Raw genomic sequence first — 288358 nt, 5'->3', positions numbered from 1 at the left:
CTGCCGGTGTAATGAGGCCCCGAATTTTAATTTTAATTGGGATCAAGTATCTTGAGGCTTCAAAGGAGGTAAGGAGGTGTGGAGGAGAGGGAGGAAAAGGGACTGAGGGAGATCAGAGACCTTGAGCTACGCTTGCAGACATTGAGTTAAAGTGGAGGAAAAGTAAAAAGATAAGAAAGACATTTGGGGGCGAGACAATTCAGAATTGTTCTACAGCTTGCATAATAAGGAGTGAGAGGAGAGGTTAAATGGGTAAACCACAGAAAGATGGTAATACTGCCAGCAAGCCCATCAAAGCTGATATTGCAGCCCGCCTTAAGGAAAAATACTCGCCAAGCCTTGGCAAAAAAAGCTGCACTTCGGGCTGCCAAGGAAAAGGATGGGGGGGAGCAATTCCGCCTCTCCGGGCCCGGACACCACCCTGGAAAGCTTTCTCTCACCCCTGCTCCTTCGGTACCCTTACAAAGTGGGGGGCATTTCGACACAGTGATATCAGAGGCCAACCAGGCTCAGGCTAAGGCTATGTCAGAATCACTAGAAACTGTGAATGGAATAGGCTAGGTGCCCGGACCTGTAGGCAAGCCATTATTGTGGCTTTAAACCCTGAAAATACAGCCCTAAATATAAGACTAGCAAATTTCATTCAGCAAGCAATACGTAATTTTAAGCAAAAGAAGTCCCATTAAGCTTCCCCTTATCCTTTTTATCCATGTAACTCACCTTATAACATACTCCAACTTCTAAGGTGGACAAAACGAAAAGAGCATGCGCAGTATCGCTAAAAATATTGGGTTCTTTCTATATGCATGATACTACTGACTGCGAGAGAAACATAAAAGGGGTGAAGAGTTTTGTATATTATGTGTTAACCAACCTTCCCTTTGGCTCACTACATATTTGTGTTTTTAAATCCTACTTTTAAATGTTATGGAACAAGGAGGCTCAAGATGTGGATGATCTCTTTTTTTATTACGACTGTCAATAACTGATCACCTTTCTGCATTTATTTTAATATTTGGTACATAATGTGAACACTGTATTCTTCTTTTAAAGATATCTTTGTTATATCTAAATAAAGATATTTGATTTGATTTGATTTGACTAGAAACTGCGGCGGCAGCTTTAGCAAGTCCAGTGCAAGATGGTCAGAGGAAAGGCGCAAAAGAAATAAAGAAATTTCCGCTGTTTACAAGGAGAACTACCCCAAAATCTTTGAATCCTCAGGCCTCCTCCTCAACTTTTGCCTCAGTCTCCAAGCCACCAAATTCTTCATCAACAGATATAGAAGTGGTCTCAACCGGATTGGGGGCTCCTATAGACTCTGGAACAACGCAACACACTCCTGAAATGAGTGGTTCAGGGGCCCTGCAACAGCAAATGGACCAAAATTCAGTACAAGTACAAGCTTAAGCACAAGAACAAACCCCAGCAGCATCCTGCGCATTTCCCTTGAGCACCATAGAAAATGAAATATTGGGGATAGATTCCTCTTCTTTGCAGGAGGTGCCTAACAACAGTTGTGAGAACACGATAGAGACTCCGGCAAATCCGGCATCAATACGGCCTCACCTAGCTTCAACGACTGCTATCTTAAGAAAGAGTACAAGAGAAGTACTATCAGAGGTCCCATTGGCCCCTTATATTCCTTTGGTTCAGATGGTCCTAAGGTGGGAACCTCAGGTGTAGATATGGATACTCTGTTCACTGATGTCTGTCAAAGCTCCGAGACCAAGACAAGGTATCAGCTTGATATGAGGGATATGCTGAACTTAATCTTAGAGGAAATAAGCAAAATAAAAAAGTACACAACAAATAGAGATTGCTGCCCTGCACTCAAGATTGGGGAACATTGAGGAGTCAATGACTGGGTTCTCGAATAGATTGCAGGACGCGGAAGCTAGAATCTCTGTATTGGAGGATCAAATGACCATGGTTATGGAAGAGGGTAAGGAGGCGGCAAAAAAGAAAAATGTTCTTGAGGCCAAATTGGAGGAACTTAAAAATCACTCCTGTAGGTCAAACCTCAGAATCGTAAGGGTTCCCGAAAGTATAGAAGGAACCCAACCAATCGAGTGGGTGAACTAATTCATCACAGAATGTACTCCCAGAATTTGAGGGCGACCTTACAATCACAAGAGCTCACCTAGTCCCCGCTCAACGCTTCCCCAACTCCCAGAACTATTCTGCTGAACTTCGCAGATTTCAGGATTAAGGAGAGAATTCTATCAAAGGCGTTACAGCAGAGACAGTTTCCGGTGACAGAAACTAGTAAATGCTGTATATTTTCCGACATGACTGCCGTTGCTGCCTGGAGGAGAAAAGAATTTGTCAAAATTCTTCATTTATTTAAAGCCCATGGTGCTCAAGCATCAATTGCGTAGCAGTCGAAAAACAGAGTTTTAGTGAAAGGGACATTTTTCATGTTTTCAGCATTAGAAGAAGCACAAGCCCTTCTGAAAGAGATCTCAGTAGGGTCTAGTAGTTGATTAATCATACATGGATCAAGGTTCCAATGGCAATATACTTGGCCCCCATATAGGTTGGTCCAGATGCCTATTAGATTGGTTTTAGCTTACTACTGGGGATACATATTCTGATGGAGAGGTTAATTATGATTATGTAGACTGATTATATGACAAGGGATTGCCTGCCAGATCTACATTTGGTAAACTATGCCTTTCTCCTACTCTGAACACATGTTGAACTGGTCAGGTAACTGATTGATTAATGGTGAAAATGGTGCGGGGGGGTTTGGGGATCAGCGGGGACAATCCAGGTGTAATTTCAAGACACCCATTAGGTTAGATGGGAGGGTCAGAGTATGGATAGCATGGCTGCTAGGGGTTATTTCACATCTCGAGGGGGTGGGTTGTTTTCTTTTTGGTGGGAGGGGGGTTGCACAGCAGAAAAAAAGAGCAAGAGCAGAAGGTTCAGGAAGATTGGGAAAATGTACTGAGAATAGGTAATTATGGCAACTAGTAAATGAAAGATCCTGTCAGCCAATATAAACGGAATATTGAATAAAAAGAAGTACGGCCCGCTTATTAGATGGCTGTCTTCATTAAATCCCCACGTTCTTTTTCTCCAGGAGACACATCTAAGATCTAATTCCCCAAAACTTTTTTTACCTAAAGTATTTTCAAAAGTGTTTTTTGCATCCTCGGGTTTTGCAGTCAGAGGTGTAGCAATTTACTTCTCAAGTAAACTTCCCCGGGAAATATTACAAGTCCATAGGAATATACATGGGAGGTGGATATGGGTGGTAGCTAAATTACAGGGGAGGACGTTTAATTTTATAAACTTTTATGGTCCAATTTTAGATGATACAGGACCTCTGGTGCAAATATATTATTTATAGGAGCTCCTTGGCAGGGTATTTTGGGTGGGGATTTTAATTTGATACAAGACACTAGAAAGGATACCTCAAATAAAAGTAAAAAACAACTAAAACCAAATGGAGGAAAATGAATTTAGATAAAGAATTTTATACTTGCTATTCGCACCATTTTCGAACAGCATCTCAAATAGATTTTTTTCTTAGCTCCAGATCCCTCCAAATTGAAGAAGTTGGTATAGGATGTAATCCTTTTTCAGACCATGCATATGTGGGGATGGAAGTAATACTTGGGGGAGAAAGCAGGGAACGTCCCGGATGGCAGCTGGCCCGTCTCCTTCTTCAAAATGAGGAGTGGGTTAAAGAATTTAGAGAATGGATTCTGGAATTTTTCCAGATTAATCAAAATACCGCTACCCCATTCTCGGTGTGTTCAAGGCAGCAGCCCGTGGTCGGATAATAGCTTACACGGTGGCCCAGTCCGGTATACGGAGGGGTAAGATAGCTCAATTGCAAGCAGAATTGGAAGAGGAATATGCCCTTCAACTTCAGTGTCTCCCAAATAAGTATGAACAGGCAAGAATAGCATTGAAATCATTTTTTATCTTAGAACAAGTATGTAACTCGCAATTATTTCAACAGAGTATCTATGAGGAAAGCCAGTTAATTGGCAAATTCTTGGCAAATTTCACCAGAAAATAGCAAAAATCAGCAATAATATTGAAAATCTTAGATCCCCTGACTGGTTTAGAAGTAGTTGATAGTAGCGACATCTCTCAAACTTTCATGGACCATTTTCGCCAGTTGTACTCCACTGAGTATTGTGTGGAGGAGGAGTTAATTCAGAAATATTTCATAAATATGAATGTTCCAAAACTCTCAGAGAATAGGATTGGCGAATTGGAAAGGGAAGTGGAGAATATTGAAATTTTAACAGCTGTTAAAACAACAGCTGGGGCAAAAGCTTGCGGGCAGGATGGCTTCTGCATTAAGTTTTATAAAGTCTTCTTGAAAGATTGAAAGAACTTAGTATTCCTTTAAGAAAGTTATTTAATTTTGTCAGTGAAGGGGGCTTGGTTCCAGTTGCTTTATAAGAAGCAATACTTGTTTCTTTAGTTAAAAAAGGTAAAATTCCGGCGGACGTGAATTCGTGTAGGCCTATCAGCCTTTTGAATTCCAACTATAAAATTATGATGAAGGTATGGGCGGAGCGATTTATACTGGCCGCTCAGGAGGTAATACACAGGGATCAAACTAGTTTTATAGTGGGTAGAAAAATGGCAACTAACACCCAGTTCTTATTACAGGCCCTGGATTATATCAGTATATATTCTATTCCGGCAAGCATTGTAATGGTAGACACAGAAAAAGCCTTCGACCTAGTAAACTGGAAAATCCTGTTTACTACCTTGGGTCAGTATTGGTTTCCCGCACATGTGGTGGACATGCTGCGCAATATCTACCAGAGGGCTACAGCCAAGATTGTAGTAAATGCAAATTGTGCGGGAACCATTAAAATAAATCGCGGGACCAGACTGGGATACCCACTTTCTCCCCTACTTTTTACCTTTTTTATTGAACCTTTGGTTTTTAAAGATACAGAACAATGCTGCTATTCAGTCTCCGATCCCTGATATGGCTAAACTAAATTATTTGCAGATGACATTATTTTATATTTAACTCCAGATAAAGGGAATTTAGATAAAGTTCTGAGGGAGTTCGCAGAGTTTTAAAAAATAGGCGGGTACGAAATTATTGAGAATAAAACAGAGATTCTTGCCCTTAATACTTATCTGAACTCTTTTCCACCCTGTCTGAAACCACAAGCGATAAAAGCTTACCCGATCAGATATCTGGAAATACATGTGTCTGCACAGGTTCATCAATTATTTAAATTACATTATTTGATAATGAAGAATTAGATTAAGAAGCTATTGGAGCAATGGACATTTCTTCTGTTATTGATAGTGGGCAGAATATCGTAAATTAAAATGTCCATACTTCCGCTCCTAATATTCTTGTTTTCGAATGTCCCAATCAAAGTAAACCAGTCATACCCAAGGTAGTAAACAGGGTTACTTAGTATCTATGGGCAAACATTAAAAACACAATTGGATTCTATTAGACCTGACCCTTCCTGCAAAAGTGGATATAATAAAGTGCAGCGCCCATAAACCTGTCAAGGAGACAGCCAGATCCAAGATGAATATAATGTTTGTGGCAGGTCCTGCTAGATGGGTCCCAGATAATAGGATGCTCGAAAATACTGTGGAAAGTGTAAGGGTAATACAGAGTGAGACTTCTGTAGATGAACTAGACATGGGAGGACTGACTTGTCAGGAAAACAGAGATGCATGTTACCCAATGCATTTCTTCTATGGCTAATAGTCCGACATCCATTAGTGCGAATGGAATTTGTAAATTGCAAGACCCAGTATGGCAGAATAAGAATATCTCTAAAGTTGCAACACACTTGGTGAGACATTGTATTGTCTGTTTGAAGCACAATCCTGGAAAAGGAACCCTACACCTGCTGGCAATATTGCACCGCCTTCTTTCCCTTTTGAGGTCATCCATGACAGCTTCAACAACCAGACCACCAGGACCCCCAACAACAACTCCTCAGACACCACCCACAGCAACCCCCTGCTCAAGTGGACCAGCATCAACGACGACAACACCATCAAATTCATGAGCATCATCCACTCCGGCTCCCCTGTCAGACCTGTGCCCTCACCACATCTTCAACAAGGCCAGCACCACCATAGCACCCCACCTCTGCAAAGCCATCAACATCTCCTTCAAGATCGGGATATTCCTGGAGAGCTGGAAGCACGCAAAATCAACGCCTTGCTCAAGAAACCCAAGGCAGACCCGACGGACCTCAAGAACATCTGGTCCTTCTCTCTGCTCTCGTTCCCATTGAAGGTCATCGAGAAGACCGTAAACAAACAGCTGAACCGCTACCTTGCGGAGAACAACATCCTGGACCCTTCCCAGTCCGGGTTCTGTAGCAACTACAGCACTAAAACGGCCCTCATCGCCACCACCGATGACATCAGGGTCCTGCTGGACAACCATGGGAGAGCGGCCCTCATCCTCCTGGACCTCTCAGCCGCTTTCGACATGGTCTGCCACCACACCCTACGCATTCGCCTCCACGACGCAGGAATTTGCGGCAAAGCACTGGACTGGACCTCCTCCTTCCTCTCCAGCAGAACACACAGCGTCCGACACCCCCCTTCCGATCCGAAGCCTCCAAGATTGTAGTGTAGTTCCTATTTTCCCTATAGGCCCTGCGCATTGGAATAACATAAACAGCAGTGTAGACGTAGGACTGCGGTCTTCTAGGTCTCTACTGACTATGTTAGGCTTAATTTAGGTTTGCGCCAGCTAGCTCAGAGGTCATTGGAAACTTTCTTGACTGAATAGGAAGTGATCAGCTTCCCTGGCTCAGACAAGAAGGGATTCAGCTTCCAACAACCGCATAAACATGACAACTTTGCTCTTCAGAATAAGAGTCAATCTCTAGAGTTGTGTGAAACAATAGACAGCTATTTCACTGTGTCAGTTGTTCAGATTTACTTTCACCAGAGTGCAGAGAATGGAGAGACGGGCGTTTTCAATAAAAGATATTATTTATTGAGCAGTCTTCCTTCTCATGCAAGAGAAATGAATTGCCACAATTGCAAGACTTGTTATTATGAAAAGTGCGTACAGTAAAAGGAGTATTACAAAATAATACTGTAAAAGCATTAATATGGTTTCTTAGCCATAAGATGGTTAAAATGAATAAAAAATTTACATTCATATATACATTGGCTAACGACCTCAACTGGTGCTTCTAACTACGCCTACCCCGGTGTACCTGACCTAAGCCTAATACATGGGAGGAAGTAAGTAGCAATTTAAGTTAAGTTGGTTTTGCCAAGAGTTTGCTTCAAGAATTCTCTTTAAGGGTTTAGTCAGCACCGTGCCTCTGGAATAGAATGTAGGAGGTCTGGTATCTCCTCTCAGGATCCGATATTCCAGTCACCCGCAAGGGTAGGCTGGAAACGCCGGAGCTGGATTTTCTCGGCAGGAGAAAAAGACAGCGTCTTTCTCAGCGCGTCAAGGAGGAGGGGCAGCGTCCGTGGGCTTCTCGCATCTGCTGGGCTCTCTGCAAGGGGACAGCTGTTCTGCTCCAGTATTCACTACCACCGTGTGCTTGCTTAAGGCAACGTTGGTATATTTATACCTGAAAGGTGCCGAGTTTGGCGTAAGTTTTTGGACATAAGACATCAATAAAGATGTCACTAAGAACTGGTCGTTCTTACAGTGCTCGCAGGAGTTCTATTACTAATCAAAACAAAGCAAGCAGGGCTTTCCCAGGTTGCTGGGGGTTTGGTATGTCGAAAGAACTTGGTGTGCTATCTAGGAATCTAAATATTGATCGGGGTCCTAGATAAAACACATCACCCACTCCACGAATTTATGTCCATCGGTTACTAAAAACTTAAGCAATAAGATGCACGTGTATTCCTACCCACCCCAAAATACATTTTGCATTTGAAATGGTGTACATGAAATACATGAAAATGATAATAGGTACTGTACATTTTAAGCAGAGTAATCATTCAAAAAATCTTGCATATATATTCAGTTGAACGATTTTGCGAAAAATTACACATGAAACGTCTCTTAATACAGAAAAGAAGGGTGAGACTATTCCATCACATATAAATACAATCGCTGTAAAATGTGCTAGAGGCTGAGGTAATATTTTGTCTCTAGATCTACTAAAAATAGAAGCTCTGTTCTTTATGAATAGTTCTACTTTAAGCAAAGTACGTGTGCCAAAAGAAAGGTAAATATTTTGGACATTTTGAAAAATAAAATTCATGGTGAGCGGGGAAAAAAACATAGTTCAAAAACGCTTTTCAGTAGCTTTTGATTATCAAAGCTGAAGGCCAAATTCAGAGTTCATAGGAACGCTGTGTGCTGGATTGTTTCCCAAAAGTTATTGTTTCTGTTCAGGGGAGAACATCATTTCAGACAGGCTCGCAAAGAATTGGTCTACATATTCAGGTGACAGTTCGACCAAGTTCGATAATGCTGTAACATGGCAGTTGTGAGAATGATTGCTATCATCGATCTCAGGATCAGCAATGCTCACAGAAGGTCATACCTGGGTGATGTTGCTTTCATTTGTAGCTTCACTGCCACCACCTAGTCGTAGCGCAGGAGTCTCAACGAATGCCATCATCAGGATTGGTAACCACTGGGGGCAACACGATGCGTGAGCCGTTACTGGACTTAGCAAAGTATCAACGTCCATTGGCATTGCTGATGGTAGTGCAAGACAGGTGTCTAACACGCATTCCTCTTCGCATAGCATACATCGAAGCACAGGTAAGATGCAGGTCTGCCATATAGGTCTGAATGAAAGTACCAGGTCATATTCAGATCTCTTAGCCGGGCTATCCCAAGGACTTTAGTTATGCGGTCCTGGTAGCGTATTGCTAGGATCGTTTCTTCCATCTTTGTCGGAGTCATGTCTGCGTTTTGGTTTGCCATATCGGAGCAGGAGGGTCAAAAATAAAATACCTGCTACGAGTCCCAAAAGTAGTGGTAGGCCGCCAAAGATCGAATGGACAAAATTTGGAAAAATACCCAGGACTGCTTCAAATGGTGTTAACAGTCCCGAAAAAATTGTCTTAAATACACTCGAGATACCACTGGCATTCAACATATTTAGGATTTGGCTGAGCATTTCTGTGAAATGCAAGTCAAGTAAAGTCAAGTCAAAGAATTTATATAGCGCACTACATACCCAGAGGGTCTCAAGGCGCTTAAGAAGGGGAGGAGGATTACTTGTCAAATATCCACGTTTTAAGTTGCTTTCTGAATGCTTGGTGGTTCTGGGTAAGGCGAAGGTGAGTGGGGAGTGAGTTCCACGTTCTAGCGGCCAGGTATGAGAAGGATCTGCCTCCCATGGTGGACTTGTTGATGCGAGGTACAGTGGCGAGGGCTTGGCTGGAAGAACGTAGTTGGCGGGAGGGGGTGTAGAAGGACAGTCGAGAGTTGAGGCATTCTGGTCCGATGTCGTAGAGTGATTTGTGTGCATGGGTTAGTAGTCGGAAAGTGATTCTCTTATTGACGGGTAGCCAGTGGAGGTCTTTCAGGTGACCAGAGATGTGTTCGCTGTGTGGGATGTCTAATATGATTCTGGCTGAGGCGTTTTGGATTCGTTGGAGTTTCTTCTGGAGTTTAGCGGTGGTACCTGCGTAGAGGGTGTTTCCGTAGTCCAGTCGGCTCGTGACCAGAGCATGGGTGACAGTTTTCCTGGTTTCGGTGGGGATCCAGCGAAATGTTTTTTTGAGCATGCGATGAATGTTGAAGCAGGATGACGATACAGCGCTGACTTGTCTGTTCATTGAGAGTGAAGAATCCAGGATGACGCCTAGGTTCCGTGCGTGGTCTGTCGGGATGGGTGCTTTTCCAAGGGCTTCCGGCCACCAAGAGTCATCCCATGCAGAGGGGGATGTGCCTAAGATGAGGACTTCTGTTTTATCTGAGTTCAGTTTCAGACGGCTGTGTTTCATCCATTCGGCAACTTCTTTCATTCCTTCGTGTAGGTTAGTTTTGGCGGTGTTGGGGTCATTGGTGAGAGAAAGGATTAGTTGAGTGTCATCCGCGTAAGAGATGATGTTGAGGTTGTGTTGGCGGGCGATGGCCGCGAGGGGGCTCATGTATACGTTGAAGAGGGTGGGGCTGAGTGAGGACCCTTGGGGTACGCCACAGATGACTTCAGTGGCCTCGGACTTGAATGGTGGAAGGCGGACTCTCTGTGTTCTTCCGGTGAGGAACGAGGTGATCCATTCGAGTGCTTTTCCTTGTATTCCGATGTTACTGAGGCGTTGTAAAAGGATGTTGTGGCAGACTGTGTCGAAAGCTGCAGATAGGTCGAGGAGGATGAGGGCGACTGTGTCTCCATTGTCTAGTAGAGTTCGAATGTCGTCTGTTGCTGCGATGAGGGCGGTCTCAGTGCTGTGTTTTGCTCGGAAGCCAGATTGTGAGGAGTCGAGGGATTTGTTGGCTTCGAGGAAAGCGGCGAGTTGGTTGTTGACAGCTTTCTCGATGACTTTGGCTGGGAATGGAAGGAGTGAAATGGGGCGGTAATTTTTGAGTTCGGTGGGGTCCGCTGTGGTTTTTTTTAGAAGGGCGGTGAGTTCCGCGTGTTTCCAGTTTTCCGGGAAGGTGGCGGAGTTGAAGGAGCAGTTGATGACGTCTCGGAGGTGCGGTGCTATGACGGAGTCTGCTTTGTTGAAGATGTGGTGTGGACATGGGTCTGTGGGGGATCCTGAGTGGATGGAGTTCATCAGGCGGATGGTGTCCTCAGTGGAGATTGGGTTCCAGTCATTAAGGGTGTTCTCGGGGGAGAGTGTTCAGCAGATGGTAGGGTGGGTTGGTCTCCGGGTTGGTTGTCGAAGCTGTTGTGGATATCTGCAATCTTGTTGTGGAAGAATGAGGCTAGGGAGTCGCAGAGGGCTTGAGAGGGGGTGATGTCGTTGGAGTTGGCCGAGGGATTGGAAAATTCCTTGACGATGTTGAAAAGTTCCTTGCTGTTGTTGGCGTTGTTGTCAAGTCGATCTTTGAATGCTGTTTTCTTAGCCTTTCGGATAAGTTGGTGGTGAGTGCGGGTGTCGTTTTTGAAGGCGTCCTTGGTGCTAGTGGTTGGGTCTTTTTTCCAGGCCTTTTCAAGGGAGCGGCAGTGTTTCTTGGACTTCTTAAGATCATCGTTGAACCATGAGGCCTTCTTGTTGCCAGGTTTGCTTTGGCGTTTTTTCAATGGTGCTAAGGTGTCGGCGGTGTTGGATAACCATAGGGTGAAGTTGGCGGCGGCTTGGTCTGGGTTAGAGGAGTGGGCTGGGGTGTTTAGAAGGAGCGATGAGGAGATCTGGTCGGTGGTGATTTTGTTCCAGTTTCTTTGCAGAGTTGGTTGGAGGTGGTTGATAGGTTTTGGCTTGTTGTAGGTGAAGTGAACGCAGCTGTGGTCAGTCCAGAGGAGATCCGTAGTGTGGCTGAAGGAGACATGATTGCTGGAGGTGAAGATGGGGTCGAGTGTGTGACCTGCGATGTGGGTGGGGGAAGTGACCAGTTGTTTAAGTCCGAGGTTGGCAAGGTTGTCCAAGAGGGTGGTGGTGTTGCGGTCGTTGATCTTTTCAAGGTGAAAGTTGAGGTCTCCCAGAAAGATGTAATCTTTGGAGGGGAGCGCGTGAGGAGTGATGAAGTCCGTGATGTCTTCACTAAATTTTGCGCGGGGTCCTGGTGGTCTGTAGAGGAGGGTGCCTCTGAGTGTGGTCTTGGGGTCGATGTGGATCTGGAAGTGAAGGTGTTCGGAGTTGGCGAGGTTGGCGTCAGAGCTGGTTGAGATGCGGATTGATTTCTTATGGACGATAGCGATTCCTCCTCCTGTGTGGTCGGTACGGTCTTTGCGTGAGATCTTGTAGTCTTCAGGGATGGCAATGGTGATGTCTGGGGCGGAGGAAGCGTTCATCCATGTTTCTGTTAGGAAGGCGACGTCCGGAGAGATGGTGTCTAGTAGATTCCATAGGTCAATTTGGTGATAACAACCGGGCAATTTGTTGATAAAAGTGTATGTATCTCTGCCGCCGTCCTTGCAACTTGGAGATCATACGTCTCTTTTGATGACGAGATTGGCACTGTTGTCTGCAAAAGCACAGACTTCATTCTGCTTAAAGTACCAATTCGTATAGAAGAGATATTCAAAGTAGGCCAAATCGGAGCCACTGAGTCTCCAGGGCCATTTGGATACAAGGCTTGCATACAGCAAGTGACCATGGAACTCACGCTTAAGAGATATGCTTTCCCTGGCACCAAGCCACAACAGCTGTGATCCGTTATTAGAACGTAACTCCGGTTAGAAAGTTGCCTAAAGAATGCCTCTATTTGTGCTGCAGGTGTGCCATGCTGGTGGCATGAAAGGTTATTTGAAGTACCCTCACAGGCCCCATGTAAGTTAATACCTTGGCACAAAAGTATACCACTTAGTGAATGTTTACACTCATTACCACTAAGAAATACATTTTTGTTGTTGTCACTATAACATGTGTGTGTATAAGGTAATTTCCATGATGACTTAATGTATCCTTTACCCAACTTTTCATACTGGCCTGCCGGTATATACTCAAGGCAATTTTTAAATTGGAAAGTTGTTATCGGAATTGTGATAATCCCGTGTATTATCCATTCAATGACAGGTCTTTCTGACATTGTCAATGGTAATCTCTCAAGTTTTTCGATGCTCAGTATTGTAAAGTCTGCTCCTTTCTGTGCCAAACTTATTTGTTTATCAGTAAGGGTAAAGATGGAAAACAATGACGTTGTGTTGATTAAACGCCATGGCACATAGCCCGAACGGAGATTTTGCAACGTCCAGCCTAGCTGTACAATAGAACATAATTGGGACTGGCCATGTTGTAACATTAGCAATTCCTGGTCTATTATATCAATTGCAGATGATACAATACTGTCCAGTGAATATATTCTGGAGGACAGGGTCATTAACCCATTGTCAACAACATAAAGTGATTTTTCCAAATTAATACATTCAATTTCTCATATTTTCTCTGCCGTTTCAATTTCAGTTTCTTTCAATGCCTCGTTGTATGCAGCATATATGCTGGCCACTATGAAACGTTTTTGACGCTATTTGCGTGGGCCCATTATGAAATTGCGCAAATCAGCACCATCTTTAAGTAAAGACAAGTGTTGCTTAATTTGTGCCAGTGTGGATGTTTGTAGCCATTCAAGGCATAATTTCCCTACACTGTATGTTGTTACTATCCCTGGATGTTGTCTCTGGGAGTATCTAGGGTCTGGTCTGGTCATTTTTAACCCCTGTAATTTGTTCAGGAATCTATCTTGACAGTTATTCGTGTCTGTAGGCCAGATTAACCACCTTTTCCAATCAGGATGTGTTCTGTTTTCATTTAAAATTTGGGATACGTCTACTTCAATATCTGTGGTTGCATTATCAGGTATTGGCTTTAGAATATACGGTTTGCTAAGGTATTTAATTTTGGCTAGAACAAGACAAGTTGTTTGTTGAATTGTGTCATTCAAGAACATTATTTGTTCTGGGATCATGCAGGCTCGAAATAATGCTTCTAGGCCTTGTACCTGCCAATCTTTTGTACCCCAGATGGTTTTTGTTTCAATGTTATTTTTCCAGAAATCAAAACCAAATGTAATCATTTTTTCATAAAATGCTTCTGAAAATTTCAATTTAGTATTTGTCAGCATGGTTTTTGTCCCTGTTTTATCCAACAGTTTATAATAAAATGTTTCTGCATTACTTGTTTAAAACCCTGAGAAGTATTGGAATTTCTCAGAACATTTTTTGAACTGCTTTTAGGTGGAGTAGCACAACGTTCTCATTGGCACATTTAAAAACATTTCTAGGTTGAGCAGATTTATGTAAAAAGTGGTCTGCGTAATGTGTAAAACAGTACATCTGTTCATAATTAGATGAACCTTGTAAATAATCATGCTCTGTAAATTTTGCTGATAAAACTAAATCCAACATCATATCATTTATACTTTTAAAGTCCCAATCATCAGAGAATGTACTTGGTTTTACAAAGTCACTTAATGAAACCTTAAATTGGTGAGGATATTTCAAGAGCTCGACCGGGCCATATATTTCATAGTCTGTCTTGTCCCAAACTACCCCGTCGGGTATTGGTATGGCTGTGACATTTACTGATGATAGTTCTCTTTTCTCGATGTGAGATGATTTGTGAGGCTTCAGAACTAAGTTGATGTTCTGACTTGCTGTGTCCATTGAACTGTATTTTCCCTCAATGAATTTTCCCAAACAAAGTACCATGATGAGCCAAAGCAGGAGGAAAAATACACCTAGCCCAATCCAAAATTCTAACCATGGAGAAATAAGTTCGGTTTCTTTGACTTGATGAAAGAGTTCTGTTGCTTTTTCCTTAAAAGTCTTTGTTTCTGGCATCACTTCAGGGTCGCTTTGATCTTCAGAAAAGTTGTCGAAATTGATGAGGTAGCCAGATGCAGTTCTGTCAATGGTTGCAATTGTTTTTCCCATTTGGCTTTCATTAGCACATTCTTATGCCACATCATTGTAGACTGGTGTTTCATGACAAACTGTTTCAATTTGTGTTTCAAGAGGCACAAGTTCCATGGCATTTCCGCATAGTCCTTTTTTATTCACTGCAGGTTTATCAAAGGTGATCAGTCTTTCAGTTTGAACCTCTTGGATACTAGCAATTTTGGGTATTCTGTTACTTCTTGGGAGTCCACTGGGCCTGCTATTTATTATAGGCCACATGATTGTGGTTTTACCAGGTCGATTGATACAACTCTGTTCTCCTTTTTACCAGCAAGGGGCGGTAGTACTACTGATCTTGTTCTGTTGATTGCTAAGACAGTTACTGCTTTTCTTTAAGAAGGCCCAAATTTCTTTTTCACCGCTATTTTCTCTCTGACCAGATCCCAAATCTTTGGAATCCAGACAGGTCTTGCTGGGACAGGTGGTGTGTCTTCAGTGGTTGTTGGCTGTTGCTCTAACTTTATGTTGCTCAGGGCTTTTCTTGTTTCATTTAAGTCCTGTAAAACAGCCAAACGATCTTTGATGTCAAAGTCTTTTTTCTTATCTTCTACCACTGAAGCAAGACTATCTAAGTCCTGAACATACATTCTAGTTCCGAACAATAGTTCGTATGGGCTGAAACCTTTTAGAGAATTTCTTGGCAAGTTGTTAAGACTACGTTGGACACTTGTTAAATGCTTGACCCACCCATCACCTGAACCTAATACCTTTGCCGTTATAGATTGCTTTATGTCTCGGTTTTTTCTTTCCACTACCCCATTTCCCTCAGGATGGAAGGGACAAGAGAATCACAATCCAATGCCCTTGCTGGTCATGGCCTCCTTATAAGCTCGAGAGCTAAAAGCAGGACCCTGGTCAGAATGAAGCATGGCAATTGCGTATGTGCCGATAAAGACTCGCAAATCTTTTATAACAGTTCTGGCGTCAGCCGAGCGCTGGGGCCACATTTTTTAAGTGAATGTAGTCTTAAACAATTAATAGGACGCTGGATTGCATGTGTAGATAGCCCTATGCTACCTTCAGAAATGTCCATGGCATTACTCCGCTTGACTCGTTACTGCGGTCTCTGTCGCAGTCTGGATAGCTCTTTACAAATTTATAATGGTGCAGGTTCATCCCCGGCCACCAATATTCTGATTCTAATTCAGTTAGAGATTCCTTCATCTGTTTGTGCCTTGGACCTTCACCCATGTGTGCGTCTGCTATTAAGAAGATTCTCCGGTTTGTGTTTGGAATTACCCTATCCCCCACTCCAGGGATTCGAGCAAAAGGAACGGAGTTTGCATCAATTACGTATGTATAATTGAGTGGATAGTTCACGGGTAGTGCTGCACAGTTGCCTTTTGAAGATATTTTTACCGCCAGCATGGTTTCCCCATCTATGTATTCATCTGAACGCTTTTTTGTGGCTACGGAAGCCGGTTTAGTTGCTTCCGCTGTGGCTGAATTAGCCAATGAATTCCCTGCAACGTGAACGCCATCACGTTGATGACTCAGAGTGTGTATCACGTGAGTCTTTTGTAGTTCTATCTGTAAAAGAACTACTTGTTTGCAAAGCATTTTATGCTTGATTGTGGCACCTGTGTCGTCTTTGTAATCATTTTGAACCCAGTTCTGCAAATCATTATTGTAAGAATTGACGCAAAAATGCGAATCGCACACGATTAGTGTCGGGAATTCACGTTCTGCATTTTCAAGCGCCATCTTTAAAGATCTGATTTCAGCTCGCTGAGCCGAACATTTTCTCAGTGATTCAGTTTTTGTTATTTTCGGTTTGAATTTACCGCAGAGCCAGCGACCTTTAACAATCGCGCAGGCTGCATCGTAGGATTTATCTTCTACATTGTAATTCTGTACAAATCTGTCTGTATAGATTATACAGGAGTACTGTTCTAGAGGGAGAATTTCGATTGGCAGAGGATATTCTTTTTCATATTTTAAATCATTCAGTTTTCACGTCTTTTGCAGCAAGAGAATTTTCCCACTGTATACATTTTGGATCTAGTGACACTGTAGGCAGGTTTACTGGGCTGAATAGTGCCTCGAAGGCTGATTCTGCTGTGAGAACAGTGATTCTTTTGCCTTGTGCTAGTGCTCGTTCTCTCACTATAGCAGTTTACACTGCCTTTACAGTATTTTCTGTGAGACTGAATGTTTTTTCTGCTTGTGTGTACAAATGTGATTTGTAAGCTATTAGTACCGTTTCTCCCTCATTAGAGGTCAGGTACGTGAATCCGCATCTTCCTGGGATGACCCGGATTACAAGGTTGCGTGTATTGTCACGTGTTTCTAATTTTGTTTTAGCTAACATGTCTGTTTGCAGTGATCTGAAAATTTCTGTGTGCTTTTGAGTCCAGTTGATTGGTTTAAAATTAGGTTTTATTAATTCGTAGAGAGGTTTAATCCTCTCTGCGTAGTTTAGAATGTAAGTTCTTCTGAAATTCAGGAAGCCTTGAATCGATTGTAAGTTCTTCAGCGTTTTCGGTGCTTGGAGTATAGCGCACTTCTCTAAGAAGTTGTCCGCTAGGCATTTTCCTTCACTTGATAATTCGTATCCTAAGAATAAGAATGTTAGATGGGCAATTCTTGATTTTTTAAAGTTGAATTTGTAACCCTCTGCTGCGAACCCAAGTATTATGGTGTTCACTCTTTTCAAGTGAGTATCCAAGTCGTCGTCTGTGAGATAGATGTCATCGACCTAAGATAATGCCTCATCATCATATATTTATAGTAACTCTGTTACTCTGGCTGAGAATAGTCCTGGGCTGTTCTTGAATCCCTGTGGGAGCCTACAGAAATTTTTCTGTGACCCCATTATTGAGAAAGCGGTCAAGTACCTGCTTTCTGGTGCAATATTTTGACAAAAGAACCCATTAGACCCATTAGATATGTTGTTTTGTACTTTTTGCGAACTATGTTATTCAGTAGTGCAGCACTATGCGAATTTTGTACTGCAAATGTTTTGCAACATGAGTTAAGGTGTCTGTAGTCCAAGACTAGACGATACGATTCGTCCAGTTTGGAGACATGAAACAAAGGATTGTTCATTTCAGAGGTGCATGTTTCAATTACCCCTTGGTATTCAAGTTAATCTAAAATCTCCCTGACTTGTTTTTTTGCTTCTTGCTTAATTGGGTACTGCCTTTGTGCAGTTGGTTGCTTTTTAACTGGATTTTGTGAGGAGGAGAGTCCTCATCCCATCCTACATGATTTTTATATAATGCTGGTGCCTGAGCTACGGCCCATTTCCTCGCATATATATATATTTAGTGTGAACTGGAATGTGATTTGAGAAGGCAGGCATAATCATTTCTTCACCAAGAGGGCACTCCCTGACAAACTCTGGGGGCCAATCTTTCTTGGCTAACAGGATGTCATAGCCTTTTGAGAGGTTATCCCAAAATAGACCCCTTATTTTTCTAGTCTTATCTCCCTCTATACGCAGTGTTATTTCGTACATCTTATGAGGTTCGGTAACTCTGGTGTTTGCAGTTTCTACCTGAATGTATTCATTCGTGTCCACTGTCTCCAGATGACTCATCAGGATCTTGCGAGCTATGCAGTTTTCTGCTGCACTGTCTAGCATTGTCTGTGCCCACTCTCCGTTTTTCAGCTGTGTCCTCAGTGTTCTCGGCATGTTCGATTACTCTAATACTGGCTACCTTCTTCCTTGGAAATTGTAATTTTTTACTTTGAGCAGGTTCCTGTCTTTGGACTTGGTGTGCTCTCCTGGGTCTGACCGTCCTCTTCTTTCCGATTTCTGCGAAAAAGATGGAGAGGGACGCGTATCAATACTTTGATATCTATCAGGCTTTTTCAAGTTATACCTATTTCTAAGGTTATAGCTTTTCTCAGAGTGCTCCCTCTGGGGAGACTGGTGTTCTCGAGTCGGAGTTCTTTCCCTCCGCCGAGGAGACCTTCCTCTGGACTGAAAAACTTTTTCTTTGGGAGTGGATTGTTTATTTCCATCCCAGCTCTTTTTAGGAGTGTTTAGATTATTTTTAATAAATAATTTTTCAGGGTTTTCGAGTATTTGGGGTTTTACTGGTTTCCCACCCAAACTATCTCTACCTAATTCTTCATAGCATTTTTCTATGATTCTGGCAAGCTCAATTGGTTGATCTGTTATATCTGTTTCTTTCAATTTCTGGTGGATCGCCACAGATGCTGCTTCTCCTTTTATGTTGGCTAGTAATATAGCCGAGACCTGCTTGATTTCTTTCAGTAATTTCATGCCAAGAGTTAAAGCAGGTTCTGGACCGTATTCATTCTGAATTTGTTTTAGCACATCCGGTATTACCGCCATGAATGGAACACCATGTGTTTTTGTGTAAATGGAAGCAAAGACTGTACCCCAAGTGTCACAGTCCTCCACATGTGGTGCGACCCCCATTGGAAGGCAGATAGTCAGAATTCTGTGTTTCTCAATAGGGGTAGTATTCGGGAATACTGCCTCTATTTGAGTAATTTTCTGTGCTAACCAGAAAGGAATTTGTTACCGTTTTGCAGGAGTTTTTCCAAGAAAATGATTGTATGTTCTGTGGTGTAATTTTATTTGTGTTCCCCTGATGAGGGGTCAGCAGTGGAATATTAACAACTGTTTGGACTGTTGCAGTCCGCATTACATATTGGACTAACTGTCTGTGTATTTTATTTAGTAATTTTAGCTGTGCTAAAAGTTCTTATTTTGACATTTTATCAATGTCTGGATGTGGTGTGTAGCTGGCTAGAACCGGCCTCGTTGCTCCTGGTGTACTTAGTGGACCGAGCCTGGTGATGTGATCATTATGTTTTAGGGCGCCTTTAAACCAGAGCAGGTGCTCTTGGTATTTTAATGGAATTTCAATCTCCTCGAAAGGAGCGTATTCATCCTCTATTTTGTAATAGTGGAACTCGTGTGTTGTAGCGTTTGCGGCCTGAAAGTTTATCCAAGAATAGAATACCTCTGTCTGCCGATATTCGTGTGCCTCTATCACGAAAATGACTGTACCACCTCGCGATGTCAGTCCGTTTTCTATAAGTTTTGAAGTTATAGATTTTCTTATGTTTGCCGGGATGATAATCGCACCCGGTTAATTAATCCCTGTAATATCGGGACCCTGTTGATTCGCGTCTACTGCGACTTCATTGGTTCCGTTGTTATTGCCATTTTCTGACATTGTATTAATGAAGGTTTGCAGAGCAGGTGTCCAAGGAAACAAAGATTAGGTGCACAATATTTTGGAACACTGTATTCTTCAACGTTGACTAAACCAGAAACTCTACGTAGTAATTTTTTCCTACTAAGTTCCGGCGGATTTTAACCTTTCACCCACTCCAGACGTCTATTGGAGTATTTACGGGAGAAAGGGTCTGTGTGAAAAAGCACGACTGAGTTACTCTAACGTCTTGCGTTAGTTTTATCGCCTTACCAAACGTTGGGCGCCATGTAGTGTAGTTCCTATTTTCCCTATAGGCCTTGCGCATTGGAATAACATAAACAGCAGTGTAGACGTGGGACTGCTGTCTTCTAGGTCTCTACTGACTATGTTAGACTTAATTTAGGTTTGCGCCAGCTAGCTCAGAGGTCACTGGAAACTTTCTTGACTGAATAGGATGTGATCCGCTTCCCTGGCTCAGACAAGAAGGGATTCAGCTTCCGACAACCGCATAAACATGACAACTTTGCTCCTCAGAATAAGAGTCAATCTCTAGAGTCGTGTGAAACAATAGACCGCTATTTCACTCGGTCAGTTGTGCAGATTTACTTTCACCAGAGTGCAGAGAATGGAGAGACGGGCGTTTTCAATAAAAGATATTATTTATTGAGCAGTCTTCCTTCTCATGCAAGAGAAATGAATTGCCACAATTGCAAGACTTCTTATTATGAAAAGTGCGTACAGTATTACAAAATAATACTGTAAAAGCATTGATATGGTTTCTTAGCCATAAGATGGTTAAAATGAATAAAATATATACATTCATATAAACATTGGCTAACGACCTCAACTGGTGCTTCTAACTACGCCTACCCCGGTGTACCTGACCTAAGCCTAATACATGGGAGGGAGTAAGTAAGTAGCAATTTAAGTTAAGTTGGTTTTGCCAAAAGTTTGTTTCAAGAATTCTCTCTAAGGGTTTAGTCAGCACCGTACTTCTGGAATAGAATGTAGGAGGTCTGGTATCTCCTCTCAGCTGCCGATATCCCAGTCACCCGCAAGGGTAGGCTGGAAACGCCGGAGCTGGATTTTTTCGGCAGGAGAAAAAGACAGCGTCTTTCTCAGCGCGTCAAGGAGGAGGGGCAGCGTCCGTGGGCTTCTCGCATCTGCTGGGCTCTCTGCAAGGGGACAGCTGTTCTGCTCCAGTATTCACCACCACTGTGTGCTTGCTTAAGGCAACGTTGGTATATTTATACCTGAAAGGTGCCGAGTTTGACGTACGTTTTTGGACATAAGACGTCAATAAAGATGTCACTAATCACTGGTCATTCTTACAGTGCTCGCAGGAGTTCTATTACTAATCAAAACAAAGCAAGCAGGGCTTTCCCAGGTTGCTGGGGGTTTGGTATGTCAATAGAACTCGGTGTGCTATCTAGGAATCTAAATATTGATCGGGGTCCTAGATAAAACACATCAAGATCATCTGGAGCGTACCCCAACGATCATCCCTCAGCCAAACCCAGTTCTACATCTACATGGCCCCGCTCGCCTGCGTCGCCAGTCTGCACAACCTCAACATCATCTCCTACGCTGATGACACACATCTGTTCCTCTCCATCACCAAAGACCCTGGCACCGCCAAAACCAGCCTAAACGAAGGAATGTCAGCTGTCGCAGACTGGATGAAGGACAGCTGTCTGAATCTGAACTCGGACAAGATGGAGGCCCTCATTCTTGGCTCCACCCCCTCAGCCAGGGACGACTCCTGGAGGCCTACTGCCCTGGGGGCAGCCCCCACACCCACCGACCATGCACGCAATCTGGATTTCATCCTCGACTCAACTCTCTCAATGACCAAACAAGTCAACGCCATATCATCCTCCTGCTTCAACAACCTCTGCATGCTCCAAAAGATCTACAGGTGGATTCAGACACAAGAAAAACGGTCACTCAGGCCCTCGGCAGCAGCAGGTTGAACTACGGAAACACCCTCTATGCGTGAGCCCCAGCAAAACTACTGCAATGCATAAAGAATGCCTCGGCATGCCTGATTCTCGACATCCCTTGACATTGCCACATCACACCCCACCCGAAAGACGTGCACTGGCTTCCCGTCAACAAGAGGATCACCTTCAAGTTGTCGTAAATATTTAATTTACCGTCTTAATTTCTATGCAGGTAAGTACTTAATCAATAATAACTCAATCGGAAAGAAAAAAACAGAGTCCGTGGTGTTAGAGTTCTTAGGGGTTTTATTCCTTAAAAAGGAATGGTCAAGACCTGGATATCATGTTCCTGCAACCTCAGGGGTTCAGGAAGGGATAACGCAATTTTTTATTGACAATACATAGCTTATATACTTAAATCACATCATAGAAACCAATATAGTAGGCGTAACAGCTGAGAGAAGACAAGATAACAGCATCCACGTGGTAGTGATACGTAATTAGAAGGCGTGAACTAGGCGTGAACTAGAAACGTCACAGAAAGGTGTCACAAGTGGGTGGCACAAAGCAGAATGTTGCAATGTCAGCAGAAATCTGAAGCTTGGATGCGCGCGCAGCTGCATGACGTGTGATTGACGTGGAAACTGGAGGGTGCAGGGGACTTGACATTTACACTGGCGGAAAGAGACAGAAGTCTGGCATGTCAGATCAACTCGTACTTCTATCATATCTGATATCTGATGTTTGGGAACCATATTATCTGAACGGAAAAGGTCTCTGGGGCAGAAGCTATTCTATACTGACTGTGAGTGCGTGTATAGGCGCCTAAGTGTCTACATGAGAATGCGAGGGGCATGGGCCTTCCATGGTAACAGGGGCTATGAATTACTTGCAAGGAGACAGTAAGGCCGGGCCCTTCGCCCTGCAGCTGGGAGGATGTTTACTTAAACTAGTAGGCAGGAATGTATTTTCGAGGAGCGGAACAGATAATTCGAAGGTTGAATTCAGTCTTGGCAGGCAGCAGGCTGAGCTAAGCGCGGTGGGCCGCGCTGGAAGTAAGACAGAGGTCACGGGTACAGAGACTGCCTGGGCTGAGGCTTTCAGAGTCAGAAGGCAGCAGCAGAAAAAGGCTCGATGGCAGAATTTCAGGGCCTACTTTGCCAGAGCTGAAAAACGTGTAAAGTACACCACAAAAAGACGTTGGCATAGCATACTTAGGAACGGACTATTCAACCCATTCAGGGTGGGTCTGAAAGAGGACATGTTAACGTTGGACGCAAATGTATTTGCGTCTTCATAGCTGGCTCAGGAGGGAAGTTACATGCACTTTAAGCTGGTATATGGAGACGGTGGGGTACACGCTAGGGAACACAACTTGACCATAAAATTTATATTTCCTCATTCCCTCCTTGTTCCCTACGGACCCTTCATGATATATCGATCTTCATGAATCGATCAGTTTGTTCTTGTAACATCATTTGCTCTTCTTTCTTCCTCTCACGTTTTGAGAGAAAACTGGAATGTTCAATGCATGATGTGGCACACAGTCCACAAATCGCTGGCCCACACTGTAGGCACAGGCAGCAACCGAATACTAGGACTAGGCCAATGCCTAGGAAGGATAGGATCTTCCATCCCCAAGCTGTTAACGTTGTCCAGAACCAACCGGACCAAGTCCAGGTGCCTGGATTCTGATGTATCAGATTGGCAATTTTATGAAGACATGTAATAGCTTTGTATACAGATGGCGCGTTTTCTGGAATGAAAACACAGCAACTTGACCCGATGACCTTACAAGCTCCGCCTCTATCTGCCAAGATGACGTCAATAACAAGACGATTCTGAAGAACAACAACCCGCATGGCGGACTGCTCCTCTGTTAAGTTACCTAGGGCGGAGGCAGTTTCATTCACTACTGCTTCAAGTGTTCTAGTTAATCTGCGTATTAATTTACTATTTTGGACAGGGCCTAAGAAGAAAAAGAATCCCTTATTAAAATCTGTATATTGCTCCCATGCCGTTTCTGTGTAGTCGACAATCGGGAGATCTCTTCGGAGTCTATTCTTTACTAGATTTGTATTTCTGTGATAATCAGGAGGGGCTAGAAAGACAGGTGGCAGAAGGAATGCAATGTAACAGGTACCATCCCAATCTGGAGGTAAGCGTATGTATGCGGTGTGACCACAAACAAAATAGGAATGACGGGTAGCTCTAAAAGTCGATTTGCCTTGATCACTGAATTCGACCACAGTAGTACATTTACTATGACCTAAGTGTACTGAACCTTTCTTACTGACACATAATTCACCAGTGACTGGTAATACTGACATAGCAGGGAGAACTGGTGCAGCTTCGGATTCAACAGTAAGAATCATAAGGTTAATTGTGTAATTACCTAATCCATATACTTCATTTTCTAGATCAGTTCCTATTCTAGTGGGAAGTCCCTTCTTGTCAGGGTAACAGACGTTAAGCAGAACTAAGTTCAAGTTTCCCCAAACCCAGCTCCCTTTGAAAACAGCAATATCAGGATCTAAGGAATTAATTATTCTAAACCATGCTCCACATGAGCCATTGTGAGTGAACGGGTACGGAAAGAGGGGCAGAGCTCCCTTGTATTTCTGGTAGGGAGGGAGTCGGCCACATATCCAGCAGTTTGTAGCATTGTTAGTCTGATGGGAGTGATGTAACATACTAATGAATGTGTTGTTGCGCAGCGCAAGTCTGTAAGAAAGTTCGTGTGGAGGTAATTCACTAAAAGAATGTTCAGCAGTGACATTGTAAGCAGATTGTTCACGCTTGAAAATAGGGTAATATATAGAAAGCAGTATACTTGCAACAATAATCAGAAGACTTAGAAAAAACATAATCAATAATGTCACTATACAGTGACTGCGGAGTGATTTGCAATATGTATGTTTCTTGAGTTGTCTCTCTCTCTCTCTATCTCGATCTAGGGGATACATGTCAGAAACTATTTAACCGATTCACCTAGGGGAGGACTTAAACAATTAAACTGTCTGACTTGCTAGATCGGAGTTTCAGTTTATACTCCTCTTGGGGAGTTTTCTCTGGCTCGGGAACTTTAAAGTCACTTGGCTCAAAACAGTCTTTGGTGGCGGTGGACGAGTCTGGGTCTGGTTTCAGTTCATTGCATTGTTTAATATGACTCGTGTGTATCCACCCCTTTCTGCCTTCCACTTTTACTGCTGTCCTCGTAGTAAGAAGGACGGTCTTCGGCTCTTTCCAGCGGGGCTCCAGCGGACTTTTCCTGTCAAAGTTCCTAATCAAGACCAGATCTCCGGGACGGACATCATGCGGCTTTACATCAGTGTTGTCAGGGAAGGCTGCGGCAACCTGTGAACGACATGATTGGAGTGCAGACATCAAGGAGGCAAGGTAATCTGTCAACATGTTACAATCAACATCAGTAATTTTCTTAGGAATGGGCGTCCCCCACATATTCGGTGGTCTGCCAAAAACCACTTCATACGGGGATAGTCCTGATCTCGAGTGGGCGACCATCCTCATATAGAACAATGCAACTGGCAGGGCGACTATCCAGTCGACCCCTTTCTCTTGACATATTTTAGCAAGGCGGGTCTTTAGTGTCTGATTATGCCTCTCTACAAGGCCTGCGGCTTCGGGATGTCGGACACAATGGAATTTCCACTGATATCCTAGCAGCAAGGAAACTTGTTTCATTAATTCGGATGAGAATGGCTGTCCGTTATCTGAGTACACGACACGAGGCAAGCCGTACCGTGGGAAGAATTCTCGAACCAGCTGCCTGGCAGTGGTCGGAGCAGTGTAATCTGGGACTGGATATGCTTCGGTCCAACGGGAAAGTGCACAAACAATTACGAGGACATATTTGAATCCTCGACAACGGTCCATCTGGATATAATCCATCTGGAGGACTTCAAAAGGGTGATCGGGAGGATGAAATCCACCTTGCTCTACGGGGACACTTTTTCCTGGATTGAACTGACAACAGATCATGCAAGTACGCACTTTCTGTTTTGCTGCTGCTCGTAAGTGTTTATTGTGCCAGAGATTCTGTAAACTGTCTAACATCGCTTTTTCTCCTAGATGTGCAGGACTATGTGCTGTATTGATTATGACTTGAACCATAGAGTCGGGGAGAAACCATGTAGATTTTCCCTTCGTCATCCAACCTTGATCTGTCTGGATCCCTCCTAGTTCGGTCCATTTCTTTATTTCATCTGTAGTAGCATGTGTCTGAATATCGATTACATCTAGTGCGGGATCCCTAATTGTCATACAATGTGTCGGTACTATTGTCTTTGTCACGTCAGTTGTCTGGGTGTGAGTCAGTGCTGTATGTTTTGCTGTCTGGTCTGCCAGGTCGTTACCCTGGGAAACGGAATCTGTGACTTTAGTATGTGCTTTACACTTTATGACGGATATGCCTGAAGGCAGATGTATTGCTTCTAACAGTGCTTGAATGAGGGGACCGTGTTGAATCTTGGCACCATGAGAGGTCAAAAAACCTCGTTCTTGCCATAACATTCCGAAGTCGTGTACAACTCCGAAGGCATAACGGGAATCAGTGTATATGTTAACATTTCTGTTCTTGGCTAGTATACAGGCTCGGGTCAGAGCAATGAGCTCTGCCGCTTGAGCAGACAGTGTTTCAATACGATATGTTTCTTTGACTTCGGTTTCAGTGGTCACTGCATACGCGGCCACTAATTCTCCTGTACTTGTTCTCATACATGAACCGTCCACATAAAGTGTCAGGTCTGGATTTGTCAGTGGAACATCGGTTAAGTCTCGTCGGGGCTTTGTTACTGCATTAATGATCTCTATACAATCATGCGGAGCTGGATCTGTCATAATCGTAGGTAACAATGTAGCGGGGTTCAGAATGCTGCAGCGTTTGATTTCTATGTGTGGCTGGAATAGCGTTAATTCATAACCTGTCAGTCGTGCTATAGTTAAGTGCTGAGTCTGGGTTCTGTTTAAAAGAACCTCTACAGAATGTGGAACTTGTACTGTTAACTGATGTCCTAAAACAATTGAGTCACTCTGTCTGATCGCTAATGCTGTCGCTGCTACGGATTTCAAGCACGCAGGGAGTGCCTGGGCTACTGAATCCAATGTACTTGAAAAATAAGCGCAAGGCTTATGTGAACCTGCTTGATCTTGGGTGAGGACAGACAACGCTGTACCATCACGTTCTGTAACAAAAAGTGTAAAAGGTTTGCTGTAACATGGTGTCGCTAAAACTGGTGCTTGGCATAAAGCTTTCTTTAATTCCTCAAAGGCTTGTGTGTGTTCCTGAGTCCAAGGAAGGACAGTCGAAGTCGCTGCCTCCAGTGTCGTTAACTGGATGAGTGGTTTAGCTAGAAATGCATATTGAGGAATCCATTGTCTGCAGTACGAGGTGAGGCCTATAAAGGCCCGCACTTCCTGTTGTGTCTGGGGTTGTGGCATATTTACAATTAACTGAATGCGATCGGGAGTGAGCTGTCTCCCCACTTTGGACAGCAAGTGACCCAAGTACACAACTTGCTGAACACAGAATTGCAGCTTCGAAGGAGACACCTTGTGTCCCTTGTCGGCCAGAAAATGTAAAACTGTCAGTGATGCTTGTTCACATTCGGGCTCACTTCGTGCGGTGATCAGCAGATCATCGACGTATTGCAGTAAAGCGGTGTTAACTGGCATTTGAATACAATCTAGTTGTCTTTTCAGTGCTTGGCTATAGATGCTGGGGCTTTCTGTGAATCCTTGAGGTGCGCGGGAAAATTTGAAACTTCGTCCATTTAAACTGAATCCGAAGAGGTATTGGCTCTCTGGATCAATAGGTACACTAAAGAAGGCGTTCTTGAGGTCAATTACAGTAAAGAACGTTGCTTCAGAATCAATAGCAGTCAATAGGGAAGAGATGTCGGGGACCACAGGGTACTGTGGTACAATGCATTTATTCAGTTCTCTTAAATCAATCACCAGCCGATATACTGGCGGTGCATTGGGATCAGTACGTTTAAGAATCGGAATGATGGGTGAATTACAGATATTGGAGTCGGTCTCTACGACCACTCCTTGGGCAATGAGCTCTTCAATGATTTCCAGTAAAGCCACTACAGCATCGGGTGGTAACTTGTATTGTCTGATTCTGGGTAGAACAACACCTGGTTTGAGTGTAACATGGTATGGTGTGATATGCATACAGCCTACATCAGTTGGGCCTTGTGCCCACAAGTGATCTGGTACATTTTTCAATCTGACATCAAACTCTCGTAATACATAATGACCCTTGAAATCCCGCAGAAAGAGTCTAACTCCCTCCGGGGAACAACATATCACTGCTCCTAGAGCCTTCAATGTTTTGATACCTAACAGATTTTCTGGACATGATTTCGTAAGCAATAAGTCTGTGACACGTGATAACGGACCCACAGCCAGGGGAACTGGTTCTGATACCTCATTTACAATAGGCTGTCCTGAAAAACCAAGGGAAACATTCTGTGAGCCTGAGAGGGGTGCCCCTGGGACTTCGTCATGGCTGATTGTTGTGCGGCTTGCCCCTGTGTCAATTAAAAACTTTCTGTCTTTTCCCAATACTTGACTGTGTACATAAGGACCCTCTTGATCTACAGGAATTTCAATAAGAGGCAAGCCCAACTCCCTCTCTAGGCTGTTTCATGTGTATCGTTGGTAATCGGGGTAAGCAGATTGGGCATACTGGTACATCTGTTGGGAAACTTGTTGAGTCGCGGCAATGGGCTGTGGCTGTGATACCGCTACTGTCTGTGCTGTATGAGATGAAGCATGCATAGGCTGCGTATTCTGCATGGGCTGTACGTTCTGTGAAGTCTGTTGCTGGGCCTGGTCTTGTCTCGGTGGGTGCGGTCTCTCTTTAGTTTTACCTGTTGCTATGTTATGTTTCAGAACTGGACATTCATGTACGTAGTGACCTGGCTGCTTGCAATAGTTGCATGTCCCTTTAACGGGAGCTGTGGCGTGACTTGTCTGGGTCGTACCCTTTCTCTGGCTGTCGGCTGGAACTGATTGGGCCACTAACATTTTCATTTTCGTGTCTTTCATGCGTTTCTGTTCATGATCCTGTTCTTCTCTAATTCTGTTCTGATGGTATTGTAACATTTGTAACATCTGTGATGGCGTATTTGCTTGCCATGTACTCTCGACCTTGTATACATGATTTTTAACTGCTAACAGGGAATTCTCGACTAACTTTGATACAAAAAGGTGCGGGTACGACTCGCTACTTGGTTTAAGACCACTATTAATAATAAAACATTTCTCGAATCTTGAATAGAAGTCACTAGTATCTTCATCTGGTTTCTGTTTACAGGCCGAAATTGCATCCCAATCTTCCTTTCTAGTTGTCAGTAATCTTGGCAGAACCTGTACTATCAAACCTGGTAATGCTTTAGTTTTCTCCCCAAGGCCTACCCCTGGGGTACGTTTGTTCTCCTCGTCTTCTATTTCTGCCCATGCAATCTTTTTCTCTCCCACCTCCCATTCTTTTTCCTTGAGTTTCTCGTAGATGCCCGTAGGCAACAATACCTTTAACATTTTCATGATATCTTCATATGTGTAATCCCCCATCAGCAACATGTCTTTAAGTTCTCTGTGAAAACCTGCAGGGTCTTTATCATGACAGGGTACTAGTTTCTTCATTTCTAACAGTTCTAGCTTAGTCAGAGGCGTGTGTACATATACGCGTTTCAAGGTCTGATCGGCACCCATAACTGGGTGTACTTCTCGTAAGGGGTTCTGACTTTCAAGACCATGCAGACGCTCCATATGATACATTTTTCTTTCTGGGGGCGGAGCGGGAACATATTCGGAGCTTACGAAAGTGTTATATCTGTGTCGTTGTTCTAGAATTATTTGTATTAACTTGGTACTTAGACCTCTCCATCTATCCATGAGTAGTGCTTCTAATGTATCGTGTAAGGGACCTGGATCGGAATGTTGGTTTCTGTATAACGTGAGGAGGTGCTGAATCATGTATACACCTGCTAATTTCTGCTCGTCTGGGGAAAGGTTCAGAAATGTCTGCGCTACTGTGTCATCATTGTATATGTTCGGATTGTCAGCCCATAATACTGCTGACCGAGCTAGTTCTTGTTCATCCATAGAATTGAGTACGTGGTACCCTATTCGGTCTCGAAGCCTTTTATCAGTCTCCTGGAACTGATGTTCAGGAGAATTCGGTTTTGATATGCCAGAGAGAAAAACTCTCTTGCTTTCTGGACGAATGCCTTTCCTAAGGTAAGTTCCCTTACCTACATACGCTATCGTATCTGTAGTCTTTTCTGGTTCTTCAAGTTCTTCTTCCTCCTCGGAGGAAGCGTTTTCTTTCTCTTTTTCGTGTATTTCTATCACTGCTTTTCTTATTCTCTTGTACATACTAGCTATGCAACTCCCCTTATCATGTTTTCCTTCAGATATATTTTGGCCCCACTTGTTGAGTGCATCCATTTCATCCTGTTCTGTCTCAGGCCTGTCTCGTTCTCTTATTAGGCAATTTATAAAAAAGCGTAGTATATATGCTTGAGTGTCAATTTTCTGATGCGCCATGGCATCCTTAATACTTTCAGGGTCTTTCCCAGTCTGAACAAAGTGATATATTCTATCTAGGTGCTCTTTCATTCCTGAGAACAACAGTAGGTAATCTGCAGCATGTCGTAACCGTAGTGATGCCATCATCATTCTATCGTCCTTGCCGGGTACTGGATCATATCTGCAAACTGCAAGTGGTTCTTTGAGTATGTCGAGACGGGGTGATTTGAACGTGAAAGGACTCTGCATATCCCTAAGGTGTAATCTGTGTGTTAATGGCGGGGTCCGAAGACACCCTATCGCACCTCCTGAGGCGGAAGCTTGGACATTATCTCTCTGTGGAGTCTGTATCTGTACTTGAACTTGTCTTTTAGTAGGGTCAGGTAGAAGCGGTTTCGGCATATCAATTTTAGGTGCGGGAAGTGGTGGAGGTGGAGGAATGATGGGCTGTCGAACGGGGAAACCTGGTTGCAGTTGTGGCGGGTTATGGTCTGGGTGCGGATTGCCACCTCCGTCACCGTCTGTAGGCGGGACGCGGACAGGCAGATTGGTGTAAGCGGGTGCTACATCCTCTAGATAGGAATTCAGGAATATGTCTTTAGTGGTCCTGTGAGTTACTTTAGTTGGAACCAATGGTGGCGGCAGATTTTTCGGTATTTCTGAAGTGGCCTCAGGCGAACCCTCGGCCATGAGATACATACCGTTTACGAGATTGTTTCGTGCGCGGTCTATTTGCTCTGATTTTACTCGGATCCCTTCAGTAACTAATTCATTTTCTTGGGCTTTATCTGATTCTTTAAGTCTGTCTTCTCTACGTAGTGCTTTTTCAGCACGCTTATGTGATTCCTTACGCCAAAACTCTATGGCGTCTTTCTGAGATTGTCTGGCTTTCTTTTTCCATAGTGCTTCCTCTACCTTCATGATGCACTCGGCATCCCATGTTCCGGTAACAGGCCATCTGTGTCTCTCGTCTTGATGCTTAGTATAATCGGCCCATAAATCTAGATACAATATGGCATCTAAGCCATGCTTGTGGTACATAAAATTTCCAGGAGTGTCCCTAGGGGGGATAGGAATTTCTTCCTCGAGTATCCCTTTCCTAGTTCCTATCTGCTTTAACTTGTTGAAAAACGGCATCTTGTTACTTTAATACTGAAATGCTCAATCCTTGCTACTTAATACTGAATACAGTTGGTTACACACGAACACAATAATGCACATTAAAAAAAACAGTCACACTCATACCACGACATTAATCACATGGAAAAACATTTAAGACATATAAGACTACCCCCTATACCGGATGTACTGCTAAACAGCACAGATACACTGTCAGAGACAATGCAAAAACTTGAATAACTGATGTACTGCTAAACAGCACAGATACACTGTCTAAAACAGTGCAGACCGAATTTGTGTACCCAAACCCGTCTTGATACGTCCCAGCAATGGTACTCACCGGGAAGCATGGAAACAGAAGGCCTCGGAAAACTCGTCTGGACTGGACCAGACTCGACTCGGCTCGACACGTGGATACTTCGGAAACTGGTGGGCCTCTTGACACCTCGGACCTTGCTTCTTTCGGCTAGGCTCTGGTCGGGATCCTCCGCACTCCTCACCGCCTCGTCTGGGTGCTGATTGCAGTCTTCGTCACCTCCGTGGGCCAGAGGGAGATACAGGAAATCCTGCCAGTACGCGTAGTTTCCGTCTAACTGATGGCAGGGGACAGAGCTTGCAACGCACCAACCGGCGCGTGGGGTGGGGGGAGGGGTTCCTATTCGGGCGCCAAAATGTCGTAAATATTTAATTTACCGTCTTAATTTCTATGCAGGTAAGTACTTAATCAATAATAACTCAATCGGAAAGAAAAAAACAGAGTCCGTGGTGTTAGAGTTCTTAGGGGTTTTATTCCTTAAAAAAGAATGGTCAAGACCTGGATATCATGTTCCTGCAACCTCAGGGGTTCAGGAAGGGATAGAGCAATATTTTATTGACAATACATAGCTTATATACTTAAATCACATCATAGAAACCAATATAGTAGGCGTAACAGCTGAGAGAAGACAAGATAACAGCATCCACGTGGTAGTGATACGTAATTAGAAGGCGTGAACTAGGCGTGAACTAGAAACGTCACAGAAAGGTGTCACAAGTGGGTGGCACAAAGCAGAATGTTGCAATGTCAGCAGAAATCTGAAGCTTGGATGCGCGCGCAGCGGCATGACGTGTGATTGACGTGGAAACTGGAGGGTGCAGGGGACTTGACATTTACACTGGCGGAAAGAGACAGAAGTCTGGCATGTCAGATCAACTCGTACTTCTATCATATCTGATATCTGATGTTTGGGAACCATATTATCTGAACGGAAAAGGTCTCTGGGGCAGAAGCTATTCTATACTGACTGTGAGTGCGTGTATAGGCGCCTAAGTGTCTACATGAGAATGCGAGGGGCATGGGCCTTCCATGGTAACAGGGGCTATGAATTACTTGCAAGGAGACAGTAAGGCCGGGCCCTTCGCCCTGCAGCTGGGAGGATGTTTACTTAAACTAGTAGGCAGGAATGTATTTTCGAGGAGCGGAACAGATAATTCGAAGGTTGAATTCAGTCTTGGCAGGCAGCAGGCTGAGCTAAGCGCGGTGGGCCGTGCTGGAAGTAAGACAGAGGTCACGGGTACAGAGACTGCCTGGGCTGAGGCTTTCAGAGTCAGAAGGCAGCAGCAGAAAAAGGCTCGATGGCAGAATTTCAGGGCCTACTTTGCCAGAGCTGAAAAACGTGTAAAGTACACCACAAAAAGACGTTGGCATAGCATACTTAGGAACGGACTATTCAACCCATTCAGGGTGGGTCTGAAAGAGGACATGTTAACGTTGGACGCAAATGTATTTGCGTCTTCATAGCTGGCTCAGGAGGGAAGTTACATGCACTTTAAGCTGGTACATGGAGACGGTGGGGTACACGCTAGGGAACACAACTTGACCATAAAATTTATATTTCCTCAAAGTTCCTCACCCACGCACACAAGACACTCCACAACACCGGACCAACATACCTCAACAGACGACTCACCTTCTACAACTTGAACAGCCAGCTCTGCTCTGCCAACCGGGCCCTCGCCACCGTCCTACACATCAGAAGAACAACCCCCGCCTGCAGATCATTATCCTACCTTGCCGCCAAGTCCTGGAATGCCCTCCCCATTCTTCTACCGCAGACCAAAGGCCTTCTGACATTCAGGAGGCTACTCAAGACCTGGCTGTTTGAGCAGCAGCATCTCCCCCCCCAGCGCCTTGAGACCCTCACGGGTGAGTAGCGCGCTCCATAAATGCATTGATTGATTGATTGATTGACACACAAGGACCAGGTTGAACACAGGTATCTAGGCACCATCGGAGGTTAATGGCGGGGGTCCTGGGCCAGATCCAGTTAAAATACTATAGTGGCATGTGGCAGGGCTCCCAAACAAATTGACCTGTCCTGATTGGGGATCCTTTGTGAACGAAAAGCGATGTCTGTCTCTTTCAGGAGACATAGGCCCGTATTGATTCACATCGTATAGGCTTTGCTTTATTCCATGTACCGGCTGTTTGGTGTGGAAAAGTCCGACTGTCTGGGGGCCTTACTATTTGGGTTGGCACCCACCTTGGTTGTACAGCTAAAGTCTTAGATACTCATTCCAAAGACATTCAGTGTGTGGTCCTCACCTGCCCCAACGTGTTTAAACTTGCGTTGATTAATGTATATTCCCGCCCTGTAAGTCCCGCCAGCGAATCAAGCACTATCGAGGACCTATCCATTTTTATTCCAACAATTCCGAGTGGTACGTGCTTGCTTGTGGGCGGTGATCTAAACTGTCACTATGAACCTCTCAAGGGCCTAAATGATGAAGTATTAACCGCAGAGGATGAGCATTGGTCTATTCCCACGTCCCAGGCTCCTGCTCCCAAGGCATGGTCCCCGCTATCGATTTAAATTACGGCACTGAATTTAAACCACTCTCTAAGAGCATGCAACGGCCGTACCCCTTCCGACATCCCACCTAAATGCACCTATAACAAACCGGGACAAACATCTCTTCTGGACTATATCTTGGTTGAGACAAGACTATGGCCATTTGTCATTGACTTTAATGTTGTTATAAGAGCAGAAAGTGATCAAAACGCCCTTAGCTTAAAACTGGGCATACCCTATAGTAGGGGGAGTGTCCTTCTTTCTTCTGACGCCAATGACGGCAATCTTACCGTCTCTAACGATAGGCGCAGAGTCAATCAATCAATCAATCAATCAAGGCATTTATAGAGCGCACTACTTACCCGGAGGGTCTCAAGGCGCTTGGGGGGGTGGGGGGGGGTGCAGCTACTGCTCGAACAGCCAGGTCTTGAGTTTCTTCCTGAAGGAGAGGTGGTCTTGGGTCAGGCGAAGGTCGGTCGGGAGGGTGTTCCAGGTCTTGGCGGCCAGGTAGGAGAAGGACCTTCCTCCTGTTGTCGCGTGGTTGGTCGATCGGAGGTGGCGTTTGGGAGCGTAGAAGTTGAGGCGGTTGTTGAGGTAGCTCGGGCCTTGGTCTGTAGGGCTTTGTGTGCTTGGGTGAGGAGACGGAAGGTGATTCTCTTGTTGACGGGGAGCCAGTGCAGGTCTCTCAGATGTCCGGAGATGTGGCTGCGTCGGGGGATTTCGAGGATGAGTCTGGCTGAGGCGTTCTGGATCCGCTGGAATCTCTTCTGGAGCTTGGCGGTGGTTCCGGCGTAGAGGGTGTTGCCATAGTCCAGTCGGCTGGTGACGAGGGCCTGGGTGACCGTCTTCCTGGTCTCGGTGGGGATCCACCGGAAGATCTTCCGTAGCATGAGCAGGATGTTAAAACAGGACGCGGAGACGGCGTTGACTTGTCTGGTCATGGAGAGGGAGGAGTCCAGGATGAAGCCTAGGTGGTCTGTCGGTTTGGGTGCGGTGCCCAGGGCGGGGGGCCACCAGGAGTCGTCCCAGGCGGAGGGCGAGGAGCCCAGGATGAGGACTTCCGTTTTGTCTGAGTTCAGTTTCAGGCGGCTGGTCGTCATCCACTCGGCTACGGCTTTCATCCCTTCGTGGAGGTTGTTTCTGGCGGCGGCGGGGTCGTTGGTCAGGGAGAGGATCAGCTGGGTGTCGTCGGCGTAGGAGATGATGTTGAGTCAGCTGGGACAAACTAGTTTAACATCCGGAACTACTGAGGAAACTTTATAGCTCAATAATTCCCTTGCTTAGTGAAATTTCAATGCTAATCAGCTTAGCAACACCATATGACTATCTATCTAAACTGGAGGCATGCAACGAGGGCGTCTTGCTAAACCTGGCGGAGCTACTTAACCCTTGGGTGTCGGGGAGGTCAAAAAGGGCACCTCATTCCTCTTGGTTTAACCCGGCGTGTAGGAAAGCTAAAAAAGAGCTACTGCAGGCCATAAAAGAAAATGACAGGTCCACAATTAAAACCAGAAGGGCGCAATACAAACGGTTGATCAATTGCGCCAAGGAAGAGTCGAACTATGAAAAATGGCCTAGCTTATCTCAGGCGCTTGAGGCTAGAGATTCCCATACATTTTGGACCATAATAAACAATGGTACCAGTAAGAGAAAAACAGCAATAGAACCAAACATAGCTCCAGAGGTCTGGGAAGGTCACTATAGGGCTCTATACTCCACTGAGGGACTAACTGACCACACTCAGGACCCATTCGCCCAGGTCTCACTGACACTGCCCCTTGAGACAACTGAGTTTATGGTATCAGAAGTCTGTAATGTCATTTCCAAACTTGCTTCAGCTAAAGCCCCAGGCTTGGACAAACTTCCGGGGGATCTTTTTAAGCAGTAACCGAAAATCTGGGGCCCATATTTCCAGATTTTGTTCAATGCAATTTTGAGAGGCATGATGGTCCCATGTACTTGGCTGGGAGCAGAGATAGTACCCATAGTTAAAAAGGGCTCTCCTAAGCTCCCCTCCAACTACAGACCGATCAGCCTCATCAACGTCCCCCAGAAGATTTTTGCTAGACTAATTCTGGATTGGTTGCAGAACTGGATAGAGGAGTCTACAATCCTCAGCCCCTATCAGGCGGGGTTTAGGAAGAATACCTCCACTGTGGACCAAATTTTCGTTTACAGCTTCTTTTTTGCAAAACAGTGCTAATAGAGGGTGGCAGCCTCTATATGGTATTCGTGGACCTCCGCTCTGCTTTCGACCTCGTTCCCAGGGGCAAACTCTGGGCAGTACTTCTTGATCTTGGCATTCCACAGACCTTCTGTCTATTTTGATGAGGCTGCATGAGGCCAATTTTGGCCAAGTAAGATTTGGGAAAATTGACACACTCTCATCCAGATTCCCCGTTGGCAGGGGGGTAAGGCAGGGTTGTGTGCTTGCACCAACCCTGTTTTGTCTCTATGTCAACGGAGTAATCAAGCACCTCAATGGTGTTCCTTATAATGACGCCCCAAATCTGTCAGGGAATACGGTACCAGCAATCATGTTTGCCGACGATATTCTCCTGCTGTCTAAAACTCCCATGGGGGTACAGAGAATATTGGACCATTTTCAGGAATTTTGTACTATCCGAGGTTTGGAGATCAATTCTTTAAAAATAAAATTTATGATCTCCAACCCCCAAAAACCACTTGACCAAACCCTACTCTAGGGACTACATCTTTGGAAAGGGTAACCACGTTTGACTATCTTGGGGTCACAGTTAACGAAAATCTTACATGGGGCCCCCAGCAGATTAAGTCACAGTTAAAACTAGCACAACTCTTGGGTGGCATTCTTAAACTCTCCAACAAATCTACAATTAAACCTCTTGGCCCTCCCATGGAGATCTATAAGGCTCAAGCTAGGGGTGCCATTATGTATGGGGGTGAATTGTGAGGCTACTCAGTCAGGCCCAAAATCACCACAACTGAAAATACATTTTTACTGGGGCTAGTAGCTCTACCGTCCAGTACCCCACTTCTTCCCCTAAGGTTTGACCTGGGTATCAGACCATTTAAAGAAGAGTTAGAATTAAAACCCTTGAGATTCTGGCGTAGGTTCTGGGTGTCAGAATCAGTACCTTTTTCAGAATGCTCCACAGGAACTGAATGACTGAAGTAAACCTCGCTGATGTTTTCCCAACTCCCCAAAAGCTTTAAACCCGAATCTCTCTGATGTTAGAACCATGGGGGAAAGGGGAATGGGAGAGAAAGAGAGACTGCCACACTGGTGTCTTCACTGATTGTGCTCAACTCTGTGAATAATCTGCACCTGCAACAATAGGCACAAATTACTACAGTTCTGTACTCTCTAATGACCCCTTGTCTCATAGATATATAGATGTACATGCTTCATGGTCTGAGTATTACCTTAGTATGTGTGGAATTTAGCTTCTCTCTTTTAACATATATTCTGCAAGCTTCAAATCAATAACGTCCTTAATCTCAGGATTGAAATGTCTAACTGCACCTTTTCTTTCTCTTCTTCTTTCTTTAGGCAGTAGTCTTCGAAGAGGAGTTGCAGGAAGCTGATAAAGGTGGTAAGAACGATTTTTATATATATATATATATATATATATATGCTCGCTTACAAAAATAGGACCAAAAACAAACAATGACTTCCAAGAAAACTTCTGCTGAGTCTTTACAAGAACTGAATAACTTTTATATAATTTGTAAACTGAATAGGGTCTTAGTAAGCCTTTGAGAGGACTGAGAAAATAGAATTGGGAAAGCGCCTAACTACAAGTCCCCAGAACTAAATTGCAAGGAGCTGAAAATCGAGCCCCACCGAATAAATTGGTGCCAAATAAATAGTCTCTTGTCTCTGTATAAACCCCAGGAGAAAAAATATACGTTTTATTAATTCTGCAATGAAGAAAAATGAAACACTGTAATTGACTGGAAAGGAATACTCTGGCAGACAAAGTTCAAGTAGCCCTGACTTTTCCCAGAATAAATAATTAAATCACCTCACCGGAAAACCGTTAAAAAAGACAAGGGAACCCTAAAGGTATGTTGCAGGGACCTTGGGTAGTTTACATATTTTACGGAACAGTGGTCCCTACTTATGAACAGAATGAGTTTCAAGCAGATAATCAAAACACCTGATAAGTGTAGTGTTTATTGTCCAGCCGGACAAGAAGCATTAATTAAGCGTATTAATTCAATAAAACAAAAATGTAAGAACACAAAAATAACAAGTGGGCACAGCCGTGACCCACAACATATAAGACAAAACAACGAAAGCAATGGCCAAAAGGGCAAGGCTACAATAGGTCTGTGAACTTGTATTCAGTATTTACAGACGTGAATTTTCAAAACCACAACTTTGCATTTTTACAATATTTCTGTATCATATTGCATAAGGGGTTTTTTCTTAAAGTCGACGACGTTTCGATGCCTTATTAAATTGTGGCAGTATCAGGGCTTTTAATTCTGCCAGTTGTGCTAAGCAATCTCCCAGAGACTTGCGTCTGTGTATTGCTAGGACAGAACTTACCATCCTGCATATGTCCCTTTACAATCGCAGAAGCTCTGCTGTGTTGCTGTTTACTTCCTATGGCAGAATGAGCAAAACCGTCAGTGTAAATAATGTATGTATATTAAACTAGAGGCATTATTTTATTCAGGAGAGGATATCCTTCTTCATACTGCAAAAATGCCTATGTCTTTGATTTAGAACCAAATTTGTAGTCCACATCCTTTGCAGTGATAAATTAGCCCATTGTATCCACTGTGGATGCAGTGTTTTTGCATTTGGAATGCTAGCTTTTGTAACAGCATCTAAGGTTGGTACTGAAGTCACAAAAATGATTTGTTTCCCGTGAGCCAGTGCTCTTTTTCTCTTTACAGCAGTCTGTACTGCTGTCAGGAATTTTTCAGTGGTTGCTATACACATTTTAGCATTTGTGTACAAATGTGAAATGTAAGGTACTGGTACTGTTTCGCTTTCATTGAACGTTAGTTAAGTGTACCCTTCTGGTGTTTACACATGTGTGTAAGTGTTTGGAAGCTATCATGTCAGCTTTTAAGGAATGTAGGATTTCTGTGTACAATTTTGAACTGAAAATCAGGTCTAAAAAATCATAGAAATGTTTTACTTTTTCTGCGTAATCTAACATGTAGGTTTTGGCAAAATTAAGGAATTTTAAAATGGATTGTACTTTTTTTTAGATTTTGTAGTTTGGAGCAGTGCTACATTTTCCCAAATATTAGCTACTAGGCTTTTTCCTTCACTTGAGAGCTCACATCCTAAAAATAGGAGATTGAGGTGGGCAATTTTTGATTTTCTAAAATTAAATTTGTAGCACTCAAAGGAAACCCCAAAATTATATTTTTCACCCTGGTCAAATGATCCATACTTCATCATCTGTCAGATAAACATCATCATCGTAGGACAATGCCTCCTCATCCAAATTTTGAAGCAACTCTGGTACTCTTGCTGAGAATAGCGTGAGTCTATTATTATACCCTTGGAGCAATCTACAGAATTGATGATCAGAGCCTAAGGCCAAGAATGCTGTCAAATGTCTGCTTTCATGTGCAGTATTGTGACAGGAAACTCCATTTGAGATATCTGTCCTGCAAATGTTTTTGTACAAGTGTGTAAATGTCCGTATTCTAAAATTAGACAGTATGATATGCCGGGTTTCATTACAGTAAACAAAGGATTATTAATTGAAGAGGTGCAATTCTCTATTACACCCTGGTATTCAAGTTAATCTAAGATCTCCCTAACTAGTTTTTTTGCATCATGTTTTATTGGGTACTGTCTCTGTTGAGGAGACCCACCCCGTTGTTGTGTGTCAATTTAAATACCTGTATATAGGTTTGCCCAATTTATGCCCTTATATAGGCACAACTCTCATTGCCCTTATTTAGGCATAGATTTCCAGTCCTTATTTAGACATTGCCCATGCAAACCAAATACAGGCATGGTCACCTACATCCGTCCATCCCACGTCACAACGAGTTGTTGGAAAACAAGACTCTTAAGCCTTTAGGAATTCCCCCTCCTTGGATTACTGATTTCTCCAAGAACTCATTTATTATGCATGAACATCTATTCCTTAGGGGTTCATTCGTGATGTTCCTATGCACTACTTTTACATCAATACTGAAATTCCTAAACACATTCAAGGTATAAATATACCTTCACTTGCCATGGCAAGTCACAGCTGCATACTTGCACAGCTCGGCTATACAGCTTGCCACGGCAAGTTCGGAAATAATTTGAGTCCCCGCCTGACGCACTGACCAGATGCTGTCATCCTCCTTGCAGAGAATCCAGCTACAGTGTTTCTGACTCCCCTCACGGGGTGTTAGAGATCGAGACCCGGAAAGAGATTCCATAATCTCTCATTCTAAGGTATGGAGCAGACTAGAACCTAGAGGGACTTCTGGCAAATACTAACTATAGCTAAACTAGACTATAGCTAAACAGCACCTACTTCTTACCTCGTACTACACTTAGGTTAGGTATACTGGAGTAGAACTATTTAGAAGCACCAGATGAGTATTCACATTTTAGCCTGTGTTATTTATGTATGTATTTTATAAATATATGTCATAGCAACACACCATGTTATTGCAGTATTATTTTATCTTACTGCTAACGCTGGACATATTTTACTTTGCATTCTGTCTTACAATGGTAGCAGTTCATCTCTCTTGTACGAGAAATAAGACTGTTCAATAAACCTTTTTCAGTGAAACGCCATCTAGCTATTTCTGCATAACTCTGTAGAAACAAAGCATGCACGATTGACTAAGTGAAACTGTTATCTATTATTTCCACGATTCTCAGAAATTTTTCTGAGTCTAAGAGAAACACAGTTGTCATGTTTATTCGGTTGTCAAAGACTAATCCCTTCTTGTTCATTTGAGAAGTTTCTAGTGACATATGAGCTAGCTGGTACACACAAGTAATTAAGTTCAATGTACTCGATAGAGACATACTGACCTCAGTCTCATGTCAAAACTATAGTGTATATTATTCTAATGTGAAGAGCCTATAAGGGGTAGAGGAACTACACTACATGGCGCCCAACAGTTTGGTAAGGCACTAATTTAACGCTAGATGCTGAAGTAACTCAATTGTGCTTTTCTCAGAGACCCCTACTCATAATACTCCATAACACATCTGTAGTAGGTTGGGATAATATCTGCCATAGCTGAATAGGACGAAAATCCTATTTATTAGCTGTTTGGTTTGTTCAACGTTGTTGGATACAGTGTTCCAAAATATTGTGCACCTTATCTTTGTTCCCTTGATACTTTCTCAGCAATTGTCATTAAACATTGACCGAAAACGACACAAACACCGGCAACGGTGTAGCTGCGGCTGATCCAGTCAAAGCAGTTTTTAATCCTACAGGTTTTAATGAAACCGATGAGGATGCTATATTCATCCCTCCTAATTTAAGGAACACCAAGAGGTGGTAGAAAAGTTTTTGTGATAGAGGCACATGAATCTTATCAGACAGAGGTATTCTACTCATGGAGAGTATTCCCAGAATCACATCCAGCAACACATATGTTTTACTTCTACAAAGAAGATCATCCACCGGAGGAATATATTCCTTTTGCGGATATTGAAATTCCTCTCACATACCAGGAGCATGATCTCTGGTTTAAAGGCGGCCTAAAACATTACAATCACATTACCAGGCTCGGTCAACTAGGTAGACCAGGTGCAACATGGCCAATTTTAGCCGGTTACACACCTCATCCTGACATTGAAGACATGTCAGACAAGGAATTACTTAACCAAATCAAATATTAATAGAATTATACAGTTAAACCACAACTGTCTGAAGGAACCTAGTAAACACAATCCTACATCTTCTAAAAAGAAGTGGGAAAATAAAAAACAACATTCAAAAGAGAAACGTTCTAAATCCCGTGGTAGGTCTCCTCAAAAGGAGCCCTATGAAAGGAAGTATGACCTCAGGAATAGGGATAATTTGAGAAAACCTGATAGGTATCAAGATACTGATACATGTTCCTCTCATACCTTTCAGATATCATCACAGATATCCAAAAGAAGAGGACGGTCAGATCAATAAGAAGAATGCGTGAAGTCAAAAGATGATAAACACGTTCAGAAGAACAAACTAAAACCTTAAATCTCCAAGAAGAAGGTAGCAGGTTTGAAAATTAGACATGCCGAGAATTCTGAGAACACAACTCAAGAAAGGAGAATGGGATCAGAAAATGCTGGACAGTGCAGCAGAAGTAATAATAGCTCGCCAGAACCTGAAGGAACTTCTGTAGACAGTGGACTTGAATGAAAATATTCAAGTTGAGACTAGAGACACCAGGGTTAGTTCTCCACATAAGTTATATGGAATAACACTCCGGATTGAGGGAGTCATACCGAGGATAGTAAAAGCACTATTTTGGAGGCGTCTTTCAAAGGGTTATGATATACTTCTAGCAGAACAGGTTTGGCTACTAGAAGTTGTCAGGGAGTGCCCGCATGCCGAAGACAAATTTATGCCTGCCTTCTCCAAACATGATACAGTACATTTAAAATATACTTATGCCAGGAAATGGGCAGTTGCCCAAGCCCCAGCATTATATAATAATCATGTAGGATGGGATGAGGACTCACCTCACCACAAGATCCAAATAAAAAGTCAACCAACTGCACAAAGGTAGCATCCAATTAGGTAAGAAGCTAAAACACAGGTCAGGGAGCTCTTAGATCAATTTGAATACCAAGGGGTGATCGTAACATGCACCTCATCAATGAACAATCCTTTGTTTCCTGTTTCCTAACCAGACAACACATATTGTCTAGTTTTGGATTACAGACACCTAAACTCTTGTTCTAAAACATTTTCAGTACAAAATGCACATAGTACAGCATTAATGATTAACATTGTGCGTAAAAAATACAAAACCACATTAGACATTTCTAACGGTTTCTTTTGTCAAAACATTGCACCTGAAAGTAGTTCTTTCACAGCTTTCTCAATAATGGGGACCCAGCGTAACTATTGTCGACTCCCACAAGGGTTCAAGAACAGTCCGGGGTTATTCTCAGCAAGAGTAACTGAGTTATTACAAATTTATGATGACAAGGCATTGTCATATTTCAATGATATCTATCTGACAGACGATGACTTGGATAGGCACTTGAACAGGGTGAATACCATTATACTGGGCTTTGCCTCTTAGTGCTACAAATTCAATTTCAAGAAATCAAGAATTGCCCACCTCAATGTCCTTTTCGTAGGATATGAGCTTTCAAGTGAAGGCAAAAGCCTGGCAGCCAACTTTTTAGAAAAATGTGCTCTGCTCCAACCTCCAAAAACGATGAAAAACTTAGTTGATTCTAGGTTTCCTGAATTTTGGAATACCCTTCATTCTAAATTACCCAGGAAGGGTTAAACTTCTCTATGAATTATTACAACCTGATTTTAAAATCAAACATTGGACACGAGAACACACATATATCCTGTGTTCACTTCAAGCTGATATGTTAGCAACAAATCATTTACAAACATGCATAAACGTACGCAAATTAGTGATCAGAATCATTCCGTGTCAATCCATATTCCCCTACTTCACTTTTAACAAAGGTGCAAAAGTACCAATTGCATACAAATCACATTTGCACACACAAGCAGAAATGAAATTTACATTGACAGAAGAAATTCTGACAGCAGTTCAAACCGCTGTAGCAAAAAAAAGAGCCCTAGCACAGGGGAAACTGGATACAATGGAATACTTCTCTTGCTGCAACTGATGTTGAATATGTTTTTGATCCTTATTTGAAAACACAAGCATTTCTGCAATACGAACAAGAATGACCCCTGCCTACTGAGATTCTCCCTCTTGACCAGTATGAATTTATAATTTATACTGATGGATCTGCCCAACCCGCTACGGAGAGCTTATAGTGCAGCATGCGCAATAGTCAAATGTTGTATGCGTGATGGAAATTCAGACCAATGTTCACAAAAACACAATCTCTAGGAGATTGTACAGCTCAGCTAGCTGAACTACAAGCTTCTAAAATTGCACTTGAAAATACGCATCGCGAATTCCCCACACTCATAGTTTGCGATTCTTTTTACTGTGTTCAATCATAAAATTAATATTTACAGAATTGGCTTCAAAATGGTTTTCAAAGATACTAAAGGTGGCACAATCAAACATAAAATGCTTTGGGAACAAGTAGTTCAGTTGGGAGACAGACTACAAAACCATCATGTAATGCAAACGCTGAGTCATCAACGTGATGGCGTTAAAGCTGAGAAAGCTGCGAAGGAGGCTGTGCAAACGGTTTCCGTAGCTGCAATCACTCATTCAAAAACGAAATAGAGAGTGAAATATTACTGGCTGTCAATGCTTCAAGCAAAGGCAGTGGTGCAGCTTTACCTAAACGCCACCAGACACCTGACTACGAAGTAGCCAGCCCAGTACAGACACCATTGTTAGACCGCATTAGACTATCTACCTGCAGGCGTCTTTTGGACAAATGCAGTCCCACAAACACTAATCAAGGTTCCGATGGACGTGGCGTCACCGCTCGGCTGACACTCAAACTGTTATAAAAGATTTGCGAGTCTTTATCGGCAAACACGCAACTGGCACACTACACTCGGACCAGAACTCGGCATTTAGCTCTCGAGCTTACAAAGAAGCAATGGCCAGTTTGGGCGTAGCATTGCGATATTCTTCTCCATTCGAATCCTAAGGGAAATTCTTTTGTGCAAAGAAAAAACCGGCACATAAAGCAGTCTATAACAGCTAGGGTATGAGGTTCGGGTGATGGGTGGGTCAAACATCATTACGGGGTCCAACGCTCATTAGACGATTTGCCAAGAAGTTCTCTAGGGGGTGTCACTCTGTATGAGGTCCTATTTGGGACTAGAATGTTGGTACCGGACCTTGCTATGAAAGGCACAGTGGTGGAAAATAAACAATTTGATATCATAGATCGTTTGGCTGTTTTACAGGACTTAAATAAACTGAGATCGAAACAAAGCAACGTGTTCCTGAAGCCAACCACCACTGGGGAAAAACAAGCCATCTTAGCAAGGCCTGTCTGGATTCCAAAGCTCGGGGATATAGTCAGAGAGAATATCATGGACAAGGAGGAATTTGGGCCTTCTTACAGACAACCAGTACCTTGTCCTAGCAATCCACAGACCAAGAACAGTACTTTTGCCACCCCCTTGCTGGTAAAACGGAGAAAAGGTTTATGTCCATCGACCTGATCAAACCACGCTATGTGGCCAATACTAAGCAGTAGGCCAAGTGGACCCTGACAATGTAGAAAATGCACTCCTCTAGCAACTATCCAAGAGGTTCAAACTGAGAGACTCATCGCCTTTGAAGATTCTACAGTGAGAAATGAAGTACTAAGCAACAATGCTATGGAACTCATTCCTCTTAACACCCAAATAACAGTTCGTCCTGATACACCTGTCTACAACGAAGTAACAAGTGATCAACTGGTTCCAGCATTTCAACAAAACTTAATGCAATTCTAACAGAACTGCCTCTGGCTATTTCATTAACTTTGATACGTTTTCTGAGGATCCCAGCGAATCTGAAATGATGCCTGCACAATAACTTTCAAAGAACAAGCAACAGACTATTTTCATCTCCTGAAAAAGACTTATCTGGTATCATCATGGATTAAACAATGGATTATTTTGGGAATATTTTTATTTCTACTTTGGTTAGCCCTGGTAATAACTCAGGGGATGCTGATTAATGGGAAATATATTCAAATGGACACAGCCAGCAAAAGAGTGAACTTACTTCTCCAGCCACACAAATCATCCCATCATGAAGCAAGAGACCTGTCAGCAGTGAACATCATAGCCGTACCTATACCTGATGGTACAGTTTGGGACAAAACCGAATATGACATTTTTGGCCCATCTGAACTTTTGAAGATTTCACACTTGTTTGAAATTACATTAAGTGACTTTAATACCACAAGTACCTTTTCTGATGATTGGGACTTTGAGACTGTTAATAACATGCTGTCTGATCTGGAAATGTCTGCAGAATTCTCTAATCATTAGTAATTAAAGGGTTCATCAGACTAAGAACAGCTATATTGTTATAACCATTATGGTCATCATTTCTTGCAAAAAAAAATTGCATCACCTAGAAATGTATTTATGTATAACCAATGGAAACATTGTCCTACACCTGCAAAGGATAGCTTAAAAATGTTTGCAATGAAGTTTCTATAGTTTTCAGGGTTCAACATATCCAATCCAGAAAAACGAAAAATATGTTAACAAATACAAAACAGATTTATTCTGCAGACTTTATTGCCCAACTGTTTAGACAGGATTTCGACTTTGGGAAGACACAATTGACACAAAATCTGTCTGGGGTACGAAAGATTGGCAAGTGCAAGGGGTAGAAGCCTTGTTTAGAGCCTGTATCATCCCACAGCAAATAACGTTTTTGAATGACACTGTCCAACAAACGTCTTGCCTTGGGATAGCTAAGATCAAAGACATGAACAATCCGTCCATACCTGCACCTGCGAGTAATAGCACTACACAGGGGGAGGTCGACGTACATACTATTTTGCATCACAACAGATCAGATCCTGAATGGGAAAAATGGTTGCCCACAGGCACAAATAACTGTCAAGTCTTTGTAGAAATATTTTGATATTGGATACTATAATATTCACTGCCCACTGCTAATCTCGTCCCATAATGCTTTGCAGGGCCTTTGGTTGGAATTTTTTTTTGCCTATAACTGTGCTTGGGGTGATCCTAAGAGGATGGGAGCACCACCGAAGTTCCACAAGAAGTTCTTTTTGTTTATGCTCTTTGTGCTCAAGGCATCTGCTTGGTCTTCACCCTAGGTTAGGGGGGACCCCAAAATCATCACCTCTCTTATTGCCTAATGTTTTCATTGAAAAAGTTAGTTTACTTTTGTGAATCGGTTATGTGCTTTTTAGCATGTAAAATTGCTTTACCGAAGCACATGAGGATGTTGTTGATATATCTGCTATGCTACTGGATTAAGGACAGTTTTTGTACAGTGTTACGTGCAATTTGCAGAGTGCGAATGAGTACAAACTACATATGGTCCGTTAACGTTGCGTAGTGCTATGCCCAGGATTTGTTTTTATCATTTTTACAATGTGTTTTAGACATGTTTTTGGTAATTCATGTAAAACTCTATTTTAGATATGTTTAACATGTTTAGAATTTAGTAATGTCATTCATATGAAACTGGAGTGGGTGTTGTGAGTCGATTTATATACCTGTATATAGGTTTCCCATATTGTACCCTTATATAGGCACAACTCTCATTGCCCTTATTTAGGCATAGATTTGCAGTCCTTATTTAGACATTGCCCATCCAAACCAAATACAGGCATGGTCACCTACATCCATCCATTCCACGTCACAATGAGTTATTGGAAAACCAGACTCTTAAGCTTTTAGGAATTCCCCTGCTTGGATTATTGATTTCTCTAAGAACTCATTTATTATGCATGAACATCTATTCCTTAGGGGTTTGTAGTGTAGTTCTTATATTTCCAATAGGCTCTGCGCATTGAAATAATATATCCTATTGATTTGACATAGGACTTATGTCTACTAGGTCCCTATTGAATATAATAGACTTAATTGTGAGTGCCAGCTAGCTCAGAGGTGACTAGAACATTTCTTGAATAAACAAGAAGGGATTAGTTTCTGACAACCGCATAAACATGACAATTATGTTTCCCCAAGAATAAAACTGATTTTCAGAGTTGTGGAAACAATAGATAGATATTTTACTCAGTCAAGTCAAGTCAAGTCAGAGAATTTGTATAGCGCACTACATACCCAGAGGGTCTCAAGGCGCTTAGGAAGGGGAGGAGGATTACTTGTCAAATATCCACGTTTTAAGTTGTTTTCTGAATGCTAGGTGGTTCTGGGTAAGGCGAAGGTAAGTGGGGAGTGAGTTCCAAGTTTTAGCAGCCAGGTATGAGAAGGATCTGCCTCCCATGGTGGTCTTGTTGATGCGAGGTACAGTGGCGAGGGCTTGGCTGGAAGAACGTAGTTGGCGGGAGGGGGTGTAGAAGGACAGTCGTGAGTTGAGGCATTCTGGTCCGATGTCGTAGAGTGATTTGTGTGCGTGGGTTAGCAGTCGGAAAGTGATTCTTTTATTGACGGGTAGCCAGTGGAGGTCTTTCAGGTGACCAGAGATGTGTTCGTTGCGCGGGATGTCTAATATGATCCTGGCTGAGGCGTTTTGGATTCGTTGGAGTTTCTTCAGGAGTTTAGCGGTAGTACCTGCGTAGAGGGTGTTTCCGTAGTCCAGTCGGCTCGTGACCAGAGCATGGGTGACTGTTTTCCTGGTTTCGGTGGGGATCCAGCGAAATGTTTTTTTGAGCATGCGAAGAATGTTGAAGCAGGATGAGGATACGGCGCTGACTTGTCTGTTCATTGAAAGTGAAGAATCCAGGATAACGCCTAGGTTCCGTGCATGGTCTGTCGGGATGGGTGCTTTTCCAAGGGCTTCCGGCCACCAAGAGTCGTCCCATGCAGAGGGGGATGTACCTAGGATGAGGACTTCTGTTTTATCTGAGTTCAGTTTCAGACGGCTGTGTTTCATCCATTCAGCAACTTCTTTCATTCCTTCGTGTAGGCTAGTTTTGGCGGTGCTGGGGTCCTTGGTGAGAGAAAGGATTAGTTGAGTGTCATCCGCGTAAGAGATGATGTTGAGGTTGTGTTGGCGGGCGATGGCCGCGAGAGGGCTCATGTATACGTTGAAGAGGGTGGGGCTGAGTGAGGATCCTTGTGGTACGCCACAGATGACTTCAGTGGCCTCGGACTTGAATGGTGGAAGGCGGACTCTCTGGGTTATTCCGGTGAGGAACGAGGTGATCCATTCAAGTGCTTTTCCTTGTATTCCGATGTTACTGAGGCGTTGTAAAAGGGTGCTGTGGCAGACTGTGTCGAATGCTGCAGAGAGGTCGAGGAGGATGAGGGCGACTGTGTCTCCATTGTCCAGTAGAGTTCGAATGTCGTCTGTTGCTGCGATGAGGGCAGTCTCAGTGCTGTGTTTTGCTCGGAAGCCAGATTGTGAGGAGTCGAGGGATTTGTTGTCTTCGAGGAAAGCGGCGAGCTGGTTGTTGACAGCTTTCTCGATTACTTTGGCCGGGAATGGAAGGAGCGAAATGGGGCGGTAATTTTTGAGTTCGGTGGGGTCCGCTGTGGGTTTTTTCAGAAGGGCGGTGAGTTCAGCGTGTTTCCAGTTTTCCGGGAAGGTGGCGGAGTTGAAGGAGCAGTTGATGACGTCTCGGAGGTGCGGTGCTATGACGGAGTCTGCTTTGTTGAAGATGTGGTGAGGACATGGGTCTGTGGGGGATCCTGAGTGGATGGAGTTCATCAGGCGGATGGTGTCCTCAGTGGAGATTGGGTTCCAGTCGTTAAGGGTGTTCAAGGGGGTAGAATGTTCAACATATGGTTGGGTGGGTTGGTCTCCGGGTTGGTTGTCGAAGCTGTTGTGGATGTCTGCAATCTTGTTGTGGAAGAATGAGGCTAGGGAGTCGCAGAGGGCTTGAGAGGGGGTGATGTCGTTGGAGTTGGCCGAGGGATTGGAAAATTCCTTGACGATGTTGAAAAGTTCCTTGCTGTTGTGGGCGTTGTTGTCAAGTCGATCTTTGAATGCTGTTTTCTTGGCCTTTCGGATTAGTTGGTGGTGAGTGCGGGTGGCGTTTTTGAAGGCGTCCTTGGTGCTGGTGGTTGGGTCTTTTTTCCAGGCCTTTTCAAGGGAGCGGCAGAGTTTCTTGGACTTCTTAAGATCATCGTTGAACCATGAGGCCTTCTTGTTGCCAGGTTTGCTTTGACGTTTTTTCAGTGGTGCTAAGGTGTCGGCGGTGTTGGATAACCATAGGGTGAAGTTGGCGGCAGCTTGGTTTGGGTTAGAGGAGTGGGCTGGGGTGTTTAGAAGGAGCGATGAGGAGATCTGGTCGGTGGTGATTTTGTTCCAGTTTCTTTGCAGAGTTGGTTGGAGGTGGTTGGTGGGTTTTGGCTTGTTGTAGGTGAAGTGAACGCAGCTGTGGTCAGTCCAGAGGAGATCCGTAGTGTGGCTGAAGGAGGCATGATTGCTGGAGGTGAAGATGGGGTCGAGTGTGTGACCTGCGATGTGGGTGGGGGAAGTGACCAGTTGTTTAAGTCCGAGGTTGGCGAGGTTGTCCAAGAGGGTGGTGGTGTTGCGGTCGTTGATCTTTTCAAGGTGAAAGTTGAGGTCTCCCAGAAGGATGTATTCTTTGGAGGGGAGCGCGTGTGGAGTGATGAAGTCCGTGATGTCTTCACTGAATTTTGCGCGGGGTCCTGGTGGTCTGTAGAGGAGGGTGCCTCTGAGTGTGGTCTTGGGGTCGATGTGGATCTGGAAGTGAAGGTGTTCGGAGTTGGCGAGGTTGGCGTCAGAGCTGGTTGAGATGCGGATTGATTTCTTATGGACGATAGCGATTCCTCCTCCTGTGTGGCCGGTACGGTCTTTGCGAGTGATCTTATAGTCTTCAGGGATGGCAATGGTGATGTCTGGGGCGGAGGAGGCGTTCATCCATGTTTCCGTTAGGAAGGCGATGTCTGGAGAGATGGTGTCTAGTAGATTCCATAGGTCAATGGCGTGTCTGTGGACCGAGCGGGTGTTGAGAAGGATGCATTGTAGGTGGTTGGGGTCGGGAATCTGCGGTGTGGTCGTAGCGGAGATGTTGTCGGTGCCGCTGAATTTGCAGGAGTAGCAGGATAAAGGTCCATGGGTGTGTCCAGGAGCTGCTTGGACGCAGTTGGGGGCGCGACCGGGGTTGAGGGCTAGGAGGGTGGCGGCATCGTGCATGCTTCGTTTCATCAGAGGAGCAGAGAATAAGAGAGACGGGCACTTTCAATAAAAGGGTTTATTGAACATTCTTCATTCTCATGCAAGTAAAGTGAACTGCTACAATCGTAATACTGGTTGCAAAGTATAATGCGCACAGTAAGAAGAGTCTTATGAAATAATACTGTAAAAGCATTTTATGGTTTCTTAGACCATACATACATATATATACATAAATAACAAAGGCTAAAAAGTACTGAACTGGTGCTTCTAAAATATGCCTACCCCAATGTACCTAAAGTAAGTCTAGTACGAGGAAAGAAGTAAGTGAGGTGTAGCATTGGTTTAGTTTTTCTTTTCCAACAATCTATGCAATGTTTCTCTTAGGGTCTAATCAGCTCCTTACCTTGGTTTTAGAATGTGGGAGGTCTGGCATCTCTGTCTTGGGACTCGATTTCCCAATACCCCGTGAGGGGAGTTTGGAAACACTGGAGCTGGATTCTCACTTGGAGAAATGCAGCCTCTTGATCAGTGCATCAGCTGGATGGCCGGTTACCTTTGGCACTTGCTGTAGTGAGCTGCGTTGGGCAAGTAGAGAGTTGAGCTGCTCCGAACCACCGCGTGTTTACTAGGGCAAGTGTAGGCATATTTATACCTTGAAGGTGCCTAGTTTGAGGTAAAGAGGGACATATTAACGTCATCAAAGAACCCCAAGAAAATGGTAGTTCTTTGAAAACTTCATGATTTCTAGGACAAATCAATATTCAAGCAAGGGGATGTCTCTGACTGCTGCAGCCGGGTATTGTTGTGGCTTTTTGGAACAGGTGGAATTAGCCATGCCTGTATTTGGACTGGATGAGTTATGTCTAAATATGGGCATGATTTCTATGCCTGTATAAGGGCAATTTGAATTCTATCTACACAAGGCCATGAATCAGTAAATTACGCTTGGATTCTAAAATGCTACACAACAGGTTCATTCGTGAAGTTCCTCTGCCCAACTTTTACGTCAATACTGGCATTCCTAAACACCCTCAAGGTATAAATATAACTTCACTTGCCATGGCAAGTCATGGCTGCATACTTGCACAGTTTCGTCTACACAGCTCGCCACGGCAAGTTCGGAAGGAATTTGAGTCCCCGCCTGATTCACCGACCAGACACTGTCATCCTCCTCGCAGCAAAACCAGCTCCAGTGTTTCTGACTCCCTTTGAGGGGTGTTAGAGATCAAGACCAGAAAAGAGATTCCAACCTCTCTCATTCTCAGGTATGTAGTAGACTAGAACCTAGAGGGACTTCTGGCAAATACTAACTATAGCTAAACTAGACAATAGCTAAACAGCACTTACTTCTTACCTCGTACTACACTTAGGTTAGGTACACTGGGGTAGAACTATTTAGAAGCACCAGATGAGACTTCACATTTTAGCCTTTGTTATTTATGTATGTATTTTATGAATATATGTCATAGCTACAAACTATGCTATTGCAGAATTATTTTATCTTACTGCTAACGCTGTACGTATTATAATTTGCATTCTGTCTTACGATTGTAGCAGTTCATATCTCTTGCACGAGAAATAAGACTGTTCAATAAATCCTTTTGTATTGTAACGCCCGTCTACCTATTTCTGTGTAACTCTGTAGAAACGAAGCATGCACGATTGACTAAATAAAACTGTTATCTATTGTTTCCACGATTCTGAGAATTGTTCAGATTTTAAGGGAAACAAAGTTGTCATGTTTATGCCGTTGTCAGGTACTAATCCCTTCGTGTTCATTCGATAGGTTTCTAGTGACTAGCTGGCACACACAAGTAATTCATTTTAATATACTCGATAGAGACATACTGACCTCAGCCCTATGTCAAAAGAATAGTGTACATTATTCCAATGCGCTGAGCCTATAAGGGGTATAGGAACTACACTACACTGTGATTGTGATATATTCTGTTTATTTTGTTGTTGTTTATTATGCCATTTCTTTTTAGAAGGATCAAGTGCTTGCTTGGCATTATCCTTTTCAGGACTACCCATTTATTTATTTTATTTATGCGATTTGTTGAGCGCGAACAATTGCCATGGGCGTCTCGGCGCTATGAATGAGGGCAGAATGAGAAAGGAATATGGATCACTAGTTGAAAAGCCATGTTTTTATTTTTTTCCTGAAAACAGTCAGAGTGGGAGCAGACCTAATGTCTGGATCGAGAGAGTTCCAGAGTTTTGCCATCGAAACGTGGAAGCTACGATCACCCTAAGCCACTGTTCTGGTACGTGGAACTGTCATGGTGAGATTGTTCATCGATCGGAGTGATCGGTTAGGGACATGGAATTTGAAATGGTCGATGAGAAAACGTGGGCCTTGTTGGTACGCAGCTTTGTAGGCGATACAGAGCGCCTTTAACTTTATCCTATTTTTGACTGTGAGCCAGTGATATTTTTTTATGGTGTCAGCAATAGGTTTGAATTTAGGGGTGTTCGAGAGCAGTCTGGCCGCAGCGTTCTGTATAGACTGTAGCTTTTTGATGACCTTTTCTTGTGCATTGACCAAAAGTCTGTTACAATAGTCCACTGAGGACATGACAAAGGAGGTGACCAGTGTTTTACCAGAGTTGGGAGGGAGGAATGGAAGAATCCTTTTAATGGCTTTCAGTTTAAAGAATGATGAGGAAGCAGTGGAATTAACATGAGATGAAAAAGTGAGTTTGTTGTCTAGGAGTACTCCTAGATTTTTAACCTTGGTAGATGGGGGGGGGGGGGGGTAGGGCCTAAGTTCGTGGGCCACCATGCATCGGACCAAGTAGGAGTAAGCTTGGCAAAGGTCATGACCTCAGTTTTATTGGAGTTTAGTTTGAGGCAGTTTACTAACATCCAATTACTGATGGCCAACATGCCTTGCTTAAAATTAGCTGCTATTTTGTCTCCGTTCTACTTGATGGTGAGAACTAACTGGGTGTCATCAGCGTAGGATGTTAGGCTCATCCCCCAATCATTAATTACCCTTGCCAGATCAGTGACATAGATAATAAATAGGGTTGGACTGAGGGATGAGCCTTGAGGGACACCGCAAGGTAGGGCCAGTTGTTCTGATTGGAAAGTGTTTAGCTGGACTGTCTGGGTACGGCTGGCTAGAAAAGATCTCAATAGATCTTTTGCTTTGGTCTGAATGCCTATGGCACTGACACGGTCGATCAGGATGTTATGATCGATTGTGTCAAAGGCCGCTGTGAGATCAAGAAGAATGAGTACTGCTGCTCCTCCCTGGTCAAGGGCTTTCCTTATTTCATTGGTGGATTTGATGAGTGCGGTCTCCGTACTGTGTAATTTGCGGAAGCCAAATTGACTGTCATCTAATAATGAATATTGTTCTATGTATTGAGAGATTTGAGAGTTCATGAGTTTTTTGACTATTTTTTGCTTGAAGTGGCAAACTGGCTATAGGTCGATAGTTGTTCGTGTCTTCTGCATCAAGATGGGACGTTTTAAGTAAGGGTTTGAGAAGCGTGTCCTTCCAGATTGCAGGGTAAATTCCAGTGCTAAACATGGTGTTAAAAATGTTAGCAAGTTGGGGTGCAATAATATCCAAGATAGGAAGGAGAATTGAGGCAGGGCAGGGATCTTTGGCTGATCCTGATTTGATGGAGTTCATGGCCTCAACAACTTGGGCAGAATTCGTATCAAGAAATTGTGAAAAAATTGGGTGTTTGATGGGAGCAACATTCGGGCAGGTGTCTATGTGGGTTTCCTGTGAAAAATTAGTATAAATGTTATTTACCTTATCAAAGAAAAAGGTGGCCAGGCTATTACAAAATGCTTGGGATGGATTAGGGGTAGATTGGGGAGGCAGATGGGACAGTTTGGCAACCACTTGGTAAAGTTCTTTGTTGGAGTTCTTTGCTTGCTCAATTTGAGAAGAGTAGAATGTACTTTTAGCGTTTTGGATAAGGGATTTATATAGAGTCGTTTCTCTCTTATAGATTTCCTTATCTTCAGTGGAGTAGGTCTTTCTCCAGTGTCTTTCTTTGTTGCGACTGAGTTTTTTCTGTAACCTAAGATCCTCAGAGTACCAAGGTGCCGATGGGGTGCTACGGTTTTTAGAAGTGGTTTTGATAGGTACTAGTTTATTTAGAGTCAGTGTGAGCCATTCCGAGTATTCTCTGGCTGCGTTTTTAGAGTCTTGGGGTAAAATTGGTGTAGAGGCAAAGAGCATATCACGAAGTTGGTGATGGTCAATGTATTTCCAGGGTCTAAAGGTTTTAAGTGGTCGGTTATAATGTTCTTAATTGATAGCGGATAGGGTGGGATGGTGAAAATGACTGCATGGTGATCTGTCCATCCCAATGGGATGATCTCCGTAATAAGTAGGTTGTTGTCATTTGTAAATAACCCATCCAAGGTGTGCCCTGCTTCATGCGTACAATTTGTGATCCGTTGAGTGAGACCAAGAGATTCTAGGTCAGCGATGAGAGCTTTAGTGTCATTATTAGTCTCGTTTTCTAAAGGAAAATTGAAATCTCCTAAGATGGTGGCAGTGTCTTCTAAGACAAGAGATTCCATCATCTCAGCGAAAGAAGTTAGAAATTTGCTTCTGCTACCTGGAGGACGATATAGGAGGACACCCTTAAAAACGATTGGAGGGGCCTAAGACTATGGAGAACTGCAAGGCCTCACATGTGTGGCAGGGGGTTAACCGTGGTTTTGAACTGACTACGGTATATAATGGCAATTCCCCCTCCAGTTTTTATTTGCCTGTCTTGCCTGAGAATATTGTAGCCTTCTGGTAAGGCTACTAGGTGATTGGGGTCAGATGCCGGGATTGTCCAGGTTTCTGTCAAAAACAGTAAATCCAGTTTTTCAAAACAAATGAGATCAGCAATATCCTCTTTATGCTTACTTAACGATCTAGCATTAATAAGTGAGGCTTTGATAGGTTTGGGACTTATTTTAAGGGACGGGGTATAAGCTTGTGTTAGTTGAGGGGCCTCCAATTTAAAACCACAGTGAGTGCAGGGTTTAAGACGATAGAGGGGTTCAAGTAGATTGTATGTACAATCTGAACATGTCATCACTTGTGGTTTTGTAGGTCCAGCTCCTAAATTATCTCTACGCAATTCAGCATATGTATCTTAGGTAATTCTCACTCCTGTTGTGCAGGAGTGCATTCTCTCAAGCGCTGGAGTATAGCCACCACTGATGCCTCCCCTTGTATTTTCGCTCACATAGTTAGATACCTGGAAATAATTGCCTGTTAATTTGATCCCTAAATTCTGAGCATGTTCAGCTCCATACTCATTCTGTATTTTACTTAAAGTATCTGGTATCACTGCCATTGAAGGAGTTCCTTGAGTCATGGTATAGATGGCAGCGAAAACTATGCCCAAATAGTACAATGATTTATCAGCGGAGCTATCCCCTTTGACAAGCAAATTGTCAGTATTCTGTGTTCTTCTTGTGGGCCTGTGTGGGGAAACAATGGGCCCGATTCACAGAAGTAATCTGAGACAAAATCCTAAATGTACTACTTTTGGTATTCAAAGAGGGCATTTAGTATTTGTAAAGTTAGGATTTTGTCTTAATTCTGTCTTAAGTCTGTCTTTAGTCTGTCTTAAGTTTGTCTGGAATCTGTGTTTAGTCAAACTTAAGACAAAATCCTAACTTTACTACTGGTAAATGCCTTCTGTGAATACCAAAAGTAGTAAGTTTAGGATTTTGTCTCAGATTAGTTCTGTGAATCGGCCCAACTGTCTCTAACTGTGCCATTTGCTGTGCTATCCAGAATGGCCTTTGCTACCTTGCTGGTGTAACACTTGTAGGGTTGTAGCGTGAGTTCTCATAACAAACTGTGTTTAGTTCCTAGAAAGGTTTACCATTTCTTAGTGAAGTGTACGTAAGTCTGCTATTGGCAATGAGCCAATTTCCAGATGTGGTGTGTACGCAGCAAGGACCAGCCAAGTCGCTCCATCTCCACTGAGCGGACTGAGTCTCATGTTTTCTGTAGTAGGTGGGAGGGCACCTTTAAACCAATTTATATGCTCTTGCTAACTGAGCAGAACTTCAATATCCTCATATGGACAGTATTCCTCTTTTTCATCTGAAATGTAAGAATAAAATGATTTTGTGCATATATTTGCAGATTGGAATTCAACCCAAGAATAGAATACCTCTGTCCTGCAGCCCTTGTGTTCCTCAACCATGAAGGTAACATGGCAGGTTGCTACCTCTACCACCGCGCAGATCCCCTGTGCACCGCTGCTCCTCTTGACTGCTGCCTCAGCTGACTGGCTTGTGCCTTCCTCTGCTGCCTGCTGTCTGGTTGTGGGCCCCTTCTTCTCGTTTGTGCTTCGTTTTTGTGCCCCCTGTTTTTTTGCCCTGTGTGTCCTTCTCTCGGTGCCCCCTGGTTTGCTCCCTGTTATTTCGTTTTTGTGCCCCTTCTTCTACTTTGTGCTTCGTTTTTCTGCCCCCTGGTTTCTGCCTCTTGTGTCCTCCCTTCTGTGCCCCTTGGTGTGCTCCTTGTCTATTTCGTTGTTGTGCCCCTTGATCCTATCACTGTGTTTTTGCTCTCTGTGCCGCTGTGCCCTCTACCCCCCCAGCCCGCTCTTGCTTTCTGTGCCACCCGCTTTCCTGCTGCTTGCGTTCCCCATGGCCCCGCCCCCGCTTCCCATTGGCCGCCTGGCTCCCCCCTCCCAGCTGCTCCTCCCTCCCTCTCGCCCTCATATGGAGGCCGCGCAGCGGCCGCGTGCAGTGGACCCGCCGCTGGCTTGCCGAAGGCGCGCCTAAGGCAAGCCCGTCCGCGCCCATCCGTGCCTGGACCGTGCCCAGCGCCAGGACCCCTGGCCCTCGACGACGCCACCCTCCACACACTCAACGCCGGCTGGAACCCCGCCTGCTACTGAGACACCCTGAAACGCACCCACGGACCCTTCACCTGCCAAACCTGCAAACTCACCTGCCTCCGACCCTGCCCGGCACCCGGCAAGCCTAGCATCAGCAACAATCACCTCAAATGCATCTTGCTCAACACCCGCTCCGTCCACAGGCACGCTGTCAAACTCTGGAACCTCCTCGACACAACATCACCAGACATCGCCTTTCTCACAGAAACCCGAATGAACGCCTCGTCAGCCCCCGACATCGCTATAGCCATCCCGGATGGTTACAAGATCAACCGGAGGGACCGCGTCAACCAAACCGGAGGAGGTGTCACCATCATCCACAGAAATACCATCCGAATCACGACCAACTCCGACGACACCCTCACCGCCGCCGACCAGCTTCACTTCCAGATACACATCGACTCCAAGACCACCCTCATAGGCACTCTCATCTACAGACCCCCGGGACCACGCACACAATTCAGCGAAGCCATCACAGACTTCGTCAGCCCGCACGATCTAACCTCCTCAGACTACATCCTCCTAGGAGATCTCAACTTCCACCGGGGGAACAACAATGACAGCAACACCGCCACCTTGCTGGACAACCTCGCCAACCTCTGACTCAAGCAACTGGTGTACACCCCCACCCACTACACCGGCCACACGCTCGACCCCATCTTTTCCTCCAGCAAGCACATCTCCTTCAGCCACTCCACTGGACTACACTGGACAGATCACAGCTGCGTCCACTTCAACTTCAGGGGAACCACGACCCACAACCACCCGCAACAGGTTCCCCGCAGAAGCTGGAGCAAGATCACCGCCGACCAGCTCACCACCTCCCTCAGCCAGAACACTCCCACAAACACGACGGACCCCAACGAAGCAGCCCACAACCTCACACAGTGGCTCACCAACTGCCCCGATGACCTCGCACCACTGAAGAACCCTCCCAGCAGACCCGGCAGCAAGAACTCCTCACGGTTCACCAACGACCTCAAAAACTCCAAGAAAACCTGCCACACCCTCGAGAAAGCCTGGCGCCTCGACCAGACAACAGAAAACATGACAGCCCTCAAGAACGCCACCCGCAAACAACATCAGCTGATCCGCACCACCAAAAGGACAACATTCAAAGAACGACTGGACAACAACACCCACAACAGCAAAGAACTCTTCAGCATCGTTAAAGAGCTCTCCAACCCCAACGCCTGCAACAATGACATCACACCCTTGCAAGACCTCTGCGACTCACTCGCCTCATTCTTTCACCGCAAGATCGCCAACATACACAACAGCTTTGGCGCACAGACCACGCACCGACCACTGAACCAGCGCCCCCCACCACTACCCTCTGCACCTGGACCTCGGTCAGCACCAAAGACACCACCCGCTTGATGAAAACCATCCACTCCGGCTCCACAACCGACCCATGCCCACATCACATCTTTCACAAAACCGACTCCATCATCGCACCCCAACTCCGGGACTTCATTAACAGCTCCTTCGCATCCGCCACCTTCCCGGAAAGCTGGAATCATGCCGAGCATAGCGCCCTCCTGAAGAAACCCACCACAGACCCCACGGACCTCAAGAACTTCCGCCCCTCGCTCCTCCCTTTTCCTGCCAAAGTCATCGAGAAGACCGTCAACAAACAACTCTCCGCCTTCCTCGAGACAAACGGATCCCTCGACCCCTCGCAGTCTGGTTTCTGAGCAAACCACAGCACAGAGACCGCCCTCATCGCAGCTACCGACGACATCAGGTCCCTACTCGACAACGAGGAAACAGCTGCCCTCATCCTCCTGGACCTCTCAGCAGCCTTCGACACCATATGCCACCTCACCCTGATACAGCGCCTCAGCAACACTGGAATCCAAGAAATGGCCTTGAAGTGGATCATCTCGTTCCTCGCCGGAAGAACCCAGAGAGTCCGCCTCCCCCCGTTCCGATCCACGGCCACCGAAGTCATCTGCGGCGTTCCGCAAGGATCCTCGCTCATCCCCACCCTCTTCAACATCTACATGAGCCCCCTCGCAGCCATTGCATGCCAACACAACCTCAACATCATCTCCTACGCTGATGACACCCAGCTGATCCTCTCCCTCACCAACGACCCCGCCACCGCCAGAGCCAGCCTCCATGAAGGAATGAAAGACGTCGCGGAAAGGATGAAGCTCAGCTGTCTGAAATTGAACTCAGAGAAGACGGAAGTCCTCATCCTGGGCCCATCCCCCTCTGCCTGGGACGACTCCTTGTGGCCCCCTGGCCCTGGGCACCGCCCCAAAGCCAAGGACCATGCACGCAACCTGGGCTTCATCCTGGACTTCTTCCTTCACGATGACCAAGCAAGTCAACGCCGTCTCGTCATCTTGTTTCAACACCCTGCGCATGCTCTGAAAGATCTTCCGGTCACAGCTCCACCTATGCACCCGAAACCAGGAAGACGGTCAGCCAGGCCTCGTCACCAGCCGTCTGGACTACAGGAACATCCTCAACACTGGAACCACAGCCAAACTCCAGCGCATTCAGAATGGTTCAGCACGACTCATCCTGGACATCCCCCGTCACAGCCACATCTCTGCCCATCTGAAAGACCTGCACTGGCACCCTATCAGCAAGTGGATCACATTCAGACTCCTCACCCACAAGGCTCTCCACGACATGGGCCCCAAATACCTCAACAGCTGCCTCACATTCTACACACCCACCCGCCAGCCTCGCCTTCGTCCCACGAATTTGCAAAGCCACCGCCGGAGGAAGATCCTTCTCGTACCTGGCGGCCAAGACATGGAACTCCCTCCCCACCCACGACTGACCCAGGACCACCTCTCCTTCAGGAAACAACTCAAGACCTGGCTGTTCGAGCAGTAGCAACTCCCCCCCTCTCCCAGCGCCCTGAGACCCTAGTGGGTGAGTAGCGCGCTATACAAATTTGTAAGATTGATTGATTGCTTGATTGATTGACCTGTATTGCGACTTATATATGTATTGCGACTTATATAGCACACGTATCACCCGAAGGCATCAAGGCGCTTGCCTTGGGAACCCGTCCTGGTTTTTCCCTGTGAGATAACCCCTACTGGGCATCCCCAAGGTGAAAGCCAGGCATCCCGCAGCAGGTGGGCCGCCGTAGTGGAGATTAAGCAAGCTATTGCCCAGAGTTGCAGTGTGGGACCCCATGATTAGAGTAGGCACCGAGGCGAGAATTATCGAGTCCGTGGACATTTTTGGGCTCAGGACCCTGCCGCGTCGGGAATTGAACCCTGGTCCCGGGCCAGACCTCTGCATCAGGGTCTGCCGCTCTAATCAGTGAGCCACACTCCTCCACTAAAGCTGGGACCCTTCCTGCTCTCCTTCTACTGTTGTATTTGCCAGTAATGCTGCTGCAGCGTTATCTTCACCAGACATTGTTGAAGGAGTTTCAAGGAAAATGGGATAAGGTTTTATGCACAATGTAGGAAAGTATAATCCTTCAAGCTTGAATAAACCTACAGCCAATACATAGGGTATTCCTACGCAGCTGTGGTGAATTCCCCCCCCCCCCCCATATGTCTCTGGCTAAATGTGAGTAGGGGTCTCTGAGAGAAGCACAACTGAACTACTCAGATTTGACAGTTAAATAAGAACCCAACCATGGGTACAATGTTTTGTAGTTGCTATAAATCTATATTCGATCTGCACGTTTAGGCAACATAAACTATGGGATTGGTGTCCAGACTGATTCAAGACACCCACAAAGTATATGTTAGTCTGTGGACAAGATAGATCACAGTGCCACTATGTGACTGACTGACTGACTGAGGGTATTTGTAGAGCGCACTTATGCCGAGGTGTCTTGGTGCTAAAAACAGTTTGAACTGTGAAATAGAGCAATAATCAGGGCTTCTGGGCCCCGGTGCCACTGTACCTGCTGCACCAATGGAAGCTCAGACCCGTGCCAAGGGGAGATACTGACCAGGGATACACTTCAATTTGTGGAAAGGGACACTTTATTCTCAAGTAAGCAACGTTCAGAGAGACACTCCTTTCGTACCCTAATGTCATACATTTTTTATTTTTTATTTTTTTATTTATTGCTTGGGATACAGTTCCAAGGATTTATTTCCAGCAGCCACCTCCCACTGCTCGAATAATAAAAAACATTCATTGCAAACTCAATTGCATATCTCATCATAGAACTATATTAATAATTGTATTCCTTGCTCCTGGGCCCAGGACACACTGGCTAGGAGGTGTATCTTCCATTTGTGCAGCAGGTGCAGTGTCACCAGGCCCAGATGCCATGATTTTTAGGGCTCGCCTGCTATGCGCATGCGCCTAGCTGGCGAAGCTCTAAAGTGGCTTAAACAGAGTTTAAACACTGGCGCTTTTACTGGCGATTTCTTAAAGTGCATGTGCGCTTTTTAGGTCATTGCGCAAGCGCAAGCCCTAAAAAGCGCGTGCACAATGCCACCAGCCGCCTGCCTGCCTCGCATTACCACATCAAAGACAAGCTTATCAGCGTGCGCTCAGCATTTTTCCTCCCAGCGCATTCCTCATCCCCTAATTATTCACGGATAACATTAAATCATGGTAGCTCGCCTGTCTTCCGCAACTTAGTGATTTTATCCTGGCTGATATTTTTACCTCTGTGTATTGCTTTCATTTGTATGTTGCCATTGCATACTGCCATGTAACATCCCACACGTTTTTCAAACAATGATGCAACACACGAAGAAGGGATGGTGAAGTTATTCTGGTCAGGAGGCTTATTTGTACTTAAAACCAACACTTTGGTATGACAAAATTTAAATACACAGCTCAAATAGAAGTGTCAAATAATCACGTTGTTTACGCAATTTATACAAAATTTGGTGCACACATTCGAAAAATACTATTGCATTTTCATAGTATGTGAAAAATGCAGCATATATTTCTCTCGTGGATTTCTTAATATATGTATTGTTTCCAAATATTCTAGTTTTGCTCAAATATTCCTTTTTCATAGTTTATGCCCATGTTTGACTTTAACCATTTCCATGCTTGTGACAAGGTCAACTCGTCATGGGTTTTACCTGCCCTGTGCTTATGACGAGTTGACCTTGTCACAAACAATGGGATTTTGAGAAATGCAGCACACAGCGGGAATATACGATAGCAATGATGTGGTTAAATTAAAAGAAACTTTCTACACTTAAAGATGGTCGGCATGTTTGTCTAGCGATTTCAAATGCTTGCCTCTTGTGCAGACTTATTTGTCCCTTTTGTCTTTTTACTACCGCACAGCAAGGCTGGAGCTTTGGGTCATAGAGGTGTACGCATAAGCACATGATCTGTGCATTAAGATTGCTCTATTGTATTGCAAGGCTGCTTTGTGAAATGGTAAGGGGACAGCCTCTCCTTACCTCGACTGGCCTGCCCAGTATAAGTTGCTGCAAAGACAGCACAATGGTGACCGCAGAGGTGACCATGGCAGACACTGCCAGGATCATGTCCCCTTCGGAGTCTCCCTTTTCTTCCACCCTCTGCACAATCCTGCTCTCCCTGATTCGCGTGGATGTTGGGGTGGCCTTACACAACAGTTGGAAGCGGCGGGTAGAACTTGCACCCTGCTTGTCCAGTTGTCCCCCTTAAACTGTGCATCCTAGCTTCCTTCTCTATTGAAAAATCATCCTGCACTTTACAATTGCAGAGGAAAGTTTTTCGACGTGCAACACAAGTGCGGCATTGTCAGCGGAAGGAGCAAGCCTTTCTAACTCTGGGTGGAAGTTGTAAAGTTTGCTTCCTCCCCACAAAACAGATGCAACAGCAGATCAAAAATGTGTGTTGGAAATGCATACCCTTCGCTGCTACCCACACACTGCCTCTTTTGTTTATTAATCACGTTGCTTAACTTCTCACCAGTTAAAACGATTGGCATTGTCTGTTCTTGTTTGTATGTGTCTCCGGGGCAGGGTTTGTTGGATTGCCTCAGTGTCTCACACAGATGTGACTCTTTACCCTGCAAGCCTACACAGTCATGGCTCAACACACACACCTCTTTAAATATTCTTTGCATCCCAATCACCCGCAGACAAACTAGCCCGCTTAGGTTAAAAAAAAAAGCATTTGCAATGGAATAGGTGTCGCATATCCGAATCTTTGACCTATTGGTATTGTAAATAATGCCTTTTATTTATGTGCACTGCACAGCAGAACTCCATACAGCTCCACCAAGGCACCCACCACACAGCTCCACCAATGCACCCACCACACAGCTCCACCGAGGCACCCACCACACAGCTCCACAGATGCACCCAGCACGCAGCTCCACAGATGCACCCACCACACAGCTCCACTGAGGCCCCCACCACACAGCTCCACCGAGGCACCCACCATACAGCTCCACCGATGCACCCACCACACAGCTCCACCGAGGCACCCACCACAGCTCCACCAATGCACCCACCACACAGCTCTACCTACACAGCTCCACCGATGCACCCACCATACAGCTCCACCGAGGCACCCACCATACACCTCCACCAATGCACCCACCACACAGCTCCACCGATGCACCCACCACACAGCTCCACCAATGCACCCACCACACAGCTCCACCGATGCACCCACCACACAGCTCCACCGAGGCACCCACCGCACAGCTCCACCAATGCACCCACCACATAGCTCCACCGAGGCACCCACCATACAGCTCCACCGATGCACCCACCACACAGCTCCACCGAGGCACCCACCATACAGCTCCACCAATGCACCCACCACACAGCTCCACCGATGCACCCACCACACAGCTCCACCGAGGCACCCACCGCACAGCTCCACCAATGCACCCACCACATAGCTCCACCGAGGCACCCACCATACAGCTCCACCGATGCACCCACCACACAGCTCCTCCGAGGCACCCACCACACAGCTCCACCGATGCACCCACCACACAGCTCCACCGATGCACCCACCACACAGCTCCACCGATGCAGCCACCACACAGCTCCACCGACACAGCTCAACCGATGCATCCACCACCCAGCTCCACGATACACCCACCACACAGCTCCACCGACACAGCTCCACCAATGCAGCCACCACAAAGCTCCACCGATGCACCCACCACACAGCTCCACCGAGGCACCCACCATACAGCTCCACCAAGGCACCCACCACACAGCTCCACCGAGGCAGCCACCACACAGCTCCACCGAGGCACCCACCACACAGCTCCACCGAGGCACCCACCACACAGCTCCACAGATGCAGCCACCACACAGCTCCACCGATGCAGCCACCACACAGTTCCACCGATGCAGCCACCACACAGCTCCACCGACACGGCTCCACCGATGCACCCACCACCCAGCTCCACCGATGCACCCACCACACAGCTCCACCGACACAGCTCCACCGAAGCACCCACCACACAGCTCCACCGAAGCACCCACCACCCAGCTCCACAGATGCACCCACCACCCAGCTCCACCGAGGCACCCACCACAAAGCTCAGCCGAGGCACCCACCACACAGCTCCACCGATACACCCACCACACAGCTCCACCGATGCTCCAACTAAGCTCCACCGATGCACCCACCACACAGCTCCACCTACACAGCTCCACCGTTGCACCCACCACACAGCTCCACCGATGCACCCACCACACAGCTCCACCGATGCACCCACCACACAGCTCCACCGATGCACCCACCACACCGCTCCACCGACACAGTTCCAACGATGCACTCACCACCCAGCTCCACCGATGCACCCACCACACAGCTCCACCGACACAGCTCCACCTATGCACCCACCACACAGCTCCACCGATGCACCCACCACACAGCTCCACCTACACAGCTCCACCGATGCACCCACCACACAGCTCCACCGATGCACCCACCACACAGCTCCACCGATGCACCCACCACACAGCTCCACTGATGCACCCACTACACAGCTCCACCGAGGCACCCACCACACAGCTCCACCGAAGCACCCACCACACAGCTCCGCCGAGGCACCCACCACACAGCTCCACCGATGCACCCACCACACAGCTCCCCCGACACAGCTACAACGATGCACCCACCACCCAGTTTCACCGATGCACCCACCACACAGCTCCACCGACACAGCTCCACCAATGCACCCACCACACAGCTCCACCGATGCACCCACCACACAGCTCCACCGAGGCACCCACCATACAGCTTCACCAAGGCACCCACCACACAGCTCCACCGAGGCACCCACCACACAGCTCCACCGATGCACCCACCACACAGCTCCACAGATGCACCCACCACACAGCTCCACAGATGTACCCACCACACAGCTCCACCGAAGCACCCACCACACAGCTCCACCGATGCACCCACCACACAGCTCCACCGAGGCACCCACCATACAGCTTCACCAAGGCACCCACCACACAGCTCCACCGAGGCACCCACCACACAGCTCCACCGATGCACCCACCACACAGCTCCACAGATGCACCCACCACACAGCTCCACAGATGCACCCACCACACAGCTCCACCGAAGCACCCACCACACAGCTCCACCGATGCACCCACCACACAGCTCCACCGATGCACCCACCACACAGCTCCACCGATGCAGCCACCACACAGCTCCACCGATGCACCCACCACACAGCTCCACCGATGCACCCACCACACAGCTCCACCGAAGCACCCACCACACAGCTCCACCGAAGCACCCACCACCCAGCTCCACAGATGTACCCACCACCCAGCTCCACCGAGGCACCCACCACAAAGCTCAGCCAAGGCACCCACCACACAGCTCCACCGATACACCCACCACACAGCTCCACCGATGCTCCAACTAAGCTCCACCGATGCACCCACCACACAGCTCCACCTACACAGCTCCACCGATGCACCCACCACACAGCTCCACCGATGCACCCACCACACAGCTCCACCCATGCACCCACCACATAGCTCCACCGATGCACCCACCACACAGCTCCACCGATGCACCCACCACACAGCTCCACCGACACAGTTCCAATGATGCACTCACCACCCAGCTCCACCGATGCACCCACCACACAGCTCCACCGACACAGCTCCACCTATGCACCCACCACACAGCTCCACTGATGCACCCACCACACAGCTCCACCTACACAGCTCCACCGATGCACCCACCACACAGCTCCACCGATGCACCCACCACACAGCTCCACCGATGCACCCACCACACAGCTCCACTGATGCACCCACTACACAGCTCCACTGAGGCACCCACCACACAGCTCCACCGAGGCACCCACCACACAGCTCCGCTGAGGCACCCACCACACAGCTCCACCGATGCACCCACCACACAGCTCCCCCGACACAGCTACAACGATGCACCCACCACCCAGTTCCACCGATGCACCCACCACACAGCTCCACCGACACAGCTCCACCAATGCACCCACCACACAGCTCCACCGATGCACCCACCACACAGCTCCACCGAGGCACCCACCATACAGCTTCACCAAGGCACCCACCACACAGCTCCACCGAGGCACCCACCACACAGCTCCACCGATGCACCAACCACACAGCTCCACAGATGCACCCACCACACAGCTCCACCGAAGCACCCACCACACAGCTCCACTGAAGCACCCACCACACAGCTCCACCGATGCACCCACCACACAGCTCCACCAATGCACCCACCACACAGCTCCACCGATGCACCCACCACACAGCTCCACAGATGCACCCACCACCCAGCTCCACCGATGCTCCAACTAAGCTCCACAAATGTACCCACCACACAGCTCCATCAATGCACCCACTGACCTCCACCGATGCACCCACCACACAGCTCCACCGACACAGCTCCACCGAAGCACCCACCACACAGCTCCACCAAAGCACCCACCACCCAGCTCCACAGATGTACCCACCACCCAGCTCCACCGAGGCACCCACCACAAAGCTCAGCCGAGGCACCCACCACACAGCTCCACCGATACACCCACCACACAGCTCCACCAATGCTCCAACTAAGCTCCACCGATGCACCCACCACACAGCTCCACCTACACAGCTCCACCGATGCACCCACCACACAGCTCCACCGATGCACCCACCACACAGCTCCACCGATGCACCCACCACATAGCTCCACTGATGCACCCACCACACAGCTCCACCGATGCACCCACCACACAGCTCCACCGACACAGTTCCAACGATGCACTCACCACCCAGCTCCACCGATGCACCCACCACACAGCTCCACCGACACAGCTCCACCTATGCACCCACCACACAGCTCCACCGATGCACCCACCACACAGCTCCACCTACACAGCTCCACCGATGCACCCACCACACAGCTCCACCGATGCACCCACCACACAGCTCCACCGATGCACCCACCACACAGCTCCACCGATGCACCCACCACACAGCTCCAACGATGCACCCACCACACAGCTCCACTGATGCACCCACTACACAGCTCCACCGAGGCACCCACCACACAGCTCCACCGAGGCACCCACCACACAGCTCCGCCGAGGCACCCACCACACAGCTCCACCGATGCACCCACCACACAGCTCCCCCGACACAGCTACAACGATGCACCCACCACCCAGTTCCACCGATGCACCCACCACACAGCTCCACCGACACAGCTCCACCAATGCACCCATCACACAGCTCCACCGAGGCACCCACCACACAGCTCCACCGATGCACCAACCACACAGCTCCACAGATGCACCCAGCACACAGCTCCACAGATGTACCCACCACACAGCTCCACAGATGCACCCACCACACAGCTCCACCGAAGCACCCACCACACAGCTCCACTGAAGCACCCACCACACAGCTCCACCGATGCACCCACCACACAGCTCCACCGATGCACCCACCACACAGCTCCACCGATGCACCCACCACACAGCTCCACAGATGCACCCACCACACAGCTCCACAGATGCACCCACCACCCAGCTCCACCGATGCTCCAACTAAGCTCCACCAATGTACCCACCACACAGCTCCATCAATGCACCCACTAACCTCCACCGATGTACACACCACTCAGCGCAACCACAGCATCACTCTGCGCAACTACAGCATCACTCTGCGCAACTACAGCATCACTCTGCGCAACCACAGCATCACTCAGCGCAACCACAGCATCACTCAGCGCAACCACAGCATCACTCAGCGCAACCACAGCATCACTCAGTGCAACCACAGCATCACTGGTTCAAATATGTTCTTTCAATGTTTCAAGCTGTTTTCAAGCTTTCATGCTTTATTACAAATCACAAAAAGATGTTAATATTTCACTTCTGTTCTTGGATTTTCGTCACAATAAAAACACTGAACATAATTTTCACAAAATGTATTTACAAAGTTTAAGCTATTGGCATTGCCATTGTTATTTGTAATATCAATACATCTAAGTCACGTAAATACACAACATGTTGCATTACAAATGCTACACGTGTTTTTGCGAAAGTTATAACTATTGGCATTCTAATTGACAAAGCTATTACTTTATCTATTTTAAAAAATAACACATAAATAAAAAAAAATCATTTATAAGACCAATAGCTCAAACTTTCCTAATGCGAGCCCTATTGCATTTCCAATGCTTGTTGTACTTTACAGTTAAAACAGTGTTCAGGGGCTTCATTTCCTTCCTTTCAACTGGGCCCAGGACACACTCTCTACGTCACTGCTGCTGGCCATGAGTCTTGAGTTGTGACAACCTCTGACCTCTGGATCCCACTTTTATCTTTCTCTCTCAGTGAGATGTTCTAGTTCAAATCAGATGACTTTAACTTTTAGAAATATGCACAGCCACATTTGTTTAACTTGCTTTTTTATTGAATAGAATTGATCTTTTCTGCAGCTTTAATTGTTTGATATTATAGGAATTTCAAAATATCATGGAAAGAGAACAATTTATCAGACACGCATTTTTAACATTGGTGCGATTACTGCAGATAAAGGTGTTTTCCGTGCGCCAGGCAGATGAAGGGATATATTTTCTCGTTAAAGGTGGCGGTGAAGGTGTAAATGTGCTCTTGTTTGTCGGCATCGTAGAAAGACACCAGCCCCTCCTCGTAGTCCACGAAAATCCCCACGTTATGAAAGAGCCTCGGAAAATATTGCTCTTTGGCTGTTTCATCGATAAAATTAGAGATTGACCATTCTTGGTTGAGAACCCAGAAGCCATCGCTGGGGTTGTAAACGGGCAGGGTTTTTCCTTTTACTGACTCTCTGGCAACCCCCAGCCTGCTTTGGTCAAGCAGCTTGTAGTAATAATCGACCGTCACTACCGGGTTTATGTTCACCTGCCAGTACCACTTCCCAGAGAGGACCCCCGTGGACCCCGAGAGGCAGCGCATGTCGCCGTCGTTGCGGAGTTCCTTCCCGTTACTGCTGATGAAGAGGGACTCGTCTGCAGCCTTCGGATCCACCGACAGGGGCGCTGAGGAGAGACAGAACATATCATGATTTCTACTCACCATACTTGTCAACACTTTCCCATAATGTGCAGAATTTGCTGGCTTACAAATATATATAAAGAACTAAGCGCCCTCCTTATGACGGCCTTATGTCGCCATCGGGTCACTTTTTGTGACGCTGCAGTGGCGTAAAATATTTGCCATGCTGTGCCATAATTACAAAGGGACGCATCTAAGCAGATGTGTACCTTTACAAACCCTAGGGCACATTATACCTGCGACAGGTATAATGTATGCAGGGTGGGAAAGCCAAGTACAAGTGACACAGTGAAATCTATGAGATTTCACTGCGACAATTCTAGGGTGTCACTACGTATAATCTTTATAGCGCTTAGATGCCCCAGGGTGATAATGCGCTCTATAAGATTATAATAACATAACATAACTTATGCCTGTAAATCCTTGCGACATAGAGCACAGTCCAGTAAATAAAGCACCTTCATGGTGTCACAAGGAGGGCCCACCGAAAAGTGTTGCACCGCTGTTATTATTGAGCGATGTGACACTTTTCATAAATGAGACCCCGAGGGGCTGATTTGCAAGCCCCTTGCACCCAGGTGCATCACTTTTATTATATGATAAAATGATGCTCTGGCATGAGCATGGGGATTGTAAATAAACATCTAAAAAGGGCCTGCTAATGACGTGTCCCGCACTGAAGAATCCCACATTAACTGATGTCATCACCATCTGAAATGAGAGAAGCGACAGACCTCTTCAGATGAGCGCAGAACACTGGTGCAGCAGGCGCAGTTGCCCGGGCCTGACCAGCGTTCAGCACCTGTGCTAGTACAGTATGAGCAATAGGGTATCTATCAATGATTCAGCAGGTGCAGTGGCACCGTGCCAAGCTGGCCATGCTTTTGCAACGTGAGCAGAGGCGTAGGTCTCAATTGTGCAGCCAGTGTAATACGACCGGTACCACCCGGCCACGCTCTTGTACTAGTGCAATGGAAAAAGAGGGGTGTAGGACTTGGCCCTTTGCGCAGGTTCATTCCTAAACTTGTTGCCTTTCTCCTAGCCTTTTCTCTGACATGGTGTTGGTTGTTTTAGGTCTTTGGGCCCTTTAGCACTTCTAAGTAAGAACAAGAACAACCCTGCCAGTAATATTTAAATAAGGTCCTGCACAGGGATCCGGAGAGCGTGTCAGTCAAGTCATCGCTTGAGTGACCCTATTTCATTTCGTGAACCCTGGTAGAATATATTTTGATGTACAGTCCGTTGTACGTCATCGCCCTGACGAAGGTGTGGCCCATGTGGGTCCTTAAACCGAAACGCGCGTCAGCGTGGGTCATCACCCTGACGAAGGTGTGGCCCGTGTGGGTCCTTAAACCAAAACGCGCGTCAGCGTGGTTCTTGTTGGCAGAAGGATTGTTCACGCCATCATCAGTCCTCACCTTTGTTTTTGCCCAACTCCCCTTTGTTTAATGAATTGCTGTCCATCTTGTTATCAATTCATTTGATGGCGTATATGTACTATTGGGAATATTTGTGTTTGTATGTATGAAAGACTGGTTGTGTTGTTATTTTTGAAGTGTGTGGTTATGTGAGTGTGAGATTTGAACGGTGTTGTGGAACTCTATATGCTATATTTAATGTGTGTGTTTTAACCTATTTTCTAATAATGAACTCATGTCTATTTTTGTAATATCAATTTATGAAACTTTGAAATTTGAGAAAAAAAATAAAATGAAAAAATATATATATCAATGTTTGATTGGACTTGATGTCTCGACTCTGATAGGAAGCTCCGATGTTCTGTTTGCATCTTAGGATCCCTGTGCAGGACCTTATTTAAATATTACTGGCAGGGTTCTTCTTGTTCTTACTTATTTGTTTCTTCCCCCCGCGAGCCAGCCTACATCTCCATACCTTGGGGGGCCCCCTTCTATTTCGCACTTTAGCACTGCTGTGCTGTCCAGTGTAAAGTGCGTGCGCGCTCTCTGTGTTACTTTTGGTAAGAATGGCCTGCCCTTCCATAGGAATGCATTGGGGATTCCCTGAGCAGTGTGTCAGTGGTAATTCCCGGGATGAGAGGAGCAGCGTGGTCGAGCTTTGGAATTGTAATAATAAATGCTGCGCAACGTTGTGCGCAGATTTATTATGACTATTTGAGAAATACCACTTTTAGAAGTTGCTATTTCTGTGTGCTATATGTCTGCCTGCCTGATGTGAATTGCATTTCTCGCTTTTGAGTGACAAAGGCTGGAAGGTGTGCGTGGCTACAGGAGGGGCAGAGTGAGTCAGCACTAGGCTGAATGGGACATCTGCATTGGGAGCAGTGGGAGGAGTAGTCCCCTGACCCTGAATGGATCTGTGCCAAGCCTGTACCATGCTGGCTTTGCCCCCTGTGGTGATTCTGATCGCCTTGCCCTCACCTGACAAAGTGGAAGAGGAGCATTACAAACAAAGTGCTCCAATTCCCCCCTGACCTAGTTGCATCTGGTTCCTCCAAACCCTGCACTGTAGACACAGGAAAAGGAGTATAAGAATAGGGGCTGTGCCCCTATATTTTGGGTGTTTGTGCTTGTTCCTGAGCCTGCGGGGCATGCTGCTGCTGGGGCCCAGGTGGAACCACCATGAGGGCTTGCCACCCTGGGCCCAGCATTGCCCCCTTAATCTCTCAGAACTTTTTCGAAATCTAGCACCTTGTGAGCGGTATTTTTTAAATTAGCCCAGATATGCCCCAGGAACTTAGGGACTCCTAGCGCCTGGAGAGCGCTTTATTTTAAATTCTCCAAGAAGAGGAATGAGTGGGATTTGCAGTGCTGAGCTGCCAGTGGAGGAGGGAATCCCGGGCATAGGGATTCCCCTGCGTAGCCGATGAGGCAGGAGCCCTTCCCCGCATTGATGCCGTAATTATATTTATTTTAAATAAGGGTGCCCACTCCCCTTTTCTGGTGCCTTTTTCTGGTGCCCACTCTGCGTTCTACTGTTAAGGAGATCAGCGCAGCTGCCCAAGAGCACCAAAACTGGAAGACAGGCGCCTGCACCTGACTGTGGGTGGGGCCTGCAGTGTATTGCTGGAAGTCTGTGCGGGCCTTCCGTAAGTGTGGGAGAGCCCCGCTGTAATGGCCAGAGGAAGCCCTGGTAAGTGAGGACGGAGGCTCGTGGGCTCCAGTGGCAGCGTTTCAGTCTTCCCCCACCTGGCAGAAGGGGAGGAAGGCCGCAGAGACCGCCGGTGACAGGAGGAGGCAGAAAGTTACAGAGAAGACTCTGGTGAGTGGTGCCGCGTTGGGAGTCTGGTGGGTGGGTATGTCAGGGCACAATATTGGTGCCCACCCCTGTGGTCGCACCTCAGGCATGCCTGGTGCCAGTCCCTGATTGTTCTTCACAGCTGGCCCGCTAGAGGGCAGCTGCAACATTGGCAAAGGTTACTTTGGGAGTCCCAAAGTGGGGCTTCCACGGCACGTGTAGTGGCAGAGGGCAAAGTCGGTGCCAGTGCGTAATTTACTTCACAGCTGCACAGCAATTAGCGGCAGCTGCAACGTTTAGGCCATCATTTCTTTGGGGGCATTTTGGGTGAGACTGGAGTGAGATAGACTCCTTTGCCCCAGCGCAATTGTGCACTTTTGATGTTGCTGCATTGGCAGCCCAAGCCCTGACATTAGGGGCAAAGGGCATTTGAGCTCTCTGAAAAGACAAGTTGGCCGGGGGACTGTTAGGTTGATAGGGCACCAGACCCTAATGCAGAGTTCTTCAATCTGTGGGGCGCGCCCCCTAGGGGGGAGCAACACCATCTCTGGGGAGGCGTGAACTCCACTGTAAGAGCTAACCTTTCACTGTTTCCTAATCGATGGGGCACGACGTAATTTCGAAAGAAAGCTAATTCCAAGAGCTGAAATGTTCCTCTGCTGTGAAACCGAAAGCAAAACATTTCAGCTCTGGAAATTAACTGTGCCGGGATGGTTCATTTTTCACAGTAAGGAAGCAAAGTTTAGCCTTACAGCCTTACACTCAGGGTTTTCTGAAATATTTACAAAAGTGCACATTTAATGCAGGCCCGGACTGGCCGTAGTGGGCACTGAGCAATCCCCCGGTGCGCCGCACGGATGGGACGGTTTTGGGCCCCTGGGGGCCAATTTTGTTACAGCGCCGTTTTTGCAGCATAGCTGCAAAATTGTCCCTGAAACAAAAATGGCCGAAAACCGGCCCTGGCAGAGAGCTCGGCAGCACCCGCAACCCCCGGGGAGGGGGGGGGGAGGGATTGCGGCTGAGCTCTTTGCCATGGCTGGTTTTGGTTCCCAGTCCGGCCCTGATTCAATGTAGCTATTTTCATGCTTTTTATACATTGTGCTCAAAGAGCACACTTTTAAGACTAATCTTTCTTTATAATAGGCTGAAAACAAATGGCTTAGGGGACAAATGAAGGGCAGTTGGCTCATGCTACTGTCGGATTTGGCAGCTGAGGTTCCCTCACATGAGAGTGTACTCAATTCAGCAACTACCATTTTATTTGTACTAAGAGAATGTATTTCAAGTGGAAATGACCAAGAGAGAGCAAAGCAGAATAGGGTGAAGGAAAAAGGACATGAAAGCTGAGAAAACAGAGACAAAGGGATAAAGCAGAGTTTAAAAAAACCTGCAAGAATGAGACAGAGGCAGAAATAAGGGGGTGGAGGAAGAATGAGGCATGTGTTGGTTCGGTCAAGACTTGTCAGTCCTGGCAAACAGCCGGTCTGGCAAGAGACCATACTGGCAGAAGTGGCGGAATAAAAACTTTGGCACCTGTACTTTTATTATTATTATTATTAATTAAGCACTGCCTTTGGAAATCCACCATAAACCCTTTCAGCCTGTAACAGTCTTTTCTACTCTCTGCCCAGACCCACTCCCTGGAGGCACACACATCAGTTGTGGCTGGTGCAGGCAAGCGCTCTGAGGCAGTGGAGTAGGAGGGGGGAACGAATAGGATTTATTTATTTAATTTGACCTATTCCATTATCTGTCGACTTTCCCGCCGCTGACCCATCGCACTTACCTGCGTCGGCCTCTGCTGAATTTAAATGCACTGCAATGCTGCCAGTTCACTCTGCAGCTGGACCGAGATTCCTTTGATCACTACAAAGTTTTTCAGACAACATTGCTTTGACGTAAAATAGGCAACATCATTCAGTTTTTATTAGTTCTATTTTTTAACCATAAGTCTGACATATGTCCTAAACCCCCACTCAAGGAATAAGTCCTAAAAGAAACAAGTGGGGGGACTATTAAGCATAAGCAATGCACATTGGTGTCACAGGACATCACAGGAAGGGATGTCAGCACCCTGTGAGATCCTCCTTTTTTAAATAAATGAGCTAGCCTTTCCTTCCTTGCTTGCTATGGAAGGAAAGGTATTCACCTGAATTGAGGGTAATTGCTTTGAAGGTGAATGGGCTGCTCCAGATAACACTGTCCCATTATGACTCAACTGCACACGTAAATCCCTAGTAAAAATAATTTGCGCACAATTTATTTTGGAAAAATTTGATTTGGACTGGTTAATAAGACTCTGTCATTTAACCACACCTACTCACAAACCTGCAGTTTACTAAACACTCTTACTCTGTTTAACATTATTTGCCGGGTATGGCGTGGATATGCGGATGCGGATGGCAGTCGATTATGTAGTGTATGGGATTCCAAAAATTTCTGTCAAGTGGTGGTGGGGGGGGGGGGTCCGACATCTAAAGTTTGATGACCTCTGCCCTAATGTGATTTATGTGGTGCGCAGGAAATGTGATTTATGCCTCTAATGTGATTTATGTTTTGATGTTTTTGCATTCTGTGTTCATGCTTGTGAGGTTATTCTCTACTGTGATTTGTGCCCATAATGTGATTTATGAATAGGAGGTGATGGTCTGATATGTTTAGGTGCATTATTTATTTTATGCCTGTTATAATGCTGATTGCATAATATGATTTATGTTGCAAGATATAATGATACGTACAGTGTTTGCCAGTAGTTACCGGCTGTGTTATACATTTACTATTTTCACTTTTTGATGGTTCTGATAGTGGCCCAATTGGCCCTGTCATGTGTATATAATCCTCTGTAAATATTGCCTAGTGCCAGTTGGCACAGTGTATATTGTGTGATTACCATTATAATGTGTTTATGATAATACAAAGGTTATTTTTATATATACCTTTTTGTGGAGTTTTTTTTGTGGTGTGCCTAGTATGTTGATCCTGTGTGTGTGTGTTGTGCAGATGCTTTTGACACTGCTCGTATGCCTCCAATGTGAGTAGGGTTATCTTCAGTGTGCAACTCCCTTGCCCTGACCAGAGTGGTGGTTTTTGCCTGGCTTTGGAGCAAGCCTCAGTCAACCAGAAATCCCATTTCTACCAAGGGGCAGCAATCAATGGTGAGGAAAGTGCAGTGGCCTCAGCTGCGATTCCTTCATGGGAGCAGAGGGTCTTCGCACCTCCACACTTCTGTGCAGAAAGTGTTGAAAATAAAATAGTTTTATCCCTGTTTTATTTTTGATTCTTTTTGCCATCAAATGGAGAATGATAGCAGGACTGGGCCACTGCGTCACTACTGACAATGACTGGCAGCAGTAGGGAGTAGCCATGTAAGCGTTAAGTGCGCACATTGGTTTTACCATCAATACCATCTTGGCGGGACTCTCGACCCCTGTTCCATCTAGCCACCCTGAGTTGTGCCCCGTGGAACTAGTTAGTGGAGTAGCTCGGGAGGTGATTAGGGAGGAAGCAGTACAGCCTCGGCTGACCTGCTTTCCTATTCCCTCCCTGGAGGATTTCTGTCTGTTGGCGAATGGTGTGTCATCTGGTTCCCCGCTAGAACCCTTGCCACATAAGCTCTGGAAGGTGTTCCAGGCAGAGCTCTTCCCGCCACTCCACTCCATCTGTTGCCAGTCATTGACCACGGCCACGGTCCCGGATAACTGGAAACTGGCAGTAATTACTCCACTGCTAAAAAAAGCCACCTTGGACCCTTTATGTCCGACCAACTATAGGCCTATCTCACTCTTGCCTTTCTCAATAAAAATCTTAGAGAAATTGGTCACTAGAGCCCTGTCCAGCTATCTTGAATCCAACGACCTTCTGGACGTGGCCCAATTCGGGTTCAGGCCGGCCCACGGCACGGAGTCTGCTTTGGTGGCCGTGTTGGACGTGGGAGGAGCAGCGTTTTTGGTGTTGCTTGACATGTCGGCCGCGTTCGACACGGTGGACCATGCGGTTCTACTAAGCAGGCTCCAGGAGTCCGGGGTAGCTGGCACAGCCTTAGGCTGGCTGGCATCTTACCTCTGTAACAGGCGACAATCTGTGGCTTTGCCGCCCTTTCGTTCGGCGGTGAGAGAGGTAAAACAGGGAGTGCCACAGGGCTCTGCAATCAGCCCGATTCTCTTCAACTTATACCTTCGCCCTCTAATAAGTCTGATTAAGTCATTCGGCATGTCTGTCATCAATTATGCCGATGACACTCAGCTTATTTTTTCCATCGAGGGCAGGGATGCGGTCCCCCTGGAGTCCTTTCACCAGTGCATGTCAGCAGCTGCGGATTGGTTGCGCCAGAACTCATTACAGTTCAATGGGGCAAAAACCGAAGTTCTCTACTGCTCGGTAGACCGTACGCCTCGCCCTCTGCCGGAGGGACTTTGGCCATCCTCTACCTTAGGCACTATCGCAGCGGCAGACTCAGTCCGTAACCTAGGAGTCCTGCTCGGGCCTAGTCTCCAGCTGGACGCCTTCGTTAACAAAACCACGGCAACCTGTATGCTGCTGCTGCGCATGTTGCAGAAGATTTTCCTCGGCCTTTTTGGTGACTGTTCCTAAGATAAGAAGGGTGAGGATGGGCGGCCGCTCCTTCAGCTTTACGGCCGCCAAGCTTTGGAACTCTCTACCTCTGGCCCTAAGGTGCAAGCAGGATCTCATGTCCTTTAGAAAGGACCTCAAAACTTATCTTTTTCCGAAGGCAGTGTAATTGACATCGGTAGGAATGCTCTGTGGTCAAAGCGCCAGGATGCCCTTTGGGTGACAGCTGCGCTATACAAGTATGCCTACATACATACATACATGCTGCTTAACAGTTTGAGAACAGCGTCTTGATTGGATGACAGATTTGGCTGTGGGTTACGTACTTGGAGGATGTGCTGCAGAACAACGAGGAAGTGGTTCAGAAAATCAAGCGGCAGTGTAAGGTAAGCGATTTTTTATCTGTATATTTATAATGATGTGCACATTGTTGTGTATGTTATTCTGTGTATTTGTTATGTGTATATGTTTTTGCCCCTCCAATGTGCTTTGCCACCAACTGCCACTGATTGACACCCGGGCGAGCCTGTGGTCCTCATGGATGAAGGCCATTCAGCATGTGTTAGATGCATGTTAATCTTCAGGACAAACCTACAACATCAGACACAAGTTGTACTAAGGTGTATGTGCGACAGATTAGTGTGATGGGTGGTAATGTGTGGGCAGTTGTGCCTCATGCCTCAGGTAACTGTCATGTTGAATAATGACGTTACAATGCAAAAATTACAACGTGTGCTTTTACAACATGGTTTTTACATCGCAACTACCAATTCAAGCACTCCATTTCCACACATACGATTACAACGCATACCATTACAACATATAATACTTTTAAGGCCACAGTAGGGTTAGTGTTGGATAGTGTAGGGGTAAAAATTACTATAAGTGTTGAATAGTGTAGTGGTAAAAATGACTATTCACCCTCCAGTGAGAGCAACCTTAGGGAATGTTTTGGATAGTGTATGGGTAAACATTACTATTCCCATGTACCCCAAAACCCATACCCACCCTAAAACTAAAAAATCTCAATTACTTACCTTATAATGCGTTGTAATGGCATGAGTTGTAATGGTATGCGTTGTAATGGCAAGCATTGTAATGGCATGTGATGTAAAGGCAGTTGTGTTTTAACAGTTGTGTTGTAAAGGTAGTGCATAGTAATGACTGTGTTGTAATGGATGTTTCTCGTCATGTCAGCGAATCGTTTGTTTACTGGCTAGGAACTCCCCTCGGGCCACCGCACATACAGTCTCACATGATCTCTTATTCTAAGATAGTGCCCATCTACCGTTCTTTCTTTAGTATGTAGAGAGGCCTAAAGAACTACTTTTGAGGTAAGTAACACTTGTTAAGGTTGTTGTTGGGAAAAAGTGGCCACCCACCCTTCTGGCTAATAGACAGATCTCTCTAGACATACAGAGTTTCTAATATATGTCTTCTATGTAACATGTTACACTTGTTACATATGTTGATGCACACTGTAGTAGACAGGGAGCGGACTAAATATATACATTCAAGGATGCAAAAAACGTATAGATGTACCTCTGAAGGCTGTTGGGTCAAAAACACGACTCTCTGCGAAGATAAAAGAGAAACATAACAAGATATTATTTTTTATACATTGTTCCTTAGTTATATGCTGATATTATACACATTAATCAGTTGTATTCTTATATTCCCCGGCACCACTTTCCTTCTATGGAGGCATTACCATATTTACCACCCTCTCCACCCTGAGACCGAAAGTGAAAAATGAAATGACATGAAATAAACATGAAATGAAATGAATATTTGTAAAGCGCATGGCTACCAGAAGGTCTCCCAGTGCCAGGCAAACGTAAAGCATCCAGTGGCCTAATGAAACTATAGGGCCTCCCTGAAAGGTTCTGTGTGGAGCCAGACATACATCTCCAGGGGGCCCCTTCCTACACAAAAACAATCCTGCCCGCCACAGAGGCACCCTTGTACCGTGGTGCAAGACCGCTTACTTTGGCGGCGATATGCAGCAAATTGTGCACCAGTACAGGGGCAAAGGCCACTCATGCACAGTTTCTAAAATACAGTGCCTTCCGGCCATCTCACATTAGTGTAGGGCAGCACAGCAAGAAGATTTGCAAGGCTGCCCATGCCAATTCCTCGTAAGTGAGAGACTCAGTGTTAAAACAGCCTTTCAGTTTATCAAAGGACCCCTCGCCCACCGGAGCCACCTAGCGTTTGAAGGATGCTTCAACTCCTTGGCTGGTGAGGTTGATTATCTTACAAGAGGAAAGGGTGAATTTAAATTGTCTTTGGGTTACACAACAATGTGATATGTTTTTTATAGTGGCCACCTTGGAAAAGTGTTGTAAGCAGTGGTGGATGTGTTCAGAGAAACTCTGACCCCCCAATGAGGGTCTACATGTTTTAGCCATAATGTCTTCCAACACGCTTAGGGCTTATCTGCAAGCACAGTGCACTTTTTCACTTTTAATGACGTTCCAGTGGCAAATGAACCAGTAGATGCGTTGCCTTGCACTGTTAGGGGGAGGCGTGCCATGGGCATTATGGTGAGTGCTCCCATGTGACACCCGTGGCATTTGACACATTCCTAGATTTTCAACATGCTGTAAAGTAGGGTGTGTGTCAAAAGCCTGCACGTCCCCAAGGGTGGTGTAAGGGTGGTTTTTGTGAAGGAAGGCAACTCTTCCCCTACAAAAACAACCGGATTTCAACATAGACATACTTGCACCATGGCAGCCATTGTGCACCAGCACTGTTAACAAGCATTTGCAATGCAATAGGTCTCGCATTACTGAAAGTTTGAGCTTTTGGTGTTGTAATTAATAAAGCAACGCCACTAGCTCAACCTTTCAGTAACTGAAAATGTTATTGTCTTTCATTTCCCTTCATCAAGCATTAATTAATTAATGGCATTGTAAATGACAATGTCTTTTACCCACTGTTAACCCCGCATACAGACATACATAGAATCTGGACTACAAAAGAGCACACATCCATGCATGCCGAGAAACACACGTACCCTGTGAGACAGACATACTAATACATAGACTCAATGTCATAGAGGCACAGGGGTTCACCGAAGCATATGATCACACACGCAGGCACACTGAGTCAAAGGTATGCTGAAGCTGTGGGTCTGGTAGACTAGCCAACACACCATACATTGTTACACTGAGTAGAGGTGCACATATTCTGAGACAGATGTTTTAATTATTAAGCTCCAGGTGCTCACTGTAAAAATCATGGGGATTTGAAGACTGACGTGACATTATAAAGTTTAAACTGATGAGTTACACACGTCTGCAACACACATGACAGCAGCCAGGAGTGCCCTGTAGGGCTGTGTGCACACACCTGCTTATCACGTGGGCAGTGGGACTGTTGTGGGGGCAGTGGGAAGGGTGTGGGCCAGTCAGATGGGTGTGGGGGCAATGAGTTAGGTGTGGGGCAGTGGGACGAGTGTGGGGCACTGTTTGAGTGTGTGGGCAGTGGGACGGGTGTGTGGGCAGTGAGACAGGTGTGTGGGCAGTGGGACGGTGTGGGGCAGTGGGACAAGTGTGGGGCAGTGTTCAAGTGTGTGGGCAGTGGGACAGGTGTTGGGTAGTGGGACAAGTGTGGGGCAGTGGGACGGGTGTGTGGGAAGTGAGATGGGTAGTTGGCAGTGGGGTGGGTGTAGGGGATTGGGGTGGGTGTGTAGGTAGTGGGAAGGGTGAGTGGACAGTGAGAAGGGTGCGTCTAGGTACAGGTGTGGGCCCCATTACCGCAGCCAGCAGTGCCCTGTAAGGCCGTGTGCATACACATGCTTATCGCATGGGTAGTGGGATGGCTGTGGGGCAGTGTTTAGGTGTGGGGCATTGGAACGGGTGTGTGGGCAGTGAGACGAGTGTGGGGCAGTGGGGTGAATCCGGCAAGTTACAGATGTGGGCTGCATGGCAGCAGTGCCCTGTTGGGCTGTGTGCACACACGTGCTTATCACGTGGGCAGTGGAACGTGAGTGGGGTACTGACCAGGTGTGGGGCAGTGGGACTGGTGTGTGGGCAGTGAGGTGGATGTGGGGCAGTGAGATGGGTGTGGGGAACTGGGACAGGTTTGTGGGCAGTGAGATCTTGTGGGGCAGTGGGAGAGGTGTGTGGGCAGTGAGGTGGGTGTGGGGCCCTGCGACGGGTGTTTGGTCAGTGAGACAGGTTTGGGGCAATGAGACAGGTGCGGGCTCTATTCCGCGTGCCAGCAGCGCCCTGCAGGGCCGTGTGCAGCTCATCTGCAGATATTGCACAGCAGTCCGATGCTGTTCGGGTAGTTTCCTGTCCGTTGTGAGCAGTGCCCAGGGCGTGGCTTGCACTGTATGGCTCCTAGTGAAATGCTGCATCGCACAACCACACTACTAGCCCAGTCTTGAGTGAGTGCTGCCTGACCTCAAGCCCCAGGTGGTTTTCGACTCCACCAGAGCCTCCCATGCAAGAAACACACCCGGAAAGTGCCCTTATGGAACCCTGTGCGTGCATGCACGCATACGAGGGTCCCGTGAAGTCTCAGCGCGCCCCTGTCATTTTAAAAATAAAGACTGAATGAGAGGCTGCTGGGACCAGAATGAGTGGAGCCGGGGGTGGGGGGACGGGGGCAGTTAGAGAGAAGGTAAGGGGCTAGAAAGCATTCTGGGGCTCCTATACATGGCTTTGGGTGGGCCGGGTCCTGCCGGTGCTGTCAATACTAACTAGCTGTCTTCATGTTTAGTCGTGTTACTTCTAAAAGGAAACAAGATGTACACTGGGACATGCATTTCATGGATGAAACATTCACATCCTTAACAGAGACAAATGAAAATAAGCCCGGAGTGGTGCGCGCAAGCAGCCCACCTCTCTTTCCTTTTTCATTTAGTTGTTTCCATGTAAAATGGATCCAAAAAAGAACAAGCCCGCGAGTGGTGCACACGCCACAGCGAGACATGTGGTTTCAAATATCGCGCCTGTGTCTTGGACCAATAATTGAAACCACATGGCAGCAGTGCGGGAAAGTGACACCAATAGGCCATGGGCTGAGTAATGCGCCAGCCTTTGGCCAATTGCGTGCTGTCTTTGATAAAAAGACATACTCAAAGGCCAATAGCGTGGGTCAAAAGGAAAACAGATGCACAAGTGTATGCGATTCCTAGGTCTGTTTTGAAACCCCCTACTAGAGATCTCTTGCTGTGCGACAATGCTGCGCACTGCAATACCAGGCGCGAGACCTAAAAACGACAGGAATATACCGTATCTCATAAGTACAGCACATTCCTGACCATTTCTTTTGACGTAGAGCAGCGCAGCAAAAAGGCTTGCAGCATGCATTCCAACCTATTCTTCCCTCGGACTGTGCGACTCAAAACTATAGTATGCCTTATGCAAATCTAACATTTGGCTGCTTTTAATTTAACTCTGGTATATCACAGGGAGAAATGTAAAATTACCTCACAAAGAAGTGGTAAAGAGGTACAGAACACGCAGGCCCAGATCACAGCACATGGAAGTTAACAGCCATGCGGAATCAACAATTACGCAGGCATCATTCACAACTCAGAACAGGCACACCACGAGCAGTAAGTAGCACTGATGGCATTCCTTGCAGCGGAAAGATGTAGCCTGGACAGCAGCTACAATTGTGCAGTACAGTGAGCAGCTATGGAACCCACCCTTGCACAACAGGTCCTGCATGGGCAACAGCTGTGCAAGCTTCTTTTGCACAAAACATGAAAATCATAAGCAGCAGCTGTGCAAGCTTCTTTGAAAGAGAACATGAAAACCATTGGCTACTACTTTACACTCCTGTAACATCCCTAAATTCAGTATTCAGGGAACCCTTGCAGATCCTGCCGACCGGAAAGAAGACGGACATGAAGACTCGCCAAGAGAAAGAGCTGAAAATCCAGAAACTGACTTGGTGCCAACCATGCAGGCCTGCCTGCTGACTTGGAGAACTGCACCAAAAGATGACTTGTCCTGCAGTTGCTGGGTCTCGGACACCTGGAAGACCTGCCAGTACTTATTCCAGGAACCAGGACCTCCTGTGAAGCTGGGAAACTGCTTCTCTGTATCCTGCAGGCACCTGGAAAGAACTGAGAGGACACCAAGATCGCCAAAACCTTGCGCCTAAGGACACCTTTACACCCGTTGCTCCAAGCTCGAGTTGAAGTGGGCCAAAGGGGTCAGTGTGGTCCCCCAACCTTTCTGAGTTCTTGTCCACCCTGGTTGCACCCCTTGTGAATTCTCCCATGTAAGTTACTTTACTGTACCTGAATGCTGTACTTGTTCTACCTCCCATTGGATGACATTGCTGCTTATGAAAATTGCATTTTGTTAACTTTGTGTCACGGTGCCTAGATGATCCACAGGAGTCAACGCTAGTCCCAACGCCCCACCACCTCAACAGCCACCCGAATCAAATATCGGGGTAACGTCTAAAGTGGGGGGGAAAGGGGATGTGGAAAAGAAAGAGAGACAACCTCTGTGCAGAAGAGTTGTTTTACTTCTCCTCAGTTCGGTCCACTGGAGTTCTGGTGTGCTAACCATGTAGAGAAATGCATATCATGACACACTACCAAATTCATTTTCTTTACACACAAAAGGAAACTTTGATAATAGCCCTTACCCTATAGACCTTGGCTACGGCTCCTCTCTCAAGTTGAATTAATGGTGTTTTATCTTGTATCAGTTCCTGTATGAACACAGCACTATTAATACTTATTATTCAATTAAACCTTACCCACTAATAGTCGTAAAGTTTGTCTAATTTACCTGATACAGATTTAATTCCGCATAAAGTAGCTTCAACTGGAGTGCTCTGAATAATGTAGATAGTGAATCCTGAATTTTCCTTATTGGCTAGAATGCCCTTGCTATTAGTAAACTAATCCTGTAACCTAAGCTACTATAGTATTTCAGATAGTTAACATCACTATACTGATTACTCCATACTAATTACAGGTGGCAACTGAATTGTAACATTTGGACACAACCGCTAAACTTGTAGACTCCTCCAACGAAACTGTGATACAGTTCTCAATTTTCTTTTCTTTAAAAAAACTACAATAAATCTCTTACTGTGGAATTCCCTTGTTGCGCATGCTTTAATTCATCAAACTCACTGAACAGGTAAGAATAACAGTCTTTTCTTCCGAAAATGCAGGCGCATAGCGGAAATGCTACTTGACTCAGCAAACTACAGTTTAAGTGCGTCGTTCGCCTGTGGAGCGAGCACCTCGTTACCGCCGTTGCCCTAAAGCCCAGAAACACTAAACTGGCAACTTCCTTTCTGTCGGGTCTCCGATGTTCTGCCATTTTCTGCCTCACAGTTTCTTATCGCATTGTCGCAGGAAGAGCGTGGAAACAACGTGAAGTCTTCTCCGGGTATTTAGATTTTTCTCTTAACAGAGTTTTTTCCGTTGTTTTCGTGCTCACGAGGTCCTGATAGTACCTCCCTCCAAAAGGGGTCCCCTCAATTTGGGTTTCTTTGGATGTGCCTTGTGAAAGTTTCTGACTAGTCTTGGAGCATGTACATTAGAAGAAGGTTCCCACGATCTTTCCTCTGGTTCAAACCCCTTCCATTCCACCAAATAGAACAGCTTATTTCGAGAGATTTTGGAATCTAAAATTCTGCTAATTTCAAATTCTTCACCTAACTCTAAGTCTAATGGTTGGGGAGTTTCTTTGAGTCTTGCATTTACTTGCTTCTTTTTTAAAAGTGAGACATGGAAGGCTGAATGAATGTTCAATGATTTTGGAACCTGTATTTTTACCACCACTGGGTTTATGATATTTAACAACTTGAAAGGACCAATGAACCTGGGTTGGAATTTTCTATTCCCTTTTAGCCTAAAATGTTTAGTGGACAACCACACTTGCTCACCTACTTCAAATTTCGACCCTACCCTTCTTTTCTTGTGAGCTTGTTTTTTGTAAGACTGTTTTGCCTTGAGTAAATTTATTTGGGCCTTCTTGTATTGTAAATGTAAATGTAAATGTATAGGCATTTATATAGCGCACTACTTACCCGTAGGGTCCCAAGGCGCTTCGACCGCTGCGAAACCCTTCCTGGCTACCCTGAGCGATGGTCCCTTAATGGGTATCTCCCTGGTGAGACCAGGCATCCCCGGCGGTCTGGTGGGGCCGTTAGTGAAGATGAGGCAAGCTAATGCCCAGAGTTGCCGAGTGTGATCGCTGATCAGAGTGGGCACCGAGGCGAGAGAATTATCGAGTCCGCTGACCCTGGTCCAGAAACCTGCCGCGCCAGGAATTGAACCCTGGTCCCGGGCCGTCCTCTGCTCTCGGGTCTGCCACCTCTAACCAGTGAGCCACACTACTTCACATTACATCTCCAACTCAGACATTACTTTTGTGATTGCTGGCACAGTTTCATCTTTTTGACCTAATATCAGATTTGGGTGTCTACCTGAGTTTAAATAAAATGGTGAATACTATGTGGAGTCATGCACAGCATTATTATAGGCAAATGGGGCTGTCCACAGTAATTCTGACCAATTTCCCTCCTGTTCCAACAGATAGAGTCGCAAATACTGCTCCAGTTATTGGTTTACTCTCTCTGTTTGTCCATCCGTTTCAGGGTGGTAACTGGTAGAATACAGCGTGTCAATTCCCATACTGTGCATTAATTTTTTCCAAAACGTCGATAAGTATTGAGTTCCCCCATCTGATATGATTATCTGGGGAATTCCGTGAGCACGAATTAGGTGTTGATTGAATACCTGCACTAACTGTGGTGTGGTGAGAACTGACCTTAATGGAATGAAGTGTCACATCTTAGAAATTAAGTCTACTAACACCAGCATAACTGTGTTACCCTGACTGGATGGAGGATCTACAATCAAATCTAGTGACACTGTATGCCAGGGATATGGTTCATTAGGCAAGGGTTGCAATAAGCCTTGTGGGGCTTGTCGACTAGGTTTTCCTTCAATGCATAACTCACAGGTTACAACATACTGCCCTACCTGAGCCGCCATGCCACGCCACCAAAAATGTCCGCTGATCAATTCTATAGTTTTCTTCACTCCCTTGTGTCCAGCTAAACGATCATCATGGCAACCTCTCATGGCCTTTTCTTGCATTTCTTTCGTTGGTAGATACAACTTCCCCTCATAGTAGGCAAGGCCTCCAACAACAGTATTCTTGCTATCCAGTTCGGCCCAATTCTTTGATTCCTCATTTGAATAATTCTTCTGGATCTCGTCAGTAAACTCTTCCAGATGAATGGCTCCAATGTTTTTACTTAAAGGAATAATGGTTTCTTTGGGAGGGGTTCTTATTTCCTCTGAGGAATTCATCCTGGATAGTGCATCCTACCGTTTTTTGCACCTGGTTAGTAGGTTATCATAAAGTCGAACTCAGAGAAATACAAGGACCATCTCAATTGTCGAGGGGTAAGCGTCTTTGCTGATTTTAAGAATTGCAAGTTACGATGATCCGTGAACACGGTCACACAATGTTTGGCTCCTAGAAGGTAATGTCGCCAATCTTGAAATGCTTCTTTAACTGCAAGCAATTCCTTATCCGCTATGGAGTAATTGGATTTTGGTTCTGACAATTTTCTTAATCTATAAGCTACAAGATGGAGTTGACCTGTTTGTTTGTTTCTTTGAGACAAAATTCCCCCGTAGCAAAATCTGATGCATCAATTTCCACAAAGAAAGGTTGCTCCGGGTCTTGGAGCTATGACAAAAGCCTTTTTCATGTTTTGAAATGCCACCTGAGCTTCCTTGGACCATACAAATGTCCTCCCTTTTTTCAACAATTGAGTGATGGGTGAGACCTTAGCTGAGAAGTTTGTAATTAATCTCTGGAAAAAATTGGCGAACCCATGGAAACTTTGCACCGCTTTCACACTCTTGGGTGAAGACCAATCTTGTATGACTTGAACTTTTGAATCATCCATTTCCACTCCATCAGCAGACAGAACAAACTCCAAGAATTCCACTCGGTCAACATGAAATGAGCATTTTTCCAGTTTGATATACAGATGATATTCAAGCAACCTTTGAATAATAGCTCTTACGTGTCTTACATGATCTTCCATATTGTTCGAAAAAAATCATTTTGTCATCAATATAGACAATAGCCACCTGGTCCAAGAACTCCCGTAGGACATCATTAACAAAGTGTTGGAAGGCAGCTGGGGCGTTACTTAGTCTGTATGGCATCACTCGGTATTCGAACTGGCAATATTTTGTCCTAAAGGCTGTTTTCCACTCATCTCCTTCCGCTACTCTCCCCAAGTGATGTGCCCCTCTCAAATACAATTTTGTGTAGATCTGAGCCCCCTTAACCTGATCCAATACTTGGGATATAAGCGGCAGGGGGTAACGATTCTTGATTGTGACTTGATTCAGGGCTCTGTAGTCAATACAGGGACAAAGTGTTTCATTCTTTTTTGGTCGAAAAAACAAAGGTGACGACACCAGTGATTGGGAAGTTCGAATAAATCCGATTTTCAAATATTCTTCTAAATATTCCTTGAGATAGATATTCTCTGCTTCAGTTAAGGTATAGATGCGACTACAAGGTAACACAGCTCCAGCTTCCAGCTCGATTTTGCAATCGTAATCCCTGTGTGGAGGAAGTCTTTCGCATTTTTTTCCGCATTTATTTTAATCAAAAACGCTAGCCAGATCTTGATACTCTTTGGGTATTCCCTGTGTTTCCACCATGCAGATACTAGTTTTAAGTTGAACTAGCTCAGTCGCTGGAGATCCTTCAAACTTAGGCCTAGATTTGGAAAAGCAGTTCTTTTGACAATGCTCAGAGTTCATTTTACTGTTCTTCTCTCCCAATCAATGGTAGGGTTATGCTCAGTTAACCACGGCAACCCCAATATCAACTGGAATTTTGGGGCATCAATACGGTTGAATCCTGTACATTCTCGATGACCCTGTAACCCCACCAATTGGAATGTTTCAGTTTCTTCAATGATGGGGCCTGAAGTAAGATTTGTGCCATCGACAGCCTTTACCTACTCAAAATGTTTCTTCTTGACAAGTTTAATTCCGATTTCTTTTGTGTACTTTTAATCACAGAAATTACCTGTGGGACCGGAATCAATCATGACTGATACCTCTCTAATTTCTTGAGAACCAAATTCTACAGAGAAGGAGACTGTGAGATGAGGGACCGCTGACTGTAAAGTGTTGACCAACTGTTGATGTTCAGGAAGTGACTCTTCGTTACATCCCACCAGGGCAATTCTTTCTACTGATGGGATTTGTCTTTTAACCCTTGATTAGTTTTTGTTTTTTTAGGACACTCTTTTACAAAATGTCCTGAGGCCCCACAGTATAGACACAGATGATTAGTACAACGCTTCTCCTTCTCCTCTTTAGTAAGTGGACCTCTAATGGATCCAATTTGCATAGGTTCTTCTCCGACATTGATGTCGGTTTTGTTGCCTTCTGGTTTGATGTGATCAAGACGGGGAATGAAGGATCCAAAATTGTTTTTCTTCTCAGATCATCTCTCATAAACACGGTGATCAATCTGGAGAACTAAATCAATTAATTCAGAAATGTACAGAGGTCTTTTAGGTATCTGTGCTAGAGCGTCTTTTAATTCATTCTTAAGACCACGGTAAAATATGGCTGAATGTTTTCCCTCAGGCCAATCGGTCTCCACTATTAATTTGTTAAATTGTGCAATGTAGGCTACCAATTCTCTATTCCCTTGCTTCAGGTCCAGCAGTTCATTGTCGGTAGCCTGATTGGTGGTTCTTCTGTTAAAAATTCTTAAAAACTCCTCCTTGAATAGCTCAAAATCACACAGTGCTGGATCGTTACGGGAGATTAGAGGCATAGACCAGGCATCGGCATCACCACTCAAATAGGACAGCATGAACACAACCTTTGCTTTATCCTCTTTGAAAACTACTGACCTGCATAGAAAATGTAGGGAGCATTGGGTAAGAAATATTTGGGCCTTGTGAGTGTCCCCACTATACCTCTCTGGATTAGTTAAAGGAACAATTGGGGCCACTGAAAGTATAACTTGTGTTGCAACTAAACATGGGGGAATTTTGCGAATTCGCAATTCACAAATTTGTGGATTTGCAAATTGGCAATCCGCAAAATACGTGAATTCACGCGAATTTGCGGATTTTTTTGTTTTTGCGTGTTCGCGGATGTTCGTGAGGCGCTTTGCAATTTCGCGTGTTTTTTTTTGCCTGCTTAATCACTGCCACCCTCTCGTTTTTTATGCCCATCTGCCCTCTGTACCACTCGTTTCTGTGCCCTTCTGCCCTCAGCCCCACTTAGAATGGCGCCGGCAAGCTGCCAGCGCCATTCTAAAATAGCTAGAAATAGCTTCAACAGGAAGCACTAATAGATAAAGTAAACCAGTTGCTCCAGTTGAAGGTCAAATTAAGTTACACAATCATTAATCACCCCAAGTTTGGGGTGATTAATGATTGTGTAACTGAATCTGAGCAGCACCTGCTTTACTTTACTATTAGAGCTTCCTGTTGAAGATGACTTTTGTAACTATTTTAGAATGGCTATGGCAGCTTGCCGGCGCCATTCTAAAAGAGTTACAAAAGTCAGCTTGAACTTTTGACCCAATCCGTTCCGCTCACGGATTTTGCGGGAAATTCGCGAATCTCGTAGATTGCGAATTTACCGAAAATCCGCGAAATCCGCAAGCGGAACGGATTGTCCGCTGATGCTTAGTCGCAACTTCTGCTGCCGACCTATGTGTTGGGTTTAACTCAGGCAAAGGTGTAGTTCCTGCAAGGAGCTCCTCCATTTTCTGTTTAATTTGATGAGTTTCCTACTGGGATCTTTTAACCTCATCTCTAAGAACTCTATTTTCTTCTGCGGCTCATGTGAGTTGATTCTGTAACCCTTCTAAAACCCCAGCTAAGGAATTTAAATCAATCCCCTCTACCATGTCTACTCAGGTGGATAAATGGCACTTCAATCTCTCACGGTGCCTAGATGATCCACAGGAGTCGATGCTAGTCCCAACGCCCCACCACCTCAACTGCCACCCGAATCAAATATCGAGGTAACGTCTAAAGTGGGGGGAATGGGGAAGTGGAAAAGAAAGAGAGACAGCCTCTGTACAGAAGAGTTGTTTTACTTCTCCTCATTTCGGTCCACTGGAGTTCTGGTTTGCTAACCCTGTAGAGAAATACATATCATGACACACTACCCAATTCAGTTTCTTTACACACAAAAGGAAACTTTGGTAATAGCCCATACCCTGAAGACCTTGGCTATGGCTCCTCTCTCAAGATAAATTAATGGTGTTTTATCTGGTATCAGTCCCTGCATGAGCACAGCACTATTAATACTTATTATTCAATTAAACCTTACCCACTAATAGTCCTAAAGTTTGTCTAATTTTCCTAATACAGATTTTAATCCACCATAAATTTGCTTCAACTGGAGTGCTCTGAATAACGTAGATAGTGAATCCTGAATTTTATTTATTGGCTAGAATACCCTTGCTTTTAGTAAACTAATCCTATAACCTAAGATACTATAGTATTTCAGATAGTTCACATCACTATACTGATTATTCCATACTAATTACAGGTGGCAACTGAATTGTAACATTTGAACACAACCGCTAAACTTGTAGACTGCTCTGAAAAAACTGTGATACAGTTCTCAATTTTCTTTTCTTTACAACAAACTACAATAAATCTCCTTCTGTGGAATTCCCTCATCGTGCATGCGTTAATTAGTCAAACTCACTGAACAGGTAAGAATAACAGTCTTTTCTTCTGAAAACGCAGGCGCATAGCGGAAATGCTAATTCACTCTGCAAACTACAGTTGAAGTGCGCAGTTGGTCTGTGGAGTGCACACCTCGTTAACGCCGTTGCCCAAAAGCCCAGAAACACTAGACTGGCAACTTCCTTTCTGCGCGTCTCCGACGTTTCGCCATTTCCTGCCTCACAGTTTCTTATCGCGTATAGGCATTGTCGCAGGAAGACCGTGGAAACAACGTAAAGTCTTCTCCAATGCGGGTATTTAGATTTTTCTCTTAACAGAGTGATTTTCCTTGTTTTCGTACTCACAGATCGGGTGGCAGCCACTGAGGTCCTGACACTTTGTGAATGCAAAATAATTTCTATTGAAAATGTACTCACCTCATTGTATTGATTCTGGTGCCTAAATATGTATAGAGATACTTGTTATTTTTATAAATTGTTGTGGATCTCCCTATTGAGTTGTATGCAACATTTATTGACTATTGTGTGTATTTGTATATGTCTTAAACTCCTCTCCGATAAGCCTAAGGCTGTTCAAACACATTACCCCCTAGAAGAGCACCTAGGGATTGCTCTAGCAAGCCCTGTCCATTCATAAGAGAACCTCTAGATTCTTTGCACAATATATCTCATTTTTTCTGTAAAACGTGTTTTTATTAGCATTTCTGTTGGGCGCACACTTTGTACATTACAGCAAAAAGAGTTTCAAGATCAGCAGTACAAATCTTTGTGACACGAAAAGTAGTGAGGTTGAACTCGCTTATGCAATCATATCCAAGCCTTCTTTTATGGAACCTCTATAATGTACAGTACAGTGTCCAGGAGTGTACAGGCCAAGGATACCCCCATTGTGAGGATGCAAACGGATAACCTGTCTTTCTTTTGTGACAGGTTTGTTGCCCTACCCTTCTAACGGGAAGGTCCCCCACTAGGAACTCAAGTATAAATACAAAGGGAAAAACTAAGCCCCTCCAAGCAACAAGGTAAGTGGTGGCTGCTCTAACTATGGAGAGTATTTCACCGTCTCGTCAAATGCAGGTGTTTAAAATTGGAAGAGCTGCATGTCTCTGAGTGAAGGCGGACATACTGCCAGTGGAAAGCCCTGTGTGAGAAAGGCAAGCAGTGGTCCCCACTTGTGTTCAAAGCTTTTATAATCATCGCAGAAGATATCCACCATTCTCTCGAGACACAGTAGTTTGCAAAGACGAGAGTGCCAAATTGAAAGAGTGGGGGCTGACTTTCTATTCCAGGCGGCTGTTATCGTTACATTTGCAGCTCCTATGCATGTCCACATGATGCTTTATCTACTTTGGTTTGATGTTTAAGGGAAGGATCACGGATGCCCAAGAGGACCCCCTCCAGAGTAGTTGGTATGGGGTAGCCCAGTATGGTCTTAATTTGCACAAGGATTGCATCCCAAAATGATCTTATGGTGGGACAATCCCACCAGATATGCTGAAAATCCCTGAGCAAACCACAGCCCCTCCAGCACCTGTCTGACGTGTTCGGAAAGATGCGTTTGAGTTTGGCGGGATATAGGTACCAGTCCATCAGTGTTTTCAAATGTGCTTCCCTTAATTCTAGAGAGTGAATACATTTTGTGATGTCGGACCACATGGCATTCCAATCTTTATCTAGTATTTCTCTTTGTAACACCCCCTCGAAAACATTGACATATATTGAGGACTTGCTGAGTGTGTGGAGGAAAAATATAAATGTATAGGAATTAAATCACCCCTTGTAGCTGCTTCGTGAACATAAGGAGTGAGAGCCCAATGTCGGAGTTGGAGGTAGCGGAAGTGTTCTTCTTGGTTTAGATGGAAGTCACTTCTACAACTATTGTTCTTTGGTTTTTTTTCCTTTTAAAAAGCTTTTATTGACAGAGATTTACAACCAAACAATGCAGTCATGGCATCAATACATCAAAAAAGTGAAATTGAAAAACAATCATGTTAATTTCATTTTTTAAAGATAAAGCAAAAAAAAGGACATGGGAAAGAAACACAATGATACCCCTCCACAGACAGGAAATCATATAAAGAAAGAGAAAAAACATCCAATCGATTTATTTAATCCAATCATCAACCAGTGCCCAAATCCTAGATGCCATCTGTCTCCTCCTCCGACCCTTAAGAGAAAAAACTGAAAATTCAAGCCTATGAATATTTAATAATCTAGCTCGCCAATTCGAGAAAGTCGGGGCGTCAGAGGATAACCATTGAGAGGTTATACACAACCGAATCTGGGACATAGCTATAAACAGTAAAGCTGATTCAAAACATGTATTTCTAACGACTTCCCTGTTCCCAAGATCACAACCAAGTATCACCAATTCTGGAGTCAGAGTGCACCTGATCTTAAGCGTCGTATTAATGAAACATTCGATATCTGTCAAGAAACTAAAGAGGGACGGACAAGAATAAAACAAGTGAATAATATCAGCCGCAAATAGCCCACACCTTGCCCAAGAATCTCCCTTTCTACTACCCCATTTTGAAATTTTTGCCGGTGTATAATATAAATCCAACTTTGCCATATAGCTTTGGGTTCTGAAAGTTCCAGAGACCATAACCTCACGGTCAAGCTCTAGCACTGGCGTTAAGTCAATGCCAGTCTTTCCTTCCCATTTAGTACTCAGGGCCAGCAAATCATCAGGGAGAACAGACAGTAAATATTGATACACCATGCCTATTCTACCTCGTTTCTGAGTCAATTCTTTGATAGGCAATTTGTATGACATGGAAGGTACAGCCTTCAGATGCTTATAAACAAAACTATGAATCTGTAAATATTTAAAAAAGTTGCGTGATAACAACTGAAATTTGTCTTTTATGAAAACATAAGGTAACAATTGCCCATCCCCAACTGAATCCCCTATTACCCACACTCCCTGCGATTGCCATGTAAACATGGTTTGATCCTGAAATATTCCAGGCAGAAGTCGAGCGGCTTTGAGAGGGGTATATATATTAATATTAGGGATACCTAATTTCCGCCAGATTTTCTGCCCGATGGTAAACGCAGCTATGATGACCTTAAATCTAGTTCTTTTATAATAGCTTGGCTCCAGCACCTCCAACAAAATACCCTTAAGCTCTTCACCCAAACCTATCTCAAAAATAGTAGGGCAATTGCTTAATGGCACCACAGCTTTATCTCCAAGTAGTGGTACTCCCAGCGACTGAGCCATCACTGCCCAGTAGTACCGGGACAAATTTGGTACCGACCAACCCTCACGATCCCGCGGTAGGCACATCTACTTAGCTGCCCTGCGGGAACGTCTATACCCCCACAAAAATCTATAACAAACCCTATCCGCATTAATCAAACTGCTTTCAGAGAAGTCTAGGGGGATAGTCCTAAATAAATATAAAAACTTAGGGAGTATTAACATTTTAAGGACACTGCATCGTCCATACAGAGAAAGGAGAAGATGATTTAACCACTCTAGTTTAGTATTAGCGGCCTCTAAAACCGGAAGAATGTTTAAATCCGGAATGGTTTGGACTGCAGCAGTTATACAAACCCCTAAATATGTGGCTTCTGTGACAACTGGGGCATGCGAGAATGGCATATCTGGTGTCTGAACCACCTGGGTTTTGGATACATTTAACTTATACCAAACTGCTCAGCCAAATCCTTAAGCGCACTAAATGCAGAGGAAACATCAGATGTTAAAACAACTATGTTGTCTGCATATGCCCATGTATGATAGATAGTATCGCCAGCCCTTATCGTCACTATGCCATGATCACCCTCTATTCTACTCAGGAATTGATCAATGTATAGGGCAAACAGCAAGGGTGAACACGAGCATCCCTGCCGCGTGCCCCTACTTATGGAAAAAGAGATAGTCTGTTTGCCAGAGATGAGAAGTGTAGTTTTTGGGGAGGAATACAGCACCTGAATCGCCTGTATAAATTCAGTAGTAAATCCCTTCCACTGGAGCACGGCCCACAAGAACCCCCAGGAGACCCTATCCAACGCCTTCTAGGTGTCCAACAGGATCACCCCGAGGGGAGAGGACGTGACATGTGCCCAATCTAATAACGCTATGATACGTCTAACGTGGTCTGCAGTGTCCCGCCCCGGAATAAATCTGTGCTGGCGCATGGAGACCAAGGGCGTAATCACCTGCGCTAGCCTGGCTGCTAGAATTTTTTAATACATTTTTGAATCACTATTAATTAGTGATATCGGTCGAAAAGATGATGGTAACAACTCTGGTTTACCCTTTTTTTTAAACAAAACTATAGTAGTATCTTGCTATGATTCCGGCACTATGCCATTCTGCGTCGCTCTAAGTACTTTAAGCAAATCCTGTCGAATCTCACCCAAAAATGCCTTTTAGAACTCAAGTGGCACCGCATGCCTTACCATTTGCTTCAGACTTCACTGCATACTCCACCTCATCCCATTGAATAGGAGCGACAAAGCTTCACACTGCTCCTGGGACAACTTTGGGGTATGATAAAAAAACCTCCACTACTGTCTCTATCTGAGGCCTAAGGATATCCTCCTTATACAGATTGGTATAATAGTTTAAGAACACTTCATTTATATCCTCCTGAGTATCATGCACTACCCCATTTGATCTTGAATTTTAATAACACAACTCTGTACACTACGCTGGTGGAGTCTCTTGGCAAGAAGCCTGCCGGAGTTCTCACTGAATTCGAACATCTCTGTACGATATTGCAATTATTTCGTAGCGAGGTCCTCTCCAACAGCCCAGTCTTTATTATTGCTACCTCCTGTTGACCGGATTCTATATTATGGCCCTGCTTGATTTTACTAACGAGGTCTACTTCCGCATCCCTCAACTCTTTCATTCGTCTCTTGAGCTGCTCTTGATCTGACTTCCACCTGTATGAGGAAAAGCTTTTAGTCTCTCCACGCAAACCCGCTTTCAAAGTGTCCCACACTATCTGATCTGTTGCAGTACCCCTATTAATTTTTAAAAATTCAACTAGCCATTTCTGAATATGGGCACAATAAGCCTCATCAAATAATAGCTTTCTTTCAAATGTCCACTCCACAGGAGGTTCTCTGGTCTGCGGCCACGGACATTCAGCTATCAATGGATTATGATCCGAAAGGATCCGGGGAGGAGAAAAAATAGAAGAGACAGCTGCCACCTGCTCAGAAAGAAAAACATAATCTAGCCTAACACATTTATTGTGGGGAGCTGAGTAATATGTATAACCATCATCCGATTTATTTTGCAAAAAGCATAAATCTATAGCTCCATGCTCTTAAAGTAACGTCTGAAGTGCTTTAAACACCTTTGGCTTCCTACCAACATAATTGCAATTCTTAGTAAGATTAACATCACTTGTTAAATTAATATTCATATCGCCACACAAAAAAAGCGGACTCGGCCAGGTAGCTAATTCAACGTTTAAGTACTTGACCACCTCAGAATCATCTATATTAAAGCCATAATCAGTACAGACCGTTAATGACCTACCGCCAATTAACAATTCAGCAATGGCCAATCTACCCATTCGATCTTCTCGAGCCCTTTTGCAGGCCCCCACTCCCTGCTTCATCAGGATAGCCAATCCTCTTATCATTGAAGACTGCTTAGAACATGCTATCAATTCAAACCCTGGCAGCTTCAGGCAATCCCACCTCCCACATGGTATATGCATCTTCTGTATGCATAAAATGTTGAGATGCATAGGGGGTCATTAGGATTGCGGTTTTTCCGCATCCTTGGGGCCGGCGGAAGCCACCGCCGGCCCCGAGGATGCGGAAAAACCGCAGCGGACTGACCAAGGACCCACCGCCACATTAGGATGGCTGGTGGGTCCTGGTTTCCGTCCGCAGCTTTTCCGCCGCGGTCGGCTTACAACCGCGGCGGAAAAGCTCTAATATGGTGACGGTGTCTTCCAGACACCGTCCACCATATTAGGATGGGCAGTACAATATGCTTTTCCGCGGCGGGTTTTCCGCCGTGGAAAAGCATACGGAACTTCACTGCGGGGGCCCGTTGCGGGCCCCCTAGGTGAAGGGGGGGTGGGGGGTGCACATGGGGGGTACCTATGGTACCCCCCTGCATTTGCGTGCACAAAGCAGCAGGCACCGCGCGGTGCCTGCCGCTTTGTGCACGCAAATGCTGTGCATGCTTTTTTAACATTGCGGCGGGTGCAGCTTGAAGCTGCACCCGCCGCAATGTTAAAGATTGAGGATGTGACCGCCACCCTGGCGGTCACATCCTAATCTGCACGGAGGGACCTTCGCAGCCCCTGCGGACGGTCCCTCCTACTCTATGGTGGCGGACGGACTCAGGTCCGTCCGCCATCATAATCGGCCCCTTAGTTTGTACTATTTTAGAGAATAAGGCCCGCTTCTTAGCATCATTGAGGCTGCATACATTCCATGTACTTATGATAAGTTTATCCTTCCCCATCTTAACTATCCATGCTCAGCCGACTTGGTAACTTTCCCAATTTTTAGAATATACCACAAAATAAACATACAATCATTTGATCAAACTTTAATGCCATTTGTGCTATGGCTTTAAAAACCCTGCTTAATCTTGTCCCTGCCTCACACCCCCCTACACCAACCCCCCTCACTACCCCTGACCACCCACCCAGACAACCCCACCCCCATTCACCACCCCATCCCTTACAACACCCTTAAGTGGCAACAGGACTGATGTCCTTGTGATGGAAAGAGCTGGTGACTCCCTCCCACACGGATTCTTTCACCCAATCAAAACAAACAGAAAAGCAAGAAAGGGAAGGACTAAGGACTATAGCACTAGATATTAACTGCTAAGGAAAAACATTTTTTTATATGAATCCCCCCCAAAAAAGAGAAAACACAGCCCAAAATATTAATATCCAAACATACTGCTAATGCTTGCCTCATCTCCCTCCCTCTCTACCTAAAAAGAAAAAAGCTGGAGCACCCATAAGGCAGCTACTCCCAAAAACACTACAACAGATTATTTCGTAGAAAGGAATTCCTTAGCCTGTATTTCAGAAGAAAAGAATTTTGTCTGACCCTGATGAATAATTTTTAACATAGAACGGAACAACAAAAAAGCCTGCGCCCCGTTTGCCTGAAAGGGGGTGATCAGCTGACCGAGCTGCCACCTCCGTTCCACTGTCGCAGGGCAAAAATCAGGCTGAACAAAAAAATCACAGCCCTTACCCTGCCTTTTCCTATCCAGCCTTGCTAGGTCATACAACATTTCGCTCGCTAAAAGTTATTAAGGCAAATCAAGATTGCATGAGGCTTATACCCAGTCTTTTGCCGCTGTTTGAAAGGGAATCAATGAGCACGGAGAGCCTCAAGCTGCCAATCCCACTGTGAAATTTCCGGAAAAATGCCTCTCTGAAAAGTTCCACCACAAATTGTATTACGTCTTCCCCTTCACATCCTTCTGGAACACCTAAAATCCTAAGATTATTTCTTCTCACTTTTTTTTACATCTACAACTATTGAATGTGAAGATATCGTAATTGTGAAATAAATGATCTAACATTAGGCAGCTGCCTTCTCTCCAGGCGTCAACGTGGCCTTCTCATATGTCTGGTAAAAAGACCGGATTAATATGGATTGGCGTATATGGGGAGGGGAACGTGGTTCAACGATCATTCCCTGTCACTGTGCTGATATATTCATTTGCCGGCCTCTCTTTCTCAGGCTTCCATATTTAGTCCCATATTGTCATCCCTTCAAGTGCTCTATCCATGTGAAGCCAGTGTTTCTCTGACTCTCTTTTAAACCACTCTGTCACTACACGTGTGTGAGCAGCTTTGTAATATAGGCCTACATCAGGCATTCCCACTCCTCCCTCCGCTCAGGGGTGCCGAAGCAGTGTGAACAATAAACATGCCCTCCTTTCTTGGCAATATAAACCGGGTGAACATGGATTTAATTTTAGGGAGGAATGTTGTGTCTAGGTCAATAGGTAGAACCTGAAAGAGATATAGCAGTTTGGGGGAGAACTGTCATTTTGATTGCATGTATTTGACTAAGCCAGGAGATGAACATGGGCTTCCAATGCTTAACGTTGTTTCGGAGTAGGAGAAGAGCAGTCAGGAAATTAGCCTTATAAAGCCCTTCCACCCGCGGTGTCAATTGAACCCCCAAATATTAAAGGGAGCAGTCAGTCCATTGGAGTGGGGAGTGTGACCGCAGTTTGCTGGCTTCGACCTCGGGGACCTTGAGGTTGAGTATAAGTAATTTATCGAGGTTACTCTTGAAGCCCACTACTGCCTCATACTTGACCAGCTCAGATTGTAGTGCGGGAAACAGAATTGAGGGTTCTGAGAGGGACAGGAGCACATTGTCTGCAAAAAGAGAGATTTTATGAGTGTCACCCCCGAAGGGTATCCCTTTAATCAACTGGGTTTCTCTAATAGACATTGCTAATGGCTCAATACTAAGAACAAATGGTGAGGGTGATAATGGACACCCTTGCCTAATACCTCTCATTAGAGAAAGGGGGCCGAAACCACTCCATTGACCTGCGCCCTAGAGCAGGGACATACGTAGTCGGCTTTCATCATTTGGAAACATTTATATGCAAAGCCAAAATGTGTTAGCGTGCAAAAGAGAAAGGTCCAATCCACCTGAACAAAGGCCTTCTCAGCTTCTTGGCCCACAAACACTGCTGAGATCTTGTGTCTGGTTGCTTTTTCGATGAGGTATATTGTGCATCTGATATTGTTGTGTGTCTGGCATCTTTTGATGAAGATGGATTGATAATGGTGGATGAGATGTGGCATCAGATCGTTCAGCCAAGCCAATCAAATAACAGATACGTCAAATGCCAAACACTGATGGAAACAATGTGTCTATAGACATATCTAGATCTGGAAATTAGATGTGCAATTGCATTCAACAATTAATCAGGTCTTACATTTTGTGTTGTCTGTTGTATGCTGGTCATAATTGTATGTTAAGGGTATTAAGAAATTGTAGGAACCATATATCAAGTGTAGGCTCTTCAATTCGTGCTGAAAAGTTTTGTTATTGTTATTTTTACCAATTTTGTATATGTATTTTTAAGATCAAACAATCTATTGTACTATGAGCTCCAATACTGTGATTTTGTGACAATAAAGTATCTGTTTTTATCTAAAAGTAAAAATGTTTTATTTTTAGTATTTCTCTGTTTAGTTTGACGATACACTAATGAATATTAGTATTGTATATTAATGTGTCAAGGGGGAAAAATGTGTTGTTGATGGTTTGAAGTACCTTATTTCCCTTGTCTTCGTAAAGGGGTCCCTCTCTTGTGTTTTATTTGTATATGATTTATAACCATAAAAGAATACTATACAAAAACAGATCTCCCTAATAAAACAGAATTAAAAATTATTTGATACATATTAGTGTTCCATAGAGGAGTTTCCCATTCCAACGGCTTCTCCACAAACAGTTTCTAGAAAAACCTTTAAAATGTGTTCAAAACTTGATAATTTCTCAGCCTAAAGAGACAATGATTATAAAGACATAAGCTTACAAAGACACCACAATATAAAATACATAAATACAGATCTTAGTACATTGAATCATGTATTACTACTTATTGTTATTATGCTATCTCCATCACTCAGCAGATGTATTAGAGCGAATACAGTAGTCTAATCTACATAGGTAAAGACCTATTCAATTTCATATATTAATGTATCCAAATGTCAAAGGTCCTTTCTTTTCTTGATTGCCATTTGGAGAAAAAGAATTACTGCATTTTCATGTGTTTTACACTGATTAAATGCATTTTTAAAAGTATACAATCTAGTTTCAATAAATAAGGGTCGTAACATGTATTTCCTGATATCCTGATAGAAGTTACAAAAGAGTATATAATGAAATGTTGTCTGAGGGGATTTCCGGTCACATGGGCAGTTTGGTAGAATAGGACACCACTTACCCATGCTAGGGAATGTGATCTGGTAATGCAGGGTGTCCATTCTTAACCTTGTTAAATAAAAACGGTGTTGCACATTTCTTGTAAAAACAAGGTACGGCTGGAAACTGGAAAGAGTGGATCTTCACAAAATGATCTGACACTCAATGTTGTACTCAATTCAGCATCTATTATGGAATCCCCGGAGTTTATTTGTCTCATTTTTAACTCCCCTTTATTATTTCCCTGGATATATTTTGGATTATAAAACCCAGTTGCCACTTTGCACTCAATTAAAAGACTATAAATATACTGCAGCCAAGGTATTTTTCTACAATGGTCAAGTGTAAGGAAATCCATTATCATATTTTTAGTAAATTGTGTCTCATCTTTAGTCCCTATTCTATGCCAAAGTTTAAGGGCAGCCATGCTAATAACATCACTAATGTAGGGTACACCTGCCTCCTTAAGGGCACTAAATGAAGCAGTTATATTTGGGACTGCTAACACCCTCCTTAAAAATTAATTTTCGAGGGTTTGTGTAACAAGATATTTGCACTTCCCCATAATGCTCCTCCACAGAACACACCTGTAATGCATTTACTTCTGTATAACGTGTGGCTTTCTCGTACAGGCTTAATACCAATTTTATTAGAGAATCTAAAGATGGCTTCACTTGATTGTATAAACTTAAGCTTACATAGATCAATGTGTGTACTCCACGACCAATTCCTATTAAAAAGTAATCCCAAATATGAGAATGATGTCGTCTTTCGATATGAACCCCCTCCGGATGTATGATTGAACAACTACTGCCTAAACCACGAACTCCTAAACCACGAAGGCTAAACAACGAGCACAGCTAAACAACTGAATTTTTAACAACAAGTTCCTCAACCACGAAAAAAACACCTTGTCATTGGCCAATAGATGCCACTATTGATTTTATTTTCTCCCCAGAAACGTCCTTGTGAAGAGTGGATGTTCTCCTATAAAAATGTATTCATAACCTGCACTCATGGTTCATATTATGCAATGTGTTGCAGCTGTAAAGTGGAATGCATCTGTCAGCCCAGTTTCCGCCAAGTAAGCATATTTATCCTATACGTATATGTATATTTATCCTATACAAATCATAAATGTATTGAAGCCTTCTGTGCTTTGCAAATGAGCTGCTTTCATCCCCTGGGTGCTGTGAGCGGGTGCATGCGGCCGGCCGGTAGGCGCCCTGTCCACCCTGAGATAGGATACAACAGTAACACTTTTACCAATCTATGGTTTGCATCCACATAACATATCAGAGCTGCTTTTATCTGTGTGTGGGCGGTCGGAGCAGTTGAATAAAAATACACAGTGCAGATATTTATTATTTCACAGGTGCCATTGTTCTGGAAATGGTCCGCTTTCTGATGGTTTCATGGAGGCTGATGGGGACACATGTTCCACGGTTTACTAGTACAAGTCAACCTTAATTTGTGGACCACTGACTCCCTTGGCACCGGTGCTCCTGCACCTGCTACGCTAATGGGAGCGGCCCCCTTTTCTCCCCACCATTATATATTATTCACCGTTATTTCAGATATGAATGGTTGACTGCCCTATACATTATATACATTACATCAAATATAATCAATTGTCTACTTCATTTTACGGTAGGAAGGATACAAAGAATAAATAAGACTGTTCTCTCCTTAGTTGATGATATATCCAGTAATTAACCAATTACTTCTGTAACCGAATAGAGAAGGAATCTGCAACACATCAAGAGACTTGTCATTGTAATTACAACAGTCCCATCTACTGGCCAGTTACAAGGTCTTTTTTTCCGTGGGTTAGGGAATTCGTTGTTCGAGTAAGTCGTTGTTAAGAATGTCGTAGTTAAGGATGTCATTGTTGTTCAGGATTCGTTGTTAAAGTCGGTCCTTTTTAAAACTTTGTTACAATGGCAGTTCCCCTAGTTTAAATCCTTTCTAGTTATGAAGTGTGTGAAATTATCTACCAGGCATTGAAGACCATTAGCAGTCCTGGAAGAGTATTGGAGTTACGCGTTTACCAACAATGGGGACACGAGTTTTCAAATTTTGCAATAAAAATTCAATGTTATTAAAATATAGCGAAAATAAAAGGGGTGCAGGTAGACATTATTGTCTGATCCTGCGGGTCACTCTAAAATGAAGGGTGCATTCCCCTTTTGGGCCATAACGTACCCTTGAAATTAAGTAATCATATATTTGAGATAAATAGACAATTATATCATGTTGGGCACACATCTCTTCCAGAGTTTGCCATAACTTGGCATGAATGACTAAATCGAATGCGCTGGTGAGATCAACAAAACAAAGGTGAACTTGTCCTTCTTTGGCTATGGCGTACTTCCCTATTATCAGCTTGAGGTTAACGCACTGCATAACCATTCCAATACCTCTTATAAATCCATACTGGTCTTCGGTTAAGATTTCATTCTTATTTGCCCAGCATTTCAATCTATAACTTTGCTCATCAATTTGGATGTCGAGTCAAGAAGGGATATTGGACGGCAGCATTTTGCGTTACCTCTATTGCAGGTACCAACCTCGGTGCTACCTGCACCTAGGTTGCAGGTAGCAGCCCTCCAAAGATAGCATTAAAGAAATTAACTAAAATAGGGGACCAAAAATCAAGACTAGACTTAAAAACATCTATAGGAACTCTGTCTGGTCCAGCAACCTTGCCACTTTCACTGTTCTTTAGGGCAATTTTAGTCTCCCCTATAGTGATAGGTGCTATCTTAACCATGTTCAATAAATTAAAGTTACTGTTTTCCTCCATCTCAGTAATTTCTTTTGTGGGGTTAAAATATTTTGAAAATGTGTCAAGCATTCCTCAGGAGTCACTAGAGTTTCTAACTTAGTGGATGAATTATCTTTAAAGAATGGTTGATCCATTGTTTTCCAAAACAAGATAGAATCCCTGGTCTCAACCAATTGAATCAATCTTTTCCATGATATCTCCCGGATTTCTATTTTTCTCTAGTTTAAGGATGTTTTATAGCTTTTCTGGAGAGTGCAGGTTCTCTCTCTATCCCTCGGTCTTGCTTTTAATACTTCCTTCAGATCCCTATTTAATCTGGAACACTGCTAGTTAAACCATCTAGGGCAATAGCCTCTGTTTTTATTCCTATTTCATCTTTGGAGATTTAAGCAGTAATATTTTGAAAAGAACTCAAAGTATCAATGTGTGTGGAGGTTTTATATAAACAAGTGTTTATATGACAGCTATATTTTCCATAAAATCTGTGGGTTTAACACCTGACCATTTAATTGAGATCCCATTCTCACCTTGTGTTTTTATATCAACTGCGGAAATGCATGCCGTCTATTGTTGATACAGGCTAGATTTCAATGTTAAAAGTAGCGGGTGGTGGTCGCTAAGCAGATTAGCCTGTATATAGAAGTCCCTGACAAAAGTCCTACAGTTCCCTGATATTAAGACATGGTCAATGCACAATGAAGACCTAGCCCCTTCATATATGGGGGTAATATTTTCTCCCTTGTGTTCGCCGGGCCCAATAACTTTTAAATTATATTTGTACATAACAAAATGAATCTCTTGTTCATAGGAAAGTGAGGGATATGATCACAATAATCATCGCTATGACAACATTGCTCCCCTATTGGGATTTTACATAACTCGCAATTAAAATCACTGGCCCAAATTAGCAGATACTCACCCCAACCCTTTTAATAAAACATCTAACTCCTCTTCCAGTTACATAGTTACCCTATGTCTTGTATTGTTAAGACATTGTTATAAAGATTTATCACAACAATATACTGTTTCCCTTTAACACAAAAGAGTAAGAATTGGAAGTACTGTGATTTTGTATACACTTTTTTGGGTATCAAAAGAGAGGATACTGATGATAGTGCTACTAAGCCTCCACTTACTCTCCCAGCCTTCAACAGGATTGCTTGAGTAAAAATCATTTTAAAACCATCAATAAAAATGTTTTCTGTGAGCCAGGTCTCTTGTATTAGGATTAGTGTACAGATCTGCATACTTTTTTGTATCTGGCACCACGCTGGTTGTACCCAACACCTGAGGAGCTAAGATATTACCAATCCTCTACATGTACACTGGTAGCCACCAACTAATCATGTACAAGGGGATGGCTAACAAAGCTTACCGGGAGAAGGTGGGGGCAAACAAGGAAACCAAGAGGGACCGTCACTCAGTCAAGGCCTTCCTCTCTAAGTGCCACTGAAGGGAAAGGGGTTTGTCTAACCATGAAGAAAAAGAAAAGGCAGAAAAGAAAGATTAGCAATAATCGCTAAATATATCATTCATATACACACATGATCAGGTATACCTTAAAGTAGTCATGAACTGGCTCTTACCCAGTTCTAGAAAGCAGAGAGAATTTTGCGGACCTGTGGTCCGCGAATTTGCAAAAAAATCTGCAAATTCGCGGATTTTCCCGTGAACTCGCGTTTTTTTTGCAATTTGCACTCTACTCAACTGGAGTACTTCAATCAGTAAGTGCTACTTCTTTGGGTAAATGTATAGTGCTTTACCTACACTGCAGCTGCGTAAAGGGCCAGATGATTTGCCTCCACTAACCATGTGTGCCTGTAACTTTGCCACCGCGCCAAAAGGCTAAGAGGTCCCTTGAGTGAGCTGTCCATCATAGTTGGGAAAGGGCGGGAAGACGTTTGATACCGCTAGTGTGTGGTGTGGGGCCAAACGGGCAGGGATTTTATGTGTGTTCACATGCCTCTTGTGTATAAAGGGTCAGAGAGCGAGCAGGGCAACAGGTGAAGAGAAAGCAGCCTCCTGGTCACAGGAACTACATGGGGGTTGCGCTAGAGAAACTCATGGATGCAAAGACCTCCCTTGAGTATTACAGCTCATTTTCGACAGCAGATATGGAGTTAAAGCACACTTGCACAGCCTCGACCGTGCTCCCTAATGATTTGGACTGATTAAAATGTTACTGAATTTGAGCTTCAACTCGGACACCTGTTTATTTATATCTATAAGTGCTTGCTATTGAGGTTTAATTGTTGGCCCAAAGAAAGCACTTACAGAGTTAATTAAGGCAAGTGCCCGAGTTGAAGCTAACTTCGTAACCATTTTAGAATGGCTCCGGCAAGCTGCCAGAGTTGCTTACTTGCAAGTTACAACTCTGGTAGCTTGCCAGCGCCATTCTAGAATGGTTAGAAAATTAGCTTTCTTCAACTCGAGCACCTGCCTTAACTGAAATCGGCCCGCGAGCGGATTTGCATATTTTTCAGCAATTTTGCGAGATTTGCAGATCGCAAAAGTGTCGAAAATCCACAAATTCCGAGAGCGGAACGGATTTTATGCCCATAGTTAGTGATATCTTGTTAAGGGCTCATAGTCTACACCAATATTGTTTCTAGGCAGTAGTAAGATCCTTTAAAAATGTAGCACCAATGGCGTTTAAGGAAGATTTATCCTTGTTCCCCCAAATACAACACCTTCAGTTTAAAAAGTAACCCATGGGAAAAAAGTCTGGCAAAAGACCAAAATAAAACAAAAACAATATACCAAAAACAAAGGCAAAGTGAGTCCGTAGTCACCATGAGGAATCACTTGTGAATCTATCCAAATGTGTCCAATAATGACCCCGATAGTTTACTGCAATACAGGAAGTAAAGGGAAAAGAAGACGGGAATGCACCGCATGTTTTCTCCCAAAATCCCTTTGTGAGGCAACTAAGCGTTTTCAAATACGCCTGAATTAAGAAAGGAGATAGAGGTGTTAATCCGACCCGGTCCCAAGGCTACTGAATTCCACAATTACTAAAGCTGGAATCCCACAAAGAAGAATGATGAACAGGATGACTTCACAAAGCTGGAAACTGCAGGCGTCACCCACTGCATACACGGGAGCAGGACCCCTATGCTTATCAGCTTATCTCTTCATACTAAGATTAGCGGCCAATAAATGTTCCTTAGCCTTCTCCCAAATCTCTATCAAGGAGTGACATAATGTATCTAACACAGGAACTCGCCCAGTAGGTTGGATAGGAATGGCCTTAGGATGGAACCCCATAGAACAAAAGAAAGGGGTCATCCTAATTATGAGTGCACACTGTTATTATACGCAAACTCAGCCAAGGGGAACTCCATAATCCAATTACAAGTTAGAGAGGTCAAAAGGTATTGAAGGTACTGCTCCATTGTTTGATTTGTTTGTTTCATTTGCCCATCCATCTGAGGATGTTAAGCGGAGGACAAACGCAACACCATCTTCAAGGAGGAGCACAACTCTGTCCAAAAGTGAGAGACAAATTGCGTCTCTCGATTAGACACAATGGCAGTGGGCAACCCATGTAACCTCACTACCTGGTTCACGAAAACAGCAGCCGATTCACGAGCAGTAGCCACCTTCTGTAATGGAACAAAATCCACTGCCTCTGTGAACAGATCCATTACTTCCAGTATGGCCGTATATCCAGCTTTCATAGGAGGATCTGTAACAAAAACCATACTGATGGTATGCCAATGAGTCGGGGCACATGTAACCAATGCAACAACCCCGAAGGATGTACGTGTGTGGATTTACTAACAGCACAAACAGGACAGGATGCCACAAATACCTGAACATCATGCCCTACTGTCTCCAGCCAAAACCATTGTAAGCAGAACTTCTTGGTCTTGTTTATCCCAGGATGACCTACTAGGGATGAGGAATGACCCCATGGAAGGACTTTCTTCCTCAACTCAGGCAGTATGAACAATTGTCCATCATTATATAGCAGGCCATCCTGTAAGGTAAACATTGGATTAGTCAACCATGGGGTCAGATCCAGATTTCCTACTTCGCCCTTTACAGACGTCACAAACTCATCCTCTGAGATACAACCCACAATCTTCTATATGGGGATCACAGTTCTTGTATCAGAACTTGGCAACTCACCTACGGGACCCACATGTATACGAGGCAGCGCATCCAGTTTCAATTGCTGTGCAGCAGGTCTATGTGTAGTGATGAAATCATATTTGTTAAAGAATAACACCCATCTCATCTGTCTCAGGTTTAAATCTCTAGCTGAGCAAAAAACTCTATGTTCCTATTATCAGTGTAGATCATGATGGGATGTTGGGCCCCCCACAAATGATGCCGCCATTCCTCAAAAGACAACTTAATAGCTAGCAGCTCCCTTTCCGCTTCTGTGTAATTGTGCTCAGCAGGCAACAACGTTTTAGAAAAGAATGCAATGGGGTGCATCAGACATGTATCAACATCCCTTTGTGACAGAAGCCCACCTACTGCACACAGGGAAGCATCAGCCTCCACAAAAAAGGCAAAGCTGCATCTGGATACACAAGAACAGAGGCAGAAATGAACTTAGCTACCAACAGTTCTAGAGCAGATTGGGCCCTTTCTCAATAAGGTAGTCATTGGCGTTACAATATCTGAAAAATTAGAAATAAACCACCTATTTAAATTGGCGAACCCTAAAAGGACCTGAACATCCTTTACACAGGTGTGAGAAGGCCAGTTAACAATAGCCTCGATCTTAAGAGGGTTCATCTTAATACCATCAGCAGAAACAAGAAATCCCCAAAACTCAACACAAGACGTACTGAACTTGCATTTCTCAAAATTCACGAACAGATGATGATCTCGTAATTTCTGTAACACCTGGAATACATGAATTTCACGATCCACATTTGTCCTAGACAAAAATCAAAAAATTGTCAATGTAGACTATCACACTTACATCCAAATACTCCTGTAAAACCTTGTTAATAAAAAAGTGAAAGTCCGCAGGTGTGTTACACAACCCAAAAGGCAAAACACAATACTCAAAAAACTCAAATTTTGTACTAAACACAGTTTTTCATTTGTCTCCTTCGCGTCACAAATGAGATGGTACGAATCCCTTAAATTAGGTCACGCAAAAACAGTTGCATGCTTTAATTGATCTAACAGAACCGGTAATAGAGGGAGTGGATATTTGTTCTTGATCATCACTTTATTATTTGCTCTATTGTCCACACAAGCTCGAAAATCACCCTCCTTCTTAGGTATGAAAAAGATTGCCGATGACACAGGGGAAGAAGAGGGACATATGAAACCAGAAGCCAGCATATCATCCAAGTTCCAAGTACTCCAGCAAGTGATGTTCCTCCGGTTCTGACAACACATATATATGGCTACAAGGCAGTGTAGCACCAGGCAAAAAATCTATGCAACAGTCAAAAGACCTGTGTATTGGCAATACACTAGTTAGTGCTTTGTCAAAAGCATCGCGAAAACCTACATAGGGAAAAGGGATATCACTAAGTTCTCCACAATCTCCCACAGTACAAGTAAATTGCACGACCCAATATGTTGCAACCTTTTACATCCAGTTTAGCTTTTTTTGCCTTTTTTTTCCTACTTTTCTGGTTTTGATTTTGGGAGCTTACTTTCGTATTTGCTGGGTGCTGTTTACTCTTTTTAGCTGGCGAGGAAAGCAATTCAGAAATATCTGATAGGATTGAGATGTCAAGCGTGTGGTAAATAAAATTACCCGGGCATAATTTCTATACATTAATAAAGAATAAGGATAGCTCATAAAAATGAGAGGCAGAGTCCGTGGTATCTGAGTCAAAAGGGCTTTAATTCGAATGACTCGAGTCAATGAGAATCGGGTTCCATCACCACTAAGGTTCAGGAAGGGATATCTAACGTTTTATTAACATCACACATTATATATAGTAAAACCATACAATTGTAATGAATAGGGTAGGCGGAACACTCCAGGCGGAGTAATAGAAAAGAGAGAGATAAGAACACATGGGCGTGAAAGAAGGCGTGTAAAAAGGCGTACACGTGGGTGTTCACTTGATGAGTCATAGGAGTGTCATAGGTGGGTGGATGCATAGAGGAGGTCTGCAGGGTCAGCAGAAACCTTTAACCTACATGTGCGCGCAACTGGTCATGACGTAACATTGACGTGTAACTGGGGAGAGCTGGGGGTTGACTTTAGCACTAGTAGAGGAGTCTGGAGTCTGGGATGTCGGAGCGACCTGTACCTTTGGCATATCTGATATCTTGTGTTTGGAGGATGTATTGTCTGACATAAAGGTCTCTCGAGTAAAGGCTGTTCATCACTAAATGCTAGTGTGTGCATATATTTCTTTGTGCATTGCCTGGGGGCCATGGGCCTACTATGGCAACGGGTTCAGTAAATCACTTGCATGGAGACAGGAAGGCTAGGCCCTATGCTCTGCAGGCGGAATATGTTTACCTCTTTCACTAGACTGGAATGTGTTTTTGCGGAGGCTGAGCAGATAACTGTAGGCAAAATACCATCTTGGCAGGCAGGCCAGGTCGGGCACCTCTCGGCTGAGCAGGAAGTGAGGGAGAGGTCAGGGATGCATACCTAAACTGCAGCTTTCAGAGACAGAAAAGGCTCGGAACCATAATTCAGGGCCTGGCTCGGCTGGGCCACAAAAACGTGTGCTTCTTGATATTTAAACGTGTACCATGTAAATGCATTGGCAACGTAGGCCTCAATGCAGAATTAACGTTTCATACATGGAAGGCCTAATAACTGACATGCTAACATTAGACGGAAATGCAGGGGCATTATTGTGACAGGCACAGGATGAGAATTACACGATAACATGGACATACATGGAGCATAGGTACGTGGATAGGGTGCGAGGGGGGGACACACTGGCCACATACAATTTCTGTTTCCTCATTCCCTCCTTGTCCCCTACTGCGCCCTTTAGGATACACCTATTTTCATGAGACCATCTATTTGTTCATACAGCATCATTTGCTCGTCTTTTTTCATTCGTGCACGGGAACGTGAACGCGGACTGGGAATACAAGCAGTGGCACACAAGCCGCAAATCGCTGGGCCACATTGCAGACAGAGACAGCAACTGAATACTATGAGCAGTATTATTCCTAGGAATGACAATACTTTCCATCCCCAGGCTGATATCACATTCCAGAGCCAACCGGACCAAGTCCAGGTGCCTGGGTTCTGGTGCATCTCGTGAGCTATCTTATGGAGTCTTGTTATTGCTGCATACACTGATGGTGCGTTATTAGGAATAAACACACAACAACTCGAGCCGATCACTCTACAAGCTCCGCCCCTATCGGCCAGGATGACGTCAAGAACAAGGCGGTTCTGAAGAACAAGTCTCATAGCAGACTGCTCCTCGGTCAAGTTACCTAAAGCAGAAGTAGTCTCATTCACTACTGCTTCCAATGTTCTAGTTAATCTACGTATTAATTTACTGTTTTGGATAGGACCTATGAAGAAAAAGAATCCTTTATTGAAATCTGTATATTGCTCCAATGCTGTCTCAGTCTGATCGACAATTGGGGACTCGATCTCCTTCTTGTGTCTTACATGTATAAGTTGGGAATCTCGATGATAACGGGATGGAGCTAGAAAAACAGGTGGCAGTAGGAACGCAATATAACACGTTCCACCCCAATCTAAGGGCAGACGTACATAAGCTGTCTGACCACAAATAAAATAGGAATGACGGGAAGCTTTGAAAGCAGACTTTCCTTTATCACCGAATTCGACCACAGTATTACAATCACTGTGTCCTAGGTGCACTGAACCATTTTTCCTAACGCATATTTCACCTTTCACTGGTAAGACTGTTATAAACGGTGAACCTGTATTGGTCTCGGACTGGACGTTCAGAATCATGAGGTTAAGGGAAAAATTTCCTAATTCGTACACTTCATTTTCTAGATCTGTTCCTTTCCTTTGGGGAAGACCATCTTTATCGGGAAAACATGCCTTATTCATAACTGTATTCAGGTCTCCCCATATCCAATCGCTCTGGGAAACTGTGGACTTACTGTCTAGTGATGACATTAAAGCAAACCATGCCCCGCATGAACCATTGTGTGAAAACGGATAAGGAAAGAGGGGCAGAACTCCCTTCATTTTCTGATAAGGTGGGAGTCGGCCACATACCCAGCAGTTCGTTACATTGCTGGTCTGGTGAGAATGGTGTAACATACGGATAAAAGTGTTGTTGCGCAGTGCTAGTCGATAGGATAGTTCATGGGGTGGCAGGTCACTGAAAGTGTGCTCTACAGTGTCGTTGAAGGAAGAATGTATATGTGAACCAAGAGGAGGAAAGAAAACATGTAGCGTCAAGCTTATACATATAATCGATATACTCAGGAAAAACATAATGATCAGAGTTACTATGCATCTACTGCGTACGTTTTTGCAGTATTTCTCTCTCGTTTTCTTCTGCCTATCTCTCTGACTATTTGGGTCTACGATCTTATACATGTCAGGAACCTGTCTAACCGCTTCACCCGAGGGGGACTTAAACAATTAAACGCTGTCTGACTTACTAGACCGTAGCTTCTGCCTATACTCCTGTTGCGGAGTCTTTTCTAGCAAAGGGGGTTTAATGTCAATGTTCTCGGGGCAGTTCTCAGAGTCTTTCACTGAACCAAGTCCATGGAATCGTTTGACGTGATGGGCGTGGAGCCAGCCTTTGCGGCCCTTGACCTTGACGGCGGTCCTCGTTGTTAATAACACTAACTTCGGCTCACGCCAGCGGGGCTCCAGAGGGCTTGAACGGTCAAAATTGCGGATGCAAACCAGGTCCCCTGGAACGATTTCGTGGCTCTTCACCTGGGTGTTGTCGGGGAAGGCAGCTGCAACCTGTGAACGACAAGAAAGTAGTGCAGACATCAAGGAAGCCAGGTAATCTGTCAGCATAGTACTGTCAACATCAGTTATTTTTCTCGGCATAGGCGTACCCCACATATTCGGCGGTCTACCAAAAACCACCTCGTACGGGGATAGTCCGGTTCTGGAATGAGCTACCATACGCATGTAAAAGAGGGCAACCGGCAAGGCTACCATCCAATCCACACCTTTTTCTGCACAGACCTTCGCTAACCTTGTTTTTAGAGTCTGATTGTGTCTCTCTACGAGGCCTGCTGCCTCTGGGTGTCGTACGCAATGGAATTTCCACTGGTACCCTAACAGAAGAGATACTTGTTTCATCAATTCGGAAGAGAATGGCTGTCCATTATCTGAATACACGACACGGGGCAAGCCGTATCGCGGGAAGAATTCACGGACCAACTGCTTGGCAGTGGTCACAGCAGTGTAATCTGGAACTGGGTACGCTTCTGTCCATCTAGATAGTGCACATACGACTACGAGGACATACTTGAATCCTCGATATCTGTCCATCTGAATATAATCCATTTGGAGGACTTCAAAAGGGTGGTCAGGAGGATGAAATCCACCTTGTTCCACGGGAATGCCTTTGCCTGGATTGAACTGACAACAGATCATGCAGGTACGCACTTTCTGTTTCGCTGCTGCACGTAAATGCTTGTTGAACCAGATGTTCTGTAAACTGTCTAACATGGCTTTTTCTCCTAAGTGTGCTGGACTATGTGCGGTATTTATGATAACTTGAACCATGGAGTCAGGGAGGAACCACGTGGCCTTGCCTTTTGTCATCCATCCCTGATCTGTCTGGACCCCTCCTTGTTCAGTCCATTTCTTAATTTCGTCTGGAGTAGCATGTGTCTGTATGTCGAGTACATCTTGTGAGGGATCCCTGACTGTCATGCAATGTGTCAGTGATGGTACTTCAGTCTTCGTCGTGTCAGTTGGAATATCTGTTTGAGTCTGTGCTGTCAGTTTAGCTGTTCGATCTGCCAGGTCGTTACCCTGGGAAATGGTGTCACTGACTTTAGTATGTGCTTTGCATTTCATGACGGCTATGGCTGTAGGCAAGTGTATTGCATCTAACAGAGCTTGAATGAGGGGACCATGCTGTATCTTGGCCCCATGAGAGGTCAGAAAACCTCTCTCTTGCCAGAGGACACCGAAATCGTGAACGACTCCGAATGCGTACTGTGAATCTGTGTATATGTTTACTTTCAGGTTCTTGGCTCGTATACAGGCTTGAGTCAGAGCGATGAGCTCTGCTGCTTGAGCAGACAGGGTGTCAATTCGTCGAGTTTCTATGACTTCAGTATCGGTGGTCACTGCATATGCGGCCACTAACTCTCCTATGCTTGTTCTCATACATGAACCATCCACATAAAGTGTCAGGTCTGGGTCGGGCAATGCAATGTCTGTCAAGTCTTGTCTTGGCTTCGTCACTGTATTGACAGTGTAGCGACGTCGTTGCCCCCATCAAAACTGTTAAGTCTAAACGTCCCCACGACGCTCAGCGCTGGTTTACTTCTACTCTGAAGGCAGACAAACTTCGCCTTAGACAGGCTGAGCGCCGCTGGCGGCGCAATTATGACCCTTTACTTAAAATCAGTTACATTGACCTACTAAAAACGTATAAAAAATCAATCATTTCGGCCAAACTCTCTTATTTTTCTCAGAAGGTCTTGACCTCGGCATCCAAGTCCAAAGAAATTTTTTCTATTGTAGCTGAGCTTTCCCTTCCTGACCGGGTCACTCCCCAGCCCCTTCCTTCTCAACCCTGTGTAATTCTCTTAATTCTTTTTTTTCTGACAAGATTTCCGCGATTAAAAACAACATTCCCTCTACTACCCTATCTCACGATTCTGTTCTCCCTTCCTCGAATCCTCATTCTTTCTCTAAATTTCCCCCTATCTCCTTGGACATCTTTCTTTCACTGCTTCAGACTGTGAGCTCTGGCTCGCCTAATGATTGCTGTCCTACGTCCATTCTGAGAGCTGCTTTTGTGGCCTGTCCTGGCCCCCCTCTTGATCTCTTAAATAAATCTCTCTTGTCAGGCTCTGTCCCCAATGCCTTTAAAAGCGCTGTGGTGGTCCCCATTCTAAAAAAACCTGGTCTTGACCCTACCACGTTGGCTAACTACCGTCCCATCTCCCTCCTCCCTTACCTGGGTAAGGTCTTGGAGACTTATGTCACCCGCTGCCTCAGTGCCTTCATCGAGGAAACTCATTTCCTCGACGACCGGCAAGCCGGTTTCAGACCTGCTCACTCCACTGAGGCAGTGGTGGTGGCAGTCATGGACACGCTGAAACAGGGAGCTGACAAGAACTTGGCCCAGGCCCTTGTACTCTTAGACCTTTCAGCCGCATTTGACACGGTCGACCATGGAATCCTGGTCGACCGTGTCAGAAATGCTGGCATCTCTGGCTTGGCCCTGTCATGGGTGGTATCCTTTCTCCATTCCCGCTCCCAATCTGTTCGCCTTTCCTCTTTCTCTGCCCCTCTATCTTCTCTCTCCTGTGGTGTCCCCCAGGGTTCTGCTTTGTCCCCGCTTTTGTTTAATCTTTATATGCAGCCCCTTCTTGTTTCCCTTCGTCAGTTTTCAGTTACTGCTTTCAATTACGCAGACGATCTGCAGCTTATCTTTCCTATTAATTCTTCCTCTTCTGCTTGTTCTAACTTTCAAAATGCCATGCTCTTTATCTATGAGTGGATGAACCTTAGCCAATTAAAGCTTAATCCAAGCAAAACGGAGCTGGTGGTGACTGGCGGTCCTCTCACTCCCTGGTCTCCCAATTTTTGGCCTACCGCCCTGGGTTCCCCTCCTTGCCCAGTGAACACCGTGAAGAGCTTGGGGGTTACCATTTCTAGTGACCTCTCGATGCGGCCTCACATCAACACCGTCACTTCGGCCTGTTTTTTCCATCTCCGCCGAATCGGGAAGATTCGCAGGTTTTTGTCCCAAGAGGCCCTTATTCTTGTTATCCTCGCCCTCATCACCTCACGTCTAGACTATGCCAACTGTCTATACGTGGGGGTTCCTGCCTGTCACCTTTCCCGACTCCAACTGGTTCAGAATCAGGCAGCCAGACTAATCTTTCAGCAACCTAAATACCAGCATGTCACCCCTCTGCTGAAGACTCTACACTGGCTCCCTGTTGCGCAACGGTGTGTTTTTAAAATGGCTTGCACCATTTTTAAATCCCTGTTTACCTGTGCCCCTGCCTTTATTTCTTCTTGTCTGCACGCTTATGTTCCTCCCCGTCACCTCAGATCGTCGGCTCATAATCTGCTGACCACTCCCAGGTTTAATCGCAAAAAACATGGGGGCGCTTGTTTCTCTTTTCTTGCTCCCACTACCTGGAATTCCCTCCCTCTTGTTATTCGTTTGTCTACCGACTATTGCTGCTTTCGCAGTTCTTTGAAAACCCACTTGTCCGTCTGGCGCACGGTTAGCTGCTCTGACCCTGAATGTTCTTCTCCCGCCTGGTCTTGAGCGCCAAGAAACCAATTGGTGAATGTGCGCGGTACCAAATCTCTTTTAATAATAATAATGTATTAATTACTTCCACACAGCCATATGGTGCAGGGTCTGTTGTGCTCGAGGGTAAAAGTGTAGCAGGGTTTAGAATGTTGCAACGTCTGATCTCTATGTGTGGCTGGAACAATGTCAGTTCATATCCTGTCAGTCTTGCTATAGTCAGGTGCTGTGTCTGTGTCCTGTTCAAGAGAACTTCCACTGAGTGTGGTACTTGTACTGTCAGGGGATGTCCTAACACTATGGAATCGCTTTGTCTGATTGCTAGAGCTGTTGCTGCAACTGATTTGAGGCACGCAGGCAGAGCCTGGGCCACTGGATCCAATGTACTAGAAAAGTAAGCACAAGGCTTGTGTTTTCCTGCCTGATCTTGTGTGAGAACAGATAATGCTGTGCCATCGCGTTCAGTGACAAAAAGTGTAAAAGGTTTGCTGTAACATGGTGTCGCTAAAACTGGTGCTTGACATAGGGCTTTCTTCAATTCATCAAATGCAAGTGTATGTTCTTGAGTCCAAGGGAGGACAGTCGAAGTCGCTGCCCCTGTGTTGTCAACTGTATGAGTGGTTTGGCTAGATATGTGTACTGGGGAATCCATTGTCTGCAGAAAGAAGTGAGGCCAATGAAGGCCCGTACTTCCTTTTGTGTCTTGGGCTGTGGAAGATGTGCAATTAACTGAATACGGTCAGGTGTTAACTGTCTACCCCACTTGGACAGCAAGTGACCAAGGTACACAACTTGCTGGACACAGAATTGTAGCTTCGAAGGGGACACTTTGTGCCCCTTTTCTGCCAGGAAGTATAAGACTGTCAGTGATGCACGTTCGCAGTCTCGTTCTGTCCGTGCTGTGATGAAAAGATCATCAACGTATTGGAGCAATGCAGTGTCAGTAGGCATGTGAATACTGTCTAGTTGTCTTTTCAATGCTTGACTATAAATACTAGGGCTTTCTGTGAACCCTTGAGGAGCCCTTGCAAATTTGAAGCTTCGGCCATTTAAACAGAATCCGAAAAGGTACTGGCTTTCCGGATGGATTGGGACACTAAAGAAGGCATTCTTGAGAACAATTACAGTAAAGAACGCCGCTTCGGAATCAATGGTAGTCAATAGTGAAGAAATGTCTGGGACCACTGGGTACTGGGGTATTATGCATTTGTTCAATTCTCGGAGGTCAATCACTAATCTGTAAACCGGTGGTGCATTTGGGTCAGTTCGTTTAAGAATCGGAATGATAGGAGAATTACATACATTTGAGTCAGTTTCTACAACCACTCCCTGTGCAATGAGTTTGTCAACAATTTTCAGCAATGCAACTACAGCATCAGGTGGCAACTTGTATTGTCAAATTCGTGGCAGTACAACTCCTTGCTTGAGGGTAACACGGTATGGTGTAATGTGCATGTAACCTACATTAGTCGGACCTTGTGCCCATAAATGCTGTGGTACATTCTGGAGTCTTGGGTCAAAATCTCTCAACACATAATGTCCTTTAAAATCACGTAAAAACAATCTCACTCCTTCCGGAGAACAACAAATCACTGCTCCTAGTTCCTTCAGTGTTTTTATACCAAGCAAGTTTTCTGGACATGATTTCGTAAGCAACAAGTCTGTAGTACGGGACAATGGACCAACTTCTAGGGAAACTGGCTTTGACACTTCGTTAACAATAGGCTTTCCTGAAAATCCCAGGGAAATATTCTGTGAGCCTGAGAGGGGTGCCCCTGGAACCTCGTCATGACTGATGGTAGTTCTGCTCGCCCTTGTGTCAATCAGAAATGTTCTGTCTTTCCCCAATACATGACTATGTACATAGGGACCCTCTTGATCTACCGGAACCTCGATAAGGGGCAAGCCAACCTCCCTCTCTAGGCTGTTTCATGAATACTGTTGATAATCTGAGTAGTCTGACTGTGCGTACTGGTACATTTGTTGTGTGACATGTTGTGTGGCAGCAACGGGTTGAGGTACAGCTACTGTCTGTTGTGCGTTCTGTGGAGTTTGCGTGTTCTGCGGGATGTGTTCCTGTCTAGGAGGACGCGGTCTTTCTTTCGTCTTGCCTGTAGCTATATTGTGTTTCAGGACAGCACATTCATTTATATAGTGACCTGGCTGTTTGCAATAGGTGCAGTTCCCTTTGACAGGTGCCATGCCCTTTTTCTGGCCATCGGCTGGAACTGACTGTGCAACTAGTACTTTCATTTTCGTGTCTTTCATGCGTCTCTTTTCGTGTTCCTGTTCTTCTCTAATTCGGTTCTGATGGTACTGTAACATTTGTAACATTTGGGAAGGGCTATTTGCTTGCCAGGTACTTTCAACCTTCAGTACTCTATTTTTAATCTGGGGTAAGGAATTCTCTACTAATTTGGTCACAAACAGATGTGGGTACGATTCACTACTTGTCTTCAGGCCACTATTAATAATAAAACATTTTTCGAATCTAGAATAAAAATCACTAGTATCTTCATCTTGTTTCTGTTTACAGGCTGATATAGCATCCCAATCTTCCTTTTTAGTAGTTAATAATCTCGGCAAAACCTGTATCAATAGCTCGGGTAATTCTTTAGCTTTATCCCCAAGACCAGTACCAGGGGTTCGTGTATTATCTTCATCTTCTAATTCTGTCCAGTTAATCTTTTTCTCTCCCACCTCCCATTCTTTTTCTTTCAGTTTTTCATAAATGCCTGCTGGTAACAGTACTTTCAACATTTTAATCGTATCAGCGTATGTATACTCCCCCATGCGGAGCATGTCTTTTAATTCACGGTGGAACCCTGCTGGGTCTTTATCGTGACAGGGCAGTAATTTTTTCATTTCCAATAATTCCATTTTCGTCAAGGGAGTGTAAACGTATACTCGTTGGAGCACACCCGCGTCAGTTCTAACGGGATGAACCTCTCGTAGGGGATTCTGTCTGTCTATGTAAAAGGTCTTTCTTTCTCGGTGTGGAACAGTAATCAAGTGTGGGGTCAGGAAAGTCATGTATTTATGTCGTTGGTCTAGAATATCATTAATTAATTCGGTGCCTAGACCTCTCCATCTAGCTAGGAGTAAATCGTCCAATAATTTATACAGGGGACCTGGATCAGAATGTCGACTCTCGTACAATGTGATGAGATGTTGAATCATGTAAATACCAGCTAAACGCTGTTCTTCCGGAGGAAGACTCAAAAATGTTTGTGCTACTACGTCATCCTTATATATGTTAGAATTTCCAGCCCATTGGACTGCTGACCGGGCTAGTTCCTGTTCATGCATAGTACTAAGTTCGCTACTCCCTACTCGTTTTTTCAGTGCTTGGTCCGTGGCTTGGAATATATGTTCAAGGGAATATCGTTCTGGTATGGGAGAGAGAGAACGTTTCATGTATTCTAGGCGTATGGGTCTATCAAATGGTCTTGCCCTACCCACATAATGTATTTTATTCGCTCCCTCTGTTACTATATCATCGTCCTCTGAGACTTCATCGTCCTCTTTCTCGGCTTCCTTCTCGGCCTGTTCTTTCTTGTGTATCTCAAGTATTTCTTTACGAATTTTCCTGTACATTGCTTCTACACAACTCTGTTTATCATGTTTACCAGCAGCTATGTTGTCACTCCAGTTTGTCATGACTTTAGTTACTTCTTTATTTGGCTGGTCTTGTTCCCTGATCATACAATTAACCAGAAACTGTAAGAGCATACGTTGAAGCTCCACTTTTCTATGTGCCATGGCCTCATGAATACTTTCTGGTCCCTCCTCCGTTCTAATGAAGTGGTATATTTTATTTAAGTGGTCTTTCATGTCTGGTAAAGTAATCAAATAGTCTGCAACGCGTCTTAAATGTATTGAGTATATGAGCATTGGACCCTCACCCGGTACTGGATCATATATACAATCCGTAAGAAACTGTCTAAGGGATTGGTATGTCGCTGGTTTTGGCGTGGATTGTAGTGCTAAATCTCGTAGTGATGATCGTTTTAATGGTGGTGGGGTGGAGGGGCCCACTCCCGATGCTCCTAGACTGGAATCGCCTCGGCTTGAATCGGCTTTTACTGTTAGCGCTGTCGCTGGTAATGCGGGTTGATCTTGTACTACGGGTGCTGTGCGAAAAGGATTGGTAGGGACGATGGCAGGAGGAATAGTGGGGGGATTAGTATTATTAGTATTATTGATAGGGTTGGGAGGAGGTATATTTGCATTTACATATTCTGGAGCAGCGTCATCCAAATAGGAGGAAAGAAAAATGTCCGCTGCGGTCTGTTTATGACTACGGAATTTAGTCGGGATCAATGGTGGTGGCAAGTTACTAGGTACTTCCGGGGTCACCTTAGGTAGGCCCTCGGCGAGAAGGGGATACATGCCTTTAATAAGGGCATTTCTTTGTCTGTCTAATTGTTCTGCCTTAACCCGTTCACCTTCTTCTTGTAGCTCTTTTTCTTTGGCTTTTTCTGATGCTTCTCTACTTCTCTCTGCTTTCTGAATTTCTTTCTCTGTTCTTCTATGTGCTTCTTTACGCCACAACTCTATGGCATCTTTCTGGGATTGTCTAGCTTTCTTTTTCCACAGTGCTTCCTCTACTCTCATGATGCAATCGGCATCCCATGTCCCTGAGACAGGCCATCTATATTTCTCTTCCAGATCCTTCGTGTAATCTACCCATAAATCTAAGTACAGTATGGCATCTAGGCCATGCTTGTGATACATAAAATGTCCAGGAGTGTCCCTAGGCGGGACGGGAACTGCCTCTTCGAGTATCCCTTTCCTGGTTCCTATCTGACGTAATTTCGAAAACAACGGCATGTTTGAACTAGCTTGAACGAAAACACAATAATCACAACAAGAGACTGTAAACAATCATTCATACCACGACATTAAAACATTAGAAACAGATACTAACTAGTACATAGAATAACACAATTCCTAGACATAGAATAACCCTTGTTTACTGGATGCACTGCTAGAACAGTACAGTCATACCGGTCTCATAAAGAGGCACGTCTTTACCGCATCCACCTAAATGGACACGTCTTTACCGGATCTGTGTACCCAGACCCGTCTAGACCGGGCACAAATAAATGAACCCGTCTATATGCGTTCCCAACAACGGTACTCACCGGGAAGCAAACTGAAGGCCTCGGAAACTCGATACTGGACTGGACTGCTACGGCTTCTTGCTGCGCATGCGCCTCGGAACAGGTGGGCCTGGGATACCTCGGACCTTGCTCTCTCGGCTTGGGCTCTGGTCGGGACAGTCCGCAATCCTCACCGCCTCGTGTGGATGCCTGGTCGCAGTCTCCGTCTCCTCCGTGGGCCTGAGGGAGTTAGCAGGAAAACCCGCGAATGTGCACAGAAAGGGTCTGTCACGGCTATAGAAGGGGTCAGGGGGCTGCGGTTACATCACCGGCGCGTGGGGAAGGGGACTCGCCCTGTTCGGGCGCCATAATAATTTCGGCCGGGCATAATTTCTATACATTAATAAAGAATAAGGATAGCTCATAAAAATGAGAGGCAGAGTCTGTGGTATCTGAGTCAAAAGGGCTTTAATTCGAATGACTCGAGTCAATGAGAATCGGGTTCCATCACCACTAAGGTTCAGGAAGGGATATCTAACGTTTTATTAACATCACACATTATATATAGTAAAACCATACAATTGTAATGAATAGGGTAGGCGGAACACTCCAGGCGGAGTAATAGAAAAGAGAGAGATAAGAACACATGGGCGTGAAAGAAGGTGTGTAAAAAGGCGTACACGTGGGTGTTCACTTGATGAGTCATAGGAGTGTCAAAGGTGGGTGGATGCATAGAGGAGGTCTGCAGGGTCAGCAGAAACCTTTAACCTACATGTGCGCGCAACTGGTCATGACGTAACATTGACGTGTAACTGGGGAGAGCTGGGGGTTGACTTTAGCACTAGTAGAGGAGTCTGGAGTCTGGGATGTCGGAGCGACCTGTACCTTTGGCATATCTGATATCTTGTGTTTGGAGGATGTATTGTCTGACATAAAGGTCTCTCTCGAGTAAAGGCTGTTCATCACTAAATGCTAGTGTGTGCATATATTTCTTTGTGCATTGCGTGGGGGCCATGGGCCTACTATGGCAACGGGTTCAGTAAATCACTTGCATGGAGACAGGAAGGCTAGGTCCTATGCTCTGCAGGCGGAATATGTTTACCTCTTTCACTAGACTGGAATGTGTTTTTGCGGAGGCTGAGCAGATAACTGTAGGCAAAATACCATCTTGGCAGGCAGGCCAGGTCGGGCACCTCTCGGCTGAGCAGGAAGTGAGGGAGAGGTCAGGGATGCATACCTAAACTGCAGCTTTGAGAGACAGAAAAGGCTCGGAACCATAATTCAGGGCCTGGTTCGGCTGGGCCACAAAAACGTGTGCTTCTCGATATTTAAACGTGTACCATGTAAATGCATTGGCAACGTAGGCCTCAATGCAGAATTAACGTTTCATACATGGAAGGCCTAATAACTGACATGCTAACATTAGACGGAAATGCAGGGGCATTATTGTGACAGGCACAGGATGGGAATTACACAATAACATGGACATACATGGAGCATAGGTACGTGGATAGGGTGCGAGGGGGGACACACTGGCCACATAAAATTTCTGTTTCCTCAAGCGGAAGTGTTGATACACATGGGCCCGACGTTATGTGACAGGCTAAATTAATGTTATTAGATGTATTGACCTCCTTATTTTTGCTTATGTCCTGGACTCCAGAAAGAGAGGCAGAAACAGGTTCCCCAGGGTCTACCAAGGCTGCCTTTGCCTCTTATTGGGCTGCGTTAAGTGCTGTTTTGTAGCCTTCAACCACTCCTCCACCTGTACTATTTTGTTGTTAATAGGTCTCATGGCACTTTTCAAGTAATTAGTAATTGGCACGTTTTTACCCTCAGAGCTCCCATTCTTGATGTTAATTTTCATTTTTCCATTCTTTCAAGTACACTTCAGTAATAGTTGTATAATAAGATAACTGACCCCTTACCGGTTGTCCAATTCCCGAAACGTAGGAGCAAGGGATACGGCCCAGCCCGGTCTCCTCGGGTCTCGGATGGGTGCAGACGGGCCTACCCTTGACCCGGGTTTTGCATGTGCATGGCCTGGCACGCCCACATGTGTCCCACTCTTTAGGAGACCAGGGTGTTATTTATGCACCTCCTGGGGTGATTGATGTTGTGGGCAGCTAGCAAGCCACTTGGCTCCCTGGGGTTTGTGGTTCTCTCCCCTCCGAAGGCAGACAAAAGTGGCAGACAACAGAAGCAGTGAAAGGTAGCTGGTTCCATGTAGTCCTGGTTTTATATTGGAATAAATGGACTAGAAGTTCCAGCTAGTCACCTAGGGACTTTGAAAACTGGGCAAGGCTGAAAAGGACATTGCGGTTTGTCACTGTATGTCATACTGCCCATTTCAAAACTGGTCTTCTTTTAGTAATTTTGAGAATATTAAATGTGGAGTAATTTTAGCATCCATACAGGCATTAGGTATCTATATCTCCCTTTAGATACTTGTCTGACCTCTCCTCATCACCCTTTATTTTTTCCTGTCTTTCCGCTGTCCTTGTTGGCTGCTCCCATCCACATACTTTAATCAGTCCATCTCTCTTCTACTCTTTTTAGGGAATCTCATACACACCTGTAGGAAGTTAACTTTCTATATAGTGCACTAAAATGAAAAGAAATACACCGTACAGAGAGTCCAGTCTAACTAGTTTTCCCGCCTGTCCTCTTGCCAAAAATGGAGCTTGACAGGGGGGTGGCAACCTCCACTAACTAGAGATTCCTGGTTTGCATTTGAAAGGTGGCATCACCTTTTAAGCTTCCTGGCTTGGAATGCCATTCCAGTCTGGAGGAGGTGTGAAGCTCCTGCACCCAGAGCCGGCATTATTCCTGGCTTCTGAGAGCAAAGGCTCTCCCAAACTTAATTTTATCCTCATAATCATGGGGAATGTCCCCAGAGCACGGATAAATGGTGCACTAGTGAGGCTCCAACTGTTCCATAAAGACAATAATCCAAATCAAATTCCAATTCAATCTCGAGTTGTATTGTTCATTCACAACACAATAGTTTCATAGAGAAGATTAAACTTCATTTCCCAAAATGCATCAATGATGAATCACAAATCACAAACTTTATATATCCCAATGCATTTCGGCCAACAAGGCCTTATCTGGGGATAACCTGGAACGGTAGATAGGCGTGTGTCAATATATAAGGACCAGGGGTCATGATGGTAAAGTGCATGTGAAACTGTGAGTGGTGAAACAATTGAGCATGTGTTGGTTAACAAAAGGGAGTGTATGTTATTCGTAAAATCTGGGAGGAATAAAACCATACGTCATGCTGTCGGTGATAAGAAAAACCCAACGTCAGGTACTAATGGAAAGAGAAGTCAAAAGTCCTGTGACAGGCTGTAATGGAGTCAAATGCTGAGTCTACAGTTAACGTGGTGATTAGTGACGTAATCCCAACTGCATGAACACAGAGAACGCTGACCCCCATTGAGGTGAACAAATCAAGCTCAAAAGATAAAAACTGAAGCATGCTCAAAAGATTAAACAAGCATTGGAAATGCAATAGGGCTCGCATTAGGAAAGTTTGAGCTATTGGTCTTATAAATGATTTTTTTTTTATTTATGTGTTATTTTTTAAAATAGCTAAATTAATAGCTTTGTCATTTACAATGCCAATAGTTATAACTTTCGCAAATGTGACAACTATAGCATTTGTAATGCAACATGTTTTGTATTTACGTGACTTAGATGTATTGATATTACAAATAACAATGGCTTTTGATTTTTTTAAATAATTAATACTTAAATAATGTATTTAATTTGTAATGGCAATAGCTTAAACTTTTGTAAATAACTTTTGTGAAGATTATGTTCACTGTTTTTTATTGTGACGAAAATCCAAGAACAGAAGTGAAATATTAACATTTTTTTGTGATTTGTAATAAAGCGTGAAAGCTAGAAAACAGCTTGAAACATTGAAAGAACATATTTGAACCAGTGATGCTGTGGTTGCGCTGAGTGCTGCTGTGGTTGCGCTGAGTGATGCTGTGGTGGTGCTGAGTGATGCTGTGGTGGTGCTGAGTGATACTGTGGTGGTGCTGAGTGATGCTGTGGTGGTGCTGAGTGATGCTGTGGTGGTGCTGAGTGAAGCTGTGGTTGCGCTGAGTGGTGTGTGCATCGGTGAAGCTTAGTGGGTGTATTGGTGGAGCTGTGTGGTGGGTGCATTGGGGGAGCTTAGTTGGAGCATCGGTGGAGCTGTGTGGTGGGTGCATCGGTGGAGCTGTGTGGTGGGTGCATCAGTGGAGCTGTGTGGTGGGTGCATCAGTGGAGCTGTGTGGTGGGTGCATCGGTGGAGCTGTGTGGTGGGTGCATCGGTGGAGCTGTGTCGGTGGAGCTGGGTGGTGGGTGCATCGGTGGAGCTGGGTGGTGGGTGCATCGGTGGAGCTGTGTAGGTGGATCTGTGTGGAGGGTGCATCGGTGGAGCTGGGTGGTGGGTGCATCGGTGGAGCTGTGTGGTGGGTGCATCGGTGGAGCTGTGTGGTGGGTGCATCGGTGGAGCTGTGTGGTGGGTGCATCGGTGGAGCTGTGTGGTGGGTGCATCGGTGGAGCTGTGTGGTGGGTGCATCGGTGGAGCTGTGTGGTGGGTGCATCTGTGGAGCTTAGTGGGTGCATTGGTGGAGCTGTGTGGTGGGTGCATCGGTGGAGCTTAGTTGGTGCATCGGGGGAGCTGTGTGGTGGGTGCATCGGTAGAGCTGTGTGGTGGGTGCCTCGGCGGAGCTGTGTGGTGGGTGCATCGGTGGAGCTGTGTGGTGGGTGCATCAGTGGAGCTGTGTGGTGGGTGCATCGGTGGAGCTGTGTCGGCGGAGCTGGGTGGTGGGTGCATCGGTGGAGCTGGGTGGTGGGTGCATCGGTGGAGCTGTGTAGGTGGATCTGTGTGGTGGGTGCATCGGTGGAGCTGGGTGGTGGGTGCATCAGTGGAGCTGTGTGGTGGGTGCATCTGTGGAGCTGTGTGGTGGGTGCATCGGTGGAGCTTAGTGGGTGCATTGGTGGAACTGTGTGGTGGGTGCATCGGTGGAGCTTAGTTGGTGCATCGGTGGAGCTGTGTGGTGGGTGCATCGGTAGAGCTGTGTGGTGGGTGCATCGGTTGAGCTGTGTGGTGGGTGCCTCGGCGGAGCTGTGTGGTGGGTGCATCGGTGGAGCTGTGTGGTGGGTGCATAGGTCTCGCAGCATTAAAGTTTGAGTTACTGGCATTGTAAATGACAATGCTTTGCATACATTTTTTTTTTATTTGCAATTGGTATATAAACATTGTTTGTGAATGGTTAGGTGATGTGGTGGTGTCCCCGAATGATGTGGTGGTGTCCCCGAGTGATGTGGTGGTGTCCCCGAGTGATGTGGTGGTGTCCCCGAGTGATGCAGTGGTGTTCCTGAGTGATGTGGTGTGTGAGGGTAAGGGTGTGAGGGTGAGAGGGTTGTGAGGGTGAGGGGTGTGAGGCTGTAAGGGGGAGTGAGCGTGTGTGAGGGTGAGGGGGTGTTAGAGTGACGGGGTGAGGGTGAGGGTGAGGGGGGGAAGAGACATGCGCTGTTTTAACCTAGCCAATACATCTCCGTAAAGAGTGGCCCACCCCACACTTAAATGTAAGTAAAAGTTCAAAGCATCGAGTGAAAAATTGGTCTTGCTTTTTTTTTTCATTTCATTTTTACTGGTAGCATATTTGCTTTGGTTAAATGCGGACCCAGGGACTATTTTAAGATGTTCTTATATGCAAATGAGTCGTTTGAATGTGGTGCAGCATAGGTAGTACATTATATGATCATCGTTGGTAGCCATGGGATAAGCAGGTGGCCAGCTAAAAGGTAACGCTTTCAGATTTCCTTTACCCTAATGATAATGAAGTGCGATGGCCTTTTAGCAAAATAAGAGGTGAAATAATTAGATGGTAGTACTGTCCCCACTAAAGTCTGAAAGTACTAAGTCCAGACCAAACTTTTAAACATTTTTGACATTTGCACCGTAGGGCCTGTATTTTAATCGAGACATGACATTTCATTGATGGCTCCCCTGTTACCTCAGTGTATTTAGGGCTGGCAATAGCCATCATTCTTTAGGGGGAATCACATTTCCTAGTGCTTTTTTGCTAGCCTGCTGTTTCTCTGCTTGGTCTGCTGTGAAAACAATACTTCAAAACGTCAAAAACATTCAGTGATTATGTATACAAAAATGCCTCGACCTTCTGCTAAAACATTTTACTAGACGCAATCAAATAACATCAGCCCATTATATAAACAGCTCACTGCAAAATTCCCCCAAAAATAAGCTGCAGTTGCACCGAGATAATACCTGCTTTGAACTAGCCATAAACTGACACACAGGCACTGTATATTAAACTAATACAAATATTTAAGTGAACATGAAAATTATATTCACAGGGAAGGAGTGAACATTCTTCAATTAAAAGCATAGTCCTGGGAGGAGAATCACATTAAAGCAATTGTAAAAATTTATTTGGTCCTGACAATCTGTATTGGCGACTTTACACGCCATAACGTGATTTGAGGATGCATTTATCTTGTATTGCCATACGCATTTTCTGTGATAATGCACTGAGATTAAAAACGTATAAAACCTAGGCGGCTACCTCCATGTGACCTCTACCAAGGTCACAAGGACGTCATCCGTTCTCCAGCACAGGGCCGCGCTTTGAAGCATTAGGGAAAGTGACCGCGAAAGGCAGCCAACTTCCAGCCACGTGAACGTCCCAAAAAAAAGACCGCAGAAATGAATTGCAGACTGTAGGTGTTCTGTAATTGGCAGGCACTGCTGCAGTTTATCAGCCGATACCGGATTCAAAGTAACTTAATAGCAAGTGTGTATCAAGTCATTCAATAAAGGCATTAATCTGTGTCATCGGGGCCACTCTGCTTTATGAAAAAGCATATTTATTGTGTTCTGAATTCTAGGCGAATTTGTAAGAATGGGGAGCCTGGTGGCAGGCTGTCACAGAATACCTCTTTGCAATGATTTCTCCGCTCGGCTCCTGCCTTGCACTTGTTGTGACAGCGTGATTGACAGGTCTAAATCGTCTCGCCTCCTGTGGCTTTACTAAAGAGTGGAAAGTTGAACACTTCTTATCTAGTAGGTTTTTGTCCAATTTAAACAGATTATTGTGCGGGAGATTGCGCTGGCAGGAGGCTGTGATTTGAGTGGGGCCTTTAGTGTATTTGTCACATCTAATGTCCTTATGAGATGCAGGCGGCGCGGTTTCCGATGATGGATCGTGCGGCTGCATTTGGGAATGACGGCCACATTTGCTGATTAGTGGATTGATTTTTCTAAAAGCCAGGTATTGTTACTTCACCTCTTCTATTGGGTTTGAGTCACGCAGGCAGACTTTGTGAGATTTACTCCTATGAATTTAGCAGTGCCGCCCAGACTTTGCTTCAAACACGTAAAAAATGGTGAAACGCAAGTACTTTGAAGTGTTATGTTCAAACTAGGGCGCTCCTTCAATTTCAGCAAAGGAACCATGCTCACTAGACAAACAAGCTCAGGTAGCACTCACACATGAGGGAGATCGTCAATGGAGAGGAAAGGGGGAAGCGAGAGGGTGAAAGATGGGACGACAGGTTTAGAGGCAGCAACTACAGCAGAGCATCAAAGGGCTGGGCAAGAAGGGAGGGGGGAATGCGAGGAGATAAGGACCTAGAAGGGGAAGGAGGGAAATGCGAGCAAGTTAAACAAGTTATAAAAGGAGACTAAACTGAAAGTACGGCCGGCAGGCCGTGAATAATTAGGGGGTGACAAATGCGCTGGGAGGGCTGCCTTTGATGTGGTAATGCGAGGCAGGCAGGCAGGCGGCTGGTGGCATTGTGCACGCGCTTCATGCACTGCAAGGAATCACCAGTGGTGGTTAAAGACTGGATAAGCCCCTATAGAGCTTGCCAGCTGTGCGTGCGCACAGCAGGCGAGCCCTAAAAACAGCCACTTATTTGTAAAGTTGAATGCGCGTGCTACGATTGACGTGTCTGGTTAGTAAGCTGGAGGTGCTCAGCGCTTTGGTTTAAAAACCATGAACAAAGTTTCATGGACGTGAAAATAGGACTACGATTGTGCACAAGGGCAATCAAAGGTGACGACGGACGGGTAATGTGATACAAGTGCAAAGAGCGACCATATTGACTACGTGATGGTGATTGACATGAAAGCGGGTGCAAAGAAATTATAGTCAGGGCGTACACACACAACAAAAAATGATAACAAATAAATTGGTAAAGGAAAAAGTACGTTGTAAAAAATGAACAGGAAAATACGAAAAGTATATAAAGATGAAAATGTGATAGATACTGCACTTGTGAGCAATAACATATATAATCAATGTGTAGACATGCGCAGGCAACAAAAATTGATCGTTAGCAAAATAGTGTGAAAGTGTGAAATGGAAAATAAACAGGAAGATCAGAAAAGTCTGTAGAGATGAAAAAATGACAGTTTTAGCTGTGGGCATGGATTATTATGAAAAGTCAGGGTGCCTTAAATCCAAAAAGAGATATATCATAGATAACATTGAAACTCCATGCGTTCATTCAACTCGTTTGATTTTACAGAGTTCAGGAGTCAGATCCAGTGGTTCTCACGGAGTAGTAGGTAATTGCGATTGTCTCTTCCTTCACATCTAGCAACGTTTTCCAACACACAAAATTTAAGTTGGCTGATGTAATGCCCAACTTCTAAAAAGTGACTAGCTACTGTTGATTTCAAGTTTTTAGTTCTGTTGTTGCTTTTATGTACATTTATGCGTGTTTTTTATCTTCCTTTCAGTTTGTCCTATGTAAGTTTTCCGCCGGGACATTTCAGTAAATACACCAGATTCGATGCGTCGCATGTGCTGTCACTCTTAATTTGATTTGATGTCCCTTCATCAGGTGTGTTATGTATGAACCTGTTATAATATTGTGGCAATTATTGCAATTCCAACATCCTACAGTTCCTTTGTACTTGGCTTGGTTCGGTTGACTGATGGGATTTTTAATGATCTCTACCAAGTTGTCCCTCCGGTGTAAGCAAAAATGGATTCCCGTGCGAAAATGTGATTGAAATCTGGTTCTATCGACCAGTGTTTTTTGATTATTCTTTTAAAAGGACCGCACATATTCGAAAATTTGGACACCACAGTCATGCGGTTCTGTGCCGGTTTCTCTTTGGGTATCAACAATTCATTTCTGTTTTTTAGTGCGCAATAAGTTTGAGCTTGAGTCAGTTAGTGATCAGGATAACCACGTTCCTTAAATCATTGCAACATGTTGTTTAAGCGTTCAACCCCAGTCTCTGGATTCAATACAATTCTATTCACCCTTAATAACTGTGTGCAAGGCATGTGAGATTTCAATGACTATTGATGAAAGCTGCCATATTCCTGTTGTTCCTGTCTGTGTCTTTCCTGTAGAGATCTGTCTTAAAACCTGTGGAGGTCGTGGTAATTCTCACATACAAGATGTTAATTGACTTTTCCTGGATCTCATATGTAAATTGAGGGGCAGATGTATCATCCGTTTTTTTTGTCGCAAACGCTGCGATTCGGAAAATAGCAGCGTTTGCGACAAAAAAACGGGATTTTAAATGTATCATGCAAAAAGCCTCGCAATATTAAGGAATCGCTAATTTAGCGATTCCTTAATATTGCGAGGCTTTTAAGAAATAGCAAATTGCGATTTAAGATTTGAAATGTATCAAGCATTTCAGTGTTGCGATTTTTGACTAAGAATTCGCAAATTACCATCAACTTGTAGTTGGTGGTAACTTGCGAATTCTTTTCAAAAAGCACTTTTTTTAAATTCTAAAGGTGCCATATGACGCTCATACATGCCCTTAGGGTATGTATGTGCGCCATATGCGTACACATATCAAATTCAGGGGTGCAGCAGGGTGTCCTTAAGACACCCTTGCACCCTTGAAATTATTCTCAATTTGCGATTAGCTAATTGCTAATCGCAAATTGAGTATAATTTTACATTCATTCCTATGGGCCTCCTGGCACATAGAAATGAATGGGAAATTATTCCTTAATTGCGATTAGCAATTTGCTAATCGCAATTAAGGAATTCTAAGGAATCGCTAATAAATAGCGAAATTCTACATACATACCATTTTGCACTTCTCAAATAGCGATTCCTTAACAATCGCTATTTGAGAAGTGCAAAATGATATCTTGATACATCTGCCCCTGAATCCTTTCATCAACCTGATTGAGTTTGACTAGTTGGTCAGTGAGTTCTGTGGTTTGTCCATTTCATAGGATGAAAATATCATCAATGAATCTTACAAATGTCTTTAGGTGTGCTTTCCATTCAGGTACTGATAAAATATATTTCTTTTCAAAATAGCTCATAAAAATATTTGCGTATGATGGGGATGCACAATTGCCCATTGAAGTTCTAGTCTTCTGTAAAAACTAGTCATTTTTCCATTTAAAATAGCTGTGCAGCAGGGTGAATTGTAACAATTCCATCAGGAAGATTTTCATCCCATCGTCATGATCGATGTGTGTAACAGAGCATGTTCTGTGGCCTGTATGCCCAATTGATGTGGAATAGAGGTATATAATAACTTAACATCAACTGTGCACAGTACTACTCTTTCATCCTCGTTAATGGAGAGTTGACTTATTTTGTTCAAGAAATCAGTTGTATGTTTTATGAACGCTTTCATTTCGATAACACAGGGTTGCAAATGCTGGTCCAAATACTTTCCCACAGGTTAATGAATGCTACCTCTTGTCGACACTATAGGATGGAATGGTGGATTGAAGAGATCTTTATGTACTTTGGGCAGCATATATATTATTGGACTCCTGGGGTTGGTTTGAATCAAGAATCTCTTGACTTTATCATTGATTATTCCTGAATCAAAGGCTCTGAAGATCCCAAGTTCTTTCCGGGTGAGGTTGTTCTGTTTCTGTTGATCTTAACCCCTCCCCTGCTGATGACAGAACCGCTCTGTCATCAGCAGGGGCTGTGCTGATGACGGAGCGGTTCCGTCATGGCCCGGCCGCCGCGTCTGCGCGGCGCTGATTTCGCGCCTGCGCGGCAGTTGTATAGAGCGGGGCGGGTCATGACGGAACCGCTCCGTCACCAACACAGCTCAACCGCGGCTGGTGACGGTGCGGTTCTGTCACCAGCATGCGGCCGCCGTGCAGCCGCCCCGCCCCGTTAGCGCTGCGGCGGAATAGCCGCCGCAGCGAAAGGGTTAAAGTTGAGTCTTGACAAGTCTTGTTTCACCAATGATTCAAATGTGTCTAAGCTTTTGTGGCTCAAGGGTGCCATATAAGTACTTTTCAATGTCAATCCCATCAGGGGAACTTCTCCAGTGGTATTGGGATGTTTAGTAACCACATTTTCAAAAAAATGTTGTAGGTGTAATTTCTGCATCAATTAAAAAAACTGCTGCCTAATTCCAGGCTATTAGTGTGGCTAGTTGGCACGAACTACGTGCCCTTTTGCAATGTGTATAATTCTAGGTCAGAAAATTGATAATCTGAAATATTGATGACCAAGTTGTTAATCGTTCTCCCTGCTTTGTTTTGTCCTTCTTCGAGGTGATTGTTCTTGTCTGGGGCTGTTCCCATTCTTTTTCTTTTTCTCATTCTTTTGCTCGGCCTAGGTCGTCCTGGTCGGCAGGGCCTGACTCTAAAAATGTAACTCCCATTGTTGTCGTTGAACTCAAAGTGATTACTGATATGGCTAAATCCTGTGTTTTCCTGGGTTGACTGGATATGTCACTTCCAGAGGAGGATGTGTCGGTATTTTGGGTGTATGGTCTATTCTGCATACATTTCGCATATATTTCAGCCCATGTGTAGACTTCCCCAAGTTTGTAATCAATCGTATCTCTACGAGATGTGTGGATTTTCCTTTCGTTGTTCTCCTGGGTGTGTCTCTGTCATTGATTGTTGATAGCTTCTAGTGTTTTAGCCCAGTCTTCAGCAGTCATGGATTTCTATAATTTTGTTTTGACAGTAAATATCTCCTTTGTGAGTTCCTCCAGACTATTGGATAGTTCCTCTATCTATATATATAAAAAAAATGTATGTCTGTCTGTTTGTCATTTATGCATTACTACACCATTCAATCGATCGCTATGAAACTTTGTGAAGTTGTTAAGTACACTCCCTCGAAGGTTTCTGGAATACATTTTTTTAAATATCAGCCCCCAGGGCCCTCATAATCTTTCGAATACTGAATTTTTCCATTTACGGAATACCAGGCGAAGCGACAACGAATAAGTCCATCGATACTGTGATGAATCAAGACAAAGTTGTCAATTACCCAACAGAATTCTTGAATTCACTGGATTTCCCAGGTATGCCATCCGCACATTTTAACATTGAAAATCGTTGTGCTGATCATTCTTCTCCGAAAAATCAATCTACCACGACTTTGCAACGGTACAAGAATTTCGGTGAAAAAGATGATGAACAATGTCATCGAAGCTACAATTTTGAATGGGAAATTCGAGGGGTAAGATGTACTGTTGCCACGTATTCTAATGATCCCAACAGATTTGCCTTTTGAATTCAAACATTTACAATTTCCGTTGCGACTCTCTTTTGCAATGACCATGAACAAAGCACAAGGACAATCGCTGCAAGTGTGTGGACTAGATTTGGAGAATCCGTGCTTCTCACATGGACAACTGTATGTGGTCAGCTCACGCGTCGGAAAACCTTCTGATTTATTCGTGTACGCACCAGACGGAAAAACAAAAAATATTGTGTATCCACAAGCACTCGAATAAATAAATAGAATTAAAACAACACTTTGAAATGTTTTCCATATTAAAATTAATACGTTTCAATAATAATGACACAATGTAAATTGAATGTTATCATAATGAGTTTCCTTGAATTTCCTTTCTTCGTGCAACGGGTAAGCTAGTTATTGATAAAATCAAATCTAAAGAACATTTGTTCAGAATCGCGAACCTCTGATCCTTGAATTTATGTACATTTTTACATAGTGATGGTTTCAAGGGTATTCCAAGTCTCCTCGGGATCCTCTGTGCTCTCACCCCATGAGGCAGACACCTGTCTGGTGGTGGCATCCTGGCTTTTCCTAGTCATAGAACACACTAGTTCTTGGTAGGTTTTCAGGGGTCCCTATAAAAGGTCTTCTGTGTGTGTGTATTGATAAATCTGGCATAAGTGTGGAGTTATTAGAACAAGATGTTTGGTACCAAACATTCCTTGGTACAGTGAAGCTATCACGTTGCTGGAGAACACGTAATAATAGATGTCGGTAGGAGACGGTGGCAGTGTCCCCGACCCGCTTGCTGGTACTGGTCAGCGCTATCAGCGATCTATGCTGTAAAGTAATTGGATATTTTAAACCTCACTAAAACGTTTGTGCTCACTCTGCACTTTTAAACTGTTTATTTTTGTGTGTTGATTACAAACGCGCACTTATAAAACTGTGTATTTCTGTGTGTTGACTACAAACGCGCCGGAATTCACCGCGCCGATTCTCCCTTACCTGATTCACTAGTAGGGAAGCAGCCTTAAGCCAGTTCTATGTTTGGGGACAGCGAGTAGTGGTGGCTCAATTCTCCTTCCTGTCCGCCTCGTTCCGACAGGGTAACTAGTACCGTTGTGCGGAGGGCGGACAGGTGAGAGCCAAGCACTTCCGGCACTTCCGGTATTCACTGGAGCGGGCAGCGCTCTAGTGGTTATTCTCAGGGGCTATTTAGGCTGAGCACCAGACACAGCGCGACTGCGGTAGGAGACGGTGGCAGTGTCCCCGACCCGCTTGCTGGTACTGGTCAGCGCTATCAGCGATCTATGCTGTAAAGTAATTGGATATTTTAAACCTCACTAAAACGTTTGTGCTCAGTGTGCACTTTTAAACTGTGTATTTTTGTGTGTTGATTACAAACGCGCACTTTTAAAACAGTGTATTTCTGTGTGTTGACTACAAATGCGCCAGAATTCACCGTGCTGATTCTCCCTTACCTGATTCACTAGTAGGGAAGCAGCCTTAAGCCAGTTCTATGTTTGGGGACAGCGAGTAGTGGTGGCTCAATTCTCCTTCCTGTCCGCCTCGTTCCGACAGGGTAACTAGTACCGTTGTGCGGAGGGCGGACAGGTGAGAGCCAAGCACTTCCGGCACTTCCGGTATTCACTGGAGCGGGCAGCGCTCTAGTGGTTATTCTCAGGGGCTATTTAGGCTGAGCACCAGACACAGCGCGACTGCGGTAGGAGACGGTGGCAGTGTCCCCGACCCGCTTGCTGGTACTGGTCAGCGCTATCAGCGATCTATGCTGTAAAGTAATTGGATATTTTAAACCTCACTAAAACGTTTGTGCTCACTGTGCACTTTTAAACTGTATATTTTTGTGTGTTGATTACAAACGCGCACTTTTAAAACGGTGTATTTCTGTGTGTTGACTACAAATGCGCCAGAATTCACCGTGCCGATTCTCCCTTACCTGATTCACTAGTAGGGAAGCAGCCTTAAGCCAGTTCTATGTTTGGGGACAGCGAGTAGTGGTGGCTCAATTCTCCTTCCTGTCCGCCTCGTTCCGACAGGGTAACTAGTACCGTTGTGCGGAGGGCGGACAGGTGAGAGCCAAGCACTTCCGGCACTTCCGGTATTCACTGGAGCGGGTAGCGCTCTAGTGGTTATTCTCAGGGGCTATTTAGGCTGAGCACCAGACACAGCGCGACTGCGGTAGGAGACGGTGGCAGTGTCCCCGACCCGCTTGCTGGTACTGGTCAGCGCTATCAGCGATCTATGCTGTAAAGTAATTGGATATTTTAAAACTCACTAAAACGTTTGTGCTCACTGTGCACTTTTAAACTGTATATTTTTGTGTGTTGATTACAAACGCGCACTTTTAAAACGGTGTATTTCTGTGTGTTGACTACAAACGCGCCAGAATTTACCGCGCCGATTCTCCCTTACCTGATTCACTAGTAGGGAAGCAGCCTTAAGCCAGTTCTATGTTTGGGGACAGCGAGTAGTGGTGGCTCAATTCTCCTTCCTGTCCGCCTCGTTCCGACAGGGTAACTAGTACCGTTGTGCGGAGGGCGGACAGGTGAGAGCCAAGCACTTCCGGCACTTCCGGTATTCACTGGAGCGGGTAGCGCTCTAGTGGTTATTCTCAGGGGCTATTTAGCCCTCGCCCCCTTAGGAGCGCACAGCGATCGCGCGCAGCCGAATACACGCCAAAGACCAGCCAAAGAGCTGCCCGTCTGCGCCCGTCCGTGTCAGGACGGGGCCAGGGGCCATGGACCCTACCAGACCTTCAAAAAACATTCTCAGGTATTCTGCTCAAGAAATGTTTAATCTGAGACCACTCCCTTTGCCAGATTGTACTAGCGAGAAATGGCCATGCTTAGAGGGCCCTTTTTCCTGTATCAATTGCCACTTTCAAGCAACCTACCTATTCACTTCCAGCGTATTGGACACAGTTAAAGACATGCCAAAAGAAGGGCTAAAGTGTATACTATTGAATGTTCGCTCCATGCCCAAACACCAACTCCAAATATGGGATCTACTACATACTTCACTACCCGATCTATGTTTCTTCACAGAAACATGGCTTAAGCCCCACACAACCCCCGCTATTACACTAGGGGTTCCTCAAGGATATAAGTTCCTAAACATGGATCGTCCAAACAAAATAGGAGGCGGTCTGGCCATCGCATACAAAGAACATTTGAAGATTACCATACTGGAGCAAAAATGTTGTCCACTATTAGAAATTGTAATTTTTAGATTAATCTCTCTACTAAAGTGTCCAAGAAAGGAGCGCTAGTCTATCGCCCAGCAGGACCATGCTCAGGTTTTACTCTCTCTTCTGGAACTGTTAGCTCCTTATTTTAGAGCCAAAGAAGACTTCTTTCTTCTGGGCGATTTTAATATTCACGCAGACATCCTAGAGCTTCCAGAAACAAAAACCCTGCTTGCTGATCTATCCACCTTAGGTCTGGAACTACAGAATAATGGACCCACACATGAAGGGGGACACTCTCTCAATTTGCTTTTTTCTAATTGTGCTAAAATTCAATGTAAAACTACCATCCAGCTAGACTGGACTGACCATTTCCTGGTGGAATTTTGTCTGCCTGTAACTAATATACGTCCTCACAAAAAAACCCTCCCGCCAATATGGCGTCGTCAGTGGCACAGGGTAACAGTAGAGGAGCTGCAGAGGGTTTGGGAAAAGCCCAACTTTATGGAAACAGATGATGTGGAGGACACACTAGCCAAATTCAACAAGTCCCTAACTGAGGCAATAGACAAACTGGCCCCCTTGAAGTTGCACAAACAATTTCCTATAAATAAACAGGAGAAATGGTACACTGAGGCACTGAGAACTTAGAAGCAGGGATGCAGGAGGATAGAGAAAAAATGAAGGAAGACACGCACAGAAGAGAATAGGATGGCACACTATGAAGCACAGACAAACTACTATAAAAACATAAAAAAGGCCTGAAAGAATAGCCTTGCCCAGCAACTTGCAGAAGCAGGCAATTCCCGAAGGAATTATATAAAATATTGGAAGCATTTGTCAAACCAACAGCCTGTGCTAGTCCAGATGACTTCTCATTACCCCTATGCAATGAAATATCACTGTTTTTTGAAAATAAAATAAACTCAATCTAAGAGAAAATTCTGAAAGCCACGAGCTCAAATTGTAGCACTCCTGCCTCCTCCATACCCACTCAAAGAAAAGCCTCCCTACTAACTTTTCCACCAGTAACTGACATAGATCTTCCCCTCCTTACCAGCCATATAAAATCGGGTTCCCCCAATGATTTTGTACCTGCTAAAATGATGGCCCCCCTGAGTACCCTGTTAGGACCTCAAATCCAAACAGTTATAAATCACTCCCTCAGGGAAGGATATGTGCCAGTGGAATGGAAAAAAGCAGTGGTCAACCCTATCCGAAAGAGTGCCGCACTTCCATGGACGGACCTTTCCAATCTCCGATCCATCTCTCTCTTGCCTTATCTTAGCAAATTGACCGAGAAGCATGTGAATACTCACCTGTCAAATTACATCAAGGCAGCGGAGGGCCTGGACCACTCTCAATCTGGTTTCAGGCCCAATCGCAGCACCGAATCGGCCCTCCTCTCAGTGACTGATAACATCAGGATGTCACTTGATGGAGGGGGCTCAATGATTCTGGTGCTGCTAGATCTATCCGCTGCCTTTGACACGGTGTCACATGAACTTCTTCTTGGCCGATTGAGAGATGTGGGCATAGGAGGTGTGGCTCTGTCGTGGTTGGAAAGCTTTCTTTCGGGAAGTTCACAAGTTGTCAAGTTGGGCTCCCACTCTTCCACCTTTAGGGAGCTCACCAAGGGAGTGCCACAGGGCTCATGCCTAAGCCCCACACTTTTTAACATGTATGTGGCCCCCTTGGCAAACATTATAAGATCTTATGGGTTCACCCCGGTGTCATATGCTGATGACACCCAGCTTTTATTTCCTTTCCATACTCTCACACCCGCAATCCAAAAATCATTTGCGGACGGGATGAGAGCAGTGGCACACTGGATGGCACAGAACTACCTCCAATGCAACGTGACCAAAACTGAGGTCATGCTGTTTGGGAGGGCAACTCTAATGTGGTCCCCAGACTGGTGGCCCTTAGAGTTGGGACCTGTCCCAACCCCAAAACAAACAGTCAAAAATCTTGGTATTCGGCTGGATCCGGCACTCCTACTTAAGGAACACACTACCCAAGTCAAAGGTGCATGTTTCCGTGGGGTTGGGCTGCTTCGGCGTGTTTTTCCATTTCTGCCGGACAACAACAGGAAAACGCTTGTTCAGACTCTAATAATAAGTAGGATGGACTACTGTAATGGCCTATACATATCGGCCAATGAGGAACAACTGAAAAAATTACAAGTAGTCCAAAACACTGCAGCGAGGCTAGTTCTCAATGCCCCCCCCAGAACTCCCTCTCGTCCCCTTCTTCACCAACTCCACTGGTTACCGGTAAAGCAGTGAGTTAAATTTAAGATATGTTGTACCATACATAAATGCGTGTTTGGCACTGGATCCAGATACTTAAAGGAAAAATTTGTTCCATACACCCCTGGACGCACTTTACGCTCCAGTAGCCACCAATTGCTTCAGGTCCCAAGGTTCAGAAAAGCCAGACAGGGAGGTCGGGCCCTTTCCTACAAAGGACCTGTCCTTTGGAACTCCCTACCCCCTGTGCTGAAACAAATCACCAGCCTTGAATCCTTCAGGAAAAACCTAAAAACATATCTCTTTACCCTGCCTTAGGTAAAATTTCCCTTACAATACAGCTAAAACCCTGATAGGGAATAACCAGTGGAAGCACAAGCGCAGAGATATCCCTTCGGGAATTGAATCAGGCGCTTTATAAGGCTATAAATAAATAAATAAATGTCCAGTCCATGTACTCTATATGGCTTCCCTGCTCACTTACAATATCCAAGAATGGACTTAAATATTGTAGGGGAATAACTGCTCAGGCAGATATGGCCACACATGTGATGTAGTTCATCCTGCCTTAGGGCAGTAAGGCCTGCAGTAGGGGTGACTTACCTATACCTCCTGCAGTATCTTGGACATGGCACACAGGGCTGTGCACTATGACAACCCTAGAGTTTTCTCTGCCCCAACACAGGCAGCCTGCAATGGCAGTTTGCATGATCTTGATGAGGGGTTCCTACGGTGGCACAATTTGTGCTGTTGCCATAGTGTATTGTATTGTATTATGCAGCGGCCTGGAATCTCACTTAAATGCAAATGCAACGGAGGGGAAACAAAAGTACACAGCTTGGTATTTCTTCACAAGTACTTATTTTTATTCATTTTTTATTTATTTAAACAGTTTTATATAGCGCTGGCTAGACCCGGAGGTATCTGAGTGATTTACAAGGGCTAGAAGTCGAAACAGATTACAGTATTATATTCATACAAAAGGAAAAGGGTGTAAAAGTCAATATATTCAGAATTTGAAGAACAGTAAATACATTGACAGAAAGATCCGAAGTACAGGAAGTCCATCAATATGATTTGGATAATTGTGCAAGCGTAGGTATCAAGGGATGATGGGGGGAAAGTATGGGGGTAGGGCAGAACCTAGGTGGTACATAGCATGAAGGAGTAGGTGGAGGTAGTATGGGGGTTAGTAGTAGGAGTACATTGTGGAGAGGAGTGTAGCGCTCTAATGGACAGTTTGGGAGACCATGTAAGGTGGCAGGATTAAGTACCCCATGAGTTTCTGAAGAAGATGTTGTTTGAGGCCTTTTTTGAAGCAGAAGTAGGAGGGGTTGCAACGAAGATCTTTGGGAAGGGTGTTCCAGATAGTAGGTGCGTTTCCGGAGAAAGCGCGAGATAGTGTTGACTTCTTGTTAACCAAGGGAGGTACCTGCATGAGAGAATTAGTGCTTCTCAATTCTCTGGCACAGCCCGCTTTGTGGAGTTTTTGTGATACATACATTGGGTTTGAAGATGCAAGGCTTTATGTGTAATGCAGGCATTCTGGTAAAGCGATCTGCCCTCAATAGGGAGCCATTTGAGATCTTTCAGGACAGGAGAGATGTGATTAAACCTCTTGCAATCAGAGATAAGCCGAGTCCCAAGATTAAAGACTGACTTGATTGGGCTAGGTGGACTTTAGGTGTTCCGGAAAGAATGGCGTTTCCGTAGTCCAGTCTGGAGAGTACTTATGATTGGACAACAAATTTGAAGTTGTCAACAGGAATGAACGGTTTGATATTCTTGTGGTGATGAAGAGAAAAGAGAGCACCTTTCGCTGCATTTTTTATGTGGGGCGAGAGGCTGATGTTTTGATCAATACTTATTCCGAGAGATTTAACTGAGCTGCAGGTGGACAAGGAGCAGTTAAGGGCTTTAAGATCGGAGATCCAATGATGTATTGGAAGGCGATTATTTTTGGGAGCAAAGAGGATGACTTCTGTTTTTTTAGGGTTGAGTTTAAGGTGATTGCGATGGAACCATTGTTGGATCTTAGAAGGGCATCATTGAGGTGAAGAATGTCTGCATGGGAATTGATTTTATAGTCGAGCTGGGTATAATCGGCATAGAGGTGATAGTTGTTTCCAGCTTGCTTGACAATGAGAGTGAGGGATTCCATAAAGAGGTTAAATAAAGATGGAAAGAGGATAGACCCCTGGGGAACACCCAAGGAGACTGGTTTGGGTTTAGAAAGACAATTATTGATTTTAATCTGTTGAGTTCTGAACTGGAAGAAGGCGGTGAACCAGTTGAGAACAGGGCCATTGAAGCAGAACCGATCCTTGAGGGTGTTGAGTAAGGCAGAGTGGTTTACAGTAATAAAAGCAGCCGAGATGTCAAAATGAATGAGAAGGGAGGCCTCCCCCTTGTTGAGGGAGTGATGGATATCATCAACAATGTTGAGCATCGCAGTTTCAGTGCTGCAGCCTTTTCGGAAGAATGACTGAAAAGTGTCCAAAAGGCTAAATGAGTCAATGTGTTTATCCAGTTGTAGCAAGGCGCATTTTTCAAGGGCCTTGGAAAGAAGAGGCAGATTAGAGATAGGACGCAAATCGTTAATGTCGTTGGGATCAGCAGTGGGATTTTTGAGGATGGGAGAGATTTGGCCTAGTTGGAGGAAAGCAGGAACACACCCTGAGGTCAAGAAAGAGTTGATGATAATAGTCCAATAAGGGACAATTATATGTTTTAAATCTTGGACGAGGTTGACGGAATGGGGTCACAGGTTTGCGAGGAGGACTTAAGTTTAGAGATGATGTTCAGAACATCACGCTCAGAAACTGGGTTAAAATAACGCCAAGATGCATTATTTTTTAACTGTTGACTGGAGAGGGAATGTTCAAGGTGGGGTGGTGGTGTGGGGGAGATGGACAGAGTTAATAGGTAGCAACAATGTAACAGGAGACTTGGAAGGGAGGACAGCAAGGGTTGGTGAGCTTGGTGGGGAGGGTGTGGCTGCAAAGGAAAGATCAATCTTAGCGATTTTATCAGAGTTCGCAATTTCTTCACAAGTATCAGTCGAGGCCATCAATTTGGGCGGGGCAGAGGCTGTTTGATTTGTGATGATGCTAAATTGTTCTCTAGGTCTATTCTTAGCTTGGTCGAGTTGTGTGCGGAAGAAGGAGGCCTTTTCATTGAGGATGTGCTTTTTCTAATTAACCTTAGCAGCTTTGAGGAGGGCAAGGTTTGGGGCGATGGATGGTGTCTCCATGTGCGTTTGGTCATCCTGAGGGCGTGTCTCTTGATGTTGAGATCAGCATTGAACCAAGATTTGGTGAGATGTTTGTTAGTGATTTTAATTTGGCTGGAGCAATTTGGTCAAGAACCTCAATGATGGATTTGTTGTAGTGTTCAGTTAGATCATTAGCATTTTGTGAGGGAGGTGGAAGTTGAAATTTAGCTTTGATCTTATACTCCAATATGCCAGTAGGAATAAGGTAAAGATTTTTGGTTAATTTCTTAGCCGAACACCAGCAGCAACCACTTGAAGTGCATCCTGCTCAACACTTGCTCCGTCCACAGACACGCCGTGGAACTCTGGAACCTCCTCAACACCACATCTCCAGACGTTGCCTTCCTCACGGAAACCTGGATGAACGCCTCCTCAGCACCCGAAATCACCATCGCCATCCCGGACGGATACAAGATTACCCGAAGGGACCCCGTCAACCAGACTGGAGGAGGCATGAACACCATCCGCATCACTACCAACTCCGACGACACCCTCACAGCCGCTGAACACCTGCACTTCCAGATCCACACCGACCCCAAGACCACCCTCAGAGGCACCCTCATCTACAGACCTCTGGGACCTCGCACACAATTCTGCGAAGACATCGTCGACTTCATCAGCCCGCACGCCCTCCCCTCCGCCGACTACATCCTCCTCGGTGACCTCAACTTCCACCTGGAGAACAACAACGACCGCAACACCACCACCCTACTGGACAACCTCGCCAACCTCGGACTCAAGCAACTGGTGACCACCCCCAGCCACTATGCCGGCCACACGCTTGACCAAGTCTTCTCCTCCAGCAAGGACATCTCCTTCAGCCACGCCACCGGACTCCACTGGACCGTCCACTTCAGCTTCAGAAGGACCACGCTCCACCACCACCCGCAACTTGTCCCCCACAGAAGCTGGAACAAGATCACAGCCAACCAGCTCACCACAGCCCTGAGCCAGAACCTTCCCGCCAGCTCAGCGTACCTCAACCAAGCTGCCAACAACCTCACGAGGTGGATCACCAACGGCGCAGACGACCTCGCTCCGCTGAAGACCCCCACTGCAAGACCCGGCACCAAGAAAGCATCCTGGTTCACTGACGAACTCAAGAGCTCCAAGAAGAACTGCCGGGCCCTCGAGAAAGCCTGGTGCAGAGACCCCACTACAGACAACATGACCACCCTCAAGCTCGCCACCCGAAAACTTCACCAACTGATCCACGCCACCAAGAAAACCGCATTCAAGGAACGACTGGACAACAACGCCCACAACAGCAAGGAACTCTTCAACATCGTCAAAGAGCTCTCAAACCCCAGCGCCGGAAACAACAACATCACTCCCTCGCAAGACCTCTGCAACTCACTCGCCTCGTTCTTCCACAGCAAGATCGCAGACATACACAACAGTTTCAGCACACAGCCGATGCACCCTACGACAACACCAACGCCCCCCACCACCACCCTCCGCGCCTGGACCCCGATCAACACCAAAGACACAATCCGCATGATGAACTCCATCCACTCCAGATCACCAACCGACCCTTGCCCTCACCACGTCTTCAACAAGGCCGACTCCGTCATCGCACCCCATTTATGGGACATCATCAACGCCTCCTTCGACACCGCCACCTTCCCAGAGAGCTAGAAGCACGCCGAACTCAGCGTCCTACTGAAGAAACCATCAGCAGACCCCACCGACCTCAAGAACTACCGCCCCATCTCGCTCCTCCCTTTTCCCGCCAAAGTCATCGAGAAGACCGTCAACAGACAGCTGGCCGCCTTCCTCGAGACGAACGGAACCCTTGACCACTCGCAATCCGGCTTCCGGGCCAACCACTGCACCGAGACCCCCCTCATCGCAGCCACTGACGACATCCGAACCCTGCTCGACAATGGGGAAACAGCGGCCCTCATCCTCCTGGACCTCTCCGCGGCGCTCGACACAGTCTGCCACCGGACCCTAGTGCAGCGCCTCAACAACATCGGAATCCAGGAGAAGGCACTGGAATGGATCATCACCTTCCTCACCGGAAGAACACAGAGAGTCCGCCTCCCCCCATTCAGATAAGAGGCCACCGAAGTCATCTGCGGCGTCCCACAAGGATCATCACTCAGCGCCACGCTTTTCAACATCTACATGAGCCCCCTTGCGGCCATCGCACGCCAACACAACCTCATTATCATCTCCTATGCCGATGACACTCAGCTGATCCTCTCCCTCACCAACAACCCCGCCACCGCCAGAACCAACCTACACGAAGGGATGAAAGACGTAGCCGAGTGGATGATGAACAGCCGGCCAAAACTGAACTCAGATAAGATGGAAGTCCTCATCCTGGGATCTACGCCCTCCGCCTGGGATGACTTCTGGTGGCCCACTGCCCTGGGCAGCGCACCCAAACCGACAGACCACGCACGCAACCTGGGCCTAATCCTAGACTCCTCCCTCTCCATGACCAGACAAGTCAACGCCGTCTCCTCATCATGCTTCAACATCCTACGCATGCTACATAAGATCTTCCGGTGGATCCCCACCGAAACCAGGAAGACGGTGATCCAGGCCCTCGTCACCAGCCGACTGGACTACGGCAACTCCCCCTACGCCGGAACCACAGCAAAACTCCAGAAAAGACTCCAGCGCATTCAGAACACCTCAGCATGCCTCATCCTGAACATACCCCGACACAGCCACATCTCTGCACACCTGAGAAACCTGCACTGGCTCCCCGTCAGCAAGAGAATCACGTTCCGACTACTCACCCACGCACACAAAGCTCTCCACAACCAAGGCCCAAGATACCTCAACGACCGCCTGACCTTCTACACCCCCACCGCCAGTTGCAATCGACCAGCCACGCCCTCGCCGCCGTCCCCCGCATCTGAAGCGTCACAACGGGAGGAAGATCCTTCTCCTACCTGGCTGCCAAGACGTGGAACACCCTCCCCATCTACCTCCGCCTAACCCAAGACCACCTCGCCTTCAGGAAGCAACTCAAGACCTGGCTGTTCGAGGAGTAGGGGACCCCTCCCCCCCAAGCGCCTTGAGACCCTCCGGGTAAGTAGCGCGCTATATAAATGCTTGATTGATTGATTGATAGAGGGGGCCCCCTGCACTTTAAGTTCAGCTTCCTCATATTCAAAAGAGACTTGATCTGTAGCGGGAATTCTGTTCTCCTACAGAACTGTGCATAGAGATCTGGAACCTCGGTGAATTAGGATGGCCCAAAACTCACCTCAGTACCCAAAATCCCCTTACCGAGCTAGCTACAGTGTCTCATTGGTCATAACAAACTCCCAATGTTTAGACAGACCAGAACATGAACTTAGATTACATCAGGTATCGTGGAACACATGAACACTCTTTCGTTATATAATGATTTCAAACCAGAACATGGAGTAAATGAGGACACGTGCATTGTTTGAAATATTTATTTACTAATGCATGGTTCTCAGACGCAGTATCTTGTACAATAATAGCAAACATATTATAAGCAACAAAGTTATCAGCATAGTTACTAGTCCATAAAAGGCGAATGGTGACAGCATACTAAGATGCTGAAATGAATAGGAATGAACAATACCTAATTCTCACCCTCCCTATTTAGCATAGTATTTATATCTATGAAGGTCTCATTTGGGTTTTAGCAGGGCGGGCCCATACCTCAAAATCTCAGTGGCAGAGGATCACATCATCTTCCACCAGCTCTCTGCATGCGAAGCACCATCAAGTGTGTTTTGTGTGTGTTCAGCACAACAATATAAAACCCCCCTGGAGCCAGATTTTGGCAGCAGCATGTGTGTTATGTCTATGGAGGTGCGAAGATCAGACCTCACAACAACATTGTGTCTAGTTATCCTTGCAGCCTTCAGCACTCACTGTGCAGACAGTGTACCGAGCAAAACTGATATCAGAGCAATAACATATTATTTCTCAAGTAAAGCACGAAGCTGTTCTGGGTCGAAAGCTAAAGCAACAATTATGTGTTGTGTGCAAATTAAGGCAAAAAGGTAAAATGGCGTTTAAACATTTAATAAGCTCATGCTAACTTAACACAGTATATAGAAAATAATTAGCTATATGACACCCCCCCCAATGATCCGAGCACAGACAAAATCAAGACAAGGTAAAACCAGAACAGGGGCATAACATGAAAGCAAAGTTGAATAATAATGAGCTAAGCTAATCTATAAAGGCATACATGATGGCCTATAGTGGCCAAAATAAATGTTCCAAACTCCTCAACACAAGGCCCCTAAAGATAATGTCAATAGGCCTCGGGCATATAAAAGGATTTGAGCGTAAGGAAAAGGCACCATCAAAAGTTCTGAGGCATCTCAGGGTAAGACTGTATACGCAAAATATGCAGCAACAGCTTCCAACATGAAATCACTGTCATCATCCGAAAACAGTTCAGCCATCCAATTAAGCAGCGGAAAATACGTGCTCCTCCAGCATTGGATCCTCTAGCAGCATCAGAGGACAACTCGGTGGGTTTTCAAGAACACTATGTGCCAAGAACTCATGCGCCGCTGCAAGTATGTCCCAATGACCCATTAGTCCATGCATCGCTGCCAAGGCCATAATCCTTTCGCCAGAACAAACCAACTCGTGAGCAACTACGGGGCTCATCAGATGATTAAAATCGACGACAGGAGACACCGTCAAGCAGAGACACAAATCAAGGGCCCACTCGAAATCGCAGCTCAGGCAATGAAAAACAGGCTGGACACATGTGAAATAGGAAAATCGAAACGATAATCCAAAGGCCGTGCTTAAAGTCGCAAGCGGCAAGGTGCCATAGTAATCAAGCATCCGGTTGCGAAACAGCAGTAGGAGGGGCTCTTCGGCTTCCAGCGCAGGATGGGCATCCATGTTTAATAAAACAAAATATAATCAAAACGCCTTCAGCTAATGCCAGCAAAACCGAGAAGCCACTAAAGAGACTGGAAAATATAGAATGGAAAAAGCTAGGGATGATTCCAAAAATCTTCTCAAATGAAGTCAAGAGACCACTGCTAACTAATTTAAAAAAGTGAGCCAGGCCAGAAGTGGGGGAGGCATTAAAGATTTGGTGAACCAGCTCGCTGAAATGTAATGGTAAATCAGTATTCAAAAGGGCCTGCACCTCTGTGCGCGTGTTAGCTATGTGAAGGACGAATGTTTCACGGGCCGAACTCAGGGCCACTTCTTTTTGAGACAAAAGGGCTCTTATTTTAGTCATACCATTGAACTCTGCCGTCAAGGTTGGGAGGCGCGGCCAGATGGATACAGCTGAACTCCCATGCGTAGGGGGATACAGAACGTTTTTACAACAGACGACACGCTCTGATACATTTACCACATAAGCGACCCCTTTAAATAAACCACAACACTCCTCGTTATTCAACAGCAAATAACTACCCTTCGCCAGTAAATTGAATGTGAGAACTATTGCAGGAACTGGAGTTCCTTTTAAAAAACAGGCTAAAGTACGGTCCTGATTACAAGAACCATGTAACTGGATGTGCCTGCATATCAAGGAATGGCCAGGGGACTCTGTGCATTCTTCCCCATTAAGATATACTTCTTTCCCGTCTTTCAGGCATCTATAAGTGAATGGAAAAGACCACGCCTCGTGGAGGAATGAGTTCCCTAATGGTTCATATCTCCCAATAGCTATGTAACGCATACAATTAGTAAACTTGTACAAGGCAAATGGTAATGTGATTAATCCGTGGATAAGTATTTTATCAACAGGGAGGGATGAGGAATTAGTGTGTCCGTTTCTTTCCCCAAGGTAATAGATGCAGTTAATCAAGAAAAAATGGACACTTGTAACACTACTCGACCTTTGGTTCAGGGAGGTTAGGAAACCCTCAAAAAAATCAATGTTAGTTGGAGTGCGGTATATGTGTTTCATCCGCCCCACATTGAAATTATGGCAGTGTTCCTGGTTGTGTTGACTGCCAGCCTCATCCAGAGGCAGATGTGCCTCTGGATGAGGCTGGCAGTCAACACAACCAGGAACACCCTATGATAACTGCCATAATTTCAATGTGGGGCGGATGAAACACATATACCGCACTCCAACTAACATTGATTTTTTGGAGGGTTTCCTAACCTCCCTGAACCAAAGGTCGAGTAGTGTTACAAGTGTCCATTTTTTCTTGATTAACTGCATCTAATCCGTGGATAAGCCACGTTGCAGCAGTAGCTACAGCTACAGAGAACGGTAAAGATTCCATCCTCTCAATGTGTAACATGGAAAATTAAGCATCACGCATTGAAAGCATGCGTTGTTTGTCAGTTAAATAAAAATGGGCAAAAAGAGAGGAAACGTTCATGTAACTCCAAGGCACACGACCAGCCTTAAGAGTCTGCAGGGTCCAAGCAAATTGCATAATAGAACGCGATTGATTTTGACCATGGTACAAAACAGACACTTCATCATGTACGATGTCAACAACAGAAGATACAATATTGTTCAATGTATAAATGCGGGAAGAAAGCATGTTAATACTGTTATCGACAACTGCAAGCACTTTTTCTAAATTAGCTTGATCTATTGCTCTTAGGAGCTTAGCGGCCTCAACCTGTGAAGTTTTCCAGATTTCATTGTAAATTGCATAAATCCATCTTTTAGATCTACCATTAGCCGAGCCCTTTATGAAATCATTTAAATCCACATCATCAGTCAGCTTGGAAAGATGTAATTTAACAGCAGCTAATGTAGAATGTTGTAGCCAATTCTGACATAATTTGCCAACTGAGTAAGTGGTGACAGAATGGTCAGCATCAAAACGTGGATCAGGCCTGACTTGTGTAAAACCTTCAGTTAAACTCAAAAAGCGATGTTGACAAGTATCAACGCTTCTGTGCCACATAAGCCAACCCTTTGGATCCAAACTGGATATATTGAAGGATGAATTGTGCATTAACATTTGCAATTCTCGAATGGAGAACTGTGTAAAATTATTCCAACCCGAATATTCTTCTAAATCAGGAATAGAAGGGGTATTTATTTTTTTGAAGTAGCCAATCCAAAGCATGTTGTCTGGAAAATGGTAGAATTTAAATACAACATATGATTGGGGATGAGACATGCACGGTGCAAAGCCTCAGTGCCTTGTACCTGCCAACTTTTAGAACCCCAAACCGATTTAAGGCCAATGGTTTCCTTCCATAGCTCGTAGCCTTCTGCAGGTAACTTGTATAGAAAGGACTTCGAATACAACAATTTAGTATTGGTAAGTCTAACTTTGGACATGGGCGTTTGTGTCATCCTAAAGTAGAAGGACTCAGGACTTGATTGATTAAAGTCAGTAAAATAAGTGTACTTTCTCAAAAATGTACTGGAGCTGCCTTGTAACGGTGCCGGGCAATGTTCCACTGCGTGTAATTTACAGTACCCCTTCTGGAACTTGTTTTATGCAAGAAATGGTTACAAAAATGTTGAGAGCAAAATAAATCACCATAATTAGCAGATTCTAAATACAAATCTTCAGCATCAAGGCAGCATAATATTTCAAATCAGAAAATAATGATTTAATGGCCTGAACATCCCAATTGTCAGAACGGATGTTTTGTTTCACCACATCCCCCATGTTCACTCTGAGTACATTAGGGACATTAACCACTTCAGTTGGGCCATGGATTTGAAATTGAACTGCATCCCACACAATCCCATCAAGAACCGACCAAGCAGTGATGTTTACAAAATTCAAGTCTCTCTTCAGTCTGTGTGCAGAATGGGACGAGGAAAGTGGGGCCAAAGTTCCATTAAGGTGCTGAATGCATGTTCTCTCCTCGACATAGTGTCCATCGACATAAAAAGATACACTGAAAAAAGCACCAGCCAAATATATGTCCATGGAGGGACCAACATTTTTTTTTAAAATAATGTGGCATATGTTTCTAGACGTGAGGGTTTCTTCAAATTTACTGAAACAGAATCAAATGAGAATCGGGATTTTGTGGTCAAACGTGTCTGTATATCAGGCATCGACAAATCAGCAGGATAGGCAAAGTCTACGTCATCAATGTTGTTAACGTGAAAAGTATTTAATAAAGGATTGAAAATGGCAGGCATCTCGAGGGCCACTTCCGGCTCAGCATTAGAAATAGTGGCCAACACAGAATTTCTCACAACCGAAGGACAGGAGACCGCCGGTGTCATTCTATGAAGAATCGGCCACCCTGTGTATCTTGACATTGTCAATTGAGATAAACCTGTTTTCCTTACGACCAGGAAGTGGTGGTAAAATGACTGTTCTTGTGCCCTTCACTCCAAGAACGGGAACCGGTGCTCGATAGGAAGGACCAAATTCTTTCTTGTTATCGATCTTCTCTCGAACCAGTTCTCCAACTTTGGGTAGCCAGCCAACTACCGGGATCTGTAACGCATCATTCGATGTGGAGGGCAAATGTTCCTTTGCAAGACTGTCTCTGGTCTTTTGTAGATCCTGTAAAACATTGCAATGTTCATCTACGTCAAAGGCCGTGGCTTGAGCCACGCAGTCTAGATCGTCGAGGTCAGGGACATACATCTTGATACCAAAGAGCCTTTTGTACGGGGTCCTCCCACCCGTAGACCTTCTAGGGAGATTGTTAAGAGCAGCACGCTGCACGCCATTAAGGTGGGCTAACCAGTTTCTGCCAGTGCCTATAACTCGAGCTGTCAAAGATTGCTTTAAGTCACGGTTCATTCGCTCAACTACACTATTACCCTCAGGTCTGTATGGAGACGAAAACTTGACTTGGACCCCCAACAAAACCATAGCATCCTTATACGCCTTAGAGGCGAAAGCCGGACCCTGATCCGAATGGAAGGTACCGCAGGCAAAAATCCCTACAAAGACACGCAAATCTCTTATGACAGTCCGTGAATCAGCGCTGCAATGGGGCCATACCAACACAAAGCGTGTGCATGAATCAACTGCTACTAAGATGTATTTATACGCAGTATCAGAAGAAAAAGGACCGCAGTGATCTAAATAAACACAACCTAGTGGTTTATTAGAAATGTACAACTGTGTCTGAGGCGGACGCGCATCAGTCGAAGGCTTGATTTGCTGACAAATGTCACACTGAAGGACATAATCACGCATCTGTTTGTACAGTCCCCGCCACCAGAACCTCAGTTGTAGCTGAGTTACAGTGGCTGAGACGTCCGCATGCGCAGACATCACACCTTCATGCGCCGCTGTGATCAAAGTAGCTCTGCCATCCCAGTTGGGAAACATACGTTTGCCAACATCAGGAATTTTCAGATAAGGAACCTTATCGGGACTTAAGTGGTATGTGTACTTCGAAGGGAACCCCGCAGGATATTTACCTCCCTTCTCAGTGGCAGCAACTGCCACCAAGATCTATTTTACTTTTGGACCATGTAACCGCTGCAACTAAGTATTTAGATACTGCAGATTACGCCGCTTCATCAGCAAGCGAGTTACAGACAGCGTGGACTCCTACACGCTAATGGCCAAGAGTATGAATCACAAACACAAGTGGCAACTGTAGGAAGGTGGATATCTGACTATGGTTACCCCCAAACTTTTTGCCTGGTGTTTAGCTGGTTTTTGACTTAGTTGGCCTGGGATCCTGCTATTCAGGGCCCCAGGCTGATTGCTCTCTCCTTAAAATGGACTCCATGTACCTTAGGTGCATAACACAATTGGAATTGGTTCACCTTGTTGGCCCCTGGAACAGTGTACCCTAGGTACCCGGGGCATAGGTGCATCCAAGGCCTACCAGGGGCTGCAGCATGTATTGTGCCACCCCTGGCCTGGCCTCCATATTTGACACAACTGCCTGATCACTCAGCTGGGGCAAGTCGGTGTAACCACCTCTTGCTAAGGTACAGTATGCCTGTGCCTAACCCTAAACTGGACACATATGTTCCTATCAGCCACTCCTATGGAAGGCCTCAATCAATCCTGGAGGCAGAGTGCTTGGAAATATGTGAGATGGTGCTCTAGCATGAGCTGAGCCTGTCTGCAGCTGTCGGGAACCACTCCCTAAGCTGTTCCGGGATATTGCCATACCATATACTCTTAAGTGCATTATAATCCTCGCGGTTAAATGCTATCTTTGGTTTGGCTTTATCAAAACATGTCGAGTAAGGTGTCATACGAATTGGAATACTATCCCCTCGACAGTTCTGTCGACGGGGATAGCATTCCACCCTTCTAGAGGGACACAACATGTGTGTAGCCTTAACCCCAGTTAAAGTTAACCAGAGCCTCAGCATCACAAAATGGATGCTGCCACCACAGACACGAGTCTGACCTCCTGCTGCTGGGAGTCCTTCCAGCGAGGGAGGCTTGGACAAAGGGTTTCCTGCCTTGGGAGGTGCGAGCACCACCCCAGACAGGGTTTTGTGTATTGGGTAGGACAGGGCTGAATAGAATCAGACATGCCCGGGGCACACAAGGTGTCCCCGTGCATAAGCCAGTCCAAACCGGTCCTGGGACTTTCCAGACCCAGGCCTGGCGAGGAGCTGGACAAAGGAAAGGGGGTGTAACCGCCCCCCTTCCTGGTTCCTCCCAGAGGAGGGACCTAGTAGGTGATCCACCCCTCAGATTGGGAATAAGAGTGGGAGCAGTGCCATTGCACAGCAGATCATCCTGAATGTATGTAAATGTCAACTTTAAACAAAGAAGAAGACTGGACTTTGACATTCTGCTGCTCAGAAGACTGAAGAGAATCTCCCTTGTGGCCTAGGAGTGGCCACCCTGTGAACACAGGCACCAACTGTGAGAAGTTGGCCCGATATGCAACGTTCGCTATTCTAGCGACCGCTATGTATCGTTCCAACGACCCTTATGGTGTTTGGTTGTAAGTCAACCTATAGACCAGCTATCCTAGTAGCGTGGATACGAGCAGTCTAAGGCTAAAGACTCGAGAGGGCGCGTTAAGCCAGCTGGTTACCACACATGTACCCCTTGAACACCCAGTGAAAGGACACCACACAAGTGTTATGAAAATAAACAATATATTTATTAAGAATCACAACAGCCCTGTACTCTTTATGAGGACAGGGTACTAAGCACAAACCAAATCTCTTTAGCAAATACTTCAAGTGCACAATTAAAACAAGTGTCCGAGGACACGGAAAGAATAAGGTCTCGGGCGGACCCGATAAGGCAAGTCGGAAGCGAGGGACTCAGGACCCTAGAGTAAGGAGGCTATGCAGGCACCGAAATGCCGAGTTACCTAGCCACGAGGGCTGCGGCTGCACAAGTCTTACAGGCGTCGGGGTCTTCGCTGACGAGCCAGGAGCCGGAAGAAAAGGAGTTGCTGGCCGGCGACCAGTGCTGAATAGTTCGTAGAGATCCAAGCCTGGATCGGAGATTGATGAAACCTGAAAGCAGAGGGGACCAAGTTCGTACTACTAGCCAGTAGTCAGAAGGTACCAGGAAGGCACCGGTTGGCCGTCACCTCGACCAGGTGAGTGGGCGACGCTAGGCTCTGCAGTCTCACGGACCAGGAGGCGTTGTCGGCGACCACGGTGGAGGTGCGAGCTGTCCCACGAAGGATGATGCTGTCGGCGTCGCTGGGCCCAGGATGGGGCAACAAGCCTTGGCAGATCTCAGGGCCACGTGGTGGGCCTAAGATGGCGTCTTGAGTGGACCAGGAGGGTCCGGGGTGCTTCTCGCAAAGATGGAAGCAAGGGCCAGTCTGGAGCAACCAGACCAGCAGTGATGATTCTCGGATGTCGTCACAGAAGGGCACAAGCCAGCGGCTAGTGACCAGACAACGTGCTGAGCAGCGAGCAGAAGGGCCCCACGCAGATCGTGGAGATGCTGGGAGACTGCACTTCGGTGCTGGAGCGGCTCAGGGTCGGGGCTTCTCGGACCCCAGAGCACTCACCAGAGAGTTACCTCGATGGTCGTGCTGGTTTTAAGAGCGTGCAGGTTCTGATGATGGCCGGTCCCTCGAGGTCTCGTCGCACCCACAGATCACAGCTGAGCTGATGATGTGGGTAGAGGTCAGAGGTGCCAGGGAAGCCGGTTCTCGTCGAGCTGGGCCGTCGGATCCTTGAGGAAGGACTTGCAGCAAACCGCAGAGTTCTTAGTTGGTGCCCGCTGATGCAGGGTGACTACTCCTTAGTCACAAGGGAGAAATCTTGAGAAGAGTCTTGAATGTCCTTTCGTAGAAAGTAGTTCTTGAATCAAAGATGATCTAATTTGGAAGGGTCCCCGCTCCGGTCTTTATTCTAAAGAAAGGGGTGGGTACATGACTAGGTCCTGCCCTAAGGGTGGGACCAGGAAGGGGGGTAGTTACACCCCTCTCCCCTGCCGGACTTTCCCCAGGCCAGGGCTGTCGCCCCTGGAACTGGTTCTAACCGGCAGATGCGTAGTGAGCACCGGGGTGCCACTCCGCAGTCACCTTCTCGCCAAAGCCCTACCTACCCAGAATACACAAACCCTGTCTGGGACGGTGCGAACAGCGCCCTCGACAGGAAACCCTTTGTCCAAGTGCTCCTCGCTGGAAGGACTCCCAGCAGCAGGAGGTCAGACTCGTGTCTGTGGTGGCAGCATCCATTTTGTGGAGCTGAGGCTTCAGTTAACTTTAACCGGGGTTCACAGTTACGTACATGTCGTGTCCCTCTAGAAGGGCGGAATGCTAACCTCGTCGCCAGCATTGGTGAGAGGGCAGCACCCCGATTCGTATGACACCTTACTCGACATGCCTGGGTAACGCGACACCGGAGTTACCGATATGGTACGCGTTACCATGGAACAGCTATTGGGTCTTGATTCCGCAAGCGGCAACCGGGCTCGGCTCGGGCCTGAACCTAGCTCACACGAGCCCACGCACTCTGCCTTCAGGATCGTTAAGGCCTGCCATAGGAGTGACTGATAGGAACTCGGGTGTCCATTGTATGGTTAGATATAGAGCTACTATACCTAAAGCGAAGGGTGGTTACACGTCTTCGCCCCAGCTGTCGTGCAGCCAGTTGTGTCAAATTTAGGAGGCCAGCCAGGGGTGGCATAATACATGCTGCAGCCCCTGGCAGCCCTGGGTACACCCATGCCCTGAGTTACAGGGTCTGATAGGGTGGCCCAGTACCAATTGGAAATGTACCTAGGGTACATGGAATCCATTTTAAAGAGAGAGCAGTAGGCCTGGGGTCCTGATTGGCAGGGTCCCAGGTCGACTATGTCCAAAACCAGCTAAAACACAGGGCAAAAAGTTGGGGGCAACCATAGTCAGGAGGTACCTTCCTACACCAACCAGCAACTCGACGTCTGCTTTGCCGCCGCCTCCCGCCGGAGCCCGAGCCTAGAGCCTGACAAGACCCAGACTACCAGACTTCTCAGAGCCCGATCCACAGTCCCTGCAAAGAAGGGACCCGTGGAGGCACCGAGAGACGTGAGACCGGACATCTTGGAAGACACCCGAAAAGCTGACAGCGCAGCAACCGAGGCACCCTCGATGTTGTGCTTTGGGGACTGAGAACCCCCACCACCGAGCAGCCCTTGCACCGAAGATCAGCCCCCCAGCATCTCCACAATCTGCGTGGGGCCCTTTTGCATTGTGCCACTCGACGCGCCATCGCGGTCACTAGCCACGTGGTCAGCGGCGATCTTGGCGATGGAACCGACAAACTACACTGCGGGTCTGGTTGCTTCAGACTTGCCCAAGCTCCTGTGAAAAGGAGCACTCGCTCTGACCTTGCTGGTCCGAGTGTTAAGCATCTTTCGATTCCTACGTGGCTTGCATTAGCCAAGGCCTGTTTGCTCCGATCAGGTCGCCAACACCGCCAACAGCGAGAAGCCTGCGTGGGACAGCTCGTGACCGACTCCTGGACGTCCTCGACCCCTGGTGTCCACGTGGCTGCAGAGAGAAGCTACCTGACAACGCCTGTTTGCACCCGACATCGCCTGGTTCCAATCTAGTTCCACGGTAGTCACTGGCTAGTGACTTTGAACATTGTCCCTTCTGCTTTCAGGTCTTCACATCTTCAGATCCACCCTTGGATCCACCGGAACTCTTCACCTCGAGCCGCCTGCAGCATCTTCAGCTCCAAGCACCATCGACCAGCGTGACGAAACCCGACACTACTTCGACCCTGTGCACCCGCTTCCTGTGGGTGAGGTAACTCAGCTCCGCCGGTGTTCCTACACTGGTACACATCTCAAGGGCCTGTGTCTTAAGTTTCAGCATTCTAGGTCACTCGGAAGGTTCCTAACTCTTTAACTTTGTACTTTTTACGCACCATAGACTTTACATTGGAAAGTGCGTGCACTTTGAACATTGCACCCGAGTCCCGCGGGCCTTTCCCGACTTAGTCACTGCTAGTCTCGAATAGCTCCAGCGATTCCCAAGGCCCTAGGCCTGTTCCCATTCCGATTGGTATCTCTTATACCACTTTCTTAGTATATGGTTTAGGTGGCCCCTAGGGCTCATCCATATTGTGCAACTTTTGTGTATTTTAAACTGTCTTGTGATTTAACGCTTGTGCTTCTGTGCTCATAAAGAGTCCAGGGGATTTTATAGTTAATAAATCAATATATATTTTCAATATATATCTGTGTGGTGTCCCTTTCATTTGGTATTCAAGGGGGTTGTGTATGGTATTACAGCTGGCTTCACATGCCTTTCAGAGTTTAGCCTAAGACTGCTTTGTCCACGTTACCACTAGGATAACTGGTCTACAAGGTTGAATTACAATCAATCATCATAAGGGTTGCTTGGCATGGTACAAAGTGATCACTAGAATTAGTGATCATTATATACCAGGCCAACTTCTCACATTGGTGAGCAGTGGATTGGGATCTGAGCTTGCTGTTGTTTTACCATTACAATCTTTGAGATTATCATTTGAAAGATCATACAGGTACCTGCTAGGTACATATAAAACAAGACTAGTATACTTAAGTTCTACTGAACTTAGCTGTTGTAGAGCAAAGGGAGTAGCACACCCTGACTACAACTACTAGATAGGTTTAGTAGGTAAACACCAGTGTAGGTAGAGTGCAACACATCCACCCACACTAGAGCAATGTCTGGAGCAGAGGGTTCCACTGGGAACATCCCTGTTGAGAGTGACCCTCCAAGGGCACCATCCAAATTTGCTATTTTTTCCTTTAAGGAATTAAGACAGCTTTGTGTCTTAAGGGGTCTGAGGACAAGGCCTTCCCCTACCACAGACCACCTTAGAGAGATCTTGGATCAGTCTGAGACTCTAAAGACCTCTAAGGCAGACCCCACAGGGAATGCTGAAGGAGGCTCTCCTTCTGAGGATGACACTGCAGAAGCCCCTGTCCCTATCATCCTGGTAGATGAGGAAGCCCCCCATCACTGGAGCTCCTCAGGTAGATCCAGAGGAGGAAGAGGAAGAAGAGACAGAAGAGGGGAGCAGTGAGTCAGATGATGACAGAAATAGTCAGGTGCTGGTCAGTAGACTGAACCAGGCTAACTTAAGCCTATTTGGGACTGAATCTGGTAACAACCCATTCAGACCCCCAGGTGGACTCAACCAGAAGCCTAGGAGGAGAAGGACTCACTCAGGTGACTCTAACAACTCCCATGCTTCTAGAGGTTCTCATGGTCACTCCAGAAGGGAGATGACTAGCCCTCAGAGAAGGGAACATGAGGCCAAGATGAGAGAGGCTGAATTGAGGATCCAGAGACAAGAATTAGAAGTTGCCCTGGCCCAAGAGAAACTTGCTAGAGCAAGACAGCCTAGAGAGAGTGGATTAGGATCCACTGGTGGCAGCACTATCCCTACGGATAAAGACAGGTCTTTTGATACAAGAAACCTGAGTAAGATTGTGCCCCCCTACAAAGCTGGGGATGATATCCACAAATGGATAACTGCAATGGAGAGAGCCTGCAGAGTACAGCAGATCCCTCAGGAGCAGTGGGCAGCAATCTTGTGGCTCTCCTTTGAAGGTAGAGGCAGAGACAGACTCCTCACAGTTAGTGATGGGGATTCTAGAAACTACATGGTCCTGAAGAGTGCTCTGATTGATGGGTTAGGGTATACACCTGTTACAACGCATTTGTTACAACGCACTACTGTTACAACGCGACTTTTACAACGCATACCATTACAACGCATTGCGCTGGGGGCGCTCTAGGATAGGGAATAAGTATAATTTACTATCCAACACCTTCCCTAGGGTCCACGTGGACTGGAGTTAGAATAGTAAATTATACTTACCACTATCCAGCACCTCAAAGCGCTATGCGTTGTAATGGTATGCGTTGTAATGGTCGCGTTGTAACAGTAGGTAGTTGTAATGGTATGCGTTGTAACATGGTACATCCATGGGTTAGGCTTAACCACTGAACAGTACAGGTTAATGTTCAGAGACACCCAGAAGACACAGACTCAGGACTGGTCTGAATTTGTTGAATGTGCCACTAAGGCTCTGGAAGGCTGGTTGCTGGGAAGTAAGGTTACTGACTATACAGGATTGTATAATTTAATTATGAGAGAGCAAATCTTAAGTAATTGTCAAAATCAGCTTCTACATCAGCACCTGGTTGACTCTGATCTGACCTCCCCACAAGAATTGGGTAGGAGGGCAGACAAATGGGTCAGAACCAGGATCAGGCCTAAGAACCAGGGTGGTCACCAAAAGAAAGAGACTACCAAGCCTCAAGAGAAGGGTGGGGATAAAAGTAAGGAAAAGACTTCCCCAGGGCCCCAAAACTCCAAGAATGGGGGTGGGTCCCAAGACACTTCTACAACCCAGAAAAAGCCTTATTGTCATACCTGTAAACAGGTGGGGCATTACAAAACAGATAGCTGTTGTCCCAATAATGGCAATAAAGAGAATATACCTCCAGGTAAGGCTCCAACACCTCCTGTCACTGTTAGCAGTGTTCCTCCAGGTGGTGGGAGCACCCCCAAGAATTTGGGTGGGTTTACTTTTGGAGGACAGGTGGACTCTGGCCTATCCAGGTCCCCTAACTCAGATACTCTTGTCTATGAGACTGGCATGGGGTTTGCCAATTTCACAGCTTGCCCAAACACTTTGAGCAAGTATAGACAGGAGCCCCTCATCAATGGCTTGAAAGTTGAGGCCTTCAGAGACACAGGGGCTAGCATCACCATAGTGGCTGAATGTCTAGTCCCCTCAAGGCAACTTTTACCTGATGCCAGATATCAGGTGACAAACATTGATGGCATAGAAACCAATCATCCCATGGCAGTAGTCAATCTTAGCTGGGGAGGTGTCACTGGCCCAAAGAGAGTGGCAGTGTCAGCAAACTTGCCTGTAGATTGCCTACTGGGTAATGATTTGGAAATCTCAGCCTGGGCTGAGGTTGAACGGCAAACCCATTCTAGAATGGTAAATCTCCATGGAAAGGTTAGTGGGGCTGTGATGGCTACAGCCCCAATCCAAGATGTCCTTCCTGAAAAGGTTGGGAGGGCTGAGCAAACCTCAGCCCCATCTTTAACTAACTTCCCTCCTGAAAAGAGTAGCAGGGCTGTGATGGTAACAGCCCATACCCAAACTGAGTCTCCTCCTGAAAAGGTTGGTGGGGCTGTGATGGCCACAGCCCAAACTCAAACTGATACATGGGTAGTGAAGCCTGAAATGATGGATCACTCAACCCAAACAGAGAGCATTGAGGAGGAAGAGAAATCTCCCTCCCACCAGACTTTAGGAAAAGATCAGCCTCCTCAGGGAACTGATCTTACCCCTGATGAAGGAACTGTCCCAGAGGTTGTTAGGCATGGCCTGGCAGAGCCTCTGATGATAGTGGACCCTTCTCAGGTGGGACCCAGTCTGGAGCAGGTAACCTGCCCCTCTCTACCTTGCCTTACTCAGCCCAGGGCTGCAGAGGACAAGAAGGACAGTGAGACCCAAAGGGCCCCCTGTCAAATAAAGTACCCCCATCAACAGATTAGGGGCACCAAAACTAGTAGCCCTAGTGAGGTGCAAACTTTAAAAACTCCTGAGGGATCCCCCTTAAAAATAGTTAGGGACCTCCCCCAGATGGATATTGTTGGGCACAGCCAAACCTGGGACCCTAAGGGCCCAAACCTGAACTGTCCCTCCAGTAAGCCAAACAGAGGGACTCAGCCTCCAGCTTTAGGTAGCCAGAGGTTGACCCTGAGAGCACAGTGCAACTCAGTCAGAGAAAGAAAGGCACACATGGTGGAGAGTGATTGGAGGAAGCTGAGCCCTACAGAGGAAACTCACTTCAGTACTCTATCTCTACACCAGCCTTTGACTTTGCAAAGACACACCACAGGTAGAGATTCCCTATGGTGGAGACCCTCAGATACCCGTAGGGTGAGGGATTGCTTAGTGGACCATGAGACAGGGGGTTACCAAGCCAGAGCTGGTACTTCCTTATATGGCCACTTAGGCAATATAGGCTTACCTGGACAAGGATAGCCTTATCTCCTTTCGTTTGGGGGGGGGGGGGGTTATGTAGGAAGGTGGATATCTGACTATGGTTACCCCCATAGTCAGACCCAGCTGGTGTTTAGCTGGTTTTTGACTTAGTTGGCCTGGGACCCTGCTATTCAGGGCCCCAGGCTGATTGCTCTCTCCTTAAAATGGACTCCATGTACCTTAGGTGCATAACACAATTGGAATTGGTTCACCTTGTTGGCCCCTGTAACAGTGTACCCTAGGTACCCAGGGCATAGGTGCATCCAAGGCCTACCAGGGGCTGCAGCATGTATTGTGCCACCCCTGGCCTGGCCTCCATATTTGACACAACTGGCTGATCACTCAGCTGGGGCAAGTCGGTGTAACCACCTCTTGCTAAGGTACAGTATGCCTGTGCCTAACCCTAAACTGAACACATATGTTCCTATCAGCCACTCCTATGGAAGGCCTCAATGAATCCTGGAGGCAGAGTGCTTGGAAATATGTGAGATGGTGCTCTAGCATGAGCTGAGCCTGTCTGCAGCTGTCGGGAATCACTCCCTAAGCTGTTCCGGGATATTGCCATACCATATACTCTTAAGTGCATTATAATCCTCGCGGTTAAATGCTATCTTTGGTTTGGCTTTATCAAAACATGTCGAGTAAGGTGTCATACGAATTGGAATACTATCCCCTCGACAGTTCTGTCGACGGGGATAGCATTCCACCCTTCTAGAGGGACACGACATGTGTGTAGCCTTAACCCCGGTTAAAGTTAACCAGAGCCTCAGCATCACAAAATGGATGCTGCCACCACAGACACGAGTCTGACCTCCTGCTGCTGGGAGTCCTTCCAGCGACGGAGGCTTGGACAAAGGGTTTCCTGCCTTGGGAGGTGCGAGCACCACCCCAGACAGGGTTTTGTGTATTGGGTAGGACAGGGCTGAATAGAATCAGACATGCCCGGGGCACACAAGGTGTCCCCGTGCATAAGCCAGTCCAAACCGGTCCTGGGACTTTCCAGACCCAGGCCTTGCGAGGAGCTGGACAAAGGATCTGGTTCCACGGTAGTCACTGGCTAGTGACTTTGAACATTGTCCCTTCTGCTTTCAGGTCTTCACATCTTCAGATCCACCCTTGGATCCACCGGAACTCTTCACCTCGAGCCGCCTGCAGCATCTTCAGCTCCAAGCACCATCGACCAGCGTGACGAAACCTGACACTACTTCGACCCTGTGCACCCGCTTCCGGTGGGTGAGGTAACTCAGCTCCGCCGGTGTTCCTACACTGGTACACATCTCAAGGGCCTGTGTCTTAAGTTTCAGCGTTCTAGGTCACTCGGAAGGTTCCTAACTCTTTAACTTTGTACTTTTTACGCACCATAGACTTTACATTGGAAAGTGCGTGCACTTTGAACATTGCACCCGAGTCCCGCGGGCCTTTCCCGACTTAGTCACTGCTAGTCTTGAATAGCTCCAGCGATTCCCAAGGCCCTAGGCCTGTTCCCATTCCGATTGGTATCTCTTATACCACTTTCTTAGTATATGGTTTAGGTGGCCCCTAGGGCTCATCCATATTGTGCAACTTTTGTGTATTTTAAACTGTCTTGTGATTTAACGCTTGTGCTTCTGTGCTCATAAAGAGTCCAGGGGATTTTATAGTTAATAAATCAATATATATTTTCAATATATATCTGTGTGGTGTCCCTTTCATTTGGTATTCAAGGGGGTTGTGTATGGTATTACAGCTGGCTTCACATGCCTTTCAGAGTTTAGCCTAAGACTGCTTTGTCCACGTTACCACTAGGATAACTGGTCTACAAGGTTGAATTACAATCAATCATCATAAGGGTTGCTTGGCATGGTACAAAGTGATCACTAGAATTAGTGATCATTATATACCAGGCCAACTTCTCACATTGGTGAGCAGTGGATTGGGATCTGAGCTTGCTGTTGTTTTACCATTACAATCTTTGAGATTATCATTTGAAAGATCATACAGGTACCTGCTAGGTACATATAAAACAAGACTAGTATACTTAAGTTCTACTGAACTTAGCTGTTGTAGAGCAAAGGGAGTAGCACACCCTGACTACAACTACTAGATAGGTTTAGTAGGTAAACACCAGTGTAGGTAGATTGCAACACATCCACCCACACTAGAGCAATGTCTGGAGCAGAGGGTTCCACTGGGAACATCCCTGTTGAGAGTGACCCTCCAAGGGCACCATCCAAATTTGCTATTTTTTCCTTTAAGGAATTAAGACAGCTTTGTGTCTTAAGGGGTCTGAGGACAGGGCCTTCCCCTACCACAGACCACCTTAGAGAGATCTTGGATCAGTCTGAGACTCTAAAGACCTCTAAGGCAGACCCCACAGGGAATGCTGAAGGAGGCTCTCCTTCTGAGGATGACACTGCAGAAGCCCCTGTCCCTATCATCCTGGTAGATGAGGAAGCCCCCCATCACTGGAGCTCCTCAGGTAGATCCAGAGGAGGAAGAGGAAGAAGAGACAGAAGAGGGGAGCAGTGAGTCAGATGATGACAGAAATAGTCAGGTGCTGGTCAGTAGACTGAACCAGGCTAACTTAAGCCTATTTGGGACTGAATCTGGTAACAACCCATTCAGACCCCCAGGTGGACTCAACCAGAAGCCTAGGAGGAGAAGGACTCACTCAGGTGACTCTAACAACTCCCATGCTTCTAGAGGTTCTCATGGTCACTCCAGAAGGGAGATGACTAGCCCTCAGAGAAGGGAACATGAGGCCAAGATGAGAGAGGCTGAATTGAGGATCCAGAGACAAGAATTAGAAGTTGCCCTGGCCCAAGAGAAACTTGCTAGAGCAAGACAGCCTAGAGAGAGTGGATTAGGATCCACTGGTGGCAGCACTATCCCTACGGATAAAGACAGGTCTTTTGATACAAGAAACCTGAGTAAGATTGTGCCCCCCTACAAAGCTGGGGATGATATCCACAAATGGATAACTGCAATGGAGAGAGCCTGCAGAGTACAGCAGATCCCTCAGGAGCAGTGGGCAGCAATCTTGTGGCTCTCCTTTGAAGGTAGAGGCAGAGACAGACTCCTCACAGTTAGTGATGGGGATTCTAGAAACTACATGGTCCTGAAGAGTGCTCTGATTGATGGGCTAGGGTATACACCTGTTACAACGCATTTGTTACAACGCACTACTGTTACGACGTGACTTTTACAACACATACCATTACAACGCATTGCGCTGGGGGGCGCTCTAGGATAGGGAATAAGTATAATTTACTGTCCAACACCTTCTCTAGGGTCCACGGGGACTGGAGTTAGAATAGTAAATTATACTTACCACTATCCAGCACCTCAAAGCGCTATGCGTTGTAATGGTATGCGTTGTAATGGTCGCGTTGTAACAGTAGGTAGTTGTAATGGTATGCGTTGTAACATGGTACATCCATGGGTTAGGCTTAACCACTGAACAGTACAGGTTAATGTTCAGAGACACCCAGAAGACACAGACTCAGGACTGGTCTGAATTTGTTGAATGTGCCACTAAGGCTCTGGAAGGCTGGTTGCTGGGAAGTAAGGTTACTGACTATACAGGATTGTATAATTTAATTATGAGAGAGCAAATCTTAAGTAATTGTCAAAATCAGCTTCTACATCAGCACCTGGTTGACTCTGATCTGACCTCCCCACAAGAATTGGGTAGGAGGGCAGACAAATGGGTCAGAACCAGGATCAGGCCTAAGAACCAGGGTGGTCACCAAAAGAAAGAGACTACCAAGCCTCAAGAGAAGGGTGGGGATAAAAGTAAGGAAAAGACTTCCCCAGGGCCCCAAAACTCCAAGAATGGGGGTGGGTCCCAAGACACTTCTACAACCCAGAAAAAGCCTTATTGTCATACCTGTAAACAGGTGGGGCATTACAAAACAGATAGCTGTTGTCCCAATAATGGCAATAAAGAGAATATACCTCCAGGTAAGGCTCCAACACCTCCTGTCACTGTTAGCAGTGGTCCCCCAGGTGGTGGGAGCACCCCCAAGAATTTGGGTGGGTTTACTTTTGGAGGACAGGTGGACTCTGGCCTATCCAGGTCCCCTAACTCAGATACTCTTGTCTATGAGACTGGCATGGGGTTTGCCAATTTCACAGCTTGCCCAAACACTTTGAGCAAGTATAGACAGGAGCCCCTCATCAATGGCTTGAAAGTTGAGGCCTTCAGAGACACAGGGGCTAGCATCACCATAGTGGCTGAATGTCTAGTCCCCTCAAGGCAACTTTTACCTGATGCCAGATATCAGGTGACAAACATTGATGGCATAGAAACCAATCATCCCATGGCAGTAGTCAATCTTAGCTGGGGAGGTGTCACTGGCCCAAAGAGAGTGGCAGTGTCAGCAAACTTGCCTGTAGATTGCCTACTGGGTAACGTTTTGGAAATCTCAGCCTGGGCTGAGGTTGAACGGCAAACCCATTCTAGAATGGTAAATCTCCATGGAAAGGTTAGTGGGGCTGTGATGGCTACAGCCCCAATCCAAGATGTCCTTCCTGAAAAGGTTGGGAGGGCTGAGCAAACCTCAGCCCCATCTTTACCTAACTTCCCTCCTGAAAAGAGTAGCAGGGCTGTGATGGTAACAGCCCATACCCAAACTGAGTCTCCTCCTGAAAAGGTTGGTGGGGCTGTGATGGCCACAGCCCAAACTCAAACTGATACATGGGTAGTGAAGCCTGAAATGATGGATCACTCAACCCAAACAGAGAGCATTGAGGAGGAAGAGAAATCTCCCTCCCACCAGACTTTAGGAAAAGATCAGCCTCCTCAGGGAACTGATCTTACCCCTGATGAAGGAACTGTCCCAGAGGTTGTTAGGCATGGCCTGGCAGAGCCTCTGATGATAGTGGACCCTTCTCAGGTGGGACCCAGTCTGGAGCAGGTAACCTGCCCCTCTCTACCTTGCCTTACTCAGCCCAGGGCTGCAGAGGACAAGAAGGACAGTGAGACCCAAAGGGCCCCCTGTCAAATAAAGTACCCCCATCAACAGATTAGGGGCACCAAAACTAGTAGCCTTAGTGAGGTGCAAACTTTAAAAACTCCTGAGGGATCCCCCTTAGAAATAGTTAGGGACCTCCCCCCGATGGATATTGTTGGGCACAGCCAAACCTGGGACCCTAAGGGCCCAAACCTGAACTGTCCCTCCAGTAAGCCAAACAGAGGGACTCAGCCTCCAGCTTTAGGTAGCCAGAGGTTGACCCTGAGAGCACAGTGCAACTCAGTCAGAGAAAGAAAGTCACACATGGTGGAGAGTGATTGGAGGAAGCTGAGCCCTACAGAGGAAACTCACTTCAGTACTCTATCTCTACACCAGCCTTTGACTTTGCAAAGACACACCACAGGTAGAGATTCCCTATGGTGGAGACCCTCAGATACCCGTAGGGTGAGGGATTGCTTAGTGGACCATGAGACAGGGGGTTACCAAGCCAGAGCTGGTACTTCCTTATATGGCCACTTAGGCAATATAGGCTTACCTGGACAAGGATAGCCTTATCTCCTTTCGTTTGGGGGGGGGGGGTGGGGTTATGTAGGAAGGTGGATATCTGACTATGGTTACCCCCAAACTTTTTGCCTGGTGTTTAGCTGGTTTTTGACTTAGTTGGCCTGGGATCCTGCTATTCAGGGCCCCAGGCTGATTGCTCTCTCCTTAAAATGGACTCCATGTACCTTAGGTGCATAACACAATTGGAATTGGTTCACCTTGTTGGCCCCTGTAACAGTGTACCCTAGGTACCCAGGGCATAGGTGCATCCAAGGCCTACCAGGGGCTGCAGCATGTATTGTGCCACCCCTGGCCTGGCCTCCATATTTGACACAACTGGCTGATCACTCAGCTGGGGCAAGTCGGTGTAACCACCTCTTGCTAAGGTACAGTATGCCTGTGCCTAACCCTAAACTGAACACATATGTTCCTATCAGCCACTCCTATGGAAGGCCTCAATCAATCCTGGAGGCAGAGTGCTTGGAAATATGTGAGATGGTGCTCTAGCATGAGCTGAGCCTGTCTGCAGCTGTCGGGAATCACTCCCTAAGCTGTTCCGGGATATTGCCATACCATATACTCTTAAGTGCATTATAATCCTCGCGGTTAAATGCTATCTTTGGTTTGGCTTTATCAAAACATGTCGAGTAAGGTGTCATACGAATTGGAATACTATCCCCTCGACAGTTCTGTCGACGGGGATAGCATTCCACCCTTCTAGAGGGACACGACATGTGTGTAGCCTTAACCCCGGTTAAAGTTAACCAGAGCCTCAGCATCACAAAATGGATGCTGCCACCACAGACACGAGTCTGACCTCCTGCTGCTGGGAGTCCTTCCAGCGAGGGAGGCTTGGACAAAGGGTTTCCTGCCTTGGGAGGTGCGAGCACCACCCCAGACAGGGTTTTGTGTATTGGGTAGGACAGGGCTGAATAGAATCAGACATGCCCGGGGCACACAAGGTGTCCCCGTGCATAAGCCAGTCCAAACCGGTCCTGGGACTTTCCAGACCCAGGCCTTGGGAGGAGCTGGACAAAGGATCTGGTTCCACGGTAGTCACTGGCTAGTGACTTTGAACATTGTCCCTTCTGCTTTCAGGTCTTCACATCTTCAGATCCACCCTTGGATCCACCGGAACTCTTCACCTCGAGCCGCCTGCAGCATCTTCAGCTCCAAGCACCATCGACCAGCGTGACGAAACCCGACACTACTTCGACCCTGTGCACCCGCTTCCTGTGGGTGAGGTAACTCAGCTCCGCCGGTGTTCCTACACTGGTACACATCTCAAGGGCCTGTGTCTTAAGTTTCAGCGTTTTAGGTCACTCGGAAGGTTCCTAACTCTTTAACTTTGTACTTTTTACGCACCATAGACTTTACATTGGAAAGTGCGTGCACTTTGAACATTGCACCCGAGTCCCGCGGGCCTTTCCCGACTTAGTCACTGCTAGTCTCGAATAGCTCCAGCGATTCCCAAGGCCCTAGGCCTGTTCCCATTCCGATTGGTATCTCTTATACCACTTTCTTAGTATATGGTTTAGGTGGCCCCTAGGGCTCATCCATATTGTGCAACTTTTGTGTATTTTAAACCGTCTTGTGATTTAACGCTTGTGCTTCTGTGCTCATAAAGAGTCCAGGGGATTTTATAGTTAATAAATCAATATATATTTTCAATATATATCTGTCTGGTGTCCCTTTCATTTGGTATTCAAGGGGGTTGTGTATGGTATTACAGCTGGCTTCACATGCCTTTCAGAGTTTAGCCTAAGACTGCTTTGTCCACATTACCACTAGGATAACTGGTCTACAAGGTTGAATTACAATCAATCATCATAAGGGTTGCTTGGCATGGTACAAAGTGATCACTAGAATTAGTGATCATTATATACCAGGCCAACTTCTCACATTGGTGAGCAGTGGATTGGGATCTGAGCTTGCTGTTGTTTTACCATTACAATCTTTGAGATTATCATTTGAAAGATCATACAGGTACCTGCTAGGTACATATAAAACAAGACTAGTATACTTAAGTTCTACTGAACTTAGCTGTTGTAGAGCAAAGGGAGTAGCACACCCTGACTACAACTACTAGATAGGTTTAGTAGGTAAACACCAGTGTAGGTAGATTGCAACACATCCACCCACACCAGAGCAATGTCTGGAGCAGAGGGTTCCACTGGGAACATCCCTGTTGAGAGTGACCCTCCAAGGGCACCATCCAAATTTGCTATTTTTTCCTTTAAGGAATTAAGACAGCTTTGTGTCTTAAGGGGTCTGAGGACAGGGCCTTCCCCTACCACAGACCACCTTAGAGAGATCTTGGATCAGTCTGAGACTCTAAAGACCTCTAAGGCAGACCCCACAGGGAATGCTGAAGGAGGCTCTCCTTCTGGGGATGACACTGCAGAAGCCCCTGTCCCTATCATCCTGGTAGATGAGGAAGCCCCCCATCACTGGAGCTCCTCAGGTAGATCCAGAGGAGGAAGAGGAAGAAGAGACAGAAGAGGGGAGCAGTGAGTCAGATGATGACAGAAATAGTCAGGTGCTGGTCAGTAGACTGAACCAGGCTAACTTAAGCCTATTTGGGACTGAATCTGGTAACAACCCATTCAGACCCCCAGGTGGACTCAACCAGAAGCCTAGGAGGAGAAGGACTCACTCAGGTGACTCTAACAACTCCCATGCTTCTAGAGGTTCTCATGGTCACTCCAGAAGGGAGATGACTAGCCCTCAGAGAAGGGAACATGAGGCCAAGATGAGAGAGGCTGAATTGAGGATCCAGAGACAAGAATTAGAAGTTGCCCTGGCCCAAGAGAAACTTGCTAGAGCAAGACAGCCTAGAGAGAGTGGATTAGGATCCACTGGTGGCAGCACTATCCCTACGGATAAAGACAGGTCTTTTGATACAAGAAACCTGAGTAAGATTGTGCCCCCCTACAAAGCTGAGGATGATATCCACAAATGGATAACTGCAATGGAGAGAGCCTGCAGAGTACAGCAGATCCCTCAGGAGCAGTGGGCAGCAATCTTGTGGCTCTCCTTTGAAGGTAGAGGCAGAGACAGACTCCTCACAGTTAGTGATGGGGATTCTAGAAACTACATGGTCCTGAAGAGTGCTCTGATTGATGGGTTAGGCTTAACCACTGAACAGTACAGGTTAATGTTCAGAGACACCCAGAAGACACAGACTCAGGACTGGTCTGAATTTGTTGAATGTGCCACTAAGGCTCTGGAAGGCTGGTTGCTGGGAAGTAAGGTTACTGACTATACAGGATTGTATAATTTAATTATGAGAGAGCAAATCTTAAGTAATTGTCAAAATCAGCTTCTACATCAGCACCTGGTTGACTCTGATCTGACCTCCCCACAAGAATTGGGTAGGAGGGCAGACAAATGGGTCAGAACCAGGATCAGGCCTAAGAACCAGGGTGGTCACCAAAAGAAAGAGACTACCAAGCCTCAAGAGAAGGGTGGGGATAAAAGTAAGGAAAAGACTTCCCCAGGGCCCCAAAACTCCAAGAATGGGGGTGGGTCCCAAGACACTTCTACAACCCAGAAAAAGCCTTATTGTCATACCTGTAAACAGGTGGGGCATTACAAAACAGATAGCTGTTGTCCCAATAATGGCAATAAAGAGAATATACCTCCAGGTAAGGCTCCAACACCTCCTGTCACTGTTAGCAGTGGTCCCCCAGGTGGTGGGAGCACCCCCAAGAATTTGGGTGGGTTTACTTTTGGAGGACAGGTGGACTCTGGCCTATCCAGGTCCCCTAACTCAGATACTCTTGTCTATGAGACTGGCATGGGGTTTGCCAATTTCACAGCTTGCCCAAACACTTTGAGCAAGTATAGACAGGAGCCCCTCATCAATGGCTTGAAAGTTGAGGCCTTCAGAGACACAGGGGCTAGCATCACCATAGTGGCTGAATGTCTAGTCCCCTCAAGGCAACTTTTACCTGATGCCAGATATCAGGTGACAAACATTGATGGCATAGAAACCAATCATCCCATGGCAGTAGTCAATCTTAGCTGGGGAGGTGTCACTGGCCCAAAGAGAGTGGCAGTGTCAGCAAACTTGCCTGTAGATTGCCTACTGGGTAATGTTTTGGAAATCTCAGCCTGGGCTGAGGTTGAACGGCAAACCCATTCTAGAATGGTAAATCTCCATGGAAAGGTTAGTGGGGCTGTGATGGCTACAGCCCCAATCCAAGATGTCCTTCCTGAAAAGGTTGGGAGGGCTGAGCAAACCTCAGCCCCATCTTTAACTAACTTCCCTCCTGAAAAGAGTAGCAGGGCTGTGATGGTAACAGCCCATACCCAAACTGAGTCTCCTCCTGAAAAGGTTGGTGGGGCTGTGATGGCCACAGCCCAAACTCAAACTGATACATGGGTAGTGAAGCCTGAAATGATGGATCACTCAACCCAAACAGAGAGCATTGAGGAGGAAGAGAAATCTCCCTCCCACCAGACTTTAGGAAAAGATCAGCCTCCTCAGGGAACTGATCTTACCCCTGATGAAGGAACTGTCCCAGAGGTTGTTAGGCATGGCCTGGCAGAGCCTCTGATGATAGTGGACCCTTCTCAGGTGGGACCCAGTCTGGAGCAGGTAACCTGCCCCTCTCTACCTTGCCTTACTCAGCCCAGGGCTGCAGAGGACAAGAAGGACAGTGAGACCCAAAGGGCCCCCTGTCAAATAAAGTACCCCCATCAACAGATTAGGGGCACCAAAACTAGTAGCCCTAGTGAGGTGCAAACTTTAAAAACTCCTGAGGGATCCCCCTTAGAAATAGTTAGGGACCTCCCCCAGATGGATATTGTTGGGCACAGCCAAACCTGGGACCCTAAGGGCCCAAACCTGAACTGTCCCTCCAGTAAGCCAAACAGAGGGACTCAGCCTCCAGCTTTAGGTAGCCAGAGGTTGACCCTGAGAGCACAGTGCAACTCAGTCAGAGAAAGAAAGTCACACATGGTGGAGAGTGATTGGAGGAAGCTGAGCCCTACAGAGGAAACTCACTTCAGTACTCTATCTCTACACCAGCCTTTGACTTTGCAAAGACACACCACAGGTAGAGATTCCCTATGGTGGAGACCCTCAGATACCCGTAGGGTGAGGGATTGCTTAGTGGACCATGAGACAGGGGGTTACCAAGCCAGAGCTGGTACTTCCTTATATGGCCACTTAGGCAATATAGGCTTACCTGGACAAGGATAGCCTTATCTCCTTTCGTTTGGGGGGGGGGGGGGGGTTATGTAGGAAGGTGGATATCTGACTATGGTTACCCCCAAACTTTTTGCCTGGTGTTTAGCTGGTTTTTGACTTAGTTGGCCTGGGATCCTGCTATTCAGGGCCCCAGGCTGATTGCTCTCTCCTTAAAATGGACTCCATGTACCTTAGGTGCATAACACAATTGGAATTGGTTCACCTTGTTGGCCCCTGTAACAGTGTACCCTAGGTACCCAGGGCATAGGTGCATCCAAGGCCTACCAGGGGCTGCAGCATGTATTGTGCCACCCCTGGCCTGGCCTCCATATTTGACACAACTGGCTGATCACTCAGCTGGGGCAAGTCGGTGTAACCACCTCTTGCTAAGGTACAGTATGCCTGTGCCTAACCCTAAACTGAACACATATGTTCCTATCAGCCACTCCTATGGAAGGCCTCAATCAATCCTGGAGGCAGAGTGCTTGGAAATATGTGAGATGGTGCTCTAGCATGAGCTGAGCCTGTCTGCAGCTGTCGGGAATCACTCCCTAAGCTGTTCCGGGATATTGCCATACCATATACTCTTAAGTGCATTATAATCCTCGCGGTTAAATGCTATCTTTGGTTTGGCTTTATCAAAACATGTCGAGTAAGGTGTCATACGAATTGGAATACTATCCCCTCGACAGTTCTGTCGACGGGGATAGCATTCCACCCTTCTAGAGGGACACGACATGTGTGTAGCCTTAACCCCGGTTAAAGTTAACCAGAGCCTCAGCATCACAAAATGGATGCTGCCACCACAGACACGAGTCTGACCTCCTGCTGCTGGGAGTCCTTCCAGCGAGGGAGGCTTGGACAAAGGGTTTCCTGCCTTGGGAGGTGCGAGCACCACCCCAGACAGGGTTTTGTGTATTGGGTAGGACAGGGCTGAATAGAATCAGACATGCCCGGGGCACACAAGGTGTCCCCGTGCATAAGCCAGTCCAAACCGGTCCTGGGACTTTCCAGACCCAGGCCTTGGGAGGAGCTGGACAAAGGATCTGGTTCCACGGTAGTCACTGGCTAGTGACTTTGAACATTGTCCCTTCTGCTTTCAGGTCTTCACATCTTCAGATCCACCCTTGGATCCACCGGAACTCTTCACCTCGAGCCGCCTGCAGCATCTTCAGCTCCAAGCACCATCGACCAGCGTGACGAAACCCGACACTACTTCGACCCTGTGCACCCGCTTCCTGTGGGTGAGGTAACTCAGCTCCGCCGGTGTTCCTACACTGGTACACATCTCAAGGGCCTGTGTCTTAAGTTTCGGGGTTTTAGGTCACTCGGAAGGTTCCTAACTCTTTAACTTTGTACTTTTTACGCACCATAGACTTTACATTGGAAAGTGCGTGCACTTTGAACATTGCACCCGAGTCCCGCGGGCCTTTCCCGACTTAGTCACTGCTAGTCTCGAATAGCTCCAGCGATTCCCAAGGCCCTAGGCCTGTTCCCATTCCGATTGGTATCTCTTATACCACTTTCTTAGTATATGGTTTAGGTGGCACCTAGGGCTCATCCATATTGTGCAACTTTTGTGTATTTTAAACTGTCTTGTGATTTAACGCTTGTGCTTCTGTGCTCATAAAGAGTCCAGGGGATTTTATAGTTAATAAATCAATATATATTTTCAATATATATCTGTGTGGTGTCCCTTTCATTTGGTATTCAAGGGGGTTGTGTATGGTATTACAGCTGGCTTCACATGCCTTTCAGAGTTTAGCCTAAGACTGCTTTGTCCACGTTACCACTAGGATAACTGGTCTACAAGGTTGAATTACAATCAATCATCATAAGGGTTGCTTGGCATGGTACAAAGTGATCACTAGAATTAGTGATCATTATATACCAGGCCAACTTCTCACATTGGTGAGCAGTGGATTGGGATCTGAGCTTGCTGTTGTTTTACCATTACAATCTTTGAGATTATCATTTGAAAGATCATACAGGTACCTGCTAGGTACATATAAAACAAGACTAGTATACTTAAGTTCTACTGAACTTAGCTGTTGTAGAGCAAAGGGAGTAGCACACCCTGACTACAACTACTAGATAGGTTTAGTAGGTAAACACCAGTGTAGGTAGATTGCAACACATCCACCCACACCAGAGCAATGTCTGGAGCAGAGGGTTCCACTGGGAACATCCCTGTTGAGAGTGACCCTCCAAGGGCACCATCCAAATTTGCTATTTTTTCCTTTAAGGAATTAAGACAGCTTTGTGTCTTAAGGGGTCTGAGGACAGGGCCTTCCCCTACCACAGACCACCTTAGAGAGATCTTGGATCAGTCTGAGACTCTAAAGACCTCTAAGGCAGACCCCACAGGGAATGCTGAAGGAGGCTCTCCTTCTGAGGATGACACTGCAGAAGCCCCTGTCCCTATCATCCTGGTAGATGAGGAAGCCCCCCATCACTGGAGCTCCTCAGGTAGATCCAGAGGAGGAAGAGGAAGAAGAAACAGAAGAGGGGAGCAGTGAGTCAGATGATGACAGAAATAGTCAGGTGCTGGTCAGTAGACTGAACCAGGCTAACTTAAGCCTATTTGGGACTGAATCTGGTAACAACCCATTCAGACCCCCAGGTGGACTCAACCAGAAGCCTAGGAGGAGAAGGACTCACTCAGGTGACTCTAACAACTCCCATGCTTCTAGAGGTTCTCATGGTCACTCCAGAAGGGAGATGACTAGCCCTCAGAGAAGGGAACATGAGGCCAAGATGAGAGAGGCTGAATTGAGGATCCAGAGACAAGAATTAGAAGTTGCCCTGGCCCAAGAGAAACTTGCTAGAGCAAGACAGCCTAGAGAGAGTGGATTAGGATCCACTGGTGGCAGCACTATCCCTACGGATAAAGACAGGTCTTTTGATACAAGAAACCTGAGTAAGATTGTGCCCCCCTACAAAGCTGAGGATGATATCCACAAATGGATAACTGCAATGGAGAGAGCCTGCAGAGTACAGCAGATCCCTCAGGAGCAGTGGGCAGCAATCTTGTGGCTCTCCTTTGAAGGTAGAGGCAGAGACAGACTCCTCACAGTTAGTGATGGGGATTCTAGAAACTACATGGTCCTGAAGAGTGCTCTGATTGATGGGTTAGGCTTAACCACTGAACAGTACAGGTTAATGTTCAGAGACACCCAGAAGACACAGACTCAGGACTGGTCTGAATTTGTTGAATGTGCCACTAAGGCTCTGGAAGGCTGGTTGCTGGGAAGTAAGGTTACTGACTATACAGGATTGTATAATTTAATTATGAGAGAGCAAATCTTAAGTAATTGTCAAAATCAGCTTCTACATCAGCACCTGGTTGACTCTGATCTGACCTCCCCACAAGAATTGGGTAGGAGGGCAGACAAATGGGTCAGAACCAGGATCAGGCCTAAGAACCAGGGTGGTCACCAAAAGAAAGAGACTACCAAGCCTCAAGAGAAGGGTGGGGATAAAAGTAAGGAAAAGACTTCCCCAGGGCCCCAAAACTCCAAGAATGGGGGTGGGTCCCAAGACACTTCTACAACCCAGAAAAAGCCTTATTGTCATACCTGTAAACAGGTGGGGCATTACAAAACAGATAGCTGTTGTCCCAATAATGGCAATAAAGAGAATATACCTCCAGGTAAGGCTCCAACACCTCCTGTCACTGTTAGCAGTGGTCCCCCAGGTGGTGGGAGCACCCCCAAGAATTTGGGTGGGTTTACTTTTGGAGGACAGGTGGACTCTGGCCTATCCAGGTCCCCTAACTCAGATACTCTTGTCTATGAGACTGGCATGGGGTTTGCCAATTTCACAGCTTGCCCAAACACTTTGAGCAAGTATAGACAGGAGCCCCTCATCAATGGCTTGAAAGTTGAGGCCTTCAGAGACACAGGGGCTAGCATCACCATAGAAACCAATCATCCCATGGCAGTAGTCAATCTTAGCTGGGGAGGTGTCACTGGCCCAAAGAGAGTGGCAGTGTCAGCAAACTTGCCTGTAGATTGCCTACTGGGTAATGATTTGGAAATCTCAGCCTGGGCTGACGTTGAACGGCAAACCCATTCTAGAATGGTAAATCTCCATGGAAAGGTTAGTGGGGCTGTGATGGCTACAGCCCCAATCCAAGATGTCCTTCCTGAAAAGGTTGGGAGGGCTGAGCAAACCTCAGCCCCATCTTTAACTAACTTCCCTCCTGAAAAGAGTAGCAGGGCTGTGATGGTAACAGCCCATACCCAAACTGAGTCTCCTCCTGAAAAGGTTGGTGGGGCTGTGATGGCCACAGCCCAAACTCAAACTGATACATGGGTAGTGAAGCCTGAAATGATGGATCACTCAACCCAAACAGAGAGCATTGAGGAGGAAGAGAAATCTCCCTCCCACCAGACTTTAGGAAAAGATCAGCCTCCTCAGGGAACTGATCTCACCCCTGATGAAGGAACTGTCCCAGAGGTTGTTAGGCCTGGCCTGGCAGAGCCTCTGATGATAGTGGATCCTTCTCAGGTGGGACCCAGTCTGGAGCAGGTAACCTGCCCCTCTCTACCTTGCCTTACTCAGCCCAGGGCTGCAGAGGACAAGAAGGACAGTGAGACCCAAAGGGCCCCCTGTCAAATAAAGTACCCCCATCAACAGATTAGGGGCACCAAAACTAGTAGCCCTAGTGAGGTGCAAACTTTAAAAACTCCTGAGGGATCCCCCTTAAAAATAGTTAGGGACCTCCCCCAGATGGATATTGTTGGGCACAGCCAAACCTGGGACCCTAAGGGCCTAAACCTGAACTGTCCCTCCAGTAAGCCAAACAGAGGGACTCAGCCTCCAGCTTTAGGTAGCCAGAGGTTGACCCTGAGAGCACAGTGCAACTCAGTCAGAGAAAGAAAGGCACACATGGTGGAGAGTGATTGGAGGAAGCTGAGCCCTACAGAGGAAACTCACTTCAGTACTCTATCTCTACACCAGCCTTTGACTTTGCAAAGACACACCACAGGTAGAGATTCCCTATGGTGGAGACCCTCAGATACCCGTAGGGTGAGGGATTGCTTAGTGGACCATGAGACAGGGGGTTACCAAGCCAGAGCTGGTACTTCCTTATATGGCCACTTAGGCAGTATAGGCTTACCTGGACAAGGATAGCCTTATCTCCTTTCGTTTGGGGGGGGGGGGATTATGTAGGAAGGTGGATATCTGACTATGGTTACCCCCAAACTTTTTGCCTGGTGTTTAGCTGGTTTTTGACTTAGTTGGCCTGGGTTCCTGCTATTCAGGGCCCCAGGCTGATTGCTCTCTCCTTAAAATGGACTCCATGTACCTTAGGTGCATAACACAATTGGAATTGGTTCACCTTGTTGGCCCCTGTAACAGTGTACCCTAGGTACCCAGGGCATAGGTGCATCCAAGGCCTACCAGGGGCTGCAGCATGTATTGTGCCACCCCTGGCCTGGCCTCCATATTTGACACAACTGGCTGATCACTCAGCTGGGGCAAGTCGGTGTAACCACCTCTTGCTAAGGTACAGTATGCCTGTGCCTAACCCTAAACTGAACACATATGTTCCTATCAGCCACTCCTATGGAAGGCCTCAATCAATCCTGGAGGCAGAGTGCTTGGAAATATGTGAGATGGTGCTCTAGCATGAGCTGAGCCTGTCTGCAGCTGTCGGGAATCACTCCCTAAGCTGTTCCGGGATATTGCCATACCATATACTCTTAAGTGCATTATAATCCTCGCGGTTAAATGCTATCTTTGGTTTGGCTTTATCAAAACATGTCGAGTAAGGTGTCATACGAATTGGAATACTATCCCCTCGACAGTTCTGTCGACGGGGATAGCATTCCACCCTTCTAGAGGGACACGACATGTGTGTAGCCTTAACCCCGGTTAAAGTTAACCAGAGCCTCAGCATCACAAAATGGATGCTGCCACCACAGACACGAGTCTGACCTCCTGCTGCTGGGAGTCCTTCCAGCGAGGGAGGCTTGGACAAAGGGTTTCCTGCCTTGGGAGGTGCGAGCACCACCCCAGACAGGGTTTTGTGTATTGGGTAGGACAGGGCTGAATAGAATCAGACATGCCCGGGGCACACAAGGTGTCCCCGTGCATAAGCCAGTCCAAACCGGTCCTGGGACTTTCCAGACCCAGGCCTGGCGAGGAGCTGGACAAAGGAAAGGGGGTGTAACCGCCCCCCTTCCTGGTTCCTCCCAGAGGAGGGACCTAGTAGGTGATCCACCCCTCAGATTGGGAATAAGAGTGGGAGCAGTGCCATTGCACAGCAGATCATCCTGAATGTATGTAAATGTCAACTTTAAACAAAGAAGAAGACTGGACTTCGACATTCTGCTGCTCAGAAGACTGAAGAGAATCTCCCTTGTGGCCTAGGAGTGGCCACCCTGTGAACACAGGCACCAACCAGCAACTCGACGTCTGCTTTGCCGCCACCTCCCGCCGGAGCCCGAGCCCAGAGCCTGACAAGACCCAGACTCCCAGACTTCTCAGAGCCCGATCCACAGTCCCTGCAAAGAAGGGACCCGTGGAGGCACCGAGAGACGTGGGACCGGACATCTTGGAAGACACCCGAAAAGCTGACAGCGCAGCAACCGAGGCACCCTCGATGTTGTGCTTTGGGGACTGAGAACCCCCACCACCGAGCAGCCCTTGCACCGAAGATCAGCCCCCCAGCATCTCCACGATCTGCGTGGGGCCTTTTTGCATTGTGCCACTCGACGCGCCATCCCGGCCACTAGCCACGTGGTCAGCGGCGATCTTGGCGATGAAACCGACAAACTACACTGCGGGTCTGGTTGCTCCAGACTTGCCCAAGCTCCTGTGAAAAGGAGCACTCGCTCTGACCTTGCTGGTCCGAGTGTTAAGCATCTTTTGATTCCTGCGTGGCTTGCATTAGCCAAGGCCTGTTTGCTCCGATCAGGTCGCCGACACCGCCAACAGCGAGAAGCCTGCGTGGGACAGCTCGTGACCGACTCCTGGACGTCCTCGACCCCTGGTGTCCACGTGGCTGCAGAGAGAAGCTACCCGACAACGCCTGTTTGCACCCGACATCGCCTGGCTCCAATCTGGTTCCACGGTAGTCACTGGCTAGTTACTTTGAACATTGTCCCCTCTGCTTTCAGGTCTTCACATCTTCAGATCCACCCTTGGATCCACCGGAACTCTTCACCTCGAGCCGCCTGCAGCATCTTCAGCTCCAAGCACCATCGACCAGCGTGACGAAACCCGACACTACTTCGACCCTGTGCACCCGCTTCCTGTGGGTGAGGTAACTCAGCTCCGCCGGTGTTCCTACACTGGTACACATCTCAAGGGCCTGTGTCTTAAGTTTCAGCGTTCTAGGTCACTCGGAAGGTTCCTAACTCTTTAACTTTGTACTTTTTACGCACCATGGACTTTACATTGGAAAGTGCGTGCACTTTGAACATTGCACCCGAGTCCCGCGGGCCTTTCCCGACTTGGTCACTGCTAGTCTTGAATAGCTCTAGCGATTCCCAAGGCCCTAGGCCTGTTCCCATTCCGATTGGTATCTCTTATACCACTTTCTTAGTATATGGTTTAGGTGGCCCCTAGGGCTCATCCATATTGTGCAACTTTTGTGTATTTTAAACTGTCTTGTGATTTAACGCTTGTGCTTCTGTGCTCATAAAGAGTCCAGGGGATTTTATAGTTAATAAATCAATAAATATTTTCAATATATATCTGTGTGGTGTCCCTTTCATTTGGTATTCAAGGGGGTTGTGTATGGTATTACAGCTGGCTTCACATGCCTTTCAGAGTTTAGCCTAAGACTGCTTTGTCCACGTTACCACTAGGATAACTGGTCTACAAGGTTGAATTACAACCAATCATCATAAGGGTTGCTTGGCATGGCACAAAGTGATCACTAGAATTAGTGAGCATTATATACCAGGCCAACTTCTCACAGCAACCGCTCTTTAAGCTCAGCCACTCGGACCCAGATGATTTTATGTTTTATTCTGCTACCCTTGGAATCACGAAAGTCATTCTGAATCCAAAAGAACAAGTTCTCATTGTAAGACTGGACACAGTAGTAAGAATCACTTACGATTGGAGTTGTCACAATAGGATCCGCGTACTTCAATGCAAGCATCAGAGCACAAAGCTCTGCTAATTGTGCAGTGCAGTCTCCTAGTGTGTGCGTGGGCACGACACTGGACTTGAACTCATCGTTCACCATGGCACCAACCACAATGGCGCATGCGGAAACGTAGGCATGTTTAGAGCCATGCGCAACCTGCGCCGAACCATCAGTGTAAATGATACAATGGAAATCCTCCAGGGGTCGCATTGCTAAAGGAGCCGGACGAACGATTTCATACTGTAAGTACTCCTGCGACCGTAATGAGGCGTCAAAAATAAAGGTGACATCCTGGGATGTCAAGGACGCAGCCCATTGAATCCACCGAGGGTGCAAAGCTTTAGAATTTGGTACACTGACTTTTGTGACTGCCTCCAAGGCAGGACACGGGTAACAATCAACATGCGCTTTCCCTGTGACAGGGCACGTTCCTTAAGAATCGCCATCTGCACAGCCGTCAAAACTTACTCCACAGTGGAAAAGCGCAACTCAGCCGCAGTGTACAAGAGTGACTTGTAAGCAATAGGTACTGTGTCTCCCTCATTAAAAGTCAGGTACGTGAAACCCACCGTCCCAGGGATAATTCTTATCACCAGGTTGGTCTGGTTATCACGAGTCAGTAAGAATTCAGAAGCGAGCAGATCAGCTTGCAAAGACTGCAGAATAGCCGAATGCTCTGGCAGCCAGCATGATTTGGTAAAAGATGGTTGTATCAAAGCATACAATGGCTTGATACGCTGGGCATATTGTGGAGTGGTGTGGCTCACTGGTTAGAAGCGGCAGACCCGGAAGCAGAGATCGGCCCGGGACCAGGGTTCAATTCCCGACGCGGCAGGGTCGTGGACCAGGGTCAACGGACTCGATAATTCTCACCTCGGTGCCTACTCTAACCAGGGACCACACTCAGCAACTCTGGGCATTAAGCTTGCCTCATCTCTACAACGGCCCCCCACAGACACCGGGGATGCCTGGTTCCACCTTGGAGATACCCAGAAGGGACCATCTCACAGGGAAAGCCAGGACGGGTTCCCCAGCGGTCTTCAGCGCCAGGACGCTTACGGGCAGCAGTGCGCTTTACAAATCCAGTACATTTACATATTCCGGAATGTATGTCCTCCCGAAATTCAAGAAGCCCAGTAAAGATTGCAATTTTTTCAGTGTTGTCGGAGCGCGCAATTGTGCGCATTTCTCCAGGAAGTGAGGAGCAAATCCCTTTCCCTCATTGTTGAACTCGTAGGCCAGAAACAACACTGTGAACTCTGCAATGTGCGATTTCGCAAAGTTGAATTTGTAACCTAAGGCGGCAAAGGTACAAATAATCCTGTTGACTCGACACAGATGCTCCCAAAGTTCGTTGTCTGTGAGATAAATGTCATCCACATACGAACAAGCATCTGGGTCGATTCCCTCCAATAGGGAGACAATGCGGGCAGTGAAAATCCCAGGACTATTCTTATAGCCCATTGGCAAACATCGAAATTGTTTTTGGACACCGCCGCAAGTAAAGGATGTCCATTGGGTACTTAGAGCATCCAATCGATGGGCATAAAAACCGTTGGAAATGTCAAGCGTGGTTTTCAACCGCTTACGCACAAGACTATTCACTAGAGCAGAGCCGTGGGTATTCTGTACTGCACAGTTATGGCAATGCGAGTTTAAATGCCGGTAATCCAACACCAAACGATATGAACCGTCTGGCTTGTTTACAGTAAAAAGAGGGTTATTCATTGGTGACACACACATCTCAATCACACCTTGATATTCCAATTGTTCAAGGATAGCAGCGACGGAAGCCTTTGCTTCTCGCCGTATGGGATATTGAGGTTGAGGTTGTGGCTGAGCCCGTAAAGGAATCTCATGGCATGGGGACAATTAATCCCAACCACATTGATTGCGGTACACAGCCGGTGCTAGAGCCAGAGCCCACTCTTCTGCAAAGTGCAGCGCATCCTCTTTCGAGACTGTGTTCGCGAAACTGGGGAGGATCACCTCCTCCCCTCGCGGAGCTGCGAGCACAACAGGTGGGAGCCAGTCAGCCTTCGAAAGCAAAATGTCATATGTAGACCAAAGATTTTCCCAAAATACCCTGTTTATGGTCCGCTGTATGTCACCCTCGATTAACAGGACAATTTCAAAAAGTCTATCAGGGGGAGAAACTCTGGTATAAGCTGTTTCAATGACAACATAAGTATCAGTTGCTTTCACCTTCAGTAGTGGACGGAGGGCCTCTCTCACTATGGTAATCTCCGCTGCGCTGTCCAGCAAGGTCAGAGCCGACGTCAGAATCCAAAGCTGCGTTCTCACTATCTGGAGCATATCGATGCGCTGTTAAGGCTGCAACTTTCTTCTTATCAAACTGCGGTCTCTTAGGCATAGAGCCTTCTTGCTTTTCTGCACAGTTCCATGTTGGGCGCCATGTAGCGGGAATTCTGTTCTCCTACAGAACTGTGCATAGAGACCTGGAACCTCGGTGAATTAGGATGGCCCAAAACTCACCTCAGTACCCAAAATCCCCTTACCGAGCTAGCTACAGTGTCTCATTGCTCATAACAAAAACCCCAATGCTTAGACAGACCAGAACATGAACTTAGATTACCTCAGGTATCGTGGAACACATGAACACTCTTTCGTTATATAATCATTTCAAACCAGAACATGGAGTAAATGAGGACACGTGCATATTTGAAATATTTATTTACTAATGCATGGTTCTCAAACACAGTATCTTGTACAATGCTAGCAAACATATTATAAGCAACAAAGTTATCAGCATAGTTATCAGTCCATAAAAGGCGAATGGTGACAGCATACTAAGTTGCTGAAATGAATAGAAATTAACAACGTCTAATTCACACCCTCCCTATTTAGTATAGTATTTTATATCTATGAAGGTCTCATTTGGGTTTTAGCAGGGCGGGCCCATACCTCAAAATCTCAGTGGCAGAGGATCACATCATCTTCCACCAGCTCTCTGCATGCGAAGCACCATCAAGTGTGTTTTGTGTGTGTTCAGCACAACAATATAAAACCCGCCTGGAGCCAGATTTTGGCAGCAGCATGTGTGTTATGTCTATGGAGGTGCGAAGATCAGACCTCACAACAACATCGTGTCTAGTTATCCTTGCAGCCTTCAGCACTCACTGTGCAGACAGTGTACCGAGCAAAACTGATATCAGAGCAATAACATATTATTTCTCAATTCACAAAGCTCTTCTGGGTCGAAAGCTAAAGCACTGATTATGTGTCTTGTGCAAATTAAGGCAAAAAGGTAAAATGGCGTTTAAACATTTAATAAGCTCATGCTAACTTAACACAGTATATAGAAAAGAATTAGCTATATGACAGATCAGAATTCTTAATAAGGGAGAGTCGGAGTTCATCTTTCAAGATAATGGCAAGACCTCCACCAATTTTGGCCTGCCTGTCTTTTCGGAGGATAGAGTAACCCGGGGGGGAGAGCAAGTCAAGAATAGATGCAGTGTGGGCCTTGAGCCAGGTTTCTGTAAGAAAAGCTATGTCAATGGCTTCACTAAGGATAGTTTCCGAGATTTCTGATGCATGTCGAGAAGCTGATCGGCAATTGACCAGCATGCAGTTGAGGGGTTTATGGTTGGTTTTAGGGGACGTTTCAGAATGAATAGAGGTGCGTTGCGTGGGAGGTCTGGGAATAGTGGAATGCAGTGAAAGAGGATCAGGAATCACAGTGAGTTGCGGAGGGAGTCTGGGCAAGCCAGTGGTGGCAGGGATGTGGTTTCTCCCCAGGATCACCAGAATAGTGTCGTGAGGCATAAGAGAGTTGAATGTCATGTGGCTAGGAGGGTAGGTAATATGTAGGTCTCCAGGGACTGGGGGGAGTGAGGCGTTGGGGCTTCGGATGAGGAAAGGTGGCTGTTCCCAGGAAGTCCATCAACTGAGGTGCCATATGGTGAGGTACATCCGTGTAGAGGGAAGGAGGGGTTAGTATGACCGCCACACATTTTGACAGGATGATTGGCAGGTTTGAAGTCAGAGAGGGCTTTAAAGTCTTTCCTGAGAGATGAAAGTTCTAACAACAAGATAGAGAGGTGGAGTACAATGTTAATAAGCGATTCGGTTAAAAGAGTGGACCGTAAGGAGGAAATGAGGTTGCTAGGGAGAGGGGTAGGTTCCATGTTAGTGAGGGGGAGGGATAGGAAGTGGACGAGGAGGAAAATCAGGAGGCGGGAGGTGAAGGGGGTTCCGGATGTGAGACTTGAGGATGCACTGAGGTGTAAGTGCCCATATAACCAGGGGTCTGGTGGGTGCAATGGGAAGACGCGGGGGACGTGGGCAGGTGAGGAGAGGTGCTATCAAGTCTATGGAGGTAGGAATCATTGAGATTAAAAGGGGTTGGAGTCAATCATGGAGCATTAGGGGGGATAATGTGAGGGGTCTGGGAGTGTAGGGGATCAGAGAAGGGGGATCAATCCGAGGGGGCAGAGTGGCATGAGTGTTAAGAAGGGAGTGATTGGAATTGAGTGGTAGCACGTCACGGGGAGTGATTTGGGTGGCTAAGAGGGATGGCGGAATATCAGGAGAGGTTGGATAGGCTAATGAGGTGAGGGGAGAGAGGGCGGGAGTGGTAGGTAAGATGAGGAAATATCAGGCAGGCATGCTTTTGACTTTGTTCAGTCCCTCTATTTAAGTAAGTACATGCACTGTAAGAATGTCCAATGTGTTGGTCTGTCCAAGTACTTACAAAAATAATTTAAATAGTACTATTTTATTTCTTTATTGCGCTACTCATCCCAATGCAGGTTGTCAGAGCGATTTACATAACATACATATTAGACATTGATAATAAATCATGTGTGTAAATCAATGTACAAGATGTGTTACATGAGTCAGTGAGGGTTATATTTTGTAGGAGTCACATGTCCTTCACAGCTCACTGCTATATTAGAAGGATTATAATTTATGAACTGCAATTAACAAAAGGATCTTTATGTTCAAAGCAGTAAATTACTTACCTAGCTATATAAAATAAAAATCTCTCATCTGCATCATACATGATGGGCTTTGCAGGAGACACATTAACCTTCTGTACTACTTTGATACAAATCTGGGACTTCACAAAACTCAGATCTCTCCAACAAATGCTATTACCTTCAGAGCTATCTCACCATTATTCTTTCCTGTGATTTACTGGGCACCTATGTAGCAGATGTCTTAACCCCACACATTTTTTAAAAAAAACAGACTTTTCAACCAATTAAGTAGAAGAGATTTACTGCCATGCTATACCTTGTTGCCAAATACTATGAAAACACAACAGGTGATGGACCGAATGTGGATCAATGTCACACACTCACCCCAGTCCAAAGATCTGGGCCCAAATCCATCGTTTTTTTGCACTCCACACCACCCTGCGCTGGGGATGCTCAGACGTGGGTCCCAGGCACTCCACACCACTGGAGTCAAGCTAGCCGGGCTGATGAGAGGTGGAAGTAAGGTCCCGCCCCACTCTACAAACTTTTAGATCTGCTCTAAAGACCCACCTTTTTACACGTGCATACCCTTAGTGGTGCTCTGCAAACTTTTTGATCGGTTTTGATAGGCGCCTTGACACCTTCGGGTTTAGTTTGCGCGATACAAGTTGCTTAATAATAATAATAATAATAATAATTACCTCGAAACCGGTCCGGTCCTCGGATGCTTGATTCCGTTCTGGGAAGGACATGGCTTTTGTAGTTCGGACTGGACTGTTCCCATGGGGCACAGGGTCAGAGCTGTTTTGCATATCGCCATTGTCTAACCCAGGGTGGTGTGGAGTGCAAAAAAACGATGGATTTGGGCCCAGATCTTTGGACTAGGATGAATGTGTGACATTGATCCACATTCGGTCCATCACCTGTTTTGTTTGCCAAATACTATGAGGCAAGGATTTAGAAACAAAATATTATTAGTTGAAGGCCAGATTTTGCGTTGGGATTGCACCACTAGTTTGGCACAAGCCCAGAGCAAAATCTAAATTGTTAAATCCCTTAATGCGCTTAAATGTACTCATGATATATCTGATAAACATATGTGTGAGGTCTTAATATCAGATGTCACTTCCTGTGATCCCACATGCAACGCCACGCGTCGTGGCATCATGCCATGATGTCACTTGCAATCTACATAACTTGGTTAGCACCACCACTTCTTTTTTTAGGACTTGTGCCTTGGAGGAGGGGGCAGTGGTAGGTTGGGGCCAAGGGGGTGTCAGTCAGTATAATCTTGTGTGCAACTTGTTATTTACTGTGCAGTTTTAGTTGCATGAGCAGCCGGGAGAAAATCAAATGACAGCAAACCATTGTGTAGGCTTGTAAGTAGGGTCTGTGGTGGCAGAGTGGAAGGGTTTGTGCCACTGGTCAGGGGCGAGAGTAGACCAGAAGCAGGGAGCAGCTTTGGGCACTAAGGCATCCCCTCTCTTCTTGTTTCGGGACCAAGCAGGGGTGCATTTAAGCTTGCAAGAGTGTCCTGGACTCTCGGGCAGACCAATTTAAAAGTAGTGAGTTATGATTGAAACTGGTATCATTATTTCACTCGGGCCTTCTCTCTCCTGCGGAAGTCAGAGTCCCACAAGTTCTCTGATTGGCTGCCGGCAACCTGAGAAAAATGTTGCTGCCAGCTATTACAGGACTCGGGGACTTAGCATAGCAGAAACGTTAAACAAGCCTATTTGAAAGTGGAATGCTCTGCTAAAACTGTTTACATTGATTTAAGACTGAAAAGGAATGATTACGAGTAAAATAAAAGTGCTGCAATAATGCCGCTATATTTTAATTTTTGTGCGGCTAAATATACATTTTTGTGCTGCAAAATTTGCAAATCTATGCCGCAATATCCTGGGGGGTCTGATTAGTGACTTACATGAGTTGCTGAAGTATTGCGATTCTTGCTACAGTTTTAGACTTGACTGGGACCCAGTGCCCTTCAAATTGAAATCACATTATTTTCCAGGCAAACTTTGGGGCTAACCAAGTCAAAAGGGTCACTTTCCTAAAACACACTACAACACACTTTAATCACTCTGTGAAAAATTGGGTTATTCTTTGAGTAAGTGAAATTCTACTCAAGCAGCAACTATGGCTGGGCAGTAAACTCTGCTCCTGCGGTGGAGTTAATGCCCACTATGCGCTTCTCTTAGAATGTGGAGTTTTAGAAAAACTCTGTCAGTTGCCGCACGGTGGAGTTTTTCCTCTGTACGCCTCTCCAATAGTAATTTGGCTAGAACGAGCGAGAAAGTTAAACACTAGATTGCCTCCCAGCAACATTTCTCAATGTGGGAGGTCTAGGCAGGTTACTACCGCTCGCATGGAGGAAGCTGCCGCTTGCGCTGAGAAATCTGCAGATCAAATAGAAAATCTACTCGAGCAGAACAAAGAAGCAGTGCCCTCTGGCGCGCAGCATGTGCGGTTCACGCTGATTTTATAGCATGGGAGAATGACCACAATTCTTGTCAGGGTGAAACAGGGCCGGACTAGCCACAGCGGGCACTGGGCATTTCCCTGGTGGGCCGCTAGGATGTGGGGCGGTTTTGGCCCTCTGGGGGGCTGTTTTTGTTACAGGGGGCCTGTAATATCAGCCCCCTGTAACAAAATCGGCGAAACCGGCTCGAGCAAAGAGCTCGTCTGCACTCCCCCACCACCCCCAGGGGGCCCGGCCGAGCAGTTTTCCAGGGCCGGTTTCCGTGCCCAGTCCGGCCCTGGGGTGAAACTAAAGTAAACCACAAATTAACCTGTGCTTATTCCTCTGGTATCTTAGCATAAAAGCAGTCGGGCTTAACTTGGAGGCAATGTGTGTATGCATCACTCAAACAGTAATAATATGAAAAAAAAACAAAAGAATAATCCTACTCAATTTAGAAAACTTAGAGTAAACTTTAATGAACTATTTGACACCAAAATAACATAAATCCAACCAGTATAACCAGAGTTATAACTTTAAATGATATAACCCCTTTGCTGCTGCGCCCATGGTGAGCCCTTCATTGACTATTGAGGGTCGTTTGCACTTTGAGCTTCATAACGTTTCTATATAGGGTATCCATGACAAATGTGTCCTTTATTCCAATATCCTTGAGTTTGTGGTTCTGCTGAAGGCAACAGAGAAAATAGGCAAAGTATAGATACAGTTTTAGTTTTTTGATAAAATAGGTATAATATATTCTACATAAGAGTTTCTGTTATTTTTTCTAAAAACGTCATCAACAAACGGTTTGCTGTGTAAAAATCACCATCTTCTCAGCTTCCAGGAACACACAGAGCTGAATTAAAAACAAATTCTTTTTATCACAGCTTTGGTAAGTTTATTTTTTGGTGCTCTTAACCTACATTCAGTTTGTGGTGGAAAATGAAAACCAATGTAAGACCAATGGGTGATCCACAAAAGCTATAGAATTCTGAAAAGTAGCTAGAAAATGTTGTGTATTATGAACTTTGGGGATCCTTGCTGATTGCAGAAGTTTCCATCACAGAAATGTAAGGAAAATGCATAATTTCAGGCAAAGGGTGAGGTTTGTAGGACATTGTGGGTAAGAAATACTTGTGGGAGTAACACAAGGAACACCACTTTGAATCCCCTGATAGTCTTGTTTTCAAAAATGTCTGAGGTTGGTAGGTTTCTACAGGTGGGGGCCTAGCAGATCCACAAATCCCGCAGCTACCCTTATTGCTGATCTCTCAATGTAGCGCTTTAGAGCCTTTGGTGCCAAGGTCTCTTGGGCCACTCCCTCAAGTGAGGTGACATTTTTATCCGGAGCCTTGGGGGAATACTGTGTAGTAGGACATTTGTGACTTTCCGCAGATTTAAGAAGTTTTCCTCACAGTAATGTGAGGAAAATATATGGTTTTCAGCAACATTTGAGGTGTACAGGTCATTGTGGGCAAGACAATGGAGTGGGATGCATGATAAGTGTAGGATGCAAGCTGGAATCCCCAAGATGTCTAGTTTTCAGAACTGTCTGGGTCTGGTAGGTTTTATCAGATGGCATCCTACTCAAGACCAAAAAGGGCAGATCTTTAACATTGCAAGTGGACTATACTGGAAGTTAGTCATACTACCCTGGCCCATATGTAAAAATAACATAAAAATAAATCAAATGTCTTCTTGCTTGCCTTTGGGATTGGATGCTTAGCTGTAGAATTGAGGGTGTGGCCTGATGTTCAAATGGGAAAGACCTGCCCCATTACTTAACAATACAATATACTTTGTTGCCATATAGTGGGCTAATTAACCCATCTCTCTCAGGTTATATTCCCTGGAAGGCAGAAGGAGGTATAATGATGGGACCACATCTTGTGATTCCAAAGGTATGAGTGTATCTTACTCAGGGATATCTTTACTGTCAATAATTCTTACCAGGAAGCTTCTAACGTGTATAGGAGAAAAAATAACAGAGAAGAAAGGTACTTATTAACCTCTCCCCTGCTGATGACGGAACCGCTCCGTCATCAGCTGCGGTGGCGCTGTGCTGATGACAGAGCGGTTCTGTCATGGCCCGCCCGACGCTCCTGCGCGGCGCGAGTTCCGCGCCTGCGCTGAGCGTTCTATTGAGCGGGCGGGGCCATGACGGAACCGCTCCGTCATAAGCACAGCGCAACCGACCCTGGTGACGGAGCAGTTCCGTCAGGAGCATGCGCCTGCCGCATTTCCGCCCCGCCCCCATAGCACTGCGGCGGAATAGCTGCCGCAGTGAAGGGGTTAATAGTCTGCTCTCATATTCAAGTCCCCTTCACCCCTGATTCTAATACACTTTGTGCTAATAGCTAGGAGAGTACTCACTAAACAAACATTAATTATACTCCCATAGAATTTTGCGTGAGTTAACGTCACTCTGGTATCTTGAGGCAGTGTTTTTTACGAAGGGAGCTTCCTCATTAATCCATATGTCCTCTCTTTGCCCATAAGGAAAATAACAAAGAATCAATACAGCAATGTTAATCAGTTGACTGACCTTTACATACTTGAAATTCTCAGAGGTAGACCCTGAGACTCCACGATGGCCTCATACCGTAGGGGAACCAAAAAAGAAGAATATGTCTCAAGGGTAAAATTTGGAAATGAGCACAAAACTGCATTCTCTCCAGCTGACACCAAACGCTAACTGCGAGACAGGCCAAAGCTATCAATAAGACCGCATGGGAAGAGTCAACAGTTCCAAATGCGGAAGCAGTGAAGGAATGTTGGAGGATCTGGGTCTGGTCCAGAACGTCGTCAGAAAAAAACGACGCAAACTGCCGAGTCCAGGTTGCATTGAAACTTAAATACCACTTCCCATGAGGTAACAGGAACCGCCTTTTGACTGCAGCTTTGTTGGGATGTTATGGGTGAGTACGGCTTTTGTACAAAACACAAAATGCCTATCAGTAAGAGGAGGAAAAGGAAACAAAAGATTCCCGCTGTTGGATAAAGGCCCATTCTGTCGTAATCTAACTCATAATACACAAGCAGGAAGCCCGAGATGTAACACATATGGAATCCATGTGCACCTTTAGGACAGCCACCTATATCATGAAGACATTCTGCTTCACCCTTTTCCTTTTTTTGACATGAATACCCCTGCCATGGTATGTACCTGCATCAAATCAAAGTCTGACACCTAAAGCCACATGTCCACCTTATCTACTCCACTCCATGAAGTATATAGTGCAGGCATAAATCTGTGCAAGCACAGATTGCCACTCATACTTTTACCTTTGAAAAACTGGCCCATAATATTCTCTCTATCCTGTTTTACATTAGCACCAGTCAACACCATCGACATCAGTTTGGAACTGGAACCGAACGACCTCCTGTCGTCAGTTCCGGCACAGGAAGAAGGATGAGTCCCAACCCTGTTCAGTCACAATCCTATACTTTACAATGGGAGTATGCATTCCTAATGTCCAATCTCAGCCCGCATCACACACCGTAATGGGAAATATACCCTTTGCTACCTTCGCCATGGTGGCGGTCGGACTACAGTCTGATCAGCATCATAATGATGTCCTGGTTTTTAATATATACAAGACTCCTTGTTTTCCATTTTTACGGATGTTTACAGATAAATAGAGACAGAAAACAATATGTTTTCTATCTGCATTTATTTTTAAACGTGGATAAATATGGAATATTGTGCTCTTTTTAAATTGACTCTCCGTGCTGTCTTGGATGACATAGGCCTGCAGCTGAGAATATGGACAGCATGGGAAATTACAAACCAGGATGAATTTCTTTAAATATTGGCATATGTCAACATACATTTATGGTATAATGCTAGTAGCTACCAGTGGATATACTGGTATGTAATATTTGACAGATTAAATAGCTAAAAGACATTAAATCATAAGTGTGCATCTATCAGTTAAATAAATATGGAAATGTATAGATTTTATTTATAAGCAAAACACAAAATAAATATGGATAAAGATATATAAAATGTACAAAAAATAAATATGGACAAATACAGACGGAAATGTTGAAAAAATAAATACCATAAAACCGGGAGCCCTCATTATATAAAATATTTGTTTAATGGGTAATTAATTTTGTTTATTGTGAAATTAATGTTTTTTTTTTTATTTAGATTTAGGTTGTAGGTTTTGCAGGGGTCTGGGGTGGAAAGTAAATATATTTTAATCTCTGGTTGTGAAGGATGGAATAAAAATCACATTACGCCCTCATCCTTTCTAGGGCAGAAGGTATAATGGTCTTCCTTCAACAGACTTTGCTCAGACGAGCCCTTTTGGTGGAAAACTTAAGGGGTATCATATATGAGGAATTGGCGTAGGACAGTGCTGCGAGTCTCCTTTCTGCGCTGCCAAACACCAATGTAAAAGAGCGGGAATGCACTGTATCTATGAAATATGGTGCATACCTGTCCTTCCCCCTGAACTGGTGCACAAAGCGCTGGCTAGTGACAATGCAGGCACCTTTCACCAGGGTGCCTCTGCTGCAGACAGGATTGTTTTTGTGCAGGAAGGAGCACCTTCCTGCACAAAAAAATCCTGAGAAGCGTTTCCTAACTCAAAATGTGCTGCAGAATGAAAAAAAATATATTTCTGCTTATTATGCCTGCTCTGGGGAGGCGTAAAGTTTTGCTGCTGCCCCAGGTTTACGTGATCAAGTAAATCTGGAGCAGCATAAAATTCCCTAGGTGCTGCATGGAAAAAAACACTGAAATACCCATGGAATGCCTCCTTGACGCAGAGTACGGTTGAAATAACACACCTAGGGCCAGATGTAGGTGGCCGTTTCAGGCCATTTACCGATCGGTAACGGCCGATTTTTCCTATGGGCTTCAAAGCCCATAGGAATAAATGGGCATTACCGATTCGGTATTTACCGAATCGGTAAATACCGAATACTTCCGATTCGGTATTCCAGCACATCTGGAATACCTACATGTCCATAGCTTAGATTTACCGATTTTTAATTACCGAATCAGTAAAATTCGGTAATTAAAAATCGGTAAATCTATTTTACCTACATCCAGCCCCTAGTGTGGCTGGTCCCCGACAGCAATGTCGCTTACACAATAGTAAAATGGGGAGGTTGAAATATTTCAAGGCTTCTTTATTGTCTGCATTAGTTACCAAATATATTGGGTACTTAATTTGAAGTCATGCTTCTTTCTTCCGTGATGTCTTCAGCATCATCTCAATATATCCTTTAACATGACGTTGATTGAGTTACTGTATCGGAAACATCCCTAGAACTTGCTGTTGCTTTTCAATGTATAATAAAAAAACAATCTAGGTTTGAAAGGAAAACTAATCTCTTCCAACTCTTGGTTGTGCCTTGAGATGGGCACTTCTTCACCAATAATCTGCACATACTGAAGTGACAGGGTCTGATGCTAGACGTAAGTCATCTGCAGATAGGGTTTTCGCACTAGGCCACCTTCTGCTTTCGTTGCCTTCTCCAGCTCCTAATAAATCCAATTCAGTTTGTCAAATTACTTCTCTGCATCTATTTCGATCAATGTTGTTCCATTAATTTTCTTTCTTATGATTTTCAATAGTAATGTGTTGTTGTAATGACCTGTGCATTCTTTGATTAAAACAACTGTACTTCTTTAATTAGTTTGTGACTCGATAGAGTTGAAGGACTGCTGTTGGCTTCTCTTACCTCTGCACTGTACTCCACCATCGGCCTTCCACGTGCAGCTATTGAATCCCCAGGAAGAGCGTGGACAATCGAAGAGAGACCGTTCTGCTCCCGTGCACCTGACGTCACTCATCCATACTGGGAAGACACCATTTCTGAATATATCATTTCTTGTTTCTGCTCTGGATGCTGATCCACAGTTGAGTTGTCTACAGACCACCTCAGCATCCTTCACATCCCAGTCGTTATGACAGACCGTCCCCCAGCGATTCTCATGTTTGATCTCCACCCTCCCGCGGCAGGCGTCACCAGAATTCACCAAGCGGATAGTATCAGCTCCCCCTGTGAACAAGGACCAAAAAGAAGAGGTCATAAAATTGTTTGCAAAGAAATCTAGTTTGCGAGAACAATTTTCATCAAATCTTTAGAACATCCATCTGCCCTTCTTGTCATCTCTTAGTGATTACTGTGGCAGGTGTCCTACCAGATCACACTCAGTGGCCAGTGCTAATAACCAACTCAGAACTTTTTCAAGCTACCTAAACAACATCAGGACCTGTATATTAACATTTGGTACAAAAGCACACTTTATGATGAATCGATTGACTGACCTGGCGACCAATACTTGACACACCCATTGAAAGCATAACACATTTGTGTCCTTTTAGGGGAACTCTTCTTGATGAACCCCAGATTGATCACCTTCCTACAAACAAGTATATGAATGCACATCACTTTCTACCTCATTAGACCAGCCAGTAGTTCTAGGTGGTTTATTAAACCCAAGGTTAGTTTATGGAAATCCAGTGTACCTGGGAGCCTCAAATAAACTCTTTCATAAGTTACAGATTCGCGAAGGCTCAGAGGGTGGGTTCATTAAGGCTCATGCAACAGAGTATAAGGACTCTGTTTAACCCCTTGGCCATGGCGGTAATTCAGCTGTGGTGCTGGGTGAAAGGGGAGCGCGTGGTGCCGCCATGCTCGTGACGGAACCACTCCGTCACGAGCCACAGGCGTGCTGTACTCATGATGGAGTGGTTCCATAATGGCCATGCCCAATCATTAAAACAGCGGTGAAAGCGCAGAATTGCTGCAGCGTGGGCGGGCAAGCGTGACGGAACCACTCCGTCATTAGCACAGCACGCCTGTGGCTCGTGACGGAGTGGTTCCATCACGAGCACCGAATGGCTTAAAGCACTATGGGCTGCCTGTGAGCCCTACAGAGATGATGGAGACACCCTTCTGCCATCAGAAGAGGTAAACCACCTTCCACATATAGAGTTCTGGACCTCCCTGGCAGGGAGAAATGTGCAGTCAGTGACTCCATCAGAGCAGGGGATGCCCCAATGCTGACCTGGACACCGTGGGGGTAAATACAATGGGGATTTCCCACCTGCAATATTATAATGGGGACGCGTTTGTGGCGGTCTGAAAATCTGACCAAAATGCATCTGACTTGCTCTTTGAGCCCATTGGTGTGGCAGAGGCCTACCTATCCCAAAAATGGTGGTGCTGCCTAAGGACAATGCAATATAGATGAATCAAGAGTGTTTCTTTTATTATTAAGCTGGCATTAAGAAGCATTTCATAATATAAATAAATAAAGAAGAATACTCTTTATGAAAAGGAGGTTTATGCTGAAACCAAGCATTTTTTTTTTAATTATTAAAAAGAAAGTAATAATACAAACACAATAAGTAAGAGAAAAGAATATATAATTTTTATTTATTTATATAATTTTTTTTTCTTTACTTACCATTTTAAAAAAATGCAAAACGTAACTCAGCCAGCATTTTTTCTTACGAGTCCAGGTGAACCAAATGTAAAATGGAAAAATGGAAAAAGATTTTTGCAAATTACGCAAGAGTTTGTGGAACAAATTTAAGTGCGGAAAGAAAACATTCACTTCTCTTACATTGCCTTGGAGGTGATGGTCAAGATGTTCTTGAGCATTTACCAGATTTATCGGCTGCCGAGCAAAGAAACCTAAATGAATATGAGATAGCCATTCTACAACTTGATAGGCACTACTTACCTAGACTCAGTACTATTATGGAAATATACCATTTTGGATTGAGTGAACAAATGAAAGATGAGTCAGTAGAAGATTATGTATCTTCTTTAAGGAAACTTGCATCATCTTGTAACTTTGGTCAAACCCTCGATGAAAGGATTCGAGATCAATTTGTGTTGAGATGTGCACATGATGATATTAGAAAAGAACTTTGGTTGAAGGATGAGCCTCCACTCGAAGAAGTCTTGGTAATAGCAAAACAAGTTGAGCATATGACAAGATGTGTTGGAGAACTTAAAAAAGAGAAAGAGAAACCATCTACTTCTGAGTCAAAGGATGAAATAAAAGTTGATGAGACTATTTGTCAATTAAAAAAACCAGAAAGTGCAAACTCTGAAGAAAAGCAAGTTAGGTAATCTAATCCATCTTTTTCTACATCAAATAACAAATATTCTTGTTTTAGATGTGGTCAAATTAGTCATTTGGCTAATTCTCCTATTTGTCCTGCTTTAAAGGTAACATGTAATTTATGTAATAAAAAAGGGCACTATGCTAAATTCTGCAGGACAAAAACATACAATGGAGATAACTCAAGGAGAAAATGGTCTCAACCTCAAGTGAGATCTATTTGTTTTGAGGTGAATGATGATAAATCAGATCATCCATCGTTCATGGTTAGAGTAGAAAATTCAATGATAAATTTTAAATTTGATTCTTGCTCTAAGATAACAATAATTGATGAAAAACTGTATGATGAGTTGTTTTCAAAAAATGTGAAAATGTTCAAATGTGATATCCTACCTTTAGGTTATAGCGAGAAACCTATTACTATGTTAGGATATTTCATGGCTGAGATAGAACTTGGTTCTCATATTATTGTAGGAAAGGTTTATGTGTCAAAAAAAGGTGATGCGTTATTAGGATGGTTACATCAACGTCAATTAGGTGTTAAACTTGACCCCAATGCCTCTCCTCAGGTTCAGATTCAAGAGGTATTCAATTCCGTATGTAATATGAGTGACGAAAACTTGTCTTTGAGTATGGCAAAACAATTCCCCAATGTTTTTAAAGAGGATTTGGGATGTTTGCGTGGTTACAAACATCATATAAAATTGAAAGAGAATGCTCTCCCTGTTGTAGCAAAGGTTAGGAGGATACCTCTCATGGAGCAAGTAAAAGTTCAGGAAGAGCTAGATAGACTTGTCAAGAATAACATAATTGAACCAGTTGAGGCAACTGAATGGCTTGCTCCTGTCGTTATTGCAAAGAAACATACTGGCGAGATTCGCCTTTGCATTGATTTAAGATCACTAAATAAAGAAGTTGTGGTTGATAGGTTTCCTCTTCCCAACATAGATGAAATGGTTTGTACTTTGGAAGGGGCCAAATATTTTACTACTCTTGACCTAGCTTCCGCCTACCAACAGGTGGAGCTAGATAATTCTTCTCAAGAGTTGACTGCCTTCATTTCACCTATGGGTACGTTCAAATTTAAGAGAATGCCTTTTGGTCTAGTTTCTGCGGCCTCTGTTTTTCAACGAATCATGTCAAAAATTTTAAGAGGATTAATTGGTGTTAAGTGCTATCAGGATGATTTATTAATTTATGGTAGCAACATTCTTGAGCATGATACTCGAGTGTCTTCTGTATTGAAACGCTTGGATGGTGCTGGAATGACTTTAAAAAGGTCTAAATGCAAATTCAGAGTCCAAGAAGTTAATTATTTAGGACACCGTATCACCGGTAATGGTGTTTTCCCAAAGAAAGAGTTAGTTGAGGCCATTGATAAAGTGAAGGAACCTACTTGCAAAGATGAACTTCTCTCATTTTTGGGTATGGTGGAGTTTTATGGTAAATTCATTTTTAATTTTGCAGACAAAACCCATAATTTAAGAAGATTGACTGCGAAAAATGCTGTTTTTGACTGGTCAAGTGAGTGCAAGGCAGAATTCATAAGTATTAAGAGGGAGTTGAATAAAGCGCCTTCCATCCATGCATTTGTTCCTGGTCTTCCCACTGTTATGTTTACTGACGCAAGTGATAAGGGCCTAGGTGCTGTTTTGGTTCAGAAGAGAAATGGTAAAGATTGCTTGATCTGCTGTTCTTCTCGTTGCCTCAGAGGATCAGAGTGTAATTACTCTGTAATAGAAAAGGAATCTCTTGCAATTTTCTGGGCTTTAAGAAAGTTTAAAAACTTGATTTGGGGCACAAAATTTTGCATTTTGTCTGATCATAAGCCTTTGAGAGAGGTCTTTTCAAAAAAAGGGCTAGATGCCATATCTTCTAGAATTAGAAAATGGATTGTTTCTTTGCAAGAGTTTGAGTTTGAGGTTGAATATATTCCTGGGATAGCTAACAGATCAGCTGTTTGCTTGTCAAGATTGGTTGACACTGATAATTCTGAGTTGGATGATTCAAGTGAGCTGGATGAATTTACAAATGTATGCGAGGTGACAGATGGTGCTATTGATGAGTCTGAATGGAGATTAGAGTTGGAAAAGGATGAAGAAATTTCAAAGGTCATTCTTTCCTTAAAGAGTAATACTCGTTTGAGTAAGCCTTGGTTATTGGTTTCCGATGAACTTTCTGTAAACGATGGTCTTTTGACTCGAGGTACAAAACTTGTTCCTCCTAGTACTTTGAGAAAAAAATTGTTGTCTCATGCTCATTGTGGACATTTGGGCATTGTAAAAACTAAAGAGTTTCTATACATGCAATTTTGGTGGCCTGGCATGGACCTAGAAATTGAGAGGATGGTCAGAGAATGTACTGATTGTTGTGCTAGTGACAAGATTTTGAAAACAAAACAGATGCCGATGGTCAAGAGGGCTTTACCAAGTCATCCTTGGGATGAGGTTGCCATTGACATTCTGGGTCCACTCTCTGGAGTTTCTGATACTCCTTACCTTATTGTGTTAATTGATCTCTACTCTAGATGGATTGAAGTTTGTGTGGTCAGAGAAATTACCTCTGATTCAATCATTAAGTTTTTGGAGCCCTTGTTTAATAAGGAAAGTTTTCCTAATAGCTTGTTATCCGACAATGGTCCTCAATTCTGTTCCTCTGTGTTTGTTGATTTTCTGAAGAAATGTGGGGTAGTTCATAAAAGGTGTTCACTATACCATCCTGAAACCAATGGTGCTGTAGAGAGGGTGAATAAGACACTGAAAGAGTCAATACAGCTTGCTCGTTCTTCCGGTTTAAATTGGAAATCCTCTCTTCAGGACAGGATTAATACTTATCGTTTTGCCTCTCATTCTTCTACTGGTAGGTCCCCATTTGAGTTGTTCAAAGGGAGGGTTCCTAACACGATGTTGTGTCCTGGGTGGATGTGCTTGAATAAAGGTCTTGTTAACAATGACATTGGTGATTGGAGAACTAGAGAATTACTTAAACAAGATGCTCGCAAGGTTTACTTTGACAAAAAGAAAAGTGTGTGTTTTGAGGAGGTCAAAGTGGGGGATTTTGTAAAAATAAAGACTCGAGTAGGACGTAAACCGTGGTCTAAATATACTGACATTAGAGCGGTTGTTAGGATTTTCAAGAATGCTGTTAAGACAGAAGATGGAAGAATTTGGAATAAGAGTCGTGTGGTTGTTGTTAATCCTAATTTGTCTCTTCCAAGTGACTCTATCCATAATGATGATTTATGCAATAATTTTCATCTTGTTCCTAACTCTTCCTTTGACAGGTCCTCGTCTTCTTTCAAAAGGAGTCAAAGGATTCGTAGAGCTCCTTGTTATTTAAAAGACTATGTTTGAACATGTCCATTATTGCAATTGTATTTCATGGTCTTCTTTGTGTTTATCTTCTCTTTACTTTGTTTTAATTTGCATTCACTTAATAATATGTTTTCTCTCTTTTCTTTATTTAAAAAATGAAAGGTAGGGAGATGTGTGATGTTCTCTCCCTTTCCCCTTTAAGACTCATGAGTCTTCTCCTGAGTTCTTAGATTTCAGAATGTAACTCTGATAAGATTCTGTACTTTGTCAGTTGCTGTTGGCTGTTTTAGGATGAGGTTTAATAAACCCACCTTGCTTCCTCAAACGTTTTATTCTTCATTTTATTGTAATTCTTACAACTTTATACTGCCTACCAGGCACCAACATTGGGATTATAATGTGCCTCCCTACCAGCCTTTATATGACAGTTCACCCAACATTGAAAGGCTGGTGTGGATGGACTTTGGGGCCTGTAGCGGGCACCCTTTCCACCGGGCACTTTGGCTTTGTTTTTGGGAGGGGCACCTATGGTGTCCCTACTAAACATGGGCGAATTTTGCGGATCTCGCGTTCGCGAATTTTGCGGATTTGCGGATTCGCAATCCGCAAAATCCGCGAATTCCCGCGAATTTGCGGATTTTTTTTTTTTTTGTGTTCGCCCGTGTTTCTGCCAGTTCGCGAGGGTTTTTACAATTTCGCAATTTGCGAACTTACCTGTCGGGTCGCAAGTTTTGCGAACTTGTTGTTTCTACGTGTCCAGCCTGTTTGGGACACTCTTCTTCATCACTGCCACTCTCTGTCACCACTGCCACTCTCTGACTACTCATGCCACCCTCTGGCCCACCCATGCCACCCTCTGTTTCATCACCACACCCTCTGGTTGTCCAGTGTACATTATTTTCGGCAAAGCAAAGCACACCTTCCCTGCCTCAAGTGACCTGAATTAATTTGGGGCTGATTAATGTGTCACAGAATATTTTTTTAGCTGGCACCTGCTTCCTTAGTGTGCCCTGATTAGTGATCTTTTGCACTTGCTAAGTGCTTTCATTGTTGCAAAATTAGTTACAACACCTGCCCTGCCCCAACTGACAATAATGAATTAGGGGCTGATTAATGGATTTTAACTTCCAGCCTGGCTCCTGCTTGTCTCCCTTAGCTGTAATTCAGGACCTTTGTGGCATATGTGTAACTATTCTGAGGTTCAGAGCAGGGTCACATAATAGTTTCAACTGGCAACTGAACTCTGGAGGGGCCCCTCAGGAAGCACTACAGGAAATGGCTACTAATGATGAGCCTGAACTTTTGAACCTGGTAAGTAGTTACTTTCAGTTTTGCTAAGATCGTATTTCTGCAATTTTGCACTTATTCGCGGGGCGCGAACTCACGCGAACAGTGCGAGCAGTGCGAGCAAAATCCGCTGCTCGCGGATTTGCGGATTTTGCGGGAAATTCGCAAATCTCGCGGATTGCGGATTTCCCGAAAATCCGCAAAATCCGCGAGCGGAACGGATTTTCCGCCCATGCCTAGTCCCTACCATTTCTCTTCACCGTGTGGCAGGTATTGCCTGGTACCTGCCACGTACTACAGGGAAATACAAAACGTGCATTTTTTTCCAGTGCAGCGGGTGCTGCTGCCAGTAGCACCTGCGGCAATGGAAAACATGTCCCTTGCGACCGCCGTGGTGGTGGCTGCATTGTAATGCCATATTATGGTACCGCCGCCCTAAAGGCGGGCGGTCCCCATCCCCGGGACAGAAGTCCATCAGCAATTGTAATCAGGCCCCATGTTTCTTGTTTCTTTTAGACCTCTCAGCGTGTATACAGTGTACTCACCTAAACTCCCAAAGTTGAGTTTACATGGGGCAATCTTTGTTTACTGTGTCTCGGAATGTTATGTCTTACATGGTGTACCAGGGCAGGAGAGTGAAAGTTGCCCCTCCTCAAACAGTACTGGGTGTTCTTGATATGAATTGAGTGGCATATTATGGTTTTGTGTAAGTCCACCATAAGTAAACATAGGCTGTGCAGGTGGGCTTGAAGCAAAGTCTTTCTTCACTCACATGTGAGTATGTCTATGATGAGATTGATAGATAGATACATAGATATATAGATAGATAGATAGATAGATAGATAGATAGATAGATAGATAGATAGATAGATAGACTTTAGTAAATCTCAAATAGTTTGAAAACCTGGATCATTTCTGTCTCCCCAAAGGGACTTTCACTCTTAATTGTCCCCACCTATCACACACACACATTCTTTTAAACCCTTTTTCTGTTATACTTTACCTTTCTTTGCCTTTGCTTTCAAACTCCTTCCTACACTACTCATCCTTCGTGTTCAATCTAAATGGGCATGTACTACAAATCCCCTATTACTTTCAACAGTTGTGTAGTTTTCTTTCATTGAATAATTCATAGGAGCCTCTTCTATGTGTTGTGTGGGGTCATTCGACATGCTACAACTCAATTCTGAGATGCTTCTCTCCAACTCATGCCTGTCAAACTTTTTAAAAAAAATTGTTGAGTTTATAAATCACTATTTTGATCAGGATGGAACCCATCACTCACTTAATTCCCATCTCAGTTAATTTTGCATTCCTCAGTAAAAACGTGAGCCTCATTATCTCCCAGGATTTTTATGCATAAACGTTCACTTTTGTAGATTTTTGTTTTTGGAAAATTTCTTCCCTTGAGGCTGCTAACAGGATTCACAAAGGGAAAAGGTCCTCAGTGGACCCCTTCGCTTTAATGATTAATACCACTCCAACTATCAATAGATTCCTTTCCAAATAAGAAAGGGAATGGAGGAAACCCTTTTCATGGGCCCTCCTATTTGCAATTCAGAATGAACGCAAAAGTCCATTTATTAGTCAGAACAATTTTCCAACTCATAAAAAAGGGTTTTTACATAATGCTAAGCACTTCAGTGGTCACAAAGCCTGTGGTTTTGCAACATTCTGCCCTTAATGCTAAAAGTGGTTTAGATACAGGCACTAACCTGTTTTGACAGACATAGTACAGAATGTCACTCTCGTTCACTCTGGTCTAAGGCACTGCAACTTGGGAGGCCCGCTATTGAACTATCTCGTGCTCCACAAATGCTTCTAATTATTTATGTGAACCTGCAGAGGTGACTGATGATAAAGATGATTAGACACTTTGCAAGACTAGTTACAGATGTTTAATTTACTAAATCTAGATTCTTGATATTACTTACAAAGCCATGGAAAGGTACTAGGGTCATGTGCCATAGGATAAGCAGAAGGTTCCCTATTACACATCTTTGCCTGCAGCAAATTAGTAAATTCTGGATTGATTATACCAGTTCAGTTCAATTAAACAAATAAGACTAAAACAACTAAGTACAATGATTTTTTATAGCAAAAACCAGAACTTGAAATTTTGTATACCAGTGACATAGAGCATCTATGATTTAGGGTGACTTTATCAAAATATAAACAATTACAAAGGGTTTCATATGAAGTGACCAACACAGTATAATTCAGACATTTAATTCCAATATCATTACTGAAGGAAGATAAACCATGGGCTGGGTATATGGAATACAAAAAAGCTAAGGGTTTTCTCCCAGGCCGTGGGGGTCAATATTTCTGTACTGTCCCTTACAGCATATTGTATCTAAATATGAGAGACAGTATAAAGTCCATCCTTCAACAGCCCATAATCTGTTGGGCTCTAAGAGGTGGTATTGCATCTAGAAGCTGCAAGCAAAGGCATAGGATTGTCACTAATTGAACTGATGTAATTGAAATACTGTTAGAAATCAGGTCTCTAGTTGGCAGAGGTTGTCACCAATTTCAAATTGTGACCACTATCCTAGTCAGGGTAACTCAGATACACACCCTTAATTAACCTGTACTCACCCTGGTAGCTTGGCTCAGAGCAGGCTTAGCTTATGAGGGACTGAGTAAAGCATTCGTGCAACACTTAAAACAGAAGGACAGTGAAGCCAACATACAAAAATATACTACACCTTTATAGAAAACTAGAGCCATAATTTATTGAAAAAACAAGACTAAAACAACAAACATTAATATGTAGAACCTGAGTTATGAATTTTTAAAGAATATCTGCAAATATAGAGACTCAGGTTTCAGGTTTTTATTAACTGTACAATTAATTAAAATCTTTACAGTAAAAAGAGAAGGTACAGAGAACAGTAATTCTAAAAAAAAAGAAAAAGACTTCTTTGCTTGTTTAAAAAAAAAAAAAAAAAGTGTACCCTGTGGTAATTAAAAGAATGGTATAAAAAAAACAAAATGAGAAAGAAGGATACAGCTCCCACAGTCTTAGTCCCATTGATTGGCGTTTCCCGGGATTGTATGCGTTGGGACAAGTCCTTACTTTCTTCCATATGGGGGCATGCAAGTGGCAATGTCAATGAAACTGCGTGACGATTGCACTTCAACTCTGATCAGTTGCTTTTGATGTGAGCCTCCTGAATGATGAAATAATCTCATTATGGGTTTTTAGTGCTAAACTAATTTGGTGAACGAATTTCGCTAATCTCGCTAGGAACATAGTGTTGGTGGTGGAGAAACACAGGGCTGATGCTTCCGAGCATGTTGTTATGCTCCGATTGAGGCAAATCGGGCGCAACAGTCGCCGGCGTTCATTCTTGAAGTAAGGACAGCAACAGAGAAGGTGCAGCCAGGATTCCCTTTTGTGCGTACATAGCCTGCAGGATATGGAGTCCCCTCTTTGGGCCCAAGCGGGGTTGAAATCTGCTATCTCGAGCGTGATCAGCCTCATGGATAGAATTTTGCTTCGGGCCTGTGTTGTGATGGCCTCGCTTAGATATGATTGTGCTTTGCCCACAGTGTAAGAGTTGTTTAGGGGTTCCAAATTGGGGCTACGACAAAGGGATTTATAATCAAGTTCAAAGGAGATTTTGTTCACTTGTTTGTTAATGGCTCTCTACCAAACGTTCAGCGGGATGTCCTGCCTCACGAGATTTTCTTCCACTATCTTAAGAGCTTTAGTTGCAATTCCCAGCCTAGTGTGCCATGTATGTCGATGCTGGGTCTTCAAAGATGTATCTCAAGTGGTGTTTTAGGGAGTTAGCCGGGGCCTTTAATATCCTCAGGTACAACTTGATAAGGTCCCCCTGGCTGATCACGTCAGGCCTTGCTAGGCCAAGCTCCAGTCTCAGCCTGGTTCTTCTTGCAGACCTAGGTATATGTAACACCGACATGTAAGCCTTAACTTGGGCAGAGTTGAGAAGTGCGTCCAGCTTCCCAGGAAATGCCAGATGTCCGTAGGAGATTGCAGGAAGAAGCTTTGCTCTTAAGGCTATCAGAATTGGGCTAGCGGAAGGGCTGATCAGATTCTGGCTTAGTTGTCTTAGCAAGTGTGTTACCTTGTTGGCTTTCAAAGTCAGCTGATTAAGGTGAACATTTGCTTTGGCCCGTTCCGAAAACCAGACCCCCAGGTAGTTGTAAGAGGCCACAGAATGTATTTGAGCATTTCCCAGCTGCCACTGTGCTTGCCGTTTCTGATGGTAGGATCCGAAGATGATGACCTTAGTTTTCCCTTTGTTGACTGTCAGGCTATTGGCGATGTTGAAGCTGTTTAGGGCTGTTAAAGCTCTTTGTAGGCCTATCCTCGTGTGATCCATTATGGCTGTGTCATCAGCGTACTGTAAAACTGGTAGCCTCAGTCTTCCTAGTCTGGGGGCTACTAGACTGGCACCTTTTAGGGCCTCACCCAAATCCGTGGTGTATAGATTAAATAGGATGGGGGCCAGCACGCACCCTTGCTTCAGCCCGTTTACTGTGGCTATTTTGCGAGTGATAGTGCGAGTTCTTGTTTTAACCCGCACCCAGGTGGCCTCATATAGTGACCTAATAGCCTTTAAAAGTTTCGGTGATATCCCCCATTTTTCTAATTTCCACCATAGGCGTTTTCTGTCCACTTTGTCGAATGCTGTGCTGTAATCCACAAAGCAGCAGAATAGTGGGGGGTAGTTCTTCGAGATTGCCATGGCTGAGAGATGTGCTAACGCCAGGACGTTGTCCATTGTAGATGCCTTGGCCCTAAAACCAGTCTGATACGTTGGTATTATATTTGACTCTTCAGCCCATTTTTCTAGGTCACTGAGTAAGTATAGAGACTCGTGCATCAAGCATTTTTGCCCATGCAAAGCAGTGAATTCGCAGAATTGGCCGGTTTGCAAGGGCAAAAAGGCCTTTTCTGATGCATCAAAGTCTTAGCATTTGCAAATTAGGTAATCACAATTATTTAAGATTACCTAAATTGCAAATGCATTTAGGGAATCACAATTTGCAATTCCCTAAATGTGATGCATCAATCCTTTCCTAGATGCAAAGTGTGCATTTAGGAAATGCTAATTACCATCAATTTAAAATTGATAGTAATTTGCGCAATCTTTGCAAAATGTACAAAAGTGCATTTTTCAGAGGGACATGTGTCACAGACACATGCCCTTAGGGCATATGTGTGTGCCACATGTGCACACTTAACTTTTTTGGGGTTCATCAGGGGCGCCTTAGGCCCCCTGGCACCCTTGCAATTGAATTTGGAATTTGCGATTACCAATTTGGTAATCACAATTTACTAATGCATTCCCATTCATTCCTATGGGCCTGCAGGCCCATAGGAATAAAAAGAGTCACATTAGCTAATAGCAATTTGGAATTACCAAATCGCTATTAGCTAATGCTTAGGAATTGCAAAATTTATTGAGATTCCTACATGCATTAGGATTTGCAATTACCAAATAGTGATTCCTTTAAATTCGCTATTTGGTAATCGCAAATCCGACTTTTGAATAATGACGCAGATAATGCTTAAAATCATAAAACGCCAACTGGGACTATATGGGTGCACTTGGCCAGATCTAATCTTAAAGTTCACCCTACCACGCTGGAGCACGGGGCAGATATAAAAACCAATACTGTCCCACTGAAAAAACCTTCATTGGAGGATGCGTCAATGTTGAAGAACTGAAGCCGGAAGCAGAGGAGATGATTTGTCAGTGTTGATCCCTTTGAATGGAGGCAATACATTGGTTCTGAACTGCGCAGCCATGGGGGCGTCACCGGGGAACCCATTATGATGAAGGTGATACGTCAATCGTCAAACCCCACAACCATTGATGAGATAATCTTGAGCATGGAATGGACCTGTCAGCGTAAAAAGGAGGCATGTCGGTTCGACCTGTGTGATTGAAGCAATGCATCGATTTTGCTTTTCCAGCACAGAAACCCCACTTTCAAGGGCCCAGTATTGAATAGCACCACTCAGCAGGGTAGGACTCACAGATGGCAGAGTCCAGTTGCTGTAGCAGTGTTGTTGGAAGTCTTTGCTGTCCCTGAGACATCAGAACAGGAAGCAAGCAAGCAAGCCTTTGGAGCCACCCAGGGCTCAAATGGTGTAGGTCCAGTCCTTCTCACCAAGGCAAAGAAGGCATTAGACAGTTCAGCAGAAAAGCAGTTATGCTGCAGTCTAGGAAAGTGGCAGTCCTTCAGCAGCATAGCAGTCCTTCTTCCTGGCAGAGTAGACACAGGTAGGTGTACTGTGTCAGTAGGGTCAGAACTCTAGTTCTTATACCCAGTGGTGCCTTTGAAGTAGGAGTAACTTCAAAGAGGTGCTTAGAAGTGCACCAAGGTCCTCCCTTTCTCCCCTGGCTGCAGACACCCTCCAAGGGGTCAAATAGTCCTTTGTGTGGTGACAGGACCCAGCCTACTTAGGTGTGTGTGTTGCTGTGTCTAGCTCCTCGTGCCTATCCTACCCAGGAAGAACCATCAGGTTGTTGATGACCCATCAGTCACACCAAAGCTCCCTTTGTGTGTGGCTGGCCAGAGGGAAAGCCCAAAGCTCAGCTGTAACCCACCCCAGATGTGTATTGGAGACAGGCAGCAGGTACACAGGGTTTAAGGGCAGAACAATTCCAACTTTCTAAAAGTTGCATTTTTAAAGTAACATTCATTAATCCAACTTTACCATTAAAGAGAATGTATTATTGCAAATCCATGGGTACCAAACATGACATATCATCCCCCTTCCTTGGACGTAATAAGGGGTGAAGATATAGCATAACACTAGAGCAGTCGACCTCAGAGCTGGGGAATCGAGTTTGAGTCTCAGAAAAGGACGCTTAAGATCCTGTGATTTTGTAATAACCTAATCTCCCTGTGCGTCACAAAATGAATATGTCCGTCTGCAATGCAACAGGTGCTTATGTAAATCTCTCTGATAACTTCGGGTCAAGTTTGTGCTATATAAAACTCCGCAAAAAGAAACAAAAAATCCCAAGGAATCCCCAATATTAAGCTATGGTATGGGTACGCCTCACAGTACTGAAAAACACATTTGGGAGTTTTTCACAACCAGGACATGTAAAAGTACAGAATATATGCGCTGCCTTTACTTATACAGCACCCTGCTCTACCGGTTATGAAGGGCCTACCTTAAGAGGGACTTATATGTAATAGAGTCTTAAATCCAAAGAAAACAGATCAGTAAAAAGAAGAAGTAGGAAGGCAAAAAGTGGGGCATGACCCAGTAAAAAGGGACATTTATAACAAATAGAAAGTAATTTTCCCAGTAAACCAGAGAAAGGAATACAGTCATCCAAGACACAGTAAAAAAAAAAAACTTGCATAGATTTTCATTAATTTACTTTTTTGCAAATATTGCAAGAAATAAGTCACAGAATAAACAGGGCCTCTTTGTTACCATCATTCTTGTGACCTATAGATTGATCATTTCACAGTTCCATTTTTTTGTAATAATGTTTCAGACAGGGGATGTTCAGCCACTGTAAAGGGTTCAGTACTGATTTTGGTTGATTCTTTTTTCAATTATCATCCCTGTTCTGTTTTGGACCACAGCTATGGGCACTTGGGTCTCCACAACCAGGCCAGCATAACATCCACTTTATCACCCTCCACATGTTGCTTAGCCACAAAGTATCGATAGTCTCATCAAATGAGTCTGCTCTGCGCAGCTCTATAGTCCACCTGGGTCTGAGTCATTCTCTGAATAGTCCACTTGTTGGTCTGGAATGGCAGTTCCCGCTCTTCTATCCAATCCTCTGCCTCAGTAAGTTCCCTGCTGAACATCTTACCACATATGCTGTTTTAATGCAGAGACAGTGTATCCCATTTCCTGTATTATCCATTGAAATTCCTTCATTTTCTCTAAAGTACATCTCAATGTGTTCAGAGACTGTGGAATGAAATGAGGAATCATGTAGCACCTCTGGGTGATGTCTCCTTGTGTGAATGCCCCGGCATGTGTATGCGGCCTGAGGCAAATGGCAATTTAAGAATCTAAGTCTGAATTGATCTGAAAATTTGTTAAAGAAAATATTCTGCACTAATCACCCTCCCTGCCATCCCTTCAATATAGTAAAAACAGTCGATACATGTGTGTAGTGCAAACAGCCTGATTATAATGAGTATTATTTATTTTCAGGGTGGGTGAAGTGCATGACAATGATCAAATACCTGATTATCCCTTGCCCATTATTGGGGACATTAGTCAGTAGAGAGAGCGGTATAGTGGACAAAGATATGCAATCCTCATTTTTGGGCAAAGATTGGCACTATTGAGATGAATATCCAGTCTAGCACTCCTTCAAGGACCACATTTCCACCCCTTGATCCACCCTTGTGCACCTTGTGCTAAACCGGACCCCAGATGCCACCGATATGAGAACAATGCTGGACTAACTTGAAAAAGGCAAGCCCACCAAAAGACCTCAGCAGTATTGAAGGAGATTACGTGGGGGATTAAGCTAGTTTTCTAGAGGCATGGAAAGTGGAAGTGTGGCCTTTTCAGATAGCTGTGGATTCTATAGTATGTTGCCGTAGTAGCCATGTTGCGAATGTTCCAAGTCACAATCTTAGAACTAGGCTTGGGAGACATTTTAATGACTCCAGAGTGACCAGAGTAATTTCACTAATTATGCATGACCTTGTGTTGCAAAATAACCCAAATTATGCTATTACTCGAGCTTGAGTGATTACAATGTGAGTGCAATTATATGGCAGGCCATTACTATGCAGGCATTACAACGCATGTCACTACAGTGCATGCCATTACAACGCATTCTATTAGAATGCATGCCATTACAATGCTTTATGAGGTTAGTAATAGAGATTTCTTTTGCTTTAGGGTGGGTACAGGTTTGGGGGTATATGTGAATAGTAATTTTTACCCCTACACTATCCAAAACTTACCCCACTGTTACCCTAGAAGTATTATGCGTTGTAATAGTATGCGTTGTAATGGAATGCGTTATAAGGATAGTTTCTAAAAATGTGTTGTAATGGCATGCATTGTAAAATCATGTGTTGTAAAGGTAGGTGCGATGTAAAAAGCACTTTGTAAAGGCATGCGTTGTAATTGTTAGCATTGTAACATCATATATTCCTAGTGAACAAGGAGCGGCCTGTGCAGGTAAGAGCTGTGGGACGGTGGGGCTGGATTTTAGGGGGTTCGACCGACAACCACAAGGGAAAAATATTTAAATAGTCAATGTTCCCTCATCATTGTCTATCAAATTCCCCCCACCCCGCCCCACTGTTCCACCACTCTTACCTGCACAGGCCATGGCTGCTTGTGAACCCCTCCTTCCCCTGAAGTGGTCATAACAGATATAAAGATACAAAGAATACAGGCAGGAAAGGGGGTCTGTAAATTTACCACTGGCTCCAGAGAAAATAATTACCTTTATTAATTAATGAAGGGCATTAATGATTTATCCACCCCTACTTCATGAAATGGTTGCTAACCGAAATTCATTTTTGTATTTTTATTTTAACAGAAGTGATTAATGTCTTCATTATGCGAGGAAGCTTGTGTTAAAACCTAGACTGCAGTGTCAACATTATCGGCGCCATCTTGCCCCCTTTTCGAGCCCATTCGTGCGCGTAAGCGGCAGCCATTTTAAAATGCCATGGCCTCTCTGCCCATCGCCGACAGCCAGCGCGCCTCTCTCTCTCTCCTGACCTCGCAAACATCCCCCGCGCGCTGACAGCCCCCGCTCTCACATGCCTTGGGCCATAAACCCCTCTTCAGCACAGCTCTGCCTCGGAACCCCATCCTGTTCCCAGCTCAACACCTCCCTCTATCCCTTTCATGATCCCGAGTCCTTTGATAAAAACCCCCCTTTCCTCTGTGCCCGTTTGTCTTACTCGTTCCCAGGCCGCCACCTGGCCCTGCGGATGCTGTTTATTGCCCCCCCCCATACAGTAGGAAGCTTCTCCCATCAAAGGATCCACGAGTTGATCAAAGCCCCCACCCCATGAGATCCGATCAACCACATACATTCCGTGAATCGGCGGAATGTCCAGATGCGCGACAATCATCACCTGTTGTGACCGGGGTGGGGACTTCAACTGTAAATGTGTGTGGGAACGGGCCTGAAGGGGGGATTCCGAGGATGTCCTTTCATACTTCAAAGCATTTGCAAGAATGTGCCACATGCAATAAACTGTAATAAAGATCATAAACCTGTGTATAAGAGGCCAGGCCTCAGAGATACGGTTAGAGCACCTCGAGAAGATACCCTGTTGTCTGATTTGATGTGTTCTGCTCCGTCGGAATAAAACTTCTGTTCCCTGCCTTCCAGTCTCCAGCGCCTGCCTCTTTGTTTGGTAATTTGAGTGGTAATAGAGGCGGTTAACTCCGGGCAACTCTGAAAAAGGTCATCAGCCCTACCTTTTTCCACAATTGGCGTCCCAAACGTGGGGCCCATCAGCGACTCGTGAATCCAGTGGAAGAGGTCCTGACGACAGAGTGAACGACTGCAACGATCGGGAGAGCTCCTGTCCGATAGACCCTCTTCTGACAGCCGATCATCCGAACTTCACTGGTTCCGAACAGACCTCTAGAGAGAGATCTACGGTCCTGACTGGGAACCATCAGGAGTGCCGCGAAGATCACGAAGAATAGAGGACGATCGGGCACTGGATTCGGAAGACAAGAAACTGTCCATGCGGTCCGGGTAAGGTCGTGTAAACGCGACAAATTGCGAAATGATTGTTTGATTTGGATAATACTAGTATTACTCTTTTGTTGGTTCTTTTGGAGATTCACTGTCTGCAAACGGAGAAACAACAGGCTCTCTCTTTGCAAGCAGTGAAGGATAGGTAACGCAGACTTTTGTCCCCGTTGTAATCCGTCGTGCCTATCTTCCTCCCCCACTGATTGATTGTTTGGCCCGAACTGTTGTTCGCGGATTGTTTTCTGGAGATTCTCTGTCTGCAAACAGGGAAGAACAGGTTCTCTCTTTGCAGGTACTGAAAGGGTAGGTAACGCAGACTTTTTTCCCCGTTGTAACCCGTTGTGCCTACTTATTCTCCCCATTGATTGTTTGATTGACCGAACATTGACTGTTCGATATAGGTTCTTTTGAGGTATTCACCGCCTGCAAACAATGAAGAATAGAAATATTCTGTCTAGTCTTTGCACGCAGTGATAAGATAGGTAGTGCAGACTTTTGTCCCCGTTGTAATCCGTCATGCCTATCTTCTACCCACTGATTGGTAGCCTGTTTAGCCCGGACCGCTTATTAGAGATGAACCATCCGGCTCCACTGGAAGGCACCCCTAATAAGGACATGTTCATGAAGCATGGATTGATCGCTATAGCTTATAGCAAGCTGTGGTATAAATATACGAAGAAGGATCAGAAAAGTCAGTGGCCACTGATAGGATCCTTCGACGAGGATAAAATAAGCGCACTAGAGACAGCCCTTGGGAAACACAAGACAACGCCCACTATGCTTGATAGTCTCGGCATGTGGCGCAAAGAAACCGAACAGCGTAAAAAGAGAAATGAAAGTAGGTTGGGAAAATAGCTGCGAAAGGCAGCCCACCTAGCTGCCAAGAAATTAGAAGAAGAGATTAAGGAAAGAGAAGAAACCAAACAGAAACTAGAGGTAGAGACATCAAGCCAGTGTCCGGTTAGAACGCCCTCTACGCTCTACCCTGAATTACCCTCAAAACAGCGAGCCAACGATGATCTCTTGTTAGGTCCTCCGATCATCTACATGCCCCCTCCATATGCCCCTTCCCAAACCTTAGCACAGCACCCGCTATCCCCAAGCACAGACGAGAGTGGTACCAGAGCTTTGGTCCCTATGGCCTCCGCGCCGGCCGAACCCCTTGTACTAGATACAGCACAAGCGACAGTGTTAGATGACCCAGAGACCCGAAAGGCTGATTCCGCAAGAACGAACAGATTAAGCAAGGATGAGTGAGCAGGGATTGACAAGATAGTGAGGACACTGGTAGAAAGAAAGGAAAGTGAAGAGCACATCACGGATATGTTCAACTCATATGCAGGGAGCCACAGACGACATTTTGCCGTACGACTGTGTTATCATGCCCTGAATGCGTATGAGGACCGATATCGAGACAAAGGTCCCGAGAGCCTAACGACTCTGTATAGGAAGGTCGATATCGGGGATGAGGGCGAGTGTGATGTGACGGACCTCCTTACGCGTACGCTTGAGGTTTTCCGCCACCTCACTGAACAGGAATCGGAAGCTAAACCCACGACACCCGTAGCAACCGAACCACGAACTGAGCGAGCTAGCACCATGATGCCAATAAGAGAGGCTGCCCCCTACTGGGTTCCTCCACGAGGTCTAGGAACACACGATGACGTCAACCACCAAGATGCAAGAGGGAGGGTAGTGTACAACTGGGTCTACCCGCCATGGGATCGGCAAGATATTCTGACGTTCCGGAAATCTCTGCCCGATTTACGTAAAAACCCCACTGCCTTCTACACTGAATTAGGTACAGCCCTAGGTTCAACGATTATGACCCTGGCTGACATCGACTTGTTTTTCGGGTTATGTCTACCAGCTGATGTGTGGAAGCAAATCCGGAAAGTCGACCACCTTGAGCTGTTCGGACATACCTGGTCACAACTCGATGGCATAGATAGACAACGAGAACCTGGACAGAAGCCTTTGAAATCCATTTTAGACCTCCCAGACAAAATTGTACAGAAATTGAAAACCCTGATCCCAGAAAAGAAAGTGGACTGGTCGATAGTAACGGCTTGTCGTCAGAAACCCCAGGAAGACGTATCGGACTACTTCTCCCGGTTTGAAACGGTGTTCTCCGATTACAGCGGCCAGGACATGACCACTGCAACCGGACACCATCTGTTTGTCCAGAATTATGTTAAGGGTTTGTCGCCGGAGGTCTCTCAGAAACTGCAGGCCAGTGAGAGTAGTTGGGCGGCCTCCAAACCTGCGGCTATCCTTCAGATGGCCCAATATTACGAGCACCAGAAAAATGAAAACGATAGAGCAACAGAGAAAAAGAAGAAAGACTTAAAAGAGAGGGTGATGATTGCGCAGTTGCAAGGGGTGACTATAGGACGAGAGCAATACAAAGGAAACTACCAGACAAATGTCCCTAGGATTGCACCTCCTAAAGACCGCACCTCAACACCCCACATTGGACGTACAGACATTAGCGAGGACCAGTGTGCCTTCTGCAAAGGATTCGGCCATTGGAAATCCCAGTGCCCGGTTCTGTTGGAGATGAACAGAAATAGGGACCCCAAGGACATAGCGGGTGGACCGAGAAATAGAGGACAGCAACGGGGGCCCGCAAATGACACGACTAACGATAAATCAAACAGACCAAATACATTTGACCGACCCAGACAGAACCAGTACCAGCAGTCTGACTGCGACGATGCCCGCGACTTTGCATAGGACTGCCAAGGGCAAGGGAGGGATCCAGTCGAGCTCTATGTTGACCAGCAAGGTCCTTATGTCACCGCTAAGGTCCTGGGTACATCAGCACCTACACACATTTAAAAAGGTAAATACCGTACCAACACTGATACGAGTTCATATGTACGTGAGTGTCTTCCATGACACCTTATATCTGTCTATAACAACCACCTGATAGACATCCCTTTATTTTTCAGGGATCTTTTGCTGGCATAATTAAAGACTGTTATTCATCTATTCGCCTGATCTTTACATTCTTCATCAAGCAAAGGAACAGTTCCTAGCTACACAGGTACTATAGACCGCTATATGTTATCTGAATTTCACTTTGAACTAAATTAGATATGGCTACTCTTACATTGTTCCGTAGTCTCGTATCTTTATATGCTCAAATAGTACTATTTGCAGTTCACATGGATTCGTGCCTCATGGAACCATTGTGTCTTTCTGATTCACTGATTCACCATGCCATAGTATTTTTTGGTCTGGTAATTTTACACATATTTATATACATTTATTCCTTATATTTATCAGACATTATTTACCTATGTTACAGGTACTCTGTTACAGTACCATTTACCTGAGAACGACATCCCTCGGTTGCTTGTTGAGCAGTAAGTTATGAACATATTGGTGTTATATCAATGTACTTGTTATGTGATGCTATTGGGATATCTATTTGCTTTTTGACTAGTCAGTCACGAACGTATTGGCGTTATATCAATGTACATGCCACGCAATGCTATTATGTTATCTATGTGAAAAATGTACTTGTTATGTGATGCTATTGGGGTATCTATTTGCTTTTTGACTAGTCAGTCATGAACGTATTGGCGTTATATCAATGTACATGCCACGCAATGCTATTGTGTTATCTATGTGAAAACAATCTCGTTATTTAGCAAATTATAACCACTCCACATCAAGACTACACAACGAGGTTATGTCATAGAGCTAACTATAAACATGTTATATAAAAAAGAGACCTTAGTTAAGTGTCTCTTGTATCTCTCGATATACCTGCAATGTTATTGTTATAAAATATGTCCTGGATAGATAGGACAAGTATAGGTTCCCTCCAGATTTAAAACCTGGCTCAGTGAATACTACACAATCTGTTTTTCAGAATAGGTCTACTATATGACAATCCAGACACAAGACATAATGGTTGGACCTTCTATCTCTAGGTTAAGGGCTACATGCTATTGTTTAACTAAATGCATATTGTTAATGCATAATGTGATTAATATGTTTTTTAATATGTACCTATCTCCAACGCGAATCTCTATAGAGCCATGTTTATAACAAGTCCTTTCTTTATATGTAATTACAGATTGTAACTTGCGGCTCCTGAAGAAGGCGTTTTCGCCGAAACGCGCGTCGAGTAATTTTCCACCACAATTTTTATTGCAGACACTATTAAATTCATGTTGGTGTCTTTTTTAATTATATTGAGCATATATTGTATTGTTTTATGTAACTGTGTCATATAATGTGAACCTATTGTTCTTTATATGATTTTTAATATGTTTATTAAAATCATGATCTATTTTTATTAAGGTTTCATGTATTATCTGCCCCTTTTCCTAGCCCTACTTGGTCCAATCACCTGTTGTCTGGCCCTCAGACTGCCTAGGAAGTTTTTGTACACATATCTGATTTACCCTGCCCTAGGAGTTTTTCGTAACCACTACCCAGGGGGTCCTTGTTTCTTCACACCTGGGTACAAAGTCTCCATTTCTGGTAGACACTGGCGCGACACGCAGTGCGTTATCTAAACGACTGATTCCAAGGGCACCCTTGTCTGGCTCACTTGTGACATCGATAGGTTTCGATGGAACGCCCTCCACTAACCCTTTGTCCACTCCGATCCCCTTTGACTTATAGAACAATACAACTGACACGACGTTTCTGCTTTCCGCCAATACCCCTGACGCCATTATGGGACTCGACTTGCTGAAGCATTTCCGAGCGACTATTAGATGTTCCCAAGACGGAGTTCGAGTTTTCCTGTACGACAACCCCATTCTGCTTAGACATTGCCCTTCCCGTCGCATGTTTTCCATCACTGACACTGACTCGTCCCTACTTGACACTCTGCCTCCGTATCTGTGGGCCAAGACAGATTCGGACGTAGGACGCATGATGATTGACCCAGTGCACATCACTGTTTGACCGGACGCAATACTCCCAAAACTTCCACAGTATCGGATATCGCCCGAGGGCGAGAAGGCATTGGTAAAGATTATTCAGTCACTGATAGACGCAGGAGTGGGAGAGGAAGTGGTTAGCAACGTTTGCAACAGCCCTATCTTGCCCATCATCAAGAAACAAGGAGAGGGAGATGAGAAAGCATACCGCTTCATCATCGACCTTCGAGAGATCAACAAAGTAGTTGTACCCCAGTACCCCGTGGTCTCAGACATCACCACTATCCTGACTTTGATTCCTTCTACTGCCACCACCTTTACTGTCATTGACCTCAAAAACGCATTTTTCTCTATCCCCATCCACCCAGACAGCCGATATCTCTTCGGCTTCACCCTAAAAGCCCGCTCATATAGATTCTGTCGAGCACCCCAGGGCTACACAGAAAGCCCCAGCATTTACAGTCAGGCCCTCAAGAGACAACTGGACGAGGTCCAGTTACCCGATGGGGTGGTGTTGATACAATACGTCGATGACATCCTTTTGGCGGCCGACACCACTCCACTAGCAGTCACAGCCACCATTCAACTCCTGCACTTCCTTGCGGAAAATGGCCACAAGGTCGCCAAGAAGAAGCTGCAATTCTGCCAACCCTAGGTCACTTACTTAGGCCACCTTCTGTCCAAAGACGGAAGAAAACTTACTCCCGACCGGATCCAAACCATTCTTGAAACCCCTGTCCCTAAGACTCAGAAACAGGTCCGCTCCCTACTAGGCCTCACCTCCTTCTGTCGGCAGTGGTTGCCAAACTTCAGCCTCATTGTGAAACCGCTGCTTTCTCTGCTAGCTAAAGATGTCCCCTTCCCCCTCCCTTGGACCCCTGAATGCCAATCCTCCTTCATAGAGCTACGAGATGCTCTTTGTTCAGCCCCTGTCCTAGGTACCCCCGATTACACAAAGCCCTTCTCCCTCTACACTCACGAAAGGAAGGGGTGTGCTTTATCTGTCTTGACCTAGTCCATTGGCCCAAAGCAACGACCATGCGCTTACTTCTCTGCCACTCTTGACCCCATAGCCAGAGCCTTGCTTGCCTGCCTTCGAGCTGTAGCCGCCGCTGCTATCTCTATCCGACAGAGTGAGGGGATTGTGCTCTCGAATTCCCTCACGGTATTAGTACCCTATGCAGTTGACACCCTCCTGAACCAAACCAAGACGCAACACCTGACGAATGCACGACTGACTGGATACGAACTGACTCTGCTCGCACCCCACATCACCCTGAAAAGATGCACCACACTGAACCCGGCAACTTTGTTGCCCCTACCGGAGAACGATCCAAATGTGCCCCCTGTACATGACTGTGTGACCCTCACGGACGAACAGACTAGAAGTAGGGTTGACCTCAGAGACACAGCTTTTCCTGACCCTGACGGAGAGCTGCGGGTGGACGGCTCTTGCATCAAACTCCCCGATGGCACCACTTCAGCTGCCTATGCAGTCACAACGGCCCGTATTGTAGTAGAGACAGCCCGCATCACACAACGATCTGCACAGGCAGCGGAACTGATTGCCCTGACACGAGCATGCATCCTAGCAGCAGGAACCACAGCGAACATTTACACCGACAGCCAGTATGCCTTCGGGTGGTTCACCATTTTGGGCTCCTTTGGAAGGAAAGGGGATTCTTGACCTCTCACGGCACCCCCATCTTACATGGAGATCTAGTCTCCGCCCTGATCGAAGCTGTCCTTCTCCCCAAAAGACTTGCGGTTATCAAATGCCAGGCACACAAGAAAGTGACAGACATTATTGGACAGGGAAATGCACTAGCCGATATCACTGCTCGAACCACAGCTGAAAATAGGACGACGACACGCATGTACGTAACCAGGTCCCAAGCAGAGAAATGGACCAACGCTAGGGACACTATTAGGGACATTCAAATGGCTAGCACACAACACGAATTGACTGAATGGACACGGGTGGGACTGAAAGACGATGAAGGCTGCTGGCGTACAAAAGACACGAACAAATGGTTGCTACCTGACTCATACCTGATTCCCATACTGACTATGGCATACTCCCCTGCTCACATAGGATCAGCCCCCATGATTGAACTTGTCTCCAGAGTTTGGCACAACGACAAAATCACAGACTCCGCCAAACGTCTGGTCCAACAATGTTTGATATGCTTGCAGCATAACCCCTGGAAAGGAACTGTGGTACCCCGGGGAGGGTTTGGGGTTCCCAATCACCCGTTTGAAGTCCTGCAGATGGACTACATCCAACTAGACAGATGCCAAGGCCTGAAATACGTACTTGTTGTGGTGTGCGCATTCAGCAAATGGGTGGAAGCATACCCAACCCGTGATAACACTGCTATGACCACTGCAAAAGTACTGTTAAAATAATTTTTCCCTCGCTACGGCCTTTGTCGGATTTTATGGAGCGACAATGGCCCCTACTTCGTAGCCGAAGTTATCCAGCTCATCTTAAAAGGGCTGGGTGTAAAACTGAAGTTCCACGCAGTCTTCCACCCCCAGTCTGCTGGACTTGTTGAGCGACACAATGCCACGCTAAAACTAAAGCTAGCCAAGATAGTGGCTACCACAGGACTGAAATGGCCAGACGCTCTCCCACTGGCATTGCTATCGATGCGTTCCACCCCCACCAAACACCACTTGACACCTTACGAGGTCGTTTTCGGCCGACCCATGAGCGTCTGGTCTGCACCAAAACCGACTTCCATTCATGACGTCCCGGACGTCCTAATGTCTGATTACTTGTATAAATTGACTGAAACCCTGTCTGTCATTCACCAACAGGTGCTGCATGCCATCCCTGATGCTTCCAGGGGTCCCGGACACAACCTGAAAACGGGGACTTCATCCTCATAAAGAACTTCTAGCGCGCCAAGAGTCTGGAACCCCGGTGGACGGGCCCCTGGCAAGTCCTACTCACCACCCGAACAGCTCTTCGAGTGGAAGGAAAGCGGACCTGGGTGCATGCGCACCATTGCAAGTGGATTCCCCCGACTCTGACGACGACCGAAGACGTGACCACCCAGGAAGAGCTCCTGAACAAAGACCGACCATCGCTGAATTGCTACCCAGACACAGAGACACTTGAACTTGCAAAGATTCCTGACCCCACCGTGCCATCCAAAGAAGGGTATAACCTGCGACGAAAGGAGAGAGTTTCGGCTAAGCAGACCATTGACTAAGTCATAATTCTCAGATCGGTGGCCTAACACTACAAAGGCTGTCAGGAGAGAAAGCCAGACAAGGTTTTTGGTTCTGCCCGCTACCGAGCTCCCTTGAAGATGATGGAAGCGCCCGATAAGAAGATGATGGAAGCGCCCGATAAGAAGGTGATGGAAGCAACCGGACATCCGAAAATTCGCTACAGGAATCCAAAGACAGACAGAATCCACAGTTCAAAGACAATTGCAGTTTTTATCACGATCCTCTTCTGCCTTCTCCTCATGACCACACTCTGGATTGTGGAAGAAAACGCACCCGCTCATGAGACATTCCTGACCACTGCACAGCCTACCACCATGAAGGAGCATTATTTGATCTCTCTCTCTCCCCAACTCAGAGAAAGGCGAAAGGAGTTTTGGAACAACTCCTTTGTGCAGCTGCTGCACCAACACAACCTTGCCACCAATGCCACCAACTGCTGGATCTGTGGGTTGCTACCCAACGCCACTGGACATTCGATACCCATCATCCCTTCACCCTTCTCAATCCACGGCTCCTGCCTTGCTTGGCTAATCCTCCTGCAAGAGAGCCATAGAGACAATGCCACCTCCAGCAAAACCATGACGCATTTCTTTCATGAGGTCTGGCGAAACAAAACGAAGACACATTTCTGCCCGCAGACCTCCAACGACTCCATCCACATGGACATCCCTGCCAAAGAACGAATTGAAATGCAGGTGTTCAACAATCCGACCAGACCCACCTTCTCCTACCTTCGGAAGCGAACAGCCGCCACCCTGACTGTGGCCCTATCTGTCATCAACGTCACAGGCCTTATGTGCATAGAAGGGCTTGGGACACAGCTGGTGGGCCGCAGTGCTTGCCGCTTCACCAGAACTTTGGACTCTACCGATCCACCTTCCTTTGTATCCTCTCCAAACATGTACTTCGTTTGCGGCACAAAAGCCTACACCTGGCTCCCCAAAGGCTGGGGGGGCACTTGTTTTATCTCCTTCATCCTTCCTCCGACCTATGTGACTCCAGCGAATCATCATAGACAAAAACGAGCCAAGGACATTGAACAAGCCGACTCTACAGGAGCACAGTTCCTCGACGCAATGAAGGGACTTGTTCCACTCTGGGGCCCGATGGCAAACAGCCGTGCCATTCGACATTTGACCAAGACAGTCGAGACAACAATGAACATCACAGCTGGTATCCTTGCAAACAACACAGCCGAGCTTCAAGCGGTCCGCCTGGTGGCTCTCCAGAACCGCCTTGTTCTAGATGTGGTTCTAGCGGATCGTGGTGGAGCATGCCGCATTATTGGATCCAGCTGCTGTACATATATACCGGACAATTCACCCTCAGTGTACAAGGCCATCGAACATCTCCACAGACTCTCCTCAGAAGTTCACCAGGAGCAGGAAGAATGGTCGCTTGGTGGATGGTTTTGGAATACTGTTAAGAACTGGGGCTGGAGACTGTTTACCATTGTCCTGATTCCTGTGGTTGTGATATGTGGATTCTGCTTAGGAATTCAATGCCTGCCGCCTCTGTGTTCATTATGTGCGAATTATATCTGCCCTAAGACTGTGGACTTTGGAAAGGAACGTATGGGAGCACTGTATGATGTCGAGGTTAGGAATTTAATGCAGATTGACCTTGAGTAGACAAGCTGGCTAGATATGTTGAAAAGGGAGGACTGTTAAAACCTAGACTGCAGTGTCAACATTATCGGCGCCATCTTGCCCCCTTTTCGAGCCTATTCGTGCGCGTAAGCGGCAGCCATTTTAAAATGCCATGGCCTCTCTGCCCATCGCCGACAGCCAGCGCGCCTCTCTCTCTCTCCTGACCTCGCAAACATCCCCCGCGCGCTGACAGCCCCCGCTCTCACATGCCTTGGGCCATAAACCCCTCTTCAGCACAGCTCTGCCTCGGAACCCCATCCTGTTCCCAGCTCAACACCTCCCTCCATCCCTTTCATGATCCCGAGTCCTTTGATAAAAACCCCCCTTTCCTCTGTGCCCGTTTGTCTTACTCGTTCCCAGGCCGCCACCTGGCCCTGCGGATGCTGTTTATTGCCCCCCCATACAGTAGGAAGCTTCTCCCATCAAAGGATCCACGAGTTGATCAAAGCCCCCACCCCATGAGATCCGATCAACCACATACATCGGCGGAATGTCCAGCTGCGCGACAATCATCACCTGTTGTGACCGGGTTGGGGACTTCAACTGTAAATGTGTGTGGGAACGGGCCTGAAGCGGGGATTCCGAGGATGTCCTTTCATACTTCAAAGCATTTGCAAGAATGTGCCACATGCAATAAACTGTAATAAAGATCATAAACCTGTGTATAAGAGGCTAGGCCTCAGAGATGCGGTTAGAGCACCTCGAGAAGATACCCTGTTGTCTGATTTGATGTGTTCTGCTCCGTCGGAATAAAACTTCTGTTTCCTGCCTTCCAGTCTCCAGCGCCTGCCTCTTTGTTTGGTAATTTGAGTGGTAATAGAGGCGGTTAACGCCGGGCAACTCTGAAAAAGGTCATCGGCCCTACCTTTTTCCACACTTGTTTTTACACACAGGTTACACCTCTTACCTGTACAGGTCACTCCAGCATTCCTCCCCGTTGGACAGGTATTAACACTCCAGCCTCGCTGGGCACATTTCCACAGGAAAGACTCATTTCCTTGGCATCCGACATTACTCATCAGAGCTGGCAAAGGGCTGATCCCGAATGATGGATTATATTGATAGCTTTGTACAGCTCCACATCCAAGCTGTCTGCAGACCACCGATGTGTCCTTCTGATCCCAGCTGTCATCACAGACTTTACCCCACACCCCATTGTGCCTGACCTCCACTCTTCCAGCACAGAGAGAGGGGCCGTTCACCAACCGGATCTGATCAGGACCTGGGAAAAGATTAAAAAGGCATTGGAAAGGAATGCAAAGAAAAGGAAACTAAGAGAAAAAAACATCTCTTTCAAAAACAATATGATAATGTTCAGTGACAAAAGACTTGTTGTGGAAATAAACCCTTTAAAATGTAAATGTTCTTTTTTCTGTCTCCCACATACTTGTCAATTACGCGTTTCCCATATGAACACACTAGTCCAATGGGATCTAATGCACAGTAACAGAGAGTCCATTATAAATACATTCGGCACCTCTTTGGATTCAGCTGTACCCATCAGCTTTTTTCCACTGTGGCTCCATTAATACAACCTTTCTGACAGGTACGTTGGTCTTCAAATATTCTCTCTATGTCGCCACACTTCTAAGGCGCTATCTCAACTGTAAGGTTATAAAATATGACCAATATGACCATGAGAAAAAACCTTCCTGTTTGACTTTGAATGTGGAGAAAGGAAGGCCTTATCTAAGTGTTATTTGTTGCTGTTCTGCCTCAATCTTGGCTCTCCATCTCTACTCAAGGAATGCTAAATCGTGAGGGTTTGAGGGGCATATTATCAAGACAGGCAATACAACTATCGCAGTTTTATTGGCTTGATAATATGCCCTTGAGAATTCCCATAGAAGCCCATGTTAAATGTCCTTCACATTTAACATGAGCTTCAATTAGAATTCCATAGAGCATATTATCAAGCTGATTACCGCCACTTTAGCAGCAGTTTTCTGCCACTAAAACAGCGATAACTTTATTGCTTGTCTTGATAATATGCCTCTCAGTTCTTTATACCTGTTATGCTTGGATGATACTCATCATCAACAGAACACTTTAATTGTGATGATGATTCATCCTCAGTCAGCAACAAAATACATGAGACACACAACCCACCTTTAACTTCTGCTTTAAGACTATTGCTGTAGGGATTCAACTAAATTCTCTATGAAATGTGGGGGCTTTTTAGCACTTAGAGTTCTGTAGGTAGATTAAGAATAAAGTATTTTTGTTTTAAATTCTAATGCTTTTCAGGAGTTTTGGGGAGGCGATGGTGATTAAACTCTGATGACCCCAGAATCTTCAAAGATTCACATCAGATACACTATGTCCGGGAGTAATTTTAATTATGCATTATAATATGGAATGAACTGAGGAATTATGTGAATTGAAAATGTCATGTAATACTCAAAATTATTCCATCACACTGCCTCATGTAAACAAGATGTCAATTTGGGGAAAAATACTCCCCTGTGAGCAAGGAAACAATGGGCCCAATTCATAAAGGCAATCTGAGAGAAAAGTCTAACTTAATGACTTTTGGTATTCACAGAGGTCATTTACGAGTCGTATTTTTATATGCAAACTCAGGCCAGAATCTCTACATCCGGGCCGTACTCTCTGCACCCAAGCCATACTATCCGGCTCAGTCTGGATGAAGTGTAATCAATGGGCCAGAATGACATTTTTATAAAAAGTAACTTTAGGTATAACATTAGATATGTGTGATAAATGGTTTGGGCAGAGGCAAGGGTATGGCGGACACTACATCACATCCCAGAAAGGCTTGCTCCTTTGCATCATGGTACATGCAGTCTACAATTTGTGCTCTCCTCAAAGCTGACTGCAGTGTTTTGACTGTACTGTTGACACTACTTTCCTACTGTTACTTTTTGTAAAAACGCCATTCTGGCTCATTGATTACATTTCATCCGGCCCAAGCCGGAGAGTACGGCATGAGCCAGAGTGTACAACCAGGGTGAGTGGAGTATGGCCCAAGCTAGAGATTCTGAACTGACTGGGAACATAAAGATATGACTTGTGAATGACCTCTCTGAATATCAAAAGTTGTAAAGTTAGACTTTGTTCTCAGATTGCCTTTTTAAATCATGTTTGAAGTCTTTAATATGTGGCAACAAAGTGAGTGACCTGAATACGAGTAGCATTTCTTAAATGTGGTCACCAATAAAATGACATTTATTGATTATACATATTAGGTACGAAACAGAATAAACAAAACCTCATGAAATCTCTGATGATATCTCAAATGACATCACTGATAAAATCACTAAGTGAGTGTACTTTTTCTAAGAGTTTGTGAGTGTTAAACACATATATTAACCTACTACAAAAGTTAGATTAGTATACAAGCTGTACTACTAATGTCTGCTGCCTCCCATGAGCAGGGTTTCATCATGGCCGAGACCAACTACTGGATCAATGCTTACACAGGGATCTACAGAGGCCCGGACATGACGTCTCCCTGCTATGGCTCCTCCCCACTCCTACGAACTCATAAAACATTGATTTTTTTTACTGTACCATACTATGGTCTTGTAACTGATGTAACTTCATAAAAGACAACGTCTAAAATGATGGCCGTAACAAACCCTCCTGCGACTCTCCTGACCTTATTTCCTTTCTCCCCCTACCCCTCTCTGCTCTACTCTTCTCCACTTTCCTGCTACCGACCTTTGCCCTCACCTGTACCGGCCCCTAGTCCCCACCCTGTTTATCTGTGAATTTTCACACGTCAATTGAGATCTCGCTATTTTGTCTGATACCCGATGGAGCTACCTGGTTTAGCTATAGGGGAGACAGGCCGGGGATTCCCTCCTTGGACGTCACCTACCCAGTTGGTCTGTAGACAGACTTCATTTCGTCTCTCCTGTCATCTCTTCCCGCATCCTCCCTCTATTTATGTCTCTCCTTTTCTCCTCTCTCAATGTATTGAGACTCAACTATTTTGTCTGATGCCCGATGGAGCAACCTGGTTTACCTTAGGGGAGATGGGCCTTGGATTCCCTCCTTGGTCGTCACCTACCCAGTCTGCCTTTAGTCTCTCCTTGTTCTCTCTTCCCTTATCCTCCCTCCCCTGCCTCTTCCACTACTTTTCTCTCTCCTTTCTCTCCTCTCCCAATGTATTGCCCTTCCGGTCTAGCCAGCTCTATATAAAACTCTTTAAATAAATAAATAAAATAAATTAAATACATTGATATTATATCTAACATATCTGATCTGAGTGGCTGATTTACTGCTTGTATCAGTGTCTGAGTGGGTCACCTGCTGCACTACTAGCTAGGGGTAGAGTCCCCTTTGATGCTGAGAGCCCTTGGGGGACAAGAACACCTCATGTTACCTCAAGTAAATCCCCCACGGCACTGTTGATGAGAGATGGTTTCAACAATGGACATGGTTTAAGGCCCTGCAGCCTTTATCCACCTCTCTACAAATGCACGTCCTGGTGTGCTACTGTTTGAGAGATGACATTCTCTTGGATGCTGAGGGTTCTTAGGGGCTAAAAACACCTGTTACCACCAGTAACAGCAGGGTTTCTGAGAGCTGGTCAGAGGCCTTTGTCCACCACTCTGCAAAAGGAATCACTATTTAAAGAGCATAGAAATTCACTTAAAACAACCAAAGGTTACAAGGACATTATGGTTAGGAAAAATAATTTGATAACCTTAGAAATTCCATGAAACAACAAAGGTTACAGGGATGTTTTAGAAATAGAATTAAAAAATACTTAGACATTCAGTGAAAATAAAGGTTGCAGGGACCTTATTGTTCAGCTCAGATTTCACTTGATCAAAAACATAGAATTCCGCAGTTAGAGTTATCTGAGCTAATGATAACTTACTCCCACGCAATGCACTGCTTATGACCTCATATTTTCCAACCATCATTACATGGTCAGTGACATCACTGAGGACATCTAAAATGACATCGCCGATCACATTATCCAGTACTTGTGAGTGTTTTCTAAATGTTTATTAACACATATACTAAGTTTACAGAAGATTAGAGCCATCAGTGTCAACTTATCAGATGACCAAAATTGTTAATTAACGCTAAAATGCTTTTCTTTTAATCCCTTGGCCGCGGCGGTAATTCCGCTGTGGCGCTGGGGGGCGGGGGTGGGTCACACGGCGCCGCCATGCTCATGACGGAACCACTCCATCACGAGCCACGGTGACGCTGTGCTTGTGACGGAATGGTTCTGTCACGGCCCGACAGCTCAATAGAACGCACCGCGCAGGTGCAAAATTGATGCCGCGCAGGTGTGGCGGCCAGGCCGTGACGGAACCATTCCATCACCAGCACAGCACCACCGTGGCTCGTGATGGAATGCTTCCATCACGAGCATGCAAGGGGTTAACGTAGAATTTCTTTTTTGTACCTCACAAGATGTATATATTGTCAGCCAAAACTTTGTACAGTGAGAGACTTTATTCAGACGCACTGTGTTGATACTCTCCCAGCCACTGTATTTAATTGAATCAACTTGTTCCTGTTTTCCCAAACGCCTCTTGTATTTTCACTTCCTTTAGGTAAATTCATATTCGAGCAACAACTTACTAGCTCTTTTACTGAGTGTTGGCGTTTATAATTCTATGGTCAATGGGCTCTGTTACTACTGGATACATAAGTGCTGTAAGGACATTGACTGCATGTGTAAATGCTTGTCTGACTTACTAGTTGAGTTGCATTATCGGTGGTATACTGGATGTTTAACTGGGTATGTGGATCAGGAAGTTCACTGAAACTTCAAAGTACATACCTCACCTACGAAGGACATATAATCCCATCATATGGCCTATCTACACCAGAATTTTGGGGTGCCTTATATGTAGTAGAAGGAAAGTTTGAGACTTAATTAGGGGTTATCATTGCCAAGTCTACCTGGTAGTAAAATTACACACATAGGCTCTGCAGTAGCAGGCCCACCACATGATACATGGCTACTTGTCTGGATTGCTGACTGGGAACACCAGCGCTTCTGTATCAATCCAAATAAGTGTATCAGTCCCTCCCTGAGTGTGTTACACACCCACAGAGAGATACACACCCATTCATAAAACCACAAACACACTCATTACTCACTCATAGATCCCCTCATACACTCACAATACTTTTATGTATATCATACACTTACCAACTTCATGTTTATGCATACCTTTACAATCATATTTTTTTTAACTGCATTGCAATTCACATAACTGTAAATTTAGTTGGTTGCCCAGGTATTTCTTTATGTTGTTAGTTAGACTGTAGAGTCAGAGAAAATGTAAAAACTAAGCACAAAAATCATATACCACTCTCATACAAAGCAACTATTGATGGCAACCTTTCCAACTTTGTCTACAATGTCTACGTAGCAAATCAAAACATCCCTTTCATGTTTTAATTTTCTTAACTCACTTTTCAATGGTCAGTATATCTTATTACTTTCTTCAACTTCAGTTAACAAGCCCAATCTGGTAGTGGTTTTGGACATTTTTGAGAATATGTTGTGCCACCTCAACGCAGAACTCTGTGTAACCTTTGCATCTAATTTGCACATAACAATGGAGTCCAAAAACATATTTAGCTCTGTACTATTCAAACTTTGCATCATCTCAAATGTTTATTACGTACATGTGAATAAGTAAATAAAGCCTCCATAATAAATAATGATTGTACACTACTGTAATTTTAACAAGGAAACAACAATCTGTGTAATGCCCTTCCCCCACTCTCCTTTAGCGGAGTGTCCATAGCAATCTCATTTAAAACACCCTCATGAACCAGTACGTCACAAGTTAGCAGCACCTTCTAGAAGCAGAGCATTACTGTCCAACTCAAATGCAACAGGGGTGGTTGACTCTTTTCAAATAAAAGCTTATCCAATATTGCATTACAAAAAATTTGGTTTTTACCAGAGCCAATCACAGACTGACTTACGTTTCCTTAAAAATGAACACCTAATATTAGCTACCTGCCTATTTTTGCCATTCAAACAAATATGTCCTTTTTTTAAACCAGACCTGACCTCCATTTTAAACTGCCTATAATTTGGAAAGCTGTATCATTCTGCTCTAGCCTACTCCTGTGTATTATTCCTCCTGCCCTCAAAGTGGTTAGAGTGTGGATTGTGGGTCACAGCTTTGAGTTTTGGACTAGAGAGTGTGTTAGTGTCATGTAGTTTCTACCAATACATACGATCAGTGCATTGTTTGGACAACATAAACAAGGAGATTGGTGCTTAAACTGGTTCCTGAACACCCTCTCACAATATATTGACCTATAGGCCAGCTACCTCACAGTGTCACAGTAAGCCCCCCTAACGTTACCAGGGAGCAAATGTGTTCTGACAACCACTGAACATGACAACTCGATGTGGATGATAAGAGTGGAATGTTGACTGTAGTCAGGATGATCTGGAATGTTATTGGTCGGCTGGAAGTGAGAGAATGAGAATGTAGTAAAACGGTTACTGGTGTTCGTAAAAGAGGCAGCAACAGTACGATGCACCTCTACTGCAGCTACACTTGTGTAAGAATCATTCCTTACACTTTTGGTGATGATCTACGTAGACAATACTGGTGGCTGCAGAGAACCTACATGTGTGGTGTGCGACGCATCAGCAACGGCTGACTTCTACAGTTGAACTGCAAGAAAGCCTGTGAGTGCTCAAAGAAGGGAGCACCTTCTGTATATCAAAGCACTGTACCTCATGGTATTTTGCAGTCTTGGGCAGCTTTCAGGGAGTAGGTGCAACGACCGGCGCATGAGGCAGCTTTAACAAAGTCAGCGCGAGGACCTCAACAGCCTCATCCTTTACCTCATAAAGCTCGTCAAGCACATAATAGACCTGCACAGCACACATTGAGCCACATATGGTGGCCATCTTTTGAGAAGTTCTGAAACACTTTTTATGCTCTATGCATATGCAAGCCTGCTCTTACAGCAGCAGGCATGCTTGAAGTTATGAAGCCCTACTGCTAGAGTGTTGGCAGTCCTTGTCTTTTACAAGTATGTTCATTCAGCGACAGGCATACTCAAGTTTATTACTCCTGCTGCTATCTGCACGGCTGAACCAGCAACCTCTGCTCTGGAACGCTACTTCGGTGCCACTATATTAATCATACAGATTAGGCAGCAGTCACTCTGAATCACTCAGGTACTGGATTACAGTGAGAATCTTTGATTGTTTCTCTCTTTCTTTTTATTTTATTTTTTCCCTTCGATACTCAAGTCTGGAGTTTGGTTACTTCTGTCACTGCATCTGCAAATGTGTGGAATTTATCTCCTCCACAGTAATTTTTGGCTAACAAGGGTGAACCTCTTCTTAACACCTTAGATGCGGCGCAAATATCCCTCCCCAGTGCTGCGCTGTCCATTGGAACTAGTGCTGAATGGACGTCCAATGGTCGTGCGCAGCACTGGGGAGGTAGTGCTGCCGTCGGCCAACGCCCCGACGCAGCACTTAAGAGGTTAACTGGAATAAGTGGAAAGAACACTTTGAGAATTATATCTCCACATTTGATGATGAATGGTGATGATGAGGTATTGACATCGGAAAAGAAGACAACTATTTTGCTAAGTTACTTAAGTGCATGTGGTCTTACAATGTATAACCATATACAAAAAAAGCTGGAGCACAAAGTCAGGTTGATGCATACAAGAGCGTGTTAGAGGATTTAGACTTATGCTTTAATTCTAAGGTGTGTGTATCTGTTGACAGATACAAGTATTTTCACAGGAAGAAAAGTAAATATGAGCCTGTAGAAGACTATGTGGCTGCACTGAAAAAGTTGGCATTGAGATTTAGGTTTGTAAACTTACATGATGAGCTCATATTGGACCAAATTATAACGTGTCCTGCAAATACTAATATTGAGGATAAATTAGGGACTATGGGTGAATCTACATTACAAGAATTGATAGATGCAGTTAAAAAATCAGAGCTAACAGGCAGATCCACTAATACTGTGATACCTGAGAGGGCTGACAGAGTTGTTATGTAGAAAGATAATGGCGTTGTTGCAAAAGTGTACACTAAACACAAATCTAAAATTGAAAATAAATCTGTCAATAGGAAACAAGTTATGGATAGGAAAGCTAAGACCAATGTGAGCAAACCACATTGTTAAAGGTGTGATAGTAAATGGCATTTGGTGAATGTCAAGAAGTGTCCTGCTAGGAACCAAAGATTTTCAGGGTGTAGTATAGCATTTTGTTAAGGTCCCAAATACCTCAACAAAAGAATATCCTTCCACGTACCTAAGAGGAACCTCCACTCCGCTGAACTCGCCCTGGCAGAGGTCCCAGGCACCCGCAGACACAGAACTGGAGGGAGAGCTTTCTCCTACATCGCAGCCAAGACCTGTAACAAGCTCCCTGTGAACATCAGACGCTCCCCGACCATGCACACGTTCAGGAAGAACCTCAAGATCTGGCTCTTCGACTGATCCTGGGCCTCCCCCAGTGCCTTGAGACCATCATGGGTGAGTAGCGTGCTATATAAACCACTGATTGATTGATTGATTGAAGGTGTGCAGGAAGCATAAAGTCAAAGGCATGAACCTGGTTATTCAGGATTCACCCACAAGTACTGAGGACTCTGACAATGAGAATAATAATATATTCATGCTGAGCGTTGGTGAAGATGGTATAGCTTGTGGATCTGTCCATCTAAGGAAGAAATCCAAATGTGAAATCTGTATGGGGCTCCGATACCCTTGTTTCTATTACCTTTCTCAACCCCTGCCCTGGACTTGCATCATGTTAACGCAGCCCCCTGACGGCATTCCGAGGAGCTTCGTTAGGCTGCGCGACTGCTTCCGGATTGTCTTGCTGCCAGTCCTCGTTGTTGTGTGGGACATCGGATCGTTTTGGCGTCCAAGGAAGTTAGCGGATGGCGGCTGCCGTCTCCTGATTCTATTATTGATTCCTTTCAAGTTCCTGGGATGTTACAGGACTTCTAGTACTCAAAAGGGGTTTTTATGTTGGAGCATAAAGACTTTTTCCCCTATTCACCTTTTCCTTCCTGGAGACGACTTGTGGAGTGAGCTACTTCACTGTGTTTATTTGCTGGACAGGTTTGTCTGTCTTACGAGAGACTAGAAGAACCTCCCCATTGGGACCCTCCTGCCATCAAGCATTGGTAAGAGTCATGTTTGTCTTATATGTGGCGACTTGGTCATAGACAGAGGGGAAACCTGGGGTGTCTAAAGGAGAGTGGGAACACTAGAGTAATGGGTTGTTCTTTGTGTCTTTAGGTGCAGACCTATTGTGACAACAATACTTTGGGGTGGTCCAGACAGACGTTCATCTTCCTCCAGGATCCATATCTCTGCCCTCTCCCTGTGTTCAGCAGTTTGCTCCCAGGGCAATTATCAGGGACTGACTGTTGGGTGTAGGAGGTGGGTTGGGCCATACATCGCTCCCGCAGCGTTCCGGGCAAGGGTGAAACCCGACAGAAAACCAAGCCCACGATATTTATAGCGCTGCCCGAGCGAGTATGGACGAGTTAGGCAATCCCATAGATGGGGCTTCTGGACCCCCGACCATGCAGGACCTGTGGGGCGCTATCACTTCACTACAGGCTCAGGTGCAGGACTTAAGGCAGGAAAATCAGGGGTTGAAACATGAACTGGGTACAGTGAAGAGTAGAGTACCACAGGGCCCTGTGTTGCAACCCGCCACGTTTCAGTATGACAGAAGCACGGGTCAGACAGCCAGTGGGGGTGCTCCTGTAGCGGTCACAGTTAATACACCGGTGCCTGTGCCTTTGGCTGCCCCCGAGAGATTCTCTGGGGATAGTGACAAGTATGGCACCTTCATGAATCAGTGTCATCTGCATTTCATGTGTCGACCTAATGCATTCCCCGACAATTCGGCTAAGGTAGCATTTGTCATCTCGTATCTGGCTGGTACGGCTGCCGTTTGGGCTGTCCCACTTGTGGAAAACAATGATCGTGTTTTGTACAATTATCCCGCGTTCAAGGAAATGATGAGAGGATTGTTTGCTAAACATGCCTTTATGCAGGCTAGCGATGCGGAGCTCTTGAAATTACGGCAGGGCAGGCAGGATTTACTAACGTATATCTCCACCTTTAATCAACTTGTATCGGAGACGCATTGGCCAATGGCTAAGAGGACGTCACTGTTCTATCAGGGTTTATGTGACGATTTGAAGGATGTCGTGTCCCAGGTGGTTGACCCTCCTGATGATTGTACAGCTTTTATTGACTTGGTGGTCAAACTAAACCATAGGCTGACAGAAAGGAGAGGGGAACGTAATCGTTTTCAGCCATCTCGTGGGGGGTATAGTCGTCCTGATGTTAAGCCAGTGGTGGAGCATAAGTCCGTTCCTGAACCAATGGAGATTGTGGGTGTCAGGAGTGCATTGACCCCTGAGGAGAAGAAGAGAAGAAGGGATAAGAACTTGTGCCTGTATTGTGGTCAGGGTGGCCATAATGCCAGGGAATGCCCGGTAAAGCCGTCTAGTGTCCCTCAGAGTAAAGGGGTGGCATGTGTCCATAAAAAGGGCACTTTGTGTGGCATACAAGACAGAGGGGCCTATGAAGTCGTGGGTGCCATGGAAAGAGTTGTGAGACATTTCATGCTGTCAGCTTGTTTATTGATTTCCGACAACAATAGAGTGGCTGTGTCAGTCTTATTGGATTCAGGTGCCACAGGTAACTTTATTGATATCGCTTTGGCGGATAGACTGAAGGTGCTGTGTGTGGATAAAGAGCTACCCAAACCAGTAAAGGCAATTGATGGGACTGAGTTGACATCAGGGGCTATTACACGTCAGACAGTGCCATTGTGTTTGATTTGAAGGAACGGTCACTCTGAGCAGGTTCGGTTCGACCTAATTGATGCTCCCTCTTTTGGGTTGGTGTTGGGGGTGCCTAGGTTGCAACAACATAACCCTAGAATTGACTGGGTACGGCGGTCAGTGACTCTAGATTCCGTGTACTGTCTGAAACATTGTTACCAGGTAGCTACGGATTGGGTGTCTCCTCTTACTTGTGCCGTGGGGGAAGAAGTGACTGTGCCGTCTCCTTATTCGGCTTTTATGGATGTTTTTGATGAGGGTCAGGCTCAGGCTCTGCCACCTCATCGGTCATTTGATTGCAAGACTGATTTGGTCCCGGGGGCGGTGTTTGCCTTGCAGTCGCATATATGCGCTGTCCGAGCCGGAAGAATTGCACTTGAAAGCATATTTGGATGACATGTTGTCTAAAGGGTTCATGCGTCCCTCTTGTTCTCCTATGTCGTCGGCCATCTTTTATATACCAAAGAAAGAGGGCACTTTGCGGGCCTGTGTGGACTACAGGGCCCTTAACAAGGCCACAGTTAAGAACAAATACCCCCTTCCTTTGATACCAGTTTCACTGGATCAGTTGAAGAAGGCTACAGTGTTCACTAAATTGGATCTCCGGGGCGCGTATCATCTGATCCGAGTGCGCTCGGGGGACGAATGGAAAACTGCCTTCAAAACGAAATTCGGCCTGTTTGAATACTGCGTGATGCCGTTTGGCTTGTGCAACGCGCCAGCGGCCTTTCAGTTTTTCATAAACGAAGTCCTCAGAGAATACTTAGATATAAGCGTCATCGTCTATATCGACGATATATTGATCTTTTCGGAATCCGCCCAGAACCATCAGGAGCATGTGACACATGTCTTGCGGACATTACAGGAGCATAGTTTACATGTCAAACTGGAGAAGTGCCAGTTTGGTGTCCCCAAGGTGGAGTTTCTACGTTTCATTGTGTCAGCAGAAGGAATCCAGATGGACCCTAGGAAGATAGAGGCAATTATTACCTGGCCTGTTCCATCTACTGCCAAGGATGTACAGGTTCTCTTGGGGTTCGCAAACTTTTACAGGCGCTTCATTTCACATTTCTCTGATGTAGTCTCTCCTATGACACGGTTATTGAGGAAGGGGGTTCCTTTTGTCTGGTCATCTGAGGCGCAGGTTTCTTTTCAGCAGTTGTTAGGGGAGTTTACATTAGCCCCTGTATTGGTTCATCCTGATCCAGCCCTGACGTTCTTTGTAGAGACGATGCATCATTGTGTGCAGTGGGAGGGGTGCTTTCTCAGAAGGAAGTTGTGTCTGGCCTTATGCACCCCATAGCTTATTTCTCTAAAACGCTTTTGCCGGTGGAACGAAACTATACTGCCGCCGAGAGAGAACTGTTGGCGGTGAAACTGTCCTTTGAGGAATGGAGACATTACTTGTGGGGAGCGAGACACACGATCACTATATATACTGACCACAAGAACCTGGAGTTCTTTCGTTCTGCTCGGGCATTAACACCACGCCAGATGCGGTGGGTTCTATTTTTTAAAGAATATGATTTCGTTATCACTTACAGACCTGCCGCTCTGCAGAAGAAGTCAGATGCCCTTTCACGTAAACATGTTGATTCCGGGGACATGGTGCTAGGAAGGGAAGTAAGACCAATGATTTCCTGTGACAGGATAGTCGGAGCCACCACAGCAGACAAGTTTACATGCGCAGTTAAGGAAAAGATTAAGACAATCGATCTAGGTCCTTGGTTGTCTAAGCCGCACTGTTCTGTGCACCATGGGTTGTTGTTTCACGACGGGCGTTTGTTCATACCGCCTGAGTTGAAGACTCTGTTCTGCAGTGGTGTCATTCGTCAGCATTAGTGGCCCATCCAGGAGTACAGAAAACAAGGGAATTATGCTTAAGGTGGTTTTGGTGAGATACTGTAGCTAGAGACATTCAGGGGTTCGTGGCTGCTTGTCCTGTCTGTGCCACCAGTAAGCCCTCACATAGTAAACCGTCAGGCTTACTGCGTCCTTTGGCTGTGCCTCCGCAGCCCTGGCATACGATAAGCATGGACTTTGTAACCAATCTTCCTCCTGTTTCTGGGCACACGGCCATTCTTGTGGTGGTAGATCTGTTTACCAAGATGGCTCATTTTGTTCCCCTCGCTAAAATCCCCACTGCCAAAGAAATGGCTGTAGTGTTCATGGCTGCAGTGGTGAGGATACATGGGCTACCAACTGCGATAGTGTCGGATAGGGGTGCTCAGTTCGTGTCCATTTTTGGACTGAGCTTTGCGATGCGCTACAGATGGAGATCCGGATGTCCTCTGCCTACCATCCGCAGACAGATGGGCAGACGGAACGTACCAACCAGACGATGGAGCAATACCTCAGATGTTTAGTGTCTTCTCTTTCCTGTGATTGGGTAATGGCTCTCCCCTTAGCGGAATTTGCATATAATAACAGCTTGCACTCCGCCTTGGGAATGACCCCTTTCTATTGTTCAATGGGGTACCATCCTCGGGCCTTGGCTATCCAACCCACGGGACATGTGCCAGCCATAGACGATATGAGTAAGGCTTTGAGGGACATCTGGGCGAAAGCCAAGGGCAAGTTGATGGAGGCTAAGACCACTATGAAGGCCCATGCAGATACCCACAGGGCGCCGGCTCCTCCCTATAAAGTTGGGGAGTGTGTGTGGTTGGTCACAAGGAATCTCAGGATGCAGGGCCCTCGTAAATTACAACCCTGATATGTAGGCCCTTTTCCCGTTGTTCAGATCATTAATCCTGTGGCTATAAAGCTTGCGTTGCCTGTGGGTTATAGAGTCCATCCAGTGTTTCATACCTCATTGTTGAAACCTTATGTTGAATCTGCTCAGGTATTGCCACCTCCTCCCCCTTTGTTAGTGGATGGTCATGAGGAGTTTGAGGTCCAAACTATCCTGGATTCTAGGCGAAGGAAAGGTAGACTGCAGTATCTGTTAAACTGGAAGGGATACTGCCCTGAATACCGTACCTGGGAACCGGCGGGTGTGGGGTTCATGCCCCTAGGTTGGTGAGGTTATTTCATTTGCATCATCCCTCTAAGCCCCGTCCTGTGGGGAGAGCCCTTGGGGGAGATACTGTTAGGGTAGTCCTCTCTCTATGACCATGCAGTCACATCACATGATCTACCTGGTAGGGGATTAAAAGTTGTGCACGCCCCTGTGTCCTTGCTTGGTTTCGATCTGGCGTTGGGTTCCGCTTCCAGGTCTGGCTCTTGTTTTTACAGCTCTTCTTTGGTCCCCTGGTAACTCACTGGCTCGTGAGTATAGCGTCAGTGCTTTCCCTGTCATTTTTCCGCTCCGTTTCGGTCCTGCCCCCTTCCCGTTCATGTCCCCTCCTTTTTCCTTTTTTTCACTTTTCGTGGACTCGTGACTGCTGGCACCTTTCGTGTGTCGAGTTGTGCTGGGATATCGGGGCTCCGATACCCTTGTTTCTATTCCCTTTCTCAACCCCTGCCCTGGACTTGCATCACGTTAACGCAGCCCCCAGACGGCATTCCGAGGAGCTTCGTTAGGCTGCGCGACTGCTTCCGGATTGTCTTGCTGCCAGTCCTCATTGTCGTGTGGGACATCGGATTGTTTTGGCGTCCAAGGAAGTTAGCGGATGGCGGCTGCCGTCTCCTGATTCTATTATTGATTCCTTTCAAGCTCCTGGGATGTTGCGGGACTTCTAGTACTCAAAAGGGGTTTTTTATGTCGGAGAAAAAAGACTTTTTCCCCTATTCACCTTTTCCTTCCTGGAGACGACTCGTGGAGTGAGCTACTTCACTGTGTTTATTTGCTGGACACGTTTGTCTGTCTTACGAGGGACTAGAAGAACCTCCCCATTGGGACTCTCCTGCCATCAAGCATTGGTAAGAGTCGTGTTTGTCTTATATGTGGCGGCTTGGTCATAGACAGAGGGGAAACCTGGAGTGTCTAAAGGAGAGTGGGAACACTAGAGTAATGGGTTGTTCTTTGTGTCTTTAGGTGCAGACGTATTGTGACAACAATACTTTGGAGTGGTCCAGACAGATGTTCATCTTCCTCCAGGATCCATATCTCCTCCCTCTCCCTGTGTTCAGCAGTTTGCTCCCTGGGCAATTATCAGGGACTGACTGTTGGGTGTAGGAGGTGGGTTGGGCCATACATCGCTCCCCCAGCGTTACTGGCAAGGGTGAAACCCGACATTTCCATTGGGCAAGTCCCATGTGAAAGCGCCTGCGTCAGTCTTACGCCAGCTGTGAAGCAGACGAAAGAAATTAACGCATTTGTGTCCTAGAAGTGGCTCAGTGAAACCTTATAAATGTCACTGCATGACTTCTATGACCCTTTCTTGCGTCAGAACGCCCCCCCTGCATACATTATATCTGGCGTAGGTATAATGTAGCTCAGGGGTTTACAAAGTGACGCATCTATCTAGAGGGAAGGGGGTGGAATCTTTTCAACATTGAGACCTAGAGCCCTCAGTGCTGATAAAGCTCTTTCATCACCCCCATAGAGATGGTCTATTTTGCATAATCAGATACTGTATGCCAACCATTGGAAAATATATTGCAAACCAGTGTTTAGAAAAAAGTCATGTTTCATGAGACAAAATGGAAGGACAGTAGCCAGGAGAGCCAGATCTTTATGGTCTCATCTGAAGGACTCTCCTCCTGGTTCTAATTTTGGAAGTGGGGCGAGTTGAGGAATGTATCTAGAACAGACCCAAGAAAGACAAATGTCACAAACCAGCAGTGTACTATTTACTCTAATAGGTTTTCACCCACATTTGGACTAAATGTATGATTTGTCGGAATTATGTTGTAGGATCCTACATGTTTCTTACCTGTGCAATGTACTGATGCATCCCTTTTTTGATTACAATATGGTTGTGGGTTGGAGCTGTAGGAACACTGGAACACGCTGGCCTCATCTCCTCTGCAGTTCACACTGGTTATTTTAGGAAAGATGTTTCGGAGGGCTCCAAAGACAGACCCTCCGGGGGCTGAGATCGGCGCTCCGCACCCCAGCTGTCTGCAGACCACCGCAGCATCGTTCATATCCCAAGACACGTCGCAAATTGTTCCTTCTAAGTTATTTATCTTAACCAGCACAACCCCAGCACAAGGATCCGCAGCATTAGAGAGGCGAACACGATCTGTATCAACTGCAAAGAAACGGATAAAATTGAAAGTTTACTTACATTTCAAACCATAATAGTATTTTTGAAGTAGAAGTCCAAGGACTGTGTCCTCATAAAAATCCCACCCAATCTCAGGGAGGTAGGAAGAATGTGATAGAGAAAGATAAAGAGAGAGGGAGAAATATAGAGACGGAGACAAAGATCAAGGGTGGGTGGGGAAGGCGAAATGAAAAAGAGAGGGTGAGAACAAGAGAGGAAGACAAAGAACTAGAGAAAGGGAGAGAGAACAAGAAAGAGAGATGAAAAGAGAAAGAGAGAGCATAAGAAAAAGAGGAAGAGAGAGAGGGAGAGGGAATAGGGAAGATAGAGGGACAGAGATGGAACAAGAGAGAGAAAGAGAGGAATGGAGACCAAGAGAGGAAGGAAGAAAGGGAATCACAGAACACAATAAAGGGAATGAGAACAAGAGATATGGAGGGCAAGAAAAATATCAAGAGACAGAAAGAAATAGGAAAGAGAAAAAGATAGGGAGGCAGAGCCCAAAGGGTGAAATAGGGAGTGGCAGTTAATAATGTAAAGGGAGAGAGAGAAAGAGAGAGGGAGAGAAAGAAAGGGCATTAGTGACAGACCGAAGCAAGAGCATGATAGAGGGAGAGAGAAGAAGGAAAAGCAGAGAGAGCATGAGACAAAAGAGAGGGCAATATAGAAAAAGAGAGGAAGGGAGACAGAGAGAAGAAGAGAAATAGTGAGGAAGAGAGAGAGCAAGAGACAAGTGGATCAAAGAAGACAGAGAAAGAGGGAAAGAAAAAGACAGAGATATAATAAGAGCCAGAAATAACAATAGAGAGGGCAGAAAAAGAGAGAGAAAGGGAGGGAGAGAATTAGAGAGAAGGCTAGAAACAAGAGAGATAGAGAGAAACAGAATGATTGAGAGAGGGTTGGAAAATGAAGCTTTACTGTTCACAACATGGACATGGATGGAGCGATCAGGACATCTGATATAATTCATAATACAAATTACATTACAGCTCAGTATTGAGAGTGTTGTGATATTTAAAGAAGCAAGCACTGAGGGGAAGAAAACACAGACATAGCGCCTAGACTCCTCTGAAGACCCCTAGCATTAGCCAGGGTGATTTCAAGTTGTTTGATTTGTTTGATAGGGATAGTTAAAAGACTGAATCATGCTCCCGTTCTCTGTGCCGGTTCTTAAGGGGTCTGGCTCGAGTGATCGCTCCCCTGCCTGCGCTCCCTGTACAATTTGGTATCGTTATTTCTAAGCTGCTCTGCTAACAAGCTTTGCGTCCTAAGAGCGTGTGCATTCAGTCCTCATTACCTGATTATTTCTCATGCTGCACTGTGTCCAATTCTGACGATTTAAGAGCGCGTGTATTTCATTTTTTTCAGATTGTGATTTTCTCATAGCTGCACTGTGTCTAGTTTGCCATTTAAAGAGCGTGTGCATTCCGTTTTTCATTTATTGCTCATTTACCCGACCTGCGCATTGTTTGTAAGATCCCCCGGCGCCCTGCTCTGCCCTCCCCTCCATTTTGTGATTGTTGTTGTTGTGCTCCGTCCCTTGAGCCCGCCACGCCTCCCAGCTGAGCCGCCCTCGCCCCTCCCCCTCCACTATCCATATATGTCAGTAGTTCCCGCGCGCAGCGTCCACGCGCAGCGACCGCGCCCAACCCGCGCCGAAGGTGCGCCAAAGGTAAGCCCGTCTATGCCCGTCCGCGCCTGGACCGCGCCCAGCGCCAGACCCCCTGCCCCTCGCGCTGCCCAGCCCTCCCGCATTACCTACAATGCCTCCACCCTCCTAGCCCTCAACCCCGGCCGCTCCCCCAACTACGTCCAAGCCGCTCCTGGACACACCCATGGACCTTTCTCCTGCTACTCCTGCAAATTCAGCGGCACCGACAACATCTCCGCTACGACCACACCACAGAGTCCCGATCCCAACCACCTACAATGCATCCTTCTCAACACTCGATCGGTCCACAGACACGCCATCGACCTATGGAATCTACTAGACACCATCTCTCCAGACGTCGCCTTCCTAACAGAAACATGGATGAACGCCTCCTCCGCCCCAGACATCACCATTGCCATCCCTGAAGACTATAAGATCACACGCAAGGACCGTACCAGCCACACAGGAGGAGGAATCGCTATCGTCCATAAGAAATCAATCCGCATCTCTACCAGCTCTGACGTCAACCTCGCCAACTCCGAACACCTTCACTTCCAGATCCACATCGACCCCAAGACCACACTCAGAGGCACCCTCCTCTACAGACCACCAGGACCCCGCGCAAAATTCAGTGAAGACATCGCGGACTTCGTCACTCCTCACGCGCTCCCCTCCAAAGAATACATCCTTCTGGGAGACCTCAACTTTCACCTTGAAAAGATAAACGACCGCAACACCACCACCCTCTTGGACAACCTCGCCAACCTCGGACTTCAACAACTAGTCACTTCCCCCACCCACATCGCAGGTCACACACTCGACCCCATCTTCACATCCAGCAATCATGTCTCCTTCAGCCACACTACAGATCTCCTATGGACCGACCACAGCTGCGTTCACTTCACCTACAACAAGCCGAAACCCATCAACCACTCTCAACCTACCCTGCAAAGAAACTGGAACAAAATCACCACGGACCAAATCTCCGCATCGCTCCTTCGAAACTCCCCAGCCCTCTCTTCTAACGCCAACGAAGCCGCCGCCAACCTCACCCTATGGTTGTCCAACACCGCCGACACCTTAGCTCCACTGAAAAAACGTCAAAGCAAACCTGGCAGCAAGAAGGCCTCATGGTTCAACGACGATCTCAAGAAGTCCAAGAAGCTCTGCCGCTCCCTCGAAAAGGCCTGGAAAAAAGACCCAACCACCAGCACCAAGGACGCCTTCAAAAGCGCCACCCGCACTCACCACCAACTGATCCGAAAAGCCAAGAAAACAGCATTCAAGGATCGACTTGACAACAACGCCCACAACAGCAAGGAACTTTTCAACATCGTCAAGGAATTTTCCAATCCCTCGGCCAACTCCAACGACATCACCCCCTCTCAAACCCTCTGCGACTCCCTAGCCTCTTTTTTCCACAACAAGATTGCAGACATCCACAACAGCTTTGACAACCAACCCGGAAACCAACCCACCCTACCATCTGCTGAACCTCCTCCCCCAGTGAACACCCTTAACGCTTGGAACCCAATCTCCACTGAGGACACCATCCGCATGATGAACTCCATCCACTCAGGATCCCACACAGACCCTTGCCCTCACCACATCTTCAACAAAGCAGACTCCGTCATAGCACCGCACCTCCGAGACGTCATCAACTGCTCCTTCAACTCCGCTACCTTCCCTGAAGACTGGAAACACGCGGAACTCACCGCCCTTCTGAAAAAACCAACAGCAGACCCCACCGAACTCAAAAATTACCGCCCCATCTCGCTTCTTCCATTCCCGGCCAAAGTCATCGAGAAAGCTGTCAACAACCAGCTCGCCGCTTTCCTCGAAACCAACAAATCCCTCGACTCCTCACAATCTGGCTTCCGAGCAAAACACAGCACTGAGACCGCCCTCATCGCAGCAACAGACGACATTCGAACTCTACTGGACAATGGAGACACAGTCGCCCTCATCCTCCTCGACCTCTCTGCAGCATTCGACACAGTCTGCCACAGCACCCTCTTACAACGCCTCAATAACATCGGAATTCAAGGAAAAGCACTTGAATGGATCACCTCGTTCCTCACCGGAAGAACCCAGAGAGTCCGCCTTCCTCCATTCAAGTCCGAGGCCTCTGAAGTCATTTGCGGCGTACCACAAGGATCCTCACTCAGCCCCACCCTCTTCAACGTATACATGAGCCCCCTTGCGGCCATCGCACGCCAACACAACCTCAACATCATCTCTTACGCGGACGACACTCAACTGATCCTTTCTCTCACCAATGACCCCAGCACCGCCAAAACTAACCTACACGAAGGAATGAAAGAAGTTGCCGAATGGATGAAACAAAGTCGTCTGAAACTGAACTCAGACAAAACAGAAGTCCTCATCTTAGGTACATCCCCCTCTGCATGGGACGACTCTTGGTGGCCGGAAGCCCTTGGAAAAGCACCCATCCCGACAGACCACGCACGGAACCTTGGCGTCATCCTGGATTCTTCACTCTCAATGAACAGACAAGTCAGCGCCGTATCCTCTTCCTGCTTCAACATTCTTCGCATGCTCAGAAAAACATTTCGCTGGATCCCCTCCGAAACAAGGAAAACAGTCACCCACGCTCTGGTCACGAGCCGGCTGGACTACGGAAACACCCTCTACGCAGGCACCACCGATAAACTCCAGAAGAAACTCCAACGAATCCAAAACGCCTCAGCCAGGCTCATATTAGACATCCCACGCAACGAACACATCTCTGGTCACCTTAAAGACCTCCACTGGCTACCCGTCAATAAGAGGATCACTTTCCGTCTGCTTACCCACGCACACAAATCACTCTACGACATCGGACCAGATTGCCTCAACTCTCGACTGTCCTTCTACACCCCCTCCCGCCAACTACGCTCTTCCAGCCAAGCCCTCGCCACGATACCTCGCATTAACAAGACCACCATGGGAGGCAGATCCTTTTCATACCTGGCTGCTAAGACATGGAACTCACTCCCCGCTTACCTTCGCCTCACCCAGAACCACCTAGCGTTCAGAAAGCAGCTTAAAACGTGGATATTTGACAAATAATCCTCCTCCCCTCCTAAGCGCCTTGAAACCCGCTGGGTATGTAGTGCGCTATACAAATTTTATGACTTGACTTGACTTGACTTTTTCCTGTCTTCATTGCATATATAATTATGAATATCTTTGAGTCAGTGCATGGGGTGCAGACTGGAGAGCCTGGAAACAAAGGGCTGTAACTGACACTTTCTGTTTAATGTATGTGCTGAAGATGGAAAATTAGATGTAAACATCCCATCTGTATCAGCATGGGATCATGATATGACACCAGGTCATGTCACAGAAATTGAGAAACTGAGCAGGAGCTGAAGACTGCGCACACATGTGCAGCACTGCAGTGTGTGAAGAGGAGAAGACAGCATGAAGCCATATTTATTCGGAATGGCCTGCTGTTGTTTTCATCCTTTGAGTAGGCACACTAAAAAGGCTTGTGTGAAGCACAACCTCAAACCAAGGTGCAGAGATGAGTGTGCTCTGTCTTGCGCAGGAGTTGTACTGGAAGCAAGCACTTCGATTGCATATTCAAATGCTGTTAAATACCCTGTAATATCCCACCTTGCACTTCAGCACACATGCAATGTAAAGGTTGCTTAGAGAAATAAAAAAAATCCTTTTTTTACATGTGCTTTAATGAGGCGTTACTTGTAGACACAAAGCTTGGCTTGCCTATATTAGTAGATGGGACTTTGCAGTAAAAACTATGTGTGTTTGAGCTGACCAGCTCAAGCTACACCCAGTAACACCCCATGATGACACAAAATGACCCAAAGTAATGAAAAGCAGCTCTAGGCACGATTTGTACTGTGTAAGAAGCAAATATTTTTAAAAATGTTTTTTTTTAATTAACTTGAGTTTTATATAGCGCTGGCTAGACCCGGAGGTATCAGAGCGCTTTACATATGGACACAGCGAGTTACAAGTTACAAAAGTATCACAGTAGTCACATAATGGGTAAAAAAACAATACAGGAGTAAATTAGCAAACACGAAAGTCAGGATAGGAAAGACCAGGGACAGCAGGTAATCCACAGGGAGGAGACAGCAGCGGGGAAGAAAACAAGACAAATGTCCGCGATCCAGCTGGGTAGGTGACGGCCATAGCGGTGTGTCAGGGCCAATCTCCCCTATAGCTGTCGGTGCAGCTCCACCGGGAAGCGGCCATGTATGGGTTTAGGGCTCCACCACAGAAGAGCGAGGATCAGGAGGGGATCAGAAGGCTAGAAACCAAAGACGTTCTCCACAAACTCCCTTTCCCCCCCCCCCCCCCCCCCGAGAGTTCCCTCCCTCCATACCCCTGATTAACACAAAGTGAATTGCAGCAAACAGGTAAGCTCAAAAACACTTTTAAAGCAAGTTAAAATCACAGAGGGGGCCAGCGTTCAACTCATGCTGCAGAAGTCATGTCAATATCACTGCGCTTGCAGTTTAGGACTTCCGGTAATCTATGCTCGGGTGTGCTGCGACACCTGGATACAGCGGGGCGGGTATTTTATCATGAGAGTGCAGGATTGTGGGTGAGTGGATGTTAAGAACAAGTGTTACTTACCTGTAAACAGGTGGTTCTCCAGTATTGGTGTCTTTCATGTGTTCACATCTTTCACATGTTCTTCACAAATAACATTTAAGCTGGAACATTAATAACCATGCAATACTTGTCTGATTTTGCACCATTTTGCCCCTTACAAACCTTAGATAAATCTGGGCCGGCATGTGCTAAAACAGAGTGACTGTCAGCCAGCAGAATAATCCTACATGTTACAAAATATTCCTAAAAATCTCAATATTTCAACATCTGGGGCCAGATGTACAACCATTCAATAGAGTGATTTGCAAATATCAAAAACTCTCAATTTGCGACTCGCTAAAGTGAATCTATGATATGTTATATTTAATTTGTACAGCGCATGTCTACTCTAAGTGTCCCGGCGCTTGCTCCAGAAAGTAAAACTGCACCCAGATCAGAGGCTAAAAAAGCAACATTTTTAGTGTTTTCTTAAAAAGCAGTGGATCTTGGATCCCACGAAGAGTCAAAGGTAACTTATTCCTTGCCAAGCCAGCTTTACGAACAAAAGAACTCCAACCGAGCCTTTGGCGATTGAACCTGAAGGTCTGAATCAATAGCTGGTTGGACGAATGAAGATGTCTACTTGGATAGTTAAAAGACTGAATTATGCTCCCATTCTCTGTGCCGGTTCTTAAGGGGTCTGGGCATTTCTTTTTCCTGTCTTCATTGCATATATAATTATGAATATCGTTGAGTCAGTGCATGGGGTGCAGACTGGAGAGCCTGGAAACAAAGGGCTGTAACTGACACTTTCTGTTTAATGTATGTGCTGAAGATGGAAAATTAGACGTAAACATCCCATCTGTATCAGCATGGGATCATGATATGGCACCAGGTCATGTCACAGAAATTGAGAAACTGAGCAGGAGCTGAAGACTGTAGAAGGCAAATCTCTTCTGAAGATAGATGGGGCCCAGTCCATAGAGGGCCCGATGTGCTATGGACAGCATTTTAAATTTTAGCCGAGATTCGACTGGGTGCACGTGCAAATTACGCAGATGGCTACGAACACTATGTCTGGATGAGAGTCCCAGCCTCAATCTGGCTGCTGAATATTGTACCACTTGCAATTTCCTAGTAAGGTAGCTTGGACTGCCGACCAAAAGAGCATTGGCATAGTCCAATTGTGACAGGATCAGGGCCCGGACCACAGTCTCTTTGGCACTAACCAGCAGGAGAAGGAGAAACTTCCTCAAAATGTTCAAAGTGCCAAAGCAGGTCCCTGCCAGCTTCTTCACTTGTGTTGAGAAGTTCAAGTTTTCATCGAACCAGACACCAAGGTATTTAGCAGTGCCCTTCCCCACGGTGGGATGGGGGAAATCGGGAGGCCACAGCCTTTCTCTGAAGTCCATTGGAAACTAGCCACACAGGAGCAATTTAGATTTTCCTTCGTTGCACTTCAACTGTGCATTCGCCAACCAATGGGACACAGAGGACAAACAATGCTGGGCTGCCACAACAGAGTCATTGCCCTTCTTCCAAGAAAACAGGAGCTGCATGTCATCGCGTAGGCCATCACTTTAGCCCCCAGTGACTCCGCGAGATAAACCAGCTGAGTCACATAGATGTTAAAGAGGAGGGGGCTAAGTGATGACCCCTGTGGAATGCCAATTGTCAACTGCATAGGCATAGAGGCTGCAACCTATTTTCCAAGAAGAACCTGATCCAACACAGCGCCGATCCCAAAATACCAATAATACCAATTTCCATTAGGCGATCAAGGAGTAGAAGTTGAGGCACCGTGTCGAATGCCGCCGAGAGATCAAGCATAACCAAGTCTGCTCTCCTGTCAGCGTCCAGACACTCCCGGATCGCCTCTGTCACTTCCAACAATGCTGACTCCGCGCTATAAGAAGCACAGAAACCACACTGTGCTGGATGAAGCAAGCCAGACACCTCTACATAGTTGGTGAGCTGAGACGTGACAACCTTCTCAGAGACTTTAGCCAAACTTGGCCAGAGCTAGATGGGACGATAGTTCTCAGGAAGTAGAGGGTCCAGAGAAGGCTTCTTAAGGAGAGGAAGAATCAATGCCTGCTTCCACAACACTGGAACACATACCTCGCACAGCGACTTGTTGACCATAAGATTCTAACTCAGAAAAGAACGCAACAACTACAAAAAGCACATAATCAAGGAGAAAGCCTCCTTCTTCCGGAATGCACTATACAAAGCCAAAAACCACCCCAAAGAACTTTTCAACATCAGCCGGAGACAGACCTCCAAGCCCACCAAGGCCAACCCCCCTGCCTCCAAACTGCAGTGTAACAACCTGGCTAAATTCTTCGATGACAAAATCTCCAAAATCAAGCTCTCCCTAGACCACCACCCTCAATCCCAACACAGTACATCCACACCCCTTATGAAACCTCTCCCACCCCCAACCCCCATCACTCTCACTGAAGCCAAAACCACTCCTCCATCGACCCCCAAACTCACCGCTCACCCTTGCCTCCCATCCTCCCCAAGCAATGGAAAGATTTCATCCCTCTCTCGGAAGAGGACATTTCGAATGTGATTGCTAACTCCAAACCCTCCAACCATTTCGCAGACCCTTTACCCGCCTCCCTAGCCAAGAACCTCAACCTCACCCTAACCCCACTGTGGACAAAGATTATCAACAGATCTCTAAACAACGGACTGATGCCCCACTGCCTCAAACTAGGCCAAGTCAACCACCTCCTAAAAAAACCTGAGGCAGACCCTAATGACATCAACAATTTTAGGCCCATAACCAACCTCCCTTTCCTTGCCAAAATCCTGGAGAAATGTGTTCTCTCCCAACTGAACCATCACCTGGAATCCAACAACCTACTCGACTCACACCAATCTGGGTTCATAAAAGGATGCAGCACAGAAACCGCTATACTGAGCATTACAGACGACATTCACAACTCCCTTGACTCCAACAAATGCTGCCTACTTGTCCTCCTCGACCTATCAGCTTTTGACATGGTAGATCACAACCTATTCTTAGACGCACTTCAAAAACTCGTAGGAGCGGTTGGCAATGTCCTGAAATGGTTCTCCTCATTTCTACATAACCGCTCACAACTCATAAAAATCCAAAACTCAATGTCCGACACATCTCCCCCAACTCGAGGTGTTCCTCAAGGCTTAGTCCTCTCCCCCACACTCTTCAACATTTACATGGAACCACTCACTGCCATTCTAAAACAAGCAAGCATCAACTATCATCTCTATGCTGACGACACCCAGTTGTACCTTGAGGTCTCTTCCATCAATGACATCCTCTGCCTAAACTCCACTCCCACTAAAATAGAAAGTTGGCTAACTCTCAAACACCTCAAGCTCAACCAAGAAAAAAACAAAATCCTTGTCATCTCAAATCGTGAGGAACCTGCTCTGATCCAAGAATGGCTACACCACCTTACCGCTTTAAACTGTAAACTCACTCCAGAAAACTCAGTCAAATCACTAGGGATCTCTCTAGACCCAAGCCTCTACATGAGTTCCCACATCAAATCCACTGCAAAAGGCGCCCTCTACAACCTAAAACTCCTCAACAAAATCAAACCCTTCATACCCCTCAAGGACCTAAAAACTGCAACCCAATCTCTAGTTCTTTCCAGACTTGACTATGGTAATGCCACTCTAACTGGGTCAGCTAGAACACACATAGCCCCCTTGAGTGCCACTCTAAACGCCGCAGCAAGACTGGTTTCAGGGACCTGGAAATTTGACCACATCACCCCTACTCCTCAGGCCGTAAAATGGCTACCCATCGAAGCACGCTGCGCCTACAAAACGGCCTGCCTCACACATAAAGCCTTGCACACAGCCAAACCGGATTACCTCACTGCCAAACTCACAAAAGCTGGACAAACAAGAAACGTCAGAAGCTCCAACTCACTCCTCTTAATCCCCCCTAAAAGACATAAACAAAAAGCCCTCTCCTGCTCTTTCTCTGGGAATGCCCCAAAAATCTGGAACTATCTCCCTACTCACATCAGGACGAATCCCTCTTTCACGATCTTCAAGAGACAACTAAAAGAATTTCTCCTCAACCGCCACCTCTGTGCTTCCGGACAATGATTTTGTTACTCTTGGTACCCAGTATCCTCGTGTTTCTCACTGTACTTTATTGCTTATGTTTTCACTTTTATGTATGCTGTAAAGCGCTCTGATACCCCCGGGTCTCTCTAGCGCTATATAAAACTCCAAAAATAAAAATAAAAATAAAAAATAAATACGATTCACTTCAGCATTAATTGTGTCTGCCACTTCAGATAGAAGCCTAGCCACACTTGGATCGTTGGGTGATCCAGATTTAAGTTCCTTAAGAATTCTGAGAGTACCAGGGGGATCCACAGGTCTAAAAGCTGAAAATATGGAAACCATTTCTTTCCTTTGCTTCCCCAGCGGAGCGGTAATAGACTTCCTGGATATGTTTGAGAAAGTATCCTGTATGCTGACGATTTTGTCCCTAAAAAACTTTGCCAAGGTGTTACACCAGGTATCCGAGGTGGGTGCCACTGAAACCGGGGTGCTGGCAGCCACAAAACTCTGCACAATAGCAAATAATTCTTTAGAATTATTATTAACCCGCTCTATTCGAGCGGAGAAATATCGACCTTTGACCATTCCTATGGCTGCATAATAGAGTTTCTGTTTGGCTCTAAGAGCAAGTTTAGCAATGGAACAGTAGCCGCTGGCACGCCAATCTCTCTCCAATACCTTGCAGGCATGTTTCAAAATCTTCAGCTCAGGAGTAAACCAAGGCTTGGAAGGAGACTCTCTCCTCTGCTTAAAGCGACCTGGAGCAGAAAGGGCACTGACTGAATCGATGATCCAGTCAGCAAACCTGGACACATTATCCTCCAGATCCCCTAAAAGGGGAGGACGCACGGCTGCCAAGCGGCAGCTAAGCTGCCCAGCATCTAATTTCCTAGCGGTGGGAGGTTGATGGGAACTAGCTAGTCATGGACGACGCTTAATATCCCATGAGAAGAATACGGGAAAATGGTCTGACCAAGCGACAGGTAGTGGCCTCACAACTGATGTAGGGAAATTGTCACAGATGGCGTCAAGAGTATGCCCACCTTGATGGGTCGGATCCCTGACCCATTGAGATAGCTGGGCTAAATGAAGAGAGTCCAAAAAAGCTATTGAGTCAGCCACCTCCATAAGATCAAGATGGATATTAAAATCCCCAAGGAGTAATTAGTTGAAGAAGAGCAATGCTCTGACTAGCTGGTCCTGGTGGTCGATATATTAAAGACCCCCCAAACATAAAATGGGCAGATAGTTGTAAACTGAAATCCAGGACCTCGCAGTCACGCCAAATAGTGGATGTGTCACTATGTAGGGACCAGCAGTCACTTCTGCCAACTCGGCGATCCACCCAATGGATTTTGTATCCAGTGGGAGTGGTCAAGACCACAATAGGGTTAGAGACTGGCACAGACGGGCTTGCCTTAGGCGCGCCCGCTGTGCTCGCCCGCTGCGCTTTCCACCAGAGTTTGGCTAATGCCGGTAGGCAGTGTGCAACAACTGGACCGCTGACTGCGATGAATGCAAGTTCCATCCAAAAGGGCCGCTACCCGGCAGTGGCTTCTGCAAAGTGTGCTGCAGTGTCATGGAGTCTAACACACTCCGAGTGCAGTACAAAAGATGCCACGAAGATAACACAATTACAGTTTTTTAAAAAGTCTTCTTAGGTCTGTCCCGAGTAAAATCACAGATGAAACATTCCCCCCAATTCCAAATTCATAACATGCTGCGCAACTGAGTAATTATTTTAAAATCACAAGTAAAACAGAAATGGCTTTTCTAAAGAGCCGCACCACCAGACTGTGCCCAATCTACATTAGTGTCTCATTAAGTTTTTTGCGATTCCCAAAGGGGTAGCAAATTGCTTGCCTCATCAATATTCATGAGGCAAGCACAATTTTCGACCCCATTTGGAATGACTAGCACTCACAGGGATGGTGGCCTGCTCGGGTCAGCAGAACCACCATGTCTGTGACTGCTTTTTAAATAAAAAATGTGTTTTAATGCAGCCAGTTTTCCTAAAAGGAAAACAGGATGCATTTAAAAAAGAAAAATCAAACTTTTCAGTTTCATTTGGCCGAGCCTAAGCAGCACTTGCACTGAGGCGATCTGTTGTATTACTCTGGGGAGTGCTGGAGTATTGGCTCGGGCAGGAGCAGCGCCCGCACGCTGCTTGTTCTCTTTATTCCTCTGCATTCTATTTCATTTTAATGCTTTGTTGTACTTTTCCTGAATAGGCACACGAGGGCAGCAGTGCACTGTAAACACGCACCCTTGTCCTATGTATTTGACAGTGCTAGCAGTGCTGCAGACCTAATGGAGCCCTTCCATTGCTCGTTTATTCCTACATGCATCCCCTCACACTTCTCACAAGCCATATGGGAGCAGAGTTCTTTATCATTGCGTATGACACGCCACTTATTTATGGAGCGTTGCTGGACCAAAGCTACCAGGCAGACTATATTTGATCTATCTGAAAGCCTTACAACTATTATATGGTGCATGTGCCCTCACTACTTTAAGTTGCATCAAGCAAGACTAAACGTCTGCTTCTGTTTATTAATAGCAATTTATAGGCCCTCACACCAGCCAAGATTTATGGGCACATTTCCACTTCCAGCAAAACTGTGCATAATCTTGGCATGCACATTAACACACTTCACATTTTACACACTCAAGAATACTTCTTTATCCTCAAGATACTCCATCAAATGCTCCCTTTTTTTTTAAACTCCGCAGTGAGACTAAAACGTGTGCACTCAAGGTATTTCTGATATTGTTTTGTTTTCTTTCCTCCTCTTCTGTTACAATTTATTTTGCTTAACAATGTCAATGTTTGCATGTACATATTGCATAATCAGTTTTTTCTTCTCTGTTTGCATGAAGATATTTAATTGTTGATTTGTATATGTTTAATTCTGAAAAATATTAATAAATAAATGCAATACAAAAAAGAGACCACCTATTGCACAGATCAGATAAAAAAAAAAAATACTCAGTGCATACGAGTATTGCAGCTGTGTATTGTATTGTATTGTATGTGGATTTATAGAGCGCGGTTGCTGCCCGGGGGCGTCCAAGCGCTAGGAACCAACAGAGGAGCTGTGCACACCTGGTCTCCATTTCTGTATAGAATGGTTTCCTTGTGTTTCACACTTAGAACTTGTTGTGCACAGACAGGTGAAATGTTTTCACTTGAAATAAGTACAGGATGAAGTGATGGATGCAGCATTATGGTGCAATAGTTCAAAGATGCACCTGTTCCTTTCAAGTGGTTTGACTTTTTATATTACCCTGATATAACAATTGTTTTTAAATGTTGCACGGTACTACAAATATTGCACTATCATAGGCCACCTCTCCCCTCTTTGCCAACTTACTAGTTTCTATAATGGAGGTGGGTGATTGATTTAGTGGGTGGGGTCACTCAGGAGAAAGCAGGTCCAACATATTAAATAATACAGAACCCAATGACCACTCCACCTGGTGGAGGACAGCAGAGAAAGGGATGTAATAAGCAAGTGGAGATACGACAAGAAGGGAAGGAAGAGGAAAGTCCCACAGAACTGGTCTGCCCAGTCAACGGTTGTCTGTCTCTCCCTTTTGTTCTTTGCTGGGGCACTCAGTAGGGCTGTTCGCTTTCCCCCCACTTATTTAGCCTCAGTATCGAACCCCTTGCAGCACAATTCCGGTCCAATAAAGAGATTCGAGGCATTTGCTTTAGCGGTTTAGATCACAAGGCATCTCTCTTTGCCGATGACATCTTGAAACATTTTGAACAGGTGGCAGGATTTAAGGTTAATTTGTCCAAATTATCTATACTTAATCTCATGCTCCCTGCCGCTGAGGTAACTACATTGAGAAGCCAGACGACTTTACAATGCGCCAAGCATTCTCTACATTACTTGGAGGTCCTTTTTATGGCCAATAATGGGGGCCACTACAAGGCCATTTACCCATCTTTGGTAACAAAGCTACAACAAAACTTCAAGAGATGGAACCCCCTCTGCCTCTCCTGGCTAGGGCAGATTAACGCTGTTAAAATGTCAGTCTTACCGAAAATGTTATATCTTTTTCAAGCCCTGCCCATTGAACTTGACTGAGAACTATTGCACCACCTGCGCTCACTACTCACCAAATTCATTTGGCAAGGGGGAGTGCTTGTCTTCCTTTTCATGTTCTGAGATGACCAAGGAGCAAGGGAGGGTTATGTTATATTTAGCTTTGGTGACTTTGAGGTAATATAAATTTTATGGTCATGTTGTGTTCCCTAGCGAGTACCCCACCGACTCCATGTACGAGTTAAAAGTGCATGTAACTTCCCTCCTGTACCAGCTATGAAGACGCAAATACATTTGCGTCCAACGTTAACTTGTCCTCTTTCAGACCCACCATGAATGGGTTTGATGGTCCGTTCCTAAGTATGCTATGCCAACGTCTTTTTGAAGTGTACTCCTACGTTTTTCAGCCTGGCTGAAAGTAGGCCCTGAATCTCTGCCACCGAGCCTCTTTTCTGGCTTCTGACTGCGAGGGCCTCTGCCCAAGCAGCCCCCGTACCCGTGAACTCTGACTTACTTCTAGCGCGGCCCTCCGTGCTCAGCTCAGCCTGCTGCCTGCCAAGATTGACTATAACCTTCGAGTTATCTGTTTTCCTTTCCGAAGATACATTCCAGCCTGCTAGCTTCAGTAAACATCCTTCCTCAGCTACAGGGCTAAAGGGCCGACCTGTCTTTATGCAAGTAATTCATAGCCTCTGTTGCCATGCTTCCATGGAAGGCCCCATGCCCCCACGCTTCTCATACAGACACTCAGGCGCTTATACACGCACTCACAGCAAGTATAGAATAGCTTCTGCTCTAGAGACCTTTCTGCCCAGATAGCTTAGTTCCTAAACATCAGATATCAGATATGATAGAAGCACAAGTTGATCTGACATGCCAGACTTCTGTCTCTTTCCGCCAGTGTAAATGTCAAGTCCCCTGCACCCCGTCTATCACACGTCATGCAGCTGCGCGCGCATCCAAGCTCCCGATTTCTGCTGACATTGCAACATTCTGTTAGCACCACCCCTTGGTGCCACCCACTTGCGTCACCTATCAGTGACGTTTCTAGCACACACGCCTAGTTTACGCCTCTTGATGATGTACTAGCACCACGTGTATACTGTTATCTTGTCTTCTCTCAGCTGTTACGCCTCTTACATTGAACCTTATGATGTAAATCAAGTATATAAGCTATGTATTGTCAATAAACGACGGCGCGCTCATCTATCCCTTCTGACATCCTGTGTGGTGGTCAGAACATGATATCCTGATTCCTTTATGAGGAATAAAACCCTTAGAAACTCTTACACCACGGACTCTGTTTTCCTTCTTTCCGATTGAGTTATTATTGATTAAGTACTTACCTGCATAGAAATTAAGAGAGTAAATTAATTATTTACATCATTTTGGCGCCCGAATAGGGACCCCTCCCCCACCTCACGCGCCGGAAGGTGCGTTGCAATCCGTGTCCCCTGCCATCAGTTAGACGGACAACACGTGTACTGGCAGGATTTCCTGCATCCCCCTCTGACACACGGAGGTGACGAAGACTGCGATCAGTGCCCAGACGAGGCGGTGAGGAGTGCGGAGGATCCCGACCAGAGCCCAGCCGAAGGAAGCAAGGTCCGAGGTGTGAAGAGGCCCACCAGTTTTCCGAAGTTTTCCGAAGTTTTCCGAAGTTTTCCGAAGTTTTCCGAAGTTTTCCGAGTCGAGTCCAGTCGAGTTTTCCGAGGCCTTCTGTTTTCCGTGCTTCCCGGTGAGTACCATTGCTGGGTCGTATCTAGACGGGTTTGGGTACGCAAGTCCGGTCTGCACTGTTTTTTAGGCAGTGTATCTGTACTGTTTAGCAGTATATAAAGTATTCCGAATTTCTGCACTGTTACAGCAGTGTATCTGTATCGTTGAGCGGTACATTCAGAGTAGGGGGAAGTTAGCTATGTCTTTAAATGTTTCATGTGATTAATGTCGTGGTATGAATGTGATTGTTTTTGTGCATTATTGTGTTTTTTTGTTTAAATAGTTACAGTTGACATTAAGTATCAAGGATCAAGCATTCCAGTATCAAGTAGGCACAATGCCGTTTTTTAACAAATTAAAGCAGATAGGAACTAGGAAAGGGATGTTAGAGGAAGAGATTCCAATCCCCCCTAGGGACACTCCAGGTAATTTCATGTATAATAAGCATGGCATAGACGCCATCTTGTATCTAGAGTTATGGACAGATTATACCAAGCACCTAGAGGAAAGATACCGATGGCCAGTTAACGGAACATGGGATGCCGAGTGCATCATAAAGGTAGAAGAAATATTACGGAAAAAGAAAGCTAGACAATCTCAGAAAGACGCCATAGAATTTTGGCGTAAGGAATCACGTAAGCGTGCTGATAGAGCACTCCGTAGAGAAGACAGGCTTAAAGAATCAGAAAAGGCCCAAGAAAACGAATTAGTTACTGAGGGAATTCGAGTAAAAGTAGAACAAATAGATCGTATCCTAAATGGCAAAGTGAACAACATGTATCTTTTGGCCGATGGTACCCCTGACGCCATTTCAGAAATACCGAAAAATTTGCCGTCACCATTAGTTCCAACTAAAGTAATGCATAAGACTACTAAAGACATATTCCTAAATTCATATCTCGAAGATGTAGCGCCAGCTTACACCAATCTGCCTGTTCGTGCCCTGCCTACTGACAGGGCCGGGGGTGGTACTGCCCCCCAAGATCACTCTCAGCCGACACCGAAAAAGACTAGTTCCGTTCCGCCAGCTCCGCCACTTCCCTCACCTAAAACTGATCTGCCGAAACCACTTCAATCAGATCCTACTAAAAGACAAATTCAGATACTGACTACACACAGAGATAATGCCCAAGTTTCCGCTTCAGGAGGTGCGACCGCGGGTCTCCAGACCCCGCCACCGACTCACAGACTAAATCTCAGAGGTATGCAGAGTCCTCTTACGCACAGATCCCCCCGTTCTTCTAATTCATCCCGTCTTGATGCACTAAAAGAAAATATGTCAGTTTGTAGATATGATCCAGAACCTGGACAGGACGACTTAATGATATTAGCGTCTTTACGGTTAAGATCTGCTACTGATAGTTTGTTATGTTATGCAGGAATGAAGGAGCACCTAGATAGAATATATGAGTTCGTTCAAACGGGAAAGGACCCCGACAGTATTAAGGATGCCCTGGAGAAACAGAAAGTTACCATGCAAGCACTGATACTACGATTTTTCATAAATTGTCTAATAAGAGAACGAGACAGGCCCGGAACAGATCAGAGTGAATTAGATGCATTGAACAAGTGGGGTCAAAATATAGCCGATGGAAAACATGACAGACAAAATTGCATAGAGGCCATGTATAAAAAGATTAAGAAAGCAGTGATAGCAGTACACGAGAAAGAGAAAGAAAAGGCTTCCTCCGAGGAGGAAGAAGAATCTGAAGAACTAGAACCAACTACAAGTACTATAGCATATGTAGGTAGGGGAAACTACCTTAGGAAGGGTATCCGTCCAGAAAGCAAGAGAGTTTTCTTCTCTGCCTTAACGAATCCGAATTCTGCTGAACATCAGTTCCAGGAAACTGATAAACGGCTTCGAGATCGAGTTGGGTACCATGTACTCAATTCTATGGATGAACAAGAATTAGCCCGATCAGCGGTATCATGGGCCGAAAATGCAGACATATATAATGATGACACCGTAGCACAGACATTTCTGAACCTCTCCCCCGACGAACAGAAATTAGCAGGTATATATATGATTCAGCACCTTCTCATTAAGTACAGAAAACATTATTCCGATCCAGGTCCCTTACATGAGACACTAGAAGCACTACTGATGGATAGATGGAGAGGCTTAAGCACTAAATTAGTTCAAATAATTCTAGAACAACGACGCAGATATGACACCTTTGTAAGTCCTGAATATGTTCCCGCCCCACCTCCAGAAAGGAAAATGTACCATATGCAGTGCGGGGGTGGTATTGAAAGTCAGAACCCCTTGCGAGAAGTGCACCCTGTTATGGGTGAGGATAAAATTTTGAAACGCGTGTATGTACACACGCCTCTAACTAAATTAGAACTGTTAGAAATGAAGAAATTAGTACCGTGCCATGATAAAGACCCTGCAGGTTTTCATAGAGAGCTCAAAGACATGTTACTGATGGGGGACTACACATATGATGATATCATGAAAATGTTGAAAGTATTATTGCCTACGGGTATATTCGAGAAATTAAAGGAAAAGGACTGGGAGGTGGGAGACGCAAAGATTGCCTGGGCAGAAATAGAGGATGAAGAAAAGAAACGGGTTCCAGGGTTAGGCCTTGGGGACAAAACTAAAGCATTACCAGGTTTAATAGTACAGGTCCTGCCCAGATTATTGACGACTAGAAAGGAGGATTGGGATGCAATCTCGTCCTGTAAACAGAAACATGATGAAGATACTAGCGACTTTTATTCAAGATTCGAGAAATGTTTTATTATCAATAGTGGCCTCCAGCCAAGTAGCGAGTCGTACCCACATCTTTTTGTATCAAAGTTAGTCGAGAATTCCCTACCGTTAGTTAAAAATAGAGTGTATAAAGTCGAGAGTACATGGCAAGCAAATACGCCATCCCAGATGTTACAAATGTTACAATATCACCAGAATAGAATTAGGGAAGAACAAGATCAGGAACAGAAGCGCATGAAAGACACGAAAATGAAAATGTTAGTAGCCCAGACGGTCCCATCCGACAGTCACAGGAAAGGTACGACCCAGACAAGTCACGCTGCAGCTCCTGTTAAAGGGACATGCAATTATTGCAAGCAGCCAGGTCACTACGTACACGAATGTGCAGTTCTGAAACATAACATAGCGACAGGTAAAACTAAAGAGAGACCGCATCCGCCTAGACAAGACCATAACCAGCATCAGTCTACACAGAATACACAGCCCATGCATGCATCTGCACAGACAGCACAGACCGTAGCAGTACCACAGCCACAGCCCATTGCTGCAACTCAGCAAGTCTCACAACAGATGTACCAGTATGCCCAGTCAGCTTACCCCGAATATTCCCGATATACATGAAACAGCCTAGAGAGGGAAGGTGGCTTGCCTCTTATCGAGATTCCTGTAGATCAAGAAGGTCCTTATGTACACAGTCAGGTATTGGGGAAAGATAGAAAGTTTTTAATTGACACAGGGGCAAGTCGCACTACAATAAGTCATGACGAAGTTCCAGGGGCACCCCTCTCAGGCTCACAAAATGTTTCCCTTGGTTTTTCAGGACAACCTATTGTAAATGAAGTCTCAGAACCAGTTCCCCTGGCTGTGGGTCCATTATCACGCGTTACAGACCTGTTACTAACAAAATCATGTCCGGAAAATCTGTTAGGAATTAAAACACTGAAGGCTCTAGGAGCCATAATATGCTGCTCCCCGGAGGGGGTTAGACTCTTTCTGCGGGATTTCAAGGGTCATTACGTCCTTCGTGAGTTTGACGTCAGATTGAAAAATGTACCTGATTACTTGTGGGCAAAGAGCCCAACTGATGTAGGATGTATGCACATTACACCATACCGCGTTACCCTCAAGGCAGGTGTTGTATTACCCAGAATCAGACAATATAAGTTACCACCCGATGCTGTAGCGGCTTTACTGAAAATCATTGAAGAGCTCATTGCCCAAGGAGTGGTCGTCGAGACCGACTCCAATATCTGTAACTCACCCATCATTCCGATTCTTAAACGTACTGATCCCAATGCACCGCCAGTATATCGGCTGGTGATTGATCTTCGAGAATTGAATAAATGCATTATCCCACAGTATCCTGTGGTCCCCGATATATCATCTCTCTTGACTGCTATTGATTCAGAAGCAACGTTCTTTACTGTAATTGATCTCAAGAACGCCTTCTTCAGCGTGCCTATTGATCCAGAGAGCCAATATCTCTTCGGATTCTGTTTAAATGGACGCAGTTTCAAATTTTCGCGCGCACCTCAAGGATTCACAGAAAGCCCCAGCATCTATAGTCAAGCACTGAAAAGACAACTAGATTGTATTCAAATGCCAGTTAACACCGCTTTACTACAATACGTCGATGATCTGCTGATCACCGCACGAAGTGAGCCCGAATGTGAAAAAGCATCACTGACAGTTTTACATTTCCTGGCCGACAAGGGACACAAGGTGTCTCCTTCGAAGCTACAATTCTGTGTTCAGCAAGTTGTGTACTTGGGTCACTTGCTGTCCAAAGTGGGGAGACAGCTCACTCCCGATCGCATTCAGTTAATTGTGAACATGCCGCAACCCAAGACACAAAAGGAAGTGCGGGCCTTCATAGGCCTCACCTCGTACTGCAGACAATGGATTCCCCAGTATGCATTTCTAGCTAAACCACTCATCCAGTTAACGACACAGGAGGCAGCGACTTCGACTGTCCTCCCTTGGACTCAGGAACACACACAAGCTTTTGAAGAATTAAAGAAAGTTTTATGCCAAGCACCAGTTTTAGCGACACCATGTTACAGCAAACCGTTTACACTTTTTGTTACAGAACGTGATGGCACAGCGTTGTCTGTCCTCACTCAAGACCAAGCAGGTTCACATAAGCCTTGTGCTTATTTTTCTAGTACATTGGATTCAGTAGCTCAAGCACTCCCTGCGTGCTTAAAGTCAGTAGCAGCAACAGCGTTAGCAATAAGACAAAGTGACTCAATTGTTTTAGGTCATCAGTTAACAGTTCAAGTACCACATTCTGTAGAGGTTTTGTTAAACAGAACCCAGACTCAACACTTAACTATAGCACGACTGACAGGTTATGAATTAACACTATTCCAGCCACACATAGAAATCAGACGTTGCAGCATCCTGAACCCCGCAACACTGTTACCTACAGTTATGACAGATCCAGCTCCGCATGATTGTATAGAAATAATTAATGCAGTAACTAAACCTAGACGAGACTTAACAGATGTCCCATTGACAAATCCAGACCTGACACTTTATGTGGATGGTTCATGCATGAGAACAAGTACAGGAGAATTAGTGGCCGCGTACGCCGTGACCACTGAAACTGAAATTAAAGAAACACATCGTATTGACACCCTGTCTGCTCAAGCAGCAGAGCTCATCGCTCTGACCCGAGCTTGTATTCTAGCCAAGAACAGAAATGTTAACATATACACAGATTCCCGCTATGCCTTCGGAGTTGTACACGACTTCGGAGTCCTCTGGCAAGAACGAGGTTTTCTGACTTCCCACGGGGCCAAGATCCAACATGGCCCCCTCATTCAAGCACTGTTAGAAGCAATACATTTGCCCTCGGGCATATCAGTCATGAAGTGTAAGGCACATACTAAAGTCACAGATTCTGTTTCCCAGGGTAACGACCTGGCAGACCAGACAGCAAAACATACAGCATTGACTTACACCCAGACTACTGATGTGACAAAGACAATAGTACAAACACAGTGTATGACAGTTAGAGATCCCGCCCTAGACGTAATTGACATCCAGACACATGCTACTCCAGAGGAGATAAAGAAATGGACTGAACTAGGAGGGATTCAGACAGATCAAGGTTGGGTGACGAAGGGAAAATCTATATGGTTTCTCCCCGACTCAATGGTTCAAGTCATGATAAATACAGCACATAGTCCTGCCCATCTTGGAGAGAAAGCCATGTTAGACAGTTTACAGAATCTCTGGTACAACAAACACTTACGAGCAGCAGCAAAACAGAAAGTGCGTACTTGCATGATCTGTTGTCAGTTCAATCCAGGTAAAAGTGTCCCTGTTGAGCAAGGTGGATTTCATCCTCCCGATCACCCTTTTGAAGTCCTCCAGATGGATTATATCCAGATGAATAGCTGTAGAGGATTTAAGTATGTCCTTGTAATTGTTTGTGCTCTGTCCCGCTGGACCGAAGCATACCCAGTCCCAGACTACACTGCTCCGACCACTGCCAGACAGTTGGTTCGTGAATTCTTCCCACGGTACGGTTTGCCCCGTGTCGTGTATTCAGATAACGGACAGCCGTTCTCGTCCGAGCTGATGAGACAAGTTTCCCTCTTGCTAGGATATCAGTGGAGGTTCCACTGTGTCCGACATCCCGAAGCAGCTGGCCTTGTAGAAAGGCATAATCAGACACTAAAGATCCGTCTTGCCAAGATCTGTCAGGAAAAAGGGGTCGACTGGATAGTCGCCCTGCCCGTGGCACTATTCTACATGAGAATGGTCGCCCACTCGAGATCAGGGCTATCCCCGTACGAAGTGGTCTTTGGCAGACCGCCGAATATGTGGGGGACGCCCGTTCCGAAAAAGATCACTGATATTGATTGTAACATGTTGACAGATTACCTTGCCTCCTTGATGTCTGCACTCCAATCATGTCGTTCACAGGTTGCCGCAGCCTTCCCTGACAACACCGATGTAAAGGAGCATGAGGTCCGTCCAGGGGACCTGGTAGTCGTCCGGAATTTCGACCGGAAAAGTCCGCTGGAACCCCGCTGGAAGTCTCCAAAGACCGTTCTGCTTACCACCAGGACCGCCGTGAAAATCGAGGGGAGAAAGGGGTGGGTCCACACGAGTCACATCAAACTATGCAATGAACTAAAAAACGGACTGAAACAGGACTCTGACTCGTCCACCCCCACCAAAGACTGTGTTGAAGCACAAGACGTTACTGTGCCTAAAAGAGAAAAGACTCCTCAAGAACTTTACCGTATGAAGCTTCGATCTAGCAAGTCAGACAGTTTAATTGTTTAAGTCCTCCCCTAGGTGAATCGGTTAAATAGTTTCTGACATGTATCCCCTAGATCGAGTTAGAGAGAGAGAGGAAAAGAGAAGAACATATTGCAAATCACTTCGTAGTCACTGCATAGTGACACTAATAATCATGTTTATTCTGAGTATTCTAATTATTATTGCCAGCATTCTGCTTCCTATGTACTGGCCTATTTTCAGGCGTGAACAATCTGCTTACAATGTCTCTGCTGAACACACTTTTAGTGAACTTCCCGCACATGAACTCTCTTACAGACTTGCGCTGCGCAACAATACATTCATTAGTATGTTACACCATTCCCATCAGACAAATAATGCTACAGACTGTTGGATATGTGGCCGACTCCCTCCCTACCAGAATTACAAGGGAGCTCTGCCCCTCTTTCCGTACCCATTCACTCACAATGGCTCCTGTGGAGCATGGTTTAAAATAATTAATTCTTTAGATCCTGATATTGCTGTTTTCGATGGGGGCTGGGTTTGGGGAAACTTGAACTTAGTCCTGCTCAACGTCTGTTATCCTGATCAAGAAGGACTTCCCACTCGAATAGGAACTGATCTAGAAAATGAAGTATATGGATTAGGTAATTACACAATTAGCCTTATGATCCTCACTGTTGAATCTGAAACTGCTCCAGTTCTGCCCCATATGTTAGTACTACCAGTCACAGGTGAATTATGTGTTAGCAAGAAAGGTTCAGTACACGTAGGTCATAGTAAATGCACTACTGTGGTCGAGTTCAGTGACCATGGTAAATCGTCTTTTAAAACTACCAGTCATTCCTACTTTGTTTGTGGTCATACCGCATACATACGTTTGCCCCCAGATTGGGATGGTACCTGTTACATTGCATTCCTTCTGCCACCTGTTTTCCTAGCTCCTCCTGATTACCATAGAAATACGAATCTAGCACCGAATAGACCCAAAAGAGATATTCCCCTTGTCGACTACACAGAAACGGCATGGGAACAGTACACTGATTTCAATAAAGGATTCTTTTTCTTCCTAGGACCTGTCCAAAACAGTAAATTAATACGCAGATTAACGAGAACACTCGAAGCAGTAGTGAACGAAACTGCCTCCGCTCTAGGTAACTTAACAGAGGAGCAGTCTGCTATACGGACTGTTGTCCTTCAAAATCGTCTTGTGATTGACGTCATCTTGGCAGATAGAGGTGGAGCTTGTAAGGTCATCGGGTCAAGTTGCTGTGTTTTCATTCCACAAAACGCACCATCTGTCTATCAAGCTATCACCCGTTTACATAAAATTGCAAATCAGATACATCAGAATCCAGGCACCTGGACTTGGTCCGGTTGGTTCTGGACTACGTTAACAGCTTGGGGATGGAAGATCTTATCGTTCCTAGGCATTGGCCTTGTTATAGTATTCAGTTGTTGCCTGTGCCTGCAGTGTGGGCCAGCGATATGTGGACTGTGTGCCACATCCTGCATTGAGCATTCCAGTTGCCTCTCAAACAGTCAAAGAAAGAAAGACGAACATATAATGTTACAAGAACAAACTGATCGATTTATGAGGATCGATATATCATGAAGGGTCCGTAGGGAACAAGGAGGGAATGAGGTAATATAAATTTTATGGTCATGTTGTGTTCCCTAGCGAGTACCCCACCGACTCCATGTACGAGTTAAAAGTGCATGTAACTTCCCTCCTGTACCAGCTATGAAGACGCAAATACATTTGCGTCCAACGTTAACTTGTCCTCTTTCAGACCCACCATGAATGGGTTTGATGGTCCGTTCCTAAGTATGCTATGCCAACGTCTTTTTGAAGTGTACTCCTACGTTTTTCAGCCTGGCTGAAAGTAGGCCCTGAATCTCTGCCACCGAGCCTCTTTTCTGGCTTCTGACTGCGAGGGCCTCTGCCCAAGCAGCCCCCGTACCCGTGAACTCTGACTTACTTCTAGCGCGGCCCTCCGTGCTCAGCTCAGCCTGCTGCCTGCCAAGATTGACTATAACCTTCGAGTTATCTGTTTTCCTTTCCGAAGATACATTCCAGCCTGCTAGCTTCAGTAAACATCCTTCCTCAGCTACAGGGCTAAAGGGCCGACCTGTCTTTATGCAAGTAATTCATAGCCTCTGTTGCCATGCTTCCATGGAAGGCCCCATGCCCCCACGCTTCTCATACAGACACTCAGGCGCTTATACACGCACTCACAGCAAGTATAGAATAGCTTCTGCTCTAGAGACCTTTCTGCCCAGATAGCTTAGTTCCTAAACATCAGATATCAGATATGATAGAAGCACAAGTTGATCTGACATGCCAGACTTCTGTCTCTTTCCGCCAGTGTAAATGTCAAGTCCCCTGCACCCCGTCTATCACACGTCATGCAGCTGCGCGCGCATCCAAGCTCCCGATTTCTGCTGACATTGCAACATTCTGTTAGCACCACCCCTTGGTGCCACCCACTTGCGTCACCTATCAGTGACGTTTCTAGCACACACGCCTAGTTTACGCCTCTTGATGATGTACTAGCACCACGTGTATACTGTTATCTTGTCTTCTCTCAGCTGTTACGCCTCTTACATTGAACCTTATGATGTAAATCAAGTATATAAGCTATGTATTGTCAATAAACGACGGCGCGCTCATCTATCCCTTCTGACATCCTGTGTGGTGGTCAGAACATGATATCCTGATTCCTTTATGAGGAATAAAACCCTTAGAAACTCTTACACCACGGACTCTGTTTTCCTTCTTTCCGATTGAGTTATTATTGATTAAGTACTTACCTGCATAGAAATTAAGAGAGTAAATTAATTATTTACATCAACTTCCCTGCTGCCCAGCTGGTGTGGGTCTTGGAATGCCTGATGTCATCATAGAATCTTGGGTGCCTGGCTGGTGTGTGTACTGGCAGTAGATGGCAGGCAGGCTGAGTGGCAGGGAGGCCACTCCTGGTGGGGTTATTGTCTTCTTAACTCTTTTACTTGAAACTGGAACTTGGAACTAACCTTTATTAAATCCAGCTTGTCTTATACCTGACTCAAGAACTTCTTTATGCACAACAGGTTGGCCCTCATTAGCACTCCCACCCGCACCACTCTAACAATCTGGGACCAGGTCACTGGGAGGGAGGGATGAATTTGTGTAATATACTGCCTTTGTCAAGAAGTGCATCAAAACTACTGCATTTTTTTTAAAACTTCCATATTGCCCAACAAGAAAAGTGCAGAGAACAAAAGATATATCAAAGATGGAAACTCCTGCCTTTTTCCTAAACATATTCAATATTTTGAAATATAGATAACAATGATCACCAAAACACACAGTAAAGGTTAAATAGTTAACTGAAAATAATCTGTTTCGATGCTTGCCACTACAGGTGACCCACACCCATCATCTACAGTTTCCACCCCAGTGTAGGGTAACAGGGAGAAGCTGGGGGTCTGCCAAGGTTACACCCAACTAGCCCATTGTAAGCTTCAGCGAGTCCAGCCAGAAGTTGAGAGTAGAATAATAGGAAACCCACATCCCTTCAAAGAGACTTGGAGCTGCCTAGGGCTGATTTCTCTGAGCCACGTTCAAGAGCGGATATAAAAATCATGTTATTCAAACCCACAAAAATAAAGGTGTACACTTTTGTCGAAGTCTAACTTTGTAAGCACAATGCTACAAAGCTTCCTAAGACAGTTCTCCAATCCTAGGTTTTTCCAAACCTTTCCAACAGGATATGGGTAAGACGATATCAACACATCTTAGGATATGGATCTATAAAAAGGACAAAAATTAATTACACAATTCTTAAAGCAAACTTTCGAACTGATGTACACAAAAGATTAAGTGGCAGGCAGAAGCAGTTCACGTCGCAATGCTCTGCATATTCCAAGTAAGAAAACGCATTAGGATCTATATCTATGTATACTAATGCGTTTTTGTACTTGGAATGTTCAGAGCATGGCTAATATATATATATATATATATATATATATATATATATATATATATATATATATATATATATATATATATATATATATATATATATATATATATATATATATATATGTATATATATAACAGCTGAAATTAGAATACAAGCTTTGAACTGTCATTGGAGCGTTGGTGCCTGTTTTTTCAAGTATAGACTGGAGTTGGCATAGATGTGTATATATATATATATATATATATATATATATATATATATATATATATATGACTACACTCCGTCTCACAGTTTGGCACGCTCTCAGACATCCAATAAACGCCACAAATCAGCAGAGTCCAAGGGTGTTTATTGTTTTGGGACCCCCCTTTTATCTCAGCCCCCACTTGACCAATCCCCCCCAAACTTTTAGGGAAGGAGCGCAGCGGACCGAGCCATCTTCTTTGAGAAATTCGCTAAGATTCTTCAACCAGGGCCAAAGTTATTCCAAATAGAATGTTGAGGATTTCCTATGGAAACTAGGTCCTAACTATAACTACCTACTGGCAACCGCCAGTAGGTAATATATATGTATATATATATATATGTATATATATATATATATATATATATATATATATATATATATATATATATATATATATATATATATACTCAATAAGAGATGACGACACCATGTGCAGATTAAAGATTTTATTTTCTTGCCGCAACGAAACGCGTTTCAACTGCTCCACAGTCTTGTTCACTGGTAAAAGAGCCAAAGGCGTGCGGCCATTTTAAAGTGCATAACGTGACTAACAATAAGACTACAAAAATAGTGCAAGTGAAAACAGACTCGTAGTTTTCTACAATTCAAATGGCACTAGTGCAATAAAGATTTCAAGCTTCAATATAATGAATTCATTGACATAATCTCATAGAAGCTATGTTTAATGGACATTTTACCAAATGACTTTCTTATGTCGAAATCTTAAATACGTCCATTCAGAAAATGCGGTACTTTCAAAGTGCAAACGTTGTATCATTATAAACAACAATCATTTCTGCCCTATTTCATTGATGGTTGCAAGGTAATCACAACAGTTACATTTCATTACGCTCAAGTGAGCTATCTACTGAATGTTCCGCTTTTCATCTCAACAATAATGCCCAAGTGGTATGGCACCCTAAACATAGTGCATTCCAACATCTACCATTTCCATCATGAGTCTGTTATAAATAACTGGGAAAACAAAAATAAAATATATTTTAAAAAAATTAAAACCATTTTCTTACTGATTTCATTGCTGTCGCTAGATACTCACAATTCTTTTATAAGTGTGTATGAAGGTCTTCTTCCATATTCAGGCCCCCTGGTTGTTTACAATTGAGTTTAATGATGTAACGGGACTCCAATTTCCTCCAATCCTTTGTCCTGTTACCACCCCTCACATTCGTTTTCACTGAACCAATTACATAGTAAGACAGGCCTTTCACATCTGTACCATGGATCTGCTCAAAGTGTCGGGCAACTGGGTATGTTCTATCACCATTCTTAAAGGCACTTCAATGTTGTAACACGCGTTTGTGTACCTCTAGGATCCTCAAGAACCTAGCGGGGGAGGCTGCCCATCCTGAACCTCCAATCCTGTCACCCGTTCAATGCAATTGCAATGTGACTTTTTTTGCTGAGAAAATAGCCACTATATATGCTAATTTTACCCCCAGTGACGAGGGTTGTGATGTTGGTTCAGCCCCCACCATACCCTGTAATAGTGATTTAATGGAGCCTCCCATGAAACATGAAATTGAGGCATGGCAACCAAAGGATATTCCAGCTTTTGGCGCTGCACTTAATAGCATAAAATCGGGCTCCCCTCACGACCCTCTGCCTGCGCACGTCCTCAAACAGCTAGACCCTTCTATTTTGGAAGTTCTTAGAGTATTGGTAAATGCCTCCCTGAGTGAAGCTATAATACCTAGCGAGTCGAAGCACCCTATGGTAGTCCCACTGCTATAAAAGGCCAATAGTGATCCGGAGGTATATTCCAACTTTCGCCCCCTATCTCTGCTGCCAATCCTGTCTTAGATTCTTGAAAAGCACGTGAACAAGCTGCTCGCAGATTTTGTAAATGACAATAACCTCTTGCATTACTCCCAATCAGGTTTTAGGAAAGGTCACTCCACGGAGTCCACCCTTCTAGGGGTCACTGAGGTGATCCGTCAAGAACTGGATACTGGAGGGACAGCGGCACTCATCCTTTTAGATCTGAGTGCTGCATTTGACACCATCTCCCATTTAACCCTTATTCAGTCCCTGAAGAACATTGGAATCAGAGGCAAAGCACTGAAATGGTTGGAACAATTTCTTTCACATTGAACCTTTCAAGTTTTTTCTAAAAGTAACCGTTCGGATGTACAAGATTCCCCTTATGGAGTGCCCCAGGGTTCCATACTGAGTCCCTTACTCTTTAATGTTTATGTCACTCCCCTAGCCAAGATCGCTGAAGATATGGGTCTTACTATATATTCTTATGCGGACAACACTCAACTAGTGTTCTCCCTTACATATACAGATAAATCAGACGTTTCTCCCCTTCGTTCTGGGCTACGGAAAATGGCTAATTGGCTCCATTCCAAGAAATTAAAGCTAAACGGGGATAAAACTGAGTTACTCATCTTTGGCAACCAAAAGAATCTCTGGGGCCCAACTCATTGGCCAGCGGAAATGGGTGCCACTCCGGTTGCGGTACAATCTGCACGCAACCTAGGAGTAATAATTGATGACAAGCTGTCCATGTGTACCCATACAGCAAAAACTGCCGCAACCTGCTTCTTGATTTTCAAATGGCTGAGAAAAATATTGTGGCAACTGCTGGATGGAGCACAGAGAACGGTTATACAGGCCTTGATTACTTCGAGATTAGACTACGGCAACGTCCTTTTTCTAGGAGTGACGAAAAGCACTCTGAATCGACTCCAAACTGTTCAGAACTCGGCGGCCAGGCTGCTCCTTAATCTCCCAAGCCGTACCAGTATGACAGAACATCTCAAGAATTTGCACTGGCTGAGAGGGGCAAGTAGAGTAAAGTTCAAGGCACTCTGCTACATGTTCAAAATTAACTCAGGAACAGCCCCGGAGTATTTATGTAAGATTGTCCAGAAATACTTGCCCTCACATAACCTACGCTCAATACACCAGGCTAAATTCATTGTTCCCAAGGTTAATAGTGCACGACTGGGTGGTCGTTCTTTTGCCTACATGGCACCAGTATTGTGGAATTCACTTCCGCTGCAACTGCGGTTAGAACCCTGCTACCTCCGCTTCCGTAAGGGAGTTAAATCATGGTTGTTCGATCAATAATTGTCTCCCTGTTCTCTTTAGTAACATAGATCCAAGGCGCCGGGAAACCCTCAGGGTAGCTGTTGCGCCATATAAATGTAATAAATAATAAATAAATAATAAATAGGATGGTGCTCCCTACGTACCGCAGGCCGCACGTGCACTGCAGCACGTAGATCGCGTAGTCTGTTTTACATGAATATTTTCCTCTTATATTCATCATCCTATTGGTCAAGCCTAATCTATACTGATCAGTATTGACCCCATGAGTACACGCTTTACATTTATGACACCTTGATAAAACCTTGTTTCTTATTTAACCAGCTAGTTTTTCCCTTTGGTTTTTTGATAGTATTACTAACCAGAGCCTGTTTAAAATACATTACTGTGCAAAAAGTGATTTGTGGTCTCTTTGTAACTTCTTTTCCCAGTACTGGATAATTTTGATTATGTGCCAATGCTTGTTGAGTATTCTTCTCATCTCATCATGGTGCTTACTAAAAGTTGTGATGAATCTACACTGATTCCCACCTTCTTTCGCTTGTGTTTTTAATTTTGATGCATCAAATAGAATACTCTCTCTTTTCCTCTTTGATGCCTTCCTTGTGCCACTGTCAATCCATTCTGCCGGATAACATCTAGATTTAAATCTTCCTTTCAATACTGCCAGTTCTTTATTACTCTGCTCTGGCACACTACAGTTACGCATTACTCTTAAGCTCTCACCATACGGAATACTTCTTTTTAGATTTAAAGGGTGAAAGCTATGTGATTGTAGCAATGTATTTCCGGAGGTAGGTTTCCTGTACAACCGGGTCTCAACCTTTCCTTTTTCTATGTACACTGTAACGTCCAGAAAGTTAACACTCTTCTTGCTGATTTCACTTGTGAATTTAAGGTTACGATCATTCCTTTGCAATTCAGCAATAAATTATCTTGCTTCCAACTCAGTGCCTTTCCAGACTATGAACAAGTCGTCAATGAAATGATGAAACGACTCCAGTGCATTATGTTGTTATCCCATTCTCTGTGGTACTGCACCCGGATCACCTGCTCCTCCCACAAGCCCATATGCAAATTTCCATAACTGGGGTGCAGTACCACAAATTTTATGGAAAAGTTGGTCATTGAACAGAAAGAAGTTACTGTTCAGACACTTCTTAACCATTCGTATGATCATTTTCGAATAAGCCCACAACTTGATTGACCTAGTGCCTAAGAAATGTTCAATAGCACATAGACCATCTTTGTGCCGAATACTCGTATAGAGTGTCGACACATCAGTTGTTATAAGGAGGAAATCATCTTCCCAAGGAAGATCATAGATTCTCCTGAGGAAGTCCCCCGTATCTTGAATATAGGAGGGCAGTGCCTTTGCCATAGGATTTAGAAAAGAATCAACAAATTTGGAAGTGTGTTCTAAAGCACTACCAATGGCTGAAATTATCGGGCATCTTGGAGGATTAGCCAAATCTTTGTGGACCTTTGGGATAAGGTAAAATACAGAAATATATATACATAATTCACTGAAAAAACATAGGTTTCAGAGAAGTTATAGTTAGGAATTAGCATTCAAAAAACCTTAGAAATTCACTGAAAAAACCATAGGTTTTAGGGGTAGCTGCTACACATTTCACTTGTATAAAACCATTGAAGTTCCCCTAACTATAACTTGCGCGCCTGCAATCCACTGCTGATGATGTCACATGTTACATCATTCATGACATGGTCAGTGGCATCACTGATGACATCACTGATGACATCTCAAATGACATCATTGATGACATCATCCAGTGAAAGTGGTTTGGTTCGTTATTTAAATATGTATTTTATATATATATATATAGAAATCTGCCTTGACTGAGTGGATGAATAAGTGTGTGAATGGAGGATTTAGTACCAATGTGATTGACTGTCTAAGTAAGGAATTGTAAGTGTCTCTCTAAATATATGGGATAGTGATTAAACTGTATAAATACCTGTATTACTCTGTCTCTTGTTGTGTAAACTACTACATAAGTTGGTTACTACCTATGTGATAGTCTACATTAGTTATTAATTAGTTAAATGAGTATTTGTATGGGATAGTGAATGAATGTGTGTGTGGTTGGGTGGGACGAGTGTGATTGTGGAAAGATGTGTAAATAGTTGATTTAGTAAGTATATGAGGTTAAGACTGTATGTGGAAACAGTTGTTTGGGTGAGTGAATCTCACCCAAACTAAAAATATAAAAGGCAGTGTATGTGACAGTTATTGTATATAAATGAAATCCTTCAATCACGTAATAAATCCAGAGATCTGTTTAATATTGTGGAGAGTCTTAGTGGCAGTGACAGAACCTCTTTAGCTGTGGCTCCCACCCAGGACCTCTGCAACACATTAAACACTTTTTTCTTTAATAAAATCTGCACCATAAAGCAAAGTATTTCCACCATTTCATCTTCCCCTCTTCTGGCCGACATTTATCATAATCCTTCAACTCTGGAATTTCTCCCCTTCATTGACCTTGCCTGCTTATCTAAACTCCTTCTTAAAGTTAAATCTGGCTCTCCTGAGGACATCTGCCCCCCATATATTTTGAGAGAAGTGGGAACCGCCATCCCCGAGAGCATGCTCTCCATGATGAATGGATCTCTTTCACAGGGCCTAGTCCCCGATAACTTTAAAAAAGCTCTTCTTATTCCTTTGTTAAAAAAAGCGGGGGCTAACCCATTGGACCCATTTAACTACAGGCCTATATCCTTGTTGCCGTACTGTGCCAAATTATTGGAGGCCCATGTCTGTAACAGCATCTCCCAATTTTTGGAAGAATCACAGTACCTTGCGCCTAATCAGGCTGGCTTCCGCCCTTATCATTCTACCGAAGCAGTTACCGTTTCGGTACAGAATACTTTGAGGCGGAATGCCGATGAGGGGATCCACCAGGCTCTGGTGCTACTGGACCTATCGCCTGCATTTGACATGGTTGACTATACCATCTTGGTCAACCGTGTCGAGCAGGCAGGTCTCAGGGGCTCTGCGCTGAGCTGGATCCGCTCATTTATTACTGGCCGCACCCAATCTGTGAGACTGGGTTCCTTTACAGCCCCCACCATCCCTACCACTTGTGGAGTCCCTCTGGGCTCATCCCTGTCACCTTTGCTTTTTAATTTATATTTACGCCCCCTGCTGTACTCTCTCAGGAATGCCAGAGTAACCATCTTCAACTATGCAGATGACTTGCAGCTCATCTTCCCTTTAACACCAAGGACTCAGTGGCAGAGTTTCAAAACACCATGTCTCACATCCTGAGTTGGATGAGCTGCAGTCATCTGAAAAACAACCCAGGCAAGACTGAATTGGTCTTGCCTGGGCAGAGTGTACTTAGTTGGAACCCTGGTTTCTGGCCAGCCAGCATGGGAGCCCCACCATCCAAGTCGCCCTCAGTTAAGAGCTTAGGAATTTTTCTTAGTGAAGATCTCTCTCTGAAAAGGCAGGTCGGCGCAGTGGTGTCTTCTAGCTTCTTTCAGTTGAAGAAAATCAAGAAAATTGCTCGTTTTTTTTCCCTGGAGGCCCTCACACAGATTGTCATCTCCCTGGTTCTGTCCAGACTGGATTTCTCCAATAGCCTCTATCTCGGGCTCCAGGTTGGAGAGCTAAAGCGTCTCCAGCTGATTCAGAACCAGGCAGCTAGACTTATTCTCAACCTACCTAAAAGGCAGTCTGTCAGATTGGGCCTAAAACAGCTACACTGGCTGCCTGTTGAGCAACGGGTAGCTTTTAAAACCAGATGTATTTTGTTTAAGTCCCTACATCACTCTGGTCCTCTATTCATTAGAGATCTGTTTAAAAAATATGATCCCCCCCGTAATCTCCGGTCCATGCATAAATCCCTTCTGATTGTCCCTCCTTACAAGAGGAAACGTCTCGGAGGTTGCTGCTTTGACCACCTTGCAGCCACCTTCTGGAATTCTCTTCCCCTTCACCTCAAAACTTGTGATAACATCCTCAGTTTCAGACACTCCCTCAAAACATGGCTTTTTTCCCAAGCGTTCTGCTGAGTTCCTCTTTGCCACTCCTGACTGACGTGTTGTGTTCCTGTCTATAGCGCCATGAAGCCCCCGGGCGTACGAGCGCTCAATAAATACATATCAATATCAATATCAATATCAATGAGTATACATAATACTCAGTGATTGTATGCTTGATGTATGGATATCTGTATACTTTTAATACTGATTTTATAACACACTAAGTATGAGTTACTATCTATATGAATAAATAACGTGGTGTTAGTGTAAGTGAGTAGCTTAGTAAATATAAGAATGATCAATTGTTTGCATAAGTGAGTAGGAGTACCTGCACGTGCTGGTGTGTAATGTTGATGTAGGTATGTAAGTATATATAAGTATATTTAATAGTGTTCTATTGATCTTTGTTAGCCTGCATGAGTGAATCTATAGGTAAGTGTTTAGATGTGTGTGTAGATGTAGGAATCACTGAGTGGGTTTTTAGAACCTTGTACTGGTGTGTCAATGTTTCAAATACGGTACTTCATATTTTACAATGTGCGTTAAAAGATTATGCTACTGTCTGATCAGGTATATCAGCTTGTCACATGGATGATGTCATCAGTGATGTCATCAGTGATGTTATTTGAGATGCCATAAATTATGTCACTGACCTTGTCATGAATGATGTAATATGTGACATCATCAGCAGTGGATTACGGGCGCGCGAGTTATAGTTCGTACAACTAACTATAACAAGGGAATTTCAATGGTTTTATACGAGTGAAATGTGTAGCTAACTATAACACCCCTAAAACCTATGTTTTTTTCAGTGAATTTCAAAGGTTTTTTAAAAGCTAATTCCTAATTATAACATGTCTGAAACCTATGTTTTTTTCAGAGAATTTCAAAGATTTTTAAAATGCTAATTTATAAATATTTTTATAGTTTTTTTATATTTTCTAACTACATTTTTTTAATCTTTTTAATTTTAGATGTTATTTTTTACGTTATATTACACTTTTTTTGTTACATACATTTTTTTCATTATTTTATATTGTTTATAATATACTTAAATTATTTTTATAATTTTTTTCTTTTTTTTTGCAGTTGCGCACCCTACGTACACCCTACTCATTTACTGCACGAAACAGCCATTTTAGGGTCGCTGTCTAGGATCCGCGAAGGGTGTGCGACGGGTATAACTTTTTCCACGCAGTTGCTATGTGACTTGTGCGCGACGCCTTCCGCATATGCGAGATGTACGTATAACGCGACGTGACGGACGTGCGCATGACGTCATATACCTATCAGACGCGGTGTGTGCGCAACTTCCACAATTTTTTCAATGTTGAAAAAAAGATATATAAATATGTAATATAAATATTAAGACAAGAGATTATTTGAGGTTATTATATTAATAATTTTCTTTAACTTTCTTAAAAAGTACATCACTGTTATCCTAAGGGTGGAAATTAACTTAGCAGGTAAATAGTGTTATCGTTACCTTTTCTTACTCAGTAGTGGATCCTTGACAAAGCACTGCTGCATCTCCTCTAAACAGTTGATAGAATGCAAATTACCAAAGACACGCGGAAGCCCACGTCTTTTAAAAAAAAGAAAATATCGCTAGAATGCACGGATCATACGTGCGCCCTGCAATTTTTCCCAAAAAAGAAAAAAATAGGGGCCATGGGAGACCTTGTGGGACCCCCTGAGGAGACCTAAAGGATCAGGGTGTGTCTACCCTCCCCTTTTCACGTTTTTTTTTTAAACAGATTTTATTAACAGATGGCAAATATATTGCAGCACTCCGCACTCTGAAGTTAACTGCACATCAAATACAGAGCATCAAGAAATTGGCAATCTATACAGCATTTTGGATTCAAATGATTCATCAAACTTAACAGCTTCCCAACCCCCATCATCCAACCTCCCCTTCCCCCACCCAGATTCCACCCATCCCGGTCGCACGACATCGTCTCACATTTCCTCCAACTCACTTTGCGTTCTAATATCATGTGCACTCCTTTCACGGACCCTTCTATCCCGCCTCCAGAGCCATCTCCCGGTCCACTGGGGGCTCCAGCCAAAGGCCCCGATAATCTGCCCATCTCTTCCATATCTTGTAGAGCTTTCGTGGGCACCCGCGGGCCTCAAAGATTGGCTGTTCCAGCCCCATACAGAAATCAAGGCCCTTTTTCCACACCAAAACCGAGGGAGGTTGGGGGTCTTTCCATGCTTTGACCACATCCCTCCTGGCTAAGGTGAGACCCAGCAGCAGTAGATGCCTCTTATATATGTTACGGAAGCTCCCACCCTAAGACCTGGGTCAGACAATCCCACACCCCATTCTAAAACCTGGCCAGCGAACCACAGCTACATACTGTATGTATCAGTGTCCCCACCTCCCTGCCACACCGGAGACAGTCTGGGCGCGCAATAAGGCCAGCCCGTCTCAACCTTTCCCTTGTAAAATATTCTCTATGCAAGTATTTGAATTGGATTAGCTGCAGCCGTATCGCTATGGCCGCGCCTTTAGGGACCGCTGGCGCCTCCCGCCTATCCTCCTCCTCAAGTGCCCCCACATCCCTCTCCCACGACTCCCGGAGCTTCAGCAGTGTATTGGAACAATATATGACCAGTGTTCGATAAATACGGGAAATCATTTTGTCCCCCATAAAGACCTTGGCCTCCAGTGGGCTAAACTCCGGGAGGGAATCAAGACCTTCAAGACTCAGTGCAATGGCATGACGGAACTGTAGGTATCTAAAGAAATGGGACCGGGGCATATTTTACTCCTCGCGCAAGCCTTGGAAGGATTTAAGCGTCGTTTCAGACATTACATCTCCCAATGATGAGATACCAATTTCATCCCAGCGCCTGAAGCCATGGAGAGAGGCTAGAGAAGGCAGACGTCCATTGTGCCACAGCGGGGTCTCCTGTGTCAGTCTGCCCCACCATCCCATGCGACGCAATACCTGTCTAAATTTGAAATACTACCTGGGTGGTCGGCGGCAGCCCCTTCAGCAACTGCGTCGGGTATAGGACCATATGTAAAGTACTGGAGCCCATGAGATGTCGCTCCAGAGCATATGCCGGGTCACCCTATCTCCATACCACCATTCATTCGAACCAAGAGATGAAAGGGCTGGTAGTAGGACAGGATATAGGAGGTTGCCAAACCCCCATCATAAGTGGACAGAAAACAGGTGCGCAGCGCCACCCGCACCATTCCCCCGGCCCACAGAGACTGGCCCAGTGCCGACTCCACTTGCCGGGACCACTGGGGTCAGATCGGGTATGGGTGATTTTGTAATTGGTAAAGTAAGCGGGGGAGAGCCACAATTTCAAAGATGGCTGACCTGCCATAAATAGTAAGGGGCATTCAGGACCACGTCCTCATCTCGGACCGGACCCTATCCCAAACCGGTACCAGGTTGCGCTCCCAGGATAGCGCAGGAATTGCGGAGATGAACACCCCCAAATACTTGATACCCCCCACCGCTACTTGCAGTGTGGACGCCCAGTCCCCAACACCCAAGCACTCCCCCAACACCCATAGGGTCGATTTACGAGGATTCAGATACAACCCGGAGGTCTCGCTGAATTTTTGCATAATTTCAAGTAGGCGCGGCCCGACCTGCCAAGATTTGTGAGAAAAAGCAAGACATCATCAGCATAAAGGGCGATCTTATCAGTCGGGCCCCGCTCCCACTCAAAACCGTGGTGCTGCGCATCTAATCGCACCCAACCGCCAGCAGTTCCATAGCCAGGGCAAACAGGTATGGTGAAAGGGGGCATCCCTGTCTTGTGCCACGCCCAATGGAGAATTTGGAAGATATGGCCCCTGCCATTCTGACCGAAGCTGTCAGGTCCGTATACAAGAGTCTCAAATAGGATAGGAAGTGAGGCCCCAGGTTGAGCCAAGGCAAAAGCGCAAATAAATAAACCCAGCTCAGGGAATCAAAGGCTCTGTCTATATCTGCTAGGAGAAGTGCCGCTTGGACCCCAGTGCCTTGAATTGCCGCTACTGCAACATGGGCCCCGCGTATATTGTGCCTAGTTGCCCTATCGGGCATGAAACCGTCCTGGTCTGGGTGTACAAGCCCCGCAATATGAGGTAGAAGACGGTTATCCAGTGCTTTAGCCAAAATCTTAGCCTCAACATTTAGGAAAGATATGGGCCGGTACGACGCATGCTGCTCCGGAGGCCTGCCTGGTTTATGGAACACCACTACCTCTGCATGTCGCCAATCAGCAGGGAGGCTACCCCTCTCCCTCAAAGTGCAGCTCTGTAGTGTGCGCCAAACTGTTGGTTGGTATTTTTTATAGAATTCGCTAGGGAACCGGTTGGGCCCGGGGGCTTTTCCCGTGTTAAGCTCCCCCAGTGCTTGTCCCAACTCCTCTTCCGTTAGAGGAAGCTCCAGACGATCACGCACTTCATCCGCTCCTGCCCGCGGTGGCAAGTCCGTAATAAATTTGTCCACCATGTCTGCTGGTAGGCACTCATTCAGGGCATATTCGACTATGTAATATGCCGCGAAACTCTCCGCTAGTTTCCGCGGGTCCGTGATCGGGTCTCCCACAGTATCCAGGAGTCCCGGTAGGGTCTGCGCCTGGAACGTGTTCTGGCAGAGGCAGTTCAGCATCGTCCCTGACTTGTCTCCCCATTGATAAATCCTGCTACGCGTCACCAACCACACCTGCCGCGCCTCATCCAGTAGTATCGACGCTTTGGATTGCTGCGCTAAGAGAAGCCGCCCCACCACCTGATTGTCCCCACCTACACCACAGCGGCGCTCCAGGGTCTCCACATCTGCGCGGCCCGGAACAAGTCTGCCTTTCCCTGCTGTTGCGCAGCTGCACACCATGCAATATCCACTCCCCGCAGTGTGGGCTTCATGACCTCCCACATTGTTCCGGCCTCCTAGACAGATCCAGCATTTTCCACCCAGTAGTGTGCTATGGGCTCCCTCATATGTTTCTGATATTCCTCATTCTGAAGGTGCCATGTAGAGGGCGCCATCGAAATGGCTGCCGCCCTCTATCTAAAGTAAATTCTATGGCAACGGGGGAATTGTCTGAAAGCCCCCTAGACAGCACAGTCGCCGACTCTACCCTACCTATAGCTGAACGGGGGACAAATATATAGTCTAGTCTAGAGAAGGATTTGTGGACTGCTGACAGGTATGTGTATTCCCGCCCGTGTGCATGTAAGTATCGCCAAATGTCCACCCAGTCCAGACCTCAAACCAAATCCCACAGTTTAGTGGCCCCCCAGCCATCTGTCCCCCCCCGCGACATCTATCAACACCCAACTCCCCCCACCAAGCCCTGAGCAATGGGATAACAGGTCCCGCCCCTCGTACTTCTACCCCACCCCACTGCCCCACATTCAACAGATACATCATGTACTATAAGAGCTTCTCCACAGTGGTGCCTCAGGCAGACAAAGCACAGCAGATCACAGTGATATCCAATTCTCCCCCGTCCATGTGCCCAGTATTCATGGATCCACTATCTGGGGATCAGGGGCACCCCCGTGGCTTCTGCGCCCCCCCCGAGTTGGAGCGACTCCTAGATCGGGAACGCCAATTCCTACCCCCTCTCGGCCCCTGGGCCGTTTGCGAGCGGGCCTCATTCTGCAAAGAGTCTGAGTCAATGCCCGGCGGGGTGTGTACTCTTACTTTCACTGTCTCATCAGTCCATTGAAATACCTCTTCTGGAGTATCAAGAAAATGATTACGAGACTGAAACACTACCCTCAGGCGAGCAGGATAGAGCAATGCATAAGGGAGCTTGATATTCCAGAGTTGTGCCTCTGCCGCCGTAAATGGCTGCCGCTGCTGTTGCACAAATCTTGTATAATCAGGAAAGATAAGAATCTACTGGTTGTCGTACATGAGAGGCTCTTTCGCCCGTGCCTGCTACAAGATGATATCTCGGTCATGATAGTTCAGCAGTTTAGCAATCACAGGCCGAGGACGAGACCCCATGGGCCGCTTCTGGACTAGAGCCCTGTGCTCCGCTCTATCACAAAGCATCTCGATAGGGAGTCCGGGGGAAGCCAGCTCTCCAGCCACTGGGCCAAGAATTTCCACATCATCTGCTCGGAGTGCTAGGTTTTTCTGGATACTTTCCATGCTTGCGACCTTACGTTTCAGGGCCGCCATGTCGCCCTCCACTCCCGAGAACCTGGTTTCTGCCTCTGTAATGCGGGCCACAGCATTGCGCAAGTCTTGACACAGTAGGGTAACACCAGCTCTAACAGGCCCTATTTTTGCATCCAACATGTCTCTGGACTGAGTTATGGCTGTCATCAGCTCAGCGTTATCCGGCCCTGGGTTGGGATGGCCCCCTGCAGCCACGGCTCCTCCACCTGGCCCGTGTATTTATCAATGGGACCATGTTTTATAGTGTTGCCGCCGCTCCCTATTCTCGTCATTGTGGGCTGCCGGCAAAGAACCCCACCGTGTGTGTAGCTTTATCGATCACCAGCGCACTCCAGGGGCCCCCAATATATGTTCAGGCCTCCTCTCAGCGACCTGACGGATTCCAGCAATTAGGTTGGCTGCTCCTCTTTACCCCTCCGGGGTTGCATGCGCCGACCCTTTCTAAGCCCCCGGTCGAGCTCTTGCGATGGTGGCCGGCCCTACTGCTCTAGTGCGTGCCACCCTTTGCTATGTCCGGCCTCTAAGGGGGCCTCGGCCTCTCTCCATGCCACCAGTAGGATCCCGGCATCGCTGGCCAACATGCACCCACTCCATACACCCCCCTGTGATCTTGTGTGCCCAGGTCCGATGCTGGTCAGAGGCCAGTCACAGCACCACCGCAAGCCCTACACCACCATCACCTGTGCTTCCCACGTGTTCGGTCCTCTATCTGGATGGACTTCAAGCCTGTTTGAATGCCCTTGGTCACCCTCGCCAAGTCGTCCGTCAGGGGGGCCAGCAATGTCGCCCACTGCGTATAATGTCCGCACCACTAAGTCTACAGCCGCAGCCCGGTCCAACCGCCAAATAGGTATACTGCTGGCCCGGTCAACTCACATAACAGCGATGGCTCAATGTACGATCCCTGGGGCCACAGGTAGTGTCTCAACCGCTGCCGCTCGGTTATTGCCCTGTGACGAGGCTCGCAGCCTGATAAAATGCGCACCTGCGGACTTCACTTATCAGGGAGGGAGGGCCCAAGGAGGCCGGGACTCCCCTCACTAGCCACCTCCGAGCTGCGGGCTGTGGGTTGTGGAGCCTACTGTATGCTCTGAGGGGGGCTACCCGCCCGCCCCTCGTCACTGCGCGGCCCGATCTGACCGCCGGAGTAGCCGCCACCTGCTCCTCTAATTCTGCCGCTCGGCAGGGCCCCCACCGTACGCCCCCAGGGGAGCACACCTCCTACTTCTGGCCCTCGGGACCAGCTGTTGCCATGAGAGGTCGCCTCAAAGGCCGGCGCCCGGATCAGCTCCGGGGGGCACACCAAATCTAGTCCCTGGCTTCACATTGCAGGCCAGGCCATACCGCCTCTCCTCCACCCAGGGCCGGTCCCTTGGCCGTTATCTTCTGCTGCTCCCGGGTGTCTGGTGGAGCCCAAGGGCCGGTCTGAGCCACTGAAATGTCAGTTGTGCCAACCAGGGACCAGCGCCACTCGCCCCTCACCGTCCGCGCTGGTCCGCCGCCGCCGGTACCCACGTAACTCGAGGTCCCCAGCTGCACTTCGTGGCTCATGCCCCACTGCACCGGGTCGTTATCTCCGGTCCCCGATGCAAACTTTCAGCTGGGATTGCGCACAGGGCCTGCCACCGGCTTCCGTCACAGGATCCACCCCTCCGGGGCACAGTGGGGTGGGGGGAACCAGGATAAATCAGCGGATATTTGGCCAGCGGGACGGAGCTCTTTTAGACTATGTCCACCATGTGGCTCCCTTTGCCACGCCCCCCATTTTCACATTTTAAACACACATTTCACACGCTTCTTCAGCCTCCCTTGTACCGAGACATAAAATGGCTGCCAACAGTTTCTAGTTTCGAATGTTGACAATCACTTGACAGCCAATTAGCCTTGAGCGCATGATCGGAAGTGTGTTTCTGGGCAAATCATTTAATCCGGAAGCATATAATATTTTTAGGCAGTGCGTCACTTGCTGCTTCCTCCCCATGCACTGCACATGTAATTGATTGGTCAATGTTGAATTTTAACACGCTCTCCATCTTTTTTAATAACCTTAAACTTCATTTGCCCCCTGTTCTATCTCATTATACAGATATCTCAACCATGAAACGTACTGGTCGCCACAAGCTGTCCTGTCCATACACGATACCACGTGGTTGTGAACAACTCGACACACCAGATCCACTGACTGCTCTCCATATGTTAACAGACAAAAATTGCAATGGACCTAATGGAGTTATCAGGTTTGACTTTAACATTTCATGATAGAAAATGTATAATACCCTAATGGTGACATAAACTTCTGATTACTTGGTACTTTCTTTTGTCTTTGAATGTTTTTTTGTAAAAAGGCACAGCTTAAATTTTGAACATAGTATACTAAGATATTTCCATTATGTTTGTGAATTTAAAATTATGTTTGTTATCCTGCCATTACAAATTGTTTTGAACAGTTGTGACTGTCCTATGTACTCGATTGGTAAAACCCGTCCGCGACCAGCACCAGGAACCCTGGACCTCCGCCCCGCCAACGCTACAACCCCGCAGCACTCCACGCACTCAACCCAGGCTGCAACAACAACTGCAAGCTAGCATCACCAGCCGACACCCATGGACCCTTCAGCTGTCACCGCTGCCGGCACACCTGCAGCACCGTCAAGAACACGGATCCAGCACATCCCGCCCACAAGAACACAACCGAACCGAAGACCCTGCAATACATCCTCCTCAATGTCCGATCCCTCCACAAACACGCCACAGAAATCTGGGACCTCCTCGACAGCACCACCCCGGACAGAGCATTCTTCACCGAAACCTGGACCAACGCCACCTCAGGACCGGACATCGCCATCGCCATCCCGCAAGGATACAAGATCTACAGGAAGGACCGCCCCACCCACCCAGGAGGAGGAATCGCCATCGTCCACAAATCCAGCCTCCGCCTGAGCACACTCCCTGACGAGTCCACATAACTGATGGAACACCTTCACTTCAAGATACTGGCCGACCCCACTGCCGCCCTCCGAGGAACTCTCATCTACCGACCCCCTGGACCCTGCGGACCCTTCGCCAACACCATCACGGACATTATCTACCCGCAGGCCATCGCATCCACCAACTACACCCTGCTGGGAAACCTCAACTTCCACCTCGACAATCAACTGGACCCCAACACCACATGTTTCCTGGACAACCTCCACAACATTGGACTCTGCCAGATCGTGACCGAGCCCACGCACTCAGCAGGACACACCCTCGACCCCCTCTTCACTACAGGAAACTCCATCACCTTCAGCCACACCACCGAACTCCCATGAACCGACCATCGTTGCGTCCACTTCACCTTCAGAACACCCACCATCCACAGACACCAGCACCTGCTTCCACAAAGAAACTGGACCAAAATCACTGATGAACAGCTAATCTCCTCACTCAACAACTCCACCCCAACCATCGCAGAAAACGACGACCCCAACACCGCAGCCCGAACCCTGCATAGACGGATCTCGGACAGCACCAACACCATAACCCCCCTCAAGAAAAACAACAATACCCGTGCCAAGAAAGCCAGATGGTTTACCACCGAACTTCGAGAGTCCAGGCGCACATGCCGCCACCTCGAAAAGGCCTGGAGAAACACCAAATCCACAGAAGCCCACATCAACTTCAGAGGCGCCACCAACGCTCACCATCAACTCATCAACGAGGAAAAAAGCGATAGAAGACAGAATCTCCACCCACGCACACAACAGCAAGGAACTCTTCAGCATCATCAAGGAGTTCGCCCAACCCACCAGCGAGTCTACCAACATCCCTCCCTCACAAGACCTCTGCGACAAACTCAGCACCTTTTTCCACCACAAAATCAAGAGCATCTACGACAAATTCGACGAAGACAACCAACGCACTGAACCCTCACCAACCACCCCCGACACCCGGAAACCAGCGATTGATGTCTGGACAGCCCTCACCATCAAAGACACGCTGAAGACAATGAAGTCAATCCACTCAGGGGCACCACAGACCCTTGCCCCCACCACATCTTCAACAGAGCCGCTGACATCATCGCACCCATGCTCTGCCACACCATCAACCGCTCCCTGGCCACCGCCTCGTTCCCCGATGACTGGAAACCCGCCGAGGTCAACCCCCTCCTGAAGAAACCCTTAGCGGACGCCACCAACCTCAAAAACTACAGACCCATCTCCCTGCTCCCTTTCCCAGCGAAAGTCATCGAGAAAGCCATCAACAGCCAACTCACCACATTCATTGAAGAACACAACATCCTCAACTCTTCCCAATCTGGCTTCAGAAAAAACCACAGTACAGAAACCGCCCTCCTCGCCGCAACAGACGACATCCGCACCCTACTGGACAAAGGAGAAACAGTAGCCCTCATCCTCCTAGACCTATCAGCGGCGTTCGACACAGTCTCCCACCGCACCCTAATACGCAGACTCTACGACACTGGAATCCAGGACATGGCCCTCGACTGGATCTGCTCCTTCCTCTCTGGCAGGACGCAACGGGTCAGACTCCCCCCTTTTCTCTCAGACCCCACACCTACCACCTGCGGAGTCCCCCAGGGCTCCTCCCTCAGCCCGACGCGCTTTAATGTCTACACGGCTCCACTTGCCCCCATCGTCAAAACCTACGGACTCAACATCGTGTCATACGCAGACGACACCCAGCTCATCCTCTCCCTATCCAACAAGCCCAACACCGCCAGACGCAGCTTTCGAGAAGGCATGGAAGCCATCGCCAAATCGATGAAAAAAAGCTGCCTACAACTAAACACCAACAAAACAGAAGTACTCATCATGGGCCCAAATCCCGACGCCTGGAGCGTCACCTGGTGGCCCACCGCCCTCGGAAACCCGCCAACCCCCACAGACCACGCACGCAACCTGGGAATCATCCTGGACTCCGAGCTCAAAATGGACCGCCAGATCAACTCTGTCTCATCTTCCTGCTTCCACACCCTCCGCCTCCTTCGTAAGACCTTCAAATGGATCCCCCTCGAACACCGAAAGACAGTTACTCAGGCCCTGGTCACCAGTAAGGGTGGGCGTAGTTCGCGTAGTAGCGCTACGCGAAGCTACGCGAAGTGCACTTCGCACTACGCGAACTTCAAGTAGCACTACGCGAGCTGCGTAGTAGCATGTTCGCACTGTGCAAGATGCGTTTTCAATGATTGCACAGTGCGGACAAGCATCCGGCACTGTGCAATCATTGAAAACGGCATCTTGCAAAGTGCGAGCTGTAGTTTTCTGCTGCTCGAGTAGATTATTACTCGAGCTGCAGCTTTCTCAACGCGAACTATTAGTTTCTCATTGAGAGCGGTCGAGAGCATGCACAACCACTCACAATGAGAAACCTTACCTCCCTGCGTTGAGAATCTCGCCGGGATGTAATTTTGCTTGCTCGCGGTCGCGAACATGACGTTCAGGACCGCGAACAAGCAAAAAATGAGCGCTGCACTACGCTACGTTGCACTACGCATGTTCGCACTGTGCTACGTGCAGCTCGTGTAGTGCGAAGTTGCCCAAACTTCGCAAACTCCGCGAGCGTAGCGTAGTGCTTCGCCCAGGCCTAGTCACCAGCAGACTCAACTACGGCAACGCACTCTACGCCGGTATAAACAAAAACCTTATCCACAAGCTACAGAACATCCAGAACGCCGCCGCAAGACTGGTCCTCAACCTGCCAAAACACTGCCACATCTCCCAGCACCTGCGCACACTCCACTGGCTCCCCGTTGAGGCGAGAATCACCTTTAAGATGCAGACCCACGCACACAAGGCCCTCCACGGCACCAGACCAGCATACCTGAACAGTCGGCTCAAATTCCACGCACCCCAAACGACCCTACGATCAGCCAGGCTCTCCTACGCCGAGGTCCCCCACATCAGAAAGACCAGATCGGGAGGCCGCTCCTTCTCCTTCCTCGCGGCCAAAGCATGAAACGCCCTTCCGCTCCACCTCAGAAAGACAACATCGCTCCCCATCTTCGCAAGAAACCTCAAAACCTGGCTCTTCGACAGACCCCCTCCTTGATGAAATGGAACCTGCACCCCCCCACCCCTAGCGCCTTGAGACCCTTACGGGTGAGTAGTTGCGCTTTAACAAACTCCTGAATGGAAACGTAAAAAATATTGTAAATTAAGTTTACAATTAAGTTTACAAGTTTACATTGCTGTTATGATGCGCTAATGTTCTCTTTCTCTCACATTGTTTCTCTGTCTCTTTTAAAGTTATGGACGATACTGTTCACTCTACCGTCACCATCCAAAGCTGAATTAAAGTTGTGAACCCTGTTGTCCACAGTGTTTACACAAGGTAAGCAGAGCGGCCTAGATAGACAATGCCTCTGATTAAATGCATTAGAAATAAAATACCTCATTTACAAGCCCCTTGCTCCACTTTTGCATCACTTCAACATGAGAAAAGTAACACAAAACTGGCGCAAGACTCTTGTAAATAAGCCCTAAAGAATATTGTCCAGCATACTAACTTGATCTCTCACCTAATTCTGTCTCATGTCTGAATGTAATATTTCACCTCATTTAGTCACATCGATCTAATTCAGCCTGCACTTGAGATTCGAAGTGAAAATGTTGTTTTGAATTTTTTTATTTGAAGACATGTCTTTCAATTTTCCTTGATGTTTATTTCTCAATTTCTAGATCATGGAAGTCCAAAAAGGGTTCTATCAGATGAAGCCCAGGAGTTTGTAAATGAAGTGAGTGACAAACGCAGCCTAGCATTTCTGTAAAGCAATACTATTTCCTATTTTGCTGTCCAAATATAATCTCTGATAATTACTTTTCATCCCCAATCCTATTGAGAACAATTGTTTTTAGGAACATTAAAAATAAGCTTGGACATATGTATAACATAAACATGTTTAACTCTTTTTTCAGTTACCACAATGTTACATAAGTCAGCAGCAAGTTACCAACATTGGAAAAAGTATATCCTCCTGTTCCAGTTCATTTCACTGATGTCTCAAATATGGCATGAACTAGTTGTATGAAGCCAGAGAGATTCACACATTTTTAAGGTAAATACTCACAATACGTCTACTTGACGAAGTTCAAAAGTAACAGATATAAGTACTTGCGGGGTTTTCGGTGGCAGATAATCTCAAATTCATACTTGTATGGCTAGGTCTTATACAGGGTAGATCTCTGTATAACTATAGGAATATTTAGGTATTAGGATGGCATACAGAGCTCCCAACCTTCTTACTTTTTTTCTTAAATGGTTCCAAATTGGGGACGAATATTAGGCTGCGCAGTAGGTGTTGCTCCACTGCTACTTGTGCCTCCTCATGAAGCACGAGGAGCCTCTCTCATTCTCCTTAACTCTTCCCTTGCAAAGTTGACCGGATTTTTTGTCTGCAAGTGTTTCCGCATAATTGCAGTTCCTCACCAGTCCTCTTTATTGAGGTCTCCTCTTGAAAGCAGTGTTGCATATGCTGCAAGTAACTTTTCTTGCATTCACCTTTTTTAAGTCTTGTGAAACCATTCAATAAATATGGTGTCACTATGCATTGTGTCTAATGCTTTATTAAAAATATGCAGAAAATGTTCCCTTTAATTGTTATTAAGGTCTTTATAAGAGAATTTGAAAGGAGAAAGTAGGAGATGATTAACATAGGTAGGACATTATATCTCAAACTGCAAAAATTGATAAAAAGGGTGGACCAAAGTCTACATGTACAATGTTAGTTGAAGCGTTTCAGGCACACTGCAAACATTTTTAAAAATATAAATATCGTCAAGTGTTACTTTGACTTGTAATGTTTTACCTCATTTAATCACATCAATCTAATTTTAAACACTAATGTTCTCTTTTGTTATGCAGATTAACTACAATACTTCTTTTGGAGTCCATAATTTATGTTGTTTATTATATTATTTTGTTAGTTATAGTTATAGTTATTTATTGTATTGTTATCTTTTAGTTATAGCTCCAGTTATTGTTTTAATAAAAGTTAGTAAAAAAAGTACATATGTCTGTTTTTTTTTTTTGGGGGGGTAGCAGTCATCAACAGAAATGATATTTATAATTTGAAGTATAATTCTGAGGCTAACTCATTAGCAACACAGTGTGGTTAACTTCTAACCTCTGTGCTCACGTAAGTGTTCCATGAACTGTTACTATGGTATCATGTAGAAAGCTATTTGGGGTAGGGTTAAAAGTTACTGGCTGTACAAAAACAGTTATAGTTACCCAGGATCTTCTACATCACAGAAAGGAAAGCAAAGTAAACCAAAACACTGTGTACCAGATTTACAACCCCCTTGCACCACTTTCGTGCCCAACCCCCTAACCCCTACAACATTACAAATATGTTGGCTTTAATTAACCCCCTCATGCCCCGGGAACCACCATCCCCTTGAAATTTGTATATTATGGGAGGCAAACTGCGTGGCCTATGTTTATATTTATTCACATGCCACCTTGCGTGATGCACCACTAGGATGCAGGAGGCCTTCAGTCCCAGGAGCCGTAGCTTGAACCTGACCGAGACCCAGGAAAAAATCTGAAAGATCAGAATCAGAGCCTAAATATCCTGAACCCACTGTTCGGAGTGAAAAACCCGAAACTGCTCTGAGTCCAAAACCGTTCCGATGAAGAGGAACTTCTGAGAGGGGCACAGGTAAGACTTGGGCACATAGATGGACAACCCCAGTAGGTGCAAGAGGTCGACCATAGTCTGGAGGTGGGATCATCAGCGCCAGGAAACCCACGGTGACAGAGCGCTCTATAAGCTCAGCTTAACATAACATAACATAACAGATGGCTGTCTGGGGCGAGCCCTGCTTCAACAACCAGTCGTCAAGATAGGGGATGAATGAAACACCTGATCTGCGCAGATAAGTCAATAAACATGTGAATAAATCTTTCTCCTTTTCTATGAGACTATAGAATATTGTTCATATCGCACTAGAATCTGCATTTCAATATGCATGGCATCTATTAAAGAGATAGTGTACATTTTAAAGATGAAGGAAACCGAGTCTTCTTCATGAACTTTAGACTCTGCATCGGTACTTATTTGTAATTACTAAAATCTCTCAATAAACACAAGGGCTCTCTGTAGAACCACCCAACATCTATACCCACAAGCTTGATATATATCTCAAAAATACATTGTTTTCAGCGACCAAATGCGCGGATCCCACGCGCATCTCACGACTTTTTTTATAAAAAAATGTTCTTACTTTTTTTGCCCTATGGGTCCCTATGTCACCCCCTGAGCAGGCCTAGGGGGTCAAGGTGTGTCTAACCTGCCCCTGTTCATGTTTTGACAGCATATTTCACAGGCTTCTTCACCCTCGCTTCTACTAAGGCACAAAATGGCTGCCAACAGTTCCTGGTTTCAAAAGTTTACAACCGCTTGACAGCCAATTAGAATTCAGCGCGTCATTGGGACGGTGCGCTTATCCTACGAGGCCAACCCTGGCACAGTTCGCGGATCTTCTGAGCCCATAGATATATAAATGACTTTACCCACAATTTTCTCAAAAACTACTGAACAGATTGACACCAGATAGGCCAAAGGCACAAGTCGGAACTGAGGACTACCTCTCTGCCAAATTTGGTGTAATTCCGTTCAGCCGTTCAAGATCATATGAGAAATTGCATGAGGAAAACGTGTTTTGGGACTCCCATTTTTTCTCGGCCCCCGTTTCACCGATCATCCCCAAACTCTCAGGGAAGGAGAGGAACTGAGCAGCTGGCCAAAAGCATGGAAAATTTCAAGTAGATTCATCAAACAACGCCAAAGTTATTGGCAATAGAATGTTGCGGTTTTCCTATGGATAATAGGTCCTAACTATTACTTTCTACTGGCGACCGGCATTAGATAATATATATATATATATATATATATATATATATGTATAT

General features: G+C 45.6%; 1 protein-coding gene across 1 annotated transcript; it reads right to left on the bottom strand.

Annotated features, from left to right (window-relative positions):
• Nucleotides 1-69782: 69782 nt before the first annotated feature.
• On the bottom strand, nucleotides 69783-276922 carry LOC147729479 (uncharacterized). The gene is made up of 7 exons (XM_086954000.1): nucleotides 276358-276922; nucleotides 248432-249067; nucleotides 237602-237922; nucleotides 221865-222179; nucleotides 193442-193762; nucleotides 79623-79655; nucleotides 69783-70279 (listed from the first exon to the last, which is right to left on the bottom strand). Exons 1-7 carry the CDS (start codon nucleotides 276920-276922, stop codon nucleotides 69783-69785), a joined length of 2688 nt encoding a protein of 895 aa, XP_086810126.1.
• Nucleotides 276923-288358: the final 11436 nt, after the last annotated feature.

This window comes from Lissotriton vulgaris, chromosome 2_1 (genome assembly GCF_964263255.1).
Source record: "Lissotriton vulgaris chromosome 2_1, aLisVul1.2, whole genome shotgun sequence".
Lineage (NCBI taxonomy): Eukaryota > Metazoa > Chordata > Amphibia > Caudata > Salamandridae > Lissotriton > Lissotriton vulgaris.
Note: the sequence above shows the minus strand (reverse complement) of the source record. Positions and strands in the feature narration are given on the sequence as shown.

Coding starts and splice junctions, on each gene's coding strand:
- LOC147729479 (XM_086954000.1), bottom strand. CDS start 276,922: ATGCTGAACTGCCTCTGCCAGAACACGTTCCAGGCGCAGACCCTACCG. Junction 249,068..276,357: donor TGTACACCCAGACCAGGACG/GTTTCATGCCCG, acceptor CTCCCCTTTTAG/GGGATCTGGAGGATAATGTG. Junction 193,763..221,864: donor TGCTGGAGTGACCTGTACAG/GTAAGAGGTGTA, acceptor CCTTGTTCACAG/GGGGAGCTGATACTATCCGC.